The sequence below is a fragment of the Lacerta agilis genome, chromosome 4 (assembly GCF_009819535.1).
Source record: "Lacerta agilis isolate rLacAgi1 chromosome 4, rLacAgi1.pri, whole genome shotgun sequence".
Classification (NCBI taxonomy): domain Eukaryota; kingdom Metazoa; phylum Chordata; class Lepidosauria; order Squamata; family Lacertidae; genus Lacerta; species Lacerta agilis.
In genome coordinates this window covers 68833462-69121819 of record NC_046315.1, presented here as the reverse complement: position 1 = coordinate 69121819, position 288358 = coordinate 68833462, and the positions used below count along the sequence as shown (strand labels likewise).

The 288358-nt window shown below is 41.6% G+C and overlaps 2 protein-coding genes and 1 pseudogene across 6 annotated transcripts in view; 2 read left to right on the top strand and 1 right to left on the bottom strand.

Annotated features, from left to right (window-relative positions):
- Positions 1 to 274, top strand: part of ASMT (acetylserotonin O-methyltransferase) — an 11855-nt gene extending 11581 nt beyond the window's left edge. Inside the window, exon 8 of the mRNA XM_033145866.1 lies at positions 1 to 274. This exon is cut by the window's left edge and continues 609 nt beyond it. The gene's annotated coding sequence lies outside the window, so the exon portion shown is untranslated.
- An 89836-nt stretch (positions 275 to 90110) lies between these two features.
- Positions 90111 to 90210, top strand: LOC117046156 (annotated as a pseudogene).
- A 51166-nt stretch (positions 90211 to 141376) lies between these two features.
- On the bottom strand, positions 141377 to 268769 carry ZBED1 (zinc finger BED-type containing 1). Of its 5 annotated transcripts, XM_033147477.1 has the most exons (8): positions 233332 to 233465; positions 226017 to 228020; positions 212386 to 212495; positions 207405 to 207473; positions 174652 to 174753; positions 166174 to 166381; positions 156122 to 156329; positions 141377 to 141850 (listed from the first exon to the last, which is right to left on the bottom strand). In XM_033147477.1, exons 2-8 carry the CDS (start codon positions 228008 to 228010, stop codon positions 141662 to 141664), a joined length of 2880 nt encoding a protein of 959 aa, XP_033003368.1. In that variant the 5' UTR covers positions 228011 to 228020; positions 233332 to 233465; the 3' UTR covers positions 141377 to 141661. The 5 variants fall into 5 exon arrangements, with proteins under 5 accessions (XP_033003368.1, XP_033003367.1, XP_033003364.1 ...); XM_033147476.1 differs by lacking the exon at positions 226017 to 228020 and having other exon boundaries at positions 212386 to 212493; positions 233332 to 233578; XM_033147473.1 differs by lacking the exons at positions 141377 to 141850; positions 156122 to 156329; positions 166174 to 166381; ... (1 more) ...; positions 207405 to 207473; positions 212386 to 212495 and adding an exon at positions 229652 to 229812 and having other exon boundaries at positions 225623 to 228020; positions 233332 to 233446.
- Between the last annotated feature and the right edge of the window lie 19589 nt (positions 268770 to 288358).

Here is a 288358-nt window from a genome sequence, read left to right as displayed (position 1 = left end):
AGGAGACGCAGGGTCAATGAGATGATGGGTCAAGAGAGAGGGCTAGGATAGAGTCAGTGGCCAGAGGACACTTAGCTCACATGTTGTAAAGCAAATTCCAAGTCTGCTATGGTGTCTGGTAAATGGTGGGGTATGTTTTCTTGTGCATTTCTGTGTGTGCAGTTGTTAAGCGGACTTTTGTATTGCTGGCTTCATGATAGAAATCCAGTCCCCATGTCTCCTCCACTCTGGCTCCAAGGCCTCTTCCTGCAAAGAATGAGACTTAATTGTTTTGTTTTATTTTATGTATTTATAGTCTGCTTACCTCCCAAATTTGGATTCAAGGCAGCTAACAGAAGTTTAAAACATTACAGTTTTACAAAATACACATTAGTGAAAACAAAAGTAGTTCATAGTTTAAAATGTGTTAATTCACTTCTGGAGCATGATTCACCCCTTAAGGAACATCACATTAATCTGATATTGGAGGTATATTCCAAAAAGAAAGGAAACAAAAGAAAACCTTTTGACAGATGGCAATATCTTATTTTTTGTTCAGACTAGCCCTGTTCTATAATAAATTTCTCTGAAATGAATTATTTTGCAAATGGTAACTCGTTAATCAAAGAAAGAAAAGGCTTATCAGTTAAATACTTTGACCCTTGTGTTAGTCAATAGAAATATCTAATGAGCAGGATTTATTTAAATGCAAAACAGTCCTGGAAGATGGATCTATGTGCTACTGTATTGTGTAATGATTTTGGGGGGACAGTCTGTTGCAGTCTAAACAAAGAGCATTCTGGCACTTCTAAGCAGCCTCTTGCAAGCTGATGCCCTCCAGAGGCTTGCAGTCCAAAAAATCTGTAGGATGTCAGCTTGGAGGAGGCTACCTTATAGCTATTCAGTACAGTGGTACCTCGCAAGACGAATGCCTCGCGCAACGAAAAACTCACTAGGCGAAAGGGTTTTGCGATTTTTTTTTTGGTGACTCGCAAGACGAATTTTTCTATGGTCGTGCTTCACAAGATGAAAATTTCAATGCATTCCTATGGGAAACCGTGCTTCGCAAGATGAATTTTTCGCAATACGAAACGACTCGCGGAACGAATTTATTTCATCTTGCGAGGCAGCACTGTATAGCTTTGGTGAATTGGAGCTTACTTCATCACATCAGATATGTGAAGTGTCATCCTAAATTGGAAGGCGACATTATAAACAATGAGGTCAAGGGTAAGAGGCAATGTAAATTAAAATGTCTAAGAAAGTAAGTGAGCTCTCTCAGCCAGTGTGGTGTAGTTGTTAAGAGTGGTAGTCTCATAATCTGGTGAACCAGGTTCGTGTCTCCGCTTCTCCACATACAGCTGCTGGGTGACCTTGGGCTAGTCACACTTCTTTGAAGTCTCTCAACCCCACTGTTTGTTGTGGGGGAGGAAGGGAAAGGAGAATGTTAGCCGCTTTGAGACTCCTTAGGGTAGTGATAAAGAAGGATATCAAATCCAAACTCCTCCTCCTCCTCCTCCTCCTCCTCCTCCTCCTCCTCCTCCTCTTCTCACTAAACAGTATCACATTTGCCATTAGATGGTGCTGCTCTTCTATACTTCAGCTGTACCCTATGACTGGTTCTGAAATGTCTATGCTGGCCAGCACGTCTCCACTTACATTCAAGGATGAAGTTCAGCGCTGAGGTCAAGTTGCTAAGACCAAGAAAAATCCACTGTAAACATCCTGCTCCTTAATTCTGCAGAGCAAACATTCCATTATTGTGGAGTGTTTCCTTGTGAAATATAAGTGGAATCTCATTCCATAATTTTAAAGTAACATGCTGTATTTCCAGGTTATGGATACATATACGTACATGCTTTGGTCCAACCAAAAAAAGTAATGCTTTGGTCCAACCAAAAATACACGATGTTGCAATAATGCTCAGGTAGCTGTCATTTTATATTCAGGGGTTGTCATGTGCCTTCATCAGGAAAGGGTAGGATATGAACTGCATGCTGTATTCTGCACAGTTAAAGCTTTTCCTTAGCCTACCACCAAGTAGCAACTCATCCATAGTCTTGTATAGTTCTGGACAAAAGAAGAGGGGACAGTTACTTGGTGGAGAGGTCTTGGTGATATGGACAAAACTAGCAGGTAAGGATGGGTGAATCTGTCAGTTTTGGTTCTCTAATATTCTAAATTTTCCAGTCTTAAATTCAATTCTCTGCATTTTTGTAGCAATTTGTAATTTTGTTTAATGAAACAAAAAACCTAGTGAATATTCTTCAGCTTGTCAGTGTGAGGTTTTTTTATGCATTTACTAACGGACACATTTTTGCAAGCAATTTTTGTTAATACATTTCACTAATATATATGTTTTTATGCACATTTCCCCTCTAATATAATGATTTTTGTATGTATTCTTTGATTGGGGAACACTATTGTAAAATTCAAAGAAGCGTAAATTTTGAAGGATAGTTGTATTTTGGTTTGCATATTGGTTCAAGAAGCATGAATTGAAACAGAAACAAAATCAGTTTTCTACTCCATCTCTACTTGCAGGTGATGCATTTCCATGCCTGATCCTGTCTGGGGAGTTCATTTGTCCAGATTTCTCATGACATTTTTATTTCAGCAGGCCTTTAAATGGCTTTTAAAATGAAATGTAGCTGTAATTCTTAGGTTATTATTAATCCTGTCTCTGGAATAAACGAATCTAGGAATTTTATGGCTGACCTATTTGAGGCAAAATCCCTGGTTTGAAACAAGATAAATGTAAGTAGACATCTTGAACATGTTGGGGGGAGTCTATGGAGGCCATTTTCCAAAATGGCTGCCCTTCATCCTCTCACAACACTTGTCTCATGAGCCATGGAACCCTACATTCACAAAATATATCCAATTACTATACTATATATTTTACAGGACTCCACAAATATTGGTCTAGAATATATTTGCTTTACTGGGCTGATAATGGAAAGCAAAGTAGTCCTTCTTGGTTCAAGATGCGAATGAAACAGGCTTGCGTGTCTTGTAAGTTGACAAGTAATTTTAGATGCTTTCCATGGCTGTGCACCCAAGTGAAAGGTGCTAGACAGTTATTTGCTTGTGCATTGTTTTCTGCTTGCCTGAAATGACAGCATAGCTGGAATTCAAATGAGGAAGTAGCATGCCATTTCTAAAACTGTTAAAATTCAGCAATATCGCTTTGCAACGATTGACTGAGACTTTTGCCTGGATCAATAAGAGTGTTGAATGCAGAGTGGGTGCTGGTAACAATGACAGGATATGTTCAGGTAGACAAGGAGCAGGATGTGAGGATATAAGCTATTGTTAGCATGATTGTCAATACCTTGTGAATGCATGGAAGTGTTTCTTTCTGCAAAAGCAGTCAGTTCAGGGTTTGAAACAACTCGAAAGCTACAGGGATTCTCAGGTGCTTCCTGAAAGAACCAGTGCCATCCCCCTAGCCTCAAAACAGAGATATGATAGCACTGCAGCATCTGCAAGAGAAAAGGTGGGAGTGGGGTGCTGGGATCTCTCCACACTTTTAAAAATATATTAATGTGAGGGAGGTTCTGGTTTCAGTTGGAGTAGTGATGCTGGGGGAAGGGATGCCTGCTCTACTGGTCTGCTTTAAACAATTATTAGACCCACACTGTGCCTGTATCATGGCTTTGTCCCCCCCCCCCCAATAGTAGGTAGCATTTAGATAAAAAGCAGTGCAGGGAAAAGGTGCCCCCCTCCTCTAGCTGCTGATCCAATCAAGTTTCTTTGGGCAGTTTTAAGTTCCAAAATAAAATATTCTGGAATTCGTTACATTTTACTCTTATCATGTCTGTTTCATACTCTACTTCAGTTCCCAGCATCTCCAAAACTTGAAATCAACAGCCCACAGTTCCAGTCCAGCTACAGATCTTGTGGGATGGAGGCAGGGAGATTTATTACTTTTTGCTGGATTTCACTCATGGAGTATAATGTGAGGTTATCTAGGAAAGTTATGTAAGGTACTTTCCCTCCTGTCTTAAGGCTTTAAAACTCCTCAGATCCATACTATGCAGGAGTGCTTGGTAGAACAGGACTTAGAGATACTGTATATATTTTACAGCTTTTCATCTCTGAAACTCAGAGATGTACCTGAGAGTTATGAGGCATAAAGGTGACCTTGCCAATAGCTGTTCTTCCTTATGAGTAATTCATTCTGAGTGCACCCGTTTCCATTTCCATAAACAATAGAGCAACCTTTTGTTGTGAGCGTGGGGAAAACACAGAGACGCTACTAAAAATGGAACAGACTGAAGAGAGCGGCAGACTAAAAAGAGTAGCTGACTCACAGCTTTTCCTTAATGGCAGTTGACAGCAGCCATTTTGGTTAGGTCAAGGAAGTGTATGTGCTCTTTATGAAAGAGAAAGGGATGACGTTTAGTGTTTCCCAGATGTCTGAGAGCTGGATCACATGCTCCATGAATTAAAACAACAGACACATTTCACTAAAAGGATTGCTTCAACACCACAGCCCAAACCCAATATCTGGTAGGATGGGAATGTTTGGGTTCAGCATATCTCAGGATTTTGCCAGTGTAAACTCCACACCTTGATTCACCAAGAGGTAAGTCCCTTACCCTAGCTTAACTGACATAACCCATGTGTGTGCAAGTTATATTACAAGAAGAAGAAGAAGAAGAAGAAGAGGTTTAGATTTGATATCCTGCTTTATCACTACCCAAAGGAGTCTCAAAGCGGCTAACATTCTCCTTTCCCTTCCTCCCCCACAACAAACACTCTGTGAGGTGAGTGGGGCTGAGAGACTTCAAAGAAGTATGACTAGCCCAAGGTCACCCAGCAACTGCATGTGGAGGAATGGGGACGAGAACCCGGTTCACCAGATTACGAGCCCACTGCTCCTAACCACTACATCACACCCCAAACCAGGTGGTCAGGGTGTGTGTGTGGCAAGGAGAGTCTTACACTTATTCCAAACCATTTCTAGATTGGTCACATGACCTAGCAACCCAGGGGAATTTAAGGTGACATAAATTAAATTCCTGGACAGAGTTTGGGGTAACTTACACCAGTGTAAGTGTTAGGCCAGCTTTCTCTAGTTAGAATAGTTAGTGTGCATGTGAGTAAGAATCAAGTCATCTTTAGAAGGTTAAGGAATAGGGAATACTACTCATGCAAAGCTACCCAGTGAGCTTCAAGGCACAGCAGTAGTTTGCGTGTCAGGTTTATATCCAGCTTGGTGATTCTGAAGTGATTACTTTAACTCTGCTTGGTCAAAAAAGGAAATGCATATTTAGCATCCCACCGAAATCAGAAGTACATAAAAGATGGTTCATCTAGAACATCTGCTCTTGGGTAGTAACTCTGTCCATAGGGTCAAAGAAAAAAAGGTACACTAGTGCTCATTGGCTACATTCAAATGAAGGAAAGCTAATGCATATCAGCCTAAGCAAGTTGTGCTTCCTTTTTCTGGTTATCTGGCTATAACTTTTGATAGAAAACAGATAATTGAACAAACTTTGTTGCATTACATTCTTCACTAAACAAAAAGTTGTCCAGTAGCACCTTAGAGACCAACTAAGTTTGTTCTGGGTATAAGCTTTTGTGTGCATCTGAAGAAGTGTGCATGCACACGAAAGCTTATACCCAGAAAAAACTTAGTTGGTCTCTAAGGTGCTATTGGACAATTTTTTATTTATTTCAACTGCCTCAGACCAACATGGCTACCTACCTGATTCTTATTAAATTATCTTTCCACTGATACATAGTTTTATGGTATTACTAAAAAAAAACCTGGTGTTATGAGTCAGCAAAATGCAGAAATACACTTTTCACAAAAGGTTTCCACAATTTTGGCCACTAGTGTAAGTGGGAAATCATGAGAGGCGCTGCTGGAATATGTGGACCTTCCTGAGAGAGACCTGGTGGGGGAAGCCTGCGTATATCTTACTTTTCTTCAGAGTTATTAAAAACATTCTTTTTTTAGGAGTGGGGGGAATTTTGCTGTAATATATCAGGTATGTAGAATCAGCTGTAAAGCATGGAATGGCGATGGAAAGAGAAATGTTAATTTTGTTCTTCACAACTGAAGTAATGCACAGAATGCTTGTAAGAGCAGTAAGTCCAGAGTCCAGAAGTTTCTAGCTGCTTCACTGAGTTTAACATTCTTTCACAATACAGTACTATGCCCAACAAGGGGGGGGGGGGAGAAACTATATAGTAGCATCAGCCAGCTAACAAATAGGCCAGGAACATTTTTCACCTTCCATCTACTTTTCTGAAATGCCTCTTCAGCATAATATCTCCTTTGATTCCCTCTTGAAGTGAGCAAAGTATTGGTTGTTGTGAACCGTTTGTATCTATTCATTTATGTCAGGTATTCTCCCTCCGAGGGTCATCAATGCAGTCTGGCTTTCTCTGCTAATAGAAACATTAAAAAGGTGTCAAACTGAGTTGTCCTTGTTAAGGGTGAAAAATATATTATGTGACAGAAACCTGAAAATAATAATAATGGCTTTTGATCTTTGGAGATTAAACTCAAGTTATTCTCTAATTATTTTCATTGGATCCCAGTCACTGTGTACAATAAAATTTAACCTAAACAGTTTATGGGAGCTGTTCCCACACTGATGGGTTGACTTAGAGCAGTGTTTTTCAACCTTTTTGGGGCAAAGGCACACTTGTTTCATGAAAAAAATCACGAGGCACACCACCATTAGAAAATGTTAAAAAAGTGTTTAAAAATTTAACTCTGTCCCTATATTCACTATATATAAAGTAATTTTTCAATTTTTCCCACGGCACACCAGGCAACATCTCGCGGCACACTAGTGTGCCGCGGAACAGTGGTTGAAAAACACTGACTTAGAGATACTGGTATATCTAAAAACTGCAAACTCTGCAGGTGTCTTCTTGTTTCTCAGCCAACTCATGTTCATCTGACTGACAAGTGGGCACCCTTGCTCGATTTAGAGGGATGTTTAGGACTAAGAGACATGAATCTCAGTGTGGCTTGCTTTCTTTTCTTACCATGCTTTGAGAACCTTAAGACAATTAAGAAGGCATATTCTGTCAATAGCTAGCTGATGATATCTGGTTTTTAATTTTTACATGTTATGTGATATAGTTGCTGTAAAGGTTTCAAATTGGATGGGGGACCATGTGTTGAGATTCCTGCACTCCAGGGGGTTAGATTAGATAATTATCAGGATCCCTTCCAACTCTATAATTCTATTATCTTCTAGACTGAATGCTGTCATCTGCCTCATGTTTCAGGTGTGCCACTCGAATTGGAACCCCCCCCCCCTGTTCTTCCCAAATCACCTCCCACAGTTATTCACCTAAATATCTGATGCTTTCCTAAACACTTTCCAGACCAGACATACTGTATAATTTAGTGGTTCTGAGAAAATAGGAGGTGACTCTGTGACTGATGTAAGAGCAGCCAACCAGTCAGTGCCTGCTCTAAACAGGGGGGGGGGGAGCTGCTTCACCGAGTGACATTGGAGCTGTCCAATCAGCACCACAAATCTGGCTTCTGCTGACACCACAGAAACAGGTCTGCTTTGTCCCTGATCTGAAGGAGAACAGTGTGTATGTGTGTCAGAAGTGTGGTGAGCACAGATGCACCTCAGTCTCACTACTGAAATTACGTATGTCTTCACACTTCATTTAATGTGCATATACCATCCTAAGAGCAAACTCAGGGCGGTCAAGTGCCTATCCACATGGAAGCATAATAGCCCCCTTAAAGCGGTTGTTTCTGTGTTTTTTGAGGTCTCCCTAGATGTGTAGAAGCACAGGTTTGTTAGAGAGAGAAAAATAAGCTGCCAAACCATCTTTGCCAAGGACCTGTGAGCTTCCACGCAGTATGGTAGTGATACTTGAGCCTTTAGAGAGGAGAAATTCTACAGCTCCCAGAGGTGGGGAATGTATTTTAGCCTGAGGGCTGGATTGGAAGTTGCCCAACCTACTTGAGGGCCACATTCCAATGGTGGGTGAAGAAGAAGAAGATCTTGTTTCTGGAGAGAGAGAGAAAAATCTCTTACTGTGTGTGTGTGTGTGTGTGTGTGTGTGTGTGTGTGGGCTCTACCATCAGAATTTCTTTCCCCAGAGCTACTGACCAGTACCTAGCAATAAAATGCACTACACACAACATATTGCAGGCTTGGAGCTAAAGGGGCTTCATGTGCACTTAGGCTTCCCATTACAGCACTTTGAACCTCCAGAACTTGGTGTGAGGGCTGTACCCATCAGGGAGTATCAGTCCCGTCTCCCACATCCCCCATTACACAGACAGACTATAAACATCCACAGTGCTATTTTGTCCAAAAGGAAGAAACAATTTAAGTCAACCTTAACAATAGTCCTAGGGATGGGGAGTTAATGGAGCTATCTAAGAAATGTTTTATTACTCTGTGAGATTAAGTTATTATAGCTGTTACGCTTTATTTTAATGAAGTTGATTGTTAATATAAAACCCAAGATAACTAAGATTTTGTTGTTGTTCAGTCGTTCAGTTGTGTCTGACTCTTCGTGACCTCATGGACCAGAGCATGCCAGGCACGCCTATCTTTCACTGCCTCCTGCAGTTTGGCCAAACTCATGCTAGTCGCTTCGAGAACACTGTCCAACCATCTCATAACTAAGATCAAGAATAGTTTAAAGATGGAACAAATCAATGAAGAAGGTTGTGGACTTTTATTCCTTGTCAGATTTTAAAGGAAGGGATCAATCTGGCTTGGGCATTATCCCATTATTTGAGCTACCTGATATATTTTTATGGGTAAATTAGAACATCAAGTCAGTCTGCTGTTCTGTGCCCTGCACTCACAAAGGCTAGCTTCTCAAAGTGTGATTATACAGTAGCAATACATTTAAAAAGCAGCTAAAAAAGGAGGACATTGGTTACTGTGGCTCTGCCAGGAAGAACGTAGGGTTTTATTTAGTAACTGCAGTTATCACACTTGCCATGGGGTGTAGCTATTGCATTTCTCTACTACAGAATGCCGATTTGCCAAAGGGCATGAAGTATTTGTAGAAGGGCTTAAGCAGAAGAGCTGCATAGTATGTTCCAGGGAAAACAGAAATCCTTCCAAATTAGGCTTGACAGTGGGAAACAAAACATGTACTGTGGCACATGGACAGTGCTTTCTGACACACCTTTTAATCACCAAGTTTCTTTGCTTAAATGTCTGGGGAATTTGCAATTTCAGCAATGTCATATGTCAGACATAGGTTTTTATTTTATTACTTTTATTCATCCTAGTAGGCTTAGTTTTTCACATAAGAATGCAGATAAAACCTGGTGAAATATAGCTGGATTGTCAAACACGGGAATTAAGAGTAAATTCTTCTTTAATGCATGGTCAAAGGAAACCATATGATGCTTCATATGAGGTTCCTATAGTTTGGAGATCTGGTTACACCTCATCTGTATATGACTGCTATTGTGTACATTTTAAACAGATTTATTTTTTTTCAATACAGAAGATGGAATTTCTCCTTTTCCTAGCTCCACACTGTCTCTTATCTGTTTGGGCTTTTGTGCTGACATGATCTGCAACCCTAAGGAAACTTAGTTGGAAGGAGTAAATCCCAATGAAATAAAATGCTTTTTAAATTTATTTTCTTTTGGTATTTGCATGCATAAAATTTCTCTACGTGGTTTACAATCATTAAGTAAACAATTTAAATGCAAAATAAAACCCAAACCCATAACATAAAACAAAATGCAACAAAAGCATTAAAGCACAAGCAAAATCAAATTTTTCCATCTCTAACCTGTGGACGCAAACAGGTGAGCTGTACACTCATAGTTATTTATACGTAATGATCAACAAGTGTTACAATCTGCATATGCAATAGCTGAGCTATGCACACTAACAGGTGTGTGCTCTTTCACATGAACACTTGCTCATGTGTACAGACAGCTTGTACCTGCTTTCGGTGTAACATTTGAACAGACCTTGGCAAGTGATCTGGGAAGACAGACATGTTACTGCACCTTAGATAGGCAGAAGAAGCTGTTTTAACAAGAGTGAGGGAGGTAGGCAGAAACATTTTAGCATTTCATTTTCTGCTCTCTCATGCACAATATAACTAAGGTGGAGACAGGCATGCTGGGCAACTGAAGATTTATTAGAAAACGCCTTGTGGCATCCGGTGTGGGAACAGCATATGGATTTCTCTTATCCTCCTCTGTGATTTTCTCCACCGCCACAAATATACTGTGTGTGTGATGAAATGTCAGCCGAGAACTGCTTTGAGGTTTCCTAATGGCTCCTGGCAGGTAGAAGCAGCAGAAGCTAAAAACCACAAGTAAATCAGTCTTGCAGCGAAACTCCGTTTATTTACTCCTGGGTTATCTTGTCAAGCACTGGAAATATCTTAACATCTAACAGAGCGCATAAATCATCTCTGTGCATGGCGTATCTGCGGTGTGTCTTGATGATGGGTTAATTAGCAGGAAGATCCTTGATGAGGCTGTAATTTGTCTCTGTGACAATGTCTGCGGATAGAAGGTGTGTGTGTGTGTGTGTGTGTGTGTGTGGTAAACAGAAATAGTCTGTGAGAGAATCTCTGGAGTGAGTTATGAAGCCCTGTGTTATGACAGAGATGAGTATTGCTGTCTTGTGTTACTTGCAGATTTCTTGTCCAACCAGAGTCAAATCCTCCATGTCATTTGATGTTTTGGCTTTTCATAATTATATTATTTGTTGTGGGCCAACTTTTACTGGTGACTCAGAAGCAGTGACGGAGTACGATGTATTTAATTAAAGGGATAATCAGGAATGAGTCACGCCTGAGCGTACGTCACTCCATGCCAATTTGCTCCCTGGCTTTTCACTCAGTGGACTTGTATTTCAGCATGAAAACTTCCTCCATTGAAAAGGACCATGTCTGAAGTGAAGTCATAGCAGATGACTTGTCATGCCAGCTTTGTCTGCACTGTTTGACTTGCGATTCTCACGTGAAAGTCCAGACCTGTTCATGCAGCCATTGAGCAATGAGCTATAGAGCCACAGGAAAGGGTTGTGGCAGTGTTGTGGTGTCTGGTGGGATAAACCAGTCCTGTGATTTAAGAATGGTAACAGTTTGTGAACAGACAAGTGTATCTTTCTTTTCTTTTTATAAATGTTTTTTATTGGTTTTACATACAATCACATTACATTACATTACATTACATTACATAATATCATATCCTCTTGTTTTATCTCTTTGGCTCGACTGAGCCTAACGACTTCCCTCCCTCCCGTCTGATGGTTTACAAAATTAAACTTAAACTTTACATCTTTACATTTCGCTTCATTTCCTATCCTTGTTATATCATTACCTAAACTATTATATTATATTATATTATATAATATTATATTATATTACTCAACCTGCATAGATAACCCTGCTAATGATGTTAACTGCTTACAGTTGTCTTTCAAATATAATATAAATTTGTTCCAGTCCTTTTGGAATGCTTGGTCTCGCTGGTTCTGGATTCTTCCCATCAGTTTCGCCAGTTCTGCAAAGTCCATCATTTTCATCTGCCACTCTTCTTTTGCTGGTAGCTCCTGTTGTTTCCACCTTGGGGCTAACAAAATTCTTGCCACAGTTGTTCCATATAAGAACAATTTTTTATCTTGTCTCAGTATCTCTCTACCCACTATACCTAATAAAAAAGCTTCTGGTTTTTTTTAACAAAAGTGTTTTTAAACATTTACTTTAACTCATTATATATCATTTCCCAGAAAGCTTTTACCTCTTTACATGTCAGACAAGTGTATTTTTCAATAGGAATCAAATATTTCATATGTTTGTTTGAGGAATTTGATTGGCTAGGCTTGGTAGACCAAAGCTTGTGTGCTGTCAGCACCAGAAGCCTTCTTCTTTCTAACCAGGGCTGTTGTTAGCCCCTGGCATCCTTTAGTATTTTCTTTCTGGACTGGCACCCCAAGCAGTTCCAGATAGTTGGGACTTCCCGGTATTTAAATTTCCTATCTTGCCCACACTGTAGTGCCACTCTGGGGCATTGTAGAGAATTCAAATGGTAGGAAGAAGAAGAAGAAGAAGAAGAAGAAGAAGAAGAAGAAGAAGAAGAAGAAGAAGAAGAAGAAGAGTTTGGATTTGATATCCCGCTTTTCACTACCCGAAGGAGTCTCAAAGCGGCTAACATTCTCCTTTCCCTTCCTCCCCCACAACAAACACTCTGTGAGGTGAGTGGGGCTGAGAGACTTCAAAGAAGTGTGACTAGCCCAAGATCACCCAGCAGCTGCATGTGGAGGAATGGGGATGAGAACCCGGTTCACCAGATTACGAGTCCACTGCTCCTAACCACTACATCACGCCCCAAACCAGGTGGTCGGGGTGTGTGTGTGGCAAGGAGAGTGTGGCAAGGAGAGTTAACAACTACACCACACTGGCTCTCACACACCTAGCTCTGCTCAGAGCCCTGCCACTGCCACCAAGTGAGTCCACCAGGACTGATAGAGAGAAGACGGGACCAATCAGAGAGCACCTTGCTCGGGGGTCCCTCAAATCTGGACCTTGGTTCTGAAGATTTGTGGCTGGGTTTCAAACATCAGATCTTGCTTAAGGAGGTTTGTGGAGGCAGCAAGAGCAACGGCATATTCATGCAAGGCTAAAAGCAATTCTTTCTTCGCTTGGTTTGTAATGTGAATTAATCTACATTGGCGAGAATTCTCTATTTGCGTTTCAGATGCCTTGCCTCTGCATTAATCTCTCCCACCTTAACAGAGATGGGATGTTGACATAAATAGCCCAAGAGGAGGGCTCAGATGTGGTTAGACTGTAAGACTGTGGGCAGAGACTGCTGTGGATTTCTATTTATGTTAGTGCCTGTCAAGAATCAGAAAAATTAAATATCATGACAACAAACCTCATTTACAATGCCCCAGATCCCTTGCAATTCCTGTTTTTGTACTTCTTCTGCAACAGTAAAAGCCTGCTCCTGGTGCGATTTCATGCATTTCAAACCACAGAGATCCATTGGCAGTTTACATGCTGCACCGTGAAGGAGATGCAGAAGTTCATTATTTGGATTTTATAGTGCAGAATTGTGAAAAGAAGTGCAGGTGATTAATGCTTTCTGTCTCCTGCATTGCTCCCACAACACAAGGTAAGACTTCTGGTGCTGGGCTGAAGCTGGAATCACTGAGGAAAAGGTGAAAAAGACTCCTACTCAGGGGCCAATTGAGGTTGGTAAGGAAATTTCTTTCTGGCCCTGTCAACCAGCGACCCAAGTGAGGCTTTAAAGCTGAGAGTGGATGAGGGATGAGGGGAAGCTTGTGGGGAAAAATGGCCCCAAACTTTTGCATACCCTCCAATATGTTGGAGGCAGAAACCGGGATACTACTTTCCCCGTTTTCCCCCTCGCAAGAGCATGGTGGTCATTTTGGGTGTTGTGATTTTGCACAATTTCATGCCATGTTTTCCCCCTGAAAAAGTGTTTTTAGGGGCACAGCCCCCCCCCCCCAATATGTCTCCAGAAAAGTGCTTTTTCGGGCAAAATTGCGGTGCAAAATAATGACGCCCAAAATGGCTGCTGTGCTCTCATGAGACAAAATGTGATATCCCAGTTTTTCCAGGACAGTTGACAGGTCTACTGTTGTGGGCTAGGCCTTTTAAATGCCTCAACCCTTTCTCCCTCTTGTGATCACCATCCCATGATATTCTGGGCCCACACGCTGCCATAAAAAGTCACCATAGTTGCAATTGCACCCTTGAATGAAGCTAACAGGGATGTCTCTATAGGATGCAACATATAAACATTTCTAAAACATGAGAAACTTGCGCTAAATAATAATGACAGACAGAGCACTGAGACGGGATACATTTTAAGTGACAACTTCATAATAACCATTCATGAATAAGTAACCAATGACGTCTCATTACTTTAGATGCCTGCTTGTTTTTAAAAGGATTGCAAATGATTTCTCTTTTTTAGCTGTAGGTACCGGTAGTTTCACTTAATTCCCACTTTTGATAAATTAATCCAATCCCCTCTTATTTGAGAGCTGTTTTCTAGCATAATTCTATAGTGTCTTGCGTGTACTCAGACTAGATGCATTATTCATTCTTTTTGATCTTTTCTACAGCCATTGCCTTTGGAAAATATCTTGGTTTCATTACCAAAGGCCACAGTGGGGGGACGGGACTGCACACATATGCACAATTAATGCTTGTTTGCAGTTTTTTTTGGCACAGAGAGTAAGTACATTGTGCGTAAACATGCTCCATGACAAACTTTATAAGGCTAACCATCCAAAGCTGTATTAATTTTATTCTAAACAATGTAAGGAACATTGAATTGCCTCCTTATAAAATCCAGCTCATTCATTCATTCAGTGTATCAGCTGCCCAGTAGCAAGAATTCTCTGGGCAAAGTACAAAGTGAAAAAAACAACCCTAAATATAATTATAGTAGGACAACTTTGGAAGCAGCAATAGGGAGACTTTAAAATGGATAGCAATATATTAAAAACATTGCGATGATTAGTTAGAATAAATATTTTATTTTAAAGAATCACAGAACTTGTAATTTTAAAATCATAGCATACTATTAAATTTTAAAATGTGGGAAAATAAAAAAAATTTAATACCAGGGTCAGACTTAACCAATCAACTTGTTTACAACATCAGAATCTAAAAACTGAAACGTTCATCCAGTAATGTAAGACCTGGACAGCTCCACTGACTGATTTGTATTAACTGTGAAATAATATCAAATCAAAGATCATTTAGTGTGAGTCATTTCTCTGCTTGCCTTCAGGTCTGGGGGTTCATACATTGATGCTTAGCTTTAGATTCAATATACTAGCAGCACAAGAACGAACCTTCTCCTCACCTGCATTACTTTACTGAGAGGAGTCTATAGTAGAGAAGGAACGTGACACCATTTTCACCCCAAGCGCTGCATCCTCTCATGGAAAACCCCTTGGGGGGCCACATGACAATGGGGGGTGGGGCCAGAGGCAAAAGTGGGTGGAGCAACAGATTGACTCTTACCCAGACTTCCTCAACCTCGGCCCTCCAGACGTTTTGAGACTATAATTCCTATCATCCCTGACCACTGGTCCTGCTAGCTAGGGATCATGGGAGTTGTAGGCCAAAAACATCTGGAGGGCTGAGTGTTCTGCCAAGAGCAAGGTTCTTTCTGGATCTGGAGCCAATAAGCACACCAGTGGATAAAGAATAAGTAATGCTTTATTTGCGTAAGGTTAACAGATAGCAGCAGGCATACAACTCACAAATTACAGCATACCTGACAGAAGTCACACACAATCTCCCCTTCAGCTGCCCAGGGCTCCAGGTAGAGTAACGAGAGAGACCCCAGCCAACAGTCTCACAGCATCTGGTACCTCAACCTGTGAAGAAGCTCTCTGAGCCCCTTCAACCTACCGCTTTTATAGCCAACTTTGATTGACATGATTGTCTATACCCAAATTAGCAGGCATCACTCATGATCAGCCCGGGACACCAAATGTGACTCAACAGGAATGCGGAGCAGCTGAGAGTCTCCAACCCAATTCACTGCAACTGGGTATCCTCCCCACTACCCAATCAGCACTTAGAACACAGGAGACCCAGGAAACTCCTGACACTTGTGGAAAACAAGTTATACCAGCATGAATCGGCAAACTTTAAACCGGGGATGTAAAGGGAAAGAGACATGTCTTCTAACTCCTTGAAATTACAATGGTCTTCCACGTTTCCCCTACACTGAGGTTGAGGAAGCCTGCTCTTACCTTTCTACAGTAGAGTGCATTCCAACTATACAAAAGCCAGAGATTTCTAGACCACACTACACCCACAAATACTCTCTCCATCCAGTCTCACAATTCAAGGACACAGTCCAACCTAGCAAAAGCAACTATTCAAGGAGACTGCAGGTCAGGAGCAGTGAGGGCTGTGGCCTGAGTAAAGTTCCAAGGGCCAGACAGAGAAGTCTTGAAGGCTACAAGCCATCCTTGGCCCTGCCAGGTACAGAGAATGCAAAGCTGACCATAGGGGATGCTGATTATATGTCCCTATAGCTCTGTGGTTGGCTGCATGCTTATTTGTACATAAAGGGACTTTGTCTGGTATCTTCAATTTTTTTAAAAAAGGAACTTAGTATTAGGAGAGAACCTTGAGAGCTAGAACTTTTTGGCACAAGCTTGGCCAGACAGAGCAATTGGACTAGGCAGCTCCAGAGGCTATTAAGAGGGGAGAAAGCAAGGAGTTAACCCAGGCATGTCCACCCCTCCCTTCCCAATTATGAACTTGCAAACAATAGACTAAACATCTGCCATCTTCTGTTGGCTATGCCTGGAGTGGCTGTCTTCTGCTGCTGCTCTCGCCAGGTGGTCTGGGTCCTCCCTCCCCTTCAGAGAGACCATCAGTTCCACTTGCCCTGTGAGAAAGAACAGCAGGAGCATCTGCTCTGGGGTTAATGGTATCAGCTCAGCTTCCAAAGCCTATGTGCCTTGAAGGGAATTATAAGAAAATGGCAAATTCCAGCTATGCCCTGGTAGGCCAATAATTTTCCAGCTGCTGCTCCAGAACATGCTTCTTAGTTTTTGGGTGCGTGATTTTTGTTTGTTTGTTTTTTGCTAAAGAGTGGTAAATGCTTGGAAAGAAAGTATGAATAAATGAATAATCCAGAAGGCAGCACAGAACTGGAGAAGTTTCTGACAAGACAAATTCCTCATAAAATGGATTTTAAAGTTAGATATGCAAATAGTACATTTTCAAGTAGGTTGAAAGGATTTAATTAAACACGCTTGGTACATTTTTTCTTGATTTTTTTTTTTTAATCTCAGCTGTTCTGGGCCATATTAGTTACTTTAAAATGAATGTCAAAACAACAGGCTTTTCATTGCTTCCTTTGAAATCAGTGGTAAACATCTTTTCTCAGGGGCAAAACCCCCCCAGTAATAACTGGACTTCAGATATGAAGAAGATTATTGCCTTTTCCCTCTCTGGATTAATAAATCATTAAAAAGTTATGTGGGTGGAGTTTCTATAAAGGATTATAAGCGCCAGGATATCAAAACAAAGCTGTGATCTCCAAATAATTATTTATGAATAATCCCATTGACTTTTAAGGGACTACAATTGAGCAAGAGAACAGAGAACAAAAGAAGTGAGAGAAGCAATTGAAAGTCACAAAACTTAAGCAAAGCCATTTTGAACTTAAAAGAAGCCATTTAGCCATACAAAATGTGTGAAGCAAAAGCCAGCCCAAGAGATATTGCTGCCTGAAGTAGAGAAGCAAGTGGTTCTCTGGACACTCCCAACAGTTCAAGGTGCAGCATGTGTATTTAAGGGTTTTGGGGGGTACCTTAGGCAGAAAATATCACAAGGAGGTATGTCTGAGGATTTCATTTAGTCCACCATTGCCTACCATATTTTGAGTGGCTGTGGCGATTCCAACACTTCAGGCATTTCCCCCATCTTTCATTTGGAATTGCTGAGCCGTACAGTCTGTGCTTTTTAAGCAAACAGACATGATGCATGGTTTCTGGACGAATAGGCAGATCAGAATGCTGTTTGTTTTGTTTGCACTTTTCAAAATGTTGCATTGCAATGTTCAACTAATAATAAAAAAATGAAATGTCTATAATAATGCGTATTTTAGAGTGAAATACAAAAATGTGTGAGGGGTGTTTTAAGATATATAACAGACTGACATGGAAATGAGATGTAATGTCAGGTGGGAGCAAACTAGTGAACACTCGCAGCTATCTGACTTGGACGACAGCGCAGGCCTGGAAGGGAGGATTGATACAAGAACGGCAGAGGAAAGGGCAGGAGGGAGTGCTCAGCTCAGAGAGACATAGGACATATCGGAAGATAGCTTTTCAGAGCATAGGAGGGGTGGGTTACAAGAGAAGGGGAAGTTGACGTCACTTAAGCAATGTCAGAGGGTGGTGTTCTCGCAGGAGGAACAATGCTGTAGAGTCAGATGAGTCATCATCCAAGTAGCCATTAGTCTTGGGAGCAGGGGGCTGCAGACCTGAGGCTAGTTTGTTTTCCTTTTCTGTTAATAAACTTCAACCTTTCACCGATTGAACACGTGCGTGTCTGGCTGCTGCTTACATGTAATTATGTATGAACACATGCATATGAACTGAGATTAATCAGAAATCCATCTGTCCACCTCTAGTCTTAAGCATCTCCCCCAGCTTGGCTGTAAAATTAAAATAATAATAAATTAAGAGGGGCTGCTGTTCATGCTCGTTCTGCTTATCCACCACCCTTTACACCTCACACACTTCCTCACCTACCCCCCCCCAGCTTCCTCACCCCTTTTAAAAGAGGGGGAGGCGCTTCATGAAGCAGCTTGCTAAACCAACTGCCACACATACTGCTTGCTTTCTTGTTCACTCACTGGCCCAACAATTCCTCGCACTGAAGTTGGCATGGTACCTATTAGTGGTAACGAGAACTGCAGGGTGACAACAGCCTGACATTTCAATGTATATAGGAAGAAATAACCATTTGTTTCCATGAGAGTCTAAATCAGTGGCACCTCACTCTAATTAATGCACAGGAATATATATGGGGAGTCAGAAGCCATTCTTGCCTTCCTGGGTCACATCTTCCAAGATACTGGGTACAGGTGCTCCTATAGGTCCAGTGAGTAATATCCTGAGAGCAGATAGAGTTCACAGCATAGAACAATGTGTGACAAATAGCAATGCCAAGCTCAGTGAAGTTTTGGATTGGTGTGAAATGGCATTTCTGCCCGGGTTACATGAAGAATCTTCTTGGAATGCCTTCTTTTATTATATTCTGGTTAACCTAGCCCCTGTCTACTCTCAGTAAATAGTAATGGAGATTGAAGAGCAGTAAATACAAAGAACAATCATGTGCTAATACAAAAAGGCCATCTCTCCGAGCTGCTGCAAATGTCTGACTAACTAACCTGTTCTCAAGATACCGCGAGCCAAGGAGGTGGAACATAATTGATCAGGAACAAATGTACAAACCATTAATCAGTGCCAATAAATCGATTACTTCATTATTCATGGATTATTGTTTTTTTTGACAAATGTGTAGTTAAGGTTCTCTGTAAAAGGTTTTTTTTTTTTTTTTGCCCCGTTGAGCTGTAAAGTGTGCAGCAAATGTTAAAAGCTGTACAAGCGTACAAGAGCAACACCAAAATAGTTGTGAACTTTGTAGTCCAATCCAGCTATTTATGTGCTTGCTTAGCTGTGTGCAGTTAACTCTTCTGACAGTACTATTCCTATTAATTGGGGGCGGGCGGGCATGAGGAGATAGTACATTAGGGGTAGCAAGTCTAGAGGCCTCCCAATGTTTTGGACTACAGATCTCATCATCGCTGACCATGTCCCTGCTGACTTAGGAAGATGGGAGTTGTAGGCAAAACACCTACCAGGTGCCAAATCGGCTACCTCTGCCCTATTGATAGAATGTATCTGCTGGGGGATAAAGCTAGTGTCTGGTTTGTTTTAAATATAAATATATTTCTCAGTTACTTTTCCAAAGGAACAATTTCTCCATATGTTAAAATTTTGAAGGAGTATTCAGCAGAAGGTGGGATGCACCGAATTAAAAGAATATTTCTGACCCAAATTAAAAAAAGCAGCCCAGATGTCTGTCAATATTAGCACATTTATTTAAGTGCCCCAAGGGTTAAAATTTAGAATCCAGATTCATTGTCAGTTGTGGCATTTATTAATCCTCACTGTTTTTATAACAGCCTGAGGATAGACACAGAGAGGCTTCTTCCAAGATTCATCATCTCTGCCTGGGTGCAGTTTGGCTTTTTGCATAATTGTCTTTGTTTTCGAAGGGGCTTAATTAAAAGTTTTCAGGAAATTAAAAAAGAGTATCTTTAAAACAGTTTCCTGCAGTAAATAAATCTTTAATCTCAGGGGTGTAGCCCATTTTTTTTCTCCATTTGCAAATGAGATGCAATCTGCATTTTCATAATATCCTTGGATTAAATATTGTTCATGCATATTTTCAAAAGAGAAGATATATCATTCTTGGGACCGGGGCAGCATGCTTATTTTTGCTCTTATTCTAATGAAATTCCTCTTCTAAGGAAAAGCCAGAAGGGATAATTGTTATCAGACAGCCTGTGACACTGAGGAGACCTTATTGATGGCTGCCTGATGTAAACAATGCTCTGTAGTTTGAACTGAGGCTCTGTCATGCATCTTATATTTACATGCTGTTTATGGCAGGAAGTGATATAGTGAAACCAGAGTGTTTCTTCATACAAATAGCAGCACATAATAATAATAATAATAATAATAATAATAATAATAATAATAATAATAATAATAATTTATTTGTACCCCGCCCATCTGGCTGGGTTTCCCCAGCCACTCTGGGCAGCTTCCAACAAATATTAAAAATACATGAAAAAATCACACATTAAAAACTTCTCTGAACAGGGCTGCCTTCAGAAGTCTTCTGAATGTAAGGTAGTTGTTTATCTCTTTGACATGAGATGGGAGGGCATTCCACAGGGCGGGCGCCACTACCGAGAAGGCCCTCTGCCTGGTTCCCTGTAGCTTTGCTTCTCGCGGTGAGGGAACCTCCAGAAGGCCCTTAACCAGCTGATGCCAACAGGGTTGAAATATGGAGAGTGGAAAGCTTTACATATACCAAACAGGAGAAAGAAACTGATCTTGCATACCAAAGGGAAGTCTACAGAAATCCAACTGCAGCCTTTTTCATTTTCAGTAAATTATTCAGACCAACTTCTGATGGGCAACTTCAAAGCCCCTGCTCTTCTCTCATCAGGTTCTTTGTCTTTAAACAAAATTTGGACCAAACGGCCCTCTGTTTATGTAGTCATGTTATCTTTGTAGTACTGAAATGTTGGTTTATGTATGTTGCATGTTCTATTGTGTTGTTTTGCCATGTTATTATCAGGTGCGCCAACTCTAGGGGGTGGAGGTGTCATCAGCCCCCTCAATATTCCTTCAGCCCCCTGAATATTGAGGTGGCAGAGGATGGTGGATTGCTGAGCTGAGCATAATGCAGCATCAACGGAAGGCTGCACCAGGGGCATAGGAAGGGGTGTGCGGAGTGTGTGGCCCGCCCCGGGTGTCATCCTTGAGGGCAGTGACAAAATGGCACACCGTGGGGGTTGGCACTTACCGCGGGGCCTGACCTGCAGCGCGCCCAAGCCACTCGTCTCTCCTGGGAGTGACGCGATGGCTCGGGGCCCTGCGCTGCCCAAAACTGCAGCATGGGGCTTGCGTCCGCCCAGTTAACTCTGTAGGCAGCTTGCCACACCATCCCCCTGGGTGGATCACCATGCCACCCCCCTGGGCAGATCACCCTCATGCGCAGATTGCCATGGTGTCCCCATGTGGCGCTCCCATGCGCAGATTGCTGCAGCACCCCTGTAGGCAGCTCGCCCCTGCCAAAGCAGCTAGCTAAGCCCCTGGGCTGCACAGGCCTGTGCAGTGTCGGCCTGGCACAAGGTCACACTGGCCTGTGCCACATCTCCTGACACTGTGGGGACTGGCATGGCCTAGCAGAGGTCTGCAGCATCCTGTGCTGCCTGTGTCCCCTGCACCATGCAGGTCAGTGCATCCTTCTGCTAGGCTGCACTGGTTCGGCCTACACAGCGTTGGGAGTTGTGTGTGGCGCTGTGCGACGTCACACCTGCATGATGTGCACTGGCCCCCTCAATCTTGGGGGCAACCTGGCACCTATGGTTATTATGTTTCTGCATGGATTGGTTTTGAAAGGCATTCCTGAGCATGGTTTTGTGTGCTTACAAGAGAGGCATACAAATGAAATGACTGACTGACTAAAACAGAACACCTGGCCACATCATTACCATGCTCCTGACCCATTCTGAAATTCAGGGAAGGGTGAGGGTAACGTCTGCTTTGCTTACATATTACTGCAACAGAGTCACCAAGTGATCCTAGGCAGCAAAGTCTTGTGCCATTTCCTTTGCAGTACCTTCGGCATCTATTCCCAGACACCTCACCATTATGACTGTTGTCAGTCCTGAAGCAGCTAATAAATGTTTAAAAGCATTAACAGTATGACATTCTCAGCCAGAAAACACAAACATCTGTTTTGAATCCATTATTTATTATTTGATTTTAACTAAACAAATCTAGAAACCGCTTCTGAGTTAGGTTATGTTTTAATAGCAAGTACAATATTTATAAAAGAACCCCCCCCCCAAAAAAAATCCCGAACCTTCAGTTTGTACATTTCTCAGTTGTGGCTTCAACTAAAGGCTGCTAAGGCATATTGTTGCAGAAATTATTGCTGCATTGCCAAGTTTATCCCATACAGTAGAGCCCTTTATCTGAGAATAGTTATCCCACTCTGTCTATAGCAGGGAGTGACCAACTTCTGTCACCAGAGGCAGCCCCTCCCTGAGAAAAAGTGGACCAAAAGGGAACAAAATCAAGTCTGCATTTCACAGTCTATGTTTCTAATTGATACAGGGTGGGAATGACTCTGTGACTGAGCTGTACCTTCCCACAGGTTCATCTGCTTCTCCTGCCAGGAGAGTGAGCCAAGTAAGGGCTGCATGTGGTTTCTGGTTGCCCCCTGGTGGCCAGGCAATGTCTATGGCTTCTTTGCACTACTTGTGAGGTCATTGATTTGGAAGCGTTGCTGAGGAGAAAATGTGCTTCCGAAAAGAGGCGTTTAATCAACAGACTGGCAGTGGTCTTCTGTCTTTCCAGAATGAGATAGCAATACAAAAATATCTATGTGTAACGCACATTTTATTATCTTCTTTCTGAATGGGGAATTGCCTACTAAACTGCTATAGCAGGAGTGGCCAACAGGTCGATCGCGATCTACCTGTCGATCGCGAGGAAGTTCCTGGTAGATCGCGGGTAGATCTTGGGTTCCTTAGTGAACAGCAGCCTAAAAGGGGAATAAAGCTCTCCCCCTGTAAAAAGCTATCCAACTCTTATCTTTCTCCCACTCCCAAAATCTCAATAACAATGGGCAATTAGCTGAGCTCCTTCCTGTTGCCGAAATGGACACTCTGTGTGTGAGTGTGTCTGAGTGAGTGTGTGTGTGTGTGTTGCGCAGGATGGTCCCCTCTCCCTCTTGCCGGCAAGGCAAAGAGTTTTTACCCGTGTAAGCGGCTCCTGTCCCTTTGGAGCCACAAAGCCAGCTGCCTCCCCTTTCCCTGCACGCCTGCTGGATGGCTGGCTGGCACCTCCCAAGCGTCCAGGAGAGTGATCCCTGCAGAGGCTTAGGATGGAAGTGTGAAGCTTCTTTCCCAAGCCTCCCTCCCTCCCCCACCCCACTCCCCAGCCTTCCCTCTGTGAAAGTACGGTAGCATTTATTACTACTCATGAGGAGGAGGTGGCAGCAGCAGCAGCAGCAAGATGAACATTTGGGGAAGATGTGAATTACTGGTAGGTAGGTTTGACTTTAAATGGAAATTGAATCAGATTTCTCCCTCATTCCTACCTCATATGAAAGCCCCCAGAGCTCTCTGTAATGAACAAAAAGAAGAAAGTCCCACTTCTTTTGCCTTTATTAAAATAATTGTGTAGGTCCAAACCATACTGTCCTTAGAGCTAAGGGACTCGATGTGGGAAGCTCACATATTTATTGTCTGCCCCCCCCTTACTAGGGGATAAAGTCTCTCCTCATTTGTTAATGACAGTGATGGTGGTTCTTAATGGCACTGTTGACTGCTGTTCACTTTACATTGTTGAAATATTATTCTGATATACTGGTAGTTTATTAAATAGTTTAGTTAGTACAACATTTGATTCAGAATATTTTTTCCCTTGTTTTCCTCCTCTGAAAACTAGTTGCATCTTACGGCCAGGTGCACCTTATGGAGCGAAAAATATGGTATGTGGCCGAAATTGATTCTGTTATTCTGGAGTTAGAAAAAAGATTTGGCGACTTCAAAAAAAATGAATTAATTGTAGAGTACATGTCATTTCCATTCATTTCTGATTTGGACATTTAAAAAATTGTAGTCATTATCAGTACAAATTACTCATTGTGCAAAACATCTCTTGAAAATGAGATATTAACTCTGAAAAATGACATTTTTCTCAGGGCCCGTGCAGAAGAATCATCATTTTGGAAATTTGTGCCTAGACAGAAATTTCCAAATTTGAGAAGATGCAGCGAAATTTTACACTCATGTTTTGGTTCTACTTATTTGTGTGAATCTGCATTTTCATATTTAAAAATGATGAAGAGTAAGCAATGTTCAAACATGACAGATGAGCACCTTAAGGATTCCCTGAAGCTGGCCCTGACACAGTACTCGCCTGATATCAAACAGTTGGTGACGCAGGTGTCACACTAACAATGGATGAAGGCATGTATTTTATAAGAAATCTTGATAGGTAGGTAAAAGGAGTGGATAAATGAGTTTGTGCAGCGTACAGATTTGTGAGTGCTTTTATGCAACTCTCTCCAAAGAAATCTCTAAAAGTTTCTGTTGTCCCCCCGTAAGAAAAGTATTGGGGCAGCCCCCCCAAAAAGGTCACCCTCAACAACTTTGAGCCAAACTCCTAAAAATGGGGCATTCCTCATCCCAATAAAGATCAACAACTTTGAGCTGAACCCAAAAAAAACAGGGGTAGATCACTGCCAGATTTTAATTCTGAAAGTAGATCACAGTCTCTTGGGAGTTGGCCACCCCTGTGCTATAGGATTCTATCCTATTTGTTTGGTAGATAAAATTGTCGTGCTGAGGGAAAACAAACAAACTTAAACATGTTGCAGAGTTCACAAAAAGCAGACCTGAGGCAATTGTACTTCATCCAGCAGAACTTTACTGGTACTTAAGGCAAATGAGCATAATGGTCACAAATCCAATACATTCAGGATTGGCACAGTCCATAAAAAAATCCAGTTGCAGCACTTACAATAAAACTTACAGTGACTTATAATAAGACTAAACCTTAACACTATAGCATACCAGAACAAAGAGACAGAAAGAGAAAGTAAGTGAGAGCCCAGGCTCCTTCTGGTCTTATTATAGTCAGCGCGACCTTGACAGAAAGATAACAGAACCAGTTTAAACCAGCTGTACTCAGTTTCCCAGAAGGAAATAACCCAAACAAGAACTTTCTGCTTGTTTCTTTCACATAGCAAGAAAACTTTCAAGAACCCTCTTGAATTAAGCAGAACAGGAACAATCTCTACACATCAGTCTACACATCAGATCAATACTCTCTGTACTAAGAAATGCAAACTGACAAAAATTAGTCTGTGTCAGGAGTGGACTACATGATGGAGCACTGACACTTACCTGACCTCCTGACAGCTGAGTCACTGCTCCTTATTGGGAAGGAGAAGAGAAGTGTTCAGGTGGTGGAAAAGCTCTTGCAGTGCAAACACAGTGGCAGAAGCATTGGATTGGCTGTACTGCTGTGTTTCATAGAATCACAGAATCATAGAGCTGGAAGAGACCACAAGGGCCATCCAGTCCAACCCCCTGCCAAGCACCAAGCCAACCTCCCCACCGCCTTGTCTCTCCCACTCTCCGTCCCAGTAAGTATCAGAGACTCAGTTGTTGGGAAGTCAGGTAAATACTGTGGCCCCCAACATGCTGCCTGGTACTGCACTGTGTCTGAGACACAGAAGTTAGCCATCCTGGATCTGTGGTAAATTAGTTTGATGTGCCACATTTGGAAAAGTTTGCATAAGTGACCATAAAGTAAGTGACTATCCGTTTCCATTTTGATCTAAAAAAAAGTGGACAACACATAAGGAACTTACTCAGGATTAGGAAACTGGATTTACCAATCTAATCCAAAAAGGAAAGACTGTTCCTACACCAAGACTCACCAGTGTTGACCTTGAGAAATACTCCACTGTACAAGAGAAGAGCTTCCAAACTTTGATGCATTAAAAATTCATTCTGCCAGCACTTGAAAATCTGAAGGAAGTAGGTCGAGCTTTCTTCTCCTGAAACCAAACCTAATGTTCTCTTTTACGTTATTCACCCTTGTTGCATGCTCAAAATTAAAATAAGTAATATATTTCCATACTTACATTTATTGTGATCATATCTCTCAAATGTTAACAGAACTTCATAATGCCGTTGTGCCTCATATAGCCTTCTCCTGGGATGTCAGGGAAAACAACAACAACATCATCTTGACATAATTCATTTTAACAATACAAAGTCTTAATCCACCCTATTCCTGTGAATGTAATTTGTTTTAAGGAATAGGACCATCCAGTTGGGTGAGTGACTGTAATTTGTTTTAATTGTTTTAATTCTGAGATTTAAATTGTTGTAACCTGCCCTGGGATCTGCTGCAGATTGGAGGATAATAAATTTAATCATTATCATCATAATCACCATCAGCTTTATCTTCTTTGTTTAATAACAACATCATGGAGTATATTGGCACTGTTTTGTATAATTGGACTAATTGACACTGAAATGAGAAGGCCTGTGTATTGATGAAAAGGTGTAATATGGGGAGATTCCATTGAAGCTAAAGAACAGCAAGAAGAGCTTTCTCTGAGCTTTAACTAGTTGATAATTAACTGATTGTTGTTCTCTAGCAGCTAACATGTGAGTGTTTAACCTTAGATCAGGTGGCAAAGGTATTGAATTGCAAACATTGAATTGTATGTTTGCAAGAAACTCATATTTCAAAAAAACATAAGAGAGTTTTGATAAATAAGAGGTTAGGCTTGGACTTTGTAACGGCAGATCAAAAGAAAAAACGTGGGGTGGTATTTTATGTAAAACAAAAACTGGAACCTAAGCTGATTTTTAAGGACGAAGAGGGAAGAGTGGTGATGGTACAAATTATCTGGCAAGGCGAAAAAATCCTGCTGGTGGGAATATACGCACCAAACAATAAAAAATCAAAATTTTATAAAAAATTAGAGGATAGCCTGACGGAATATTTGGACCAAAGAATTATTCTTTTGGGAGACCTAAATGGTGTAGTGGCCCCAATATTGGATAGAACAATAAGGAGACTAGGTTCCAATGAAGGCAAATTACCAAAGTCATTTTTTACATTAGTAGAAAACTTAAGTTTAAGAGATGCCTGGAGGGAGAAACACCCAAATATAAAACAATATACATACTATTCGGAGCCTAACCAGAGTTCAAGTAGAATTGATTACATCTGGGTATCAAATGCTGTAATGCTAAGAGTAAATAAGGTTGAAATCCAACCAAGAACTATGTCTGACCATAATGCTATATATATGGAGATGAAAGGAGAAGGTGTCAGGAGAAGATGGAAAATGGATGAGAGTCTGTTTTATGACCAAAAGGTGGTGGATAGAGCAAAAAGAGCAATAGCAGAATATTTTGAATTAAATGCTAATAAAGGAACGGATTCAAATGTGGTGTGGGACGCCAGTAAGGCGGTAATGAGGGGCTTTTTGACATCGCAAAATATCATTAGAAAGAAGGAGAGAGAAAAGAAAAAGAAGGAAATTATAAAAGAGCTGGAGGATAAGGAAAAACAACTGGTAAAGAAACCGAAAGATCAAGAATTAAAGCAAGATATAAAAATGTTACAAATTCAATTTGATGCGTTAATAAATCAAGAATTAGAGTGGAAATTAAAATGGATGAAACAAAAGAACTTTGAGTACGCTAATAAGACTGGGAAATTATTAGCGTGGCAGTTAAAAAGGAGATTAAATCAGAATATTATAAATAAAATCAAATGGAAAGATAAATTGACCGAAAACCCAAAAGAAATTAAACAAGCATTTCAAGAATTCTACGGTGAACTTTACAAAAGGGGAATAGAGGAAGAAGAGGAAATGGATTTATATTTAGAAGATAATAAACCAAAGAAAATATCAAAAGAAGACCAAGAGCAATTAGATGCAGAAATAACGGAGGAAGAATTGAAGGAAGCAATTAAAAAATTAAAAATTGGAAAAGCTCCGGGCCCCGATGGCCTAACGGCAAAATATTATAAAGATCTAGCACCACACTTGATACCTGCTATGCTGGAAGTAATGAATAAGACTCTAATGAATGGACGAATCCCAGATTCATGGAAGGAGGCATTTATCACGGTGATCCCAAAACAAGATACCGATTTGACAAATGTTAAAAACTACCGGCCAATTTCGTTGTTAAATCTTGATTATAAATTATTTACGGATATCTTAGCTCAAAGATTAAAGAAAACATTAAATAAGCTGATACACAACGACCAAACTGGCTTTCTACCCGGACGCCAAATGAAAAATAATATAAGAATAATAGTGGACATGATTGAATATTTGGACCTAAAAATAGATAAAAAGGCGACCCTGATTTTTATTGATGCAGAAAAGGCGTTCGACAACGTCTCTTGGCAATTTATGTTAAAGATATTAGGAAAGATGGAATTTGGGGAAAAGTTTATAAATGGAATTAAAGCCATCTATTCGGACCAATCAGCAAAATTAATTATTAATAGTGCATTAACAGAGGATGTCAAGATAACAAAGGGGACAAGACAAGGTTGTCCCATATCCCCACTCATATTTATTTTGGTTTTAGAGATCCTGGCAAACAAAATAAGAGGAGAAAAAGATATCAAAGGAATAAAAATCGGGAAGAGAGAATTTAAACTAAAGGCGTTTGCCGACGACCTTGTGATTACATTGGAGGACCCACAAAGGAGTATGGAGAAATTGTTGAAGGTGATAGAAGAATTTGGGAGATTGGCTGGTCTTAAGATAAATAAAGGGAAAACCAAAATGCTAACAAAGAACTTGAGCAAGGAGGAGATCGAAGAGTTGCAAGAAATATATGGCATTATGGCAACTAAGAAGATTAAGTATTTGGGAATTTGGCTCACTCCAAAAAACATAAATCTGTTTGGAGATAATTATGTCCCGATATGGAGAGAAATCAAAAAAGATTTAGAAACATGGAACAGATTAAAGTTGTCCTTTTGGGGAAGGATAGCAAGAATAAAAATGAATATTCTACCAAGAATATTATTTCTCTTCCAAATGCTACCCGTGGTTAAAGGGACAAGCCAAATCAGGGAATGGCAAAAAACATTATCAAAATTTGTCTGGCAGGGAAAACCGCCCAGGATAAAACATAAACTATTGGTGGACAAAAAGGAGAGAGGCGGTTTTGGACTGCCTGATTTGAAAATATATTATGAGGCGTCATGCTTGATTTGGATTAGGGAGTGGATGTTACTAAAAAATAAAGAAATTTTGGATCTGGAGGGATTTAACAACAGATACGGGTGGCACTCATATTTGTGGCAAAATAAAGTAAAAGTTCACAAAGAATTTTTAACTCATGTGTTTAGAAAGCCACTATATGAGGTGTGGGAGAGGTATAAAAGCTTATTAGAAAGGAAAACTCCCAGATGGCTATCCCCAACGGAAATTTTGACGTTAAAAAAAATCAACACCGAAGACAACTGGATAACATATGAAGAACTGCTAGTAGATACAGAGAAAGGATGGAAAATTAGACCTTTTCAGCAAGTGGCAGATAAATTTACAGGTTGGATTCAATACTTTCAAGTAAATAATTTATTTAATGAAGAGAAAAGAAAGGGAAATTTCGACAAAAAGAAATCTAAATTTCAGGTGGAAATACTGGAGGGAGGCGAGAAACTGTTATCCAAAATGTATAACTATCTGGTGGAGTGGTACACAAAAGACGAGGAAATAAAAGAAGTTATGATTAAATGGGCTATAGATGTAGGACATAACATCCAGATGGAAGCGTGGGAGAAATTATGGAACCACCATTTAAAATTCACTGCTTGTACGTTATTAAAAGAAAACATCATGAAAATGATGTATCGCTGGTATTTAACTCCAGTGAAATTAGCAAAAATGTACAGGAAAAATAATAAGAGGTGTTGGAAGTGTGATAAAAAAGATGGAGAATTCTACCATATGTGGTGGGCATGTGGAAAAGTTAAAACATTTTGGGAGACCATATATAATGAGCTAAAAAAAATATTCCAATACACATTTCCAAAAAAACCGGAAGCTTTCTTGCTGGGGATGGTGGGAAATGAAATCAAAAAGAGAGATCAAAGATTTTTCCTATACGCAACCACCGCAGCAAGAATCCTGCTAGCCCAGAATTGGAAAACATCAAATTTACCAAAGGTAGAAGAGTGGAGAAGGAAGCTATTGGAATATTTAGAAATGGCTAAATTAACAAGTAGAATAAGAAATCAGAGAGATCAGCAGATAGATGTGGATTGGTGTAAATTCCTAGAATATTTAAAAGACAATAGAAATGTGTAATTCACTTACAGGTGTGACGAAAACTCTTGCAAAACAGCAGAAGGGAAAAAGGAAAATTTAGAAGAAATATTTTGACGGATTTAATCAGATAAAATTAAAGAAAAGCGAATGAATGAGGTATCTTGGAAAACTAATGTAGAGGGGGAGGGAAGTCAAAAAACTCGGCAGAGTTTAAGCTAGTCAGCAAACCATATAAGATGACAAAAGTGTATATATTTTTTGTTCATTTATGTGTTTAGTTTTGTTGTTGTTTATTTGTTTTTAAGATGCAAAACAATAAAGAAACTGTTAAAAAAAAAAAAGAATTGCCAAAACACCATCTTCAAAGGGTGGTGGCTTTAGTCTTTCTCTGAATACCACAGAGAACAAAAGGATGTGATAATGGCTCTCCAAGAAACAGATGGGAACGGGGGAGAGAATGTTTTGATTTTTGGAGTTAACTTTTATTTCTAAGATGCTGAGCCTATGCTGGAGAGCACAAGACATTGTATGGGATGTTTAGGGTGTATCTTTGATGCTTTTGTTATGTTTTGAAGAAAGTTCTGCAAGTATACTTTTTATGGGTCTGGATGTTTTCTTCCAAAAGTAGTTGGTTTTTAAGCTTCCAGTCGCTTCAAACTGCACAATAAGAATATCTCCAATAGGGTCAAAACTCAGATCAACTTGCTCTGGCTGCCATTAGCTCTGGCTGAACCAGTTGTTTGTCTCCCTGTCTTTCACCCTGTGGGCTGCTGCTCACTATTGGAGAATGGCCTCTCAAATAGTGAGCAGCAGTCTGGCAGAGAAACAGATGATGTCTTAGGTATACTGGAATCAAGCCCACCTAGGCCTCTAAAAGCAGTCACTAATACTTTGAAATGAGCCTGGAAAAATGGTCATCCACTGCAGCTGTTGCAAGATTGGTTTAAGTAATGTGGCAGCAAGCATGCCTGCGGGCAGTTGCCCATAGTATCTTACTTAAACATCATGGAGAATGGCCTCTCAAAGATGACCCATAAGATGAGAAAAAGTTTGCCTGTTCAGACTCTGAGACCTGGTACAGGAGGCTGATGGTCCCTCTGGGTAGGCATGTCTCCTCAGCAATCATAGTAGTAGCAATGAATGTGTGGCTCAGGAGAAACATAACATTTCCCCCAGATATGTAATATTGACCTTCCCCCCACAACCGGGGCTGCCCCGGCTCAAAAGGAAAGGGAAAAGCCAGCAGACAATTTATCATTTTGAGGGCTTACTTGTTTCCAAGTGCTGTCTTCTATTAAGCTGCAGACTCTGAGGGCCAATTCACACGACAAGATGTCTGCCAAAAATGGCTTCTGTTTGATGTTTCAGGCAGCAGCTGTTCCTCTTGGAAGCTATTTGCATGGAGGGTCTCCACACAAATCATGCACAGTCCTGGCTGGTGCTCTGAGATGGTTTCGACAGTCTGGCCACAATTAGGGCTGCTTCCATACTGTTCCTATTTTGGGAGTGGGGTCCATTTGCATACTGGCAAATTAGGAATGGAGGAGAAATTCACTCCCCCCCCATTTTAACGAGAAGCTGTCTAAGTCACACATCTTGAACCAATACATGAAGCTAAACACAAGTATCCTTCAAAGTTCACACTTCTCTTAATTCTGCAGTGCACTTTTCCAACCAAGTAATGTGTCCAAAAATGCATTTTATTAGGGTGATGAGTGCACAAGAATGCATATGTTAGTGAAAAGAGCATGGGGGGGAAATGCACTACATTGGGAAAGCAGCATAGAGAAATCCATATACCGGTACTAGGAGAAATTCATACTAAAATGTTGACAGAGCTTCATGGGGACTTTATTATAATTGTGATTTTTTTCAAAAAAACCAATCACAAATTGGTGTGGAAAAGCAGAGAACTGAATTTAAGATTGGAAAAAAACCCACGACACTAAAATGGATAGATTAGCCAATTCCTATCTGCAACCTGAACTCATTGGGTCCAAGGAAAGGAAAGTTGTTTTAAAAGAAACCACCCAGAATGTTACAAAGCTTGCAGTTGCTTCATCAGAAACTACATAGTGTAACTGCCAATGTATTTTTTTCCTCATGCGGAACAATGTATTCTTCCATCCGGAAAGCATATTGAAAGCATAGACAAGGCAAGCCGCCTCCTCCTCCTCCTCCTCCTTCTCTCTCTCTCTCTCTCTCTCTCTCTCTCTCTCTCTCTCTCTCTCACACACACACACACACACACCCTCCCACACCCCTCTACTTTCCATACAGCACAATAAGTGTATTAGCCATTAAGCAACAAGCTTTAAACTAACTTCTGCTGACTGCTGTCACAAAACAGAGTGCAACTATAATAAAATAGCTCAGTGCTGTGATGGGTATAAATAAGTGATGTTGCTGAATAGCCTCTTCAGATTATAAACACCAAAGGGGGGGATTAATCATGGTTTTTACAATTCATTTCCAACACAGGAGCCATTTTCTGCAGCTATATAGCCCTAAGATATAAACACCAATCTGCTGCAGTTCTTTGCTTCGTGTAGCATTATTGCTTCAGAGCATTATTACCAAGCACATCTGTATACAATATATTTGGGTTTGTTTAGCCTGAAACCCCATAAACATGTACTGGGGAGTAAGTCCAGAACCTTCTTTCAGTGAGTCTGCGTACACACAATATAGTCAAAGAACCCCACCCTCCCCAAAAAAGAATAATGGGAACTGTAGTTTGTTAAGGTTGCTGGGACTTTGTTGTTGTTGTTCAGTCGTTCAGTCGTGTCCGACTCTTCGTGACCCCATGGACCAGAGCACGCCAGGCACGCCTATCCTTCACTGCCTCTCGCAGTTTGGCCAAACTCATGTTAGTAGCTTCGAGAACACTGTCCAACCATCTCATCCTCTGTCGTCCCCTTCTCCTTGTGCCCTCCATCTTTCCCAACATCAGGGTCTTTTCCAGGGAGTCTTCTCTTCTCATGAGGTGGCCAAAGTACTGGAGCCTCAACTTCAGGATCTGTCCTTCTAGTGAGCACTCAGGGCTGATTTCTTTGAGAATGGATAGGTTTGATCTTCTTGCAGTCCATGGGACTCTCATGTTGCTGGGACTTACATGTTGTTTAAACTATGGTTCCCAGGACTCTGGGGAAATACATGTGCTTTAAATGGTCTTTATGTGCATGTTAAGTAGCAGAAGTTGGCAATTGAATTGGCAGCAGACACCAACTCTCAAGGAGTTGGATTTATTTAGCCTTGGGCATCTCCATTACCCAATCTTCTTTTTCCGATAGTAAAGGCTTGTGCCTATTATGGCTGCCATTGAGGAGGGCAGGCAGTAGTTGAAGCTGGAGCCAATGACAGACAAACTCTACTAACAGGGCTGGCCCAAGATGCTTTTCTGCTGTAGGCAAAATGCCCTGACACTTCCCCCATCCTGATGCCGATGCCACCGCCACAGATGAAGGTCCCTGCCCTGCCCCTGTGGTTGTCCCCACTTGCACTAGCCCCATCAATGCAACTGTGCCCTCACCCATGACACAGCAACAGTGGCAGGGAGGGGGTTGAATCTGCCGCCTGAGGCAAATGGCTTGAGCCTAGGGCTTGCCAATCAGAAGGTTGTCAGCTCGAATTGTACCGTTTGATTTATTTGCATTGTGCTTTTAGATAACATGTTTGGGACCACTCTCTGATTACTTTGCAATGAAGGGTTATCTATAAATTCCATCACTGCATCAATAAAATAAATACCGCATTTTTCCGCGTATAAGATGCCCCCATGTATAAGATGCCCCCTATTTTTGGGGACTCCAAATTAAGAAAACACCCATCAGCATTGCCCATGTATAAGACGAGCCCCAATTTTAAACCAATTTTTGTTTGTTTAAAAACATAGTCTTATACACAGAAAAATACTGTAATACTTCCACTCAAATCTCACTGAAGTCAACCGGAATTAAGCAGTTGGTCACCCAGCAGAAGAATCCCTAGTAAAATGGCTGCATGGGTTTTAATTGATTGATTTAAATGCATCAATGTGTATTTTATAATGTTTTTGACAAAAAAGAAGCATACTTACTATATTTTTGTTTTAGATTATGGGTGAATATTCTGAAGCAGACGCTATAACGGAAACAGAATTCCTGCCTATGTTTGAGGGAAGGGACAATACCTCTTTAAAGATGGCACCTGCCATCTGCATTTTTTATAAATTTCAGGCTCCTGCCTCACCAGGGGAGCCCAATTTGTGAGCCCTGGTGTGAGCAGTAGGAGGGAGCTGGTCCCACTGTTGAAGATGCAGTCCACAGTCTGTGATGCATGCTGGGATCTCAGCGAGTCTGTCCTGGCCAACCAGTCAGGAGCTCTGGTTGCTCTACCAGGGGTGCAAACTTGAGGGATGATCTGTCTCCTCCCATTAGCTTCTGGGCTAGAAATATAGTTAGCATTTTCTTCAAAAACTGTTGGTTCAGTAATTGGGACACCTCTTTAGTTATATATATATATATATATATATATATATATATATATATATATATAATGATGTATCATATAAACATCGCAGCCCTAGATTTAAGCAGCCTACAGGATTGCAGCCTTTTTTGTTATGCAAATATAACATATAATCCCCTCATACAAATCAATGCCGTGGTGACACTTGGAATACTTGTACAATTCTGGTTGCCTTGCCTTGTAAAGAACACTGTAGAGTTGAAGACATTCAGGAAAGGACAATGAAAATTATTAAGGAGCTGAAACAACTCCCCCATGAAGAAAAGTTACTACATTTGTGGGGGGCGGCGGTTAATTTAGAAAATAAAGGTGAGAGACAGGGAACATAATAGAGTTGTAGAAGATCGTGCATGGTGTTTTCATTTGTGTAAGAATGTGCATCCTGCCCTTTGACACATGATCACAGGACAGGCTACAGTGTATGCCACAAATCAGACCTGAAAATAGATGGGCAGGTATCTCACAAAATCTGGCATGTGGTTGGCTGAATACAACATTGCAAATGATGGGTGACAATTCCAGTGAAAGCATGGAAGCAGCCTCTGTTAGGCCCTCAAAATTGCCCATCATGTATTGTAGCTAATGTCAGCCAAAAGGGAGAGAGAGAATGATAGTGTATACTAAGAGCCTAATATTCCCTGCAGCAACTGTCTCCTTGAATGTACTGAAAGTTCCACTATTGCATACATTTTCTCTCTCTCTCTCTCTAAGCTGAAAGCATCTGTTAGATTGAGTTGTTCACTGAGTGGAAGAAAATGTGCCTTTATACAGGGAAGGATAGCCGTGCTGGAGAGGTTGTTATCACTGTTCTTATTATTTATTTAATTATGAGTCGCTTTTTGCAGCAAAAAATCTCCAAGCGACTTGACAAGAATAAAATGCAGCATGTAAGAACAATTTAAAACCAGAAAAAACTTAAAACATTAACAATGCAAGACACATAAAATGGTCAACAATAAATTAGTAAGGACCAAGCCCTACCAACACAGGAGGCAACAATAATTAACTGAGGCCAACAGAAAAGTCTTCACCTGGTGCCTAAAAGCTGACAGAGATGGTTCCAGGTTCATCTCCATGGAAACAGCATTCCATGAACGGGGACCAACACTGAAAAGGCCACTTTCCACACTTTCCTCAACTGAGGCATATGGAGAAGGGCCTCTGATGAAGACTGCAGAGTTCAGGCTGGTTTGTAGGGGGGGGGGGGTGGAAGTCCCTGAGGTACTGCAGTTATGAACAATTTAGGACTTCAAAAGTCAAAACCAGAACTTTGAATTGGTAACCAGTGCAGTCAGGCCAGAATTGGCATAAGAGGGACAAATTTTTGGAACAACATTGGGATATCAACTCCGCTCAAGGCATGACGGATAACAGCAACAACCGGGGGGAAATAGACATAACATTTTACAAGAACATCAACAATGAAGCTTTGGGAAGGACTGGTTATTCTAGTCAGTGTTAATTGTAGGAGTGATAACTGGCTAATAACAGCAGCCTGGATGTTGTATTCCTTTCCTTGCCAATAGGGACTCCTGAAGCTGTGCTTCTGGAATTTGCTACCAATGCTTTTTTAGCATTTGATTACTCATCACTCACTCTTTGCCAATTGACTGACAACCTAAATGAAGGCATACCTGCCGCTGTTCACCAGCTGCATGATTGTGGTTTGTCTTGATATAGCATGAAGGTTATCATCAGCGCTGGTGTTGGCGTGTTTTGGCATCTGCACTGAAGTTTCGCAGAGCACACGTGTTAGGCTTCAGCGGACGGCAGCTCCTTGCTCCAAACTGCTAAATAAAAATAGGATTATAATAGGTAAGATTTGTGATAAGTAGATCCCATTAAATAAAGTAAAGGGTAATTTATTCTCTCTATGGAGAATAATTGGATTTGCGCATGCTGAGCACTTCAGTACATATGCAGACACAACTCAGCACATCCTGTGAAGTCTCAGAGAAGAAGGTTAAACCAAGCAATGCTGACGTAAATTATTATTATAATTATTGTCTATTAATTTTGTATAACGCCCTTCTACCAAAGATCACAGGGTGGTTCACAACATAAGAATACAAGCTGAGAATGCCAAATACATAATAACACAAAACCAAACCAATATTCTCCCTCCCACAAACACATTTAAAAAGCCATAGAACGTTTAATCAGCCAAAGGCCTGGTTATAGAGCATCAAGTTAGAGGTGGGGTTATAAAGGATGAATTTGGAATGGCGGCATATCTCCTGAAAAGCTAGGAAACAATATGTCATGGTGTTGGTGGTGGGAATTTGCATCAGCCCTCAAATATAGCTTAGGGTGCTACCAGACAATTTCTTTACAGAGCATTCATCCTGATTTCTTTGCAAAGAGATTAGACGAAGTTGACCATGAGCATTCACTCTGAGTTGTTTGTGGGGAGGCTAGATGATGGTGCCCCAATGCTAGTGGATCCCACACTTCCCACTGGACTTTCCCATCACTTCCCTTATCTCCTGGACAACTACAATTGCACAACCTGAATTTGCCAATATGTGACTGAATACCAACTGAAAATAGTGACAGTCCACCAGTTGGATACCTAGGATATAGGGCAAACATTAAGCTAGTAACAATGCTTTGCTGCTTATTTCTTTCACTGCAACAGGCACTGAAACAAAATCCACCACATCTGTAGTATGTGGTATGGTCAAGCACTTGTCTGTCACTGACTGGAGATATTGGGGTGAGCTCATATTTCCTAAGGGGGTGAAGTGCCTAGCAACAGCAGAGGAAGCAGAGACATAAAATAATGTTTCTCTCACTGTTCCAATCATCCTTCCCACTGAGAATGGGGAATGGGCCCAGAGGCTTTGCAATGATGCATCTATTGGCTTGAATTTGAGGTTCACATGAGCAGAATTTTGCTAGTAGGATGCTCCCCCTAGCTGAATGGGGAAGTGTTTTGTCCCACCCTGCAAATTTACCTCAGAGGGTTTGGGGACCTCCAGAGCAATATGGGGATAGTGTGAGGGGCTGCAGAGGGAAGGGGAAATTGCTTCTCCCCCATTTGCCAGCAGGAGTCTCGGTTGGCTCAGGGTCACTTCCATTTGTGGAAGGCCAACTCAGGACGTAAATGAATATATTTACAACGTTTATTCCTTGCGTTTCCGAATTTCTTTTGCCTTTCTATAAAATGGTAGTAGCTTTTTCTGTAGGATAAAAATTACCCACTTCCTTTGTTGTCTCAGGCATAACTGTGCTATAATTCCAGTCATTTGTAACACTTGCTCTCTTCTGCTTCTGTTTATTTGCTCACGTCTTGCAGTGCATTGCACAAAAAAGCTGACTTTTGCAAGGTAGGTGCCATACATCAAAATTATGTTTGCAGAACTGTCTGAAACAACCTCTGATAAAATGATGCCTTGTTTTGGTAAAGGATTTCATGTTGCTGATTATGTTGCTTCAGGAAAAAAAAAATATAGCATAGAGAAGCAGGTCTCCCTTCTTCCTTGTGTTTGCTGTTTGGGTGACTTTTCTGGCTGCTTCTGCTTGTTAATGTCAACTTCTTAGAGCATTTATTGGTAGACTGAATAGATTGCCTCTAGCAAAATCCACTGATTCATCCCAAGGAGAAGTGATATGAGAAAATCCCTGAAGAATTACTCTGAAGAGCTACAATTCGCAAACAATCTGACTCAGATGATTAAAGATCTATCTGTTAAGCTATAGCTATTGATCTATCTATCTATCTTGTGAACATGGTTCACAAGAGTGTTGGGACACACACATCTGGCCAGTTTGGGTGCATAACTTGGCTGAAGTTACCCATTAGCCTAATGGATACTTCAAAAGACTATTTGAAAAGGTTTGCTGACAGTGTTAAAAGCATGACTAAACAAGATCAAGCAGGCTAGTTAAATTGATTTGTACTAAATCAGCTGCAGAATATTATGTATGCAAAAGAAAGATCTTTTCACTTTTGAAGATGCTCTTCATACAACCACACTCTACGCTCTTGGACGAGAGGAGGCAAGCCTTTTCTCAACCCTTATTTATGACTTGGTGGTAATGACTTTGTGGGATGTAATAGGACAGGGGCAGTCAAACCCAACTTCCTTATATGGAACTCTACAGTTGGGAGTGAACTCTACAGTTGGGAGCTTCCAACTGTAGTATATGCCGAGTCTCCATGTCGCTGGTCAGTTGTCGTGTTGATCTCTAAGACAGTTTAAAAGCAGCATTATTAAAATGCACCGTTGGCACTAGGCCAAAAGTAAAAAGAGGGACTTTCTCTCAAAAGGAGAAAGTCACCATATGTATATTATTTAGTAACTTTTAAGCCTGCCTCTAGGATCCTTGTGTGACTAGATGATTACTTGTAACTAAACGTTATACACTTTACCAAACACTGTGAAGTGTCTTATTGAAAGAGGGATAAAAAGGGGAAGACACCAGGACAATATTTTTAATGACTCTAGCGAGTCTATGCAAACTATCTGCTGCGCATATGAAGTAAAAAGGGAATGTTAGCTCTGCTGATATTATCGAGCTTGTAAACGCAAGTTGGGATAGGATATCTAAAACAATATATCCTCTCCCACATCCCTCAATGGCGCCGGGCTGTGGAGGTAATGCCCCAACCGGGCAGGCGAAGTGGCGGCTGCCGCCTGCACTGAGCGCATCGTTCTTACCTGATTTGAAGGAAAAAAAGAAGAAACCCGTAGGCCGTGAGTACGGAGTTAATTGGATTTAAAATTTTTGACAATTGGCACTCCGGGAGGAACGTCAAAAGGAAGCCCGTTCCTCCCTTTGTTGAATGAAGAAAATAACATTGTTTCTAGCTGCTGCTGCAGTAGCGGATACAAAGTTTCTATGGAGCTTTTTGACAAGTGAGACCGGCTGAACCCCTTTTAGGGGAACTAAGATGTTGGAAATATTTCTTCTTTGAAGTTGTTGGATTATAATCTTTTCACCCTGATTCGGGGGGAAATGGCGGCTGAAACTTGTGGTTAAAGATGGAAAAGTACTGAAACTTGATACCCTCTGGCTTTAGATCCGGGTCTGACCCATGAACAAAGGATTATTCTTTTGAAGTTAGAACTGTTAAACCAGAAATTAAATTTGTTGAAGCAGGATGTCGAGGAAAAGTTATATGCAACAGGAAAGACTCTTGAGAACTTTGTTAAACTGGAAGAAAACCTTGCTAGGGAACTTGAGGAAATTTTTGAGAAACAAAATACAGTGACTATGCAACTCCGAGAAGATGGAAAATCCTGTTGGTGTGAGAGACCCAGGGTTAGAAGATAATTTATATCCAATTTCTGGGATGAGAGCCCAGAAATGAAGGGGAAAAGATTTTTGAAACTACAACTAGAAGATGACTGGAATTCTGAAATGGAGATGCTGGAAGGTAATGATTTGTGTTCCCTGGAGTTCCCTGCAAGGATGTTTATGGACTGCGTCTTGACCTTTGGTTTTAAAGAAAAAGAGGACATTCTGGACAATGATGTTGGAGGGAGATGGAGAAATGTCTGGGGGGTGATCCCGAGATGGCGAAGGGAAATGGTTAGAAGAGGGATAGGGTGAGAATATTTAAAATATAACTAGGATGGCTCACCATGGTACCCTGAAGTCAGTGTGTTAAGAATTTAAGATTTTGAACTAGCGAAGAGATATGTGAATTGTTTATCAGCAGCAGTTTAAGTAAAATAAGATGTAAGATTTGAGCTAAGAAGTAATAGGTTGTATTATGAAGTAAAAATAAACATTAAGAAGTCTGTTTAGATATTTTGACGGTGATGATTTAAACTTTAGAGATGAGAAGTTATTAAAGTAAATTAGAATTGGAAGCAAAGGAGAGAAAACGGGGGAAGTCCCCTTATGTAGATTTAAAACAAGAATTTTTTTTAAGTAGTAAAAGGAATATTGGTGTTCCAGTTGAGGTTTGTATTTGTTTTTTATTCTGTTTTGATTGTTGTATTTGTTGTTGTATTTGTTCTGTTGTATTGTCTTTTATTGTGTGGAAAACCAATAAAATCTTTGTAAAAAAAAAAAAACATAGAAAGGGGTGAAACCATTGCAACAGGTGTTGAAATTTTGAGAGGTTGGATAGTTACAATGGAATAGTCTCAGTGATGGGATGCACATTTTTATTCTTATTTATTTATGCTTATTAGTCAAAATAGAATAATAAAAAGAAAAAGAAAAAGAAAAAAGAAAAGAAAAGAGCTTCATGGAAAAACTGGTTTCTTTCCCAAAATTAAAGCTTATTGCAGATTGATTTTGGATTACCCTACAATATGTCTATATGAAAACAGGTGTAGGCAGTCTCAGCAATGGGTGTCTGTGTGAGAGAGTGTTTGTGAGTGTATCCACACCTGCCAAATGACACTGTGGGTAGGCATATACCAAGATCGCAATTATCACTTCCTTCTTCATTTACCTGGGGCATCAAATCATGAATGCATTATACAATCAAAGAAAAGCTGGCTCATGTCCTTGCCATTGGAAGCTGGCAATGCAAGTCATTTGCATTCATCCCAAATCTTCTCCTTTCTTCTTAGCTGCAGGGCTTCTTTCTCTGCGATTATTTAGAGGCCAAACATAAAAGCAGGACAAGGAGAAACGTATATATACTGGCATTGGTTGGGGCATGACATTCATACAAGTTCCATAGAGAATCTTCTTCTTTTTTAAAATGCTACTTCTGCAAGGCAACTTTGAAATGAAAAAAGTGTAAATAGTGATGTTTTTCTAAGGCCATACCACAAACTCAGTAAGGTCAAACTAACTGCCAGAAAGAAGAACATGCAGCCTCTCAAGTGAAAGGAATGCTTGGAAGAAGAATGCCAACTGTATTGCTGGTATCCATTTGTCTTGGGAGACAAGAGAGAAGTGCGCTTTTGGGGGCGAGGTCAAGCTGTTGGACAGCTGCAGTGTCTGCTGTGGCTGTAGAGACTGATGCAGGAGAGACATGTTTTGTTGCAGCTAAGGCAGATGAAGGCATCCGGTTGTGCTGCTGCAGATGCACCATGACAATTCTTCTCTCTGCGCTCCTCCCAGCGGTAATTTCTCCTCTGGTCACTGCTACGGATACACAACTTGACTGCCTATCTCCATGGAATATGAATTAGACAATGGGAATGGAGTTTAAAGGCAAATGCAGCTGGTACTTGGTATTTGTGTTTCTTGGCGGGAGGTGATGGCTGTCAGATTCCCCATCTCTCTGTGTTTGCTGACATCCCAAAGGAACTGCAAAAGTTTGACAAGACAGGACATCCATTTGCAGAATCGATGCCACTTCTTCTTCAGCAGAACTTTTAGCTTTAATGCTTTCCACAGAGTTAGGACAATAGGTCTGTAATTTCTTGGTTTCTTTCAGTGATGGACCTTGAGGGCATCAAATTTCAGTGGCGCACTGTGCAACACTAAAATTCGCCACCCCTGCCTCTCATGCTCCATTCTAAATAAAAGTTGTGGTGTCCCTGGCAGCACCCCCTGAGGCTCCATGCCCAGTGTAACCGAACTGGCTATGCTCCCCTAAATCCACTTCTGCTTCTTGATGTAAGGTCCCTTTTGGAAAATTGCTATTAATGTAGACTATTGTCCAATGATGGTCCATAAGGAGGCTGTTTATTGTTCTGGAAGTTCAACAATCTGGCATTTGACTTTAAGGACTTTTGAATATATGATGCTAAGCCCTAGTGACCTTTCAATTTCAATTTGCCTATTAGTCGGCGTCACCCCTTATCACCTCCATTTGATTTAACATCATATCAGATGCATGTCTATAGAGTAGGAAGTCCCACTTTGTATATGTGCATAAGATTGCAGCGTTAGCTCTGAAGAAGTTATCCTGGAAAACACTGGATCAGACATGGGTACCGCCCAACATTTTCTACAGCAAAGACTAACGTAACAAATTCAGTTTCCCAGCAGTCTCCCTTTGCCATGACAATCACTTCATGCATTTGCTTTCTAACAGTCCCACAGCAGGTCTCCTACCAGCAAGTATTTTAGAATTTGTTAACAAATTCAGCAAAGGTGTGTGTGTGTTTGTGCCTTCTGTTAACTTACATTTCTTTTACCAGAGTTCCTCCTCCTTTTTATCTTCTTGGTCCATTTCTTTAGCAGAAGCCTTCTAGCCTTTTATAGCATCTTTGATGACTCATTGCTAGTTCATATAAATTTTATTTGAGTTTCTTATTGAGTGTTTTAAATAACCTTCATGCTTCCTGGAGGAATTTGGACGCCTGACTTTTCCTTCCAGCTCATTCTTTTGTTTCTGAGACTTTTGAAACCTATTTGAGACCTTGTTGAAATCAAAAGTGACTTCTGAGCAATTTTATATTCACATACATACTCTGGTCACTGATCCTATGCAGCTTGGAGGCACATATCCTCTTGCACAAAGTCCTGAGCCCCTTTCAGGATGAAATCAAGGTTTTGCGACTTCCGGCGGCGACGCAATCGCCGGGTGGTCGAGGGCTGCTTCGGGTCCGAAGCGCCCTGTCCATCCCGGGGGTCAGGAGCCCCGCTACCGCAAAGCGGGGCTCCGGTTGGGGTGCGGGAAGAGCGTCCCGCACCCTGGGCTCCCCGGCAGCGCCCGCGGAGGCTCCGAACCCTTCCCTCGCTCCCCCTGTAAAGGGGGAGTGGGGGTGAAGGGACAACCGGAGCCGGGCTTCGGGGACATGCCCCAACCGGGATGCAAATGCGGCGACAGAGCCCGCGGTGAGCGTCTAAGTTCTACCTGTGAAGAATGGAGCTAAAGGAACCCGGTGGTCGTGAGTAAAGAATTTGAGTAGAAATCGTGCTTTTGGGACGATCCGGGGGGAAGGAGAAGGGCAGCCTGCCTCCCTCCCTTCGAGCTCAAGAATCTAACCAATTTGAGTGATTACTGCTACAGAACTGGCTACAATGTATTTAAAATTGACACATGAGACTGGCAAACTTTTCTTTCGGGAAGCTAACTAGAGGAAAATATCTCCATTTAAAGTTGCGGTATTTGCGCTCCAGCTCAGGAAAATGGCGACGAACAAAGAGGGGAGTAGAAATATGACACCCACTTCCTCCTCCTCTGCCAGTATGTTGGGTTTCGTCCTTGAACTGGTATTGAACTCTGGACTAACGGATGAACAGAGACTCACTGCCTTGAAGGTGGAACTGCTTTGTAGAAAAGTCAAAGTCTTGTGTGGGGGTCTGAAATGGAACCAATTGCCCACAGAGGAGGCTTTTAAAACTTTTGACACTTTGGAAGAATGCCTTGCCAAGGAGCTGAGAGGGTTGATGGAAAGTTGGAGAGAAATGAGTGAGCTACTTCGGAGAAGAAATTCGCTTTCTGGGGGTGGCAGCCCCAAGGCGACGTCAAGATTTCTTATATCCAGTCCCCGAGGTGTGAGCTCGGGGGCCAGGGACAGAGAATTAAGGTATTTACAAGAAGAAAAGGAATGTTACAAAGAACCGAAGAAGCTGAGAGATGATGAGATGGATACCTCTGAACTCGTGGCAAGGAGAGGTTTGGACTGTGCCTGGATCTGTGGACGTTTGGAGAGGGAAGCTACATGGAAGTTTAGTGCTGAAGCCACCAGGAGAAGAATAATGGACAGAGGGGGTGTGGGGTGAAGCATTAAGTAAAACTTAAGGTAGCCTGATATGGTAAACTGAAATCGGAGGGTGAATACTGTCAACAATTTTCTGTTATATTTTTTATTTGAACATGAAAGGAGATATTTCAAGTTATCATGTTATTAGCAGCAATCTTAAGGATAGAAGAGATAGATTTGATCGAATGAGTTGTGAAGATCTGTGAGGTGGAGTATAAGTAAAGTGAATTTAAGTGGATTAAGTTTATGGATTAAGAGGATTGAGATCAAGATGTAGATTAAGATAAGAAATCGATAAGAATAAATGAAGAAGAATTATGACGAGGTATTATGATGATGATGTATTTTTAGTAAAATGTTGAAGATATAATTGATTGTAATTATACAACTGAATTTAATTTTTTTTTTCTTTTTTAGGAGAAATGGTTATAAAATAGATTAAGGATATAAACTCGAAGGTGAAAAGGCAGGGGAAGTCAATAGTCAAGATATGGAAATAGAAATTTTTTTTTCTAGAAAGATGCAATAAGAAAACTTGACATTGTTTGTATTTGTTTTATTTGTTTTGCATTTGTTTAATTGTAGGTGTGGGTGTGGGTATATGTTGTTATAGAAAAATGCCAATAAATTCTTATAAAAAAAAAAAAAGAAATCAAGGTTTTGCTCTTGATCTTCCACAACTTACTGGAAGCAACAGTGGCACAATAATTCCCTTGCATCTAGAACTTTTGTCTCTTTGGCAGCAAATGGCTTCTTTGCAGATGCCAGTTAAGGGGTGTTAACAGTGTTGGGGCATCACACATTTGATGAGCTAAGACTCTTGTGTGGTGGACTCATTAAATAGGCAGACAGCTAAAGGCAGGAAGATGTGGAAGAAGAATAAAATTCTAAAGGAGTTAAAGAAAGAAAGAAAGAAAATTAAAATGTGTGTCAAAAGGGCTAAATGAAATGAAGGTTGGAATGTGAAGGTTGTGTTTGCAAGAGAACCGTGAGAAAGGACAGAATTACATGTATGCAGCAGCTATTGCTATAACTGTTCAGGACAAAGGAAGGAAGGAAAGATAAGAAAGTTACTATGCCTTGTGATTAAGTCAATAGATGCTAGTAGAAGGAAGTGCTGCCATATATGGACATAGTTGCCCCTTCGCTTGTAAATGTATTGTTACAAAAGTTGGGTGGCACCCCTACTCTCTGCTGAGTGATAGCAAGATCCCAAGAGTTCCAGGCATTCACCCAGGGTCTGTGTTCCCTTGGAGAATTGAGACTGTTGTAGCTTTAAGAAATATGGTTTATTCACCTATTTACACCTTCAGTCTGCATGGAGGGAGTCCAGATCTTACAGCATGGTCATTTCTTACAGCACTGCATCCATGGAATCAAAGACATCTCTCCCAGGCAGGCAGCCCAAGATGGATCCCTGTCTTTTTTTCTTCCTCCTCCTTCTTCCCAGCAACCCTTGCTCAAGACTCCCTTTTCCTGTCACCTCAAACATCACCTTGGCAACATCTGTCTCCCCAGACCAAAGGATTCCTCTCAGATGACCCATCAACACCTTTTGTCATGTTAACAGATTTGCTCTTCACTAGGTCAGCCAAGCTGGTTTGCATAAGCCAGCCCAGGGATTCCCTGTCTGGCACAGCTCTGCAGCTTGTACTTTCATCCATATCCCAATTAATCAAATCCTACCATTTATCCCGTTGCTCGGTCCCTGCTCCTGCCAACCTAGCAGTTCAAAAGCACGTCAGAGTCTAACTAGATACTGTTCTAGCAGGAAGGTAAACAGCATTTCTGTGCACTGCTCTGGTTTGCCAGAAGCGGCTTAGTCATGCTGGCACATGACCCGGAAACTGTATGCCAGCTCCCTCGGCCAGTAAAGCAGGATAAGCACCGCAACCGTTCGCGACTGGACCTAATGGTCAGGGGTCCCTTTACCTTTACCTTTACCATTTATTAATTTCTGGAGTTTGGCGGGGAGGGGGTCCCTCCCAAATCTATAACAGTATAAATGCTTATGGCTTCTGTACAAAGTCTTTGGCGTGCCACTCCTCAACTAGTTGCTGGTTGAGGTTGTGTCGCACTGAACTTGCAATGCCTCAGTAAACATCCTGCTTGGAGTCTAAACATTATCAGCTGTCCAAGCTGAACCCACAGGTGTCAGGGAATCCAACCCCCCCCCCCATGGCAGGCTGCCAGGGATAAATAGACAGGGAAAGCTCTTACCAAAGTCTCTTCTTCCATATTCAGAGAGAGGCTTAGAAAAGTAGCCTCTTGGAGTAATGGCGCTGCTTCGAGTAATCTCCACCACCCCCTTCCCTTCTCAATTGTCAACAGCACCACCCCCCCTTATGGTGGCTGCTTAAGGCCATTTGCCTCTTAGCTCTTTGCTATCCTACTTTCACTGCTCGCCAGGTTCTGGTTCTGGGGTCTGGAATGCTTTCTAGTGATAATGTGTCAGCCTGCTGCTCCAGCTCTGCTTCTCTCCTCGCCCCCTTCTCCCATGATTTCCCAGCTTTGCCCCTCTTCTATCTCTGAGCCATGACCTTCTGCAAACCACTGTTGTAAATCTATACTGTCTTCCTCTTCTCTGGAAGGTTCAGGAGGAGGGGGAGGTGGTCTCCACCATTCCTCCTCAGTCCCTCAGGGTATTGGGTGTTGAACCCCACTATTTCCCCAACCAGCATAAGTGCTGAAGAAGGTGCAGATAAGTTGCTTCACTCAGGCGTTCTCATTCTTCATCAGCCAATATGGTGCTTTCCTGATGTTGCTGGACTCTCCAGTTCCCATCAACCAAACCAGCATGGGCCAATAGTCTGAGGCTGGTGGGAGCTAGAGCTCAACTACGTCTGGAGAACACCTGATCAGCGACCTCCACTCTACATCTACATCTCTCAGCTGTGCTGTTAGGGACCTTTTTTGTCCACCCCCTTCCTCACCAATTCTTTTAATGAGCAAGAGAGAGCACTAAACTACATCTGAAGCCATGAGTCTATGCATACTGAGAGGTCCCACTACCACCGGCAGAATATTAGGTAGATTTCACCATCCATTAGTGCTGAAACTATCTGTGAACATCAATCTTGGCATAATAGGCATATGCCTGATCTAAACATCCAGCAAAAAGGGGCCTAAAATACAGGCAGTAAGTGGAGAGTGAATGCTCCATTTATATTTGTAGGGATGCCTTAGGTTTTCATCAGTATGGTTAATGAGCTATCAGTAGATCCTTATTGTGCCTGGTCAACCTTTTATGTGAGCTAAAAGGCCACATCAATTTATAACTAAATCACATTTCATTTTTCAGTGACTGAAATTGTTGAATGCCTCAGAAATGATGAAACTCCATCTTCTGTGATTTGTAGCTGGGGAAGGCCAGACTCTGCTGCTCCGGTTAATCATGAATTTGCATGGCTGAAAGGGTCTAGGTGGCAGAAGACAGGGCGAGAACAGGGAATGGAAAAGTTTAGAATGGGCTGAGTTACAGCTTGTTGAGTAATGCACTGCTGCTGGTTTGTGAGATAAGGAAAGATGTCAGTAGTTCTGTTCTATTTTGACAGGTTGTTGGGAAGAAAATATGTATTTACATTTTTTGTGGCTATTCCGCTGGCAGGTGGTTCCTCTCACATGCTTTCAAATTAGACTTCTGCTACATTGCTGCTGGCATATGGTGATGTGCAATTGAAAGATCCCCCAAAGAATACATTGGAGTACACTTGCAGCATGATTCTGGAGCATTACTTCTGAATGCAATTACATTGCCCAAGACACAAAGGCACCTTTCCACTTAACTTTTAAGATCCAGATCTCACCATAGCCACTAGAGAGTTGTGAAAATTTGTGTCTTGGACTTTTTAAGAGCCCATACTGTCTGAAACCAAATGGGAGCATTGGTTGTCTACCAGCTCCATCTGGTATGCAGGCTGAGACCCTATCTGCCCACAGACTGTCTCACCAGAGTGGTGCATGCTCTAGTTATCTTCTGCTTGGACTACTGCAATGCTCTCTACGTGGGGCTACCATTGAAGGTGACCCGGAAACTACAACTAATCCAGAATGCGGCAGCTACACTGGTGACTGGGAACGGCTGCCGAGACCATATTGCACCGGTCCTGAAAGACCTACATTGGCTCCCAGTACGTTTCTGAGCACAAGTCAAAGTGTTGGTGCTGACCTTTAAAGCCCTAAACGGCTTCGGCCCAGTATACCTGAAGGAGCATCTCCACCCCCACTGTTCAACCCAGACACTGAGGTCCAGTGCCGAGGGCCTTCTGGCGGTTCCTTCATTGCAAGAAGCGGAGTTACAGGGAACCAGACAGAGGGCCTTCTTGGTAGTGGCACAAGCCCTGTGGAACGCCCTCCCATCAGATGTCAAGGAGATAAACAACTATCTGACATTTAGAAGACATCTGAAGGCAGTCCTGTTTAGGGAAGTTTTAATGACTGATGTTTTAATGTACTTTTAATCTTTTGTTGCAAGCCACCCAGAGTATAAATAAATTATTATTATTATTATTATTATTATTATTATTATTATTATTATTATTATTACTGCCAGATGTGATCCTTCCAACAGCTCTTGTACTCCACTAAGTTAGCTTTGCAAATAGTCAGGGATGATGAGAATTATGGACTACTGTGTTGGCTACCCTTAACCTAGTTGCTTAGCCAGCTTCCCTTTGCAGAAAGTTGCCCATTCTTGGGGAAGTGGTGCAGCCATAGTATTGGTTCTTTGGAATCACCCGATGCCCAGCATCAGGAAGCTGTGTTGTTAGTGCCCTGCTTGGAACTGCCTGCTGTTCTTCACTCTGGCAAGTAGAATACAGAAGTGGGGTCTAACTGTCTGTGCAATGGGCTAGCAGCTGTTCCAAAGTTGTGTGCTTTCTTTCAACTTATCTACCCCCAAGGGTTTGGAAATATGGGTAATATGGAAAGCAAATTTCAGCAACACGTTCTTTTGAGTTAGAGGACACCAAAAGGTCAGGCGTATTCTGAAGTAGCTATCCACCTCCTTCCAATAAATATAGGAGGTTTTGTTCAAGATTCAAACAAGGCTAATTATTTACTCAAACGGTGACAAATCCACTCTGCAGCCTGCATAATTTTCTATACACCACAAAGGTGTGCGGTAGGGAGGTGCAACAGAGCTCTCTTCTTCAAGCGATCTCTCTGCCATCTCCATGTGATTCAGTGATTGGTGCCAGCATGTTGTCTGTGCTTTATTCTTCTGTGCCGCAGAGTATGAATGCACCTGCAGGAGCCAGCTCATAGCACAGAAAGATAAAATAAAAGTAAAATAAAAATAAACAGTACCTTGTCAAGTGCAGGGAGACTTTGAGTAATGTCATCAGAAAAGCAGAGAAAATGGTGCCTTGTGCCTCCCAAGTGCAAGACATATTTTGTAACCTTCAAATATGGGGGGGAAGTGTGTGTTGGGGGGAGGAATACTATTGCAACTCATTTAAAGCACCCTTAAAGCATTAAAAGTCATAGAAATTCCTGGGAGCTGTAGTTTTTCTGGCAATTGTGGCTCTATGAGGTCAGCACTGTTAACAAACTATACTTTCCATAATTCGGGGGGGGGGGGAGAGAGCCAAGACTGTTAAAGTGGTATAAGAATGCTTTAAATGTATGGTGTGGGTATAGATTTAACTTTCCCAGCAATTTATGTTGATGTACATCTGATTCACAAACCCCCAATTTCCACATGAAAATAAGAAGAAAGGAGTTATCTTTCTTTTTATTTTCATGTGGAAATTGGGGGTTTGTGAATCAGATGGTTTCACAGTTTATTGGGTTTCAGTATTCATACTGATGGCCAAACTAGACACATAGCAGGAACCTACACATTTTGTTTTTTCTCCTAACTAGTTGCAGAGGTGGGGAATTTGATGCTCAGAGTGAAGACAGCCTACAGGAAGGGGAAGTTTTTCTCTGAATGGAAATCTCAGCCCCTCCCTCCATGCAGCTATGAGTCCTAGCAGGGAAAAGCCCCCATTCTGGTAATTAAGACGAAACAAGATGTATCGCTGCCTCCTATGTATTTTAATACACATCTAGTTGGGCCCTGAGCTTTTGCCCTTGCAAACAAGGAAGTACCTTCTGGGAAAGTAGCAGGCAACCCCCCCCCCAAACCCCTCACTTTTAAGGGCTGGATAAATCCCACATAGCACACTATTCCAGGGCTCACTCAGACTTAAGCTTCATCTACACTTCAGGCCCATGTCCAGAAAACATGGGACAAGTAGGAAAATGCTCAGCCCTGTGTTTTCGAGTTATGAGACAAGTGGAAGTGTGTATGAGCTCTTCATGAAAGCAGCAAAAATGAAAGTGGTTTTGTTTTTGTTTTTTTTGGCAGAGATTTTGAAATAGCGACCAAACAAATGCATAAATAAATGAATTGAGCTGTGAACTGAGCTGTGTTTCATCTTCAGTGAAAAGGAAACTGACCAAGCAAAGTGCAATTGGGGACTTGAGTTGACCAGGGTAGGGGCAAGTTTCTCAGCTACAGAGAAACTCGCTCCAGCTCCACCTGTCAGTAACCTCCCTGCCTTCTGCCCTACCAGTTGCAACATCTACCAGCCACCCCTGTTTATGCATTTTTCTTCTCCCACAATTCCTTGCATCCCCGTTCACATTTGGGATATTTTAACCTTTCACCTTTCCTTGGTTTGTGCCCAGGACACACAGTGCAGGGCATGTTTTGATAGTTCCTTGACTTCCAAGAACAATTGTCAGACAACAACCATTATTAAGAGATTGTTGAGTTTTGTTTTTTTTTAAAGCCCCTTTGAATCTCCCTCTGTGGTTTGACCACAAGGGCTGAAAACAACCCCACTTACCTGGAATGGAAGGATGCCCTGCAGAATTCAGTGTGACTTACTTCTGAGTAGACATGGTGGCTGGGACTGCAGCCTTAATACATTGAAACTGTAATCCAGAGATAAAGAAAGTGATGCCCTCCACTTGCTGTTGGATTTCAGCTCCTTTCATCCTTGACTCTTGACCACACTGGCTGGGACTGATTTTACACATGTTCATATATAATGACTCCTTCCTGCACTTGTCAAGCATCGCTCCTAAATGAAGGATACTCATTTCTGGGTTCTTGTTGTGCTGCTGTAGAAGGCTATGCCACCCCTTTCCATAGGCTTCCTCCCTCTAGTTTTTGTTTTGCTCCTTTGAAAATGCTATCAGAAATCATTTCTCCGAATGGCACCATCAGTGAGCTGACAGTTTAATTTTGTGAACAAGGAGATTCTAACTTGTATAGACAGTCCAGGGCACACAGCTGTACCATAAAATGTGGAAATAGCTGCAAAATTGCAAAATGTGAAAATCCTGGTGCCACTTTATTTTCCCACAAGAGCTAAAGTCATGTTGACTTACAGTCTTTGGCAAACACCTAACAGCAAGGATAGTCCAAGTTGTAGATCTTTGAAAAGCTGAATAAGAACTTACAGATCTTAAGGTGGACTAAAAACAACAAAAAGCAACAGCCCACATCACAAAGTCTGTTCAGTTTGTCATTTTGTGAAGTTTTGTATCTCATAGATGAGGTCTAGCATACAGGGTGAAAGCCTGTTAACCATGGATACATTGTTATGTATATTATTTCTCAAATAAAAGAACAAAGCCATACAGTGTTTCCCAAAATGTGAATGAGCCTAGTAGCAAATAACAGGCCTGGATTTGGCGGCTGTCTCTTGGGATAAAAAATGGTTTGTGCCAATGAAAACAAACTCTAATATCTCCTGAAAATTATTCCCAAGGGCAGAATTGAGATAAAGATTCTGCATGGCCTCTCCATTCCTCTCTTCTTGAAATTACTCATGGTCTGCTCCAAGAATGTATAGTGCACTTAATCAAGAATAATTATAGCCCTCATAGGCCTAATTAAACAGGGTAATGGAGTGTGGTATTCCTTCTGCTTCCCAATGTGTTCAACATCATGCCTTTATTTGTGGAGTTCTCTCTGTTTCCTAAAAGCATGTTGGACAAAAGCATAGTGGTTGAAAGAGCCTGGGAACTTGTGGCCCTCCAGATGTTGTTAGACTTCACCCCATCATCCTAATCATTGGCCATGATGGCTGAGGCTGATGGGAGTTGGAGTCCAACAGAATCTGGATGGCCACAGACTTGCCATTCTTGGGTTAGGGTTTCCATCTCTAGGACTGGCGTAAGAGTTATTCTAGCAGTGCTATAACACCAGTGGTGTTAGCATTGGTGACCAGACCACACCTCCCTCAGTCCTGACTTTCTGAACTCAGGAGAGGACTGTCATGGCTGCTTGTGGTCTTCAGTGAAGACAAGAGCAAATCTGCTTCACCATTTCAGAGAGCAAAGATAGATACAACATTAATGTTTTGATCCATTGCTCATTTTTCTAGGATTAAGACCACTGAATACATTAAGACCAACATCTAAATAGATATACATAGGACTACTGTGTAGGAGCAATGAAATACTCAATATATTGAGTATTTCAGTCCTGAGGCAAGCATTGAGGGAAAGGTTTCTGCAGGTTTCTAATGTGCTTCAGCATAAATTGGGAAGAGTTGGGGTGGAGGGTGCCTAGTGACTAGCATAACTTGCAATTTCCTGATTTATTTAATTTTTTGTAAGGTGACATTTCACATATAAATTTCCTGGTTAAATTTTTTTATTTTAAAGCCAAGACTTTCTGAAGCAAGAGGAGAGGCCAGATCAACAGTGTTCAACTTGCTGGTATGCAAGGCAAATTGTGAAGCCAGGATTGTACCATGGGTCCAGGGATTGCTGTGATTACTGTCAAATAATCAGTATTCACTTGTGAGGCAAGGGAGAAGAGAATGGGATGGTAATTTTTGATTGACATGGCAAAGGCAGTTGGCTTTGTTGTGCTCCTTGAGAGCAGGATATCCTGCCAGTGATACACGACTCAAGCTAAAAATCAGGCTGCCAAGGTAAGATGTTCTTGTCCTGCCATGATTAAACAGTGTGAATATCTATGCATTATATCTTGGTAAGCAAAACTGACAGGGACACCCTTGTTTCCATTTCTTCTCGGCTGTAAATACCTATCAGACGCTGAAACTTTGCAATATCCATCATCACTCATTTAGCACAAATCGGAATTGCCTCAGATTTGTAAATGAGGCTGTTTAAAACCCCTGTCACCTTTCTGGCAGCTTTGAAATTATGTGGAAGTGGATGAGTTGAGCAGGCAGATTACTTTGGGTCAACCATTTTGTATATAACATGAGCTCATGTTCTGCGTTTAATGTGACAATCTTCATTTCGAGAAAGTGGGGAAATGACAATGCCTGTCCTTTGTATTTGCTCCCAGGCTCATCAGCATTTTTCTTATTATGTCAGAGTCCATCCTAGAAATTCAGCAGGGGTTAAACAGTTTTAGCAGAGCACCGACAGACTTGTACTTCAAACTGACTGAAACTCATGCTAATGCGACTACAAAATAAATATTAATGCTCTTTTTCTGTAAAACTGAGGCACAACTGTCTTGCAGTCATATCCACTGCTGGTACATAGCATAACTTTCCTACATTAGCTCCTTTCCCATGCTGAGCAATAACTCACTCTGAGTAAGCTGATTATCAGGCTCACTGCTCAAGCTGCCCGGAGACGCACACTTACATGCAAACTTAAGGCCATAAATGTTGTTTTATGGGCCCATAAATGTTGTTTGCAGCTACCTGCACAGCCAGGGCCAGAACAGCCATTAGGAAGGGTGAGGCTACAGACTCAGGCATGGGCACCAATTTTGGGTAAGATTGTGTTGATTTCCAGTAAGATCTCACCAAAATCGCACACATCACACTACCTTTAACAAGTCAAAGCAATGTTTTCAGTTACATCTTATCTATAACCAGTCTTTTTTCCTTAAAAAAAAAAAAGTTTAGGGGTATTCTCATTTTCATATTGAAATACTGTCCTTCAATGAGGCCAAACTTAGATTCACAAAATGTTTAGGGGTATGTGTACCCCTGCGTACCTCCAGAAAAAAGCACTATCTATAACTGTGGTCCATTGTACTGATGGCAATCAAGATTTTAATACCAAGTGGCTGCAGCAGCTGCGATGGCACAGAATGTTCATAAACATTCAAAATGTTCAGGGAACAAAGCTATAAATGTTTGCAATCCAGTTTCAGTGAAGGAAATAGAATTTGTCTGCTTGGTTGAGGTTAAAAGTCCACACAGATACTAGATGCAGCAGCTTTGGAGGGATAGGCTGAAGAGATCTCAGGGACTTTGGAAGCGAAGAGGCAGAGATTCCCTGAGGCAAGATGGCTGAATGAAGGATCCATTGAATCAGTGCAGGGTGAAATAGGACCCCAAGGGAAAGGGTAGGTGCAGAAGAAAAATGTTCAAAGGAGGCGAGGATCAAAATAAGCACACTGCTTCATCGGTCCCCACAGCTACTTGGAAGAGAGAGCAGGGGTACCTTCTGGTGTGCTTAATAATCTGTTTATTTACAATTTTACAGGCTGGGCAAGCATATGGGGACACAGAAGTAAGCAAACACAAGCAGGCAGTGCCAGGTTCACAATAGCATCCATCCCAAAGCATATCCGAAGCCCCATAATGGTTTGCCTTGAAAAACGCTTTTATTGACTCCACCGGCAAGCTGCATGTTTGGACATTTCCTTGCGTGATCAAGGCTGAGCAAGTCAGCCTCACTTCCCCCTCCCGCCTTGCAAGTTCAGTATTCAAATGACCTAGGAGGTGTTCTGCTACAGTGGTTGTCCATTAATTGGCATTGACCGAATTGCCCAAACCACACCAAAATCTAAAGACATTTCTTGAATACAGTGGTCCCTTGACTTACAAATTTAATCCGTTCCGAAAGCACATTTGTAGGTCGAAAAGTTCGTAAGTCGAAAAAGTGATTTCCCCATAGAAATGCATTGAAGCAGTTTTAAAAAGAAAAATTCGTAAGTCGAGGACACCGCATCTAAAATTCGTAAGTCGAATAAACCGCATATAAAATGCCAATGGATTTCCATTTGGATGTCGAAAAATTCATTGGCGTGTGGCCACTTTTTTCGTTCGTAAGTCGAAAAATTCGGATGTCGAGTATTTTGTAAGTCGAGGGACCACTGTACTGGGGCAGTGTTATGGCAGCAGGAAAGCACATGATTGACACATAGAAGACTCTACGTTTGCTTTCACTATTACCTCTGCCTGGGACCTTGCAGAATTGTGTTGGAGCCCTGCTGCTTGCCAGGGGAAAGCTGTACAGTACTAAATATCCAACTGGCTTAATTCCTTTTATCTCTAAGTGACAAACTTGGCCACACTGTTCACCCCTCCAATCTAATCCAACTGCTACCAGAGCAGCCCTTGCATGTTATAAGGGGTGAGAGGGAACACTGACAAGGCAGTTACCCAACCAAGCTATGTAAGAAGGGTAGCTTCTTAGCTCAGGCCTTAAAGACAATACTTTTTAAAAATATCTTTTTGAACCTAAATCTGACACAGCTTTATACAAACTTCATGCTATCTTGTATGTGTGTGTGTGTTCCATTCATATGCAATCACAAATATGAAGTGAAACAATTATCCCTAACTCATTTGATATTTTGCGCTTTGGGGGACATCTTATGCACATTTTAAAATGATTGGTTTCCAAACACTTGCCTGTTTTCAGTGTCACTTTCTATCTTTCGTCGGAGAGCTTGCCAACTGATTTCTCATGGTCTGATCTTACTTGCGGGCCGCCTATGGAGCCAAATATGTTAATCAATATTTTATTAACACTTGGAATTAAACTCACTTTTCAGTAGTTCAGACTTGCCTGATTACAAAACATTATGCAGGAAATGAAAAGTAAATTTATGCCCACAATCATATTAGAACAATTTAATTTAATCTAAATTGCATCTGGCAAGCGGTTCAATGTCCAGCCAAATATTCCATGGTTCAAAAAGTTAATATAATATTCATTATGGGCAACAATATTTAAATTTCACAGGATATTCATCTTTCTAATGCTTGCACTCTTAGTTTAAAGCTTTACAGGGTATCATGCATTAGGCTACAACCCTATATATGTTTACATGGAAATGAGTCTGGTTGAACTCAATGGACTTCCTACCAAGTAACTTGAATCTGTGTATTAGAAGATTCTGTTTGCACTGCATGATCAGGGCTACCCAAAAACATTTTTCTACTTCAGGTGGGACAGCCACTACGCCCTCTTCCTACAAAGTCTAGGAGCAGGACTAGCCCAATATGTTTTGCCACTGTAGCAAAATGCCCTGAAGATGCCTCCCAACTGCCCCCTCTAGATCTGGGTCACCACTCTGCTCCCTCCTGCCCCTGCCATTGCACCTGCACTGCTGCCAGCCCTGCCACCACAATTGTACCCTCACCTAATGCACAGGCTGCCCCTGTCTAGGAGTCTATTGTGCTTAAGGCCAGGCAAGTGCATAACGGAGAAAAATCCCACAAACGCCTCTTCGCCTCCTTATCAGGAATGGTACAATAATAACAAACTAAATAAATAACCAGGTCTGGGAGAAGAAGAATGTTTTGCCTGGTGTCTAAAGATTTGTAACAACGGTGCCCGGCAAGCCTCTCTGGAGAGAGCTTTCCATAAGCAGGGAGACATCACAGAAAAGGCCCATTCTCCTGTTGTTACCCTCCAGGCCTCTCATGGAGGAGACACACGAAGAGGGGCCTCAGGCGATGATCACAAGGTCTAGGTTTTAACCTTTTAGGTGGCTACTCCACTCACCAACCTCAACTCTGCCCATGTAAGCCAGCTTTTGCCAACCTGCTCCCCTCCAGATGTTTTAGACTCCCATCAGTCCCAACTAGCACAACTGATGGGAGATGGAGTCCAAAACATCTGGAGGGCACAAGCTGATGAAGGTTGACATATGCATATGGGAGTGAGCTACCATGACACTTGAGCTCTCACACTCCCTCTGCCCTGTAATTATAGTCTACTTCTCAAACCAGGATCAGAAACCAAAGTTTAGTTCTGGTTTCCTCGATCAGAACAAGCCAAAGTTCCCCAGGTTTGGACCATCTGGCTTTCACCCTCCTTTGTGCACAAAAGGGGAGAAGACAGCAAAGAGGCCACTTACCTATTGCCCCTGAAAAGAAACAGTTTCACCAAAAAATATGACAGATTTGCATAAGATTCTCATGTGTTGTTTTATACATATAGATGCGTCTTTGGAAATAACTACTATAATATCAATGAAATTAGAGTACATGTCACCATAGTAGGGAAGATTGTGAGCTGATGACCCATGTTGACCAGGTGCTAAGTATTTGTGGGCAACTTCATGGTCCCTGCTCTCTCTTCTTCCTTTATCTTTAAACTGGACTTGGGCTAGAATGTCCTTCAAACAGTCCTGCTGAAAAGTAGGGCATATGACCACCCTGGGGAAAAACCAGAGTTGGCAAGCACAAAACTCACCACAGCTGATAAGAGTTGCAGCCACATCTCATCTTGGATTATATAAACTATGATTCACATCACATTCTAGAGCAGGCTTCTACATTCTTCAGGAAGCTCAAGTTTTCAGGCAGAATTTTAGTGAACCTCATTATTAAGCAGGTTCAGATCACTTGCTGGGCAGAACTCATGGCCATTTCACGGTGCCGCTGACTAGCAAAATCAATGCATTTTCATCTCTGTGTCATCCTTTCAACCCCCACCCCACCCACCCCCATTTTGTCCCTTAGAAGATTATTAGTATTTATTTCAACAAGGAGCTCTGCTTTCATAGATTACCAGGCTCAGGAATGACTTTGTTCATGCCTGTCTGCTTGAAGTCTGCACAGCTAACAGTAATCCCACTTTTTAAAACTGATGCTATGGATTTGATAAGTGTCTTCGCAATCCTCTGTGCTGTACAGAGACAAGCAGGTCCCAGTTTCCGCAAGCCAATCAAATACTGAAAATTAGATTTAAGGCACAGTTTATAGACTGAATTGTTGCCTTCCCACACCAAACGACAAGGTGCTCTTATAGTCCCAAGTTTCTCTCCATTGGTTTGTTTTCTCTGAGATTCACCTCCAACTGTTTTCTGGATAAGGGACTATTTCTAGCAATGATTGACTCACAGGGAGAAAATCTTGTGCCATGTGTTCTAGAAAGACAGTTTGTGATGCTGGATTTTTATTTGAAAATAAGAATACAGCGTATCTCTGCAAATCAGAGACTTTGCTTTCATCCCTAGCATATGAGGTATAACAAGGATGCAAATCCAAGCATTAGGTAGACTGGCTCTTGCACTGTCCTTTCAGTAGGAGAGAGTGAAATACCCCTCTTAGAATATATGGCACAAAATAGGCAAAATGTACAGCTGGAGTCTAGTTAGGTTAAGAAAGTATATTTAATAAATTCTACTGTAGAACTGTCTCATGATGCTGAATTTCTGCACAAGGCTGTGGCCACCAACATGCTACCTACAGGTGCACTTGCGACTACAGATGCTTTCCCTGGGGCCTGCAGGACCCCCTCCTGCTGCAAAAATGAGGATTGACAGAAGCATTTTATGTGCTTGGTTGTGGTATGTGGGTGTGTGGGAAGTGGTATGTGGTGCCCACAACAGTTTCTTTTCTTTGCAAATGCGACCATGGGCGCAAAGTGTTTGATGAAACCTCATCTGTGAATTGCATTCCCACAGATTCCAGAAAATTTAAGGATGGTTATTTTTTCATAATGCCAAGGCCAATTTAATCAAAACAACTGCTTCCAGCTTCTCCTCTACAGAGGGAAGAAGGATTCTTGGAAGTGTCGCTTGTTATCAGTTCCAGGGGGGTCACCTGTGGCAAAGAGATATTAAAATGGGTGACATCCACATTCATGTGAATTGTTTTTGTGACTGTATCCCAAAATCCCATTTCCTGTAATTAGGGAGCTCCTGGGAATTTGATCTGGGCATTAAAAATGCTGTTTAAATTCTGGTTCAAATGGAAGAGAACCTCCAGGGGTCCTCAACGTTCTTGGGCTGATGGGCACATGACCAATTATTAGGGAGGATGGAAGGTGAAGTCGAGCATTGGACCCTATGCTGGATCTCCCCCTTACTTTTTTGCAGAATGACAGCACTGAAAACTACTGCACTTAAGATTTTTATGTTTCAGTCTAGGGATGCCATGAGTCATTTAAACATGCAAATTCGAGAGGATCTGTTTAATCCTGCTGAGTCAGGTGGCTCCCCGCTTGTTGAATGGGAGACTGGCCTGGTGCCTTCATTCCTTATCTTTGGTCACCATACAAAAATATTCCTCTTCTCCCAGGTCCTTGGCTAATTAAACAATCTATGGCATTTAAAACAGTGTCTGTGGCAAGGGCGGTGCGGTTGTTGTTGTTTTATTATTGTATGTATTTTTGTCTTTTTATACAGTAAAGCAACCTGTGATCCTTGGCAAAAAGTGGTATAAAAAATTAACAAACAAAAAACAGTCAAACAAGGGAGAAAGGGGACGAGCAAAAGAATATTAGAAACATGGGGGAGTGATAATCCTGCTGTGTTTGACTTCCTGGTCATCCAGAAGCCTAAAAACCATTCATAAATAATCATCATGGTTTTCACTAATTTATGTGGGGCAGTGGGAGCAACCCTGAGCCATTCAGAGTGTAATGAGATTTTTGGTAGGTTTGTAGATCTGTGTGAATTTGTTAACGAATGTATGAATTAACCTAAGAGCCCTCATGTTGAGCTGCCTAGCAGGATTACAGGTCAATATGGTAATCTTACATAAAGTGCCTATTCTCCCACAGGTTTGTCATAAAATCTAATTTGAATCAGGTGATGGGTGACATACTCTCAGTTTATTCATTCACTTTTCTTCAAAGGAGCTATTGTGAAGAAGATGCATACTAGTAAAATCTAATTATACATGAGACATATTTTCACAGATCCAGAACATACAAGGAACAATATCTTATTAATCTATTTCCTGGAAATGCCAAAACAAAACAGACTATTCACAGAAAAGTAGCTCCCCCCTTTTTTTGCAGGAGGTGAAAATTATTAATTTCACACAGCTCTGCTCTGGGACCGATAGGACAAATACTTTCTAGTGATGACATTTTAATCTCCTCCCGCAGCAAGCAGTATCGTATAGAAGTTGCGACACTTCTTTGAAAAAGTGTGCAAGTTCCAGGGGGAGCCATTTTCATTAAAGTTTCTCTGAGGATATTCTCGCTGTTTTTGTTGTCGGTGCAAGCTAAGGAAATGGTTTTCAAACATATTGTCATGACACATATTCAGCTCCTGAAAGTCAAAAAGTAAGATCTGTACTGGAGCTTGTGCCAATGCAGATCATGTTTATCTTCCAAGGGTGGTTGAAAATTGATGGTTGGATGGGCACATTCTGTGGGTCATCATATGCTGGAGGACTGAAAAACACTGGGAATATTCCACAAAAGGTGTGATTTAGCCAAAGTTAAGGTCAAACCCTTAAAAAAGGGACGTAGGTGGTGCTGTGGTCTAAACCACAGAGCCTAGGACTTGCTGATCAGAAGGTCGGCGGTTCAAATCCCCGCGACGGGGTGAGCTCCCGTTGTTCGGTCCCAGCTCCTGCCCACCTAGAAGTTCAAAAGCACATCAAAGTGCAAGTAGATAAATAGGTACTGCTCCAGCAGGATGGTAAACAGCATTTCTGTGCGCTGCTCTGGTTCACCAGAAGCAGCTTAGTCATGCTGGCCACATGACCCGGAAGCTGTACGCCGGCTCCCTCGGCCAATAAAGAGAGATGAGCGCCGCAACCCCAGAGTCTGCAACTGGACCTAATGATCAGGGTTACCTTTACCTTTACCTAAGGTCAAACACAATTAATTTCCAGGGGAAATAATTATAATAAATAATAATGAACTTTCTCAGTTCATTACATTTGCTTTCCCCCTTTCCTGTGCTGATGGCAATGTAAATCAGAAGTGGTAGCTGGTAAATCTGTAGCAATCCAGACATTGTGGGACTTCAGCATCCATCAGTACCAGCCAGCATGGCCCATGTTAGGAGTTGTAATCCCACAATATCTGGAGGAATAAAGATTGTTCATTCCTTGTGTGTATGTCCATGCATTTGGCTGAACATGCAAGTGCCAAACTGTATGGTGGGATGGGCGCACATGCAAGCCTTCCTCTCTCAATGTCATTGCATCCTTGAGATGTGCAGACGAGGTCTGCAGAGAGATTCTGTTTGTGTTTGCTTGAACATGCCTCATTTAATGAAGGAACCCCCTTTATCAAAGTCCCCAATCACATAGAGAGTTCTGTCCAAGTTCAGGTGAACACAAGTAAAATCCTTTCACATACCTTCCTCGTGCAATATGGGGAAAGTTGGAAACTGAGCAGGAGCAGAACATATAACCATGTTGTAGTCAGGGCTTGTGTACATACCTTGTACCCCCCTACAGTTTGTTGTGTATGGTCCTCTCCTGTCATCATTGTATTCTCACAATACCCCTACTGGTTGTGCTGAGATAGAATAACCAGTCCAAAGTGAGACATTGAGCTGCTATATTAGGGTACCATTGCTCTGATTACTGTATTATAGTGCAATATCTTGTAGCATTACAATGAGAGAACTCTCTTTTGAGCTTAAGGAAGCTTGCACCAGCAGGCACAGATAACATTCTGTTTAAAGCGCATAACAGTATTTTCATTGTAAACTTCCACCAATATATTACCTGTGGAATTGTTTTAAGTATCATACCTCTTGATTCCTGTAAACTAAATTATTGTGTGTTTCCATTAACCATGACAGAAAACTTCCATTACTTATATTTTCATTGAGTCTGCATTTAAACATTAAGCACGTTTATTGCTTGCCAGCTAAGAAAATGCATTGAATGTACTTTCCCCATTTATATTTAACAACGCCAGCATCCTGACACCCCAAAGGGATTGGAAGTCCTTCTTTCCCCCACCCCAGATAAATAAGAAGTACAGGATTGCTGAATATGTTTACAGCATTAACTTTACACTTAGCAGCTTGGAATTCTTGCTGTCAAATCAAATGTTGAGAAGAGAATCAAATTTGTTCTTCGCAAGTGCTTCTGGCACCTACAGCATGACTCACTCAAATGTCCCTGCTAAAATCAGAACATTCAATTTTTAAAGGAATCGGAAATATGTTGAAGTATGATTCATGAGCGGTCCCCGAGGGAGCGAAGCATCGCTTTTGACCATTTCATTCTTGTTTAGTGTAAAAGAAAAGGCTCGGATCCACAAAGCTCTATACAAAAGTGGCAAGTAGTATGTGTACCAAGCAAAGCTATTATATGAATTCAAGCCAAACCCCTCCTCCTTTATCAATACCAGCCTTATGACACAATACAATGGTTAGCTCTGAAGGCCCTATTCACAGGGAGGTGTCATCTTGCACATGGGTCATTCGGATCTGTTTTTTCTCTGTGGACATAATTGGCAGGCGATTGTCCACACACGTCAGGTTTTTCCAGACATTATGTTCATCCCTATTCAACTGTTTGCTGTCCACAGAAAGCATCCAGCTTGACAGAATGTATCCAGGCTGATGCTTTTGTTTCTCCTCCTCTCCTGCAAACATACTTCTCCTGCCCTCTGCTACCTTTTTTCCATTCTGGGCCTGCCTACAGCTATTTTTGTACCTGTCTGCATGCACTTTGGGTGTGTGTGTGTGTGTGTGTTTAATCATAGGAACGGAACAAGAGAGCAAAAACAACTCTTACCAGTTATCCTGTTTCATCCTTGTGTATGTGTGTGGGGGGGGGGTCAGCACCCATTTCCATTCATTTGTCTTTAAATCTTTTAATATTAAGGTCTTGCAAAGGCTGATACTCGCCAAAGAGGGATAAAGAGGCTTTGCTGAAGACTTCTTCTTTTTTAAAATAATAATAATAAAATAAAAGTCTTGATGTATATATGGGAGTTCTTTAAGAAGGGATCCCCTACATATACTGTGTGATGACAGGCATTTCATCACTCATGTGGAATTGCGTTTAGCTTGCATGTCAAATCTCCTTCCCCAATACCAAATTGTGCTCAGTTTTGCTTCCTTTTTGCTTTCCTATCTTCTAGCTGTCTAGGGCAGGGGAGGTGCTATGTTTGACAGATCCAGACATGTCTAAATAGGGAGCAAAATGTCCCCACACCATAGGAAGTGGGTGGGCAAGGAAAGGGGGGGCAGAAATGGCATGCTTTTGAGGTGCATTCAGGTCCAGCAAGAGACTTGTGTCCAATAGAGAGAGGGCGGTGTTTCCTTTCCTTAGAGGGAGGTAGGAGGGAGAGGCTTCTGTGCAAGGGAGAACACGAAACACAAGGGAGCTTTCAAGCCTTGGAGTCCACCTTGTGCCTCCTGCCCCCCAAAATATGTGCTAAGGGGCTTCCACACCAGCAGTGACAGCAGATGCATAATGAATTATTCTTACCTAACATATTTTCTGCAATAAGGCGAAACTCAGACTGAAGGAAGAAAAGATACCAGCTGGCATTTTTATGACAATGACACTGTGTGGATACCACGAAAAACTTCAGAGCATGAACAGCACCGAGTCCACATTAAACTGCTACATGGAAGCTCTCTAAGATACCAGAAGCCTCTTTCTTGAGTCTGTTGCATCCAATGAACATAGCTTCTTTCTGAAATAGAACCATAGAATTGTAGATTTGTAGGTACTAAATAGTGGATTTAGGGTGGGAAGCAGAGGACTACGAAGAAAATTTCTTAGTAGGAGCACAGAACCCTCCATGAATTTGTCTAATCCCTTTTAAAGCAATCCAAATTAGTGGCCACCTGTTACTGACCTTTCCTCTAAACTAAAAATGTTGTAAATGCTGCAATTTTTCTGAATGAGGGAGTCACCCCATCCCCTTTGGGAAGGTTGTGAATAGGGATGCTATGGTGATCCCTATTCACAGGGACATTGGAGCTGGCCCGTACAGCCCTATGCCCCCAACACAGATGGATATTTCCTGTTTGGGTTTAATGCCTGAACAGGGCTTAAGTAAACTAGATGTAGAATAAAATTCAAGGCTTGTTTGTGGAGTGCAGGTCCTCCATGAAGTGGGCCTTACTACTTCCGAATTGCTTCTGGTAATCAGTGGGGGAAGAGGCAGCAGGGGGGGATCCAATTTGCAGCTAAGAATGTGTGGTAGACTTTTAGGCTTCTAGACCCTTATGTGGTAATGATTTCACAGCCATGCATCTAGGGCCTAGGGGCCTCCGATCACACTTTATTCTCTACAGGGGCTTTCACAAATCCATGATATAGATCAGATCACACACTTTTAAATCCCAAGTCCCATAATTTTTAGTCCTGAGTCTGATTCATAACAGATCCAAAATACTTGAGTCCTAGAAACTGCTGTCAGAGTAGGTGTCTCCCACTCCCAGATTTTGGCAGCAATTCTAGTGTAAACAATTGCTGGCCATTATTATATTATAACATGCAGCCCTTATTTTGTACACGCTCATTAGACTGCTTCTTATAATTATAAATTGATTGCTCCGACTCTTAACATTCTATAATTGTATTGCCCTGTTGAATCTGATAAGATGAATTCATTCCAACTGCATGTGTGTCATTTTTGGGAGGTTCCCACAGCATTTCCCAAGTGGACCTGGTTTTTAATATCCTCTTGGTATTTAAATCCTCCCCCTGGTAAATCACTGTCACAGTCAGGGTTTTGAGATGAACAAAGAAACAAGTGTTTATTCTAAATATCAACAAGAGTAAGTTATTAGTTACACTGGTACATGTTCATTCTTATCTCAGTCCTGTCTTGATCCTACGCTCACCACTCTACCTCACCACCAACCCTCACAATCACCAACCACCAACCAACTGCTCTCAATCAACTGCCAAAAACACCAACTGCCTTCACCAACTCCCCTCTTCTATGCTGGGTTTCAAAGCCCCTAAGCTCCTCCTCCGGCTTTTCATTGGTCAGTCTATGGTCAGCCAATTAACCCTTTTCTCACTCCTGCACAGTTATATGTTCCCCAGGAATGGGCAAACGCCACAACATTCTATAATTGTATTGCCCTGTTGAATCTGATAAGATGAATTCATTCCAACTGCATGTGTGTCATTTTTGGGAGGTTCCCACAGCATTTCCCAAGTAGACCTGGTTTTTAATATCCTCTTGGTATTTAAATTTCCTGTCCAGATGGTGACAGATATTCCATATTTTACTTATGAAAGTCAATGCAGTTCTTCCAAAGAAAGAGCAAAGTGAAGGGCGTGGAAAGGATAACATTTATTTTTCGTAACGCACTGCCAAATTGTGGCAAAAAAGAAGGCCTGCTTGCCCTTGTAGGAATCAAATCTGCATCATCTTTAGTTTTTGTCTGCACAATTATTTTGGGCCAGTTTGGAGATGGGTGCTGGGGAGTAAGGAGGTTCACCACTGGAGACATTGTGAAATACAGATATTCCAATAAGAACCTTATCAAACTGGCCAAGGTATGTATCTTCATTCTTAGATTGTGCTTATTGTTTTCCTGTTGGGATGTAGATATGTATGGCAAATCATAGTTGCCCTATTTCTATACCTGGAAATTAATGACCCAGAAAATCAAGAGCTGCTTCCACAAACAGCAGCCCCACATCTCCTTTGCTCATCCTTGTTACACTAGAGATACTCAATAGCCTGGTTTGCACATCACATTAAACCATAGTCTAACTAAACTATTGTTTGTGTGAATGAGCAGCATGCAGGTGAATGCAGCTAAAATAGCAAGCAATTCTCCTTCCCCCCCACACCTGTTGTTGCTGCATAGTGAGGAAAACAACCTATAGCACCTCCCCCCTAAATCCTAGCTCATTCTTTGTTTTCCCCAAAATGAACCATGAGCAATAAGCCAATAACAAATCTTGGCTTGTGGTTATGATTTGTTTAGAAAGAGAGAAACCATGAACCCAGGTTTGGATGTAACTGTAAGCCAAACTATGGTTTGTTTACTTCCTGGCAGAACAGAAACAAGGGACAGGTGAAACATCCGCAATTTTAGCATGCACCAGCACACTGCTTGTTCACAAATCAACATTTATTTTAACTGTGGTCTAATGTGATGTGCGAACAAGGCCATAGTGTGATGTCATCCCACTGGGAAATTCACTACCCCCACTCTGTTAGGTAGTGCCACTTGTTGGCTAGGAAAAACCACTGAGTATCCCCAGAGGACATGGAAAAAATGAGACATTGGGCTGCTGTTTGCCACAGCAGTTGTCCATGTGCTATAATGTCCTGTTAGTCACAGGACACTGGTTGCATGAATCACTGTTCAGATCCAGTTTGGCATTCTTTAATGGCTACAATGCAAGTCAGTGCTGTATTTTTAAATGTGCCAATGATTTTGTGAAATTAAATCATGATCAAAGTGTTCTAGTAATGTGAAGAGATGGCGATAATGGTAATGCAGAGTTGAGCGCACATCATAATCAGCAATCATCATCGAGTCTGCCGAAGTTTGTTCCTTTCAGAATACTGATGAAACAGACAGAAACGGTTCTTTCAGCTTTCTACTCCTCGCATCCTTCTGCAGTGGCCTGAGCGGAATCCTTATCTATTTCTCAGATAAGATCCTTACATCTGACTTGTGAGCAGACTGAACACCCAAACACGAATAAGCACAATTTTGAAGAATACACTGTACTAGTGTAGTGGTGTACTGCCAGTATACTGGAAGAAGCAAAGGTCACCAGTGTCGAAGCAATGATTCTTTAACATCAACTTTGTTGGACTGGTCATGTTGTGTGGATGCCTGATTATCATCTTCCAAAGCAACTACTCTATTCCGAACATAAAAATGGAAAGTGTAATGCTTGTGGTCAACAAAAGAGGTTAAAGACTCTCTCAAGGCAAATCTATAAAAATGTAGTATAAACACCGACAACTGGGAAACAATGGCCTGCGAGTGCTCCAGTTGGAGCCTTTAGCAAAGGTGTCATGGGCTTTGAAGACGATCGAACTCAGGACGAAAGAGAGAAATGTACTAAGAGGAAGGCACGCTTGGCAAACCCTCACCGTTATCAACTCTCACCCAGAAACCCATGTTCCCACTGTGGAAGGACGTGTGGATCCAGAATTGGCCTCTGCAGTCACTTACGGACTCACTGTTAAAACAGTGTTCATAGAAGACGATCTTAGTTGGCTACGAGTGATTGCCATAAAGAAGAAGAAGTGGCAGGTAGTGTGGCATTTTAAAATTCAGCTTGCCAACAGGCAAAATGCAAAATACAGAGTTGTATCAGTCTGGCGGATTGACTGCAGTACTCAGTGAGAAATGTATATCAAAGAACTCACTTCTGTTTTCATGCCATTTCAAACAATATGGCCTCATGTCCTAAACTACTTGCTTTCAAGCAGTCCTTAGTGGCCAGTGTGGCAGAGCAGGTGGGACACCACTTGCTCTCCTGCCTTCCAAACCCAGGGTGTTGTTGATGTTTAGCAAAAGGAGAAGGCCAGGGCATAGTGAGCTTGACACTGTGCCTGTGAGCAAGGGCAAATGTAGTATGCTGGCTCTATTTCCCTGCACAGTGTCTGGCGCCCCATATCTTCCCTCTCCCTCTGGTAAGCACTACAGGGGTCCTCAAACTTTTTCAGCAGGGGGCCAGTCCACTATCCCTCAGTCCTTGTGGGGGGTGGACTATTTTTTTTTGGGGGGGGGGGTGAACAAGGGACAATGAGCAGAGCGCAAAAGGACTCCGGAGAGGGACTGCTTTAAATGGCAGCCTCTCAAGAGGGGCACTCAGCCAACTGTGGCTCCTGTGTCTTTTGAGCGGTTAGGGCTGGAGGCAGTGGGATGATGAGTGCCATGCAAAAGGGCTCCAGAGAGGGGCTGGCACCAACAAAGCCCAGCCCCCTTCCTCCTCTAGGCAGGGCGGGGAGAAGCCATGAGGAGGGAGGGAGGAGGCAGCGCCATGTGAGGGAGAGGGAAGGAGAGAGAAAGAACACATGCGCTGGTGATCCATGCTGGCGATCCACGCGGTGATTCTTGAACTGTCCATGGGCTGGATTTAGAAGGCAATTGGGCCTGATCCAGCCCACGGGCCTTAGTTTGCCAACCCATGCACTAGCAGAATCCCACCTACATCACTGCACCAGCCACTACTAGCTATAGGCAATTGTTTTAGTCAGCTAAGGCTGCAAACTTATGCATGCTTCCTGAACTTGGTGAGAAATAGTTAAAAGTAAACAGGCATAGGATTGGGGTGTAAGTTTAAACATCTTTAAACACCTTTTTAAAAAGCCTTGCTTACTAAGCTTTGATTTAGATTCTGGTTTAGTTTCTAAAAACCCTGGCATTCTCATTATTTTTTCCTTTCCCAAAACATCCCATCTAAATATTTATTGTTCGTTGTTCTTCATCTTTTTCTGGTGCTCGAGAGTGTCAGTGTTATTTAATTTAATTTAATGAGATTCATATTTATTTTAACACTCAACTATTTGCATTACATCGAAATACAGTGTGTACCCAAGTCCTTGAAGCCCAGCCAGAGAGCTCCTGGTTCTCTGCTACATTACCAGAGACTCCTCAGACGTGATTGATCTTTCGATGTGAAAACGGTGGGAAGTTGCTATGTAGGTCACTAAAAAAATAAAAATAAAAAGGTCAGTGTATACAAGGCACATAAATCCTTTACTGCTAGAATGATCATCTGCGAGAGAAGACAGGGTTGTGTAACTAAGACGGAGGCCTGGCAAATGTAGCTTTTTCTCATTCTGGCAGCATTTTGAGATGGCGTAAGTTGCCCTGTCCAAAAGTGGCCCCCTATTGCACAACAATAAGTTGTATCTGCCCAAGATATATTGTATCTGCCCAGTGGATAGACAGGAATACTCACTGTGAAATAGACCTCAAAGAACCATGTTGAGTAAGTGTGGTGTTGTATTGGACAACCATGCCCCTGACTGCCCATACTGGATGGTTAAGTCCAGTCAAAGGCGACTATGAGGTTGCACCGCTCATCTCGCTTTCAGGCCGAGGGAGCCGGCATTTGTCCACAGACAGCTTTCTGGGGCATGTGGCCAGCATGGCTAAACTGCTTCTGGCACAGCAGAACACCATGACAAAAACCAGTGCACACAGAAACGCCGTTTACCTTTCTGCCGCAGCGGTACCTACTTGCACTTGTGTGCTTTCGAACTGCTAAGTTGGCAGAAGCTGGGACAGAGCAACGGGAGCTCACCCTGTCATGGGTATTTGAACTGCTGACTTTCTGATTGGCAAGCCAGGAGGCTCAGTGGTTTAGAACACAGCGTCACCCATGTCACCCATACTCTTACTATATATGAGAAGTGGTGTGTATTGATATGCATACGCAGCACTTAATGCCACCAAAGCTACTTGAGCCTCAAGCAACAGCAACAGATCCCAAAGTATCTTCCACTTCTCCTTCATCCAGAGCAGGTCACACCCTACCCATCTGGTCTAGGGTTACCTACTAACACAGTGCTGGAATAAAGCAGGGGTAGGCAAAGTTTTTGTGGTTGGGCTGGTTCATGGTCCCACAGTTGCCGCAGTGGGCTTGAGTGGACGTGCATGCACACACGTGCAAACACTATTTCCAGCACTCCTTCTGGCATGGAGGACGCATGTCCAGCTTCCCATTGGCTGCAGGAACTTCCTGCAGCCAATGGGAAGCCGGCCAGCATCGTGGAAGGCAGTCCCTGCTCTGCTCCGCGCCAGTTTAGGGCGGCGCACGGGAGCCAACCGAGCGGTTAGCGGGGGTCCCTGGATTAAACCCTGTGGAGGCCCCCTAGGCAGTCAAAATCGGGGGGGGGAGGGTTGTGTGCCTCGCAAATTATCTCCTAATACATGTGTTTTGTTTTTGTTTTTACCAACCAACAATTTTACTAAACCAATTTTGTTACACAAAACAAACAGTTTTTATTTTTATCTAAAAGGCATGGGGCCTATAGGCCAGTGCCTACTCTGCCTGTTTGGTAATCCAGCTCGGCACTAACAGCACCTCAGTCTTGCCTAGTTTCAGTTTATCTTCTCCCATCTGGCCCATTACCAAGGCCAGACATTGGTTGAGCACATCCACTGCCACAGCTGCAGAAGTCAAAGGAGATACAGAGCTGCACTGACAATACACAAGATATGATGATTTGCTCAAAGCAATCTGTTGAGTGGGATTTGAACCTAGGCCTCCCTGGTCAGCATCCATGTGGTATGGCTGGCTTTCCACAGGCAACTTTCGACCTGCTCAGTAATCAAGCCCAACTGTGGTGTAATGGACAGTAATGTAAACAAAGTGTCTGCCTTCAGGAAGGTGCTGTGCTTTGTTTTTCTTCATTTCTGTCTCAGGCATAGCTGTCAGCAGCCGTGCTCCAGAAACTGGCCCCGGATAACTCTTTTGTTTCAAAGCTTGTCATCACATAGCTCTTCTTTCAGTGCAACCATCTGGATCCATTGGCAGTTCCACAGGCAATCATGCTGTTGGCTTGGGGGCTGCCTCGGGGCTTCCCAGGTGGCTGAGATGACCTGTCAGCTTAGATTTTGTGCATCTTTTCTCAAGCCAGGTCTTTTAGGAGGTTGTTAAAAACCTGCCTGTTTGAGGAAAGTACATTCCAAACTTTTAGAAGACTGAGGGAAGGGTTTACACAGTCCTCATTTCCCATATTCCTTTTCATTTTAGCCACAAATGTGGCTGATCCACACACATGTCCTGCTTTCTTCAAATGCTCCACAACTAGCTCCCTCTGTGGTTTACCTTTAGAAGCCAGTATTTGTTTATTAAATCTACTTTATGTGCTCAGTGTAAGGGTGGTGTGTGCAATCAGATTATACTGAAGACTATTGCATGGGTAGACTATGGAGCATAAATGCACATATTATTTTCCCCACACACAGTGTTGGTTCAAACCTGGATGTTTATCAGCTCATGACCACAACTTTAAGACTTGACTTGCTCTGGTGATTTCTTCATAGAAACAGAAAACACAGGGCATGAGGAGAGTCTGCTGGATCAGGCCAATAGCCCATCTAGTCCATCATCCTGTTCTCATAGTGGCTAGTCCAAAGGAAGTGTGCAAGCAAGATAGGGGTGCCATAGCACACTCCCTTTCTGCATTTTCCAGCAATGGGTATTCAGAAGCATAGTACCTCTTGCAGTGGAAGTACAGGTAGAAAACAGTCATCATTGCTAATAGACATTGATAGGCTTATTGTCCATGAATTTGTCTACTCCTCTTTTGAAGCCATACAAATTGGTGGGCACCACTATTTCTTGTGGGAGCGAATCCCATTATTTAACTAATCTTCCTATACTCAGCTTCATCAGATGTCCATGAGTTCTTGAAGAAGCCATGCTTCAAAGGATTTTATAATTTAAAATGGACAGCAAGAAGGGCAGAGCTTGAAGAATGTTGGCAAATGCAGCTACACAGACTTGAGAGCCAATGTGACCATTGGTCATGTTTTCCAGGTCTGATGAGAATCGTTGTCCACAACATCTAGAGGCATGTTGCTTTGGGTGTCACACAAAGACCTGGAAAACTTGGTTTGATTCTACAGTTAGCTAGAAAGCTCATTGGGTAAATTAGAGCCACTCCCTCTTTCTTACTGTATTTACCTCACCATGTTCACCATGTACCTCACCAGGTGAAGAAACCATATTTGCTTTGAGCTCATTGGATGAAAGATGCCATATAAATGCCATTTTGGGCTCCTTTGTCGGGAGGAACAGGAAATAAATTTAAGAAGGGGGGGGGGAGAAAAAATGTAAATCATCAGTATCACCAGTAATTGAAGCTGTCTTACAAATGGAAATTAAAATTAAAAGGATAATCCAAAAATCTCATTCAGGGAAAGTGGATTTTGAGGAAGAAATTGAAGGAAGGGAGAAGCTGGCATTTTCAGGGAACGAATTCCTTGCATAGGAGGCAGCAAGTGAGAATGTTTGAGGGAACAGAAGGCAGTCGGTTGGCTAGATTTGTTTATAACACAAAACTTGATAAACTCAATGTTGTCCATGCACTGCTGGTACAATAAGCTTTGGAAGACAGCCGGGACGGGACAGAAAAATGTACAGACAAACAAAACCAGAATCATGTTCTGTGGTGTACAGTGATTTCATTTCTTATAGTAGAAAAAGAAATTCAGCAACAAAACAAAACAAAAACCTTTGTGTAATTTGGAAAGACTAATTGTGAACAGTGTCATAGGCAGTGTGAGGACTAAGGTTAAGATGCTGGGTAGCACTCGTAGTGTCAGTAACACCATCTGTCATTCTTGGTGCTGGCAACTCAGGACTGTTAAGGATCACTTCCAGAGAATCTGTGTATTTGAGCATTCATTCTGATTGGTTCACATAAAGTTTGTGGGGATGTTACATGACACAGTCAGAAAAGTTGTGGTGTTATTTTATTGGTCGACCAGTTGTAGTTCTGCATGAATGTTTTGTTCTGAAATTATGTTAATAAGTTTAATGGGGGACGGGACGGGACACAGTAGGCCCTTGCCATATAAGGCTCAGTGCAACAGATGTACTACAGTGGTTTTTCTCCTTCCATTGTAACTCACCTCCAGCCCGCTTCTAGAGTTCAAGGAGTGGGGAAAGATTTGCTTGGGGGATCAGACATACAGTTCTACTTGCCTTGCTTTCAGTCCCCTTGGAAAAGTTGTGAAGAGCAGAAAGCTTGTGTGTTTGTGGCCTTCTGAAACAGACCATTTCAGTTCCTTTCCCTCCACTGTAAGTTCAGGCAAGGCTCCTGCCTTGTTTCAGTAGCTTCATTTGTGCATTATTGTGGGTCACAGGCATGTCCTACAACGATCTGTCCTGCATGCATATCCTCCCATTGCCTCCTGTGGCCAATGTGGGGTTGAATGCTGTGCTTCATGTCCACCATTACTGAGCAGAAGAAGAAGAAAGGAAAGAGAGCCCTGCTGGACTATTTCATCAGTGCAAGTTCTGCTAAGCTGCATCTCTACAAAGGCTACACTGGCCAGTGTAAGCTAAATGCTTCATTTATCCTGGGATATCTGAGATAGGCTCCTCTAAGTGTATAGGCACAGTCCTGAAGAACCAATCCCAGGGTTAGCCAACATGGTGCCCTCCAGATATTGCTGGATTACAACTCCCACCATCCTTGACCATTGGCCATGCAGACTGAAGTGATGGGAGCTGAAGTACAACAACACCTGAAGGCACAACTTTGACCACCCCAGATCTACACTGTGAGAACTAGGGCCTCTTTTAACTGCTTGGTCATTGCTTAGCAGCAGCAAACACACAGATGCTGTCCTACTCTTCATGCATTGCTCAGTGATGGCATGCAGGAAGCAGGCCTACAAACAGCAAGACCACAGAACAACTTCCTCCTGAACACCATCAGTTCTCCTTCTTTTGTTTAATACGTTGGGCATATAAAATATGCCCTTTGATTTGGCTTTAAGTGCCTATATTGAAAATTCACTTCATGCGCCCTTGGTGGTTTATTTAATTAAGCCCAGCACATACCTATGACAAGGCAACATTCCACAACAAGTGAGTGAAATACTGCTAGTCCCGTTGAACACCAAAGGGAAGCAATTATTTCTCCAGGCGCCTCATTTAGAATCACATTTTGCCGGTCATGGGGGACTGTTGGATCTCATCATGTGAAAAAGGTTAGGGGTATGTTAATTACAAGCAGGCAACCACATAATTAATTTACCCAGCAAGAAAACAGAGTTCATAGGACAAGCCTGCTGGAAGTAGCCGATTCCAAAAGATTACCTGTGGCATGTGTTATTACACTGAATCGTCTAAGGGGTTAGCTCAGCTCACCAATTAAAAGCTTGCTAAATAAACTCAAAAGGGATATCAGCCTTCCTTTGTATTATGGTGTTTTGGTAAAAAGTTTATTTTGGGTTTCAGTTCACCTTTATGTAATTTTATTATTGCTGGATTTTATTTTTATATCACCCTCCATGATATCAGTTTCAGAGTTGTTTACAAATGCAATTAGAAACAAAAAAAAGCACAATGAACAAAATATACACTAACTCAATTAAATTGATTTTAGAAGAGCTTTAGATGTGCCATCCTTCCACTGAAGTTCAAAGCAACAAAATGTTGAACAAAATAAAAATGACACCTAAGGGAGAGTGTGTTAGGCGGGCCTTTTTGGGCAGAATGTTCCATAACTGGGTCCAAAACTGAGCAGTTCTCTCCAATGGTGGAAGAGGAGGAGTGCGGGGGGAGCGCACCGCCCCCGACAGCGCAATCCTGCTGGGGTGCCATCGCGGTCACATCCCTGCAAGCTGCATGCCACGTCCCCAGGACACATGCCATGCTTCTGCAAGAGGCGTGCCATGCCCCCACGACATACACCACGCCCCTGTGGGTGGTGCACCATGCCCCTGGAATGCGTGCCAGCCCCGCCCCATCTTTTCTCCACCCCCCAGTGCCAGAGCATGAAGCTCCGCCACTGGTTCTCTCATTTGTTGCTACCTGCATGATCTCAAACGGTGGTGGAACTCTAAGAAGTGAATCGGTGAAATATCTCAGTGTCTCAGCAGATGTATGTGGGAGATATGGTCCTTATATACCAAACCATCAGCAGGTGCTCTTAAATCCACAATGGCACCATGCATGGGAGAAAGTGTCTGAGGTGCCTGCTAAAAGTGGCAGTTATGAAAAAGCATGTAAGAAGCTGCCTCACACCAAGTCAGACCACTGTTTAACTGGAGTCCTCACACATGCTAAGCAAGAATCATGACCCTAGACCCCTAGCCACACATGGGTTAGAAGTTAGAAGCTCTTAACAGCATATTTGACTCCCAAGCTGCCAACTGCTGATCACTAATATGGGAAATAAGATGGCATATTTCATGGAGCCAAGAAATCTGCCAAGCCAGTATTGTCAGTAAAAGTTGCTTTGGATTATGGAGGCATGCCAAGAAACCCATTCATCAAAACGCTCTCTCCCTCTCTCTCCCTCTCTCTCCCTCTCTCTCCCTCTCTCTCTCTCTCTCTCTCTCTCTCTCTCTCACACACACACACACACACACACACACAGAGAGAGAGACATTGCAATCATCACAGTATCTGTAGATAGGCCCATTTCACAGGTCACAGTACTCTATTTGAAGGAATCCTCTGTTATTCTATTTGATGGGCTATGCGGTCCAAATCTAGTTGGAAAATAAAGAACTCAAAGAAGGCAGAGCCAAGGTCTTGATGTTGTCCTGGGCAGTAGACAAGGCAGGCACCCAGGTCACATGATCACATCTACCCCACTATGGTGAGATGCATTTTACTTCTGTTTATATCAATTATTTCAAAACTTGCATCTCACTCTATAAATTAACATGTGCAAATTATATGCAAGTCATTTTGTCCTCTTCTTTTGGTGATACATGTGCGGTCACGCCAGCTATACAAGTCCACCATAAATGCTGCACTAGAGTGATTTTCAAATCCCATTCCTCATACTTTAAGATTGGTTACAGTCCCTTCTCGCTCTCCTGCTCCCTGCCGGTAATCTGTCACCTCCAGAGCAACTTTGGTTATTCAGCTTGAATTCTAAAGATATTCCCTCAAGTTCCTCTGTCTGCAGTAAACCTTCCCTGGTGAGATTGCCTTGAAAACTGTATACACTTTGTTAGAAATTATATTTGACAAGGGGACTGTGTGTTCTCTCAGTTCGGAATTGTTTTTCATTCTCATTAGCACAAATTGCATCTAATACGGCACAGGAAATGTCAGAAGAACGTTTCTCTCATGGCAATTTTTGAAGCTGATTTCTGCTGCCTGTCTTTTCCCAGCTCCCAGTTCCTGAGTTCCTCTTCTCTAAGCATCTTTCAGACCAGTAGCAGGAGATATCAGAAGCAGTCTTGGGGTTTGGGCATCCTGTATTTTGAAAATAAGCTTTGGAATAAAATATTTTATTTGGCTACCGTAAGAAATGCTAGTGCTGATCTTTCTCTGAGCTTCTAGGGATTAGTCTGAGCGGCAGTAAGAATCTTAAAGCAAAGTGTGTTTTGGACTTAGGGTAAAAATGCACCCTCAGTGGTTTAACATGAACCAGCTAAGACTGGATCTGTCAGTTATCACTAGGTTCCCAAAAATATCGATGTTTCGCCTTTACTTTTATTTATAGCTGTGAATTTTATCACTCTGGCCCAGTCCCATAAATTTTTAAGGTTTGTTCCTATAAGCCAGCAAGCCAGTAAATAAATAGTATCATGACACAACTGATATGTCATTGAGTGAAGCAAACTGGAATATCACTGGTTGGTCCAGCTAAACAGACACTATCACCCAGATGTGGTTCATTATGCGACATTGCTGCTTTGGTGCCACAAACCATTTGAAATGCTTATTAGCCTCCACAAAACCATAAAAGCCAATGATAGGCAGGGTGATATTGACGCTAGAGTCCTGGGTTGGGACCTGGGAGACAAGGGTTCAAATCCTCTTTCAGGTTAACCTCACTAGGTGACCTTTGGCCTGTAATCTCATTTCACAAGGAATATTGCAGATCTGGAAAAAGGGAAAGCAAAATGATCAAGGGCCAGGCCAGGAGCAAGTTTCCTATCAGAAAAGGTTGCAACATTTGAGGCTGCTGAGTTTCGAAAAAGGGTGGGTAAGGAGGGCCACAGAATCATGGAATTGGAAGGGACCACAAGGGTCATCTAGTTCAACCCCCTTGCAATGCAGGGATATTTTGCCCACCCACAACTCTAAGATTAAGAGTCTCATGCTCTACCACCTGAGCTATCAAGGTGCTTAAGATATTTGTAAATGGTTTGGAGAAGGTGGGTGGAGATAAATCCCCTCCCCCACAACAATACTAGAACCCAGTACCATGCAAAGAAGCTGAATGTTGGGGGATTCAGGACAGACAAAGGAAAGTGCCCAGTTAAATGATGCAGTTTGCTCCCAAAAGATGTAGGGATGGCCACCAACTTGGATGATGTTGAAACAGGGTTAGACAACTTGGTGGAAGACAAGGTTTTCAATGGCTACTAGCCATGATGGCTATATGCTACCTCTTCTGTCAGAGGCAATGTGTGTCTGTATACTAGTGAGAATCACAAGTGAGGAGCATACCATTGCACCCATGTGCTGCTTGCAGGCTTCCCATAAGCACCTCAGTGGACTCAGTGGACCTTTGACTGATCCATCAGGCTCCTCTTCTGTTCTTCCTATCCCTCAGCCTAACCTGCCACACCCGGTTGCTCTGAGGACAAAGTTGATTAGAGAATCATATATTCTACCTTGAGCTTCTTGGAAGGAAAGGCAGGATCAAAATGTAATAATTAATAAATCAGTCTGCGAGCACAAAGTTGCAAGTACAGTGGTGCCCCGCTAGATGAAAATAATTCGTTCTGCGAAAATTTTCGTCTAGCGAGGCAGTCCCATAGACAAATTCGTCTTGCGGGGCAGCCTTCCGCTAGACGAATGCCTTCGTCTAGCGAGTTTTTCGTCTTGCGAGGCATTTGTCTAGCGGGGCACCACTGTATATGCCTGTGTTCCTACTCCTCAACAGTGATCTGAAAAGCCATAAACCATTGGACAGTGATCTGGTCTAGAACTATATAGCATATGTGTGTAGTGATAGGACCTGATAGGAGTAGGATGTGCAATAATTGACCTCTTCATCATCTTACATCATCTTGCAGAAGTGGGGAAAGATGGGAAAGAGGAGCCAGAAAGAGCTGAGAGATCAGCTCCTTCTGGCTCCTCCTCTTCCTGAACTGTTTCTATCCAAGCTGATCTTTCTAAGAGGTTCATAAATTTAAGTTCTGCTTTCCCTTCTCATTTTTTCTTCTGGTTTGAGTCTTTGACATTGTAAGCCTGGGGACTTTTAAAATTATTAATAAATGAACCACTCTGGGACCCTCTTCTGTTGAACATTTATTTTTTCCACCCTAACTTTGAGGAGAAATATATTTTTTTTTAAGTTCAGACTCTCTCACCCCCCATCCCCTCCTACATTTTCATTAATATGCTGCACCACTGACTTTTATCCAGTCAAGTGTGTGAGGGGGGGAAATCCCTGCAAAGTAATAAGAGGATAAAAACCTTTCTGAAATAATTGTTTGATCCTGTGTGAGGCATTTCTTCCTCATGTAGCCTTTTAGATTCCTTATTGAATATAATTAGGCTAGGGAGAAGTCAAAAAGAGGCAGATCTTTGACAGAATAATAACCTCATGTTTAAGTATAAGGGTTGTAAATAAAGAGGAATCACACTGATGAGAGCAAATATTGGAGTAGTCTTTATTCATATATTGCATTTTATATCATTAGGAATTATTTTACTTTCTTCTGTAATTAAGAGGTTATTAGATAACTTCTCTACTACCAGCTGCTTCTTCCATGATGTGGAAGAAGTCAAGCTAAGATTACTCATGCTGAGATTACTAAGGGTGAAATCTTCCCTCCCTCCATGTTGATAACTGGATGGGAGGGTTATGGGAGCACATCAAGAGGAGTGTAATTGGTGGGGGTCTCCAATGCAGCAGAGGCTGACCTGTGCCCAAGCACTTGGTAAGCTAGTGCAGTCGGAAAGCGTCAAAATATGGTCCATGTGTGTGGCTTTAGAACCATGGAATCCAAACCGCTGTGAATTCCCAAATAAGTCCAGTCTTTAAGCTCCTCAGCTGCTACAGCCCTGAAGTTGACACAGCAAAAAAAATAGATAAAAACTGTCCCATGCCTTTTAGGGATAGGCAAATATGTCAATGTCGGTTTTTCTCTGCTTCTCATTTTTTAAATTTTAAGTTCAGCTCTCCACATTTCCACATCAGTTTGCAGATTATTATTTTGTAGTACTCATTAAAATTCATACGTGAATTTATCCTAATATGCAATTTTGTCTAGCATACACATTTTCCCCAGAGCAATTTCTCCTAATACAGTATAATGCATTTCTGTCATTTTCATTCATTTGTGCATTATTATTATTATTATTTTCATTTCCATAATGCTTTATATATTTAAGGGGGGGATCTAAAAGTGGTTTACAACCCACATTAAAACATCAAATAAAGCAACCCTGAATAAAGCCAAAACAAAATTAAAAAATTAAAAAAACCTTCCAGTAGCACCTTAGAGACCAACTAAGTTTGTTCTGTAACCAGAATAAAGCATTACTGAAGTAAGTCAAATAAAGTATGCATTCTAAGCAACACAATTAACAGGAAACTAAGGTATTATCTTAAAGATTTCGAAATAAAACATTAGAAAGGAGGTCAACTACAGAATGCACATTTAATGGAGCAAAGTTATCAAATAAAGTCAAACATTTCCAAAGAAAATAAAAAATAAAAAAAATCCTTCCAGTAGCACCTTAGAGACCAACTAAGCTTATTCTTGGTATGAGCTTTCGTGTGCGAAAGCTCATACCAAGAACAAACTTAGTTGGTCTCTAAGATGCTACTGGAAGGATTTTTTTTAAAAAAACTTATTTTGTTTTGACTATGGCAGACCAACACTGTATTTCCAAAGAAAACATTACTAATGGAAGCAAAATATAAAATGCACATTTAAAAATACATAATTGACAGGAGAATAACATATTATCATAAGCATGGAATGTACCTGCTCCTGTTACTGCCAGTCCTTCCAATGGTGGCTCATGGTGGCTGCTGGAAGCTCAGGCTCGATGACCTGGCCTTGCCCTAAGAAGCAGCCAAGGTGGTCTCTGTCCACTGCAGCAGCCTCAGCTTTTTGTAGCTGGAGTCAGTCAGGGCCCCACACTCCCAGGCTAGATAGGGGGGGGGGAGAAGCCTGCAAGGAGCAGGTCTTATATTCACAGCCAATATTTTCATGCACACTCCACCTCATGACTTCTTTTCTACATGTAACTTGGCAGGAGAACAGCATTGCAAAATTCAGAGAAGTGCGAATTTGAAAGGATGGCTGTGTTTCGATTCACACATTGTTTCAAAAAGTGTGATTTAGGTAGGCTCGTCCATAAATGATTATTTCCCAGGCAAACTTGATGGTAGCCAGCCTCTTTTTCCTAGTCTGTCCCCTTTTACCTATTCTGTGGATAATGTGCAGAGTGACTATTATGGTATTGGCTTGTGACTAAACCGAAATATGAAGAGAACGTTGTGGCTCTGCTCAGCATAAAATGCAAATAAAAAACCCCATTCACCTGTCAAAAGACATGAGAGTCAATAAACACCATGCTTGCGGTACCAAAGCACAAGAAATTAATTTATTCTTCAATCCTAAATAGGACTTTATTTTGAGTAGATATGTATAGGGTTGCACTATTAAAGGATTTACTTCAGCTCTGAGCTAGCCAATGGTAAACCTAAGTTTTAAAGTTTCTTGCAGAACCACAGCCCACTGTCTCAAAACACCTTCTGGTCAATTAGTGCTCTTTGCCCTTCTCCAGTTTCACTTTTATTGCCCTGTCGCTCAGGAATGAATTGGCACGTTGGAAATACCCGTCTCTGTAATTGTCACCTCTTCCTGCCCTGTTTGGCAGCTGAATTGGGAATTTACCATCTGCTTCCCTCTCCCAGCTCATATTTGTGACAGTCGAGAAAGACTGGGGAAGCGTTTTGGGTAGTGCAATTTCATGATTATGCTGCTCTTGTCCACAAACAGCTCTCATGGCTTTGATTTCATTACTGTATTGTATTATTCAAATGTAGCCTATTTACTTCAACCACCACCACTACCAGAGAAACAAAGAGCAGCTACCTTTCAGTTTGTTCCCATCGACACAGCAGCAGGTTACAAAGGAACTGCAGGGATATAATTGCATGCAGAACGTCTGGGTTCCGTACCCATCTCTCATGTCCTATTAAAAAAAAATGAATACCATTTAGAAATTACTTTGTGGCTTGGAGCATCAATTAGCAAGGCCTATGGTGAAGAACAACTTGCTTGCTATTGCTGTTGTTTATCCACAAAGTGTGCTGTTACTGACACTCTAATGACATGATTAATGAGCTGTTGCATTGTTGCTCCTCCTAGACGTCTGTCAACTACACACCATGTAGAGAACACAAAATCTAGTATACTCAGGAACGCTCTATGCAGGACGAGCATTGAATATAGCCTAGATATACTGAATGTATATGAATCTGAATCTGAATCTGAATCAGATTGATTATATTCTCTGCAGCCAAAGATGGAGAAGCTCTATACACTCAGCAAAAACAAGACCTGGAGCTGACTGTGGCTCAGATCATCAGCTTCTTATAGCAAAATTCCAGCTTAAACTGAAGAAAGTAGGAAAAACCACTGGGCCAGTAAGATTCAATCTAAATCAAATTCATTATGAATACACAGTTGAAGTGAAGAACAGGTTCAAGGATTTAGATTTGGTGGATAGAGTACCTGAAGAACTGTGGATGGAGGCTCGTAACATTATACAGGAGACAGCAACGAAAACCTTCCCAATGAAAAAGAAATGCAAGAAAGCAAAGTGGCTGACCAATGAGGCCTTACAAATAGCGGGGGAGAGAAGACAAGCAAAATGCGAAGGAGATCGTGAAAGATACAGGAAATTGAATGCAGATTTCCAAAGAATAGCAAGGAGAGACAAGAGGGCCTTTCTAAATGAGCAATGCAAAGAAATAGAGGAAAATAACAGAATGGGAAAAACCAGAGATTTATTCAAGAAAATTGGAGATATGAAAGGAACATTTCGTACAAAGATTACCACAATTAAGGACAAAAGTGGAAAGGACCTAACAGAAGCAGAAGACATCAAGAAGAGGTGGCAAGAATACACAGAGGAATTATACCAGAAAGATATGGAGGTCTCATACACCCCAGGAAATGTGGTTGCTGACCTTGAGCCAGACATCCTGGAGAGTGAAGTCAAATGGGCCTTAGAAAGCCTTGCTAACAACAAGGCCAGTGGAAGTGATGATATTCCAGCTGAACTATTTAAAATTTTAAAAGAGGATGCTGTTAAGGTGCTGCACTCAATATGCCAGCAAGTTTGGAAAACTCAGCAGTGGCCAGAGGATTGGAGAAGATCAGTCTACATCCCAATCCCAAAGAAGGGCAGTGCCAAAGAATGCTCCAACTACCGCACAATTGCACTCATTTCACACGCTAGCAAGGTTATGCTTAAAATTCTACAAGGCAGGCTTAAGCAGTATGTGGACCGAGAACTCCCAGAAGTGCAAGCTGGATTTCGAAGGGGCAGAGGAACCAGAGACCAAATTGCAAACATGCGCTGGATTATGGAGAAAGCCAGAGAGTTCCAGAAAAACATCTACTTCTGCTTCATTGATTATGCAAAAGCATTTGACTGTGTCGACCACAGCAAACTATGGCAAGTTCTTAAAGAAATGGGAGTGCCGGATCACCTCATTTGCCTCCTGAGAAATCTCTATGTGGGACAAGAAGCTACAGTTAGAACTGGATATGGAACAACTGATTGGTTCAAAATTGGGAAAGGAGTACGACAAGGCTGTATATTGTCTCCCTGCTTATTTAACTTATATGCAGAATACATCATGCGAAAGGCTGGACTGGATGAATCCCCAACCGGAATTAAGATTGCCGGAAAAAATATCAACAACCTCAGATATGCTGATGATACTACCTTGATGGCAGAAAGTGAGGAAGAATTGAAGAACCTTTTAATGAGGGTGAAAGAAGAGAGCGCAAAATATGGTCTGAAGCTCAACATCAAAAAAACTAAGATCATGGCCACTGGTCCCATCACCTCCTGGCAAATAGAAGGGGAAGAAATGGAGGCAGTGAGAGATTTCACTTTCTTGGGTTCCATGATCACTGCAGATGGTGACAGCAGTCACGAAATCAGAAGACGCCTGCTTCTTGGGAGAAAAGCAATGACAAACCTAGACAGCATCTTAAAAAGCAAAGACATCACCTTGCCGACAAAAGTCCGTATAGCTATGGTTTTCCCAGTAGTAATGTACGGAAGTGAGAGCTGGACCATAAAGAAGGCTGATCGCCGTAGAATTGATGCTTTTGAATTATGGTGCTGGAGGAGACTCTTGAGAGTCCCGTGGACTGCAAGAAGATCAAACCTATCCATTCTCAAAGAAATCAGCCCTGAGTACTCACTAGAAGGACAGATCCTGAAGTTGAGGCTCCAGTACTTTGGCCACCTCATGAGAAGAGAAGAATCCCTAGAAAAGACCTTGATGTTGGGAAAGATGGAGGGCACAAGGAGAAGGGGACGACAGAGGATGAGATGGTTGGACAGTGTTCTTGAAGCTACTAACATGAGTTTGGCCAAACTGCGAGAGGCAGTGAAGGATAGGCGTGCCTGGCGTACTCTGGTCCATGGGGTCACGAAGAGTCGGACACGACTGAACGACTGAACAACAACAATACTGAATGTGGTATGTGCGTATGCGGAGGGAGGGAAACCCTCCCCTTCTTTTATGATAAATATAGAAAAGATACAAATCAATCATTAAATTCAAAACCAAATATAATTAAAATGACAGAGGTAATAAACCAGGAGAATAATGCATGTTATGAATGTAGCTAATCTTTAAATTTGTCATTCCAGCATGTAATAAAGATCATTCATCTCCCAACAAATTGAATATCATACATTTCTGTTTCTCATGCCTGCATATAATAGGCAGGTTTCATCATTAGCACTCCATCCCAAATCTTGAACTAGCTAATCAGAGGGGGATTTTCTTTTTCCAATAGGAGGCTGTAATTCCTTTTTGGCAGCCATTCCAAAACGGATCACCCTTTCTAGATCTGTTTTTTTCAGCAACTATAGATGTGGGAATTTTGCTGCTTCCAGGTACCTGGAATAGCTTCCTTACCCAGAAAACAGCGATTCTTCATGAGACTGACCTTCTACTGTCTAGTAACATCCACGTTGCAGTTCAGGCTGCATGATCTACAGATTACTGCTCAAGCAAAAAATTCCATGTGCAATAAATTCAGGTGATCTTTCTGCAACAGGTTGTACATAAGTCACGAACCTGATGAACAAGTGATCTTACGATTCTAATACATGTTGTTTCCAGGGTCTGTGGGGTGGGTTGGGGAGGGGAGTCTCCTTTTATCCCTAACATGTTTTCAGTCATTTCCTTTGCTCCATATACATCAATGGAGATAATGTGGAATGTTGACTTTTATGTTGTTGTTCAGTCGTTCAGTCATGTCCGACTCTTCGTGACCCCATGGACCAGAGCACGCCAGGCATGCCTAACTTTCACTGCCTCCCGCAGTTTGGCCAAACTCATGTTAGTAGCTTCGAGAACACTGTCCAACCATCTCATCCTCTGTCGTCGCCTTCTCCTTATGCCCTCCATCTTTCCCAACATCAGGGTCTTTGACTTTTATAGAACAAGTGTAAAAGAGATGAAGTCTCGAAAAAATGTTGGAGGGTAGCAGTCATTTGTCCAAGAGCCTTTTGGGGGGTGGGGAATCAGTAATATGATTTTGGGTGATATTCCAGTTTCTCTAGCACAATAGAATTCTCCTTGTGGAACAGAACTTTCTCCTACTCTCTCCTGGGAACCCCATGTACCCTCAAAATCTGTTCCAAGGGGATAGGGAACCCCTTCTCTAAATAAATTTTGGGGGCATGCAGAGGAAGGGCAAATCCCATTGTACAAGCAGAGTTCCAATTACAGAATACTGGATACAACTCATATATAGAATGACAAGGTAAAAAGGAAAGGGAAAGGAAAGGGATGCGGGTGGCACTGTGGTCTAAACGACTGACCCTCTTGGGCTTGCTGATTGGAAGGTTGGCAGTTCAAATCAGCGCAATGGGGTGAGCTCCCATTGCTCTGTCCCTGTTTCTTCCAACCTAGCAGTTTGAAAGCATACCAGCGCAAGTAGATGAATAGGTACTTCTGCGGTGGAAAGGTAAATGGCATTTCCGTGAGCTCTGGCTTCCATCACGGTGTTCCATTGTGCCAGAAGCAGTTTAGTCATGCTGGCCACATGACCTGGAAAGCTGTCTGTGAACAAACACCAACTCACTTGGCCTGAAAGTGAGATGAGCGCCGCAACCCCATAGTTGCCTTTGACTGGACCTCACCATCCAGGGGTCCTTTACCTTTTACCTGACGCCTCAGGCATCCAGAGAGATGGACTACACATTTTTGAAAGCATAAATTGCTGGCATATCCCGTTATAGGGATATTTTCTTAGACAATGCCTTAAAACTACTGCCAATCAGAATAGATAATACTGAACTAGATGGACAAATAGTCTCACTTGGTGTAAGGCAGCTCCCAATGTACCCCTGAGGCAAGACAGCAAGTACCCTCCCCAGTGGCCATAGCATTTTCTCTTATACCATACAATTGAATGGAGCAAGATGAAAGGGGATCAGAATCCATGTGAAATTTCCTACTAGCTACACACGACCCACTATAGCAATTGAAAAAAAACATTCTATAGTCTACACCGGGGCAGGCAGATGTTGTTGGACTCCAACTCACAGCAGCCTCATCCAACATTCAGGGATCCGAGATGTTGCAGCTTATCAACATCTGCAGGGTACCACATTGGCTATTCTGGTCTACCTGATGATTATCCTTTTATACTGAATTTCCTTAAGAGATCAGACATGCGTTGGAACTCATACAACCACATAACAGTACTCTGGAGTCTCTGAGCAGAGTATAAGTTCAATATTTCCACATTTAGCCACTATTTGAGAACTACAGATTTTAAAGTTTGCATCAGCAAACAATGCCTTTATTGGGGTCTGCCTAATCGAAGTCATTGTCTCAGGCTGAATTAGCAATACAGGAGGTTGTGCTTGATTCAAATTTCACAGAGATCATGTCAATTCTTTGCCTGGACTTCTTTGGTTCTATCTCCTTTTTTTGAGAGAACCTACCTGCACAAATTTTTCTTGGCTTCACTAGAAGGATATTGGGCAATGGAGTCTCTTCTTCATCCTATTTGTTTCATGAGTGCTTTCTCTGCCAAGGAAGGGGACAATGAGACCATTGTCTGACATACTTGTTATAAAGACTGTCATATGTTAATACCATGAAACCGAGACCTCTGGGAAATGAGACATCCCACCCAAGCACACTGAAGAAGTCCACATGAAGGGTTTAATTGATTTTGTGAGATTTGGAGCAGGCACAGTTTCCTGTGGTGCTAATTCAACTTGCATCGATAACTTCTGCTCGGAAAATCCCCACTGAAGTAATTTAGAGGTGGGTGGTTGCAGTAGAAGCTTCACTGTCTCAAAGTTACTGTTGAAAGTGAAATTGCTTTGAATTAAAGGCATTTTAAATATTGTATCCCCTGTTTGCATCTGCTGAAATTTATTTATTTATGATATTTGTCTTATAACAGTATAAAGCATTGTTTTAATCAGGTTAGATTCTGCTAAAGCTCTAAATAGAATGGAGTGTGGGATTTTAAGAACTTTGATTCAATTCCCACATTCCTAAGAGAATTAAAAAGTCCAATCAACAAGCTTGTATAGAAAATGTCAAACTGGGATATAACATAGCATAATTGTGTCAATTAACAGCCAGACACCCATTTGCTGGGTTTTTATTTTCCCTTCATCATACACACATTTCTAAATAAAAGACATCTGAGGATGAGCATGCATAATAAAAAGTAATTGCCATCACCATAATTTTATTTTTACAGTGCCTTCCTAGACATTTCCTGGTTATATAAAAATAAAGTGCAATAAAATCACATACAAAAATTCTATTTTAAACCATTTTTTTAAAAAGGGGGGAAGAGAAGGCTACAGTAAAATGAGCCCACGGTAGTTCCTTTACATAAAAGCATTTGGAAATACATATATTTTTAAAGATATGGAAGGCTAAACCAAGATAAATACCCAAAGGTGTGTGTTCCATATTGAAGGGCGTGCTGCAGAAAGTGGATCAGAAATTGGGCCGCTGAGGACCAGGCATGAAGATCTGTGTCTTTGAGAGAGAGAAAGGGAGGGAGAGGGAGGGAGACGGGAGAGGGAGAAATGGTATCACAGTGCTGTGTGGGGAGCCTAAATCCTTTTCCTAGGCTGTTAGCTCAGTCTAAATGCAACCAGCACCAGCACCCTTAAGCTGCTATTTGCCCCATAATGGAAACATATGCATTTAAAATTCTACACTATATAGCCAGGGTAACATCTGCTTCATAACTACTGTATGGTGACAGCCCCCCCCCCATCTATACCTTCCACTATATATGTATCTGACTCTAATTTCCGAGGTCTTTGAATGGAGCCCATATCTAAGGAAGGTCACAGTTCCTCACCAAGGTTTTCTGTTCTACCTGAAATTGATGGACTTGTTGATATTAGTACTGGACTGGATCCCGTTCTGTTGGCCTTGGAGTTGTAGGCTATGGAGCTACCACTGAGGGGTCCAACATAGAACAGAACAGAACAAATGGGGTGCACAGCATCCTGGTCCCTATACAAATAGAATGCGTGTTGTTTGTTAAGGGTGTGGAAATTGTAAGAGGTCAACTACAGTTCTGAAGATTCTTTGGGGAAAGCCAGTTGCTTTAAATGCGCTTAAAATGTATATGTGGATGTGCTCTGAGTTACTCATTCCTAGGATACTAGTAAAGACAAGGAAGGCTAACATACTAATTTGGCTCTCAGTTGCAAATGCACCTACAGGCCTATTAACATGGGACTGCACTGGATGATTAATGGCGGGGGTTGCCAATCTTTATGGGCCAATGGGCACATTGGGAATTTTGAATAAGTGATGGGGGCACAAGTCACAAGATGACCACTGTGAGGGCATGGCGCAACACAAAATGTTGGCCACATCTAAAAGAGCAGAAAGAAAGACAGAACCACAAAATGGTGCAGGCATGCCCCACATTGTGCTTCTCACTTGAGAATGCACCACCTACAGGCCTATTGCCATGCACTTAGCGATTTATGGCTTGAACTGGAGTTCATGTGCTTTGCATTGCAATTATTATATATCTTAATTCATTCAGACATCCTTGATTTCGTTTAGCTTCTGAAAGTGCCATTCAGTTTCAGCAAGGATCTATTTTGTCCTTTTCAGGTGACTGAAAGACTGAAACCAGCAACTATAAAAGGCAGACTTTTTGTGAAAGTATTTCACAAACTTGAGAACATGGTGAAAGGCTCTTGCCTGTCTGAAACACAAGCTCAACTGTTACTTTCCTTTGTGACAAAGATTGGGCACCAAAGCTGAAGCTGTGATTTAGTACTCAGCATGTTCCTTTATTTTAATTTTTTTTTAAAAAAAAAAACCTTTTAAAAGACAGAGTGGGAAAATACTTTCCCATTCTAAGCTTCAAAATGAAAAGTTCTTTATTGCTCATTTGGGTTAAGAACAGAGCTATGGAACAAAGCACAGTGCCTTAAGTCTGTATGGATTCAAATGGCACTTTTGAAGCCTGATAGTTTTAATTAAAACACCTGGGACATCAAAAGAAATCAATGATAAGATCCCTAATGCCTTCTTAGAACCTTGTACTGGGAGATGGATGGAGGAGAAGAAATACACTAGTTTTGAAGTTCCTTTAGAACTGGATGACTGCTTCTTAAAGGAAAAATCCTAACTTGAGTTTTGGCACATCATGTAGCAGTCTGAAGTGTTTAGTGGAACGTATCATTGACAAATAATCATATTCCTACCATTTCTCTTATTCTGCTTTAGCACTTATTTAAAACATAAAGAATCCTTCCAAACCTTGCAGGATTGGGCCAAAGGTATTCTAGCTGAAGTGATACAACCTATTCCTCTTGTTTCCCACCAGGCTTTCTGTAACTGGTGGTATGCTACTCCTATACAGAGAGAGGTTCTTTCTTTCGCTATCATGGTGCCTAATGGGCGTTTGTAGTAGTGTGACCATGTGAAAGTAGAGTACATGCATAACATGCTGTACCTGTTGAAATTCCCTCTTCCACATAACTATTAAATGTGCAAGCAGTAGTGATAGTGGGGGTGGTGCAGAGCTGCAGAGCTGGCCTCCCAGCACTGACATTGCTGGAGTTTGCCTGTATGGGGAAGGGGAAGAGTAGGGAAGTGGTAATCTGCTGGATTCACACAGCCTTGACCTCGCTGTCCTCTGCCCAGTGCCCCACCCAACCCCAGTAAGCTGCAGTGCTGAAGGTATCAAAAAGGTGGCTCTGCAGTTCTGCCCAACTACCTGGAGTAGGAGGAGCCTAGTGGTCTTTTTCACATGGCTGCCGCAATTTATAGATCATGTGATCTAGCAGGGGGAAATGATGTGTTATGTCAGTCTTCCACCCCCTGTACACCAAGAGGGTAGCCTTCTACAGTATTAGAAGGGGGGAACTGACTTTCCCACCATGGAACTAGACACCAAATCTTGGGGCATAATCACTACCACCTGCTAGACTATTTGGGACAGGTAAAAAGGTAAAGGGACCCCTGACCATTAGGTCCAGTTGGGGATGGTTCTGGGGTTGCGGCACTCACCTCACTTTATTGGCCGAGGGAGCTGGCGTACAGCTTCTGGGTCATGTGGCCAGCATGACTAAGCTGCTTCTGGCGAACCAGAGCAGCGCACGGAAACACCGTTTACCTTCCCACCAGAGTGGTACCTGTTTATCTACTTGCACTTTGACGTGCTTTCGAACGGCTAGGTTGGCAGGAGCTGGGACCGAGCAATGGGAGCTCACCCTGTTGTGGGGATTTGAACTGCTGACCTTTTGATCAGCAAGCCCTGGGCTTTGTGGTTTAACCCACAGCGAGTGGTAGCCAAATTACAGAATACATATTTTGAATGCAGGCAGGTCTCAGGTTCAATAGTTTTGCTGCGCTAATTGTATCTACTCAGATCAGATAGCTGATACATTAAATTCACATGAGTTGATTTCCTCCCTTTTTTTCTTTTACTATAATGATAAAATATATTTTGCTTGACTTGAATATAGGGTTCACATCCCAATGAAGAGAAGTATGAAATCCTTGTGGGATAACCAGCCTCATATAACCAACATGCTTAAGTCTCATTAACGCATGAAGGGGTTAAGACCATAGTATGCTGTCCTGTTAGGCAGCACATATACTAAAATTGGAATAATACAGAGAAGATTAGCATGGCCCCTGCCCAAGGATGACACGCAAATTCGTGAAGCGTCCTGTTAGGCATAGCTAGGTCACTCCCCCTCACTTTGGGAGGAAGGTATTAAGCCGATGAGTTCTTATTCTAATAATTTAGGAACTTTAACCACTGTAGCCAAGCCATGTTTTACTGCCTATGCAACTTTTTCTCAATGCTGTATGGAAAAGCATGTGAATCAGACCTTTGTAGAGTTTGTAAGTAAAGCATTTTTAACTTACCAAAAGTGTGGTCTTTCACTATGCTAGGGGAATTGGGAAACTTCAGAATGTCATAATTTAAAGGTCCAACAGCCTATACTTCCATGGTTTATTTTGCAGCATATTTTGTGATTTTAATTCAGGCATAGGCAACCTCGGCCCTCCAGATGTTTTGAGACTACAATTCCTATCATCCCTGATAACTGGTCCTGTTAGCTAGGGATCATGGGAGTTGTAGTCCCAAAACATTTGGAGGGCCAAGGTTGCCTATGCCTGTTTTAAATCTCTGCTGGGGTTCTCTCACTGAAGAGTACTTGCCCCAAGCTTGGATCTTGGCCTCAATGAATTTTCCTTTTATACCTATTGTATCTTTCCTTGCACCAAAAATCCTCTGCTTCTTTTACCTTGCAAATGCAAACTCACAGACTGTGAGGAATGTTGCTGATATAGTTCACCAAGAAAAGCATATCGACAGGTTATTTTCCTCTTTGCCAGCAGGAGCTTGGAGAGATTTTTATTTATTTATCAGATTCACATTGTGCTGTTTGATCAGGGTCCACACATGGCTCAGCACATTTATAAAATACAACAATTTCATTAAAAATTAAATTCATAAAAGAAAAGGTACTTGTGAAGACTGGGGGATAGGAAAGGGGAGATAGAAGATGAGAAAAGGTCAGACAACAAAAATTTAAAATCCTGAACAGGAAAAATCCATACACTCTCTCCCCCTGCAATTCCATCCTTCTGTTGTCTGCGGGAAAAAACGTTACTCAGAACATGGAATAAGGGGGTAAAAAGGATCAATAATAAGCTAATTCAGAAGGCACACATGCAACAGGTAGGGTCTTTGCTTGTTACCCTCCCATTCTTGGCTCCCTCACATAGGGCAGTTGGTATTTCATGGCCATTGTAGTGACAGCCATAGCTCTGTGGCAGAGCATTTGCCTTGCATGCAGAAGATCTCTGGTTCAGCCCTTGGCATCCCCAGGCAGATGACAGGGACTGTGCTGAGAAGGGCTGTACTGAGGAGGAATGGTGGGAGCCTCCCCTTCCCCCTGCTCTGTATCCGTATCCTGAATCTTCCCAGGAGCAGGAGGACAGTATAGATTTGGAACAGTGGTTTGCAGAGGGACATAGTTCAGAAGGCAGAAGCTGGGAAATAATGGATGGGGAACAGCTAGCTGAAGAAACACTGGAAGAGAGAGGGTTAACAGATTCACAGTCTCTGGACAGCATTCCTCCACTCAGCCCAAGGTCAAGAAGAGCTCAGAAAGTGTCAGAACAGAAAGCACAGAGAGTACAAGCTCAGATTACAAGATGTAGGAGTGAAGTAGATTAATACAGACGGAAGGGGGTGTGATCCTTAATTGGGAGCACCACCATTTCTAGGAGGTGTGTTCTTTGTTCTCCTGCTGTGATTTATTAAAGTTTATAACCAGTAAGATGCTCCTTTCTTTGATCTTCTTATCTACTGCCATGGGGGGGAGGAAGCAGATTCTCCGAAGCCTGACAGAAGGGTACAGAGACACTTGTCTGAAACCCTACACTGACTGCCGGTCAATGTAGACAATGCTGAACTAGGTGCACCAAATACCTGACTCATTATAACATAACCTCCAATATTTTCAGTCCCAAATCAGAACGTCAGGAGAGGCGCACTTTTTGGTCCAGTGCCAGAGTGCTGGATCTTTGGCGCAATCCTGCTGACAAGCACCAGAGTGCTGGAATCCAGAACGAACATCTTTTGGTCAGGTGCCTGGTGCAAAGACTCATGCCAGAGTGCCTGACCAAAAAATGGGACATTCCAGGATGCATACAGAAGCTGGGATTTGCTTCTGTGAGTCCGGGATGTCCTGCTTAAAACAGAATAGTTGGGAAAGGGGGTATGTTATAAGGCTGCCTCCTATTATCACCAACCATGGATAACCATATTTGTTTAAGGTTTTAAGCCTTGGTTACCAAACTTTGCCACCCTGACATTCTAGCCTATGGCCACCTGTAGATGGCATCTATAGTGTGTATAAGGCAAGCCAGTTCTGTGTTTCGTGCTTGCACGAAATATTGCGTGACTTCTATCTGACCCTCTGCTTTTGTTCTCATTTAAATTCCTACTGAGCCACAATCACAAAGGGTTCTCCCCCCCTAATGTTAATCTTTTGTAGTTGTCATTTGAACAACTTGTTCCTGTCGACCGAATAAAAATAATACTTCCTGATGTTCATCTCCTATCCTTCACTCCAGAATCAGACTTCATGCTGCACCCAACAATGCCCTATTTAAAAACACACATGGGGGGGGAAAAAAAAGATGCTATAACATTTTTGACTCATGCTTTATATTACACATTAAGGCTTCAGAAAAATAAAAGGAATGGGAGATGTTTGCATTCTAGAAGGGATCACTGACCCTTTGGGGTCCATTTGCAAATCAGACTAATTATTGTGGGCACCACACACACGCCACAATGAAGCACACGCCACATCTTATTTTATTGAGAATAGAATGCTTCTTTCCAACCGAATTTCAGCTGGAGGAGGGGCAGGGGAGGGACTCTATACATGACAGGGGTGGCCACTACAAGCATATACGGGCCCATGGACACCATGTTGACAACGCCTGCATTAGAGGACCCAGAAAACATCTGTATCAGAATATCACAGCGTTATTTTTTAAGCAATTATCAAACCTCTCACATTTTAGGTGAAACACTCCATTATTTTGTTGACTCTTCTGTATGATCACAGCAGAAGGTGTTGCTTCCCTTCTTCTGTTGAGCTGTATTCTATAAGGACGCATTGCCAACTTTTCTATTCTCCTTCCATTCCTCAGACACAGTTTAGGTGCTGAATATTTACTTTGACATCCTTGGAAATGGTTAGGCTCTTTGATAAAAATCAGTGCCCACACAGAATGATTCTTGAGGACATTCTGTCAGGCAGAACGGGAACATTACCCATTTCAAAGAGTGCATTTATATGAATAGGATGGCCACTAAAGATGACATCTGTGTGCAACCTAATCCTTCACCATGGTTTGGAAGGATTGGAAAAATCACCATGGTTTGGGGGATTGCATGGTTTCAGATCCTGGTTTCTCACCGTCCATTAAACAAAACGTAGTTGTGACATCTTGAAGAAATATGATTAATTAAAAATGGGAAGCAGAAGCTTTCAATCTCCTCTCAGGGATGAGAGAAGGGAGGGGTAGGAGCCTGAGGTTCACAGCAGCTCATTCTCATAGCAGGAAGATATGGTTTCTCATTGCATCTGAACCTGACTTTAGAATGAGCAGTGGACTGTAAACTACCCAGAACACAGGAATCTGTACAAAGGCAAAATACTCTGTTTGGGTGGATATCTTCTAAATGTCTAATAAGATATAATATAAAATGACGTTTCTCACGTTATATTTCATTTTTCTATTAAACAAATGAGCGCTTTAACTATGACATACATATTTACATTGGAAAAACACATTGTTATGAGTTTGTGGGTACCTTAACTCCTCTAACCTCCTGGCTGCCAGAAACTCCCCTAAATTCCTGACTCTAGCAGGTGTTGGAGTTTAAGCATGGTTTGGAGTTTTGAAATGGGTTGTGAGATGCTGAATTTAGCAAAGTGCTGAAATACAGGCTAAACCACTTTCCTGTTCAGGAAATCACCTGGGAGAAGAGCCATTATGGAGAACAAAAGGGAGATAATGGGTGATTAACAAAGCATATACAGTGGTACCCTGGTTCTCAAACTTAATCCGTTCCACAAGTCCGTTCCAAAACCAAAGCGTTCCAAAAACCAAGGCTCACTTTCCAATAGAAAGTAATGCAAAACGGATTAATCCATTCCAGACTTTTAAAAACAACCACTAAAACACCAATTTAACATGAATTTTACTATCTAACAAGACCATTGATCCATAAAATGAAAGCAATAATCAATGTTCTGTACTATAAAATAAATAAGACAGTATTGTAGATGATAAAAAAAAAATCTTACCTGCACTGATGATTGTCATTGTTTGGATGGGGGGCTTTTATCCATTTCCGCAGTCACACAATCAATCAATCATAAAATGAAAAACAAGCCACAGTCACAAAAATGAAGAAGCCACACAAACAAAAACACGAAAAATAGCAAAAACAAAAGCACCAAATATCATCTCAGAATACTGCAATCTGAAACGGAAGGCTTTAATTACAATGGGAGGGGGCTCAAATGAGCGGCACAAGGGCAGAGGCGGGAGAACAAAATGCTTAATTACTATGGGGGGGGGCTCAAATTAGCTGTGCAACAGTACAAACGGAAGCTCAGGAGAACATTTGGCTTCCGGGGCAAAGTTCAAAAAAATGCAACACCTACTTCTGGGTTTGCAGTGTTGAGGTTCCGAGTTGTTTGTGAACTAAGCTGTTCGAAAACTGAGGTACCACTGTACTCCGTGGCTAATGCCAGGTGGGTGAGAGATAGCAGAGACAAAGCAGAGTTGAGTCTTAGGATTGAAGTTGGGGTGATGTGGGCTGGAGGAGAAGTGATTGCAGGCTGTAAGTCTCAGCTAGCTGGAGGAAAATAGTGGCAGTCATTTAAACACAGCAAGCTGAGCAGAGAAACAGGGGGCCACGGCTGATTTCTGCTCGCCTCAAAACTGTGGCCATGGGAGAAGCAAGAACCTCTTGGAATGCAATGTTGTGAGCCCCTCCATCATAGGCTCAGGTTGTATATAAATAAACCATATATCATAAAGACTCCACAGTCTCCAATGTGCCTCATTTCCAAAGGATACATGGGTAAGTTCCTGGACCCTGGAATCTCGCCCCTCTCAGAGATTGAGGTGGTGTGTAACAATATATGTAAGTTTGCACATGTTCTTGAAAGAGAAAGGTTTTTCTTTCTGTTGTCTTTACTGAGACGCTCTCTTCCTAACTGCATTAACAGCTTAATGTTCTGGCAGTGATAATTAAAACAGATGTGGTTTTGGCCCCTCTTTCTCCCTTGCACCTGCAAAACATATTAATTACCTGTACAATAATCTGCAGGGCCACTTAACCTGATGTTTCTTGCTCCTCAAAAACCAATTCCTCCTCACATGTCAGCTCACACATTTCCTTCAGCCCTTTGCTTTATTAGCCCCAAAGAACATTAAACCATTGTGATAGATGGAGAAACATTTGCTTGTGGTCCAACCTCTTGTTCTTGAGAGAATGCTCTTTTGTAGTCATTTTTTAAAGTCTCCTTTTAAAAATTAAGGCCTACAGATGCTAGCAAATGCTAGTTGATTCTTTATGCGCTAGAAAAGGAAAGACGTGTTTAGCATTCATTCAAACACCAGGAGCTGGAAATAATGGGTTTTAGAAAGGACCGGCACACATACAAGGAGGCAACAAATGAACAGTCATTGAATGTGAACTCTTTAAAGCAAGCTTCTCCAGCCTGCCCCCCCCCCACCTGATGTTGTTGGACTGCAACTCCCATCATCCCCAGCAAGAACAGCAAATAGTCAGAGATGATTGGAGTTGCAGTCCAACATTACTTGTTTTTTTATTTTTATTGAGTTTATTTACAACACATACACACACACTTGTCAAACTGAACATGAAAATAATAATACAGAATCAGAAGAGAAACGAACAACAGCAAGACATAAAACAAAACAAAAAGTACAAATAAAACATGATGATGTACAAAAATGTATACAAAACAGTAAATTACACACACACACACACACACACCATATTTCTGTTCTTCTTTTCTTCCAATTGACTTCCTTCATCCTCAACACGGTTCTTTTATCGTTTTTGGTAAACTGTCTCCTTTTTAATTCATTATTACCCCCTTTTCTTTCTGTTTTTAACTTAAGTACCATAAATTATTTTGCAGAAGTTAATCTAAACAAGTCCAAGTATTAATTTGAGGGGACTGCTTTTTAAGATATTTTTAAGATATCCTCTGTATTTTACCCATTCTTTTTGGAATTTTTGCTTGGTTTGACCCCTAATTGCCTCTGTCAATCTGACCAGTTCAATATAATCAAATAATTTGTCTTGCCATTCCTTTTTTGGCTGGGTTATTTCTTTTTTCCAGTTTTTGGCAATTAGTGTTCTCATTGCTCCTGTGGCAGAAAGGAATATTTTCTTATTTTCTCTGGCGATATCTGTGTCTAGTATCCCCAATAAAAAATGCTTCTGTTTTCTTAACAAAGTTTTGTTTAAACATTTTCTTTAACTCTTTGTACACTATTTCCCAGAAGTCTTTGGTTTTATCACATGTCCACCACATGTGTATGAGTGTCCCCTCTGCTTTGTTACACCTCCAACACAGATTTGATTTTGTTTTAGAAAGTCGTACCTCGTGTTGCATTCGCTGCGGGTTGCGAATGGCGCGAGTTACAAACGCAGCAAACCTGGAAGTGTTTACTTCCGGGTTTCGCCGCGCGCACATGTGCAGAAGCATTCTGCGCAGGTTGCGCAGCACGATATCGCGCTTCCGCACATGCGTGATATCGCTGCTTGGGTTGCGGACTTTTCAGGGTGTGAACGGCACCCCAGAACGGATCGTGTCTGCAACCCGAGATACCACTGTACATTTTACATATTTTGGTTGGTGTTAAATACCATCTGTAAAACATCTTTATTAAATTTTCCCTTATCGCTCCAGAAGCCGTAAATTCCCAACTCTCTTTCAACAATTTTTCCCATGATGATAATTCAATAGTTTTACCTATACCAGTAATGCAGTCCAACATTACTTGGATCCATGCTAGTCTGGCTTCAGGATTCTGTCTTCATTGAAACTGCCTTGGTCACCCCCATTGATGACATTCACTGGGAGAGAGACTAGGGGGAGTGTGGCACCGCTTCTTCTCCTTGATCTCTCAGTGGCTTTTGACATTGTTGGCCATGGTACCTTTCAGGAGCATCTCAGGGAGGCGGGGGTCGGGATAACTGTGCTTCAATGATTCCTCTCCTACCTCCAGGGCCATTTCCAGAAAGCAGCCATGAGAGGCTACTGTTCAGTGCCATGGGAGTTATCCTGTGGAGTCCACTAACAAGTGGAGGGCACTGCATTTGCTATCCTTGATGTGTAGACACTTACATGTGCCTTAGGAAGAGGGGTCTAGCCACAGCTAGTAGTTATTTAAAAAAAGAAGAGAAAAGGTCACTCAGAGGTAGCATTTTCAATTATTTAATGCTGGTAGCAGGCAAGAAGAGATGGCTGCAATGTCCATGCCCCGTTTGTGAGCATTTTTTGAGCATGGGGGCCAACCCTGTCCTTATCTCATAATGCAATTCTAAGTTCTTTCAGGTCATTTTAAAGAAACTTCTATTAAATGAGAATCACAGCAGCAAATGTGACTGATCACCATATGAAACATTTACACGTTCAATAACTTCAACGCTTCAGGACATAATGGGCGATAGCCAATTTGGTTTTACTCTGACTTGCAGTTAATGACGCAAATTACATGTTTAGTCATTTCAATGAGTCTACTCTGAATCAAATTAAGTTTAATACCACTCATAATTTCCACTGGCGCCCCTCCTCCCCAAAATGCCCTTTCTATTGGGAAATGGTATGAAAGTGGCAATGCACTTCTGTGTCTGTTGCATAGCTGTCAACTTTTCCCTTTTTTAAAGGGAAATTCCCTAATTCCGAATAGGATTCCTCGCAAGAAAAGGGAAAAGTTGACAGCTATGGTCTGTTGTGCCAGTATAATATCCAGGCTGAGGCTCCTATCCTATGCACACTTACCTGGGAGCATATCTTCTTGACCTCAGGGGACTTACTTCTGCTTAGACAAGTTTAAGATTATGCAGTGGAGTGATTAATACATCTTAGAGGACAAAATGAATAAATAAAAGGGCAATGAAGAAGACCCTCCATTTCAATTGCTCATGCTGTATTTTATTATAGAGTAGCTTCATCATCCTTTCAGCTGGAGTTTGCATAAGCAAAAGGATGCCTGGAGCAGCACTGAATCATTCCTGCTGCACATTGTTTCTGAAGATGTTAAAAATTGGGTATGATAAAATAAAAAAAATTGCAAACTTCTTCCAGGGATCAAAATAATGTAACTTTAGGGGAGTGGTCATTGTCGTCTTTTTCCTGCCTGCTGGAGGCAGTACTGCAAATCATTTCAAGATTTATTTTACAACATTTTTCATGGCACTTTGAAAAATACCCCCTACAACCCTGGAGCAGTTTTGGAAGTGTTCCTCCAGCAGTGTGATGGAAATGGAGACCTCACCAAAAACTGTACTCCTTTATGCTAAATGAAATTTCTGTGCAGTAGACATGTGGGTAGTCTCTGACTTAATCTTTGAAAGGCTACTAAACCCTGGGATTAAACTCCCTCAGGGCTAGTATTCAGTCAGAAATGTAGACATGCTCTATTTGCATCGATGTGCGTGCTGTTGTAGGCATTAGCCACAATGGACAATATAGGGAGGTCTATAAGAGCATGCCTGATTCCTACTTCAGAACAGGATCTACAAAAATTCGCCACATGTGATTCAATGCTATTCACCATTTCTCTCTAAAATGAAAGATTAGATAATATGAAAATATATCATCCAGGCTTCTCTCAAATGTAACTACTAACAAACAAAACAGATTTTCTTTGCAGACATAACCTGTGTGGCATTTATCTCATGGTGGTTCAATTATATTCCTGCATTGTTATAATCAATGTTTTCTCTGCATTAACCTAGAGATATTTATCTCTTGCATTTATATTTATATTTAAATATATAAATATATTTATATATTTAACCTAGAAATATTTATCTCTTGCCTATTTATGCGAAAGGCTGGACTGGATGAATCCCAAACCGGAATTAAGATTGCTGGAAGAAATATCAACAACCTCAGATATGCTGATGACACAACCTTGATGGCAGAAAGTGAGGAGGAATTAAAGAACCTTTTAATGAGGGTGAAAGAGGAGAGCACAAAATATGGTCTGAAGCTCAACATAAAAAAAAAACTAAGATCATGGCCACTGGTCCCATCACCTCCTGGCAAATAGAAGGGGAAGAAATGGAGGCAGTGAGTGATTTTACTTTCTTGGGTTCCATGAACACTTCAGATGGTGACAGCAGTCACAAAATTAAAAGACGCCTGCTTCCTGGGATGAAAGCAATGACAAACCTAGACAGCATCTTAAAAAGCAGAGACATCACCTTGCCAACAAAGGTCCGTATAGTTAAAGCTATGGTTTTCCCAGTAGTGATGTGTGGAAGTGAGAGCTGGACCATAAAGAAGACTGATCGCCAAAGAATTGATGCTTTTGAATTATGGTGCTGGAAGAGACACTTGATAGTCCCATGGACTGCAAGAAGATCAAACCTATCCATTCTGAAGGAAATCAGCCATGAGTGCTCACTGGAAGGACAGATCCTGAAGCTGAGGCTCCAATACTTTGGCCACCTCATGAGAAGAGAAGACTCCCTGGAAAAGACCCTGATGTTGGGAAAGACTGAGGGCACAAGGAGAAGGGGGCAACAGAGTACGAGATGGTTGGACACTGTTCTTGAAGCTACCAACATAAGTCTGACCAAACTGCGGGAGGCAGTGGAAGACAGGAGTGCCTGGTGTGCTCTTGTCCATGGGGTCACGAAGAGTCGGACATGACTAAACGACTAAACAACAATTTATCTCCTGGAAAAATCTTGCTTAGCCCCAGAGCAGAGAAAGACAATTGGTGCACTGGAGTCTTAGAAAGCAATTCTAACCAGATCTGCTGGTTGGTTGGTGTTAGTTTAGAGCAATCTCCACTGGTGTGGGTTGCCATGCCCACCCCAGAGACCATAGTTGCACCTATGAAAAGATTCATGGGCACAGAACTGCTACTGGTGATGTTACTGGTGGTGATTGGCCCAAAACATGCTTCACATCACTATATAACAGCCATACTCTACAGTACCCTCCCAGCCACATTTAATCTCCTATTAACACCCCACCTACCCCCTTCTCTGTCCTTGCTCTTGAAACAGCTGTGAGAGCAGCAGCTCCAGTAATGGCTCCCCCTTTCACCTACTCTCTTTCACTCTGTATTTCATCTATCTATCTATCTATCTATCTATCTATCTATCTATCTATCTATCATCTATCTATCATCTGTGGACCACCATAGCCGAAAACACTCCACACAGATTACACCATTTTGTTCTTTCTTGATTTATGAGGCCAGGCCATTAATGTCAATGAGGATAACATCCACTTGTCTTTAAATTTAAATAAATCTCTTGCATTTGCGCAATTGCCTGAGTCTGACAACCTTAATACTGATATACTTTTCCTAAGTAGGCACAATTCAAGGACAAAAAAGTACAGGATAAATATAGAGCTCCAATGTGGGAGTCCAATGTGACTGGCAAGGGGAGGGGGTGTTGGTTGGGATGGGGAGAATCCATATGCATAGAAACAGGATGAAGCAGTGACGCCGGGATCAGGGTTTACGTGTTGCCAAATGGCGTGTGCGTGTGTGGGATTTAGAAGCTGAATTCAGAGTTATCTTAGAACTCCAAAGTTATGAGGGCCATGACAGGCATAAATCCAGATTATGGAGAATTATTAAATACCGAGTTAATTATACATTCATAACCCACCTTTTCTGTGAAGCCTTTGGCATTACTGGCCAGTGTTTCAAATATTTGCTGCACTGCTGCTTTTCGTTTTAGAGCACCTGTGTGTTTTTATGAGATGTAAGTTGCCTTGGGTGGACTGTGCCCCCATAGGCAGTATAAAAATAACTTAATACATAAATAAATACCACCGTCACCCTGTCCCTATATCCCCTTGCAGCTAAGTTAATTTGTGCATTGGAAAGAATCACTTTTCTTCCTGCTTTCCCTCAGCTTCCATTGTGAGGGGAGAGAGACTCTGTGTTTGCCATCAGGTGGTCGTTCGTTTCACCTGTGTTGTCCCCACCTACCAACCCTTCAGAAGGGAGTTGCTTCATGGATATTTTGACTTGAGCTTTTAGTAAACGGTATGTTTGGTGAAATATTTGTATATAGCAAGTGAGCAGTTATTATTACAGTAGTACCTCAGGTTACAGACGCTTCAGGTGACAGACACTTCAGGTTACAGACTCCGCTAACCCAGAAATAACACTTCAGGTTAAGAACTTTGCTTCAGGATAAGAACAGAAATTTTGCTCTGGCTGCAGCGGGAGGCCCCATTAGCTAAAGTGGTGCTTCAGGTTAAGAACAGTTTCAGGTTAAGAACGGACCTCCGGAACAAATTAAGTTCTTAACCCGAGGTACCACTGTATTTTAGTATTGTGATGCAGTGATGTTAAATGTATTTTGGGGTATTCTTATTGTACTTTGGTTTTCCTGTGAACTACTTTGAGCACAGACTTACTTGTGGGAAAGTTGGCATACGAATCAACTGATAATGTTAGCAACGACAATTTCTCTTCTCATCCTCTTCTTGTCTCTGCTGAATCTGTTTTCATGACTGTAAGCCTCTTGAGGCAGGGACCTACCTTCTAGAACCATGTTCATAGATGATATATGCAGCATTATATAAAGTACTTCTCTCTCTCTGTTCCTTAATCAGCTTTCAGTCTTTTTCATTAGGTGATCCAGAATTCTAGTATTAGAAGAGGGGGTTCTTTTAAAACAGCATGCTTAGTGATGTGTTATATGAAGCACACACACACACACACACCTCTTTTTTTGCCTGAACCTGCTGTCAATCAGTATCGCTGGATGAGTCTGACTTCTAGTATTTTATTTTTTTTACAGCCGAAGCTGAATTCTCAATTTTTCTGAACATGAATTTTCTCTCTTAAAACCCTGTAAAATAAAGGCTTGGTTGGATCCTCTCACCACTGCAGTGAGAGAAATTGCATTTCTTGTATACCTTTATTTCTCTTTGAGGGTTATGTGAACCAGCATTATTGGGTAAACAGAACTTACTAGTAGTTACTGTGGTCAGCCAGCACAGGTTCAGAAAGAAGCTGAACCCATTTCAGAAGAACGAGGATTGAGGCTGGAGTGGTGGACTTCTTCCACATTTTATAAAATGGATATCCTGGAGAAGTGAAGTGTGTGGTGATTTCTTTTCCCACAGCAGCACCCAGAAAAAGGACATAGCATGTCGAAGCCCAGTACATTCCTCCCAGGCCAGGTGGTGCGCCGTGTTGCTAGTGACATTTTTCTCATTGCTGAATTTTCAGTGGAGTAGAAGAAACCCAGGCCTTGGAGGATTCCAGCAGAGTAGAAAATATTCAGAGGGCAAAAGCTATTTGCGGCCATCCTGATAAAGGGAGCAACTGGATTATTCTTAGCACAAGGCTAGAATCTGCAGCTTTATGTAAACTGTGATTCACTGTTCTTGAGGCAGGGTGTTCTGCATGGGTGAAGCTTGCTTGGTACCCAGACAACATTAAACTATAATACTATACACATAGGCAATGGAGGTTTTTCCTCTGGTGGTCTCAATGTTGTGGAACGCTCTCCCTCCCATCAGTATTAGCATTCCACCGGCTCTCTAAGACCCACTTGTTTAGACAAATATCCCCCTGCTCTCCTGACCTGGACATCCTCTCTTAATTGCTAGGATTGTTTATTTTAATTGTTTCTAATTGTTGTGCTGTTCTAATGTGCTTGTTTTATTGCACACTTTAATTGTGGAAGTTTTAGTGTTTTGGTGGTGTCAGGATCCTCAAGGGGTTGCTCACAAGTAAAGACAAAGTCTGTCTTGTCTTTTAACCATTTTATTGTGCAATGCTATTTACAGTGCAGAGCTACTGAGAAACATGACTACCTAGTCGCTAGACGAATCCAGAAGTGCCGTTCTACGGCTGCGACCCCAGCATAAGAATTTGGGCATCCTGAAGTGCCGCCTTCCCGGTCTTTTGACCCCTCTGCGCAGTTCAGGCAACAGAAGTGGCAGCTCCCCTTTAGAGCGGGTCTGCCGGACGGTGCTGGGTCCTTGAGCAACATCCAGGAGTCCTCGCTCCACCTGGCTGCCTGAGGATAACTCCTCCTCCCCAGGGGAGGTGCTGGAAGACCCGCTGGAAGACATATCACTGGCTAGGAATGGCTGGGGCTGTCTATACCCACCCAGACTCTGTCTGGCAGTGGAGTGCAGCTCCCTGACAGATGGGATTGTTTTATTGTGTATTCTAATTATGTGCATTTATGTATTTTACTTCATGCTTCTAGGTCTTGCTTATGGTGTATAGAATTAGGCTGAATAGGATTTGTAATTTCACAGTGAAACCTCAGACACTAGTGGGAAATTCTGCAGTAATCAAGGCTTGGGGTTTCAATGCACTTCATAGCTACTTCGTAGCAGCTGGTCCACCTGTGAAACTCAAGAAATCTGTGGTAGCTGGACCTGGGTGTTGAGAGTGCAGCTGAATGGGACACAGTTGTGAGAAGTACCATCCACCTTGGGACTGCCCAGAAAAAGCAGATCTTGAATGAGAGACTAAGGTGATGTCCGCTGCTTCCAGGAACTCTTCTCATTGTGAGACATTCATGGGTGAGTTGAGAGTATGTTTGTGCCCTGGGTGAGAACCCGAAGGTTGAGAGAGAAGGGTGGGGGAGCCCAAGGGAAGATTAATTGATGTTGATTTTTTTTTTGTATTAGTAGCTTTGTGTTAATGTAACATTTTTATATGTAATGGTGTGTTTTTGTAATGTTTTGTTTGTCTGTCGCTGCTTCAGTACACTGCTTAGATATGTTTTTAATATATTAAGTGGTATAGCAATTAAATAATCAAATTACTTGACTACTTCCCCTCTCCAGAAGCAATTCTGCACAGTCGGTTATTGGCACATTGGCACCTAACCAGTTGCTCTCCTAGATACCTGACCACCCTGGCCTTTTTGAATTGTAACAAGTTATAATAACCTCCATGTTCAGATTTCTGCTCTCCTCCTCTGTGTTAAAAAGCAACTGGCCCTATTCAATTATTTGTTTACTTCTTAGTAGGAGTGCATATCCCCTTTGTAACTTGCCTCTTCTCTATTTCAGATTGTCCCTTCGTACAGACTTTGCCCTGGGCTTGCCTCCACAGTGCCTACTAGCAGTATTTTTCTGTCAAAAGCAATAGGTTTCAACTCTCCACACAGTCTAAACAGATTTCCCAAGTACATATCCATAAAACCTGACAGCTGGGTGCTCTGTCCTTCAACATCCAGCTGTTCCAAGCTGGCATACAGCTGGGGATACTCAGTTATAAGGACAATTGTCTGTTCTAATTGTAAATGATTCAAAAGTGAAATATTAGGTCACTTTGGCTTTGTCAACAGCCAAAGTATTCTATCTGGCACTGCAGACTATTTGAGGGCATAATGATCTGAAAGATAGTCATGTTTACAGCTGGAGGACAGTTGGATACATGAACATAAATTCCTATATTTGCAGCCATTTTTGTCCTGGCTCTTTCCCAGACCGTGATGACAGAGGATCTTACTTGGGTGTAAGGAAGAGATCTTTATTGAAGGAGGGAAGACTTATAGAATCAGCAAGAGGCAATGCCTTCAGAAGCTGCTATATCTAGGCTCCATGACAGGAAAGGTGAGGTCGGCTGTGTTAGGAGCAGCAGTCCAAGTTTAAGGAGGACAAGATCAGGGTGAGAGGTTCAGTACTGTAGAGAAGCAGTGCAGTTGTCCCAATGGGTTGGCAAACCCACACACCAAATTCCTAAAGACAGGGCAAGGTACGCTTATTCACAAGACTCTCATGCCTTGTGAGATTGCTGAGCATGCAGATATGCAATGTGTCTGAAAAGATGTGCCTTCCCAGCAATGTGAATGTTGGCGGGTCCTGGGTGACCAGCCTCTGCCCTCCTCTTCTGACCCCAGTTTCCCAACCCTTGGTGGTTCACTGACACCCTCCCTGGATTCCATTGCTGTGCCCTCCTGCCAAAAAGGGAATAGGGGAGGTAGAGTCCTATATCCCTCATATATTGTGAGACAGAACTGCCCACTTCCACCCAGCCTCTGTTCTCTCCATGTCATCCTCCTGTTCTCCATCCTCATCTGCCTCAGCCTGCTACTCTACTCCTGAGCCCAATGACATCTTGGTACTCGGGTACAATTATTCTGTGGATAAAATTTGTTTGTATTATATATGTTTGGTTACATCATTTATTGTATTTTTTCACACATTATAATTGTTTACCTTTTAAATAAATAAATAAAGGTTTTAAATATATATAATTACACTTGGGGGTGTTCTTTTTCTCTCTTGCTTATCACATGATTATTTATAGGGCAGTTTTCTACAATGACTTCACCTACTTCCCTCATAGAAAGCCATTGCTTCTGGTGAACGGCTCAATTTCATGGCAGCAAAGCAATTTCTTGGATTCTTAAGCCTACGCGCTGCCATTCTAAAGGTGGGAAATATAGCAATTTCTGGTTTGAGGGAAATTGAATGCAACTCTCTGTGGAAGGAGATTGCCCTGGTGGAAGTGGGGCGGGTGGGAAGGAACTCCATAGATACATGGAAAACTACAAGTGTAAGTGGGAGAGAGTGGAATCCAGTGGGGAAGCGAATAATGACCTACATGCACACACAATCATTTTAATAGCCTTCCTTTCATACTCCAGTTATTGGCAATAAGTTACCAGCTGCTGTATTTTGCTCAATAACCCTGCGCTACAATGATTATTTTTCTGCGAGAAGATGAATGTCCTTTTAATTTTCTACTTAAAGGTCATTAATTTAGGGGGATGACTCTCCCTTTTTTGTTCTTATTATGGTGTCATGTGAAAAGGAGCTGATTGGGTTTCTTTAGAATTCTTTATAGTTTAGAATACTTCAATTAAAGCCCCATTAATTCATCTCCCTTCAAGGCTAAATTTAATCAGCGAATTATCACATCCATGGCATTTAACCAATTTTTCACGGGAATAGCAAGTCCAAAGGGGGGGTGGGGGAGGGAAAGACAGAGGATAGGAAGGAAGATTTTCTGCACTGAGAGATCACGCCAAGGAACACTGGTGTGATATCTTTCATGAACCAGCGTAATAAAGTGGATCGCTGTCCTCCCTGATCTTATACAAAGTCCCGTCATGTGAGATCAATTAGCAAAGTGCCGATTTGCAACCAACTGTTTTGTTAAAGAAAGACAGCCTCTCTGAAACCAATGAAGTTGCAGGTGGCATTATCTTGAACATCTTGCATTCAGCTGCCACAGCACACTCCCCTTTCCCTAATAATGAAGTTACTTTAAATGTGTAAAAAGTGGGACGTTCATACTCCTGGTGACTCAGTTTACCCTGTGCTGGGTCATTGCTTTCTATCTTGCAACCATTTTAAATCCCTGCCCAGTCATGAAACTGCCCCTGGGCTGGTCACCTTAGTCAAGTCATTAGTTCTCAGTAAAACCTGACTAGATCTTTAAGAGGGTAATGTGGTACATGACCCATGAGATGCATTTTTATTTTTTAATTCACCCTCATCCCATTTTCACTCATGCATTACTCACTCTTTTTCTAGTAATCTTTTTCATAGCTAACTTTGCTGTAGCAAATGTTTGCCTTTTTACCTTTTGACCTTGTTTGTTGTTGTCATAAATAATAGGATCTCAGTAAAATTAAAGGAATAACTATGTCTTAGATATTAAACAATGTTAGTAATCATCTGGGGAGAAGAATTGAATATTTTTAAATGAAAAGAATGTATGTGAAGATCAAATATATTAACTATAAATCTGTTTCGGTGGAGAGTAAAAGGATAAAGAATGGTTAAGTCCAGTCAAAGGCGACTATGGGGTTGCACCGCTCATCTCGCTTTCAGGCTGAGGGAGCCGGTGTTTGTCCACAGACAGCTTTCCAGGTCATCTGGGACAATGGGACACTGTGACGGAAACCAGAGTGCACAGAAACACCGTTTATCTTCCTGCTGCAGTAGTAACTATTTATCTACTTGCACTGGTCTGCTTTTGAATTGCTAGGTTGGCAGGAGGAGAAGAAGAAGAGTTTGGATTTGATATCCCGCTTTATCACTACCCGAAGGAGTCTCAAAGCGGCTAACATTCTCCTTTCCCCTCCTCCCCCACAACAAACACCCTGTGAGATGAGTGGGGCTGAGAGACTTCAAAGAAGTGTGACTAGCCCAAGGTCACCCAGCAGCTGCATGTGGAGGAGCAGAGACGCGAACCTGGTTCCCCAGATTACGAGTCCACTGCTCTTAACCACTACACCACACTGGCTCTGACAGAGCAATGGGAGCTCACCCCATCACAGGGATTCAAACCACCAACCTTCTAATCGGCAAGCCCAAGAGGCTCAGTGGTTTAGACCACAGCGCCACCTGCGTCCAGTGGAGAGTGCACATACTATAGCCACCTATAGTCCTTTTGCTTTCATGTACACAGAACACCTCATATGCCTAGGAGTGAATTCCTGCTGAAACTCTCATATCCATAAGTGGCAGCCCCAAGAAAACCATTACTAGTAATGTATTTTCCTCAGTCTTTTTGTAATAAAGTGTCTATTATGAAACCTTTGGCTATAAGGTTTATTTTTCAGATGGCATGCTAAATCTAAGTGGAGCTGCATCTGAAGCAAAAAGCAAACAGACCCAACAACAAGAAAAGCTTTTCATAACATTCTTTAATTAGCTCTTTATGTCACTAACAAGATAGTGCTGAGAAAATGAGGGCTTATTATTGATATGCAGCTTGGAACATTACCGCGAGATGAGAGACCATTTGTTTGATGTACCTTTTAAACTCTGCTATGCGTTTCTCTCACATTGGGTCAATTTAGTAAGAACAATGTCAATGTCTTTCCTTAATCCAAGCCGCCACAAGTGATTTTATCTGTTTTTTTGCAGCTTTATCTGTGTGCCTTTCTTAAAAACCTAGTACAGTGAGAAAGAGTTTTCTTTGTTAGTATTTCTCCTCTGTGCTTCTTTGTGTTTGTAATCCTTTTTTTAAGGGGAAACTACTATTGTTTTTAAATGTAATGGCAGCAGGAACCAAAGTGATCCATGAGTGTGTGTCACAGGTCTGGAAGTTGGGGAGAATTGTTTTCCTCTCCAGCTTTCCAACCTGCACCCTGTGTGTTTCTTAAACACCCAAAGGTCCAAAATCTCCTTACACGCCCACCAAGGGGCGTTTCAGAATGACTTATAACTCTGTTATACAAAGAGCCCTAACATTAATGGGGCATCAAGATCTTCTAAGCATGGATGAAAGCAGTGATATGGTGTAGGCAGAAGGGAGAACTCAAGGCACATAGCTATAATTAAAAAGCAAAAAGCAAAACAAAACATTTTTTTAAGGAAAGCAGAGTTTACATAGCAATTAAAAGCTAAAGGAAGAAAACCAGCAAAAATGTGTAAGAAGTGAGGGGGGGAAATGCAAGATTAATTTATGCAAATACATTCCTACATCTCCTGGCACAATAGTAAGCCTAGAAGGCTTGTAAACAACAACAACAACAGACATTTAAGTTTCTAAGTGAGTTCTTTGCTTCAATACATTTCAAAATGGACAGATTGATTCATATTTGGTTTGCAAAGCTCAGGTCTGGTAAACCTGTGGCTCATCAGAGGTTTCTGGAGAACCACACAATCTCCACCCTGGTTGCACACTGATAGAAAGATTAGATATTCCTCAGGCAGCAGTCAGAGGGTGCAATCTCTATGTTGAGTGTGACATTTAAATATGTGACAGATTTGCTGCCATATATGTTTTGAGCTTCCAGTAATTGATTTTCTTGGTTGTATTCGTAGACTCAGTACCCCTATATCTTTATGGTTTGGGGGGGGGGGGGAGTGGGGAACCATAATCTTTGTGCTCTGTTCTTCCATCCATTTATAACTACTAACATTTGGTCACAGGCTGCTCGGGTTTTAAACTCAGAACACAAAGTTTCATTAACTTTTACATCCCCCGCCAACAAAACAACAAGATTATAAATTCTTCTTATGCGAAGTTTATCCTATTACAAGATTAGGTAAAGGTAAAGGTACCCCTGACCATTAGGTCTAGTCACAGACAATTCTGGGGTTGCGGCGCTCATCTCTCTCTATAGGCTGAGGGATCCAGCATTTGTCCGCAGACAGCTTCCTGTTCATAACTAAGCTGCTTCTGGCGAACCAGAGCAGTGCATGGAAACGCCTTTTACCTTCCTGCCAGAGTGGTACCTATTTATCTACTTGCACTTTGACATGCTTTCAAATTGCTAGGTGGGCAGGAGCTGGGACCGAGCAATGGGAGCTCACCCTGTCACGGGGATTCGAACCGCCAACCTTCTTATCAGCCAGCCCTAGGCTCAGTAGTTTAGACCACAGCGCCACCCGCGTCCCACAATTACAAGATTAGAACTATGCAAAAACCCAATCATTTTCAGCAATTGTTTGCTCACCAGCATATTACATCTCTAGGAATGTAATACCAAGAACTGGCAAGGTGGGCGTGGAAGGAAATCAGTGGATAAATGAGGGTGTGTGGAGCCACTGACGGGTTTAATGATATTTTTGTACACTTTGTTGTTTTGCAATAAGATACAATACCTTTTCCACACAGAAGCTAGTAATTGCATCTGAGAGAATAGGCTTTGTTGACACCACAAACAACAACAACTTCATCCAAATCTACAATGCATCTTCTTCTTACAACTTTTATTCCAGGTCTACTTAAAAAGGAGGTGTAAATAGTCATTACAGTGGTCATTTGTCATCTGCTACAGAGGATGGTTCTCTATATGAAGGGTTATCAGTCTGCTGTTTGAAGAACTCTCTGGTCCAAGAAGGGAGAGCAAAGGCCTTGGAGCCCATCAACAGTTAGCACCTAGACAACAGCACACAAGCTGTCTTTTCAATTATGGTGAGATTATTATGATTTATTTATTATTATTACAGTTTAAATTACAGTAATTATTTCTACATTTGTACCGCTGCATATAAACTAGCACAAGCAGGTTTCATGTCTCCTCTTTGTCCTCTTTTCTGGTGATAACATTTGGTGGTGCATAAGTGGCCACACTAAAAGGCATTGCAGATACAAATTAAATCCTACAATCCTACTCTTTGGGTATGCCTTATGAATATTGCAAGCAGTAAATTCAATAATGAATGATAAAGAAGCCAAGCCAATATACTTTAGCAGTTTGGCTGTTGATCATCTCAAATTATTTATGCTTAACTGTGTGATCTAGTGCAGTTTTTGTTTTTTCCTGGAGGCAATAGGTCCACAACAAAGGTTAAATAGGCACAGCATTGTAAGTAACAGAAGAGGGTGGCAGACCACCCCCTGTCCCCGTATGCAGTCCTACAGGATAGATAAATATATAATAGTCAGAAGGATTTCTTCAGAGGGTTTCATTCTTGAATAGCAGGGAGAAAAAATATTTTTATTTTTATTTGCCATATATAGTTTGCCATATATAGTTCCCATATTTGCCTTAGCAGTCCAACAGGTTGGACAGCATTTCAACAACTGTACAACATGGGATGCTGAGGACTACCTCTGCTAAAACATCAATATTCAAAGTCGGTTAGTACTTAAGACTGACTGACTTCACTGCACAATGATCACTCCCCACATCAAATGGGGATGAAGTTTGCGTGGTCGTGTGCAGCCCCTTGAGCTCCTAGGCAACACCTGGTAGTTCAGACTGGCTGCGCCTTCCCCCAGGAGGGATACCTGGGATCTCTGCCTACCCCAGCTAAGCACCCAATCCCGCCTGGGGAGAGGCGTTGCCAGGGGATTAGCCAGGTAAGGGGAGGGACTACCTAGCCCACACAATAGAAGGTGTACTTTACCAGGAAGCAGCAGTTGGCCTCCAGAGCTTCTCCCACCCTCCACTCCCTCAATTAATGCTTATTTTGCAGGTTAACCTCTTCTCCACAGGTAAGCAGGTGCTGCTGTGTCAAGGCCGCTGCTAAAGGGCCAGAAAGGATTTTCCCTGCATTGACAAGTTTCACCTTTCCCGTAGCAATTCGTCACAACTTTGGTGGTTTCAGGCCTTGGGCGGAATCCTTTAATCATCTTCCTAAATTGGGGGGGCATGGGGCAGTGACTCCACGCCCCCAGTGCGGCGGCGATACCAGGGTTCCCCGTTAAAGGGCCATACGCCGAGAGGTTGTCATTGCTCTCCCCCCACCAGTGGCGGCAAATGGGGGGCGGGCTATCTGCTTGACCATATGTTCTCCAGAGCTAGCCCAATGCCCGCACATTCTGGATAACTCTGCAGTTTCCCAGATCCCTGGCTGGGGGCTGGGAACGATAAACACCCCAATGCCTGAGCCAAGGTATCCCTACATCTGAAACTTAATAAAGTTGTGGCCAATTTTAATCCCATGGCACACTGTCTTGTGTCCTTATTCCGCTTGGGGGACGCCTGGGGGTTGGGGGACTCCACCTGTCCACGCAATGCAATCTGGCAATATGTCTGGGTGATTGTGAATATTTCTTCTTCTTCTTCTTCTTCTTCTTCTTCTTCTTCTTCTTCTTCTTCTTCTTCTTCTTCTTCTTCTATGTCCTGTGGTGGTGCTATAATGCATTGAGAAAATATTGGGGCAAGGTCCCTTGCAAAGTTAGAGAATAAAGATGATCAATATGACTCTTATGAATGAAAGCTAACTAAGGGAGGTATATATGTTACTGTATATTTTCACACACACACACACACACACACACACACACACCTCATGATAAACCCTGAAGGGGATAACTTTTGACTGCAATCCCAGGTGCATTAAGAATCTTTAGTCCTCTTAGTAAACCCCTTCTTGCTACCAGCAGAGTGGAAGGCCAGCCTTTGCTCAAATGGCTATTCTGCAGCAACATAGTCCTTAGGTTTGGACCCCACTAGCAATCATGTAGGACATGATGAATTTGCAGTATTTAAATTTTGGAGTCATTTGGATCAAATTGTACCAGCCACAAAACAATCTTTTCCATCTCTGTCTTAATATCGTGCTCTAGTTGTGCTCTTACTACCGGCTTTTTTAGGGATTTTAAACTATCCTTTTCTTTCTCTCTTTGGGCTTTGTCCCCCCCCCTTCTCCCCCTTGCTTTTGTATCCAGACAAGATCTGTGCTACAGTAAACCTTTGCCACTAGCAGGAATCTAGCAGTCACAAACAATTAGTCCTTTCTCTGAATTGTCCAAGGTTAATTTTAGCCTCCAAAACTGTCTACTGCCAGATCTGATACGTTTTCTCCTTCAGCTCCAGCTGTCTGGTCCCTGATGGGATTTTGGCTACAAGGATGGCATTATCAGCCCATTAACCATCACTAGCCATGGCACTGTGAGGCTGATTAATATTGATCACTTGTTCCATAGTTATCAGATGATGCTGAGTAAATTCAATGGTTGGCTGTTTTTGAGGGAGCTTTTGTGTTTACTGGGTTGACAGAACTTCACCCTATAGTTCTGCCAATAGAGACCAAGAGATTATTATAGAAGGAATAACATATTTGCTTCACCAGCAACGGGTGTCAGGATGTAAAAATTCACAAACAGGAAAGATTTTCCTGTTGGAAACTTCACAAAAATCAGCAATCGTTTTCTCTGTAACATTTCTGCAATTAAGCATGGTTTCAAATGGCTGAAATGTGCCTTGGGCCCGAAGATGCCCCAAGGGTGCTTAAAGTGACTGCTTATTTACTATGGTATCATGGAAGAATTGGAGAACACACCACCAAACATGGAATTTCAAAGAGGACACGCCACTGGGAGCATTGAAATGACCTTTCTCCATGCAGACTTCTGCCTGGGGTTCCATTTATCTCTCATATAACCCCTGTTTTAAAACAGCTGCATTGGTTGCCAGTTCATTTGGGTTCCAATTCAGGGTGCACATATTAGTGTTTAAAGTGTTAAATAAATTATGCTTCAGTTATCTGAAAGACCACATACTTCTCTTTTGGATGTCCTCTTGATAGCTCCACTGCCCTTAGAAAATCGAGGGTGGCGGTGGTGGCCCAGGAAGGAGCATTCTCTGTGGCAGCTGCTAAGTTGTGGGATTCCCTCCCCACCGAGATGCACCAGGCACCTTCAAAATGCAGCTTTCACTGAATGCTGGAGATGCACCTCTTTAGCTTAATCATCTGAAATGTATGATTTTACAATCCACCCTATTCTTGTAATTGTATACCTGAAGGAGCGTCTCCACTCCCATCGTTCAACCCAGACACTGAGGTCCAGCACCGAGGGCCTTCTGGCGGTTCCTTCACCAGGCAGAGAGCCTTTTCGGTAGTGGTGCCCGCTTAGGGCCTCATCAAACCTAAATCCGGCCCTGCACACACCATTTGAAGGCCAATTCCCATCAATTTGGGGGGAGGCAGCCCCCTCAAATATGTTATTGGAGGGAAGGGACCTTGGCCCCTAGGAGTTTGCTCCTATGTGGAGCCACTCAACATGTGTCTATTGGATGTAATGGCTGTCAAGGGTTCATAATGATGGGGGCGGGGCCCTCTATGCCTTTCTAGACATGAAGAGAATTATATGAACCATCTCATTCTCTTTCTTCAACAAGAACAGAATGGCAACAGGCAGAGCGGCTAAACTACATAATGACACTATCGACACCTATGGCAAATTTGTGAGGTTTGCTTTCAGGGGAACTGAGGCAAATACCAGGTTCCAATCTAATGCACTCAATAAAGAATGGAACTTTATTTTTTAACCAGGACCATTTTTAAAATGTGTAGCAACTTTCAGAAGGGACCTACAACTAACAAGAAACCCATTTCCCCATTGGTATCCCTTCTTGACAACAGAGCATTTTAGAGCTGACCAGTTTCCTTAAGAAATTGCTTTATTGATCTGTGCTTCCAAGGGATGTCCTCTGCAGTCTTGGAGGGCTGCTGCACAAGGTCCCACTCATTTTCTGTTAGCCTGTCCTTATATAGAGATCCAAGAGATCTCTCTCTGAAACCTTTGTTAACACAAGCAAGCAGACACACCCTGGCAGAAATGGTTCGGTTTCTTTTGAGTGGCAGCAATAGCTTTGTAACACACAGTGTGACCCTCTATGTGCTGGCTGCTTAAAAAAAAAAAAAAACACACCACAACAGCCCAGGAACAATGAGTTAGATAAAATTGCTATAAATTGTTGTGGTGATTCAGAGGTTTAATCTGAAAGCAAGCTGGATTTGAGTTTGTTGGTGTCTCTGGCAATTTCTCTCTCTTATATTATGGATGTTTGCAAATTGGATTTTTAAAAGGCAATAGAATATTGGAACTGGAGCTGTCAGAGATGCTCAGGGTGTGTTTTAATGCTCAGGAACTTGGTTGTTATGGACTGGTTGGACACAGAAGAATGGTGGGAAGAACCAGCTGGGGAACCAGCAAGGGAAGAAGGCTCAGAACTCAGGAATTGGTGGTGGGACATTGATGAGTGTTCAGAGGAAAAAGACTGGGAAGAACAGGTGTCTGAAGCTGAAGGGGTAACAGGGCTTATTGAGATGGGACAGTCTGTGGTAGAGATTCAAGAATCAGAAGCTGAAGCTGGAGAGTTGGAGGAGGGAGGTTAAGAGACAGAGATGAGTTGGGCTAGTGAAGAGTCACAGGAGTCTCCCACTCCTGCTCCTCTCCCCATTGTCTCCCAGAACCAGGAGTGGCATGAAAAAGGCAGAGGGGAGATTGGCTGCACACAGGCACAGTCTCCATTTGCTTGGGAAAAGCCCTGGAGAGGTGGAGAAATAGGCAGCTGTGAAGGTGGGGACCTTTAGTCTTGACAATTGATTTCATGGAAGAAGACCCATGAATGAGGTCTCATTAGGCGTGACACTCAGCCAGATTTGTGGAGATTATGTTTTTGCTCTTTAAGAGTTAACTCTAACTTTGGACTGTGACCAGCATGCTCTGTGGCATTGACAAAGTTTTTTTATATTATATATTTTTATATTATGGATGTATGTTCTGGATTATTTTATTGGCTAGAGCAATAAGCTTATGGAGCACTACTGGACTAGAATCTTAGTATCTATGTTTCTAGTGCACACTGATAGACATCAGAAGAAAATGTGTACCATGCCTCCCTTTGTTCATTCTATCAGTGAAAAATATTATGATCAAGTGAGAACATCTCCCACCTTGTTTGAAGAATGGGGCTTTGAGTTTTTACCATTTTGCATAATTGCATATTTATCTGTGAAATTGCTCAGTGCATTTTGCATAACTGCATGGTCCTCATTCAAATTTTAAAAGGAGACCAACAGATGGAGGGCAGAAAAATAAAATCTTACCAGTTAGAATGGTGAATCATCCTGTACATACCAACTCCTAGTTATAGCCCTTTTGGTACATTATCGCTCCATGCTGGAAATCTGATACTATTTCTAATTTGCTGAAATTAAGAGCAGAGAGCCAGGTTAATACACAGAGCTAGAACCTGTGAACCAGGATCATTAATGCTACTGAAAGTAACCAAAATAAGCCAAGTTGCAGTTGCTCTAGGTTTCCTGCCTCCTGTGTCGCTTACAAGCTGGATCTGTGCAGTTTGTGCAAAGTCAAAAGGAGTGCTTAGCAGTTCCCTGCTTTGTTTCGAAGCTAAAAGTTGATCTGATACTTCCTACTGAGCACACATTATATGATGCGTTATTTAGATGTACTGTAATGCTACTTTTAGTTACAACTTCTAAGCAACGGTAGATGCGGTAACTCTGTAACTCCGTCTCAATTGCCAAGATTCTACACTAAGGGGGGGCCTGTCATTAAACAAATAGAGCTGGACTAGGGTTTGAGGAAATATTTGGCACTGTCCACATTTTAATGAGAAGCTACCAAATTCACTACTTGAACCAATAGTTATCCATCGAGATTCACACCTCTCTGAATTTTGCCATGCCAGAAATAATGTGTATATTAGAGGTATAGTGTCCATAAAGGTATAGTGAGAATAATACACAATAATAAATTATCTTAGGGGAAATTCCTTGCACTGATGTATATATTAGTCAAGCGATACAGAAGTCTGCTTATTAGGAGAAATTTGCATTAAATTAAAATGCAAATTGCTGCGGAAATGTGAACTGAATTTATTCTTGGAAAAAATGAGAAACCTAGAGGGCCAAAACTGACAAATTTGCCTGTTCCTTACTCCAACTCCCATCAGCCCTATCCAGGACGGTCAGTGGGCAAATAAGATGGGAACTTAGCACTACTGAATGGCAGAGAATTTGCCCCAAAGTAGCTGTCACGATAACAATGGTGGTGGGCTACTGTTTGTGCCACCACTTCATTTCCTTAAACCACTTTCTGTGATAGGCTTAAGTGGTTCATAAGAGTGGTCATAACCAGCCTCACTTCCCATTCATCCCTTCTTGATCAAATTAATGGGCTCCACTAGTTAATTATGAGCGGAGAGCATTTTATTACATGGAAGTTCTTTATGCGCAAGAGATTCATTTCCTTGTGATGATAGCCAGCTGTAAAACGATGGGTGCAATCCAGCTTCATTAAAATCAACATGAGTTTTGTTCTCAGTGGACACCAGCTATTATCATGCTCCCTCAGAAATAATTGTTCAAGCGTCTGCTATAGGATTAGAAAATGCAAATGAACAATACTTCTTACTCTTCCTTTCCAAATGTCTGCTCTTTTGCTTGAGAATGTGCATAATTTACATACTGTGTTACTTTAGAGATAGATGGGAAAAATTAAGATTTTATTTTTTTAAGAATTGGAGGAACTTGATACTGTCAATAGTCTGTGGGTCCAAAAATGGTTGGTTGTTACCATCTGTTGCTTAAACAGTAGTACATGTTGGACTAGATTTAACATACAGGTAGGAAGGGATGTTAATGTGATGCCTGACATTGTTAGGTGCCTCTATACAGTTGGTGCTGCTGCAATGTCAATGTCTATTGCTTTGTCGGATGTGCAAATTAAAGATTCACTGCGTCTGGATGCAGTACATGCACTCTTTGATCAAGCAATGTATGCTATAGATGTAGAACTAGCCTGGAAGCACAATGACAGGTTTAAAGCTATAATGCTAAGTCGTGAGAGTTTGCTGTTAAATAGTATAAGCACACACTTTGCAGGTGTCAGCCTTAGCAACATCTGCACTGCATCTGAAGCTTTGTTTCAAGGGATCACTACACTCATTGATTGAAGGCCATTCATGCAACCATGCAGTGTGTCTGCTGGTGGGGGCACCAACCACCAGATTTGTTTTCTTTCTGTATAGCCTTTGGAAACAGCCCAGTCTATTTTGGACCTGCTCTGTGTTCATTCCAATTTGTTTCGTTATTCAGGTCCAGCTCTGATCTGTTAAATTCAAGCGCTCTTTCCCCCACATTTACTGTACTGGGGAACCTAACAATGGTCCTTTTCACATAAGTGGATGAAATTTACAGGCAAGGGAGTTTGTTTGGCTTAAGCCTGCCAAACTTCAGGTAGATCCATTCAGTGATTTTAATGCAGTGAACTTTTAAAGGTATTATTTCAATAAGAAAAGTATCTACTTTTTATTTCCTGCCGAAACGGGTGCAAACTGGTCAGATCATCTGAGGGGATAAAGGCTGCCAAATTTACACGGTCTGTTTTTCCTGTAAGGACAACCTTACCGGGGGGGGGGGGGGGGAAGCAGGGTGGAAATTGTTCTTAGTGAAAGTTTTTGGGAGAAATATTGTCAGAGACCCCCACAAAAATGGAATGACATGATAACCACATTACAACTATTACACACACACACACACACACACACACACACACACACACACACACTGTGTGTGTGTGTGTGTGTGTGTGCACGTGCAATGTGAAAAGCTTACAGAGCCCTGCTTGGGACAGCTGGTTTTTTATTGCATAGATTCATAACTTGTGAAACAGACATCTGGACCATCCACTTGGACCAGTTCCTTGGTCATTAGCAACATGTGATGCTTCACTCAGAAAATCTACCTTAGTTACTGAGCTTCAAGAAGTTTTATCATGTTTACTTGATGAAAAGACCATCATATAAGGACTAACATCATATCTTAGCATTGGGGCCAGCGGGTATTGTTTGACTATATTGTTAGTGCCTTGGGAGGAAGAGCAGGATAGAAATTTGAAATAGTAATAGTAGTAATTGCTTAGAGGGCTTCTGTTAGAAGATCATCAAACCAAAAGGATCAGAGCTGTGCTTGCAAAAAGCACAGAACAAGTGTGTAATCTGTTGATAGTTATGGTACCCTTCAGTACGAGAACATTGTAGGGGGGTCACAAGATAAAGGAGTGGCAAATATTCTTATCATGATCATCTAATAAACCAAAATTTCAGCCTCTCTCTGTGGATGATGGAACAGGAAACCTCCAGAGAGAAACTCTTATTAATTGTATACTGCTACAAAATCACTCAGGCTAACCGTGGAAAAATAATAATCATAGAACGAAAGCAGAGATTAATCTGTTGCTCCACAACCAAAATGTAACAAAGGAAGTTTGTGAGGTTATCATTATTGCATGGGAGGACACATGCAATAATGGGGCCCAAAGCAGTGCTCGGTGTTGCAACATAGCTGCACCTCTGTTACAGAAAGCACAGATTACAACTATCAAGGTACACTGATAGAAAAATTGCTTCTGTTACAGCAGACCGTGTGTGAAATGCAGTTCTGGAGTGACAAGCTTTCCTTCAAATTGACATGGTAAGTGCTTTTGCTGGTCCAGTCATGGCAAATGTGGCTGCTCTGAAATGTGTACAGGTTTGCCCAGAATTTCATATAACATTATTGCAAATTTGGGTGACCGCTTTCATCTCTGGTGCTTAGTCACCAACCTTCCTGGCTTCCAATGGTTTCAATTAAGGCTGTGTGGAAGATGCCATGGATTTAATCTCCCATCTTTTTTATTTTTGGATCAGGAACTCCAAGCAGCTAGGAAGGCTGCTGGGGAATAAAACCTTTGAGGAAATTGAAGTACAGGCTTTGGCAGAACACTAATCGAACACCACCGCACCTGGACCCAGGAACACAGGCTAACATGCATATGCAAACATGCAACTGTGTCTAGTTTTTCAAAGGGTCCTGATTCTTTCTACTTAATTGTGTTTTAATAGAGTTTCATAGAAGAATAATTACCATCATGACAAACAAGATGCATAAAAGTGAACTACAAAATAAAACCAATATCTCAACATTATTTCTGAAATCTATGAAGCTTGTATTATTACAGAAAAACTGGCCGTGTAAAACCACTGGAATAAAGAGGTTCTTGTCTGCCATGCAGACTTATCAAGAGATTTGATGGATCAATGCATTTTTGGTGGTTCTTTATTCCACCCCCTCCCAATTTGGCTTGTGGCCACTCTTGGAGACCATAACTAGGGATCAGAGTGGGGGAAATCAGCCTGCTGGAAGGAAATTGGATTCTCCTCTACTTTTCCCCTTCTCCCAATACAATAAATCACTCACATTATTACAATATAAAACAAGAGAATGAAACATTTTAAAAGCAGCAAAACAAACACACACCACCACCACCACAACAAAACTCTTGACACTAGACTCCTAAGATTGTTCTCCTGTACACATGACTTGGGAAACAAAACAAAACAAATCCTTCCAGTAGCACCTTAGAAACCAACTAAGTTGGTTCTTGGTATGAGCTTTGTGTGCATGCACACTTCTTCAGATGCACATGAAGCTCACACAAAGAACAAAATTAGTTGGTCTCTAAGGTGCTACTGGAAGGATTTCTTTTTTGTTTTGTCTATGGCAGACCAACATGGCTACCTACCTGTAACATGGCTTGGGAGTAAGTCCCACTGAAAAATGAGACTTTCTTCTGAGTACACATGCATAAGATTTCACTGTAAAAGAGCAAGACCTGCCCAAACTAGGAGGTGGGTTTAACCTTACGCTGAACTTGTAGCCCATCTGAAGGTTTGCTCCTGCAAGAGTTCCCTGTTTCCTGGTCTAAGCTCTGGAAGCTAATCCAGATAATGCATCACTTTCCTGTGTAATATGGGTGAATGTTAACGCATGTGTTATGCAACATTTAAGATATGTCTTTCTTTACCTGTGCCTTATAATGTTAATGCCAGAAGTAAAGAAGGTTGCCTCCTTGGAAACAAGGTGCTGCTTTTATCATACACATGATCCTTCTCTGGCTATCAAATGTGGTGGCAGAAGGATTATGTTGTGCCAAAAAGAAGGTTATATGAGTTCATTTAAATAAGCCTGGGGATCATTTCTAATTGCCAGGGAAAACATGAGATGTAACAGAGCGTGCCCCTTCATCTGCCAGGCATAAATCTATCCACACAGTATCTGAAATCAGGAGGACTTAAAAAAAAATTCTCTGAATTCTGCTTCCACAGAAATTTCTCAGTCCTTTCCAAAGCAGTACAGTTTAGATTGGATTAAAAAACAAAAAAACACCACACACACCTCTGCACTTTACAAGAAGTGTGGATAACAGTTATGACATTTCTGTGAAGTCCTGATTAGGGCAACATAAAGTCTGTGTTATTCAATATGCCAGCAAGAGATGGTTTTTTTCCTGATCAAATCTGAAGGCCAGGTGGAAATGAAAGGAAATGGAATGTCAAGGAGGTGATGTGTGGGGACTTTAAAAGCGCTTACCGTTTCTGCTAAAATGCCCCAAACAGTGTTCTGTTAGATTGCAGTGTCCCAGTTTCCATTAATTGTTTGCTTCCATTTTTATTACATTTCAGGCTGTATGGATTTCAAAATCCCAGTGCTCACCTCAGCCACAACCATGGAGAAGTTACTTTTAAGCTGCATTTGAGAAAAAATTGTGGTGATCCTATCTCTAGATACATACATATATGACATTTTATCTTACAATAGGAATTCCTTGGCCTTTAGACAGTCATTTAAAGCTGTAATTCTACAGCTCCAGGGGCCATAGCATCCATTGGGTATCTGATGGCCTTCCATGAGGCTGCAGAAATGTCCACAACTCATTCCTCTCTGGTGATGGAGTTTTGACATAAGAACATAAGAGCCCTGCTAGATCAGACTAGAGACTCAACTTGCCCAGCAACCTGTTCTCACAGTGGCCAACCAGATCCCTACAGGAAGCCTGCAAGCCAGACTGGAGTGCAACAGCACACTCAACAGCAACTGGCTGTTGAGATTCCCAGCAACTGTTTCTCAGAATGGCCATCATGGCTAGGAACACTGATAGACTTACATTCCATGTCTAATCCCCTTTCAAAGCCATCCAAGTTGCTAGCTATCAGTGCATCTTATAGGAGTGAATTCTATAATTTAACTATGTCATGCATGGGGGAAATAATAATGATGATGATGATAGTTTATTGTTTTTACTCCACCCATCTGGCTGGGTTTCCCCAGCCACTCTGGGCAGCTCCCAACAGAATATTAAAAACACGATAAAACGCCCAAACATTAAAAACGTCCCTAAACAGGACTGCCTTCAGATGTCTTCTAAAAGTCAGACAGTTATTTATTTCCTTGACATTGATGGGAGGGCGTTCTACAGGGTGGGCGCTGTTACCGAGAAGGCCCTCTGCCTGGTTCCCTGTAACCTCACTTCTCACAGTGAGGGAACTGCCAGAAGGCCTTCAGAGCTGGACCTCAGTGACTGGGCTGAATGATGGGGGTGGAGACGCTCCTTCAGGTATACTGGATCGAGGCTGTTTAGGACTTTAAAGGTCAGCACCAACACTTTGAATTGTGCTTGGAAATGTACTGGGACCCAATGTTGGTCTTTCAGACTAGTGTTATATGGTCTCGGCGGCCACTCCCAGTCACCAGTTTAGCTGCCGCATTCTGGATTAGTTGTCTGTCCTGAACCTTCCAATGTTCAGCTTCATTCAGTAAGAGAACTCGGGGCCACCTACACAGCACATAGTAAACACAACAGAATTCATTCTAACAAGATGTATCCAGCAGTATGGTTGACTTTAAATGAGAAGGCATGGGGGCGGGCAGGAGAGTTGCTATGTATCCACATCCACAGCTTTCCCATTTCCCCGACACATGAACTAGGGGACTAACAGTGCCAGCCCTAGAGCCAGTGTAGTTTATTTCCCTCCCAATAATTCTAATGGGATTTTTTTTTTAATTTTAAAAAATCTGAAATACGAAAAGAAACAAACGCACTCCATGATTATTGCCTTGCCAACATCAAATTGACAGGGCAATGGAAAAGTTGAATTATTTGCCTCCACTTTCCCTTCCTCCCTGCCTTTTGGGTTTCTCTCTAAATCTGTAATTGTACTTTGTAGTTTGCAAGAGGAAGAAGAGTTCAAAAACTTCCACAATTGCCTTGGAACTATCCACAGAGTCCCATTACACGCAAACCCAAGGAACTGTGGTTTGTTCTAGTAAATGTGGTTAATTTTGATCCTGGCTTGTTTCAAGTCACCACTTAGTCATTACATCTGAACTAGGCCCTGGTACTGTAAAGATCAACTATGTCAGGTTTTCATATCAATGCTATTTTGAAGGAGAGACTCTCACACACACACACCCTAGGTGCAGCAGGTGTCTGCAAGCAGCCTGTCAAGTTCCATTGCTTCCATGCCTATCTGCAGAGGTTTTGTTCTCTGGCTCCTCTCCTTGATTTGTATAAGTGAGCAAATTACAGTCTGTGTCTGGCAGCTCCAGACCCTGAGATTTCGCTGCTTTGACAAGGATGAGCTGTTCGTAACTCTCTGGAACTGAGAGTTCAGCAAGTGCTTTTCTCGCAAAGAAGAATTGTAATTCCAAGTGGCAGGTTTTCTTTGAGTTGGTGCATTATGAAGCAGCTTCTGGTCTAATGAGCTGCTGTGTTCATGCATTGTGAAGGTTAAGATTTATTCTCTTTTTCTCCCACCCAACCTTTCCAAAGGACTCACAATTCCATTCCAGTAGTTCCCACTTTGGGGTATTAGTGCCCAGTTGCTGGATTAAATATGAAGTATCTGTGGTTCCAGGATAGTTTAATGCCTTCTAGATCACATGATCATTTGGGCATATGGTAGCCATGAGAGTTGATTCCCAGCCACTTCAGCTTTATTTTGATTAAATGCCTGGCTCCAAAAGTCAGCCAAACATTTTCTTTAATGAGGAGGCAAGTCATAAATGGGACCCTTTGCCACAGTGGTAGCAATTCCTCCTAAAAGCCACAACATGGTAGCCACAATCCACTACAAACTTACTTGTGTTTATGTCCATTGAAATCACATGGAGAGAGAGGGGGGGAAGGGAAGGGAAGTTGCATTGCACAAGTCCTTGTGTGAATGGGACAATTTGATAGATACAACCCTTAATGTCCAAGTGGCAGTGCTGAGTCCCTGCCCCCCGCCAGTGTTCCACTACACCACTGCCCCCAATCTTAGTTAAATCATGGTTCTTCCACAGCTTTCTAAAAACAAAACAGAAGGGGCAGCATGGAAAGAAAAGCAATGTGGTTCTCTCCATCTCTCCACATTCCCAATCCAATCAATGCCATTCTGTCAAGTTCCTGCCACCACCTTCTTTGCCTCTCTTTGGCCGTCACATCCATTAAATCCAATCTGCATCCTGGCCTCCTTTCACTCAGCTGGTGTACACCCAGTCTTGTGTGACACCTCTGATGTCCCAGCTAGGGATGGAGGGGTCATGTTCAGAGCTGACCATCAAATCCGCACTTCCCAAAGCAATATTGAAATACAGCTATCCTTCGAAAGGTGTTTCTCTTAGCGGGACACACTAAATCTGCATGCAGACTTTCAGGTGCATTCCGATGCGACAGGATCCCTGGGCTTTGGTCTGTATTTCAGAGGTCATTGGTGTGCACAGCCTTGGCCTAAGGAGTGGCTTGGCAAGTCCATCACGAGGGACCTCACCTTTCTTGAGTTTTTCCCAATTGTAGTGGCTGTGCATATTTGGATGAAGGGGTTTAGAGACCGCTGCATTTGTTTCTGAGTGGATAACCAGGCTGTTGTGGACATCTTGGTGCATCAATCTTCTCATTCCTCCAGGGTCTCTGGATTCCTTTGCTTCTTTGTCCTCCAATTTTTGAAGTTTAACATTACCTTTTCAGCAAAGTTCATTCCTGGTATGTCTAATGACATTGCAAATGCATTGTCTCGTTTCGAGGTAGACTGCTACAGGGAGTTGAGGCACAGCTGTTGCCAGAATTTTTTTCGGATCACCTCTGGAGTCTTGGAAAAGTTTAGTGGTTCAGGGAGTATTCTCTTCTGTTTCCCCTACCACTTTTAGATGCTATAGAAAGGCTCAGACAGATTTTACATCCTTTCATTTTAAGTCATTGGCTATAGGTTGTGAGTGCTCCTCCTCCACTGACCACGTCTTACAGTATTTTGCAAATCTATTTCAGCTAGGACACATAGCAAAGATGATTAAGATCCACTCAGTCGCTATTTCCATTTTAGTAAAGCCTTATTTGCTTTAGACCCCTATGCAGACTTTCTTGTGCGTAAAGCTTTGGAAGGTTGGCACAGATTACAACCCGTTAGGAGGTGCGGCAGAAGGCCTGTTACTTATGATCTCCTGTGCAGGATCCATGCCAGATTGAGGTTATATGTTGGTCAAAGTATGAGGTCCTCTTGTTTGCAGCTGCATACTCCATAGAATTCTTTGGTGCCCTGAGGGTGGGCAAAGTTGTTTGTGAAGTGGCCGTGGGAGGAAGTACCAGAGGTCTGCTACTGAGTGACATATCCATGTCTGACACTGATCTGCAGGTTAATATATCTAAGTCAAAAACTGATTGGTTAGGGAGGGGTGCCCTGCTATGACTGCCAGCGACCCTGCAGGCTGCTCCTTGCCTGGTGAGGGATGTCAGGAGGTTCTTGAGATTGAGATGCCCTGGAGTTGGTCCACTCCTCATTTATCAAGATGGTTCCTCCTTAACTAGGCAGCAATTTACCCACATTTTGAGGAAGGCCATTTTGACTTGTGGGTTGCCTGCCGCTGAGTTTGCTGCCCATTCATTTAGAACTGGGGCAGCCACAACTGCTGTTCATTGGGGTCTGTGGACAGAATAAAGGATTTGGGGCAGTGGAAATCAGAAGCTTATAAGGGATACATTAGGGAGCACCATTAAGTTTCTCTGTTTGTCTGATCCCTCTTGTTCATTTTCTTGTGTTTAGGTTCCCGGTCTTATAGCTTTGGATCATTGGCCACAGCATCGTCCACCGGGCCAGTTTGCGGGCTGTTGAATTGGGTCTGGGTCACCAACTGGGCTTGCCGGAGATGTCAGCGTTACTTGGGTCCCCAGATGGGGGATTCGATGGGACGCCTTACTTCCTTTGGTCAAGGCCAAGGCGGTGGCTTGGGGACTGCCTTCAGCGCTTGTGATCCAATTGGGTGAGAATGACTTACCATTGCGTAAAGGCGTGACCCTGAGGTATTGCATAATGAAAGACTTGGACGAGCTGTTGGCTAATTTTCCTCAATTGACTGTTATTTGGTCGCAACTCCTTATGCGACGTTGTTGGCGGGGTAGTTGCTCCCCAGTTGCCACAAATAGGGCAAGGAAGTTGGTGGACTATGTGGTGGCTAAAAAGGTGTTGGCGCTGGGTGGTGGTGTGATTCACCACCCAGGCATTTCCTACCACAAGGTTGCTCTGTTTAGAGCTGATGGCGGGCATCTCTCTGATGCAGGGAATGATGTCTGACTGGCAGAGATTGCTGATGGCTTGAAAGAATGGCTGCAGGTGCGATGGTATTGGCGGCAAGCGAGGGGCTCGTGTGGCAGTTAGGCATTGGTTTGGGGGAATTTGGGGAGGGGAGGTGTGGCCATGACCTGCCCCTCCAAGAGATAGGGTATTCTGTGAAAGGAATCTGGGGTGCCTGGGGAGGGGCTAGGGCCAAGCCAGGACCCCCAGGAACCCTAGGGGTGAGCACCAGTCAATAACAAATGATGGAGCTCCCCCTGCTGGTTGTTTACCCTTCGGAGGCTTCCTGCTGGGTGGGCAGGAGCCAGATTCAGTCTTATACCAATGCCTAAGCCAATACCAGTCACACTTGTGTAATCAATAAAGTTGTGACCTAAATTTGCCTAATAACCTTTAAACTTAATTCTGTCTCCACTGTGTCTTTATTTCCATGGGGTGGGTTTCGGGGATTGATGCGCAATACAGATATCCTTTGAAATGTGCACTTATCCAAATGTTGTGAGGCAGTTGTTCAACCAAGCAACATTTATGAAAATGCATAGATTAGAGGAAAGCATGTGTAAAAATGGATTAGGGAAATTGCTTGTGAAAATGTGCGTATTGGTTTAAATTTCATATTAAAAATGTGCTTATTAGGACAAAATCACATTAAAATGTGGACGAATTTGCATGAGGACTTTTTTTCATGCTAATTGCTGAAAAATGTGCAGAACTGAATTTAAGATTGGGTAAGTGAGAAAATGAAAGGAATTAAATCGACTGATCCTTCCATCCCGTGTCACAAACTGGCATGCCAATGACAAAATTGGATAATGAGGCAATTGCTGTCACCATTCATTTAAAGCACACACCCCCGCAAAGAATCCTGGGAACTGTAGTTTGTTAATTGTAACTCTGTGAGGGTAAACTACAGTTCCCATGACCCACTGGAGCCGTGTGCTTTAAATGTATGCTGTGTATGTGGACTATGTGTGCATGCTCCTGTTGGTCGGCTTGTTTTTAGTTCTGGATTTCTGCTCCCTTGTCGGTGATATATCTCTGACTCTCAGAGGCAAGGCCTGCAAGCATCTTCCTACCCTGTGATGATGGGCAGAGCAGCTGAGGCAATAAAAGGAACATGACTGGAATAAACACAGAGGCACTTGTTATTTGACAGAAGCAAAGTGCTAGGTATGTGGCTCATTTGCCCGCAAAAGGAACACAGTGTGCTTTGTGGAAATCCCAAGGCATCCTTGCAAATAAAATAAAATAAAACGTCCCAGCAGGCTTGAGAACATACATGTGAAAGGAGAAAGGAGCTTCACAATAGAGACGGGCTCGATTCCTCATTCTTCTTGAGCATGGACCTTTTTAAGATGACTCGTCTCTTTTCAGACAGCTTTTGTTGCTAGGTGAGAATGGCCGCATTGTGGGGTGCTATTCTATCCCTCCACAGTTCTTCTGCCTGCTATGCTATGAATCCGTTAATGAGATACAGCCGTAGGAGAATGGGCTTCAAGAACCTAAGAGGGTAGCTTTCTTATATATATATTGTGGTCCCAAGAGAATAAGGAACACCAAGGGATTCTTTGAGAGCCAGTCCTGGTGGTCAGCTCTTTCAAGAATAAATGACAGAATAAATGGACAACAGTGGCCTCTTCCCCAGTGGCAGGCAAGGTATCTCTGTCTAAAATTAGAAAGGGTATTATTAAAAACAGCTCAGCTTCCATTACATAATCAACTGCCTGATTCTAAAGGCTTGCTTTGCTGCAGTGACAGAAATGTGTGGGTGTCTTCATATCTCTCTAGCTAAAATGGCATAACAAACTGACAGAGAGCCTTGAGTTAGAACTATGGAGTCCCCAAATAATCCAGGTTCCTACAATTCTAGCAATACAGTAGAGCAACACCAGGGATCTAGAATCCAATTGGGTTCCATGCAAATGGCATGGAATCAGCTCTGAGCCATCCCAGTACGCTCAGTACTCCTGCTGTGCCCTCCCAAAGCCAAAATCCAATTTTTGACAGAAGGCACCATGTATGTGTGCCTGTTCCAATAAGGTGCTGTTCCAACACGGTGCCCTCCAGATGTTGTTGGACTCTAACTCACATGAGGTCCAGTGTGTTCCAATAGTGAAGGATGATGGGATTTGTAGTCCAGCAACATCTGGAAGGCCACAGGTTTCCCCATTCCTGCAGTATAGAGTGCCTATGAAGTTGCCATTTAATGCTGCTGGTGCAAAATTGGGAGGTGGCAAGGGGGTGGGATCTTTTGTTTCTCTATTTGAATAGAAATGTCTGATTTACATTCTGGGCCGCACACCTTTTTATGAACTGAATTATATAGACAGTTGTAAGAAATGCAACAGAAAATAAAACTGATTTCTTCTCTCTCTATCTCCTTTTCACGAACACCATCATCTCTTCAGTCAAATATTCTCTCTGAAGAAATTCAGATTTTTCTCCTGCAGAATACTTCTTTAAAAAATATATTTCGGCTCATGTGATTTAGGATTCTCTGTGTTGTCTTATTAATTTTCTTCTTTCTCTGTGGTTGAAGGAGGCCAGTCTTGCAGGCTAGTCTACTCGTTTCAGAACAGTGTGTGTTGGGAGGGGAAGGGTTGGCTAGGGACTAGCTGTCAATAATTCCTTTTCTTAGCAGAGCTGAGCCAAAGTTTATCAGAAGACACCCCCAAGAACATTACTCTCCCCCTCCTCACTCATTATCTTAGCAGTCTCCTGAATAAACAAAGCTGATGAGGCAGAGTGGGTGTCAGCAGATATGTGGGGTTACCTGTCTGCTGTTAGCTAGACTCTTCATGAGATAGCTAGACCTAGCCAGACTCTGATGAATAAAACTCAGTGGGTGACCTTGGGGCCAGGCACAGTTTCTCAGCTAACCTACCTCCCAGGGGCAGTGTGAGGATAAAATGGGGACAGAAGAACCAGGTACACCACCCTGAGCTCCTGGCAGGAAAATGTAATGAATAATGCAAACATTCCCAGTAGAGCAGAGATGGGCAATGTGGTGCCCTTCAGATGTTATGGGTCATAATTCCCATCATTCTTGCCCTTTGGTCATGCTTGGGAAATAGGTCTGATGGGAAATATACCGGTAGTCTTTAAACATCTGGAGGTCACCACGTTGGCTACCTCTGAGATACAGCCTTCTAGGAGCTCTGAAATATGTACCTGAAGGTTAGAGTCCCATTGCTGCTTCAGAGATGAGCTTAGCATATGCTCAGGATCTGGCAAGCTACAACTAGTCAGAAGAGCAAGTCTAGGGCAAAAGATGGGTAGCCCAACAGTGGTGATGAAACCAGAGCCATTTTCAGGTACAGCCAACTCTGGCTGCATGCACGGGTAATCACATCTTACTTGAGGTTCAGGTAGGTAGCCGTGTTGATCTGACCTCATTAGCTGTGTTTTGACCTCATTAGCCTCCCTGATGAGCTCAGCAAGCCCAACACTGAGATTCTGAAGGAGGACTCATAGCAAGGCCAACTCTAGACTTGTCTTAAGTAAGAAGTCAGTGAGGCAGGGATTGAGGAAAGGCAGATTGAAGTTGATGGTGCAATGCCTCCATCTACCAAGTGGAGAAGCCTCCACTGGAGACTTGATCTTGTGCTCCACAAATCCTCACCTACTGCATTTTTGTGTCTTTCAGCTCACATTATGAATGTGCAGCTATAATAATGATGATTTCTTGCATACAAAGCTTCCTAAATTCCCTCACTCAGGCTCAAATTTGCCTTTCAGTGCATTATTAAATGTATTCATAACCCACCTCAAATTGATAGCTCCCATTCATCTTCTGTACATCCAATGCTGTAATCAGCTGTAATCTTCTCTCCTCTTCCCCCCCCCCCAATGTTTTTTTGAGGTTTGGAGTAAAACTGATGTGTCTGGAGTGGCACCAAAGAGAGTTTTCCAAGTTCTGTTTCCTGTGACTTCTTCTCTGCAGCTTTTTGGCTAAGAAGTATCTTGAAACCTTGTCATAATCACTGGTAGCTATGCATAAGAAGTCTTGATGTTATTTATATCTTTAGCCCTTGTGGAGCTGATTTTTGAAAAATAAATAGAAGACATGGGAAGAGAAAGGCGGATCAAGACCATGCCTTGATATCTTGGCTATTCTTTTCTTTCTTTTTCTTCTTTTTCTTCTTCTTCTTCTTGCTTCTCCTTCTTTTCCCTTTTTTTTCTTTCCTTTCTTTCTGCCTCTTCTTTCTTTCTTTCCTTCTTCCCTTCTTTTTCTTTCCTTCTTCCTTTCCCTTTCTTTCTTTTTCTTTCTTCTTTCTTTTTCTTCTTTCTCTTTCCCTTCTTTCTCTTTCTTCTTTATCTTCTGTCTTTTCTTCTTTCTTCTTTCTTTCTTGTTCTTTTCTTTCTTTATTTCTTTATTTATTTATTTATTTATTATTATTATTTTAAAAAATCATCCATGGAAGGGCTAAGTACATGAATAATGCTATGTCAAGTTCAATCCTGAGTGAACCAAGCTATTGCAATAGACATGCTGTTTTCCTGGAAGACTAATACCCAGCGCTATTTTTCTAGAGAAGAGGTACCAGAAATCACAATGAACACCTCCCTTATTTCTTAGAATGGCAATGGCACCCATCTGAGAAGTACCAGAACTAAGTTTTGGTGAGTTCCAGCTGAAAAAATGCCTTGCTTATTCCATAGATTGAGTGTTTGGCAACAGAAACACTTTAAGGCAAAATCCTTCAGAAGGCAAATCAGTATTGGTATACCCCCACCCTGCATGCTTTTCAAAATGTCATTTGCAGCAGTAAATGGAATGTTTTCTACATTCCAATAGGTGAAGCGGCCTGTAGAAAAAGCCATAACTTCAGAAGGCAAACAAATGGATTCTATTAAAAATTAGGTTGTTACATAAAGCGGTTTTTCTGAAGTGCATATATCTCAATACGATGAGCATCTGTTGGAATAACTAGTTTTCGGTTGTTTTTCAAATCAGAACTGGAAGAAGAAATGTGCTCATTTCTCTGTAGTTAACACATCCGCTGCATTTCTAGCATATGGCACCAAAGAGCCTCCAAGAAGAAGAAAAAGTTTTCTATTAACATAAAGTAATCACACTCTAATTTTCTTCTAGCAGTGCCAGACCCTTTCATTTTCTTTGTAACATTGCATATAATCAAGCATATGCAAATAACAAACAGCCTCCTTTGCCTACGGAGTCCTGCGTGTTTCCCTTTGCCAAGCTAGCTAATCACGGCTGTGATCTAACTCTCCCTGGTAACCTTTGTGGCAGCAATGTTATCTCTGCCTCTTGACTTTGTTAGCATGCCAAGACTGTTTTCATTTGCAACATTATCCATAGAGGAACGACTGCTCAAAAGCAATAGGAAAAGAAATGTCCGGGGGTAGGGGGAGGAGAGAAAATGCAGAAGCAAATACTTCAGTGGTTAAGGCTCGCTTCTCTCAAGCTTGTTTCTGTCTCGGTGATAAATGGCGTCTGATCCCATTGCTGTGGTGCCTCCGACGCCACATTTATCCAAATATTGGGACAGCATTCAAAACATTCAGGCAGTCAGAAGTATGCATTCAAACCGCAGCTTCCTTGAGTAGCGTCGGTACAGCACATCATAAGCAGAGATAATGAGCACATTTGGGTTCATTTATCTCCCTTACTCTGAGGACAGAAGGTCTGTCTGTTTATTCATTCACACAGCGCCATCAGTGCACCTGGTGCTTTGGAGTTGGCTCAAACAAACAAAAATCCCCCTTAATTATTTACCATTTAAACGTTAACCATGTGGAAGAGCTAGGGATGGGGAGGCAGATATGCACCATATGACTACCATCATCCCTGACTGTTGGCCTTCCTGGCAGGGGCTGATGGGATTGGAGTCCAACAGCATTGGGGGAGGAGCAAAGACTCTTCTGCAGCACTTCCCAAAGGCTCGATATCTGTGTCAATTGCCTGATACCGTTGTCATGCCAGATGATTGACAGGAGAGTGGCTCCATTCATGTATCAAAACTGCGGCCCTTGAGGGTGGGGGAAATTAAGAACTGGCTCCCTGGGCCAAAAATTTCCCCACCCCAGATCTAAATGTAATACATAAATAGTCAATTCCCCTGCTGCAAATGCCACAGAAGAAAACACAACGAATCCATAATAGAGGTGTTAGCTTAAGCCACGTCCTTCAAGTTCAGTTCTTTTATCTACCATACTGCATTGAAACAGGATTTCACTTATCTTGTAAGACCTCAAGATTTCTATAGCACTGCTTTGCTTTTTGAGCTGATTTCTTCCATGCGTGCTCCCAACCATGCACAGAAGCACACATAGCTAAAGGATATACCACATCTGTTTTTACCAAGGTACCATCAGTCTACCATAAAAGCAAAAACTTTTTTTAAAAATGGTCACACGGCTGATTCTAAGTGGGACTGCATTACCAATAAACAGATTTAATATTCCACTTCTATGCCTTGTTCACGAACAAGTCGAAAAGCATAGGTCCCAGTACTGATCCTTGTTGGAACTCCACTTTCTAACTCCCTTCATCTGGAGAACTGTCCATTTATTCCTGCTCTCTCCTTCTGCTATTTAACCAATTCCTGATCCACAAGAGGACCACTCCTCTTCTTCTGCTACTGCTAAGTTTACTCAGGTCTCTTTGTGACATACCTTATCAAAAAGCTTTTTGAAAGCCCAAGACACTGTGCCTTCTAGTGAAGCATGTTGCCAGCGAGTCTTTGCATGCAGGAAGGGTCATAGTTCAGTGGCCTAGGTTTTGTTCAAAGGGCAATTTTTTTTTTTTTAGGGAATGAACAAATGTAGGCTTGAAACATACTGAGAAGTCCTCCTCCTGCTGTTTTCTTCTCAAAAAGACCAGCAGCAGAACTTCCCAGCATGCTTTGGGCACCCAGGGAGACTGGGTAGGGGAATAAGAAAACCCACAGGAATTTCATCACTTCTTGCTGCCACGGTGTGTTGCCCTCTTGCCGCAGAATAGCGTGATTTTAAAGGAATTAAGCAAAAGGTCAAATTACACAACCAATGGAACAGTGAAGCCACAGCATTTAAGCTATTCATAGGTTTGCAGTTGAAAATTTCAGGGTAACAACATGGATTATACAGCTGATTTAGCTTCCAGAGGTGCATGCCACATATGACAAAAACAGAAGGTATTATTTCTATGCTACTTAAAAATGAAACATGGTAAAAAACAAACACCTGTATATGTTACAAATTTAATGTGCACCATGCGTTCCACCCCATACCATTAAGTATACACTTGTGTTCCCCCCCCTATGTGTACATGATGTGGGAATCATTACATTCTCTTTTCTCCCCATCCCATCAGTTTATGTGCATAGTGAAATGAAGTCTTAGCATCTTCTTAGCATCTGCTTTGCAGGTATTCATCTGCTTTGCAGGTATGCATGAGGTATCCACAGAATGCCTGGAAACATGTAACGTGACTCTAATGATGTTTCACAAAATCAGGAATATAATTAGAGGTTAATAAACCGCTCTGTGAGATTACATTGGGGAAAGGCAGCATTTCTTTCTGTGTGTCAAAATGCGGGTGCATAAGGTTAGAAACAATGTGCTAGTGTAACGGGGAAAGTTCAACCCAGGTATCTGAGACCATTTCTCATGCGGCCATTGCCTTCAGTCCGTGGCTATGTAACTTTTGTTCCATGGAGCAGTAGTGGAACAAATGAAGCAAGGATGTTATGCTCTGCCTCCGATTAAGCTTTGGATCACTGACCTTTCTATCCTCTAGCTTTACAGATCTCTGTATCTGCTATTTACAGAAGAGACAGCATGATGAACCATAGGAAAGAGTTATGGGTCAGCTGACTGTTTACTTAATATAAATAGGATGCATCTATGAAGAGAGCTACATGATAATGACTGAACCAGAAAAGCAGAATAGCAGCCAATGTGATGCTCAGCCAATGCCTTAGTCCAAACCACTGTGGAAAAGAACTTATTTCAGAGGACTGCACACCATAGTAGCAGAAAAGAATGCTTTCTTCAGAACTGCCATGCTGTCTTTGAACTCCTACCTGGAAGAATTGTTCTACGCAGTTGGCAAATACAGACTCTCTCTACAGAATAAGAAGAGATAGGTTCTTGTTTGTTGTTTCAAATTTGCAACACACTGTTTATGCTTGTACATTGCCTTGGTACTACCAGCCCAGTGGAGATAAGTCTGCATGGATGATTCCCAGCTGGCACCAGCTACCAATGTGGAGGGGTCGTAATTAGGAATTTGCAAGCTACCAGAACCATGTTCATTGTACAAACAAATGGGAAGCAGGGGAAGTGTGCCAATGCAATCTTACTTCCAACAAACTTTCACAGCTGTCTCTGTAAGTTTTGGCTGGGAACAGCACACAGTTGACAGCTAGCATTCTATTCAGCTTTTGAGTAATTTGGCTTTTTGTTTGATGGAGCTTCTCTAGGTTGGTGAGTGAAGAGTTTTCCTAATATTCTAGTTTTCTATGGACATAGACTTTATACATGGCAGAGCATTCAGATATGCTATTCTGCTACACTATAGTTAAACTATGGCTTGGTTCAGATGACCACCTATTGAGAATGAGCCGCGGTGAGTCTGAGGTTCAGATGTTTCCTCTTCTCTCCTTATGAGAGATAAAAGTGAAACCAGCTTTTACTTTAGAACAAACCACAAACCACAAATCCACCTAATGCCAGAAAACAAGTAACAGTGGTTTGTTGTAACTAAAATTCGTTAACAAGCCACAGTCTGAAACCATGGTTTAAGATGTACGTGAATGGAGCCTATGTTTACTGGATAAAGTGGAGAACAATGGGGAGAACAGCTAGACAAACCATTGCTAGAACAGGGACAGGAATGGAAGCAAAAGTTGCAAGGCAGTGAATGTGGAACAAGCAAAGAAATCCATGGAGACTAGTAGCTACTTTAATAACAGAAGGAAAGGAACTGCTAGCACAATATGCTGGGAACCTGGTTGCTCTGAAAGGTAACAAAGGGTAAGATGAAGCAAAAGTAAAAACAAACAAAAAAACAAATTTGTTTTGGAGTGTTCTTTTCTTTAAATCTTATGAATATAATACGAGCAAATGATAGGTGCGTATTAATGTACGCGACCGCAACAGCCAGACTCCTTATAGCAGCAAATTGGAAATCAAAAAAATTCTCAATAAAGAAGAATGGCAATTAAAAATGATAAGTTACTATAATTTGGCATCAAAATACGAAGCAATAAAGGGTATAAATGAAAAGGAGAAAGAGAAAAAATTGGAAATTGTTTGAAGACTATATTAAGTATCAGGTTGAAAAGGCCGATCTTCTTGTAAATCTGTAAAGGTTCAAATAATCGAGAAGGAAAGAAAAATGAAATCATGGACTTAGGTATGAAGAGAAACAAAGAGAGAGAATGTAACAGAGAGAAGGTTGAGAAGCAAGAGGGGGGAGGGGGAGGGTAATGGGGTATATGAAGATTTATAAAGTTGGTATATGTTTTAGATGATTTACTTGCCAGATATGTTTTGTTTTGTAAGTTATGTTTTAAGTTAAGTCCTGTTAACTTATTTTGTATTTTGTAATAATATGAAAAATCAATAGTTTTCTATTTTAAAAACTTGGTGACATTCCCTTAACATTCAGCTTCTACTCCTCTCTCCTTTTATAATAATAATAATAATTTATTATTTGTACCCCGTCCATCTGGCTGGGTCTCCCCAGCCACTCTGGGCGGCTTCCACCAAACATTAAAATACATTTAAAATATCACAGTTTAAAAACTTCCCTAAACAGGGCTGCCTTCAGGTGTTTTCTGAATGTCAGGTATTGTTTATTCCCTTGACTTCTGATGGGAGGGCGTTCCACAGGGCGGGCGCCACTACCGAGAAGGCCCTCTGCCTGGTTCCCTGTAGTTTTGCTTCTCGCAGTGAGGGAACCGACAGAAGGCCCTCAGCGCTGGATCTCAGTGTCCGGGCTGATTGATGGGGGTGGAGACGCTCCTTCAGGTATACAGGACCGAGGCTGTTTAGGGCTTTAAAGGTCAGCACCAACACTTTGAATTGTGCTCGGAAACGTACTGGGAGCCAATGTAGATCTCTCAGGACCGGTGTTATGTGGTCCCGGCGGCCCCTCCCAGTCACCAGTCTAGCTGCCGCATTCTGGATTAATTGCAGTTTCCGGGTCACCTTCAAAGGTAGCCCCGCATAGAGCGCATTGCAGTAGTCCAAGCGGGAGATAACCAGAGCATGTACCACTCTGGCGAGACAGTCTGCGGGCAGGTAGGGTCTCAGCCTGCGTACCAGATGGAGCTGGTAGACAGCCGCCTTGGACACAGAATTAACCTGTGCCTCCATGGACAGCTGTGAGTCCAAAATGACTCCCAGGCTGCGCACCTGGTCCTTCAGGGGCACAGTTACCCCATTCAGGGCCAGGGAGTCCCCCACGCCCACCCGCCCCCTATCCCCCAAAAACAGTACTTCTGTCTTGTCAGGATTCAACCTCAATCTATTAGCCGCCATCCATCCTCCAACCGCCTCCAGGCACTCACACAGGACCTTCACCGCCTTCACTGGTTCTGATTTGAAAGAGAGGTAGAGCTGGGTATAATCCGCATACTGATGAACACCCAGCCCAAACCCCTGATGATCTCTCCCAGCGGCTTCATATAGATATCCTTTTCTTGCTGAAACACATCCACTTAGAAAACCTGGCTGTTGCTTCATTTGACTGTGATGCCTGCTTAAGAAAATATTTACTACATACAAATCTGTGAAATGCTTGCAGGCATAGTTCAGGACAACAGAAGCAGCTGTCAGTGGTTGGGCATTGAGGACGGAGCTCACAAATCAAGATCTAGGACCTTATGAACCAAGAAGGGGGTCAGTGCCAGAGGATTTGATACCAGAGGACCATGGAGCCAAAACATAAGGACGGGAGGAGTTAACAAGTAAACACTCCCAAGCAAAGGACCATAACGAGAGGAGCTGTCAAGTAGGCAGAATAGAATCCTTGTTGAAGAAGGGTATGGTTATGGACTATTTGAACCAAATGTTCAGTATTTGTTCTTGCCACTCTTGGTCAAGAACCTCCTATACCCAATCTGGAGTTGCTCTGCTGATTCAACAGGTCTCTCACACACATACTGTTTCTCACACAAACATTGTGAATGATTGGCTCACATTAGCACTTCTGGATAATGCTAAGTAAAGGTGGTGCTCAAGTACCGAATCAGGGGATATGCTACATCATTTACTAGCATGGAAAACAAAGCGACTCACAGAACCAGTTCACATTGTTCCACCACACACACCCTGCCCCAGTTTTCAATCTAGAGAAAGGATTCACTACCCATGTTTGACTGTGCCCTCCGTGGCCATGAGAATATGCCCGCAGGCTCACAACCATGAGTCGGCACTGCATCCACAAGGAGCTGTGCAGAAAAATCAGCACATGCTGTCCTAGCTTGTGCTAGTAGTAAACAGCTGGGGGGGGATTACCCTATGAGGAAAAGCTTCCACATTTGAGGCTTTTTAGTTTAAAGAAAAGTGAAGTGAGGGAGGTGATGTAATAGAGGTGTTTAAAATTATGCTAGGTACAGACATAGGCACCGGGTGGGGTGAGCGCTCCAGCCCCACACAACATTCCCCATTAAGGGGCTGGGCACCCACATTTTTTTGCACTAGGGCCGCAGGGTGTGCTGACATGAGGTGTGTCTGCTGGCAGGTGTGCTAACACTGGACACATGCACCGTGGGCATGCTGAGGTCAGGCACCCGTGGTGTTCGCGGCCTGGGCATCTATCGTTCCAGGGCCGAGCTGGTGGGCCTGGGTACAGCGCAAGCAGATAGGGAGAAGTGTTTCTCCCCATCTCATAACAGAACTCGGAGCCACCCAAAGGACCTGAGTGTTGGAAGTTTCAGGACAGGCCAAAGAAAGTGCTTCTTCCCATACGGAGTCTAATTTTTGACCATAGGAAGGTCACCAATTTGGATGGCTTTAAAAGGGAGTTCAGACATGGAGGATGAGCCTAACAGTGGCTAACTAGCAACAATGGCTTCATTTTACCACCAGTATTGCAAATGGCGGAAATCGCAAGTGGGTAGAGCGCTCGTGTCCTCCTTGTGAGCTTCTCATCGGTATCTGGCTGATCATTATAAAAACATGACATTGTTCTTGGCCTGATCCAACAGAACCCTTCTTAAATTCTTATGTCAAGGCAGATCATATACACTAGAAAGTGTATCCTTAGCAACCCTCCCCACAAAACAAAACCCACACCTAGAAATGTCACTTTATAATGCAGGTAACAAATGAGCTAACTTTCCTCCTGAGATGTGATGCTAAGCAAAGCACTTTAAAAGGTGGAAGTGTCCCTGCTGGCCTCTAAAGATGTACCAAAATGCCCTTCTTGGATTTTTCATCTTCCTGTGAGCTTCTCTCTTTTTCGGATCAGCTATAAACATCCGTACCAAATGTTAACCATTATTTGATAGGAATCTGATTTCTAACAGCTCAGGAGCCTCCTTACTTTTTGTTTGTTGTGGGCACGGGGGTATCAGGTTGAATTTTAGACTAATTCAGGTGCTCAAGCCAATAAAGACAACAAGAGCTGGGTGACATTAACACAAATGTCCAGGACTGTAGGTGCCGTGACAAAAAACAGCTGCAGATTTTGCAATGTGATAAATGCCACATTCGGGCCGTATATTAAAGTAGTTTGTCCTAACTTGGTACCTACCAGATGTTGCTGGTACTATAATACAACTCCCATAATACCATGCCACTACAACACCTAGGAAAAGGCAGGCAACATGACAGCTGAAATACACTAAGCTTCCATATTCAGCCAAAGCAAGGGTAACCCTATCACAGTCACTGATGAAACAGCTGAAAAGTAGGCGGTGTTTATAGAACTAATTCAGCTCAGAACATGTTAAAAAACAACCTTATGTTGCCAATTTATGAACAGTGTCTGCTGTGGTTGTAAATAGCAGCGTTCATATATTAATGAATTGGAGAAACTGTAGAATGACTCAACCACAGTTCAGTCATTCATCACATTTTCTTACATTCATTCGTGTTCCTTTCGCTTAATGAACAGCAGAACAGTTCAGTTTATCATAAAGCAAATAACAGTAAAGAGATATCCGAAGTCTAAGGGTGTATTTACATTACAGATTTAAATTGGCCTTACAGCAACTCCTTCTGGGAACTGTCATTCTATGATGCTGAACCAGATGTGACCTAAATGCATCTTGCATTTAACATGTAGCTATTTTTAAATGCAAATAGCATTCAGCTGGGGGGGGGGGCTGGGGGAAGAGAAGGCAAAACTATTAGATCATAGCAGACATGGAGGGGACATTTACCCTTTTCTCTCCTTTTGTGATCTGTAGGGGAGGGTACTTCCTCACTGGCACCAATGAAGGATTTCTCCCCAAAGCAAAGCCTTTCAGAGGAGTGATTTTCCACAGGGTTGCTGCCATCCTGATTATTGCCCCACATCTGTTCATTGGCACAGGAAACATGGAGAGGAGCAATCAAGTTCTAGCACTGCATGCACCTCAGATATCATTTTCTTTGTGCATTCACCGTTTGTGCTTGTGATGGCACTGGGGTGGTATATGTGATCAGGCTTTCAAACTGTTTGGCATGCAGAAGATTTGGTGTGGACGTACACTTTCATTCCCAATCAGGACCTGCCCCATAACTTCCGGCTGAGATCCTGTAACACTTCATACCACAAATGATCTGTGAGGGGTTGCTGTTTTTACCTGCTTTTGTTGCACTGTAGTGCAAAGAATGCCCCTCCAGATGGCAATAATGGAATTACATTGGGGAAGCACTGCAGACCAAATCATAAAGTGGAATGATAAATGTACAGGTCAACAGAAATCCCCCCACTACGCACTATTTTTTTGCATTCACGCTGTGTTGCAAAATGCACTCACCAGAAAAATACCCAGTCTGGGGGGCCCAGGAAAACACACACAAACCCAAACAACCCCCAAATCAAGCAAAGTTCAATTCCCTCCTTCCCTCATCACCCTAACCCTTTCTGCAAAGCCAACACACACAGACCTGTATAGTTTTAAAGGATGGACAGAAGATGAGATTACACACACATACTCCCATAGTAAAGCCTGTAAAAGAGTCCTGAAGTTTGAAGCTTACTTTCCCATGTGTTTTAATTAATTATGATTTCTGAATGCATGGTGCAAGTAATGTTACCTTTTATCTTGAAACGGGAGCAGATATTTTGCCGAGCGCAGTCATATGGACAACTAGCAATCTTTCTTAAAAGTTCCATTTTTTAAAATCTGAAGGTGCATGGCACCTGGAGATGGAATAGCAAGCTATTCCACTAAGAAAATAGGAAGCTTTTTTGCACACTGTTTTGTTTGTTTTGTTTGTTTTTAAATATCTTCCATCCCGAGAAAACCTCTCCTATCTTCATAGATTCTTGCATTTCTTGAATTGTTCTGGAATGTGACACCCTTTTTACTGCTACAAGCAACTTATAGAGTACAATTATTACAACAATCTAAAGAAGATCACAACTATCTCTGTGTGTGGCCAAGGGAGGTATGGATTTGTGTTTGTGATATAGCATGATGATTCTGTCAATCATTTTTTTAAAAAAAATAAACTCATCTGGGCATGCTCAAGATCTTGGGTGCCTCTAGAGTGACTGGGGAAGCCCAGTCAGATGGGTGGGGTATAAATAATAAATTATTATTATTATTATTATTATTATATTATTATTATTATTAAGATCTTGAGTACCTCTGGATCCTGGCCTATGTGTGCACAAAATGAAGTACAGATGATCATTCTTAGAATCGTTTGGGCATAGAATCTTCTATGATTCTATGTAAACGCTTGGGTCAAGTTAAATGGTCAGCTATCTAAAACATGGCAAGAGTCCTAAACTATTCTTAACCACACATAGCATTTTATACACATGGATAGCTCAGTTGGTTCAAGCACGGTGCTGATAGGTTGGAGGTTTGATTCCTGTATGGAACAGCTGCATATTTCTGCATTGCAGGGGTTTGGACTAGATGATCCTCAGTGTCCCTTCTGACTCTACAATTCTATGATTTTCAGATTCCTTGGTGAAAGTCAATAATGATGGAGACAGCAGACCCAGCTCACCAGAAAGGGCATTCCGCAAATGAGAAACCACTAGTGAAAAGGCCGTGCCGTAGGTCAACACTTAAAGGAAAGAAACTCCAGCTCTTCGAGTTGCTGAAAGGCACACAAAATGCCCACACTAGAGCTCTGAAGAGCTTGCCTTAAGTTGAATACGTTTCAGCCTCACGAAACAGTACCTTTTTACTGATATTGCAGCAGGGGTGGGGAACCATGAATTTTTGGACTATAACTCTCACCAGCTCCAGCCAGCATGGCCATTTGTCAGGGATGATGGAAGTCCAGCAACATCTGGGGGACTTGGTGGTTCGCCGTCTCTGTGTGAAAGAAAACCCCTAATTCTACATAAGGTTAAAGATATATATATATATTTAATCACAGACTGAAACATCATGATTACAAAATGGATGGTCAAGTTCAAAAACCACCGTACACACAATTCTGGATGGGGACCTCTTGCCCATCACCACCACCCGCCACCACCAATAGCAGTCTGGTAGCTCAAACAGAGTTCTTATTTGCCGGCGTGACTGAACAGTGAATTCCGGAAGTATGGAGTGATGCCGCACGACAGAGGCCGGTGGGACGCATTGCATTCACACAGCAAGCTGTGGCTATTTTCCAAGCCTTCCTACGGTGCTGTATCAGGGATCCCAACAAGTCTGCAACTTTCTGTCCAGAGTCTTTTCTGCAACTCCTCATCATAGGAGACATCCACAGAATTTGTCCTTTGCTCATTGCAAAGATAGCAGGCGCCAACGCCTTCCAACTCTGGTGAAACTGCTGCATAGATTGATGTGGACGCACCCTCTTCTGGGCTCTGTGGATTAGAAATCAACTCAATCAATCAATCATTCAATCAATTAGAACAGGAATGCACAGAATAAGGTTCATCAAGACATGAGCATGAACTTACTTCCAAGACATATTTCAAGCACTGGCTAATTGGTAGGTGGGGTGGGGAAAGAGGTTATGTTCTATAAGGAAACTATAAGCACAGTTCTCGAATATATTTGGTTTAAGTGGAGTTGGTGGGGGGAGAGGCAGAGATAGAGTGAGTGGGAGTGGGGGTGGGGAGAGAGAGAGATGGGGAGAGACTGTGCGTCACTCAGGGCAAGTTTTCTTCCCTTGAGACTTGCTAAAAGTCGTCTATGAGCTAGTTATTCTATGAACAAGAGGCAATTGTCAAGTTACATAGTGTAGTAACATTTGACAAATATAACACCACAATGAACAGAACGATCCCCAAGGGCAGATTACGTGGAAGTACTGTCTCTCAAGGACTTTAAGCAAAGATAAATGTATCATGCCTCTGCCTTTAGCTTGCCTTCACCACTCCCCTCTATAATTGGGGGCGGAGCGGGGGGCAGGGGAAGAGGTATGGGGATTCTTTGTTGCTTAGAAACCACCTAGTTCTTTCAGTTTTAAGACCTGACATGGCAACACAGGATTCTGTTACTGTTTTACTAGATAGAGCATCTGTTTACAAAACAATACAAGAAGTAGTTATGCCCCCATTCCTCAGCACTCTGACCAAGGAACTCTGGAAACTATCATTCTATGAGGAGAAATCTTGATATATCAAGAATTATCACAGTGCTTCCCCTCGGGGGTATTCAAGGGTACACAGTACTGGCAACTCTTTTTGTTGTTGTTAAAAAGTGTGGCACTTACTGTAATAACTTCATGGTGAGTACCAGCACAGATTTTTCTAGGGGTGAAAAGCACTGAATTTATCACCATTGTTTGTGTGCATGTGTGCGTGTGCACACACACACACAATTTTATTGGGAGAGACCAATGAGAATCAAACTTGTCAAGTTTGCAAATGTAGAAAGATACATCTTGTGCTTCAAGGTGATGTTTAGACATCTGTCCTCAAAATGATATAATCCCGATTTAGTTTTGTGAGACCTGATTTCCTCTTTCCCCAACTGCAAATTAATTGTTTAATCTTGTTAATTACAACATCATTAGAAATAGATTAGCAACCTATTCTCCTGGTGATCCACTGTCCCCTGCATACACCACGTCCTCTCCCATTCGTATATTGCTACTCCTGGTAAGTAAATGGGTTGCATCCTATGTTTTTTTCCAAGCCACTGCAGTAAGTTTGAAAAATGTGGAAGTAAAATGGCACGTCTTGCTCCATTTCAGTATACAGAAGAGGGGAAGGAAGAGATGAGAACAGAAAAGGAGGAAAGACAGGAGGCCTGAAATTTAAGGAATCAAGAAACAGTTTTTCAAATCTGGGACAGGGTCATTTTATTGGAGAATGAGCAATCCGGATGTGAGCATCACTGTTGTTTCACCTTAAGCTTCAGGGTGTCCTACCTGTAACACTTTCATATTCATTAGGCTGCGGGGGGAAATATCACCGCATCAGGTTATTTCAGGTGATCCAAGCTGGCTAAACCAACATGAAGTTTTTCAAAATCATTAATCTCTTTGCAAATGTCAGCTTCTGGCATTTTGCTTACAGTTGTACACGGGCAGAGCTTGAGGTCATAGCATGCCTACAGGGATTTTGAAACTGTGGTTTATTCACTGCCGTGGGTTTGATCCAAGGTTTTTCAATCTCAATACAGCAGCGTTACACAGAACTGGCAAGTCGTCCCTTTCTCAGCAGCAGAATTAATGCATTACTGAAAGCAAGCAGCAATATTGAAATCTCTAGTGCAATTACTCATTTTACCAGAATGAAATGTCCTTTAATCTGCCACAAGCAGATGAAGGTGCAAGTTGTACACACACACACACACACACACACACACAGTATATAATGCATTCTGTTGAGTAACACGCTATGAGCCAGAGACCACAACAACCAGGGTGACGGCCAATGAAGGTTGTGAGGCTTAATCCAGCACAGCAAGGTAAACTAGAGGATTTCACTTGACACAAATAATTATCATCAAAGTGCTGTGCTGTCAAAGAGAAAACTCGTACGCGTCAAACGAACAAAAAGCAACATTTTGTATTCATATGATATAATTTGTCCCACATTTAACAGATTTACTTCCTAGGCTTTACAAAAAACATTCTTACAAAGTTTTAATTTTTAATCACAGATTTGGATCAAAAAGCCCCAGCCTCATATATTACTGATCCCACTGATCCCCTATTTTTCAATAATTGTCTCGTTTCATCAGGGAAAACAAGGAACCTAAACACACCGAGACTGTACTTAAAAGGCGTTACCTGACCTCCCCTACCATCTGAGGCAGCTTGCAGATGTGACTATACTCCTAAAATAAAAATATCCATACCAGAATGGTGGGCCATCATCAGATGCATATTCTGCTTTTTCAGGATAGAAATGGGGAAAAAATAAATCTATAGACTCACTGAAAACAGTTATAATAACAAATTCATAAGCACTGGTCTCTGAACATTACAGAGTTATGTTTAACATTGCTCCTCTGGGACCTTGAGGCTCCCACAGAAAGGCCCTCTTCTTCCACTGCCACCATCTTGATCTCCTGATGGGATTTCAAGTAGGGTTTTACCCAGCAATCTTGAAGGAAGGTGGGAGTTAATCTAAGGCATTTCCAAGATCTACAAATCCCAATGTCAAGGATCTTAAAGGTCAAAACCAGCCTCTTGTGTGAAACATTTACAGGTGGGTAGCTGTGTTGGTCTGCCATAGTCAAAACAAAATCAAAAATTCTTTCCAGTAGCACCTTAGAGACCAACTGAGTTTGTTCCTGGTATGAGCTTTCGTGTGCATGCACACTTCTTCAGGTATCTACCAGGAACAACTCAGTTGGTCTCTAAGGTGCTACTGGAAAGAATTTTTGATTTTGTTGTGTGAAACATATTCACCTCATACCACTTTTCACTGAGCTTCAAATGCCCAGACAACTACACGAAAACTCACTTTTCTCTTAGAGCACTTGGCGTCCAACAAATATCATTTCGGTACTGTTTGGGATTTAATTTTAGCTTGTTCCCCCTTATTCACAAATTCCAAACACCCAAAAGTACCACTTAAATGCAGAACAAAGCTATGGGCAATCTCCTCCCAACCAGCAGGTTTCATATGGATGATAAATCCCACCACATAGAAAACTGAGCCTTGCCGAACACTGTTAACAGCTTCAAAAATGAGGAACATATATCGCATGGCCCAATCCAAAAATGAGCTCCTTACCTACTGTTTCCTTTGTATAGGCTCAGCAACAGCCCCCATCAAACACTGATCCTGAACCAACTGATTCAAGCACACATGACAAGAGGGTTTCTCTCTCATGCCTTTGGCTTAGACCTTGACACAACTGTGGGGGTCTTACTTGGAACTAAAGACTGAAGTGCATCAACAATCTTTATGTCACCATGTGCTGTTTCAACAACTGGATGTTACGTCAGGCAGGTGCGTTTTGCAATTCTCAGCAAAGCATTGGGGTGCTATGGGCATTGTGATCAAGTGAAAGCTTCTGTAAATAAGCAACACAATTCCTTGCTGCAACGGATTTAGTGTGGCTCCCTTTCTGGAAATTGCTATGATAACCTGGCTCATGTAGATTTATCTTGAGCTTATGATACTTCCGTCTGAATGTTTTGACTCCTGTCCTTCTGAAATGTTCAGACAAAACATAATTTTTATGTGAAAAGTGTGAGCAAGTACTACAACCTGTTTGCAGAGCTGAGTTGGTGCCCTGTGTATTTACAGGACACTGCAGACTAGCATAATCCAAGACACAGTACATGCCCACATGGGTCTAATTCCTACTCCTGTGAAAACTAATTACCTAAGCCTATCTTATTGATAACCTTTTCCAGCCCTGGGAATGGAGAGGGACCAATGAAAGATGAATCACTATAGCAACTGGGGCAGGATGAAAGAAAATCAGTGGCATGGAAAGCTATGAAAATCTTTAGGCAGACTCTTTGAAGACTGAAGACTACAGAGGTGATACTGGGCACACATAATACGTAGCTATAAATGCATTTATTATGAAAAGTGTTATGTTTTCTTTGCGCAGGGGCCATGCTAATCTTTTTCTTTCCGGCGGCGACGCCATCGCCGGGTGGTCGAAGGCTGCTTCGGGTCCGAAGCGCCTTGTCCATCCCGGGGGTTAGGAGCCGCGCTACCGCAGCGCGCGGCTCCGGTTGGGGTGCGGGAAGAGCGTCCCGCACCCTGGGCTCCCCGGCTGCGCCCGCGGAGGCTCTGAACCCTTCCCTTGCCCCCCCTGTAAAGGGGGAGTGGGGGTGAAGGGCAAACGGAGCCGGGCTTCGGGGACATGCCCCAACCGGGATGCAAATGCGGCGACAGAGCCCGCGGTGAGCGTCCAAGTTCTACCTGTGAAGAATGGAGCTAAAAGAACCCGGTGGTCGTGAGTAAAGAATTTGATTAGAAATCGTGCTTTTGGAACGATCCGGGGGGAAGGAGAATGGCAGCCTGCCCTCCCTCCCTTCGAGCTCAAGAATCTAACCAATTTGAGTGATTGCTGCTACAGAACTGGTTACAATGTATTTAAAATTGACACAGGAGACTGGCAAACTTTTCTTTTGGGAAGTTAACTAGAGGAAAATATCTCTTTTTAAAGTTGCGGTATTTGCGCTCCAGCTCAGGAAAATGGCGATGAACAAAGAGGGGAGTAGAAATATGACACCCGCTTCCTCCTCCTCTGCCAGTATGTTGGGTTTCGTCCTTGAACTGGCACTGAACTCTGGACTAACGGACGAACAGAGACTCACTGCCTTGAAGGTGGAACTGCTTTATAGAAAAGTCAAAGTCTTGTGTGGGGGTCTGAAATGGAACCAATTGCCCACAGAGGAGGCTTACAAAACTTTTGATACTTTAGAAGAAAGCCTTGCCAAAGAGCTGAGAGGATGGATGCAAAGATGGAGTGAAATGAATGAGCTACTTCGGAGAAGAAATTCGCCTTTTGGGGGTGGCAGCCCCAAGGCGATGTTAAGATTTCGTATATCCAGTCCCCGAGGTGTGAGCTCGGGGGCCAGGGACATAGAATTAAGGTATTTACAAGAAGAAAAGGAATGTTACAAAGAACCGAAGAAGCTGGGAGATGATGAGAGGGACACCTCTGAACTCGCGGCAAGGAGAGGTTTGGACTGTGCCTGGATCTGTGGACGCTTGGAGAGGGAAGAGATATGGAAGTTCAGTGCTGATGCCATCAGGAGAAGAATAATGGACAGAGGGGGTGTGGGGTGAAGCATTAAGTAAAACTGTAAGCAGCCTGATATGGTAAATTGAAATCGGAGGGTGAATACTGTCAACAACACTTTGTTATATTTTTTATTTGAACATGAAAGGAGATATTTCAAGTTTTTACGTTACTAGCAGCAACCTTAAGGATAGAAGAGATAGATTAGATGCGAATGATTCGCGAAGATCTATGAGGTGGAGTATAAGCAAAGGGAATTTAAGTGGATTAAGTTTATGGATTTAGAAGATTAAATGGTGAGGTATTATTTTGATGATGCATTTTTAGTAAATGTTGAAGATATAATTGAATGTAATTATATAATTGAAGTTAATGTTTTTTTTTGTAGGAGAAATGGTTATAAAATAGATCAAGGTTACAAACTCGAAGGTGAAAAGGCAGGGGAAGTCAAAAGTCAAGATATGGAATTAGAAACTTTTTTTTTCTAGAAAGATGCAATAAGAAAGCTTGACATTGTTTGTATTTGTTTTATCTGTTTTGCATTTGTTTAATTGTAGGTGTGGGTGTGGGTATATGTTTGTTATAGAAAAATGCCAATAAATTCTTATAAAAAAAAAAAAAAAAGAAAAGTGTTATGTTTTCTTTCCCCCTTACAAAACTATGTCCCTTACCGAGACATGCTGCTTGCACACACTGTATTGTTATACGCTATCAAAGACTTTGAATGCTCAAGACACAAGAAGATTTTTTTTAAGTCATTTTGTATGTTGTGCAAATGTCATAATGGTTAAGTAAAGACAAGAGTACACAGTCAACAGAAAATGACAGACAATACGGTACAGCAATCTGCAGGCTATTCGTCTCTCAAAACATTGTAGATAATTTCTCTCTCTCTCTCTCTCAGCTTCCCATTTTCTGTTTTTCTGTTTATTTCGTTCCTTTAAAATCCTCTGTGTTCACCCTTCTGCTTCTGGGATGTACCAAAAGACCCAAGAGAAATTTGATAAACTACTGGTTCTCCATAAAAAGGTTTGCCCTGCATATGATTATTCTCAAGGTTACTTGCATTGTTCATCTAGAGAAGGTTCATTCAACAATGAACCTTTAAAGGAGAAGTGATTACAAAAGACTAGATTGTCCAGGTTCCTTTCTGTGACTATCTTTCCTTTGCAGACAATCCGAATGGCAATCATCCATGAAAAGATAGCTTTGTTACCAATTTTAAATCCTTTATCTGGCCAAAATACTTAAGGTATTATAGGAATATACCACAAACAAGACAATGTGAATTTAAAAAAATCATACCTATATCTTTTCTTTAAAAAGGAGGAAGAATAGCATTTTTAATAAAATAAGCATTGATTAGTAATATCAGCACAGCTTTTCTCCTTTATTTCTACCCCAATCGTAGAAGGGCAACTATTGTGGTGCTCAGGTTGATATCAACTAAAAAAATAAAAAAAGTTGTATATATTGGTCATTTACACTAATCAGCTACTTTTAAAAGCCACTAGATTAACTACATGCATAAAGGCATTTTCTCCTAATAAGCTGCATAGCCTCCAAATGTTTTGCCTGCTCCTAAAGGACTAGCATTTGCTGCAGATCTAATAAATAATGCAGATATGGTTCCCCCCTCCCTCCCTCCCACCATGGTACTTCATTAAGAACTGTACTAATAAAGCAGCAGAAGATGGTTTAGATGTAAAGTGCAGCATATTAAAAAGGTACTTTGGCTATATCTGCAAAAAAAAAAAAAAAAAACACCAAACCAATAATGAAGGACACTTTGTAGTGTACAAAGAATGCAAATACTAGTGTAGAAGTGGAACCTGCAACAAAATGTTGCAGCGCAGGGTTCCAGCCAGTCATGCCCTGTTTCCAGAAAATTTGCCCCGCCCCCACAGTTTTATGTTCTCTCTTCTCAGCATTCCATGGCCACTGAGCATGCTCAGTGTCAAGGTCTGGTTGGATGCAGAAGAGTGGTAGGAGGTGCCAGCTGGGGAATCCCTAAAGGAAGAAGGCCCAGAGCCAGGGGAGTGGTGCTGGGATGACGATGAGTGAACAGAAGTTGAAGAGGGAGCAGACATGGGGCGGGGGAAGAGGTGTCAGAAGCAGTGCTGTCAAGTATCCCGTTTTCCCCAGGATTCTCCCTTATTTCAAGCAGTTTCCCACTGCTCTCCCTTATTTTTTATTTCCCTTAAATTTCCCCGTTTTTAATGGAAGCAGCTCCTCCCCTGCTGGCCAGGGACTGGGTGGGAAGACCTCGCCTACTTGGAGAGAAAAGCCTCAGCCCTCAAAGCAAGTGGGAGCCGTTTCCCGTGCTTACAGGGGGTGCATTCCTCCCCCTGCATCAGCCCCTATCCGTTGCCGCCGAGCCCCTCAGCTGGCCAATAGGGTTAGCTGGCGGGCGAAGCCTGGCTGCCTTTGAGCAGCTGCTGCTTCCTGTCCTGTTTTGATGGGATCAGACAAGAAGACAATGGGGCTCCATCGCGCGGAGCCCATGGCTGCCCTCCTCTTTGCTCCACTCCGAGCCCGAGCCCGCTTGGAGTTTACATTGCTGCTCCGCCCACTTTTGTTTCTGGCTCCGCCCACCACTGACATGTGACTGTCCCCGGGATAGGTGAGAATGCTGATCCCTTATTTTCAAATCCAAAACTTGACAGCTATGGTCAGAAGCTGTAGAGGTAACAGTGTTTTGTGAGCAGGAAGAGTCTGTCGCAGAGAGTAGTCCAGAATCAGATGCAGAAGCCGAGGCTGGAGAGGAGTGGGGCTAAGAGGCAGTGATAAGTCAGGCTGGTGAGGGAGCCAAGCTATCTCTCTCTCCTGCAGTGAACAGCTCTCCTCCTCCCTCCCCCCCCCCCGGTCTCCTCCGGTTTGCTCTGTTTGAGCACTAAAGAGCGGTTTTCCTCTAAGGAAAGCAGTGTGACAAGAGGAAGTGTGGATGAGCTTTAAGCCTTTGAAGGAATTCATAGGGCCTTAGTCTGATCAGCACCCTTTGAAAACAAAACTTAAAACAGCTATTTGCTTTTCTTTAATTGTACAATAACTTTGATGAATGAATGAATGAAAGATGGCTGACCTTTCGGTTCTTAAATATGCGCTCACTAAGAGGATTACAATTGTTTGTGAACTTTGCAAAGCCTTAGGCCTGGAACACAGATGGAGAAAAATAAAATTAAGTTGATTTTCATTCAAACTGAGCAGGCTGCATCACTCAGTGAGATAAATTGCTTTAATTATTTCCCGCTTGCTAAACCTGTGCTCTCATCACTTCAAGTAAGTTGTACATTGGCTGTTTTAAACAATCAACTCAAGTGAGGGTGAAAGGAAGGTCCTAGAAACACTGAGAAGCAAAAGAAAAATATTAAAAACCTAGACAAGAATAATGCATTTCCATAATGCTGTTGTGACAAAAAGCACTTAAGGCTAATGAGAGAGATGTTTGTTATCTGACTTATATTGTGTAGGTACTTAAGAGTAAAATTGAAGAACATGTGGCAATTCAGATTTCCGGTTCAGAATATTTTTAAAAATAACATTTTGTTCTGCTTCATTGTATTTCATTGCTTAATCAAAATAGGACCAATCACCATTAATTTGCAGATTTGTTACCAAGAATGCATGCCTTCTAGACAATATTTCCAGCAGTGGCATGTGTGGTAGATCTATGAAGCCACACTTCTGACACCAGTGTTGCTGCTCGTTGCCTAGAACAGGCTGACGGCAGGACAGAGCAGGGCAGTGGCAAGGTGGCTTGTTGGATCAGTGGCACAAGCACTGTTGCTAATCCAGTGCTCCATATGCTTCATCCATGCAGCCTCAACCTCCTTGCTGACTTTCCCTTCCCTTCCTAGTCCAGGTAAGCAGTGAAGAAGGAGTGAGGTGGGTGGCTCTGTCTTGCCCTACACACTGCTACTGAATATTCCTAATTTTAGGAGAAAGCCACTAACTAATTAAGGCCATGTATGGCACTATAAAGCAATGGATGCCTAATATTGCAGACACAAGAATTCCAGCATGCTCTTTGTTTTGAGATCAGTAAACACTAATCTATACACTTTCCATGGTACAGATTTTTAAACTTGCTCAAGTGATGCAAACAAGTTAACTGGGCTTTAATTGATCCAGAGAAGGAACAATGCAGGAGGTGGGGGAAACCGAGAGGGAAGTGAAAGCAAGCAAAAAGAAACGGAGGAAAGGGGTGATTTATGAGTCTAGCACATTGCAAGTCTTATGACTCTTCCTTCAGGGCAACTATAAAAGCAAAATTTATGTACAATCCATTTAACAATTCATTAATGAGACAATTGTAAAAACACTTCCCTTGCAGTGCAAACCTACACACATTTTCTCGTAAGTCGGCCGTACACCACACTCTTCAGCCTTAAAAATAGAGGTGCATCGTGAAAACAAACAAACAAACAAACAAACAACAATACAGTCATACCTTGGAAGTCAAACAGAACCCGTTCCAGAAGTCTGTTCGACTTCCAAAACATTCAAAAACCAAATTGCGGCTTCTGATTGGCTGCAGGAATCTCCTGCAGCCAATCAGAAGCTGCGGAAGCACCGTCGGACGTTCGGGTTCCAAAAGAACATTCACAAACTAGAACAATCACTTCCGGGTTTGCAGCGTTTGGGAGCCAAAACGTCTGAGTTCCAGGGCATTTGGGATCCAAGTTATGACTGTACAGGTTCAGGCTGTAGGACAAACTAAGCAATTTTAAGTGTGTTCAGATATTCCATATCAAGTTTTCTATGGTGTGTGTCCTTCATCTAATATGTTAAGATAGGTAAATCACAAGCAACATCATTGGAACAGAGTAAGAGGGAGATGGAGCTATACACAAGAATCAATACATTTGGATAACTGTTATTCTCAAGAGCTTGTCTCTGTGTTTGCAGAAGGCACAGATGTGATCTACAGCCCAACATGTTTATGCAGAAGGAAGTCCCACTGTGCTCAGTTAGCCTTACTGTAGGTTCAAAAGGCCTTCCTCAGATGCAGCCTTACAGTGTGATCCTATACCTGACTAATCAGAAGTCCTGTTGACTTCAAGTGAGTATAGGACAGCAGTCTTAATTTGCTGGAAATTACTTCCTTCATTGGGACGCGGGTGGCGCTGTGGGTTAAACCACAGAGCCTAGGGCTTGCTGATCAGAAGGTCGGCAGTTTGAATCCCCACAATGGGTTGAGCTACCATTGCTCGGTCCCTGCTCCTGCCCACTTAGCAGTTCGAAAACACGTCAAAGTGCAAGTAGATAAATAGGTACCGCTCTGGTGGGAAGGTAAACGGCGTTTCCGTGCACTGCTCTGGTTCACCAGAAGCGGCTTTGTCATGCTGGCCACATGACCCGGAAGCTGTACGCCGGCTCCCTCAGTCAGTAATGCGAGATGAGCGCCACAACCCCAGAGTTGGACACGACTGAACCGAATGGTCAGAGGTCCCTTTTCCTTTACTTCCTTCATTATCTTCTTTGGACAAGAGCCAGGGCTTTTGTTCAAAACCATGCCCACTTCCGGAATTATTATTTTTTGCTCGTCCATTTCTAATTATTATTTAGAAAACCACTCAGCCTTCGGAAGAGACCTGTTGACACCTTGCAGAATACTTGATATATAAACATAAGACTGCACTTGTGAACAACGGCTGGCCCCCACCAAGGTATTATTTTAATGCCTCTGTGGAATTTTACAACATGGAGGGTGCGGCAGAAAGACCACACAAGCTACCACTTCCCTGTCCATCTTTAAAATTGCTGTCTTAAAGGAAAGGCTGGTGCTGTCTTTCACATCCCGGGACCATAATTTCTATCATTAAAGAATCGCTAGAAGGTCCCCCTCCCAACCCCACCCTGGGGTGTTGGAATGAAGGCTAGTTAATTGCTTGTCAGAAGTGCCATAGCCCCCTGCCCTCTTTTTGACTTGGAAGAGTATTAACTGGAAGATAATTGCAACGTTTCTTGTCTACTGCTTGCACTTTACTGACAGTGACAAATAATAGGTAGAACTGGAAATTTTTTGTAACCTGCCAAATTTCTCAAAGTATTGTCATTCTTCAGCGCAGTAACAACATGTGTGGTAAGATCCGCCCCCCCTCTCTCTTACTTTCTCTCTCTCTCTCTCTTTTTAAAGCTGTTATTGGCAAGGAAGATCAGGATGATAGCTCACATTCCTATATGTAGCGTTGCAGGCTACAAAAGTCCCTAATGGTGAGGTACATGGTTTAGAATGCTTTGAGCCAGCTCCTGGAAACTGCTACACAAAACAGTGCCCTGACTTTCAAAGGAAAATGCTTGGGATTAAAGGGAAGATGTCAAGGAGGCATCTGAAAGGAACACAGAGTCAGGGATAGGATACACGTATAGGAAGTCGACTTGGGGATGGAAAGGGGTTGTGTTCTGAGTTTGATAGGAAAGTGGATGGCAAACCGCAGGAGAGACAAGAAGCCACTGGAAGAGACCAGGAAGAAGCTGTTGAAGCAGGAAGGAGTATACAGATCATTTGGAATTGGAACCCAAACCTGTGGCTGGAGGACCCTTAGTCATAGCTGTCAACCCTCCCTGCTGTTCCCCACTGCTATATACATAGCTGTCAACCCTCCCTGCTGTTTCCCAATGCTATAATAAGGGAATTTCCCGCAAAAAAGAGGAAAGGTTGACAGCTATGCCCTTAGTACATAATAAAAAAGTGGAAATCTCAGCTTAGGAGAGGGAGCAAATGTATCCCAGTACTCTGCTGTAAACATTTTTACTCCATGGAGAATTAATGCTGCATGTCTTCAACCAAGGTTGCTCTAAAATACCATAATATGCAGTAAGCAAATGCACACATTTTCTTCTCAAGCACATTTCATCTCAGTGTCTTCTTCTAAATGAGACGTTTACGTGGGCCAAAATGGCTGGTAAAAAAGGGGGGTGATCTATAGTTGTTGTTTTTTGCTGGAGAAATGCTGCCTACTTGCCTAATTCCTTGGAGACTGAACCTCAGAGCATTATATAAAGACAGACATTTAGAAAGAAAGAAAGAAAGAAAGAAAGAAAGAAAGAAAGAAAGAAAAAAGCCTGCAGGCTGTTGACAGCAATGGAGAGGGAACGAGAGATTGCAGCCAATGCAGTGCACTTTTAAGAGACCTGTGTTTCATTCCAGTGCAGCATTTACTTCCTGACAGTTCACATATGCACTGTGATTCAGCATTCTCATTGTTTTTGAATTTCAGCATGGATTTACATCAGGGCGCACATGCATTGATCAGTAATTTTGTGAAGTGTTAACGGATCACAGTCGTTACAGCAGATCAGTGCCCAATTACCTATTTTCCAGAGGGCTGCAACAGGACTCTACCAAATCAGGTCAGGACATGGAGTTTATCTAACCATAATATTTGAAAACACAAAGGGCATAATTTAATTCAGCCTACTAGAATCACATTGACAGATTCCAATCCACTTGCTTGCAGTGGGTCCAGGCTGAAGTTTTGTTTTGTTTTTTGCATTATCTGCCACTGGAAGAATATGCCACTGGATGCAAATCACACTAGAAAAACAAAACAATCTATATTTAAGTCATAATACAGATTTTTTTTCTTCACTTTTTCTTTTAAAGTAGTATTTTTAAACAGTATTACCAGCTCTTTCCAATGAATGGCTTTGTTGTATTAAGAATTTGGTTTTATACACTATTTCAGATTATAAACACTTCACTATACTGGTTGTATATTCATATCAAAGTTTTAAATCCACCTGCCAAGTGTGAACAATCTAGGCCCTAATCCAACATTAGGTAAGATTTCAGTGTAACACAACTTTATTTTAGTAAACTCTTTCAAATATACACGAAAGACAAACACATATTTTCCCTTTGTAACTATTTCTGCAATTTTATCTAAAAGTAGATGTTAACTGGGTGGTAGTCAACTAAGTTTTACCCAAGGTAGACCTACTGAAATTAACTGAGCTATCTGAATCATGTAAATTAATTTGAATGGGTCTAAATTGGAGTAAAACTTAGTTGACTACTACCCACTGAATTCAGACTACAGTCCTATTAACCTGTGGGTAAGCCCTGCAGAACTTAGTGGGATTTACCTGTGAGCAGACAGACACAGGATTACACTGTTAGGATTCTAGCTGAATAAACTCTTAGTGCCTATTGAGAGGTGACAGTTAAATCACATCTCTTCTTTCAATGTAAAACTAGCAGTACATAGAATGCTCTAGATGAAGAAACAGCTGTTACACCACATGTGAAAATGCTTCTGGTCGAGAAGTACACAGAAGGCAAGTACAGCTGGTTTTAGGGTAAAAGCTGGAAAGAGACAAAGCACCTCATGTGGTAAACACCAGCTGTTATCATTTGTTTGTTATACATAAGAATTAAGTCCCCACATGGCAAGGTAAAAATAATCTTGGGACAACCATACTGTACAAGAAGTAAAATATGAGGGTTTGACCAAAGGTCTTTGGAGAAGTCTGTCATGCTTTTCACACTGTGAGATATTGTACATGTCAGACTTATAAACTGTACAACGGATAGGTTCATATGGAAAGAGGCAGTCCTTGAGGCCTGCATTCAACTTTTCCTGAGCAAAGGGAGAAATGTCCCTGGAGCCTTATGTCACGGAGTTGGAAGCTGGAAAGCTAACGTAGAAGCAGTGCCTTGTGTGAAGCTTATTGGCCAAAGACGTGTTGTCTGGGCCTGCAGCATCATGTGAGCACCAAGTCTGACATGGCAGGTCTGGGGGAAGCGTAAAACCAGCTGGGGACTGGCTGGTCTGCCAATTGGCCACCTGTGTGCCATATTAACTTCCTAAGGTGTTTCTGATTCATGTTAGCAGCACAGGAAGAACACAACAAGAAGAGATGAGAAATTTGTGAGCCACTAGCAATACTGAACACATCTTTAGCCATGCACAGGAGACCTCGTCACGAAATGACAATACCCCATTGCCCTAAGGTACCTTTAAGAGAAGCCAGCCTGTCATCCACTTGACCATTTTCGCTGCCCAGCAGACATTTTGGTAGAGATCGGTATTCACTACTCCGGGATCTACAACGTTAACAGTCACGTGGCTCCCTTCTGCTGTCAAGAGATGTTGTAGTCGGTAGGCAAACAGAACAAGGGCAAGTTTGCTTTGGGCGTAGGCTCCGTGGGGTGAATACAAGCAACTACAGGGGGTGGAAAAACACAGAAGCGAATTAATTCTCTGAAGATAAAGAGTGCTATAGGACACATGACTGGTTACAAGTTTTAATAAATTATAGAAAAGTGGATAAGAAAAGCAGCAGTATGACATAATGGCCCTCAAAATGGGCTTATCATCTCAAAACACATTGCTTGCAGTAGCCAAAGTGATTATTTCAGTAGATTTCATTGTGTCATTTATGGAAAGTGCTTTAGATAAACCTGCCTGTTAATATAAACTGTAGGGTTGGCACCCGACTGGTATTGTTCTCACTTGGGAGAATTAAATTATGGATCTCAGAACACCATATGTGTTATTTCCTGTGACTTCCGGAAGTCTTGTATTGGATGGATAGAGGTTAAAAATAGGCAGCCTCTGTTCACAGATCTTCACAGATCTCACAAGAAAGGACTGTTGTACTTGCAGTATTAGCATTGAAAAGTAAGTATTGCTTGATTAATGTGGAAAACAAACCTGAAAATATGAGATAAAGAGCCTTCAGCATGTGGAAAAGTTAACTGGACACAGTGAAAAATTACCTGCAAATTTTGACAGCCACATATTAACAAAAAGATACATAGTACAGACACACTAGCAAGATGCTCAAGTGTGCTTTTGTGATCACAGCCCATTCTCTCACTTGCACGATTAAAGCACAGGGCCTGCACAATGGAAGAGCGTGGCTTCAATTCTAGATATGAAACACTAATACCTGTTCTGGGGTCGCATGGTAGAATTTGGGAGGTGGTGCAGGGGAAAATAGCTTCCCCTCAAACCTCTGGATCAGTTACTCCTCTAACACTGTTCAGTTTCTGGCTGTACTACATTTTAAGGGTTACACCTTATTCCAGAACATGACAAGACCTCCTGTTTCTGGCTGCAACAGCAGTTTAGGTTGGGCTCCAAACACTGCAAATTCACGCTCAGTTGAGCACAAGATGCTATGCACTGTGTGGAGAGAGAGAGAAGAGAGAGTACAACATGAGCCTACCAAGGCCTATTGCTTCAACTTCTGTTCCTTTTGTGCCATGTTCTTTTATTCATTTTTTTTTAACTACTGACAAATGCACTACACCTGAAGGGGAGAATGACGCATATTGATTGACACAAGGTCAGAATAATACGTCAAGTGGCTCCTTGATGTCACTTCTAGGTTCCTGGAGGCCTTTCCCCCCTCTACCCTGCCTTCTTGTTAGGGCTCATTCTTCAGAGACATATAATTGTGCACAGCTCACAAAAGACAGCTATAATTAACCTCCATGTTGCCAGAAGCCAGGATTTCCTGCCTGCCACAAACCACTTGTATATTCTACACATCAAAAACACTGGCACTTCCTTCCCCAATCTACCTCCCTCCAATTTCCAAGGTGTTAATCTGTCTAGGGGGCACAGCAGTATATTAAGAATGTACTCAGGCACAGACAGATTGCTAAATGTTCTAACAAAAGCACTGTTATTCTGCACACCGTAACGTGACTTCTAACAAAAGGCCGCATGTAAAATGCTGCAATACACCTTAGCTTCAGCACTTGGTGAGGAAAACAGAAGCACTCTAGAACTCGTAAAGCTTTCTTAATGATTTGTGCCTTATGTTTGTAAAACATCACTGTTGTCTAGGCTAAGGAAAAAACCCCAGACAGCCATAGAGATATTCAGTCCTTTAGCTGGTGACCAGATTTTCAGTTGCATGGAATGTGGAAATTATTTGCGTAATTTCTAGCATTATGCTCATTGGCCAGTTTGCCATTATGTGCAAGACTGATGCACTATTCTTTTTTTAAAAAAATCATCCTTTTAGATTGAATATCTGGCCTATTGAGAGAAGGTAGTCCTATCAAATACATTATTATAAAATGGAAATTCCACACACAGAGATGAGCATGCTAGCTTCCCAATTCCCATCACCCTCTGTAAGCTGAAGAGCCTAAATTGGTAGAAACAGGCTTCTTGCTTGAACGCATTGAGGATGGTAGAAGGTTAGAGCTGGAACACTAATCTCTGTGCCCCCCCTCAGGTGGAATTTCCAATTTTCAAAAATGCCTGAATGGGGCTAATCTTCCAGGCAGCATAAAGAGCTTCATTACATCAAGAGTCCTGTGCTTACAAGAAATTGCTGGTTCACAACTGGATTCAGTCCTGTGTGCAACTATAGATGACGACTTTCAATTGATTTAGGTAAGTTTTTCACACTTTTGGCTGCAGAATTATCTATAAATTGTGGTTTAAATACTAAGGATGCTCATAAGTAGCGTCTTTTCCATTTATCTTCCTCCTTTAACTATTTTGCTTCTTTCCTTAAAACACAGTGGATGATCTGAATCTTGATCTTTACATGCACATGAGTGTGTGTATATATGTATGGCTGACACACACACACACAATATGCAAGACAACAGTTTGAAAGACAGACAGGCAGGCAGGCAGCACATGTCTCTGGCAACAAGTCTAGAGATATTAGCGTCTATATATGTTGCCAAGATTTCTCTAGCAGTTGGTGAGCAGCCAGCAAACTAGTGTCTAGACACTTATTTCTAACCGGCAGCAGATAAATAGGGCAAGAATACAGTCAAATATGAATCTTTTCTCCTAAAGAATAGTCTGCTGGAGCATGCCAATGGCTTGTCTTGTCCAGCATCCTGTTTTCACAGTGGCCAGTTACATTCCTGTGGGGAGCATGCAAGCAGGACTTCAGCACAACAGCACTCAGCCCATCTGGGATTTCCAGCAACTGGTATTCAGAGGCATCCTTCTATGGAATGAAGCCCTCAACAGAAAGCTCTCCAAGATATCTTGTTACATACTGACTTTGTTTGCATGCAATTCTGAGACAGTACTTCTCTAGCTTCCCCCCCCTTTTTTTCTTTTTTGCAGTGCTGGCACCCTTCACTTTAAACAAAACGATAGTGGAAGGCTTGCAGTACAATATATATAAACAGGAGGGATGGAGTTGATCATTGGAGGAGCCAGCCAGAGCTGCAACTTTTAGAAGCATCAACTCGTGAGACTTTGAAAAACTCTGCTGTTGGTAGCCACTGATGGGAGAAGCCTTTGCTTTGCTTGTCATCCTTTAGGCTTCGGCTCTCACCAGAAAGAGTCCCTATCTCTGTCAGTCGAAACAAAATAGAAAATTATTTCCAGTAGCACCTTAGAGACCAACTGAGTTTGTTCTTGGTATGAGCTTTCGTGTGCATGCACACTTCTTCAGATTCTGAAGGTATCTGAAGAAGTGTGCATGCACACGAAAGAATTTTCTATTTTGTTTCGACTATGGCAGACCAACACGGCTATCCACCTGTAACTATCTCTGTCAGTGTTAGAGACAAACCATGAGTTGTAACCAAGGGTTTCCAGTCAAGATGGCACTGAGGTAAGATACGCTTATCAGAGCTCCACAGATTTCTTCTTAAAATTCTTTTAAAACTCTGTTTAAAAAGAATTTTTCGGTAGTGGCACCCGCCCTGTGGAACACCCTCCCACCAGATGTCAAAGAGAAAAACAACTAACAGACTTTTAGAAGACATCTGAAAGCAGCTCTGTTTAGGGAAGCTTTTAATGTTGAATAGATTATTGTATTTTAACATTCTGTTGGAAGCCGCCCAGAGTGGCTGGGGAAACCCAGCCAGATGGGCGGGGTATAAATACAGTGGTACCTCGGGTTACATATGCTTCAGGTTACATACGCTTCAGGTTACATACTCTGCTAACCCAGAAAAATGGGTTAAGAACTTTGCTTCAGGATAAGAACAGAAATCGTGCTCTGGTGGCGCAGCGGCAGCGGGAGGTCCCATTAGCTAAAGTGGTGCTTCAGGTTAAGAACAGTTTCAGGTTAAGAATGGACCTCCAGAACAAATTAAGTACGTAACCAGAGGTACCACTGTAATTATTAATTATTATTATTATTATTATTATTATTATTATTATTATTATTATTATTATTATTATTATTATTATCTGTAACACGGGGACTGACTATTGGCCACTTTTCCTCTTTTCTGCTGACAGCAAGCTTGTTTACGTGCTCTGATAACCCCCAGCGAGCAATACTGTAAAATGTTATGAAGGCAGCCTTGTAAATTACCCCAAAGAGCTAATCAGCCTCACAGCCGCCGTCTTAACCTTCTGGTGACTACATCTGTAGGCTTCAATTTTTTATGATTACAGCTTTTATCCTTTTAAAATTATAAAACTTTTAAAGTTTCTGTTCAGACAAACTTGAATCCCTAAAACTCTTTACGCAATACAAACAAACTGCAGGAGCAGCACAGTAGGGTACTGAAGAGACAGTGTGGAAGGAACATTCTGATTTTTTTTGGGGGGGGGGGAGTTGTTCCTATCCATCTTCTTTGTCTTATCTCACCATCAAGCTGCCCCTAAATTGGTCATAAATCAACTCACTGTTGACAAGACTGTGGACCTAATTAAACAACCTGGGAAACACAGCCTGCCTAACACTAGAAGTACGGCAGAAATTAGAAGAGCAAAAAGACGCAGGTGCTCTGAGAAGGACAATGATATAGGTAACTTGCACAACTATTTTTTTGTCTCATAAAGGGCCTTCATTCCCAACACAGAATGTTTTTAACCCTTGGTATGTAGAAACGGCTGCCCAGATACTTCCCAGATCTAATGAGAAGGACAAAGCCAATATTCCTCTAGCGTCTGTCAGTGTTTAAAGGAGTAGCATTTTGAACCCTTGCTTGCAGGCTGCAGATCAATGGAAGGTGCTAAGAGGGGAACAAAGACTTCCCATGGCAAGTGATTCAACAGCCAATTTAACCCAGTAGTGGTATGGTGTGGACATGGTGTTGCTTACTGGGCTTCCCAATGCAGTGTGTTACTGCCAGCTACAAAGAGAAGGGCGGATAATGCAATGGCAAAAGTAAGTTCGCTGCTGCCACACGGCCCCCGTTTCAGTAACGAACAACAAAGCACAGGGTTGGGAAGCCAGGTCCGCAACACTGCCCTGCCCACACTGGCTACTACTGATTTAGCTCTTGGAAAGGAATGGAAGAAGAGGAAGGGCATTTAATCTCAATGGCTGCAACTCAGTGGAAATAGCACACTCTGCATGCTTCTCCACCATTACAACTTTTTTATTTGCAGAACCCCTCGCACTGCTTCGCAGAACCCCAGGGTTCCACAGAACAAAGTCAGAGAAATGGGGCACCAAGACAAATCATGGCTTTGTGCAAATAAGGGAGTGTGTGGGCTTCTGGAGAGGATGCTGTGGCTACGATGCTCCTCCTGTGGTCCTCCGTCTGCTTCACTGCTGTGAACTGGGCCATGGTCTGAATCAGCATGTCACCCAAATTGATGTGATTTGCAACCCTCTCTTCATGGAAATAAATCCCAGAACAAGAAAAATAAAGGAAATCAAACAATCTGAAAAATCAAACCACAACAGTATTTCCATCAAAAGAGTTTTTAGGCAAATATTGCCTAGAAAATAGCATACAAAATGTATTGTTTATGTTAGCTAGTGTGTGGTACCTGTGCTTATTTTACCTGAAAACTTAAAGTGGACCTGACTGAGAACTAGGGTCCAATACTCAAGATCAGTAACAAATGACGTAGGGCAGAAAAATTCCCAGTGTTTTAATTTTTACATGGAAAAATAAGTTAATCTGCAAATATATTACTGGGCAAGCCTAGCAGTTTCAACAATTTTAGCTTTGCTTACTAAATACAAGTAAAATAAGCAAACTAAATTGAGTAACTCTCAAAACCTGAAAATTCTCCAGTGAAAATTACCCAATGCAAATTACCCTAAACTTCAAGGGGATATTTTTGCATTTCAAAATTCTATGGAAAACCCACATCACTGCCAGTAACAGTCGATAAATGAAACTCACAGTTATTGACTGGAAAACAAATGGAGGTTATCATATCTGTAAACACACATAATATTTAAATGTACATTGACAGGAATGAATTCCATAGAGCAAGCAGGCTTATAGTATTCACTATTTGAATTTTCCAAGATCTAAAACTTCTGAAATAAGGTATCCAAGAAACAAAGAAAGCTTCAGAAGCTTTAAAAAGGTCCTCCAGGGGCTCGTTCAACATATTCATGTCTACTTTACTTAAGAATCATTTTAATGCAAAACCTCCTAATCTATCATGCTGTTATACTGACAGCACTGCAATAAATATTCAGGCAAAAAGGTAAGTTCAGGATGAAATTACTGCCTAGACTTCTGTTGCATATGTGGGCTGGAATCATTACAGCCATTTGTCTAAAGGCAATTTCACTTGTAACAATGGTAATCACGAGCAGTGGAAGACAGGAAAACAAGTGAGTTAGATTTAGTAATGTAATGGCTACTCTTAAAATACTTTATTGTGTTTACTGAAGTTACTAAGGAGCACTATAAGCAAATGCAGGTACAATGCTCTATTTTACAGTCAACATATAAGGAAAGAAGTGTTTAAATCACTGTTCATACAATATTTCACTAACAAAATGTAGACCTCCTGTTTGGTTACTGCTCTCCAAGGGCTTTATAATCAGGATCTTAAGGAGATGCTGCTGCTTTCTGTTTTCCCCACAAAAGAGGGGGATATTTCAAAGATATGGAAGCCCTGAATGCAAATTAAAGTGCCTCTCTTGAAGCAAAATGATAGACTTTTGTAACAGGCAGGAAAAGACAGCTGCCCATTCAGGAGAAATTCTAGCTGGCATGATTATACCTACATTATGCTCTCTCGTGTCCACGCAATTTCAGAGGAGAACACAGAAGAAAGGCTATCAAAACACTGCATGCTAAAACGAGACTTTTGTTGAAATGTCATTTAAGAAATTTGCTAAGCCAAAAATCTTAAGGAGGAAACCAGAGCACTATTACAGGAACGGGGGAAGATGAGTCATGGCACTGAATCGCTAAGAAGTTATAAATCTTAAAGGTATTTGTTGTGTTTACTTGTTGTTATCTTCCGAGACCCTGTCAGATATCCCACCACCAAAACAAAATAAATGCAGTTTGTGGCAATGCAGGACACTTTTTTTTCCCCCTGTGACAGCAGCCTGGTATTCCTGAAGACCTTCAGGTGAATAGGAAAGACAAAATCAATTCTTGTTCCACCTGTCCTGAAATGGTTTTTGATGTAAAAGCTTTAACGCTGCTCTTTGATTATTTTAAAAGTTGGTTTTGTGGTGTTTTGTTTTGCAGACCGTGGCTGCAACCCAGCATACAGTTAAAGAACCCCCCAGAGAATCCTGGAAACTGTAGTTTGTTGAAGGTATTGGAAACTCTGTGTGTGGGGATCAACTACCATTCCCAAGATTTTTAAGCGGGGGAGGGGGGGGGGAGAAATGAGCCTCACAGGGTCAAAAGGCAGTATAAAAATAAATACTTCTAAGCAACCAAAGTTATAAGTGACCCAAAGGAATACTCACGAGTCCTGAAATACCAGGGGAAGAGGGAGTTCACTACCCTTCCACCCTCTCCAAATGGCGCCCCTAAATTAAGCCTATGCATCTCTCACTGACACTGTGCAAGCAAGCCAGGATTTTTTTTAAAAAAACTGCTCCAAGTGAGCTTTGGATTTGCGCTTCTTGAAAAGCACCTTCCAATGAAGAATGCAAATACAGATCAGCAAAGGAGGACATGACCTTGGTAACGTGTAGCTCACATGCAACAGGCTTGTGACACAGAATGAGTTCTCACAATGCAAGGATGTGCTACAAAACCAAAGTTTAGCTGATGATGGTGGTGGTGGTTTTATTATTTATACCCCGCCCATCTGGCTGGGCTTCCCCAGCCACTCTGGGCGGCTTACAGAATATATAAAACATAATAAAGCATCAAATATTAAAAACTTCCCAATGCAGGGCTGCCTTCAGATGTCTTCTAAAAGTTGTAGAGTTATTTATCTCCTTGACATCTGAAGGGAGGGTGTTCCACAGGGAGGATGCCACCACCGAGAAGGCGCTCTGCCTGGTTGAACCCTACACACTCACTGTGCATTTTTCAGCTGAAATGATTTCATACATGTACTCAGATATATTCAGGTATTCCACTCAGTAGGCCAGTCTCTGCATTCCACAATATACCTAGGTTCATACTCTGTGACTTTCATAATCTGCCTTGGGTTACATTAGTAGAAACACAGAGGCCGTTCCATCAGGCTGCCATGGAAGAGAAGACAACTACATGTGCATTCCATTCTTACACCTAAAAAGGCATGACCCCGACATGACTTATTGGCTCCTTTAATCTGTCCAAGTTTGTCAAGATGTTGAATTTAGCAGCCAGTATCAGTCTCCAAAGTCACACCATGCAAGTGAAGAAGACAATACGGTTCTAGCAATGCAAAAGGAATGGCTGCGTAGAAAAGTGGCTTGGTAAAAGAGTATATGGCACAGCTCTAAGGTCTGCATTTCCTGCATAATAAGCAGGGGCTGGGATTAGAGACCTATAACCCCCCCCCCCCTTTATGATCCTCCTAAAACAGAGCAAAGGAAGAACAGATTAACCCAATGAAAAAGGTTAAGGAGCAGGCAGGTGTATGAACCGAAATCTGGCAACATTTAAATAGAATAAATGATATCCAACACATGCCAGAACGACTGCCAACTGGCAAGAGTATTGAAGGGGGATATTGCCAATTGGAGAGCAAAACTGATGAGAGAAACTGACAGTCAGTGGAGAAGTGCTAGACTCTGTGTAGGTTGGAAATCCAAACAGCCAGGAGCCTCTTGCTCAGAATTGTCTACTGACTGGCAGCAGCTGTCCAGGATTTCTGGCACGGAACATTCCTGGAGTTGCCAGGAATTGAACCTGAGACCTTCCGCATGCAAAGCAGATGCCAGCCACTGAGCTGTGGCCCTTCTACAATGTTTTCCTCCCTACTTGCCTTTGCTGTCATCTGAAAACTGTGCAAGGGTAGCATCTTGGGCAACAGAGAATCTGGGAAATATTGAGGAGCAGGAAATTGTAGTTTCTTCTTCTGCATGGCTTAATGAATTTGGAGGTAGAGGACATTGCAAATCCCATGCTCCCCAGCAGGAAATGGTGGTCCTCAGCATGCCACAAGGGCATCATTTCCAGCTGAGGATGAGGACTTCTGCCTAGCAAACCCTCCCACACCTCCACCTTTCTGAAGGTTAACCTGGAAGGTTGCCACACAATTAGAGAAATGTTGATTTGTGCAATCAATAAATTAAACCAACTAAACTTGAATTAATTTGCATATAAGAAAGCTTGTCCTAAAGAAAAAGTCATTTTGTGTGTGTTTTAGAGGATGAATTTATGGAATCATGGGGCTGGAAGGGACTTTGGACCTCAACCCCTTATTCAGCACGGGTGCAACCACAGCATCCCTGAAAGGTGAAGAGCCCAGCCAACATCTTTGTAGAGGTATTACCCTCTCCACACACACAAAACAGAATGGTCCTTGAGATGGTGGTTGCCATCTAGAGTCTTCATAAGTGTTTCTCTTAAAATCTCTTAAAATTTATATTTTTTTAAAAATCTGATTCTCGATTAAGCAGGACAATGTTTCACCCAACTAAATACTGCAGCCCTCGTATGTTATTACAGTTGCATTCCAAGGGGTGTGTGTTAGAAGGAAGAATAGGCTGGTACTGGGAGCAAATTCTTTGATGTGCAGAACCCAAAATTCACGCTCATAAAGGCAAGAGGCTTTTCAAAGTTATCCCGTCCTGAATTCTCCCAAAACTCCTTGTAGGGAGGGAATGGGATACAAACATGGAATAAATAAGTCTGGATATACAAGGCAAATGAGCTAAATTCTGGGGTTCTGGTTTCAATTCTTTTGTAGACTTGAGGTACAGTGAAGTTTTATTTTATTTTATTTTAACATACCTGCTTTGCAGATCGTTAAGACGTAATTCTGCTACATAATGGGTAGCTGATGAGAGAGTGACAATTCGAGCATTGTGGCTGTGGGTTCCTGATTGCTTCAGTGTTTCCAAGAGAAGGTTAGTCAACAAGAAGTGTCCCATGTAGTTAATACCAAAGTGTTCCTCAAACCCATCCTCTGTTTTCCTTTCAGGCACCAGCATCACTGCAGCTGTGAAGTTTAAAAAGGAAAAAAAAGAGTGCAGGTGAAGTTTGTGGTATACAGGAGCCTGCTTGTGGTGAATGAACCACTGTATAGGCTACTACACATCGTACATGTGAAAGCACGTAATTCCCTTCAAAGAAACATGGGAACTGTAGCTTACCAGTCACAAAACTACAATTCCCAACACCCTTAACAAACTACTTATTCATATTCATGAGATATTTAATACCACTACACAAAGGGTGGTATATAAATTTAATAAATAATATTTTTTTTTAAAAAAAAAAACAACTACCTGAATTCATCAATTATTATTTTGTGTGTGTGTTTATATACATATATATAAGCTTATAAACTTCCTAGTACCTGCAAAAAAAATGAGCTCCTTCACAAAAAATAATGGAACTCCATTTCCAGAAGAAGATGAAATGAGGAAGTGTCGTTGTGTAAGTAATACTTATGCCCTGCTTTCTTCCACCTTAGACTCACCACCTTCAGGGACAGTTCATTCACATGACCAAAAACAAAGCCCAGGAAAAGGAGATGTACGGCACAGCTGAGTGAGTAGCAAAGTAGTTGCTTGATTGCTTTCTCACTACTGAATTGTTTTTGCATTGCACAATGGAGAAAGACCTTGTCCCACCTCATTTCTGCCTTAGGAACTGGCCCTGAGCTAGCTTAGCTCAAAGATTCCTAGAGGCGGGGAAAGCCTGCTTTGCCTCTACTGTATACATTTTGCACACTTAGTTCATTCAGTCATAGAATCATAGAGTTGGAAGAGACCACAAGGGCCATCCAGTCCAACCTCCTGCCAAGCAGGAAACACCATCAAAGCATTCCTGACAGATGGCTGTCAAGCCTCTGTTTAAAGACCTCCAAAGAAGGAGACTCCACCACACTCCTTGGCAGCAAATGTTGAACAGCTCTTACTGTCAGGAAGTTCTTCCTAATGTTTAGGTGGAATCTTCTTTCTTGTAGTTTGAATCCATTGCTCCGTGTCCACTTCTCTGGAGCAGCAGAGTCCTCTTGGCACAATAACTTTGGCTATTGCTTCTCTCTGACTTTATGCTATAGACATATTCATCATGTTCTCCAACACACACACCTGCCAAAATAATTCACTATTTGTATATTTTTCTTGCCATCTCCAACATCCTTTAGTCTCCAAAGAGATAAAACTGCTTCCCCCCCAAAAAAAGTATTTCCTGAAATGTATGTTTGTGCTATTTTGATCCTGCTGAGCACTAGAAGGAAATGAAGGAAATAAAGCAAACATACACACAGAGAGATAAAAAGAAAAGCATTGGAAGAACAACTTCCCCTTTTTAAATTATTAACTACACAACATTCACCAGGCACTAAAAGTTGTAGACTATTGATTTTCTAGCATCCAAACATGTCCTCAGCTTTACTCATGGGTCCTAAAGGGGTGAACTTGAGCAACAAAAGCTGTTCTATTTTTCTACTGCCAATAACTGTGAAACTATCTGTTGCCAAGAACATGATGCACTTTTCATCTTTTGCCCACTCTGAAAATTCTTTTGCTAAACTTTTCTTAAGAGAGCTCTTACAAATCAACTACTTTTCGAATAGATTTCACTGCTAATTGCCTTTGGATTCCTAATGTTCCCTAGCGTCTGATAGCACATGGCAGCGAGTTCAGGAACAGGGATTGGCAGCAGACAGGATGTTAGTGACACTTTTTTATTATTTAAAAAAACCAACCCTCTCTGTTTTGATAGCACTGTCATTTACATGCAATTTACTAATTTAGTTTAGCGAGCTTGGTTTCAAAAGCCTTTGATTAAACAGACATCAATAGAAAAAGTAAGGCAGCAGTAAGTGCATTTATGAATAATCTGTACAGTGTGTGCCAATGCATATTTTGTTTAGCAATTTCTGATCTCCTATTACTGTACATGCAAGTAGATATCAAGATTCTGAGGCAATCCATATAATTGCACATTAACTCTGACATTCAGCTAGATCCAGACTGAATTATGTACTTGAATTAGCTCTGAATTAAGATGTCTTTTGGGAAGGAGGCAGGAATGGCTCAGCCGGGTCAAACACAGGAAAAAATTAACTGCAATAAACCAAGATTTCACCGAGACGCAGTGAAATGTAATGTAAAGCCAAACCATGGCTGAACATGAACCCTTACAGGAAAATTACAGTCACTTTGGTGATTTTTTTGCTTCTGCTTCTGCCACACTACCCCAAGCTAAACCATGGTTTGGCTTAGTGTTACATCTAAACCAGATGCTTGTGATTTGTCTCACAAGCTGTAGTTACCACGGTTTTTTCCTGCACACTGCTGGTCACACTTAGCCACGGTTTGGCTTTGGGTTTTGTATGAACTAGGCCATTAAACTCACACTCACAGCTCAGATACACGGGTGATGTGTGATTTCTTACAGAAGCAGGGAGGAGTGGCAAGAAAAATAATAGAGCTCTGAATGTTCCAGGGAGAATGTTCCAGGTACTGGGGGGGGGGGTGTTTGGAAAGCAACATTCTAGAATTCAAAATCTTAAACAACCTGAAAAAATATGTTCCTTATCTCTGATAAATTGCCCCTACTTTGCCTTATTCACAGATGCCTGCTCACCACACTTAAGGCCAAACTAATGTTAAGCGTGTTTTTGCAATAGGGTCAATGTTTTTTCTTTCTTTCTTCCAATGGAAATTACATTTTCAAAGGAGGGGGATTCTGTGTGTACATGTATCAGCACCCCCAGATTTGCCCTGGGTTAAGAGTTTAGCAAATCCACAGATTAACAGCCCATTCCTATGCATGTTTACTCTGTTATATCCCACTGTTTTCAGTGGGGATTGCTCCCAGGAAAGTATACAGGTACACAGAAAGGGAAACCTTATGATATATGAGGGAATCCACGCTGGAGAGAGAGCATTTAAGTGCATGGAACATTGGAAAGCTTCAGTTGGAAATAATCTATACCAAGTTTGGGGGGGGGGGGGGGAAATGAAGAGAAACAATGGAAGTATGTAAAAGCACCTACTTTCTTCGTTAAATAAAAAGTGATGTATGTGATAATGTTGAGATACTGCTTGGAAATGCAACAAGAAAAGATCAGACTGGTTGCAGGACAGCTCTATGCATTTTGATAAATGGAAGTATGTAAACTAAAATTGTTCCCTAATTGTAAGCTTTTATGTAAGCCACCTTGAGAGGGTCGGTTGCTCTGAAAGGCAGCCTTAAAATACTTCAAATAAAACAACAAACAAATAATACTGTAAATATTATCCACCCTGGTGAGCCATAAAACATGGACTAGATCCTGTCAAACGTCAGTCCATGATTTCTAGAAGAGGGCGAAAGTTACTGAACAATACAACTAAGAAAAGTCTAATGACATCCTGCTATGAAGTTCATATAATAATAATAATAATAATAATAATAATAATAATAATAATAATAATAATAATAATAATAATATATTTATACCCTGCCCATCTGGCTGGGTTTCCCCAGCCACTCTGGGCGTCTTCCAACAGAACATTAAAATGCAATAATCTATTAAACATTAAAAGCCTCCCTAAACAGGGCTGCCTTCAGATGTCTTCTAAAAGTCTGGTAGTTGTTTTTCTCTTTGACATCTGGTGGGAGGGCGTTCCACAGGGCGGGTGCCACTACCGAGAAGGCACTGAAAATAGTAACTTCCTTAATTAGTAGCTAAATCTTGGATAAAAATATTTAATCCAATACAAGCTGATACCAACAAACTTTCCAGAGTTTACGCTGTGTATGTATCCATGACTTTAATTAAACAAATTTATGTATCCAGTCACTCGAACAATAAAGCCTGATTTTGGGACAAAGCAAACAAAGCTAAATTTCTGGAGGGGGAAAATTCAGTTCCAAGATCCGTGGGTTTTTTTTAAAGTGTTTTACAACAATTGGTATTAACATAAATTAGCTGATAGGCCTAATTGTAGATATTTGTGGTTGAGTGAAAGAGGAAGAGAGGTGGATTATGAGCAGCAATTTCTCATTCAAAGGAATCATATATCATCATGACAACAAGTAAATATATTTCTCAGACAGAAGTTTGCAATACAACTAGAAAACTAGATGGCAAAAGAAGGTGCCCAAAGACAACAACTCTTCTAAATTTTCAAGTTTAATAATAGAAATTAACACAAAACAACAGCAATCCTAGCCTCCAAATCCTATAGTTTGAGGGGATTAGGAAAGAGAAGAGGAGACTTTCTGCCTTCTACGAACTGTGCATCTGTCATGGAAGCTTCCTCTATTTTCATGGATAACATTTGTGAGGGTAGGGAAACAGTTAGCGGTTCTTTTGTCAGCAGTGGCCCATGTTAAGCCCCAAAACAGAGTGTTCTAGGGACAGGACAGAGCAGGCTGTCCTTATAGAACCTCCTGCCTGTGCAGGTATATAAGTCAGTAAAGCTTTAGAGATGGTGGACAATCTACCATTTTGCACTCACCCCTCCTAGTTCCATTTATGATTGCACTGTAAATTGTGCATATAAGTCACCTAGATATGTTTTCCATTACAGGTAAAGGGACCCCTGACCATTAGGTCCAGTCGCAGACGACTATGGGGTTGCGGCGCTCATCTCGCTTTACTGGCCAAGGGAGCCGGCGTACAGCTTCCAGGTCATGTGGTCAGCATGACTAAGCTGCTTCTGGCGAACCAGAGCAGCACACAGAAATGCTCTTTTTCCGTTTATCATTAGGTGAGAAATAAATTGAAGCCCTCAAAATCCCCCCCAGGGGGGACAGCCCTAAAACTGTAAACTGGAAGAAGCCATACTTGGAAATGTTCATAGGTGTGCAATCTAACCCACATGACTATGTTCAGATCTGAGCATGGTATGTCAGATACTAACCAGAAAAGTTTGCTCCAAACTGAAATCCTCCCCCATCCCTACTTGTAACAAGTAGAACCAGTACAATCCCTACTTGTAACAAGTACAGCCAGTCTAATGCATTTACAACCATCCTTCAGACCATTCAACACAAGGTTGGGAAGGTAGCTCAGCATGTGAAGTCATGCAACCCTCCACAGATACAAATATGGAATTTACATGTACATACACCAGAAAATTGCAAAGTGGAAAACAGAAGCAGACTTACGTCCTTGAAAAGTCTGGCAGAGTAAAATGCTGAGAATCTTGGGGGAATGCACTTAACATCTCTCAGCAGAGCAGTATTGATTTGATTTGATTTGATTTGATTTGATTTTTAGCCCCACACAAGGATTTCCTAACCGGGGCAACGGAGTAGGAATGTTGTGCTTTTCCATGCTTTTAACAGCAAGACCTTTGGCAACAAACTACTTTGCTTGCCTATTCACACATCCCTTTTTCTTTTCTTTTTTTAAAAAAAGGTTTATATATTGCTATTTTGCATTCAGCTAGGTTTTAATATTTGTTTCGTACAATACCTTGCATTAAATAAGAAAGAAAGGGAGTCTGAAGTTTCAAAAAATAAATAAAAGGGCTCACAGTGTGCATACATTTCTCACGCAGTCTGCAGCTCTTTTTATTTTGGAACTATTAAATCACCATGTTCTCTCCTTTGGTACCTTAATGGCGGTAATGGCAACTGAGCTTAGGAGCAGTACTTGTGCTAATTTACTTATTAAATCAAGGGGAAATAAAATACATTTTCTCCTGCCACTCATGGCGAAAAAAAAAAAAAACCAAGTTATTTTTTTAACCTAAATTAACAATTTATATTTTATGCACTTTTTTACACATTTGCTTTGAAAATGTAACCAGTGCACATGAACATTGTGCATTGTGGAGAATAGTGCCTGTGAAGCAAAATGAAAGCCTAAAAAGGGAAGGCTTGACTTGACCTTTCTGTGAAAACTGCACACTTTTGCCTGACGTATTTTGTTGTGAGAACATTAATTTAAAGTGTGCTCAACAAATCTTCAGGTCCTCAATTAAACTAAATGGAACAGACATGGAGATACAGGAACCTACACCCCTGCCCTTAGATCAACCCATCATGCTTGCAAATATTCATGTCTTGTGTGGCATTTACAAGAAATTCAGTAGAAGTTGAGAACATCATTGCCTAGGAGCTTATTCACATGAGCAGGCTTTTCCCACCAAAGCCAAGCTAATGAATAATGATTCCCCCCACCCCCCCGTGCCATGATAATTGCAGCTGCCAGTTCAGCCATTATTGGATTAATCTGTATGCAATTTATTTTTGCCCATATGTTTTTGCCCAAATTAGTCCTCCTGGGGATTAAAATTATTCTGGTTTTCGTCAACATTCTATCAAATTAATTAACAGCATATCAACCCCCCCCCCAAAAAAAAAAAATCTACCTGAAAAAATGTCCATATTTTAGTTATTAAAATAAAACAAAAGGGAATATTTCTCCTTAAAAAAGGTGGTCCGTAATGTGACAATTGATCATCAGCAGAACGTACATATTCTTATGATTCTCTTTCCTGGTTTCCCACAAGCATCTGGTTGGTTGCTGTGAGAACAGGATGCTGGACTAGATGGGCCATTGGCATCCATTCCAGAATTCTGTTCGACTTCCAAAACATTTGGAAACCAAGGTGCGGCTTCCGATTGGCTGCAGGAAGCTCCTGTGGCCAATCAGAAGCCGCGGAAGCCACGCCGGACGTTTGGGTTCCGAAAGAACATTTGCAAACCGGAAAAACTCACTTCCGGGTATGCGGCATTCGGGAGCCAAGACGTTCGACTCGTAAAGAGTTCGTCAACCAGAGAGATCAGAACTGGAGTGCTTAGTGTTACATGCTACTAGTTATTAAGTCTATGCTTTTTAAAAATGTATTTAATAGAAGAGAAAGGACTGGCCTAGACTTACTCTACCAGTGGTAGAAAATGAAAATGGAATGCATCTTAAACTGATGCCAAAGACAGGAAATGCTACATGATTTCTGAAGGATTAGGTTCCGGTTAAAGATCCCACCACAACTGAACAAGTCTATCAGAATAAGCCCAGTGAATAACTTTCATGTGGCACAGAATCTCATCTCCTACCAACAAGGCAACTTACTTATGTGCAGTTGTGGCAATAGGACATGAATTTCATTACTGACACTATTTGAGGTGTGGAAACACTGACAAGCCTTTGAAACGTTTGGCTTTCCTCCATTTCCCTTTTTATTCCATTGAACCTGATTCCCTTTTCCAGAAAACAAGCAAGACACCCAACTACATAAAAGTCAGACTGAATCAAAACTTCTTTCAATTCTTCACCCTCTCTTTTCTTTTGTTAAATTCTCCCAAGGGAGCTTCATGGTTTAAACTTGACAGACAGTCACTTATCCTCCTCCTTCCCTCCTCAGCCAGAATTGGATCTATTGTTTGGTAGGCAAACGAAAAGAAGAAAATAATCCATGTGCTCAACTGAAGCTCATTCCTTCAAGCTCTCCTGTTCCCCTACTGCTACCTGGATGCTTATATGAATTACTTATAACTTTTTCACCCCTGCTTCTATCAACTTAGGAAGCCCATTTCTTTGTCCTGGGCAGCATTTTCTGTCCCCTTGCTATTCCCATTAACATTCCCTCTACTGCCACCTGTCACCCGGGGTATAATCTGGAGCAGATACTGTTCTGTCCCAAGGAGCAGTCTAGAATGTGAAAACTTCCTAGATACCAATACAGTACTATTACCGGTACTAGATATATAGCCAAAATGGCAACATTCATGCCCCAAAGGAAATTATCAGCAGAACTGGGTGAACCCCCTAGGTCTACAGTAGTGCTAGAAGTCTTAAGGGGAATACCTTTTCTCAAACCCCACGTTCTAGCCCCGTTAGGACTGGGCATGCTCAGTAGGCAAGGAACGCTGATTGGTTGATCCATCCCTTGATTGTCATGGTGGTTCTTTACTGTACCCTCTTGGCTTGTGGTGTGCTTGGACTGATGTTTTGGACTGCAACTCCCATAATCCCTGAGCATTGGTCATGCTGGCTGAGGCTGGTGAGAGCTGTAGTCCAAAACATATGAAGTTAGGAAGACTGCCAGAGAATATAAAGACAATTTGATACTGAATGCTTCCTAACAATTCCTGATATCAAGTTAGCCCTTTTCCACTGTTGTTGCACAGCAGGTTCTTGCACAAACGATTTGTTTAGCTTAGAAGTCAGGGGACAAAATTCTCAGGTTCAAGAACTTTGTGCCCACTGACACAGTTCTTTTGCTAAGTGAAGGGAGCAAAATATACAACAATGGTATGCATCCCAATAGGTGAGCACTCATCCGAAAAGCAACTTTTAAGAAAACTTACCATTATTGATCAGGACATGAAGTGGGTAATTCTTTGCTTTAAATGCTTGAACAAATTGTTGTATGGACTTCATGGAAGCCAAATCACAGTATAAAAACTCCACTGAAAGAGGGAAAAGAAAAACAATGTCCAAATCAATTAAGTGAAAAACAGAAGTATTCATACTGGGTTTGAGAGCCTGCAACTTGACCTTTAAGTTATTTATAGACCAGCAGTATTTCCATACAATCTACTAACAATATAACATGAGAAACATATTTTTTAATATTTTACTTTGTGTTCCACTTTTTGTTTTAGGAGTCTGGACAGACTCTTTTTTAAAAAGGTTTTTCTTTAGTGGATCATTTAAGAAAAAAATGCAATAGCTCACCTTGCACAAGGACATTTTGTTAACTTATGTTAGCAGAAGGGGTATCTGACCACAATGCCAGAAACATGCGTATTTACAATGCCATAATCAAGCCTGCCCTCCCCTTATCAGGAGACTGATTTCAGTGGCCTCATGTTCAAAGATGTATAAGTGCAATTAGCCAAGGTCAACATTACTAAGAAAAATCCTTATACTGAGCTTAGTATTCCAGGAATAGCAGCAGTATATTCAAGGGGAAAATCTCAAAGCCAAAATACCTGGGCAGTAAGGACAAATGTGAAGCGACATGAAATAATAATAATAATAATAATAATAATAATAATAATAATAATATGTTTATACCCCGCCCATCTGGCTGGGCTTCCCCAGCCACTCTGGGCAGCTTCCAACAAAATATTAAAATACAGTAATTGATCAAGCATTAAAAGCTTCCCTAAACAGGGCTGCCTTCGGGTGTCTTCTAAAAGTCTGGTGGTTGTTGTTCTCTTTGCCATCTGGTGGGAAGGTGTTCTACAGGGCGTGTGCCACTACTGAGAAGGCCCTCTGCCTGGTTCCCTGTAACTTGGCTTCTCGAAGTGAGGGAACCGCCAGAAGGCCCTCAGCGCTGGACCTCAATGGGGGTGGAGATGCACGATGGGGGTGGAGATGCACCTTCAGGTATACTGGGCAGAGGCCATTCAGGGTTTTAAAGGTCAGCACCAACACTCTGAATTGTGCTTGGAAACGTACTGGGAGCCAATGTAGGTCTTTAAAGACTGGTGTTATGTACCAGTCAGGATGCACCATTAGAAGTAGCCTGAAAACACTGGACTTTTATTTTTATTTCTTTAGGAGGGCTTGGAAATATTTTCACCCAGCCTCTCTTAGACACCTGCACAAAAATAAGTAGAGACACTTTTACTTACGATCACTTGTGATTCGAGGACCCTACTCCCGCATGTCAGGAATAAAACACAACGACACATAGATTTTAGGTTAAATGGAGGTTAAAAGGCCACAACTTTATTGGTTACAGCATGTGAGTGGTATTGGCTTAGGCACTGGCTTGAACAGACTATAGTTGACTCCCCCCGCAGAGCGTGGAGTCACTCAAGGGTTAACCGCCCAGGAGGCGGAGCCTGTTGATGCAAGATACAACTGGAAGCTCCACCCCTGAAGTCACCGAAGGTCATGCCATGGCCCCTAGCCACCAACAGGGCATTGGACAGGATCCACGACCTCCGGATTCCTTTACGGAATACCCAAAACTTAGGAGGGTTAGGCGATGGCCCGAACCTTGCCCTCCAACACCACACTAAACCCAATGCCTAACCGCCAATCTAACAAAGTTGTGACAGTTTGCTACGAGGTAGGTGAAAAACCAATGAGGCTGTGCTAGTTTGTCACATTGGACAAAAACTCCTACCAGGCCCCTTGCACAAACAAGGCGACCAACCGAAGTCCATAGCAATGTCCTAACCAAAAACAACCTAAGGGAGGGTGGGCGGGTGATCCGGCGCAGGAACGAAGCGGAATGGCGGATGGGAGCCGCCGCGGCTGCTAAGGTACAGCCTAAAGCCCGCCCCCAAGCCAGCCCTATTGGCTGACTGCTAGGGGCGCGGCGCGGCGGCGGGGCAGGTGAGGCTGGGGGCGGAACGCCCCCGCCCAGGTGCTGGAGCCGGCTCCCGTTCACAACCCCTCCCCTCGCTGAGGAGGAGAGGCTTTACCAACCATGGGAAATGGTTGCAAGTAAAAACATTTATAAATATTGTAGGCCTGTATGTTTTATCTTGGAGATGAAAATGATGTTTCATGTTCAGCTGTAGATCAACATGCAATAAACATTGCTGCATAGCAGAGTATAAAATGCCGTCAGCACACTGATACTTGTTACAGATCGAGCTGCCTGTTTTCTGCATTTGCAGACTATGGTATCTGACACACACTACTGTCTTGAAAATTGCAATTCATCGCCTCTGATTATGTAGTACAGAGGCCAACCTACACCTCCCAGACAACCTGACCTACCTCACATGGTTGTTGCAAGGATAAAAATGGGATATGCATAGAGGTCCAAGTCCCTTGGGAGGAAGGGTAGGATTAGTAGGTACAGAGCTAATGGGGGGAGTATAATTATAACAATTATAATAGATTGTGTGTCAGAATTAGAGCACAATCCTAAATATGCTTACCAAAAGATGTATCTTTTGGGACACAATCCAGGTACCCTTTAAAGCCCCACCTTCACATTAAGTTAACCCATAGGTTTTCCTTGTGGATATCAGTCAGACTTACAGTTGAATCCTATATATATACCAAGCTCTGTAAAGCTTCCCCCCCCCCAGGTAAATGCTTAACCATGCCAAGTGAACTCTTTGGGATTTACTTCAGAGTAAGCAGGCTTCAAAACTGACAGTTAAGAATGTGATCAGATCTAAATTAGCCATTACTAATGTCTTATTCTTTTCCTTATCAATATACGAATAGCTATCACAAGATTTTTGAATGTGTAGCGGTTCTGGGCAAAGAAAACAAGAGAAATCACAGAATATGAACAAATTCAAATCATACCTTCTTACCATATAAACATTCAGTACAATTTATGCATAGCAGCTTCAATGTAGCTGCCCATTAGTCTTCAAAATACCTAGTAATAGCAATTCTGTCTATGCTCCAAATTGGGTACCCCCCCCCGAAGAGAAACTAAAAAACAAGAGCTGATAACATTAAAATCTAAATATGGAAACTCTAGCAATACATACTGGCAAATTATCCTCTGTTCTTTCGAAAATCAGTTCTATTCAGACATGAAAGCAGGCAACAACAAATGCACCTGCTTTTCTTTCCTCTGTGCTGATATGCTTTTGTAATTCTACCTAGGTAACGTGCTCAAGAAAAGCTGCACAGTTACAACTTTGTCAGATACCGAGGGGAAGCAAAACATTTAGATTCTCAAGGTTTGTATGATGCAGCAAAATCTATGTACAACTTGTTCTCAAGAAAGTGTGCAGAATGGAATAGGTTTCTGAGTAAGGCTGCCAGATCCTTACCTGCAAAATGGTGCCACTGCCACAGGGAATTTTTCCTGTTATTGACAACAACCGAATGAAGAAGGAAGGAAGGAAGGAAGGAAGGAAGGAAGGAAGGAAGGAAGGAAGGAAGGGGGAGGCACAAAAATAACTAAGAGAAGTAAAGGAAGAGGCACAGCCAGAGAACTGTACTAATAAATCAATCTTTTTCAAATACAGTTATTATAAAGTACTGTACTTTTTTTAAAAAAGGAGGGCCTATGTTTTGGTTGAAAACATCATTCTGCAGAAGCACTTAAGTGAAAATAAGGTTCTCTGATCAATTCAACATTTGCCTTGATAGGTGAACCTTGTCAATGGCTTTTTTTTCTGAAATGCATTTGGCTTTTTAGTGATTTAGAAGAAACATATTTTAAATATATATTCTCCCCTGAATATACTGCTGCTATTCCTGGAATACTAAGCTCAGAATAATGATTTTAAAAAGACTGAATCCTTGGCACCATTTTGAGGTACCATCCTTTCCTTTGCAACAATGAAATATACAATGGTGGGAAGAATCCAGATATGCTGGATGGTCCCAGGTGGTCCCAGGAAGAAGGCTATGAAATGGAGGCAAAGTGACCATCTTCAGGCCAGAAGGGTTGCCCTTTTAAGGCTCTGAAGTTCTCCACAAGGGATAGAGCCTATAAGAAGTGGTCAGGTGATGGAGACCTCAAAGGCTTCAGAATGTTCCCAAGCTTTGTCACAGCAACTCACTGGGAGTTATCCATGGTCCTGCAACTTCTAACCAGTTTTGTCCTACTTTGCATCACCTCCCTCTTTGTGGGATTCAGCATTCTACTGAAATACAATATCCAGCCTCCATGACACTCTTTTTTGAGGTTTCAAAATACAAAGAAAACCTTCTGCCAGCTTTAATAAAATAAAATAAAATTCCACGTGATAAAATAAAATAAAATTCCATCCAACCTCCTTTCCTGTTTCATGGGACCACTTTTGATACTTGGAAGGAACTGCAAGGTAAAAGCAGAAAACAGCTCAGGAAATACAAGTGATGTCTTTCCCTCGGAAAGCAAAGATTTTTAAAGGGGGGGGGGAGATAGTGCACAAGAATTACCATCCCAAAAATACAATGAATGCTGAGGTCCTCAGTTTTCTTATATTTGGCTCAGCAGCCAAATTTATAAGACCTAAGACTTGAGACCTGGTCAGCATGGTGTTGCTCCCACACCCAAGTGCTCATGTTTAAACAAGAACCATTTGTCAAATAACTTTGCAGCTGTAGCGAAAGCCGCCATGTCAACAACAGCCATAATTTTCTGCATGTTTATCACCCTATTTATTTCTGAATTTGGTGGCCATGTCAAACTTTTAAGGAGATTACTTGCCAAGCTATTACAAAACAAGATTTTTCCAGTTTTATCAGAAAGCTTTCTGTTTCAAAAGGAAAAGGAATAAATTGGGTTTGCCACCAAAAACACCCACATCTACTTGCATATGCTAATCCATGTCAAACACATGATAATATTAAATACCAGCTAGGATTGAAGAGCAGCTTTATGTAGAAAAGGAAAAGGAAAGAGAAAGAGAGAGAGAGACCAGTCTTGAGAGGAGGAATCAATTTTTAGGCTACATTGACTTTCTACCTCACATATAGTTTAAATTACTTTGAGAAAATATTTCACTGAAAATCTGTAAAAGAAACCAAAAGGTACAATCGGTTAACCTTCACTGTTTCAGCCATTCAACTTTCCCCACCTTAGATCATGGGCTCTCACCTAATAAAGAGATCACTGCCTTCAAACTAGTTGTTAGTAGCTCCTCCAATTTACCACTAACGCACCACATTATTGCAATGCAATCCTCAAAGAGATTCTTAACCCTATCACATTTATTAAGTAACTGTTGTAGACAGGAAATGCAAAAGAGCAAATAGGCTGTTCTATTTTAGCATGCATATTCTTACTGCAAAGTTTGTAAGGTTGCAAGTAAGTTATGTGGGTGAGGAGCGTGTCAGGATGCAGCAAAGGATTATCAAGTGTCTTTTTTATTGATAGATTAGTCACAGTGCTTATGGAACTGCATTGTGCAATATGTTGGTACTATCCAACAACAGAGCTAACACACACAGCCATCTGCCAATGAGAGACCTTTGGTGCCTATACAAGAGATGAGAGGGCAAGGTTATTCCACTGGAGTATAGGAACACATTAATATGATAATTTTGGTTTCTCAGGGTGGTATTTGGCTAAATTATTGCATAAGTATAACAATTTCCACCCGTGAAAGAGAGATTCCCCTTCTCCTCACCCTGTGCAAGCCTCCTCCATCCCCAAATCTATTACAGAGGGTTGGAATAAGGCCCAGAAAAGTTTAGGGGGGGGGCTGTGTTTCAATGCACTAAAAGAAATCATTGCACTGATAAGATGTACCCCATAGTGCTATTCTGTATATAACCATGAATTTATCAATTTTTACAATCTTAAATTCAATTCACTCCATTACAGTGCTAGTTCGTTTTTTTAAAAAAAAATACTACGTAAAAATTCACATAAAATTTCATGCATTTCTCCTAATACATGTTTTTGTATGTGATTATTCCACTTTTATGCTATTTCCACAAATATACACTGTTTTCCCACATATTTTTGTTGGAGAGCTATATCTCAAAATGTGGAGCAATGAAAGTTTTGAAGGATAACTGTGATACTACAGGGATTCTAACACAAAACTCTAAAACTGGCCAGCCATAGTGGGAAATATCTTTCTCATACACACACACACACACACACACACACACACACACACATTTTTACAGGAAAGCTTGGACATATATCTGATAGATAGATGATAGATAGATAGATAGATAGATAGATGATAGATAGATAGATAGATAGACTACCTAGTCTGATGCCTTGTCTGATGTCACACATTGCAGTGACATTGCACTGATAAGATGTACCCCATAGTGCTATTCTGTATATAACCATGAATTTATCAATTTTTACAATCTTAAATTCAATTCACTCCATTACAGTGCTAGTTCATTTTTTTAAAAAAAATACTACGTAAAAATTCACATAAAATTTCATGCATTTCTCCTAATACATGTTTTTGTATGTGATTATTCCACTTTTATGCTATTTCCACTAATATACACTGTTTTCCCACATATTTTTGTTGGAGAGCTATATCTCAAAATGTGGAGCAATGAAAGTTTTGAAGGATAACTGTGATACTACAGGGATTCTAACACAAAACTCTAAAACTGGCCAGCCATAGTGGGAAATATCTTTCTCATACACACACACACACACACACATTTTTACAGGAAAGCTTGGACATATATCTGATAGATAGATGATAGATAGATAGATAGATAGATAGATAGACTACCTAGTCTGATGCCTTGTCTGATGTCACACATTGCAGTGACAGCGCCACCCCCCTTCGGATGCCCTGAACATGAGGCTAGATGAAAATGACATGGGAAGCAGGAAAGGCGTCAACCCCATCTTTGAAGGAGCGGCAAAGCTCAAGGCACTGTATGCAGCACACCTTGTAATGACTGGTCAGAACTATTAGGCTGCGGCATTTCTTAATTTCTTGCAGGATTGGCTTTATGCACTTCATAAGATATTTAAGAGGTGAAAGCTGATGTTACAGAAATAAGATTGGCTGTCCCCTATCTTTTCCTACCGAACAAATTCTGTTTCCATAGTTGCTCTTCAGGTATGATTGCATATCTCCCTTTCAAACTCTTTTTTTTTTTACATGACTCCAAGAAAAATATTTGGTTCATCTATTTGTATTTAGTGAAAGCTATTTGGTCTTTTTAAAATATCTGCACGAGTTCATCTTTCAAAACATCACGTAACAGAAACAGAATCAGACCACGATACTCAGAAGTCCAGTTCTCCATACAAAGAAATTAAACTGAAACCATGAAACAAAGTAGAGGCAGCAGACGGCAACTTTAAAAAAATGTCAGCTCTCAGACTTGCATTGCACAGAGGTACTACAAAGAGAATTAATGGATTGGAAGAACTATCCCTAACAACAGGCACGGGAGTTCAATAATCTAAGATAGGAGGCTGCAGGAGATAACATTTCTTCAACGCTTATACTACAATAATAAAATTTCAGGCTTGGTTTTGAAAATATATACAGTCATACCTTGGTTTTCGAACAGCTTAGTTCTCGAACATTTGGGCTCCCAAACGCTGCAAACCCAAAAGTGACTGTTCCTGTTTGCGAACTATTTTTGGAACCCAAACGTCCGACGGGGCTTCCGATTGGCTGCAGGAGCTTCCTACAAGTCAATCAGAAGCTGCACTTTGGTTTCCAAAAAATTTGGAAGTCAAATGGACTTCTGGAACAGATTCTGTTCGACTTCCAAGGTACAACTGGAGAGAGAGAGAGAGAGAGAGAGAGAGAGAGAGAGAGAGAGACCGCATAGTTACATTTCTGAGGCATTTAGTACAAATGGAAAGGCATCTAGGGTAGCCCAAATCATTCGGTTAAGTGATAAACTGAAGTGATAAATAGCCAGGAACAGATTAAGACATTGTTTCATTTACAGGGAGCAACGCTGGGGATCCTTAATGAATCCAGGTAGGAGTGTACATAACCTTTACCTGCAAGTCTGAGTCTACCACTCAATAGGGAGTTGCAGCAATTCCTATCAAGCTGAGTTTATCTATAAGAGATACACTACTGCATATATGTTCCACAGTCATAATTTACAGTTTTAACTGTAGAATTAAAGCATCCAATGTACACCTTAAAGAATTTAATGTGAGATGGTATTACAGGGAAATATGTTAAAATAACTGTAGTGCTTCACACATTAAACTGTTTATAAAAAGTACCTCTCCAGAACCCAGATCTCTAGAATTATATAGTGAACAACAGATGATCACCATTTTTCTCGTCAGGATTTTGTCCCTTTCACCCAAGGGAATATTGCCATTGAATGAGAATTGCAGGCCAGACATAAAATCCATGACAAGTTGGAAACCAATAAAGATGCCACACGAGATTTCTATGCACTATACATCACCCACGTCTTAGAGCTCTGATCCAGTTGGTATTTTGCCCAAATACTTTTAATAAGCTAGGTTTCCCTTTTAATGGCTTTAAATGATTCACAGTGGAAGCTGGCAGGGTAACTTCTGAAGAACGGCTTAAATGCTCAACCAACAGCATATGGTTTAAAAGCCACAGCAGTTTTGCTGAAATAAGGCTGCATTTCTCTCTCTTTAGATGGCCCAAAACATCCATATCGTGTATATTTTAAGGCTTTTTAAGCACCCAAGACGGTGCTTCTGTTTCAAGGCAACCCTTCTAGAGGGTAAGGAACCACAATGAATACAAATCTCATGATGTTAAGCTGTTCTGTGAGTTGTGAAGGAGATGGTAAGTGTTCACAAGTACAGTATTTTCTTTCTCCATTTTTGTTTTTTGTTTTTTAAATCTTATTTATTGATTTTCCAATACAAATCTCCAATTACCAATCAAATTACAATCCAAATTAATTATACAATTCCCAATTAAAATAATTCCAACTAAACCAAATTTTTAACAATTTTTTTTGGACTCCCCATGTCTCGGACTCCGGAGCGATCTTCACCTCTCTTTCAGTTGCATTCATAGTCCGATACTTTCACAGCCTCTGATATATGCCAGCAAGCAGACGGAATTATAATAAATAATGTCTCTGTATGGATAAAGTCATTGTTCTTCCAAATGCCACATTCCGGAAGCCACATTTCCCCATTTTTGGAATAACTGCAGTCTCCTTCCCTAAGCAAACAGCTTTGCCCTCCCCCCACCTTTGCCCTTTGTAACAAACAGCTATTTAAAGCATTTATTTTTTTAACGACAGATGTTGGAATAGGACTTTGCTGATGTGCCACAGCTGAATGAAGTGAAGTTTATTACAGTCCCAGACCAGATTCATATACTGTACTAAACGAACATAAAGCACAGTAGAATTAAGTTTGAATTTACAATCAAATATAACAATAAACAATACGAACACAGCTATTCTCTAGACATTTTGCTGTTAACAAAAATAACCAATTTTACTTATTTTTATCAAACAAAGTTTTTATAACATTGCTGCCAACAAAAATAACCAGTTTGACTTTCTATCCCACCTTGCAGTACCAGCCTCCAAGGCGCACAAAAATGATAAATAACTTACAGTACAATAATCCCATTGTTATTATTATAACAACTGTGAAAATAGTAAAACAGGAGTAAATTGGGACCTAGCAACACCTATTAAGTATCCAATGCACAACACTCCTAACAGCAAAAAGGAAGTGATCCTAGCCCTTTGATAGCCCTCAAAGAGAGAAGTAGAAACCTCTTTAGCACTATAAACAGTTTAGGAAGGGAGCAATACTTAACATCAGTCCCTCTGCAGAACAAGCTGAATTTTAAACTTTGAGGAGCTTAAAGAGCAGTTTCCAAAGTGGTGGGTTGAGGGAGAGAAAATATTAATTGCCTCATTAAGTTCATGCACACACACATGTAAACTCAACCTAAGGGATCTTTTAATTAGCACAGAAGTAAACAATTTCTATTTGCAAATATTATACTCGCTAATGCAACTACAGTGGTGCCCCACTAGACGAAAAGAATTCGTTCTACGAGTGTCTTCATAGAGCGAATTTTTCGTCTAGCGAAGCGGCAATGCAGAGCGGAGGTTTTCGCGATGAAAAAAGAATTTTTTTCGTCTTGTGAGGCAGCCCCATTGACAATTTCGTCTTGTGGGGCAGCCTTCCGCTAGCGAATGCCGTTCGTCTAGTGAGTTTTTCGTCTAGCAGGGCATTCGTCTAGCGGGGCACCACTGTACTTTCCTTTTTTTTTTAATTCCCACATTTCTTCCAAAGTGTTCAGGATGGTATCCATACCCTCCTTGCATCTCACAACTTTGTGAGATTTGTGGGTCAGTCTACTCACCTAGGTCAATCAGTGAGCTTTGTGACTGAAAGTGTGCTCTTTCAAAGAAATTTACAATTGTAAGAACAATTGCAATACCAGTCAAGAATAAAATAAATCTGAGAGGAATAGAACCATTCAACCAGCTAAAAACATTGTAACTTTTTTTCTCTGAATTGTAACACTAGTCTAGGAGAAGTCGCAGAACCTAAGCCATCTCAGCCAGTGATCAGCGATTATGGCAATTGTAGTCCAACAACATCTGAAAGGCACCACATTGACTACCGTACCCCGCCCCCCTCTAATTGCTACATCTCTCCACTCTTTTAGCTTCTTACCTTCAGATAAACTGTGGCCTAACGGCAAAGCATTTTATGTGTCTAATAATCTGCATTAGCCAGCAAGGCCACAAAGGTCTAATGTAATGAGTTAATTTTCCCCATTTTAATTCCAAGCTGGTTCTCTAATTTACTAATACAAAGTGTTCTCGTCACCTCTTTTTCATTTCATTTTCTCAGACCTAGTAGTCACATTTTCCTAAGAAATCTGTAAGAATAACAGCTGTGTCCTGCTTTCTCAGCACACCATCACAATTCCTAGTGTCATCTCAGTCAGAGCTGCACATGCTTTGCACATAACTGTGAAGTATTTTTTTAAAAGGCTTGATCCAGATGCTAGCAAAATTCATGCCTGTGTATCTGCTGCTTGCATCAATTCCACCAGTTATCTGAAAGACCAAGGATGGCATGATTCATGAAACCAAATACCTGGTATTTGGAACAGAGAATATAGGAAGGACATCCAGCAAGGCAACATTTCTGTCCTTATGGTCCTATGAGCACCCCACAAGCTTTTTGCAGTCTGTCCTTATCCCTCAATTCACTCCTGAGATGGTGCATGTATATGTGAAATTTCACATCCTTGCTGGTCTTCCTGCAATGGATCTTTGTTAGATATTATAGAATTGTAGAGTTGGAAGGGCCCTTGAGGATCATCTAGTCCAACCACCTGCAATGCAGAAATATGAAGTTTTCCCATACAGTTATTGAACCTATAACCTGAGCATTATCAGCACTATGCTCTAACCAACTGAGCTATCCAGGTGTGACCACACATCTTCTAACGTTCCTCTTCTTAGCCACTGTCTATTCTCCTCTTCTTAAAATTTTCTTTCACATTCTTTCACCAAACACTGCACTACAGGTATACGCCCCCCCCCCCAGGGTAGAGAGGAAGGGGGGAGTTACAAACACACACACACTCCTTCCCCATTACTTCACAATTCCATAGATTTGTCTCAAGATACATACACACACACAGTAACAATAACAACAAAGTAAAGTTAGGACCAGGAGGGATATATTTCTATACCAGAGCATATCCAGCTTTATTACTAAGAATCTTCAAATCCTCAAACCGAAGAGCATGCAAAACAAGTAGGATCAAAACAGCACATTATGAATGCAACACACAGCTAAAGAACACTCATAAGTTTATATCAGCTAGCTTTATGTTTTTAAGTTACATATATACAAAATGATAATGGTAAAAGCAAATTCCCCACCATCTGTTGCAAGTGAACTGTTTGAGGAAACATTATTGCTCAACCTGACAGAATCTAACTGGTAAGACAAGAGGTGATATGTATCTATTTTCAACTACAAATGGAATAGAATTTTGTGACCTCAGTCAATCTGCAATCCAATGCAGAATTTATCAGTGCTAGGAAATGAATGTGTGTGTGTGTGTGTGTGTGTGTAATGGGTGCCACATTTTAAAATAAAATAAAGGATTATTCACTTTTATGTGCAAAGTTAGTGCAAAGTTCATGTTTTACAGGGAGTGCTTTGAGAGAAGCAATCTGTTGCTTAGTAGTAGTATCTGAAACTAGTATAGCACATGTCAGCACTTCACCTATTACAACAACTGCAGGGTTTTTATATTTTGTGAGATTTTTGTCAGCATACTGGAAGCTAAAAGGTTTGATGTTCAAAGATCCAATCCATTTCAAGATTAGCTATCAGCTGTACTTTATTAGAAAAGCAGTAGGGTTTTTTTACCCTCCTGATTTTGCCCATTAAATACCACCTGGCTGCTTGATGTTATTAAATGAAATATGAAAAGATTAGTATGAAAAGGCATGGAGAATGTATTAAGCTCCTTTAAAATCTTGCAACAGCATTTTGGGGAACAGAAATATGGACAGTGACAGCCTTGTGAAACCACCCAATCCTCAAGAATAATAGCAAAGCAACAGACATCAATAAAATAAAACATTAAGAACATTTTGTCAAATAATTGTTATATTCCAGTAATGTGTAGCTCAATTTACTCACATAACTGCTAACAGTTCTGAAAATTAACAAGGACAATCCAGGTTTGTCTACATGACCAAACTGGATTTTCATCCAACGGCCAAACAAATATGTAGCAAATTCACACACATGCACCAATAAAAATAAGTGAAATGCCCAGGGTGAGTTCAAACAGTGTCAGATCCCTTGTCTAATGGATTATCACTTGTACAATGAGACTATTTCCCCATCTCCTCCCTCTGGCAGCTTAGTGTGCATCCCCCAAATCTGATCCAGATGGCTAATGGACCCTCCAGAGCATATGATACTGGATGTCACCACAATTTTTCTCAACATGAATTTGGGGAAAAGGTTATCAGCAATACTGTGTCACCTAACAATGGATATAAAGTATTTCATGATGAGTTCATGGTTTATAGAGACCACATAGATTTAGTTGTTATTAAGTGTGGTGTTCCCTCCTCTCACTCCCTTTAATCAAATTCCATCGTGTTTGAAAGCATGATAATGAAATGCACAGATGAAATAAGCATTAGTTATCTGAAAATTACAGCTAATTATACATAAACTGCAAGAGTTATATTTAATGGATCAACGGCACCTCTCAAGACATTTATTTCCATAACACGTGACTGACAAACCAAAAAACCAAAACTGGGTGTTGTGTTGTTGTTGTTGTTGTTGTTGTTTTTACCTTATTGCAAACTGTTCAAAAGCGTGTAGATTAATAAAATATTCTCTCTGCTGCAATTATGGAACATTACATTTTTATTCCATAACATTAGGCTAACTTCTTTTTACATTTAGTGTATGAGTGGATTCTTGTAAGTACTCATAGTTTGAGCCAAGGCATCCCCATATCTCCAAAGGACATGGCCCACTTCGGGTAATGAAGCTAAGCAAGTCTGGTCCTGTACGTTGCCTGGAAACCACATGTAAATAGCTATGAGTTACTTGGATAACCTGTGGCATCAAATATGATATTGTTGGGCTACAACTCCAACAATTCCTGACCACTGGCAACATTGGTTCAGTTGAAATGGGAATGCATAACCATCTGGAGGGTTACAGGATTCCCACACCACATAAGAAGGATAGGATATAAGTCTAACAATAGAACCCTGAACCTATGGAAATCTAGCAAGCTTTCCCCATATTCTTCCACATGAAAATTCATATGCATTTTTCTGTGCATTTCTCCTAATATATACTTTGGGGCAAGCAATGTTTCCTATTATAATGCATTTTGTACATTATTTTCACTGGTATTTGTGTCACTCTCCCAATACAGGCATAGGCAAACTTGGCCCTCCAGCTGTTTGGGGACTACAATTCCTATCATCCCTGACCACTGGTCCTGCTAGCTAGGGATGATGGGAGTTGTAGTCCCAAAACAGCTGGAGGGGCGAGTTTGCCTATGCCTGCTTTAACTGCTTCCAGACTGATGGCTCCTAGCACCATCTATTGGTGTTGGCCATCAGGTTGATACTTAGTGCAAGGGTGAGTAATTCTGGTCTTACTAAAGAACCAGAAACAATGGTGAGCTCATAATAACAAGAGCTCATAATAATAATCCCCACTTGCTATGACCCGAAGGAGAGTCAATAGCTACACATCCCAGGTCAACAAACATGCCACCAAAATGTTGTGCTTCCTTCATTTGAAGAAATGCTGAAGAGACCTATATGGGCAGGCAGACCCTGAGAACTCCTGATTTCCGATCTTCATCACATCATCCAACATTATAGAAAAACAAGGTTAGAGCAGTTACATAAAGAAAATATTTCAAAGACGTTAGTAGATTCCCCCAACTATTCTCATTTGAAATGAATTCATAATTATTGTCACAGTAAGCCAATAAGAGTTGAACAGACCATGGCTCTGATTAGTTGTTGTTCAGTCGTGTCCGACTCTTCGTGACCCCATGGACCAGAGCACGCCAGGCACGCCTATCCTTCACTGCCTCCCGCAGTTTGGCCAAACTCATGCCAGTCGCTTCGAGAACACTGTCCAACCATCTCATCCTCTGTCGTCCCCTCCTCCTTGTGCCCTCCATCCTTCCCAACATCAGGGTCTTTTCCAGGGAGTCTTCTCTTCTCATGAGGTGGCCAAAGTACTGGAGCCTCAACTTCAGGATCTGTCCTTCTAGTGAGCACTCAGGGCCGATTTCCTTGAGAATGGATAGGTTTGATCTTCTTGCAGTCCATGGGACTCTCAAGAGTCTCCTCCAGCACCATAATTCAAAAGCATCAATTCTTCGGCGATCAGCCTTCTTGATGGTCCAGCTCTCACTTCCGTACATTACTACTGGGAAAACCATAGCTTTAACTATACAGATCTTTGTCGGCAAGGTGATGTCTTTGCTTTTTAAGATGCTGTCTAGGTTTGTCATTGCTTTTCTCCCAAGAAGCAGGCGTCTTCTAATTTCATGACTGCTGTCACCATCTGCAGTGATCATGGAACCCAAGAAAGTGAAATCTCTCACTGCCTCCATTTCTTCCCCTTCTATTTGCCAGGAGGTGATGGGACCAGTGGCCATGATCTTAGTTTTTTTGATGTTGAGCTTCAGACCATATTTTGCACTTTCCACCCAAAACCAAATCTTGAGTCTTCCTTATTTAGAATATAGCTTGAATTTGCCCACTGTGTGTGAAAGAAAGCAATAAAAGCAGCCACTATCAGGGAAGAAAGAACCAAGCAATAAACCTGATTGATTGCCAAACTGCTTGAAAATCACACATCTCCAGTTTTCAAAACATTTTATCAAGAGAGGAAAATTGTCTCTTCAAGGTTAGTGAATGACCTGGTTAGACCGTAAGAAGGAGTGCTATTTAGAACAAGATTTAAAGCCTGTCATGTACAGTTAATATAGCATGCTTAACATAACATCCCATTGACATAAGTCTGCCTGCTGTTTTAAGCTAACCACAAGAAATTATGCAGTATGGGTTTTTTTTCTTAGATTGCATCATTATATGCAAACAGGTATACTGCGCAAATGGTCCTCTGTTTTTTTAAAAAATGTATTTTTATTAAAGATTTTCTTGATTTACAAAAGTATGTGCAATGTCTCTCTCGTGTATTTTTTTCCATGTAACAGTCTTACAAATCAGTTTCATTTGTTGAGACATTAGGAAGAAAAGGGGGAAAGGTGGAGGGAGGGAGGGAAAGGTGGGGGTGGGGTCGGGTGACGATGTTTCTATTTTACTTAATATATGTAGGGATTGGTGTCAGCGTCGCTTGTGCAGGTTCTCTGCTGTTCACTTGTGTTCCTTTGGTGGTGAGAGAGGTTGGGGTTGGCCTAGGGTGTGGTTGTTCATTTGTGGTTGGCAGTGATGGTCTTTGTTTTCATGTGTGAGTGGGGTGGATGGGTGTTTTAGATCAGGTTAGCCATATTGATTTGTATGCTGTTGGTGGATTTTTGCCATTGTCGCGTTGGGCTGTATGTGTGATAAAGGTCAGCCATACTGGGGTGAAGGCATCTTCTTCTATTTGTCCTCATGTCAGTTTCAGTTTATTGGTTAATTTTTCTAGCAAGGCTATTTCCCATACTATTTGGTACCATTGGTCCATGCTTACTCCTGACAGGTCTCTCCAGTGTCTGGTTATGATGTTTCTGGCACTCAATGGACCAGAATGTGGTCTAAACCCCCCTTTAATTCCATATCAATGAAAAGAAAAGAACTCACTCTGAAACTCACCTACAGGTGGTACCTAATACCAAGAAAACTAGTGCTAATACGCCCAGGAACCTCACCAAAATGCTGGAGATGGTGCACCTCCACAGGCACATACCTCAACATGTGGTGGGAGTGCCCCAAAATCCAACTATTCTGGACAACCATACGAGAAATATGTAAAATAACCAAGCAAGTATTAGAAATCTCCCCAGAATTGGCCTTACTAAACATCTTCCAATACAATAATTCCCACTTACACAACAAATAACTCATAACCCACCTACTTTGAGCAGCCAAATGGTCCTCTGTTAACCATGATAGCCTTATGTTTGTACATGAACACAGAATAATGTGATTTAAATCTGAGTAGCCTTACAAGTCAGTTTTTTGGCTTGGTATATTTTTGAGGTGACTGATTCTCATCATTGAGTACTTCTAAGCAGAACAATCAGAGGTTACTCTTATTTGGAACATACTTTGAATATCTATGGGCTGTGAGAGGCTTATAAATACTTTTTTTGGAGGGGGGTTAGTTTCTTTTCCATGTGTCATCAGGAATTAAAACTAATTTAAACCGGGACTGTGGTGTGTGATGAGAGGAGGCTTAATTGTTCCCTCCCGAGGTATGATCTTGATAGAGGCCACCAGAGCTATTAGTCTTAAAAGAACAGCTTTCATTGGTACCCCAACCCCACCGGAAGGCAAATAGTAGCACATAGATTCTGACCAGAGGTGAAATAGTTAACCCTTAAAACCAAATGAAGATAATCCCCTCACACATATCACTACTACTACTAATAATAATAATAGGTAAAGGTAAAGGTAAAGGGACCCCTGACCATTAGGTCCAGTCGCGGATGACTCTGGGGTTGCGGCACTCATCACGTTTTATTGGCCGAGGGAGCTGGCGTACAGCTTCCGGGTCATGTGGCCAGCATGACTAAGCCGCTTCTGGCGAAACCAGAGCAGTGCACAGAAACGCCATTTACCTTCCCACTGGAGCGGTCCCTATTTATCTACTTGCACTTTGACGTGCTTTCGAACTGCTAGGTTGGCAGGAGCTGGGACTGAGCAATGGGATCTCACCCCGTCGTGGGGCTTCGAACCGCCGACCTTCTGATCGGCAAGCCCTAGGCATTTAAATGTCACTTTAAGTTTGACTCTTCAATTTACCATAAAATGAAATCACACACAGTATGTATTAGATAGGTCTAAGTCCTATGTTTTGAGTCAGTCTATCTCTGATTTCTAGATACTGTACTGGAGAAACAACAAATGGTAATCACTGCTATCGTGCTCCACAGATGGAGACCAAACTCAAGGCTAGGTGGACTCAGATTCAGTCAAACAATTATTCTTGTCCTAAATATAACATGAAACTGAATACAATAAATATCTATTTCAAGCTAAGCGAAGTTCAATCTTACTAATCGTGCCCTGATGCTGAAAAGACATTCCTTGGTTCAAGATTTACCCCATGTTAGGATTGTAAAGCTGCAGACCAGAAAGGGTATCGACACTTTTAAACAGATGCCCTCTTAGACAGTCCAAAAGCTCACACTGCATTCTCCCATATTCACCACTGCAGAATGAGGGGGACAGAGTTACATGCACCCTGTTTATGCACTTCTCCATTGCATTGCAACCCTATTTACAGGGTTTTTTTACCTAAACTCTGAATCCTGTCTGAAATTGGGGGGTGGGGGCAGATTAGTAAAAACAAACCACCTTGAAAATCTGATGAACAAAGACTTTCACAGCAGGATTGTATGCTGTAAATCCCATTCACTTCAGCACAACTTGCTCCCCCCCCCATGTGTATAGGACTGCAGCCTTAATTTGTTTCCACCCCAGTTTAAGAGCATAAGGGAACGCAAACAGAAGGGCTTTTTTAAAAAAAATAATGAGAGCAGCAACAATGCAAGTCAAAAAGAGCAGCTCATTTTTTCCTTCAAAACTACCATCAAATGAGCAAAGAGAATTTAGACGGAATGACATTTCGGGGGCTGGATGTGGAGTCTACATTATTGAACACATTAATTTAGCACTTTTGTCGCAGTATAGCTCTCACTGTAAAGACACTCCTCTAGAATTAGTTTCAAAGCTTTTCCATGCTCTACTTTAATGACAAATGACGATACATTAGATATATAATTACACAGCTAAAAAGGAATCTATGGGAACTCTGACCCTTATAGAGCAAGCAAAACAGTCGTGAAATAAATGATCCAGTGACTTTTGAAAATCCATCTCTCTTCGTAATGATAAAGGGCGATAATTTCCCCACTGCGCATACCTCCCTTTTTCTTTTCATATTCATCTCTTGTCAGAGATTTCTTCTCTAACTGACAAACTGTGGTGGCTTTTGTTTTTTCCAGGAAGTAGTAGTTCCATGAAAATAAGCCCCCAATTAGTTTTAAATAGACTTGCTTCCATTTCAGCACGTTTTGGAATGCAGTCTCAACCTTCAGTAACAGGATGGAGAGGTAAATATTTAAACCCTATCCAAATTCTCAAGTTGCAAATCAAACTGTGAATGGTGATTTATTTGTTTGCTTATATAAAGAGTGAATATACCAATGTATCATAAAGATATATCACAGCAGTTTACAACAATATAAAAACATAAAACCAAACCATAAAAAGTTAAAAGCAACAAGAAATTTAAAAGCAAACATCAGTAGACTACTGTGGGGGGGATCTACTCTTAATTGCCTTTCAACAGGGAAAAATTCAGCAGGTGTTTAAAAGTTGATACACAAGGCACCCTCTGTTGGAAGGATGCTCCATAGGACTGGGCTGGTGACACTAAAGGCTTGTTGTCATACAAGCCACACCAACTCAGGGGATGATCAAATTTGCTCCCACGGATGATCTTAGTAACTGAGCTGAGCTCAGGCAATTCCTGAGTTATTCTGGACCCAAGCTGTTCAGGGCTTTGTAAAACAATATAAGAACCTTGAACCTGTCTCAGCAGCATGTGGGCAGCCGGCACTGCTGCTTTAACAATGGTGTCACATGTTCTTGACCAGAAGCTCCTATCAGCAATCTAGCTGCTACAATTTGCACCAGCAATTTGAGAGCCAGTGTGGTGTAGTGGTTAAGAGTGGTAGACTCGTAATCTGGGGAACTGGGTTCGCGTCTCCGCTCCTCCACATGCAGCTGCTGGGTGACCTTGGGCTAGTCACACTTCTTTGAAGTCTCTCAGCCCCACTCACCTCACAGAGTGTTTGTTGTGGGGGAGGAAGGGAAAGGAGAATGTTAGCCGCTTTGAGACTCCTTCGGGTAGTGAAAAGCGGGATATCAAATCCAAACTCTTCTACTCTTCTTCTTCTAAACCAGACCCAAGGGCATCCCCACATAGAGCACATTACAGTAATCTCATTTCAAGGTCAGCAAGGCATTAACTAGACCCTGCTTCTTTCTCATCTTTTTCTTTTCTTTTGTTCTGCAGCTGTTTCTGTTTTGTTTTCAATTGCATTAGTTTTCTATATCTCACCGTATTATGAAAAAGTTTAATAAACATCTTAACATTATGGAGCTGACCAACTTTATTCTCGAAAGCTTCCTCAAAGGGTGTGCTTTGTAGATTCCTCCTAGCACGGTCCATTTCACTTGGCAATTATAACCAGCCAACAGCATTCTATGATCAGCACAGAAGGCAGAAGTAGTAATGAATGGAGGACTGAGTACACAATGTTCCATATGTATTCATGCAGCAAGAAGCTATTGAACAACAGTTCCCCATGCAAAGCAGGCAAACGACTTTTAAATTTTTAAAACTCTCTTTGGCAGCAGGGATTGCTCTGGTCAACTCATCAGCAAAAGCTCAAGCTATGTGAACAATTGGCCCCCATGTGCTCGTTGGATCACAACACATTGTATTATTGTATAACGTTAGAGGTTCAGCATGTACCTGCTACTTTATTTAATGAGGGCAGTTGCTACACCTAGTGCAACATGTATTTCCATGATATCGCACGGGGATAATGATCTTTTGCACATCAGGTCTGCTGGGGAGTGGAGGTTTTGAGCTCCCTGCACTCTCAACTGTGATCTTGATGCAGCCAAGGCTGGGCCTGTTTTGCTGTAAAATCTGCACCTATAATTCCTCCTCAGCTATCAGAAAATGAATTATTTCCTGTATTTGTTCTCTGCTTCCTATTTGTTGCCAGAATCGTCTCATTTTCTTGCCCTGAAAAGGTCTGATCCAAGCCTGGTTCCCAAAAACTTTTTGCCAGCACAACTTGCCAAACATTGATGTGTTTGGAAATGTCTGGAAACCTACCAACAGAAAATAGAGCACAAAATTGGAGGCAGAGTTTTATGGGCGGCGGCAGCAGCGACACAAAAGTCATGTGAGAATGAGAAAGAAGTCCCCATGAAGTCTGACAGGAGGAATCTGTTCCTTAACCAAAACTGATCCAGCTTCATTGCGTTATCAGTGAACTATATTCATCAGAGAAAAGGCTGCTGCTACATTGCGAGAGGTTTAGTAAATTGTATTAAGAACATACTACAAATGTGGCTGGAGAGAAGCCATATTGGAGGAGGAAACATTGGGAAATGTTCCGAGGATAAAACAGAAAGACTTGCATAAAACAGCTTGAGACCACTAAACTCGTATTGCCATTAACCAAGAATGTAATGTACTTATATGAAAATCACCATGTATACAGCACTACTATAGCCCACGCATACAGCAATCTTTAAAATCTGTAAATTGTTAGTCTTTACAGCAAAGTTATTGGATAAGTTAATCCGATTTATTTTTTAAAAAATCATTGATTTTTATCCACCCTGGTTTTGAGAACAAAAGCTCACCATGTGATCCAATGGCTCGCAAATATAGAGACTGCATAGCAATGAACAATGTATGCTTGGAGTTGGTTCTATTAGGTTCCCTTCACAAGAGACTACAGTGCTAATTCTGCTGTAAATGTGATTTATCAGTATTTGAATGTGTTTTGGAGGCGTACACAATGCCTATTAGACAGTTATACAACCCCGAAACCAACTGGCTGCAAGTGTCAGATGCTCTTGGAAAACATGGGTCTGCATTTGATGACTTGAGGACAGGCTCTGTCAAGTTTAATCACAATGAATGGAGAGTATTTCTGCTCCACGTATACTCCTCCAAATGAAAATCAAAACTGTCGAAATATATGAAGATCAGAACTGAAATTCTTATTTCACCTTTATACTTAACTCTATCAAAATGAGGGGGGGGGGAACAGGACTAAATGGAGAACAATAAAAGTTTGTTGCACTGTTAGGAGTCTGAAAAGAGCAAAAGTAATCAAGAACAGATTGTGAAGGAAACCCCGTTCCTGCAAAAGAAGGTATTGGGTTGGATTCAACTAAATAGTTGTGCTAGCAGTCCTACTAGCTCAGCAGGGTAGTTTTCCCTCTCTTCCTCCTCCTGTATGGCTATTGGGGGTTAGAAGAAAACCCCAAGAACAACATATTAGGGAAGGAGATTGTTCCATCATGTAAATGGAAATGCATGCATCTTAGCAAAATGTTTGATCCCACCCATTATATTTATGGGTCGTTTTGCTGCTGTTATTAAAAGAAATGTCAGAGTGGCTTGCATAAGCTTCTCAGTAGCCACCAAGCTAAGCACAGATGAGAGTTACTCTCAATTTTGACAAGGTAACTGCACTGAGTGTTCTCAGACCATTCACTGAACACTGAGAGTCATTGTTCATTCTAATGCTGTGTAAGCAACAACATGCACAGCAGAAAAAAAGAAAGAATCTACCCAATCTCCCTTCTCCCAATATTACAAGTCACTAGTGGTCAATGAAGTATTTTTCTTTTTCTATAGAAATTCAGTATATTTTTTATCTAACTTCCAAGGGAGTCCCATAACAGTCTGAATATTCAGCAGTATACCAACCCCCAACCATAAAAGGTACAAACAACTAGACTTGTGGTGCTGAAGGCAATAATTGTAGTGATACTACTAACAAGACGTTCTTCAGTCCTATATCATTAGCATATAAAATTAAGTCCCACCATGTATCACAGAATGTTTCTGACTTTTCAATACCCCTCAAAACCCGTCTCTCGGGTTAAATTTTCTACTATAGCAATTTGCCAAATATTTTATACCACAGGTCATTTCTGGACCTTGCACTTTTGAGTGACTCTCAGCCTCGTTATCACTAGCAAAAGCTGTAACAGATTGTTCATTTTGATGCTCTTATTTTCTCCCTCAGATATGGATAAGAGAGACAATTGTGTTGTATATTCTATTGATTCCTAAAATATTTTAGAAATCTCACTGTGTACCATTCCCCCAAACCCCTTCATCACTAAGCATAACCACAACAGATGGCAGTACATCTTCCTTTGCCCACAAATCACTAACTGAGGATCTGGGGTCTCAACCTCAGGGAAAGGAAATGAGAAACTGGGATTTTTAGAGGGCAGGACTCTGAGACAAAGCATTTCACTATTTATCTACGTTATCTGGCCCACAGTATAACCAGGAGAACTTCACACAGCTGTAGCCTCAGGGATCTCTATGGAGCCAGCTGCTACTGTAACTTGGCATCTGGGCTCGATGACAAACATGTCAGAAAAAGAAAGAGAAGCATGGTGTGATGTGATGGCCTGAATGCAACCTCAGATTTTATGCAGTAAAACACAGATACTTTTGGCCGCAAAAATAAAATGGAAAAGCTATCAGCAGAACCATATTAAGTACTCTTTTAAAGTTTGAGAATTAGGTTGATCTGATTCTAGGAACTAGATAGGTAGGAAGCCCAGAAAGGCAGACAGAAGGAACCTGGATCTCTACAACAAGTAGAGATTGTGCAAGTCAACTAGCTGATATGATATATAATCTAAACTGCTGCGAGAATTTCACCGAACTCAAAATAATTTAACATATGTGAAATATTTCAGGGATGATCTGGCAATAGTCAATAACTTCAGGAATGATCTGGCAATGGTCAGTAACTTCAGGAGCACGAAAACACACCATAGTAGACAGGGATTTTGCAACTTCCAAACAGTGATGTTGTTCCAACACAGTATTTGCATCCCTACCCACATCCATGAGTTATCCATATCACATGAGCTTTATTTGATTCTGATTTTATTTGATTCTGAAGTTGAGAAGTTGATTTTATTTGATTCTGAAGTTGAGAAGGATATCAATAGCTCCCAGATTCTGACACTTTTTGCCTTAAGCTTGTAGAGTTCTGCAGATAAGCTCAGCTTTCAGGAAATAAATATCTGTCAGCTAGTGGGTGGGGAGGGAGAAAGAAAGAAATGTCCCTGAACAATATTATTGTTCTCCATGTGTCCAGGGACCTTAAACAGCCCAGATTATTTCTTCTTCTACTCCTTCATAATTATTTATATCGCAAAGCTCTCTCTCTCTCTTTTTCAATCCAGTGGCATAGGTATTTAGGATCTGGGTCTTAGAATATTGATTCAGCACCCCCAGATGCACATCAGTTCTATTCTGGGTTAATTTTATTTCAGCTCCTTCGGTCCTTACTGCCACAATCCTCTCTTTGAGCTCTCTGGAGTCTTTCCTAAAGGTTAGGCAAGAATCCTGTCAGCATACAAACTGTGCAAGTCTGATGCCGATTAAAGTATAAATGGCTGATATGGATTCTTCCTAGGGCTGCCTTCGTCTCCAACTAGCAAGGAAAAAATATGGCTTGAACATCCCTAGCAGTGTCCTATTAAAAGACCAATGCATGGAGCTTTGGGGGGAAACTCAATGAATCTAGACTGATCATAGCAGATTCCACTTGGAATCTGGATATTGCTGATTTTATGACCTATCTGCGGTAAGGTAAGACTGCTCTTTTGCTCACAAAAACCACTATCTACCAAAGGCTAGACATGAAATCAATAGAAGTTGGAAAATAATATATTTTTGTTTAGGAAAATGTATATCACACCCTCCTATCACATTCATAGTATTCACTTTAGTCATGAAGTTCCATTCCATTCTTCCAGCAGGCTTTTGTTGTGAATTTTTTTGCTAGATTGTGCAGATGCCATATTTTACACAAATAACTGTCATTTTTATAATCAGAACTTGCTCGAAATGAAGCTCACATATATTATTTTAAATACAATATTTTGTAATTTTTTGATATGTTCAATATGTTCATTTTTAAAACAAAAAATGAATTATTATTATTTCAATAGGCACAATAACTACCCACTGAAATTCCCGCAGTGCATTTGAAGTTCAAGGCAACTGTTGTGTGCACAGATCCCGTCTTACTATTGCCATATGTTTCCTATAGAAAAATCAGCCAGCTTGCTCTCCTAGTGGATCTTTAAAGTACGATATCAAAATTCAGTGCGCATAATCTCAATGTTTGCAAAGCAGATGGAGTTACTTAGAAATGTGACAGGCAGAATGTTCTGTATCTGGTATCCTAATCATAAATTTACTTGGGTGGAATCCCCACTGAGTTCAGAACTGAAGCATAGGACATGAATGCCACTGGGTTCTTTTTTAATCATCTTGAGCTCTATGGAGAGTACTTAACAAAAATAAAGCTTTGGAAACCTATCAGACATCTTCCTAGGGTCAAAGCTATGACATGTTTATATATGTGTGGGTGTGGCTGTGGGTGTGTGGGTGTGGGTGCAAAGCAAAATAATTGTAGTGATGCAATAGTGCACCTCCACCCCATAAAACTGCAAGTGATCAGAACTGGTCTTGCAAAATCAGTGGGGCATTTAGCTTGTTTAGGAATTTTATGGGCATAACTCAAGTGTTAACCATGCATTTAAGTTGTACGCCTACCTAGGATATTGTCAGGGAACTGTCCTTGCCTCAGTGCAAGGGCTTTCAGGGTATAGAGAGCCCCCACAACACCTTCTCAGCAATTCCTCTTCGTCCAGTGGGGAAAGCAGCAGTCCCTCTAGTGGGGAAGGGGAGACTGCCCAGGGAGATGCGGACCAGGGCTCTGGGAAGGTGAGAGAGCACTTGCACCGCTCAGGCACAGGGGGAGACGCACCTCTTCCATCTCCCCACTTGCGCAGAGGGGCCAGGCGCAGGGATGGTAGGAGGGGGTTCCACATCCCGCGGTTTGAATGTTGGGGAAAGAACCGGAAAGAGTCATTCCAGGATTCTGTGGAAGGATGAGACAGACGTGAACTTTTATGCTCTGCACTGTATATACTTGCACAATAAATAAACTAAAAGAAACGGCGGAGTCCGACTGGTTACTCATGGGCAACTACTAGAACCTTACAGATATGAACAGTAAGGACCATGAGTTTTATGGAATTAATCAATAACCAGCTGTGATCAAAAGGTCCTCCTTGCAATGTGCACTTGAACTCTTGTACAGTAGCTTGACATTTTCCCTTTTCTGCATCCAGGTAGCACCACTGATGATAAATGACATGATAAAAAGAAAATCCATTTGTTCCAATATGAACAATTCAGATACTAACATTTGCAGTTTTAAACTGTTTTTATATTTACAGTTTTCATAATTGTTTTAATATGCAACTGTTTTCAATTGTGTTTATATATGTATAATTATGTTGTAAATTGCTTAGAGATGCCTCATGGAAAGCAATTCATAAACAAAATAAATAATGAGTAATAATAAAACTAGGTCAGCCTAAATGTTTGGAAGGATTTTTTAAAATATATATATTTTGGTCACTTGAAGTGAGAATCACTGAAAAGCTCTCTCTTTTCCCAAGTTCTGTGAAAATCAATAGCAATCTTTGCTAGAGAACATAGCAGTAGACAGAAAGCTAAATAAAGGACCAGGACATGGATGTTGGCTATGAAAGGGAAACAAGGCAGGAAATCGTGACAGATAATGTCACCAACAATACAAGACAACAAAATGCCCTAGTATAACTACGGTATTTGAAAAGCCCAGGGCAAATTATATCCCATCAAGATTCTAGAAGCTTCACCTTACCCTCAAAAAAGTATAAGTAAAGAGAAAAAGGAAGTCCAAAAATATGATGTGGAATTACTAGGATCAAAAACACTGGTACAGACTTTGATGATAAATTCATTGAACTTCATATTTTATGCCGAACCTAAACAAAACTTCCAGGATGAGGAATCATGGCTCAGCAATACGGGCAAGTAGGCCTGTGTAATCACCCTATTCAGTTCAGACTTTTCCTGCTAGCCTTAACCAGGGTTTCCTAGCCTTAAACCAAGATTTGAAATCAGGATTTGAGAGAAATAACAACAACAACAACAACTATTATTATTATTATTATTATTATTATTATTATTATTTCCATAAGCTGTGTACTGTACAAGCAGAACACTGATATCCAGAACAGGTACGTAATGTAATGAGCATACATGTTTAAATGAGGCAACAATGATAATCTAACTTCTATAAACAGAAAATTACAATAGCTACAAACATTCCTCCTCCTACTTCCCCTGGAGTTCAGCTGAATTGACTGGAAGGAAAAAAATAAAACTGTCACTGATCAGACTTGAAAATGAGAACACTCAATGAGAACCTATCTTTCTTGTTGCAATAAACAGTAATTAAATAATAATTAATTCCATAATAATGTTGTAATGAAGCTCATTAAAGTTAAAGCACAGTTAACATTAATTAGCCTGCCAGGGCAACGGAAATTCTCTTTCATAAATATACATACTATCAACTCTCAATTGTTCTGGTTTGCTTTCTATCCCTCCTTCAGCCAAACCAGAGTTAAAGATCCACAAAAGGTCCCCATCTAATTGTGTTGTTGTTTTTTCTGGGAAGATATGAGGCGGAGAGGGGCTCTGTGGCATTTCACTGAATACCTAGCACACATTTTGTGCATCATCTTCAACTGCCACAAACTGATTTGGCGCCACATGTAAGCCCCTATGAGGTCACTCTCAGTGTCGGATTTACATATAAGCCAAACATGCTATAGCTTGGGGGCCCCAATTTTTTTTTTAATGGATGTACATTTCCAAAATATAAGATAAAAAACAAATAAAATAAAACCTACACACAGCAACAGTGTTTCGTGTTGTGTAGGCTCCTATTTGTTATGTGCAAATGGCTTTAGATACCTATTAGGTCCATAAATTACCATATAGCATATATTCAACACAAAAAAACGGCAACAATTTGTTGTTGACAAAGGACAACTGGATATATAAAGGGCCCCATTACCTTCAGTATCTTAGGGCCTCATCAAACCTAAATCCGGTCCTGGTCACTCTTGATTATAAAATGCATCTAACACACAAGATCCTATTAAGAGGAAGAAAATAAAATCTGAACATATAACTGTCTGAAAGCAAACAAAGTTAAGTGACTGGTTGTCATGGTATCATGTGAACTAGCATACTGGCACAGAGGGGGGAAACTAGTTTAAGACGGTAGTGTAGATTAACAGTCACACCCTCCACCAAGGAAACTGTGGGTCAGGAAAGGGATCTCTAAGTTGAATTTTTCAACACCATTCTCAGTTATTACCGGTAATTAATAGGGTTCTTTGGGGGAAGCTAATATAACACCAAATGCTAGCTTGCAACAGTCTCTCATTGGAGAAACAGACTACAGTGGTACCTTGGGTTACAAACACCTCGGGTTACAGACTCCACTAACCCAGAAGTAGTACCTCGGGTTAAGAACTTTACCTCAGGATGAGAACAGAAATCGTGCGGTGGCAGCGTGAAGGCAGCGGGAGACCCCATTAGCTAAAGTGGTACCTCAGGTTAAGAACGGTTTCAGGTTAAGAATGGACCTCCGGAATGAATTAAGTTCGTAACCAGAGGCACCACTGTAGTGGTGAAGGCAGCCCTGTTCAGGGATGTTTTTAATGTTTGATGTTTTAATGTATTTTAAATATTTTGTTGGAAGACGCCCAGAGTGGCTGGGGAAGCCCAGCCAGATGGTGGGGTATAAATAAATTGTTTTTGTTGTGGTGGTGGTGGTGGTGAAGGAACATGTCGGAATCCAAAGCCCCTGACCAGTGTATTTATAACCCTACAATGAGATGTTGTGGTCACAATGGTAGTTTGGGAGTTATTGTCACACTACCATTCCAGGTGACATTGCTACAAATACAAGCCCTGCTCCAACAGTTCACTTGTCCTGCAGTAACAATCTGGATGATGACCTGAAGGAGCTTGCTTTTGCTGCGTGCTAAGCAAAAACTGAGACACGCGCATGGCGCTGTGCGTTAAACCACAGAGCCTAGGGCTTGCCGATCAGAAGGTTGGCGGTTCAAATCCCCACAACGGGGTGAGCTCCCATTGCTCAGTCCCTGCTCCTGCCAACCTCGCAGTTCAAAAGCACGTCAAAGTGCATGTAGATAAATAGGTATCACTCCAGCAGGAAGGTAAATGGTGTTTCTGTGCGCTGCTCTGGTTTGCCAGAAGTGGCTTAGTCATACTGGCACATGACCTGGAAACTGTACGCCGGCTCCCTCGGCCAGTAAAGTGAGATGAGTGCCGCAACCCCAGAGTCATCCACAACTGGACCTAATGGTCAGGGGTCCCTTTACCTTTACCTAAGCAAAAACTGGGACATGCCTAGTTCTCCAGGTCTGCACTGATTACTTTCTCCTCATGTGTGTGGCAGTAACATGCATAGCATTAAGAGCAGCTCTGCTGGCTCAGGCTAAAAGCCTCTTTTGTCAAGAACCCTGTTTCATGCAATCCTGATGCCTCTGGGAAGTCAACAATGAAGGAGCAAGGTCTTCACCCAAGCAACCGGCATTCAGAAGAAAAATGCATTTGCTGCTTCCATAGAAGAATCATCATAAAGCTGTAGTCGCTGTCATTGCACATGCCCCCACCCAATGGTTCTCCTATTGGGACTGCTGACCACTGCCCTATCTGGTGAACAAAGGCAGTGCAGTATTCAGACTGGTGCCACACAGATTGACTCATCCTGGGAAGCATGGTAGAACTTCCTGTCTCAGTGAGCAACAAGGTCCAGCAAGTCTTTGCTTCTGACCTGTTCTCCAATCCTGCCTTCTGGTTTCTCCTCTGATCCTGTTTGCTCTTCAGACCTGACTTCCAGCTCCCAGCTCTTGACTCATTCCAGGTCACTACCCACACAGTCCAACCCTTCCATGTATCCCCTCAGTTAAAATCCAAATGTATGTCTCACTAATTCTGTATTATTGGGTTGTTGTTTTTTAAGATCAGGGATGCTGGCCTGTCCTCCATCCACAATAGTATTCCGTTTGCTCCTCCCTTGTTCAACAGTAACAGCCATTCAAATGACAGACTACTGGGTGGCATCAATCTCCCAGTCCAAACAATTTCTATTTACTATGGCAACAACCTATGTTCATTCAGACACCAACTCCATCTGCTATTCAGATTCTTCTGGTTTATGCATTTTACATGAAATCAGCTTTTGTCTCAGTGGTTATCAAGACACAGATTATTAATGAATTATATGCTACTAAAAATCTTGCTTGTATTATGGATGTGTTTGGAATAAGAGATTGATTGCTAAGGGGACTTCGCAGTCTGAAAATAGAATTACTAAAATTAGACCCAAGAAGACAAATGTAAAATTCAGGTAGCAAATTAAGCATGAAGACACGCTAATCAGAAGCATCTTAACAAGGAGGTTGTGTGATGAATATCATATATAGATACCTAATAAGTAATAAAATAAACATTAGCATAATACACAATTCTGCATTCACCTTGTACTGAAACAGCTGTTAAAAGAAGGAAGCAGTTGCCTGCACAAGCCAGTCTTGCGAAAAAAGCACTATGTAATTCCTTTTCTCCCTCTGATCTTGCACTGATGAAAATATTCTTCTTGAGAAAACTACGAGACACCCTAATTATAGTGTGAAAAAATACATCTTCCTCAAAGGAAGCCGTCTCCAGCTTAAATCAATGATACATTAGTTGCAAGTTACTCCTGGTGAGATCTGTTGCTCCAGGAAAACTGTGCAAATAAAGTGGTCCAGGAGGTATGCAAGTGCCCAGTGCATTTTGCCTCCACGGGGACAAAACTAGGACACAATAGAAATCTTTGTCTGTGCAAATCAAATGTCTGCCACGTACGATGCCTTAATAAGTGTGTTTTCATTTCAAACCTTTGCCATACGAAAAGAAGGCATGTGACATGTTTCAGATTTGGATTTAGTTTTATATTTTAGCGCACTGATGCTCCTGTTCTGTTCACTTAGCAGACTTCATATTGTGCAACAAAAATTTCCCCTCCTCTCCTCTGCAACCCACATCGGACCTTCAAAATCTGCTCCAGAGGGTCAGGGGGCACTCTGCAGCTTATTATGGGCACGTGGGGGGAGAAGAGGAAAATACTGTTGCACAAGTGGAATACTATTGCAGCACAGGATACAACTCTTTGAGAACTGTAGCACTACAGATGAATGCATAATAAAATAAAATGATGGTGATGGTGATGATATTCTGGGCTGTGTGCTGCCTGAAGAAGCTCCTGGTGGCAGTAGATCATGGGCCAATGCTCCATATCCAAGACTAAACTGATCCATATGGCTATAGAGCAGAGGCTTCAATCAACCCTAACTATTGGCTATGCATCTACAGCCATCAGAAACAGCCCCCTCTCACAGACTGCATTGCCTGTGGCTAAATTCACTGGGGATGTTGGCTTGCACATGTCAGCTCCTCTTACTCATTAGTAGCTACAGTTAAGAGAGTCTTCTGGAACCACAGAACAACTAGCCTCACTGTGGGAGCAAGCAGTGTTATACACAGTCCTGGAAGGAGTTGACCACTCAAAGAACAAACAACACAGGGCATCTGAAAGGCTGAACTCTTGCCCCCTACATGGCTATCATGTCACTGTCTATCAGATGTTTGTTTAGCATACTAAGAAAATGAAGACGCTGTAGATAAAGGGAGGGAGATTGTGGTGGCACAAGCATCTTTACACAGCTCTGCAATACTACCTGAAACCAGGAGACTAACTTTTAAAAAACCTAACACTTCTTTTAATCCTTTGCCAATTATCTACGCAAATAAATTTAGATGGTACAGACTTTTTAAAAAAATTGTCTAGACAAGTTATTCTAAAAAGTTTCATGAGAATCTTATCAGGGTTTGCTTACTGTCAAACTGATTTTCTGTTCCCTCTCGGCTTGTCACAACTGCTATCTTACAGTAGAAATATTTGTGCTCATTGCATTACTTATGGAATATTCTCTTCTCGTGGTTTTCTTCCGAGAAAATGGAGGCTAAATGTCAACTCTGCCTTACTCACAAACAATACCCTTTGCCACGTGGGCTGATGCCCCCTTTTGGGTCTTAAAACAAACAAGCAAACCAACCAACCAACCACTCTCAACCATCTGCCCTGGTTTGTTTCTGAATAATTATGAACAAATACTGTGTGTGTGTGTGCACACGCGCGCACACACACACCAACTGTGCTATTCCCACTACTGTTCTAATTTACAGTCTGCAGGCTTCTTACAAAAAAGCAACTGTGAACCATGTGTCACTTTTTGCAGTAAAAAGCAATGACTGATCTATGCAAATATCCCAAATGAACCATGCAATTCCCCACTTGCCTAATCATCTCTCACATGGCCTCTGTGTGCATTTTCCCAGTGCTATTTTTCCAGGGGGGAAATGTGCCGGAACTCACCACGAATGCCACCCTTGTTCTCTTAGAATGGCAAATGGTGCCCACCTGAGAGGTGCTGGAAATGAGTTCCTGCTGGGGGGGGAAAGCGCCTCATTTTCCCTTCTTCAGCGTCGCCAGAAACAACAGCAGCTATGGTGAGAATCAGAGGGCTGCACAAGCTCTCATGAGAACACTATGAAACAGGGGCAGCCTGTCCCATTTCGAAATGGGAATGTGCCCCCTTTTGCTGCCCCATGCTCCGCCTGCCCCCACTGCCAGAACACCCCACCACCAAAATTTGTCAAAAGGGGGGCGTTCGGCAAGGCCTTGGCACTCGTCTCCTCCACACCAGGGAGCGGCAACACTGCATGCTGGTATGCCTCCCTCTCACTGAAAGTCGGTGAGTGGGAGCATTTTGCCAGCATCAGAAGCAGCGGACCACTTCTTGCGCTTCCACCACCTGAGGGGGCTGCTTCACCCCTCCTCATGGATGGGCAAGATTTGCTTTAAAGGGGCTCTGGCACATAGATCTTGGCCGCTGGGAAAGAAGAAAGGCAGAACGTGTCACTACACTTATCCAGTCAGAACAACTATCATTTATTTACATCTAGATCTGCCCTGACAAGGCATAACTATTAGCATCTAAGGCCCTTAACAGCTTGTGGCCAGTTTCCTTGCAAGATCACCTTGCCCTATACATGGTCAATCGATCACTTCAATGACAAGTGTCACATACATGTTTGTGAAAAGTCCACACAATCAGTACCTTGAACTGACAAGTGCCCATGAGAAAAATACATTGCTGAAGAGGTTTGATTTTTAATTTTGCTGGGAAAGGCATATAGAAGTACCTTTTGCATTTAAAGCTTCTTCTTTTATTTTCATCACAGTTTCTTGGCCTTCTTTTTCCTTGTTTCCAGCTGTTATTAAATCAAGATAGAGAAAAAATAACTGTGAAAAACTGTCAATATTGTGGAGTACAGTCTTACAGCGCAATAATAAATCCTGCAAAAAGAAAAATCTACACCTGAAATTCTTAAATGTTTAAGCAAAGGAGGCAGAGAAGGGGAGGGGGGGAGTTACAATAAATATAAGAAAGAATTCTGTTATTGGATGAGTGAAATAAGGTCTTAGTGGAGAAAAGCTTAATTGTCCATTTATTATTGGCTTTAAAACACAGCATCTCCCTTGAACACTGAGATACTGGAATAAAATTTGGTACATGTTCAGAACATGAAACAAAATATATGTTTCAGATGAGATATCAGCCCAACTGCACTTCTATTTTCAATTAAGCTATGACAGACAGAAAGGGAGAAATGTGATGTGTTTTCTCTCACTTAAGGACTGAAACTTGGTTTGTAAATTTATGGCACATTTCTGTATTTGAAGCAGCTTAACCACTGATCCATTTTAGTGAGGTGAGGGCAGGGAATGCAGTTAAAGGCAGAATACACCGATGTTCAAATACATGATTAACTTTTGCATTCATTTTCAAGCTGGGGAGTGGAGGGAATAGAAAGAACAGTAATATATGTCCTATTTTCCTTGAAGGCAGAGGTGTGGAGAAATATGGAAAGATTGTTTGACATAAATTCTGGATACAACTCTACATTTCAGTTTTGAATATCAAGCTGGTCCCTACAACCATTAGCAAAACAGGAAAATGTTCCAGTTACAGGTGGGTAGCCGTGTTGGTCTGCCATAGTCGAAACAAAATAGAAAATTCTTCCCATGAATTATCTGCATCTGCACTGAAGGGTGAGCTATCAAAATCAATGTTCAGGTTGAATTTTTAGGACAAATTCTATATTTCATGTCAGACTCAAAACAAAAGCCTATAACTGATCCTTCAGAATTAATTTTAACTATTCTAAGCTAGTTGATAACTCCACAGTCTCTCCACTTTCATAACAATCATTCTTTACTCGCCACAATTTTAAAGAATATCCCTTAGATTGCTGTGCAACAATGCCTATAAGGTAAATGTAAAGCTGACCAAAAGATCACACACACACACACATTCATTTTCCTTGTGCTTTTTCTGAAAGTAGCTTGTAACTGGTCATTTTTTTACCATTCACAATAGCTTTCATTCTCCTATGCAATCCACCCCGCTTCCCAAGTAAAATCTTATGTAACCATTTCAAATGGGCAGTCTTTATATGATTTAAAAGTTATAGACACAGACAGCAATTTTTGTCTGCAAACTCCTGACATGAACACTGCTCTGCAATTGACTCTGCATCTATTAGATCAGCTTTTCAATTATATCAGCAGCACTGCCTGGCTGATCTCTTTTTATTTAACCGTGGAGTGGGGTAGGGCGGCAGGAAGAAAGTTAAACAAAAGAAAGAAAGAAAATATCTCTTAACAGTATTTGTTTTCACTGTAGAAATAATCTTGGGGTTACACAGCCCAAACATCCAGTTTGATCCTAATCCCTAAAAATAGATGCAGTGTCAACGAACAAACCCTCCAGTAAAACTGCCATATCCATGGAGTTCTCGCTGAACGAAGCTATGGGCATGAGATCACATCTCCTCACTTTCTCAGTCTAAGTGATTTTCTACAGCAGGGAATTAAAATCCAACGTGTGCCATAGGATGTAGCTATGCTGGGGGGAAAGGAAGCTTCTATGATAATCCCTGCAAGAGTTTCATCTGATCTTCCTCCTCATCCATCAGCTGCGGTACAGCAAGCAGGCTTATTAAGAAGCCTCCAGAGTCTTGTCTAAGTCCTGGTAATATTAATTTCATCTGGACAACATATTGCATATTAACTTATTTCATGCTGAATATTCGTTTTTTTAAAAAAAAAACAACACCCGAGCACTTCTATATGGATGCAGTTCCAGATGAATATTTCTAAACACGTCTTCTAGAAATCGTATTGTATTTTCTTACTCTGTTATTTTTGTTTTAATTTGTTTTCTTTTACTATTATGTTAATATAATATGCTAAGTTAAACTCTCAAGGTGACATATATTTTAAAATGAATACATAAAATTATTCATTATTAAGATTTATATACAGCCCTTCATCAACAGATCTCATGGCAGTTCACAAGATAAAAATACAATATAAAAACACAATTAATTTAACATTGTCTTTCTACACTCCAAGCAGTGTGACATTGCCTCTCATAAAGGGGGCAGCAGATTATATCCACAGACTTCAAGAGAAGGAAAGACAAATTAAGTAATTGCTTACCAAGCATGCATATTTCAATATGCAAGGGGAAAGTTTTGGCGCTTCTTCAGTTACTGCTGTTGTTGTGCAATTAAGTCTGTGAAATTGCACTGCTTCTGCAGTTCAGTTCAGAAATTCTGCTATTGGCCACTTAACAATAAGATAAGAGATCAGGAATGGACCGTGGACTCAGGTACTCCCTTAACTCCCTCTTAGGTGAATGTACCTCTCCACTAAATTCCCTTGTTTGCCTTGACTATGATGAACCTCCCCCCCCCCCCTTACACTGGCACAAAGTTTGGTTCATACCAGCCTGGGTTCTCCTCTTAAAGTATGAAATAAGTTTGTGAAACTTGGTTAAAAGAAAAACCTTGCAACAGGCCCTTCCCTAACACCAGGAAGCAGCAGGGGTCAGGATAACTTCAGCAGTCATGCTTATTGGCAAACAAGAGATCCACAGCTCTTTGTAGCAGCTAGGACTTGCTCCATGACAAGACCAAGATTCTAACTAGTTCTCACAATTCCAAAAGCAGTTTGCCATGGGGTGGAGCTGGCTGCTGTTAAATGAAATCAAACCCAGAACTCTGCTAGGCACACAGAACTGGCTGCAAGTTGCAACTAGTTATTTTCGTTTTCACCCAATTAATGCTTTTAAAAAATAAAGTAGTAAGGATTGTCCATAAGCGATGTCTCCACAAATAAGGAAGCAGAAGAAAACCAACCATTCTGAAAGGTCATAGAACAAACGTTTTTGTTAGAGGTTGGCCTGCTGCTGATGTAGTGGATGAACATATTGATGGGGAGCGTATATGTGAAGGGATGCAAAAAGAAATTGCAATTCAAAGGCTCATAAATTGCTGAGATTAAACACTCATTTTGCTTTACACTAAAAGCTAAATATAAATAATGCTGAACATATAAATCAACACTAAAATTACAAGGTAAAGAGGTTTACTCAAAGCAATCAGCTGGTAAAAAGTGATGGATGGCAGCTAAGAGCCCTGTTTTAATTCTGAAATTCATACAAGAAACTCAGAATGCTGCTCACTGCAGCATCTTCCATGATCTGAACCTCAGCTATGCAAAACTGTATCTGAGCATAGAAATCCAGCCAAATGTCTTCCTTTTTCTCGGTGTACTTTCCAGGATGATTTGTTATCAGTATCTCAAAATCATTATTTCTATGAACATGCTCTCTTAGTAAAACATAAGCAACTGTTTATTTTGCCAGATCCTAATTTTTCATTGGTGATAAGAATTATGGTGGAAAACTTTCTGTATTCCTTCTCTACTATTTATGCAACAGAGGAAGTATAGATATGTGCCTATAATTATTTGTAGCACGAAGCCTTGGCAAGTATATTTGATCATAGTCACATAGGATCTCCCTGTGCAGATGAAATGCCAAACGCTTTCTAGTCTTACTGTGTTACATAGCTAGGGAAAAGGTAATAAAATAACATTTATCTCCTGAAGTGCAGTCACAGCAGGGACAGTTATATTAGAACATTTTAGAAGACACGTAAAGCAGTGCATTGTCTATCAGATGATACAGGCTGTCAAGCCTAATGCTGCCTAGAAACTAAAGAAGAGACGTTTTGTTTACCCAAGTCACAGACTGAATTTTTTCTGGCTACCGACAAAGTAACCCAAACAGACATGGAAGTCAGGCCAGCCACTTCTTCAAATACACAAACAAACTGGCACATTTTAAGGAACTAAAATAAGGCCATTCAGAGTGAAATGCAAATGAATGACATTTCAGCTTAAAAACAAACAAACAAACAAACTATAATCACAGCTACTATGGAACTCAGCTACATGTAATTCAAATTTGGACAAACATTGAACTTAATGCTTTTTATGAGCTTCCAAACCCCCCCCCCCCAAAAAAAAAAACCCAGAGGTCAGAGAGATGCCACTGTACTCAAAATTCCAAACCTTGTCCTTAGCTTACAGGCCAATTTAACCAACTTCATTAACAATGGCATTGATTTTATCGTTTGTTCCATAATGACCAGGGAACACAAGATGTGGTTTACTTTAATAGGGGAACTCACAGCTATATCAGGCATAGGCAAACTCGGCCCTCCAGATGTTTTGGGACTACAACTCCCATGATCCCTAGCTAACAGGACCAGTGGTCAGGGATGATGGGAATTGTAGTCCCAAAACATCTGGAGGGCTGAGTTTGCCTATGCCTGATCTATATCTTCCTTGCCCGCAAAAAAAAAAAAGCTTCTGCAAGCACAGCAATTATTATTGTTGTTATTTATTTTCTCCAAATAGCTCTCACAACAACCTTGCACCTGGAAAATCAAACTGTGTTGAAAGAATCTATTTTGCATAAGAAGTAACCCCTACTGGTTGCAACCCTCTAGGATACTGGCCAATGTCCCATAACTTCAATGCATTACTGTTGGTGCTATATTTTACTTTGCTTTATGTCTATGGGACAGACTATGAGTTATCATTATCATCTCTCAACTGAACCAACATACGAGAGTGATGGCTAGGCTTACAATGCTACTCAGAGCTCCTGGGGCAAATAATGCGATGCAAAGGTAACTAGTAATTAAATCAAATTACATGACATTACATTGTTAATAAATATTTTTATCATTGCAATACCAACAGTACCTATTATGATGTGCATGCCAAGTCTTGCCAAATACTTCACAGTATGGTAACCAATTCCTCTAGTGCCTCCGGTCACTATGGCAACATTCCCATTTTGAAGAGGAAAAACTGCATGAAAAGAGAAAAGTAATTCAGGTTAGGTTCTATTTTACTACAATGCTTACATTACTCATTGTAACGAAATATTCAGCTACAGCCATTTCATGTTATGTGGCGATTGTTCTTGCAGCAGTTACAAAGGTTTTGTTTTATGGATCATGTGAAGAACACCAATAGCATACAGTTGCTGCAGCCAACCACCACATTTAAAAAAAAAATCTCTTATATAAAATTAAAAACACAAAACAGTGGTTTTATCCATGTTTCCAGGGCACTTTACAAAGAAATCACAATAAAAAATACACGGACAGTAAAGTCAGCTGTAATAATAATTTTTTTAAAAACCAATAAAACAATAAAGCAGCAGCTCAAAAAACAACAACCCCCAAACTTATAAAGTCTGGAAGAATTATCAAGTTATCACCTGGTGCTGAGATTCAGATTATTTTTTATTGTATTTTAGGCATCACTCATTACAATACATTCATAAAGGTGATGTGTGCCAACCCTTAATCCAAAAGAAAATCATACATACTAAAACTTATAAAAATGGGGAAATTGTATACCGATAAATATATTAAGCCCATCTAATCCATGCATGTACCTGATGCTAAGAAATTAATGTAGTCCCAAACCAAGGCTACCTAAGAAGGTAATTCCATAACTAAGGTGCCACTACTGAGAAGGCCATTATCCTGGTTGCCACTCACTGCTCCTCGGGAGGGTGAACTCTGTGGAGGACCACTAGAAGTGTCCTCAATACATAACCACCTTCATCTGGGAGTAGGGAAGTGATCCTTCAATATTCAAGCCCCAAATCATGTCAGGCTTTTAAGGTAAAGTCCAAGCACTTCAAACTGTGCTTGAAATACGGCTTTATTTTGAAAGAGCTGCAGCTTCAGAGGCAACCCCACATTACAGTAGTCAGCATCTGAAGGCTAGCAAAGCTTATCCCAGTCTAGGACAAGTTGTACCTGACACACCAGCCTTAGCTGAGGCAAGGCATTCTTTCACAGGGATCTCAAGTGACAAATCTGGATCCAGGTACAACACTGATCCCTGAAGAGGAGTGCAATCCCACCCAGAACAGGAAGAACACTGCCTCCTCCAGTAGATGAACCGCCTACACTCAGTGCCTTCCTCTTCAGGGCTGTATTCCAGTTTATTGTCCTTCATCCATTCCACTACCAAATTCAGCACTTTCTGACACATCACTTAACTCAGATGTCAAAAAAGAAAAAGAAAGGTAAAGTAGCGCAGTGTTTTTCAACCACTGTTCCGCGGCACACTAGTGTGCCGTGAGATGTTGCCTGGTGTGCCGTGGGAAAAATAAAAAAAATTACTTTATATATAGTCAAAATTGGCACAGAGTTAAATTTTTTAACATTTTCTAATGGTGGTGTGCCTCGTGACTTTTTTCATGAAACAAGTGTGCCTTTGCACAAAAAAGGTTGAAAAACACTGAAGTAGGGAATGATCGGCATACATTTGGCACCCCTCACAGTAGCTGTTGGAAAGAAAGGGGGACAAGAGGGACCTCATAGGAAAAACAGCCTAGGGCCAAAACACCATGGCCGGTAGTATCAAAAACCAGTGAGAGGTCCAGAAGAATTAGCACGGTCACACCCTTTAAGCATAGGGCTGAAACCACTTCAAAATTGGTTGGCGATATTGGTCGACAATATAAAGAAGCCATAATGAGTAACAGCTGGAAAGCTGGGTGTAAATGTGCAAACCAAGGTTCCCATTCTAAACCATGTAAACCATGAATCTAACTGAGTGGCTTAACTTTCCTCACAGTATTGTTATGCTGCTAATAATATAAGGTAACTGCCATCTACATGCTTGAGCTCTGCGGAGAAAAGGCAAGTACTGTATAAAAAAGTTTACAAACTAATAAATAAACATAATAATTAAAATATTTTCTAAGTTTCGGAAGGTAATATTGATATAGAAATTGATATCCTATTTAAGCACCATACATAGCCTACGTGTATGCACATGCACAATTTTGCTTCCCTCTTTTTCATTAGCCTGGAATTACACCATAACACCATAATAACATAACAATAATAGGCCTCACTACACAGTCTATAAGCCAGCTTCATTCCATAAAGCAGTCAATTTTATTTACTTCGCATTGCAGAATGATTTGGCAATATAAGAAGCAATAAGTCCATTATGTTGGGTTACTGATCATTGTAAGCATTTTATAGTTTTGTAAAGATTACACACACACACACACACACACACAAGCTTCATGCACACATGGGGGAAAACTGGCCAATGTGTTAAAAGAAAAAAAGACCTAATACATTTATTAGTAATACTACATGTTTAAAATCATAAGTTGTACTAAATTCTGGGGTGGAGGGGGACTCTGATCTCATTGAATACGCAGGTGTACACAACAAAAAGCAATACTGTATAGCCTTTGAAGGCAAGGATGAAACAAGGTAAGGGGAAACAGCTGGGAGAAATCTTTGTAATGTCAGACAAGAGCAGCCCTGAAACATAGATAAAATAGGTTGCATTGGACGACAGCACAAAAGATCAGGAGGAACAAGGAAGTGACAGGGGGCTGCTGGCATTTTTGGCATACAAGGAGCAAAACACAGATGAAATTCTCCAAGCAGCTTCCTGCATACACTTAAAGGAAACTGTATTGCTCGAAACTGATGGAGCATCAGCAGCTGGCTTGGGGGTTTTTTCATATTCCAACTCTGAGCAAAGCAAATTATACAAGTCTACCTTACTGAAGTCACAATTCAGCCAAAATAGTCTGAAGGAGACCATGGCAATGGATCAAGACATTCTCTTGCAGTTCAGTTCACCCACCTATCACATTCTCCCTACTGTCTATACCAGGGCTGGCTAATGTTTTTGGTCAACTCTCCAGGGTCTGAATGCCAGTACCGGGTATAGTAGCTGGTAAATATTGCCTCCGGTTATCATGGGTTTTGGAGCTAAGAGTCCTGTATTCAGCTTGTTATTATGGTTACTTTCATTTCCCCAGTAGGTTGTGTGTTTGTTGATGGATAGGCCAACAGGAAAGTACCTTTAGTTATTGAGGCATGAAATAAGAGATCTAGATTGGAAGTATTTTCATTTAGCAAAAATCCCCTCTCACTCAGATATCATAACTGAGCACAAGTACAGCTCTCTCCATGAGTGAATCGAGTGAAGAGAATCCAGATACATAAATCCAGGTTTACACATTAGGCATGGACATCTGAACCAGGAAAGCCTGCATGGTAGACTTCCACTGCAGCTGGAACCTGTGTGATCAAGCTTCTGATTCCCATAGAGGTCCATATGCAGACATCAAGGCTGAACATGTGGACATCAGCAGACGGCCTGAGAAGCCACACTTCCCATCAACCCTTCCTACACATATATGGTAAACATTTGTTGTTGTTTATTATTAATAATGTTTATTATTTAAAAACAAGAAGTGGATATAAAAGGTAATAATCTGCTGATTCAGCAATAGTCACTGTAAGGCCCAAAGGCTCTAATCATCACAACTTGAGTGTGCACAGTTGTCATCTGCAAACTGATGATTCCAGGCAAACAGCTTTTCCGATGCAATGAAGGCCACAGAAGAGCCTTGGTGAATCACATTGTTGACTATGCAGTTTCTCACAAGCCCTATTCAGGCACATAAACAAATGTGTGAGGGGGAACAGAGGCATGTGGCAAAGCCCTGCCCCTCAGTAGAGCATGAGACTCTTAATCTCAGGGTCGTAGGTTCAACCCCCATGCCGGACAAAAGATTCCTGTATAGCACTAGCGATCCTACTAGGTGCCTTCCACCTCTAGAATCTACCAGTGTGTCAGCACATTGTCTGAGAGGTCCACATGTCTGAGAGTTATACATGTGGTGATGGTAGGGCTACAGAGTCACTAAGTTCTCTTGCTGACAGCACAGCATGATTTCTGATATATATCTGATATATCATTGCTCTCTGGGACACAATTGTTGGTTTTAAGAAAGGCACATCTCATGGTCACAACTGCCCTGGTTCATAATTTGCACACTGGTCATCTTGAAACAAGAGCTCTGCTGAATCACAGATTTGCTTCAACATGCAAATAAGGTGTGGGGTGTGTGTGTTAGAAAATACAGTAAATGCAGGTGTAGGGGTGTGTGTGTGTGTGTGTGTGTGGTGTGTGTGTGTTTTTCTCAGCTGACTGGGTCAGCCACTTCCCAGCTGAATGAAAAAATAAAAACAGCAGTTAAGCACATACACTGTTCCACCCACAAACCCCTTGCCGTTTTGTATCGCCCTGCTCCCCAAACAAGCCGTCATGTCTGTCTTAAGTCCCCCAGCCAGCTGTGTTCAGGCTGATGGTAGCAGGTGTACGCCCACTTCCTAGGAGAGAAAGGGGAGATGGCACTTCCAGCTGACAACCACCGATTAGAACTGCGTTGCTTGATGACACCCAAAGTCCATCTAGTCAAACATTCTGCCTTCAGCAATACCCAGTTATACGCCCCATGAAAAATACCAACAGGGCCGTGCTAGAAATAGCCATCCCTGGTTTTGTCTCAGCATGTGATAATCAGACGTATGCTGCCTGTAATAAGAGGTCCTGTTTTTTAGTTATTATGGCTGATTGCCGCTGAGAAACCTGTTCTCTGAACCGGCTTTTCTTCTCCCAGAACCCATTTCCTTCAGCAGCCATTTCCATCTGGCTGCATCAGAGGGTCACTGGCTGCATGCTAGTCTTGTTGCTGATGTAGGAGAATTTTCATCCCCTAATTGTTCTCTATAAACCGCACACTGCCGTTAAGAGGACAGCTGTCCAGCTTACAGATCACCACTCAGAACTGAGACCAAATCTGCAGAAAGTGGTGTGCAGTAGAAAAAACCTACCACACACCTGAATGTCATGAATCATCCAGCAATGTGTCCTTTAACTTCAAGGAGCCGACTCCAAAGTATGTGTGTATCAAGGAGAGAGGAGGCTGTGACCAACTGCCATCTCCTTCTCTTTCTTCACCAGCCAGTCACTGGAACAGCAATTATTTAATTTTTTTAGAACTGGTAGTTGCATTTGCTTGTTTTCATCTTCTGTTCCCATCCCTTATTCCTTCTGTATTGTTTCTATTAGATTATGAGCTTGCCTTGTTTTTGTTTTAAATCTCTGTACACTGCCAAAAAATGTTTAGGTGCTTTGTAAATAATAGTTATTCACTGCAATACCTGTTTGAGTCAACGGGTTTCTTTGACACACCCCAACTCAGTACACACTGTACTGCAGAGCTTTCCAAGCTTTTCATGTTGGTGACACACTTTTTAGGCATGCATCATTTCGTGATGCAGTAATTCAGTTTTATTAGCAAACCAGCAGGCTGCCCACTCCCTTCTCAGCCCCTGGAGGAGAGCAGAAGAGTGTTCGCACAACACACCTACACACCGCAGCCGACACACTGACATGTCGTGACACAGCATTTGGAAAGCTCTGCTGTACTGCCTTTGTAACCAACGTAACATTGAGTAAGCAACATGAATACAAACGATTAACACAAGAAAACTTTGGAAATTGTTCATCTGCCGAACATGGCGAAAGCTCAAATGCTCAACCAGAATTCCCTTACAGAAAGAAAAAAACCCAAATACAATTTGGCAGGCATCCCTATTTGACAATGTGGGGTGGGGAGGGGAGAATATGCCGGCTTAAGGGCCTTCTAAATTCTTAGAATTCCAGTTACCAGCAGATACTCATCACCTGCTACATAATCCATGTAAAGTTCACAATGTCTTAGCCCTCAGACATGCAAAGTAATAATCAAGAGAAAGCCTGTTAACAGGTAGTGTGTGCTTCATCCTCATCTTGAATAAGCCAGCAGGACTTCCAAGTACCCTGAAAATGAGGCCTTTTATTAAAAAAAATCAGATAACACCACGAGTTAATGACTGCTGATAAAGTGATTGGACGCTGCTGGAAGTTCTTGACCCTTGAAGATAAGGCAATCATTTCACTTCTGAACTGGACAATCAGTTTAGAGTTACTTTAATTATATTCCAAAAGTGAAAGAATGAAAAGAAATCAAGATTAAGTTCACTTGGAAGTGAACCTTCATTAAACACAAATCAGAAGTTTGCTATAACAAAATACTGTGCAGGGAAGAATAAGAGCTGGTTTATTGGGGGGGGGAGAACCTTCAAATATCAATGTTTGGTCAATAATTTTAAAGCCATGGGGTGTTGCTAATAAATCCCATTGGTTTCATTGGAGCTTGTTAACTCTCTACATTGATTTCAATGGGGTTTGAGCGCAACTCACTTTGGGAGGTATCCAACTAAACACTTCTACTAGCATAAGCACTTTTGAAAGCATAACAGAACCCTTCACTTTGCCCCAACACTCTCTAAATATGTTCTGGGGTTCCCCAAACCACCTAGAGCAGATTAAGGGCATGTGTGGTGAGAGGTGAGGGAGTGGAAGTCCCACTGCACAGCACAAAGTGGTTGTGCTAGTAGAATTGCTAAGATGGACACCACCCTTAGTCTGAATCAAACCCAGCACCATAACACAACAATGTCACTTTGCCTTCAAACTGTTCCCCAATGTAAATTTCTTAACCTGAAACAGTTCTTAACCTGAGGTACCACTTTAGCTAATGGGGCCTCCTGCTGCTGCTGCGCCAACAGCGAACGATTTCTGTTCTCATCCTGAGGTAAAGTTCTTAACCCGAGGTACCGGTACTACTTCCGGGTTAGCGGAGTCTGTAACCCGAGGTGTTTGTAACCCGAGGTACCACTGTATATATTTTAGAGAATGTTTTGATATAGGTACACATCATAGAGAGGCTATCGTTGGCTGAAACATATACACAGTTCTTGCACACCTGTGCCTGCAGGACACATCATGTTCATGTAGAGGTCCTTTGGCAAGAAGAAAATCAACTGCAAACCCTTGTTCAGAACTGTATTCTGAACAAACTACTCTCCAGTGCGGTACAGAGCCAGGAAAACATATGCCCACAACATGAGATGAAGTATTTCCAGAATGTTGCTTTTTCCATGGAAGACCATTCGCAACTTAAGTAGGATGCAAATCTGGAACAGAAGCTTGTGCCCTCACATAGGACAAAGCATTTGTATGTAGACACAAAGAAGTCAGCACATTTACTGGCGCAATGAACAGTGAAAGAGGAAGTGGTAACACTTAACAATATTTTAAGTTGATTCCTCATTGGGAAACCATTAACACACCTAGTCTGAATACATGAATTTGAAGATGGAATAGTTCAATCAGGAAGCTTCAGAAACATGTTAATGAAAGTTGCTATTTGTTTGAAAAATTACAGGAACCATTTTCTGTGGGTTTATTAAGTCTGAGCTTAAGACATCAAATAAATCACGCACAACAGAAAGGACTTACAACTGTTTCAGATCACAGCAACATGTCATTTCAACCATGTACAATTTTATTTTGGATACCAAAAAAATTTAAAGCCAGAAATGCATTGTATGAGGCCAAGTGGAACTTCTACACTTAAACCCATTCTATCCATCTCTATCCTCAAATGCTCCATTTCACTTTGAAAAGTCACATTTATGCCCCTTCCACCCCAAGACCTCTAGAAACAACCCTTTAGGTAATGAAATCAAATCCTTTTCTGAAAAAGGCATTTTTTAAAAGAAAGAAATGAACTTAGAAAAAAGAAGGGTTTGAAGCACTTGAAAATACAAGGCAAGGAAGACGAGACATAATTAGCTCTGCAAGTAGAAACAATTGGGTTTTTGGGGTTTTGTTTTCTTTTTACAATTTTTGAAATACAACTTTTGAAGGGGCTAAGCTCAATGGATGAGCATATGCTTTGAAACAAACAGTATCAGATTGAGTCTCCAGCATCTCCAATTAAGTAATTTCTGATAGCCAGGATGGAACAAAGCCTTTGACTCGTATTAGCTCATCAGTAAATAGTGTATGGCTACATGGACCAGACCTCTATATAAGACTGTTCCCTATCTTCCAATGACACCTAGCGCCAGCTCCAAAGGAAGTCCGCTGTGTGAAAGGAAAATACTTTCAGTTCAACCACAGCTCTGACAAAATTTACTTCCTGGGCCAGAATACAGGATATGGGAAAGGCATAGCCAACCATTTCATGTTTTCAGTCATGGTAGCTGGAATAACATTGACAGTAGGTAGAAGTTGATTACTGTATTTAGGCGTGGTGGAACAAATATAGCCTACGACAGCATAAGTCTAATTTGCTGTTTAAATTTCATCTTGAGCTCCCATGGATTTAAAATTCAGCAAGTTCAAATCAGATTAATATCACCATTTCATCGGTACTTACTTCCTTGATGCCTTTATCTGGTCACATTGCAACAGCTGAGAATCAGAAGGGGGGGGACAGTATGGGTTAAATGGCTTATTAGTTAAGAATATTTTGACATACTGCTTTCGATCACTTTCTAGAAACTACGCTCCATAATGGGATTCGCCAAGCTATATTTTAAAATGCCCATGCTGTGACAGCATATTCAGCAGGATGTCAGAAGATTCTACTGATTTGAGCTGTACATGGCTGATACACACATTAAATTTACGCCCTGTGTCTACATGAGTAAAGTCAAACAATAATGGGTGCTTCTGTAATATAGTGGTTTTAAAAATAAGTGCCTTCTGCATTGATTGAATTAAATTCATGTGTAGGGGGTATACATGAAGGTTCATTGTCAACAAAGAAACCAACAACATATGTAAATATTTGTGTAGGTACGGGTATATACAATATCAGAACTCTTCTGTCTTGCTTTCTGTGCTATATAGAGAAGCCCAGGAAGCACAAGAGCAGTGGTTATCAAAGGGTATGGTGTGCCACACTGGTGTAGCAGGAGAGGATGGAAAGCATAGGGGCAAGATACAAGGACAATCAAAGTAACATTTAAATATTTCAGTGTAGTATAGTATCAAAATAATATTTTTTTATTTGCAGAATGTGGATACTCTTTCAAAATCAAGCACTGCTAGGAGTTGTTTTTGTTTTTTTCTTTTTGTTTTCCAACAATAAATGGAGGCAATAATTTTTTATTCTAAAAAGTTTGGCCCAGAGACGTTTGAGAACCACTGCACTAGAGAGTGTAGTGCATTGGCAATATCCTTAAGAAACTTTAAAAAAACAGAACTATTCATCTCTTAATAAGACTAAAGCTAGTGATAAAAGATTTGCTTAACTAAAAGAACTACGGAACATTGTTATATATTTATGTCTACAAAATAATCGAAGGTTTTAAGCCATCTCAGGCAGCTACTTAGTAATTCCAATGTGGCAGAAATGCAATATTGTCTAAATAGTCATGTGGTCAAAATCTCTCTCCTGTGCTGAAGCCGCATCAAATTCTGTGATACTGAACTGGCACAGCAAGCTATAGATCTTATCTTACCTATATATTCTGTCCATGAGAGGGAAGTATGAAATGGGGCTTCAGGAGGTATCATCGGCCACATAAAATTAGACTTGAGATACTTTGTGGACACAGTTTTACTACCTGCATATTACAGCATGATAAGAACTGGGGCCAGTTCACTTAACTGGTTTCTCAACAGGAAGTGACAAACATGAAAAAGACCTGTATGGAACCAGGTTATCATGAATGGTTACACTTCACACCATACACCATCTTGGCTGCGAGTCCTGGAAGACTTGCTCCCTGCCTTGCTGGCCTTTTTCCACCCGAGTGACTCCAACTACAAAAGCTGAGGCTGCTGAACAGACTCTTGGGTTGGGGTATTGTTTAGGGGTTTTTGTTGCAGGGAGGTTGCTGCTGTTATTGATATTCTTATTATATGTATCTTTATTTTGGATCTTATTATGATTTATGTGGAAATTGTTTCAATTTGTTTGGGTACTGTTTCATGTTTTATTTGTTATCTATGACTACTTTTGTTATGTTTGTAATTATGTAATATTAATGTTGCAAGCTGCCTTGAGCATGGTTTTACCTATGGAAAGGTGGCATACAAATAAAATGATGTATTTATGTACACCAGTTTTACCAAGAAATGCTCTAAAAGAACTGTCTGTAGGTAAAACAATTGTCAGTCACATTAAATCATCACAATATAATTATGTTCTATTCAGCAAAAAGGACTGTCAGACCATTTCCAACTTAAATTTTATAATAACAGTGGTATAAAATTAAGTTCATTAAGTGTACATGTGCATTAGACATATCAGTATCCTCAAATTAAAGCCATATTGTTTTGACCGATACAAGACAATTTTTGCTTCAATAGTAATAAGAACCATTGGCCAAATTTAGACATTACATTAAAACTATGGTTGAGAATGAGCCACTTGAACTCATGCACTTACTCCTTCCTTCTCCTCCTTCACACCTGATGGAGAACACTGACAGCATCTATTTGTTTTGAATAAACCAGTTTCCCCATTACATCCAACCTCAGGAATGTGTGGTTCATCCTTCCCCTGGATAGCAAACAAAACCATCTGAAATCAGTTTGATTCTTGTTTACTTCAAACAACAAGAGTTGGAATGAAAGACAGCTACTGAAGTTCAGACAAATATGAAACTGCAGTTTATTTGAACCAAAAGTGAAAGCTTTCAATCTCCCCACACCTCACAATAAAGTAAGAAAGGGAAAGAGTGTGTGTGAACCCAAGGCACACTGAAGCCCATTCTTATAACATTAAATATTATTACATTAAATAATGTAAAACCTGCATCTCTATCCAGTCAACATTTAGACATGTATGAAACTGAACATAAAGCTCCAAAATAATTGAAAAATCCTCCTTGAATTTGATCAGAAGAGTTACAGAAGAGGGCAATTGCAAGTTCGGGCATGGCAAAAACTGTATTCCAGAACCAGAACTTGGAGTCTGAAGCAGGAGGCAAGGGTAACACATTTTACAAGCACAAGTTAAAACTTGTTTCATCCCTGCATGCCCTTTGGTTTTTTTAAAAAAGCCTTTAATTTCATAAAATATATGAGGGTACTATATCATACAAAGGAAACTATTCAGGAAAGAGGTAAACATACTGAAGTCCACTGAAATCGCTAAGCCTAAACATGTTGAATTCTGTATTGAATTTTGTGTTGAATCATGACCAACATTCACTGTCCAACCAGCCAATCTGGCAATGTTGGCATGTTATACTAACAGACTCTTATTTGAAGGGGGGAAAGTGAGGTGAAGAATCAGGTTGTCACCAAATCCTAAACGTGTGCACTGGAGAAGACATTAACAAGCATCTTAACTCACAATGCTCACATTTCTGTGTATGTGCAAACTTCATGATCCATTATATTTTACTGTGACAGTCAGCAATACAACAGTACAGCAAATCTTAACGAGTCATCTCATGCTACACTTTCTCTGAGGACACATTCAGGTACATGTTTCAGGACTCTAAGTACCACATCCATCACGGCAAAAACGAATGGAAGCGTGAGCATCTTTGATTTAACATATTAGAGGACACATATTGCTTCCAACACAGAAACTAATCTATTGAGGAGAGTAACATTTGAAGCAATCCATTAAATTGGGTTCTTTTTTTTAAACACCTTGGAGTTCTGATCTTACCTTTAAAACTTTAAATATTTAAACACTTGAGGATGTTCAGATCAAAGCTTTTAAGGCTTCAAACCCCTAGAGCAAATAAGCTCTGCAATGGAGTTAAACCATCTATTAGGCTTGACCATTCAACATGTTACTTCTGCGCATAGCAGAAGGGCTGAGTAATTGCTTAGAATTTACCCTTTTTACTTGTGTGTCCTATTCCTAAAAGCATGCCTCACTGTGGGAAGAAGTTAATCTCACCACCTTAAAACAGGCAGTGGTTTGACACTTCTTTAATAGATCCTACCTGGCTCCAAAGGTTTTAGAAAATCTACAGTCTCTCAATATTCCCTTCCCAGGCAAGTTGACTAAGAGGATAGCGGCCAGCAAGCAGAAACAGATTATCTATATCCATTCCAATCTGGTTTCAGATCTGGTTTGGACACAAGAATAGCCTTGGTTACCTTTATCAGGAGAGAGATGGGGATGGTGACTGTTGTTTCACCTTCACCCCTCAGCAACTTTTGACACCATGAGCTGGGAGTTGGAAGTACTATATTCAGTGGTTCCACTACCTGTAGAGTTGCTACCAGAAAGTACTACTAGGAGATTGCTGCTCTGCAATAAACTGGTAAAATTGAGATACTGTGTTTTGGTAGCTCCCATGTCCAGAAATTAGGTGTGTGGCCTGTTCTAGGAGGAACTACACTGCCTCTGAAGGAACAGGCTTGTAGTCTGAGAGTAAGCTGATGGATAGGAGTGCTGATGTCCAGCTTAGGTCGATTCACAAGCTACAGCCACTCTTGGACCAGGACAGCCTGGCTTCAGTTGCCTATGCTCTAGTAACCTGTCTGGATTCCTGTAGAACGTGACTGCTAGGCTGGTAAGTGACAAAGCCCTTCAATGGTCCTGAAAGTGCTTCACTGGTTTCCAGTGAGCTAGTTGACCCATTTCAAGGTGTTAGTACCAGTATATAAACCCCTAAATGGCTTGGGGCCCAATTACCTAAATGAACACCTTCTTGAGGATCAACCACATCAGATTCTACAACTGGCAGGTGAGGCCTTGCTGATGGTGCCACCACTTGGGGCTGCCTAGTTGGTGTTGACCTACAACAGGGCCTTTTCAGTAGTGGTTTCCCATTTGTGGAATTGCTCTTTCTGGTGAGGTGGGTCTGTCTCCACCATTACTGACTTTCAGAAGGAATCTGAAAATCATAGAATGTAGAGTTGGAAGGGATCCTGAGGATCACGTAGTCCAACCCCTGCAATGCAGGAATATGCAGCTGTCCCATATGGGGATCAAACTTGCAACCTCGGCGTTATCAGCACCACACTCTAACCAACTGTTCCTGTTTACCCAGATACTGTTCCTTGCAACCCTGGGATCCCTGGATGAAAGAACCTTTTTAACTGTAGCTGTAAATTTACCTGTAATTTTTTTTAATGTTGTTGTATTAGCTGTTTCGCTTTTTAAAAAATAAATAAATATTGTTTTACTATGGATGTGTTTGCTGGCCTGTGCTCCATCAGATAAATTCAATAAATAATAGTAATAGTAGTAATAATAATAATAACTACAACAACAGAGGACACTTAACAGGTTTAAAAGTTTTGCCTGAATATGGATTTGAATTCAATAATAACTCTCAAGCCTACTTCCATGTTTTGGAGTCACAGGTTGCACTCAAGATTTAAGACAACACACACACACATAAAACAAAGCTATGTTACAAGCATTCGGTATTTACAACATTATCTTCATGTGAAACTATTTTTTGGTAATGGCAGCTTAAAACAAACACCCTTTCCTCTGAAAAAAATGTACCATTAAGCATTTCTCCTACATGAAGCCACTGTCTCGCATATTAAAGAAACTGCTGTTTACATTTGTGGAGTCACTTAGACTCGTGATGTGCTCTTGATCCAAGCCCCATTCACCTTCATCTTCTTCCTCTGGCTCAGCTTCTGACCCATTGCGAGAGTTCTCATACAAAAAGATTTGTTCGTCTACATGGGCCGGGGCTAACAGATTTCTCTTAGCACTAACCATGTTTGCAGAGGAACCAAAGAGACGTTCGGGGAAAACCCTTGTGGCCACAATACACCAGTATTTCTGAAGTACCTTTGGCAAAACAGGAAATAAAGCTAGCCTGTCAGACCACCACTTGAGTGGATCTTCATTTAGTCCAAGAACTTTCTGCGATTTGAAATTACTCAGCTCCTCAATAATCTGAGCATGCCACTCCTCTTGGTCTTCAGCACCCCCTGTCTGGCAAAATATCTCTGCAAGCATGTTATTGATGGCACTAGTGGGAGGAGGGGTAGAGGAAATTACCATTTTTTTCACTGGTGGCTCTTCAGACAATGCAAAAAACTTTTCTTCAGGCCTCAATGTGTTCTCCTTTACTTCCTCTAGGAGACTTTTTGCGTCCTCTACCACTCTGTTTTCAACCTGCAGTCTCTCAAATGCTGAAAGAAATGGAAGTTTCTTGTACCTGGGGTCCAGGAAAGTTGCAACGTTGAGAAACATGTCTATATCGGGCGCATGCTGGTATGTTGTGGACAATTCTTTGGCTATCACTTCCTTTGCCATACTGATTTCTTTCAAGTCATTTTCTTTGATGTTTAGTGTTGTGTTCAGCAGCATGTGAAGGAGAGGCTTCACCATACTTATTGTTGGGTATTTAGAAGCAGACATCATTTCGGCAACCTGCTTGAATGGCTGGAGCAAGTCCACCAAGCCTTCAATTGTATTCCACTCACTGGCTTCCAACATCAGGTGGTGATTATTGCTGTCCTCCACAAGAACTGCGGCAATTACGAACTGCTGCTCCTTGAGTCGCTGCAGCATGGCAAGGGTGCTTCCCCACCAGGAAACACGGTCGCTCACAAGCATGCAGGGTGGAGTGTTCTGCTGCTTTTGCTTCTCGCTCAACATGCACATGGCTACGGAAGACTGCTGAAAATATTCCACCAGCTTCCGACACCTCGACAGGAAACCACACAGCTTAGGAAGCTGAAAAGCTTGCTGTATACCTGCATTAAAAGTTTGCCCTAAGCAAGGCATCTGCACTGGAATGTCGAGAAGAGAGCAAGCTTTCACAATGTCTTTCCCATAATCTGTTGTAGCACCAAAAACTTTTGTACTGATCCCCCATTCAATGAATATCTCATAAAGTACTCGCGTAATAGTCTCTGCGGTGTTTTCCTCGGGCACTTCAAATGTTTTTAAACACCGGGAATTAATAGCCAGGCAGCTGGAAGCGCCATTGCTGAGAAAATGAACTGACAGTGTTACGTAGGATCTGTTCTGGTTCCCACTTCTCCACATGTCAGAGGATATGCCGCACCATGGGATATCAGTCAGTTCTTTTAGCACAACATCCCTAACAGCCATATATTTTTCAGGAATCGCTTTTGTGCAGAAATACTTTCTACAAGGAAGTTCATATCTGGGGTCGGCCGTTCTTAAAAGGTTCTTGAAGGTCGGCTCATCTACAATGGAAGGAGGATATAACCCCTCACATATTAAGCTAATCACTGCCAATGTTAGCTCTTGGTGCTTTTTATTCTCGTAACTGTGACCTGCCTTCATAATTAAGGTGTCCTGAACAACCTGCTGAGACGATTCTGGCTTCAGTTTTGAAAACGCCGTGGCAAAGGCCTCCCTCATTTGCTCCGTGTTGCTTTTCACAAACTCGCAAAACTCATCTGGATGATTCTTTTCAAGGTGGTAAGAGAGGTTGGACGTGTTTCCTGAATAGGCTATCTGTGCCATGCAAATGCGGCAGTAGATTTTCTTCCACTGCATTATACATCCTTCCGCATTGGTATCAAAGCCAAAGTACTTCCAAACTTTGCTCTTTGCTCTTGGGTGGGCCACTAACTTTAGGTCTGACGGGGAAGTTTCCAAACTTTTATTCTCCATTGCTTCTTGGCCACAGTCCCAACCTTTTGGTTCTTCACTCATTAATGAGCACCTGATAAAAGGCAGCAAACAAACATAAAATGAGAAAGCGTAGGTCTGATCAAATATGAGAAATCAGTGCTTCTGCAAACAAGCACAACATACTTAGTATTATCTGAATACATTTGAGGGTGGCTCCGATTCTGCAAGTAGGACACACCACAGCCTATGTATCTGTACACCATATGACAAATTCAGGGTGTCGACATAAGACTTGTCCAAAACTAAAAGTTACATGGTCTGTAGAACTAGAGCCAATGTCTCAGTGTAGTGGTCTCAGTTTTAGCTTGCACTCATCTCCTTACCGCAAGCAACTTACGTCATTTCAGCAGTGAAACTATGACAAAGCACTAAGGGAACAATACATTTTGGATGGCCTTGACAGCTGACCAAAAATTGGGTTGCCACAAATATGCTCCTTCCTCCAACTCTGTGGGAGGGGAAGCTTATTTCCCAGCATGGTCTTGTTTCTGATGGCACTCTGAGCACTTCCAACGCACAGCATAATGCCAAGGATGATTTCCTGCTTTTTCCTGCTCCTGGATCAGGAAGATAGTAAGGGATGCTCCGTGTTCTTCAACTCTGGGTCCCAGATGTTGTTGGACTGCAAATGTCTCATCACCCCAAGCCAATGGTCAGGAGTTATGACAGTTGCAGTCTATCACCAGCTGAGGACCCAAGGAGAAGCAGGCTGACCTCTATAAGACCTGATAACAATTTCAAAGCACAATGTGACTGCAGGAACTCTCCTCCCCATACCCAAGCTCAGGTGGTCAGGAATTCATGACACTTACCAATGGGAGGAAAGGCACTCACCATGGCAAGTAAGTATCTCAGTTCTTGACAATATTTAAGCCCTAATTAATTCAGGTTTGCACATACTCGCTGTGGGCAGTCAATTGTGTGATTAAGAACTGCCTCAACGGGAGCTTCTGTAAATTAGTTGATTGTTGTCTTTTCTCTCTCTCTCTCCCTTTGAGGTTATCAATGCACTACAGTTAATTAATATAGGTATGTGTGGCTGTACAGGCAGGCCAGTAGACATTTTTGTGGGCTTTAAAAATACTGCAAGTTAGATAAATAAAAATACAACTATTAGTATGTTATTGGGTTTTTTCCTACTGCTGTTATTGTTGCATTGTGATTTTCATATTCTATGCCATCTTTCTGTATTTGGTATGCAAGTGTGATGTATGTATGCATATATGCATGTGTGTGTGTGTGTGTGTGTGTGTAAGTAATTTTAGAATCCTTGCATTAGTGCCCTACTAATTCCCTTGGGGATAGCAAATAAGTGTCAGGTCATCCAGGAAAGTCTCTTGGCTGCCCCTTTCATGAGTGCCTATCAGATTCCTTCAGGCCACCAGAGTCTGCCTACACATTCTGATGATGACTCTTTTTACACTCCCCTAAGACACTCAAATACGCACCACAAGCATCCATATTTTTGGAATGCAACTTAATTACTCAACATATTCAAATTTACATAATTTACATTCATTAATGAGATGCTCAAGGCTAAGAATATTTAAGAAGTCAATCCTGAAAAAATTAAGATGCCTAAGAAAGTGCCTGGCTGGTTTAAACTAATCTTCAAAGAGTTGCAATTACAGTTGCTGCTGAATAAGAAGCAGCAATTCTTACCTAAACCTCGCTGCTTAGAAACTGATGCATTCTTTACTGTAATTAATATCCATGCTTTGAAACTGTCAGCGCAAATTACTGACCCAATCTTGTTCTGCCACATCATTCCCAAAGAGACAGCAGCTTAAAAGATCCACAGTATGTTGTCTCACAACTCCTAACTGACAAGGGAAACAAAACATGAAGCAGCATATATACCGGTAGGTTCAAATTGTTACACAGTTTGGGGGCCTAAAGACTTTCTCCTGGAATACAGAGAAACTTGGAAGCAAAAGGAAGTGGACTAAAAAGTGTTTCTGAATAAATAAATAAATAAATAAATAAATAAAACATGAAGAATCCACAAGAATTTTGATCCATATATTTTTAAGTCAATCATAATTAAAAATAATAATAACCCAGCAAGCCTGCTGCCAAATAAAAGGTTCAGAGTTCAGGTGTTCCCTGGATTCATCCTGCCACTATACATGTTAAGCAAGTCCAATTGATGTGCGACTGTCAAAGCCTGGATCCCTTTGGACCCAGAAGAGGGCAAAATGGGGGTGTGGTGGGGGCAGAACAGGCAGGCTTATGCACACTCTGCTGACGTGCCCTTTGACCCCGAATGCAACCCCCACAGATACAGGAAGTTGCTTGTAAACTTAGTACAGTGGTACCTCGACTTATGAAATTAATCCGTTCCGAAGGCGTGCTCATAAGTCGAAATCTTCGTAAGTCGAAAGCGCCATCTCGGAACGGGGGGAAAAATTCGGAAGTCGAAAAAAGCGCATTCAAATTTTTGTAAGTCGAGGTATCGTGCCGCCGCTTTCCCTTCGCAAGTCGAAAATTTCGGAAGCGGCGGCCATTTTTCCGCTTCCGGAGGTCATTCGGAAGTTGAAAAATACGGAAGTCGAGTCGCTCGTAAGTCGAGGTACCACTGTATTGTAAAACCTTCTTAAACAGAAAGTTGTTTGGGAAGGAAGGGAGAAAGATTAAAGTCTGCCTTTATTTTGGTCAACTGCTGCCACCAACTCCACCATCTGCCTAAATGCTAGAAGAGAATTAATGTAGAACACAGAACATAGCATTTTCATCTGTTGATAAACCTGCCTGTGTGATATATATTCCCACAAATAGGTGGGGAAAGGGGATGAGATAATCAGTACAGTACTGTATGTGGGTTGCCGTCAGTCCTGGGTCCTTATGTTGTGCAGGGCCATCCCACCCTTAATTCAACAAGTTGTCAGAAGTCTGATACTAGGACTTGGATACGACACCTGCCCTTGGTCTTAAAATCTAATATATTTTACTCATCTAGTAATATGTAAACCACATGGAAATCTCATATATCTATGTCTAATGATGCTGGACAGTACAAAGCAACATACTGTACAAAAGCACACATTGCACATCCAGCAGACATGTTTTTCAGATGAAAAAGGAAGAAGTCTTTAGGCTGCAATCCTGTGCACCAGGGTCACCCCATATCATACACTTTAAGCACTTTTATACCACTTTAACAGTCATGGAGAATCCTGGGAACTGCGGTTTCTTAAGGGTGCTGGGAACTACAACTCTGTGAGGTCAGCACCCTTAATGAGCTATGGTTCCCAGAATTTTGCCTGACCACTAAAGTGGTATAATAGTGTTTTAATAGCATGGTGTGGATGTAATCCAGCTGTGTGTGGAGAACCTTCAGCCCTGAACTGCAACACTCATTAGTCCCAGCAAACATGGTCAATGATCCGAGTTTGAATTCAGCAACATTGGGAGGTCCAAAGGTTCCCTACACCTTCTATATATATTTACTTTGAATAAGCCCCAACAAACTAAGTGGGATTTATTTCCAAACAAACACACGTAGGTTTGTGCTGTTAGTGGCCTGTTTAGAATATAATTTTAGATCAAAATAGAAAATAAATGTGCAGAGCATTTAATGCATCATTAAATGCAATAAAAATGCACCTGTGAGACAGATTTCTGAAAATGAAAACCAAAAGTTAAATACAGTAAGAACTTTTTACACCTAAAAATGTTTTATGCACGCGGTCAGCAATTAAGCCCCAAGGAAAGCTACATCCTATATATCAAACACTAATTTAAATGAAGAATTCAATACTACTGGTTCTGTTGCAGGGAGGAAGCAGAAGATAAGAATTAGCACAGCGACCCTTTAGCATGCGGAAAGTAGCTGACCTCATGTGGAATTTCTCTGCAGGCCTAAGCATGGTTAATTGTACCACATCAGGGCAGAAACATCATTCAAAATAAGGATTGTTTAACCCACCCAGGCACCAACTAATTAAGAATGGTTCTTGCACCCCAGCTGCAAAGTTTTAATATAACATGTCATAAAGAAAAAACAAAATCGAAAATTCTTTCTAGTAGCACCTTAGAGACCAACTGAGTTTGTTCCTGGTATGAGCTTTCGTGTGCATGCACACTACCTGTAACTGGAACTATGTCATAAAGAAAACACTGCTATCAACAATGACAGCACAATGTATTTTCAGCCCTAACTATTCTTACAGAAAAGTAAAACACTACGTTCTGACTCAAAAATCAGTCACATCTACCTTGTGAACATTATTGCATTTTTGTTGTCTGCTTTAAAGAAAGTAATAGACCATGAAAAGCAATTATAAATTGAGCAAAACAGAGCAACATTATCCAAGGATGACACATTATGAAATCTGAACTGCTAACAATTCTAGAACTTAAGAGGTTCTCCACCCCCTTGGTACAGTCGAAATATATTACTCCAACATTTTTAGAATGTACATAAGAAACTTTACTTACGGATTGGCATGTTTGTATTCAGCTTCATAAAATACAGATAGAAAAGTGAAAACTCAAAAGCTACGGATCTCTCTACTTTTAAGAAGATGGTGGCCAGCTAAAGTTCTGTAGTTTCTTGGATCCTGCGGCCTCGCACTGCACCTCTGAAATGCATCACCAGGGCAGGAACTATCTGCTTTTTCTCTTTAGATAACAAACACATCCTAGCCCTAAACACACTGACTCAGAAGTTAGCCTACTGCTTCCATTGGTCTTTCTAGGACAAGGTGATCCTCTTGACCAGGGTGTGTCGCCTGCTGCAACGTACCTTTTCTGCCCACATCACTAGGTATTATTCAACTTCGAACCCTGACACTGTCCGCGGTTCCTACTACCTGTACTATCAACTGTAACAGCATGCACTTATAACAGGTCGGTCCAACCTAGGAGCCGTGCAGGTTTGCGGCTGGAAGGGGGCGTGTGCGCATTTGCTAGAGGTCTGCATGCCTCCGGGGGGGGGCGAGAGCCGCGGGTGGGGCTTGGATAGGATACTGACACGGCCGAGCCTAGGCTGTGCGATGTCAGGCCCGAGAAAAGAAGATCCCCCCTCCGGGCAGGGACAAAACGAAGCCCGGGGAAGCGGGCGCCTAGATGTGCCCTCCTTCCGCGGAAGCAAAAATTTGGCTTGGCTCCCCTCTACCGCTGCCAGTTGGGTGTGTGTGTGTGATTTTCAGAGTGATAATCCCTGGAAGAAAGAGCCTTTCCTCGCCGCCGCCCCGGGCGGAAGAAAATCGAGTTCGTGTTGCCCGCCCGCGCGCGCTTTCCTTTCCCCAGCTCGGCGCGCCACCCGCGCCACTTCTTTGACCAGCCTCTCCCCCACACCACACCACCCCACCCCCCAGAAACCCGCAGCCCTTACTAACCTGGCTTCAAAGGCCAGCCTGGTCGGAGGAGGCGGCGGAGCAGCTGGTGCAACACGACGCGGAAGCCGATCCAATAGATTCGTATCGCAGGCAGCGCCAGCGAGAGGAGCGACATGGCTCTTTCACGCCGCCGCCTCCGGCTCTTGCTTGTGCTTTTTCTCGGCTCGAAGGAGAAAGGAGGCCGGTCACTACCCTCAGCAGGAGGAGGCGCAGCGCAAGCGAAACGCCTCCCGGGCTCCGGAGTGCTCGGCTAACAACACTCGCTAGCTACACCCAGCGGAAGAGGAGGAGGAGCAGGAGGAGTCCTTTTCCGGGCATGTGCGCGCTTCGCTCGCGATCTGGCTCTCTCGCTCTCCCTTCCTTACACCCTCCCTTCCACACCATGCGTGCAACTGGGCTGCGGTTACATACACTTTCCCGTTCCTGCTACCCCCGTGCTAATTTCGGCAGTAAGAATTTGCATGCTTTGAAATAGGGCTCTAAGCCACCTAGGCTGTGAAATGAGGTCACTTGCCGGAATGTGGAACAATAGAGAACATAACGCCTTTTCCACTTGCTTTGGAACACGCATTTCTTATTCAAAGGAAGCAGCAGCTGACTACCTTACGGTGAAAAGTACCAGAGAAACTAGTAGATATTTTAAAATAAAATAAACGCTGGTTAAATGCATGATTGAATAAATACCTTTCGACGCTGACATTCAAATTTGCCTGCAATTTTGCCCAGTGGGAAGGCATCAAGCAAGCAGGACAAGAGGGAGGGTGTATTTATTTTTAAGTCTGGTGTTTCTAATGCAGTTCTCCCTTAAAGGTGTCAGACCTCTTGTTAAAATGTTTTCGCGGGCTCCTTCACAAACCATCTCCATCAATTATCTTCCAGGATGGAGGGCCCTGATTAGAATATATATTGCTGCTGCTGCCACCCTTGGAAAAGGTGACCTGGGAAGACAAAGCTTGGTTAAAAGAACCCATGAAAAGAAGTGCTTCAATTTAAAGAATTGTATTTGCCTGCTCTTATTCCCTGTATTCAATCCATCAAGGGTGCCTGTGGTACCCAAGTCATCCTTCAAAGCACACACATTCATGGCATTCATTCAATAGAGTCTATGACTCAGTAACAAATTAGAAGGAATTGATGTGGGCAAGACTCTTGCAGTCATGCAGCCATCTTCCTGCTCTCTTGACCCCTGCCTCACCTAGCTGGTGAAAGGCAGTCAGGAGGGGTTGACTGGATGGGTCCAGAATGTGGTAGTTACATCACTATGTGACAGGGTTGTGCCTACTGTCCTTAAACATGCAGGGGTGCACCTGTATCAAGGAGAGGGCCAGGAAGAGTGCAACTCTGCTTCTTGATACAGTACCTCCACAACTTTTGATACCATGGACCATGGTATACTCCTGTATCAACTGTGGGGGCACTGTTTTACAGTGGTTTTTTCTGCTACCTAGAGGGTTGTGTCCAGAAAGTAGCATTGGGAGACTGGGTTCCAGCTGCATGGTCTTTGCACTATGGTGTGCCACAAGGTACAATCTTCTCCCCAATGCTGTTTAGCATATATATGAAGTCACTGGGTGCAGTCACTAGGAGTTTGGTGGCAAACGGCCATCAATGCACTGTTGACATAACAGCTCTACTTCTCCATAGCATTTGAGTCAGGGGAGTCTGTTGTCTGAGCACAGTGATGGACTGAATGAGGCCCAATAAACTGAGCTTGAACCGTGGGAAGATGGGAGCACTGTGGATTGACAGTTCCCATGCATACAAGATTGGCCAGGTGCCTGTTCAGGAGGGGGTTACACTTCCTCTGAAACAACAGGTTCAGAGTTTAAAAAGTAATCATTGGGAACGCTCCTGGATCCATCTTTGTCACTGGAAGTTCAGTAGCTAGGAGTGCCTTTCACTCACTATAGCTGGTGCAACAACTATGGCTGTTTTTTGATGGATAGTCTAGCCACATTAATCCATGCATTGATAACTTCAAGGCTTGATTATTTTGATAGGCTCCATGTAGGGCTACCCTTGGGCCTGGTCTGGAGGCTGCAAAATGCTGTGGCTAGACTGTTGATGGAGACAGTCTGTTGCTAGCACATAACGCCAGTGCTCAAAAGTTTGCACTGGCAGCCCATACGCTACAAGGTCAGGGTCAAAGTTATTGTATTAATTTACAAGGTCCTAAAAAAATTGAGTCCATGATACCTCAAGAATCACCTTATATACCTGCCTGATCACTAAGGTCTTCAGGGGAGTCACAGTTAGTAGTTCCCCTCCCCCATGGCTCAGATGCATGGCTTGTATCTACCAGGAGCTGTGTGAGGGCCCAATTTCATAAAACAGCAGTTTCTTCCTGCAACTGTTTGGAAATGCACTTCAAAGGCGATATCTCTCAGTGCTAATCAGAAACAACTTGGAAATACGCTTCAGAGGTATCATTGTCACCCAATGCCATGGTGTCACATGACTGACAGGCAGGTGCCTCCTTCCACCTGTCAAACCTGGACCACTGGGCTGTAAAGATGCCTCGCCTCTGGTGTAAACAATATTGAGCTAAATGGACCAGTGGGCTGACTCAGTAAAATAACTTCCTTATTTAGTACCGGTATTCCTAAACTAGGTAAGTTGGCATATGGCTTATTATAACTATAAATTATTTGACTGGTTGGTGTCGTAGGTTGGTGGCCCAAGTTCCACTGTTTGAGAAACACTCGTGTAGTGCTTTAAAGGTGAAAGAGAGTACTCTAAATTGGATGTGGTGCTTTAGTAAAGGTGATAAAGGCACTGACTGCCATGCCCCCATAGGACTCTGGAAGTCTGAAAGCATCTTTTGTATTGGTTTTAGGAGAAAATGCTTTGTAAAGAGGCTTATCTGTGACTTACAAGTAAAAGCCCCTTTTTTATACAACAACAAAGGAATCATTTTCTGCCTGCTTTTTGTTATTACTATTATTCCACATGTAATTCTACACCAGAATGATTACTTTTTAAAAATAATTTTGACTGTTTGGGTCAATATGGAATAAATTATCTTCCTGTTCAAAAACTCTCTATTATAAAACTGGAATTGTATATTTGCAGAATGTTTTTCATTGCATGAGGTATGTCTCTTTGGTTGTTCTATTATTAAAGGAAAACACTTCCTCAGTCTAACCCATACACACAGCAATTGCAAACATAACTTGGTAGCTCATGGTGACCAATTTGTAACACATTTTGAAAATACAATCATTCACATCCATGGCAATTTAGATTCCATGACTGTAGCAGAGTCTGAGATGAATGCAGCTAGTCTTGTCCTATTGCAATAGATACATTTTAAAGTAGTTTGACATAAGAAAGTGGACAATCTACTTTGAGGTTTGTGGCCGGGATACCATATGTGTCCTTGATCTTTGCACCATGTAGCTAATTAAAGCAACCAAACAAATGTGACTAATGTCTCTTTGAAGGAAGGTGTACTCCTTGCTGTGTTAAAAGAGGCAGTGGTGCAAGCTGATTTCTTCTTTAAAAATATAATCCTGGACTTCAATTACTGTTTGACCTTTCTAAGCAAGATCTTTGAGTGCGTGCTGGCCTCAACTCCAAGTGCTGCTGGATGACCATTCCAATGTGTCTTTCTGTCTGAGTTTGGAAGGGAAACTAATTCAGTAGTCCTGAAAAATGATATTCGCTGGGGGAGTGTGACCTTTTTGGATCCTCCTTGACATCTCATTGATTTCCAGTACCCATTGTATCCTTCTGAGACAGGTGTCCAAACTGGGGCTTAGGGACACTGTTGTTCAGCAGCTGAGGTCCATTTTGGATGGTTGGTCCCAGAAAGTGGGTTATTTTTTCCTGCTGCTCTTCCCCATGGTCCTTGACTTTTGGCAAACATGGTCTGCAGGCCAAACAAAGCCCAAAAGGGTCTTTAGCTCACATGGTTGTTTTGCTGAAGACCTGTCCCTGAAGTGCTTACACGGTATTCCATGATACCAAATCAGTTTGGGCAGTTGAACCTGAAGACAATGGTTGGAATTCAACATGGCACTAAGGAGATTGTTCTACCAGCACAAGCATTTCTGCTTGACCAGTGAAATGATCTCCCCTTTCCTTCTCTTGCCTGCTGTTCTGGGGGTTTCTCCTCACCTTCCGGAGCAGATTGGAGGGAGCTGTAGGGACAGTGGGAGGAAGTCCTGTTGCACTAGCGGGAATCCTTGCATTGGCTTCCACTAATGGAACTGGGAAGTTGAATAAGACCCAATATTTATCTAAGCCAGCTATTGCTTTCATGGTGCCTCCAGGTGTTTTCATGCTGCCCCAACTAGCATGGCCAATGATTTGGGATGAAGGCAGTTGCAGTCCAACAAAATTGGGGCAGCACCACATTGGTTACCGTGATCTAGTATCTGGAGACATTTGCCACGGGGTGCAGTTTACTAAAAGAGAAAGCAATCAAGGTGAAAGAGCAATAGTTCTTCTTCACTACAACTCAGAAGATGTTTCATTGGTGCCATATTAACCAATTTGCTCCAATTTGTGAGATATATTTAATTTCAAGTCAAACCACTTCCTTGACTGAAACGTTTACACCGACCCTGAGGAAAAGTACAGTAACTGAAAAATCTGAACTAATAATGCAATTGCACAGTATGTCACTAGCTCAGAGAACAAAACTCAACATTTTTGTTCAGACATAACCATTCATAACCATTTCCTCCATATCTGATATACCCACCTGCCCCAACCCAAAACTCCAGGTGTTTTTGGAGTACAACACCCATCAGCCTTGGCAACTGAACTAACAGTGTGGATCCTTAGGTACTTCAAACAATACCCATGCACAAGAGGGAGGTATCAATGGGGGCAGGCAGTTTTTTACACAAATAAACCCTGAAGGTTAGTAGGAACTCAAACATATCAATGTGGACTGAATATGCTCAGTGCAAACAGAATGCTAGCTGACTGTAAAAAGGAAAACGAGGTGGAAGGGGAATGCAATTGTAGTATCCTGGAACAGGGCATGGATGACTGCAGGTATGGCTCCCTAAACGGAAGTACTCCTCCCTGCAACACTTACCCATTTTCTAAATCACATGAAAAAACACACAAGTGCTGAATAAAAATACTTGCCTAACATTATTCATCCATTAAATTTTCCTTAGCTATCAGATGTGGTATTGTTGCTATTCGTTCAGAAAGCCAAGCTATTCTGTGTGATGATGACTGATAACAATCTACATAATAGTCCAGATGGAGGTGAAGCTGTGTTTTATTTAATATGGAACAATTATTTGGAGAACATCTGTCAGCTATGTAGTAGAATATGGGGTCTCTGGACCTATCATGAATGTGTATATCTTGGGACTGCATGTCCTTTTCACCCACTGCATCCATCAACATATTTTTCCATGTAATTTTTGACACTTTCTAGTTCTGATTTATTTATTTATTTATTTATGACACTTGAGGGAGAAAGAGGCCTTGCAATTAATTTTTGATGCCTTCACCTTTTAATTATTTCCTGCTGCTACTCAGGATTTTCAGAGCTTTGAGAGCGCCATAATAACCTCTTTTAATTTATAGGCTGATCGCCCGAAGAATTGATGCTTTTGAATTATGGTGTTGGAGGAGACTCTTGAGAGTCCCATGGACTGCAAAAAGATCAAACTTATCCATCCTTAAAGAAATCAGCCCTGAGTGCTCACTGGAAGGACAGATCCTGAAGTTGAGGTTCCAGTACTTTGGCCACCTCATGAGAAGAGAAGACTCCCTAGAAAAAACCCTGATGTTGGGAAAGATGGAGGGCACAAGGAGAAGGGGACGACAGAGGATGAGATGGTTGGACAGTGTTCTCGAAGCAACTAGCATGAGTTTGGCCAAACTGCGGGAGGCAGTGGAGGATAGGGGTGCCTGGCGTGCTCTGGTCCATGGGGTCACGAAGAGTCGGACACGACTGAATAACAACAAATTTATAGGCATAAAGATTTACTCCTGCTGGGAAGGGGGAAAACTTGCATATTATTTTCTGCAGAATCATTTCACCAGATTATCAAATACATGCTAATGAATGCCTTTAAAGATTATTTTAAACAAACACATTGGCTGCAGTTCAGAGACACTCTTGATTGCATAAGGAAACATGTGCAGTAATGGTTAATGCAGAAACTTCTACAAAGGCATGATTCTATGAACAATGAAGCAGGATCTCAAAAGGCATGATTCCAGGAACCACAAAACGGCTGCTCTCTAGAGTTTCAGACAGGGGACATTATCTTCTCTACCTAGAGATGCCAGGGATCGAACTTGGGACTTTCCGCATGCAAAGTTGGTGTCCTGCAATGGCGCTACAACCTCACCTCTCTAGGGGCTGCTGTTTTTTCTACGTGCTAGAAAATGCGCTGCAAAAACTGGTACTCCGTGCTACAGGGAGCACTCCCTGTTAATTGAGGCCAGAGTATGCATATATCGTGAGTCATAGAACCATAGCATTGGAAGGGAACCTTAGGGTCCTCTAGTCCAACCCCCTGCAATGCAGGAATATGCAGCTTTCTCATATGGGGATTGAACTTGCAACCTTGGTGTTATCAGTACCAAACTCTAACCAAATATATGTGTGGGAGTGGGGTGGGGATGGGTACACATACAGGCTGTCAAAGTAGGGTGGGGTTACTCCAGGCCACTTGGCATTAAGGATATTCTGTCCTGCCTGGCATTAAGAATGTAGTATATATCCCAGATCATATTTGAGAACCTTGTTGTTGTTTAGTCGATTGTCCATATTGGGTGGCCCTGCACGGCATAGCTCATAGCTTCTCTACAGTTATTCAAGCCCCTTCACCACGACAAGGCAGTGATCCATGAAGGGGTTGATAACCTTATGTAGATCAATAAGATTTGGATGAAGAGCTCACAACTCCCACAGTGTGCCCTGGCTTTAACTGGCTCTTATATGTTACACAAGGAACTCAACCACAGATAGCTTACTTGAGATTACCCAACCACAGTACTTCTGCCAGCTTTCAGCTTTACACTGAATATATCTGATTGTATTTAAATTAACAAAGGCCTCTGTGCTCACTGTATTATTCTGTAATAGCCATCAATGCACTGCAAATTTCATTGGGGGTGAAGGTGGACGTGCTCCTTCTCACATGGCATCATTGCTTATGTTTGTTCTTCTATAAGCTATTATCTTGTTTGCCTTTTTTATTGTTACGGTGGAATGGCCTGATAGGTTTCAATGTTTTCCCCTAAATAACCTCCTAATCCTTTTCCTGATCAATGCACTGGATAATGGCACCACTTAGCACATATTCCCTTGCTCCCTGACTAGCTATTTCATGTTTCTATACCCAATGCTGCAATGTACCTGACACAGATAAAACATTTGTCTTTCATTGGGTTGTCCTATTCTCATGTATCCTTGAGGATTTTCATGCTACAAAAGAGACCTTAATTGTATGTCTGTGGTTATTTTCAATAATTCCATAATATTCAATAACGATTTAAGTCTCAATTTCCAGTAGTCCACAAGTGCACTTGCCAGATTGTCAGTGGTGACTTATCTTTTGCTCTGGCAAGCACACTGTAGGAGAAAAATAGGCGGAAAGTTCACACATCCACTGCAAGCTTTCAGAGTCATAGAGAAAGCAGCAAGGCTCTCACAGTTTCCCAAGTGGCTTCAAAGTTCTGCACAACAGTCGGGATCAACGTTCAACTCTTCTCAGGCATGAAGAAGGGGCGGGGGAGGCTCAACCCTGTACTCATGCTGTAGTTCAAAGCAGAAAGCAGCAACAATCTCTGTAGAATTTTGGAGACAAGATACAGTATTCCCCCTTCCTTTAACTTCCGGGGCTGGGGGGGGCGTCGATCTTCTGGCAATGACATTTATAGCAGGCTACTAAGACCAATCAAATGTGTTAGACACTTGATTTGTTCCCCCACAAGTTCCTTTTTTTAAAAAAAAAAAGTAGCTGGAAAAGTAGCTGACAAAATATGCAAAAAGAAAAAAATCACCGGAATAAAATCAGCAAGTCAGAAGATTAATTTGATAGGGATGCCTAGGGTGGGGTTGGGGGTTGGGGAGATGGTTAACTGGATGTTAGATGTTACCACAGCAGAAGCTTAAGCATCAACATTCCGAAGAATGTCCTGTTGATGTCAACGTGTATTTCTGCATTTGTTTGTTTATTATTTATTTATTTATTTATTTATTTGCAGTATTTGCATATTGGCCTATAACTGAAATTCTCTGGGTGATCTAAAACACAAAAGGGTTTTTTTTAAAGCCAAATAGAGAGCAAGTAATAAATGTACATGTGAATTAAAATAAATAAAACCGCCACCAGCAAAACCTTAATATAGCACTGCTAAATCACTAAAAGCTCTTAACATTAAAATGCCTGGGAATTTTTTTTTAAGGTGTTCATGCAGCACTGAATGGACTATCAGGTTGACATCTGGAAGGCTTAAATTAATTTATATGCTTAAGATACATGCACTAACAGTCATTGCATCTGCAATGTGAACTGCTGGTGGTATGCTGCTGTTAGTATTATTTGTATATTATTATTGTTTCTCTCTTTCTTCTTTAATTTCATTTCATCTTTTTACTTCTCTTGTAAATTTTGCAATATTTTTTTTTAAATGGACACAGGCAACAAGCCTCTCTGAGAAGAGCATTCCACACCTGTGTAGTAAGTGTGCATTGCATCAAACCCTAATGGAATATGAAGAACCTGAGAACACTGGCTGTCCAACCACTAGGCAGACAGAAGCGGGAAGGGGCACATCAATTTGTGAATCAGGGTGCTTGCAGGTGAGTGTCTAACTTGAGACTGCATGCAGGTTTTTCTTAGTGTCTGTGATGCTGCTAACATCAAAATGCCAACCTGTACTCCTTCCTTCCCTCCCACATTCCAAGGAAAATCTGATAAGTTACAAAAACCTGTTGCCAATGGCCTACTTGCAGTAGATGAACAACCTGTTTGCAATATTAAACCCCTCTCTGGAAACACCCTCAATGAAAAGAACATAGTGAACCCAGCACCAAAGGCAGCTCTAGGTGAAGAGTGGTTGTGATCTCATTCCAATATCCAAGCCTGAATGTCCAGTCCTATATGTTGTGCTTCAGTAATGACTCATAGCACCAGTCCAATATGACAAAACGTTCCATATTAAATGGAAAACAGAGTTACATGGGTAGTAGCACTTGCAATAGTTTGCTGGTTATCATAGAGATAAATTACCTGAGGTAGCATTCCTTTCATAAGCCGTAACATTGTGTTGGATAGGGGAGGCCAATATTTAATCATGAAGATCACTTTAATAGCTTTAGTCTTGTGCAAATTATTTTCATCACGAATTTTCTCACAGTGCTATTGCAATTTTACAATAAGCACACACTGTAAACTTCCACTGGAATAGGCAGAGTGGAGAAAGCAGTTTTATTTTGTTCCTGTTACCTGAAATATGTTCATTGACTCCAATACCCAATATTGAGTATTCTGGAGCAAGTGCTTTGCAAACAGCTGCCTTACCTAGGCATAGGCTAGTATAAAGAGCGTTTTCTTTAGAACAGATGCATTCTATATTTTGGCTGCAATTTTAAACTTGCTCCCTTAGACACAGAAATCAGTCACACTTATATCCCCAGAAAACATTTTTAGGATTAGAGTGTAAGTCTGCTAAAAATAAAAATATACTGTAATTGCCCTCTTTGGGAAAGGATTGTCACTTTGAGCCTCATAAAAGCTATATTCTCATAGGTACGTACAGTAATAAGGGAAGTGCTGAAGACAACTGCAAACTTTCATTGTGGGAGTCATATTTCCACAGCAAGATTTAGGTAAGGTTTTTTTTTATCCCCTGTGGGTTTTTGTTTGGTTAGGAGTTTCAAAATTACATTATGAAACACCTGTAATAATTTTTCTGTACCTGAAAGGCGTTGAGAAATATCTCCCACTGCTTGCTATCAGCACCTTGCTGTGCATTTTCAGCTGCCTTCCTATATTGAGTAAAGCTGTCAAGTTGTGCTTCCAGTTGCTATTATCATTAATATATGGAGCCTGTTGATCACATCATTCATATTCTGTTTTTTATGTCACAGTAAGTCACGTCAACCCAACCAAATAAAAAACTTAACTAAATGCAAAAAAATACCTTAATTTGAAATATTTTTATTTGCTCTAATCTAATACTAACTTAAGGACAGAATAAGCTATCTAATAAAATTAATAAAATATGCTTAAATGAGGGCTATCAGGCAGTTGTAGGTTGACAGAAATGAGGCAACTGAGAAACAATAGAGAGGTATAAGCATGTTCTAGTAAACTCCAAGGTATCTAGAAATACAAAATATTTTTAAACACACACAGGCTAATGAAGATTGAGCCAGTCAGTGGCCTCAAGGAGCCATGGGAGTGTCCACTGGCCTGGTTAAGTCCCTCACAGTTTATGGGATCCTAGAGGACAGCATGGCGTTTAGCTGAGCATTCCTAATAAGGTGTGAGGAGACACGACAACATTTTGGTGCAGGTCCCACTCGTTCCTGTACACATACTAAAAATAAAATAAAAAATACACCCCACCACCAGGGTTTATTTTCCCTTTCTCTCCTTCATGCTGATGCCCTTTCTCCTAAACAGCACCCCCCCCCCCAATATCTAGCTATCTTTTCTCCCTCCTCTCCCTAGGGCATGTGCCCACAGTCACAATACTGTATAAGATTATGGATATTCAGCCTGAGTAAAATTAACATAATGGAGGTTCATGTGCTTACTCAGAAGTAAGTCCCATCAAGTTCCATGGGGCTTACACTCACATAATTAGGTGCAGCATTCCAGCATTGAAAGCAGAACATAAAAGGGTATAGATTTAGCATGCAATTCTCAGGAAATGCCTTCTGCCTTCCATGGAAAAGACCCTTTCACAGATACTACCACGAACTTTTCTCTTCCAAAAGATGGAATCTCTGAACAACTAGTAATCTCATAAATAAAATAGAAGCCATTGACTCACTTCACACTTCCTGAAATCAATGTCCCCCAGCGGCTGAACAGCCACATTCTGCTTTTATACAAAATATCAAAACAAAATTATACCAGACACCATGGGAATATCTGTGTACATTGATAGAAGAAGATATGTCAACAGGAGAGCAGTACACAACGAATCTTATAGTTTAAGTTTCACTTTGTTCATATTCAGTGCTTTTTCCCCTTTTAAACCCTATCTATTTTCTTCAGGTAAGCAGGCTGACATTTCTTCTTCTTTTTTAAAGATAACACATGCTTCTCAGCTTAAATAAACCCAGGAAATGGCCCCAGAAAGCATTTAACACCATCTTTAGAACTGTCAGATATTAAGATTATCATATGTAATATTGTGGTGAGTCAACCTTTCAAGTCAGAAAGCTCTTGGTAAACTAAAGCCACTTGCAATTTTATTTTATTTTATTTTAGGCATAACTAAAACACTTGTTGGCTGCATCATTTATGCTCATCAATCTTACTAGCCACTTCATATCCACCTTCATAATAGTTTTAATATAAATTAAGAAGAACGTCAGGCAGAACTACAGTATATGTGTTATTTCCTTGTTAGCAAGCCATTCGTTGTATGCCTGAGTGGCTTTATCCAAGATTAATACAGGAAGTGTCACATCCTATATATTTGGGTTAGTTAGCTAAGTTAAAAGGATTTATACTTTTAGGGAAGCAGTGACATTCATTGGTGTTTTCAGGCTAACCTAAGACCCTCATGGTTATTTTCACTGAATAGGAAGAAAAATACCTATGTAACACCTTCCTGTTCAACATTTATTTCATTTACGTACCTTGCCTTACCCTACCCCCAAAATAGCTTAAGTTAGCATACATGAGCTATTCCACAATATGCTCAGCATAACCCAAGCTTTGAGACAGAGACTTGCATTCCTGTAAGTGGCACCACCAAGAAGATATTTAAAACTCTGGTTTTCCCAGTCAAACACTCCACATGATGGCTGGATTTGCATGATTTTCTTCAGCTTTGTGTTGTTTTGAAGCAGGGGGTGAATGCCAGGGCCAAGTACTCCTTCCTGGTCTCTCCTATCCTCCCTTTGCACCAGTGGCAGCTGGTGCCCATTAAGGCATGTGGATTGAAGGGTACAATGGGGCAACTCTATGCACATATATATGAGAGGTGGGGCTTGTCCACACCAGAGTTTACTGTGATTTTGCAGCTGTTTGCATTCCCGTCTAATATGCGTAGTCCATATTACGTTAGTATCAAAACAACAACAGCAACCACCATCTCAAGGTTTTCCCCCTTGGGGGATATTGGGTGCCCAACCACTTCACTGGAGATCACAGATGATTGGGTTTGGAGTGGGTGGATCAGTTGCCACCTTCTGCTGCTCATCTCTCTATGCCCTTTACCTCCTCAGCACTTTCATTTCATTTTTGACTGTGCTTGTATCTATTTCCTGTGTGCTCCTGAATGGAGGATTTTTTCTTTCTTTTGATCCCACAGATTTGCAGAAAACCAGAATAGTGCACAAGCAAGCTGCATTTAAAAAAAATTATACACCAGATATATTAGGCAGCAATCTGAAAAATCTGTGCTGAGAATTTACAATTCCTTTAATTTCTTCTGCAGCATACCAGCCAAGCCTAAAAAAAAAAAGATCTCTCAGATTTGCACCAAACAAGAAAACTGCATAAGTAAATTTATAATTGCTCATGTGGTTTTGCACATTTCTTGGGTGAGGAAAGTTTCTTAAGAACAAGGTGCATGCACAGCTGCCTGCAGGCAAGCCCTGGTGGTACTTAATTGGAAGAACAGAATCAACAAATTAGAAGGTGGAGAAAAATACAAAACCACGTGCCTTCTTGTATGAACGGGAAGGACAGAAAATGCTCCTCATGTACTAATTCAAATGTGTGGGGGTGTGGACTGCTCTGCTCTAATTCAAAGGGGATGGGGAGTGGATTAACAACTACTTAATGCTCAGAAGTGGACAAGCCCAAAGTCTCACTAAACTCACTTAGACATATTCACTTAGAAATACATTAAACTTTGTATGGGGCAATAAGAAGAAGAGAAATTGTTGCCTATAGCTCCAAACATGATGATATAAACTCAAACTATGGTAATCTGTTTAGCAGGAGGAAGGGAGAAATAGTCTGAGCAAATCCAGCAAGGAATGGGGTGTGTGAAAGGGAGTTGGCTGGAAGAGAGAAGGTACGGTACCTTTTTTAAGTTATGGATTTTTTAAAACATGAGTTAGCCCATATTTTGCACATGTCCTTTGATCTAGTATTGCTGACACCACAGACCACCTCCCATTAAAAACAGAATGACAGAATCGTAGAGTTGGAAGGGACCACGCAGGTCATCTAGTCCAGTCCCCTGCAAGGCAGGAATCTCAATACCCTTCCAATTTGAAACTAGACCAGACCCTGCTTAGCTTTGTACATGTGCTAGCAGTTTTATTGCTGCACAACTATATCTTTCCAGAGCTGCAATATTATAATTGGTGGCAGCAACTGCACCCTGCCGGAGAAGAACAACCCAAATGCGGGAAACATAATTTGTTTAATTTGTGGTAACAGGGCTGGGAATGTTGGGTGTGTTGCTTCAGCTGCAACATGTGGCTGCTAATAGGCCAGTTCCTGGACAAATCAGAGAGCCCCTTGGAAAGTAATTAAGGAGGAAGGCAAGAAGATTTTCCATGGTATTTCACAAGTTAGCTTGTTACTTAAAGAGCCATGCCTGGGATGCAAAAGCCTTCCATGATGTTTTGCATAGCAGAAGAGGGAAGAAGGTTTGAACAAAATAAAGCAAGCTTTGGTTGGAGTGGAGGTGTTGGTAACAATTTGCATTCAAATAAAATGAGGAAATAAACAACCCCAGCCACCCACTGAAAATTCACAGCCACTTGAATGTACACACATATACAGGTATACATATAAGAAGAAGTGAGGGGGAACCACTTCCCTTCTAGTCCCTGACACAGGCAAGAGCTCTAGCACAGTGGTAGTGCATCTGTTTTGAATACAAGAAGGCCCCAGGTTCAATCCTCAGCATCTGCAAGTATGGCTGAGAAAGGCTCTATCTGAAATGCTGGAGAGCCACTGCCAGTTACAGCGTAGAATGAGCTAGATGGACCAATGTACTAGCTAAATATAAGGCAATTGCAGAATTTCTATACTTATTGGGATACTCTAGAGGGGTGTTAGTAGTGGACTCAATCCCATATTTGTTTAAAAAAAAACCATGGGGGCTTATTCCTGCCACAAATTAAAGTGTGTTTAAGAGAGACTTTGAGTGCAGCAGGAGCGTAAAGTTACCCCTGGCCATTAGGTTCTATCACAGATGACTCTGGGGTTGTGGAGCTCATCTCACTCTATAGGCCGAGGGAGCCGGCGTTTGTCCACAGACAACTTCCGGGTCAATTGGCCAGCATGACTAAGCCACTTCTGGCGAACCAGAGCAGCACACGGAAACACTGTTTACCTTCCCGCCAGAGAGGTACCTATTTATCTACTTGCACTTTGACATGCTTTCAAACTGCTAGGTGGGCAGCAGCTGGGACCAAACAACGGGAGCTCACCCTGTTCCAGGAATTCAAACCGTTGACCTTCTGATCGGCAAGCCCTAGGCTCAGTGGTTTAGACCACAGCGTCACCCACGTCAGCAGGAGCTTACTTTCCAGTAAACACACTTATTATGGGGTTGCATAAATCCTTGTGCAACCTGCTTCCAGCACCCTCCAGCTAATGCTGATTGATAAGCTAATACAGTTCTGAGATTATTTTTCTGATGCATGCCTCCAGTTCACTCTACCTCAGATTCCTCCAGGGGTTTTTTTTTTTCAGGGCAAACTCACAGGAACTCAGTTCTGGCACCCCTCAAGTGAGCACCATTGCCATTAAAAGAGAACAAGGGAAGTGTTCGTGGTGAGTTCCAGCAGCTCTTTTTCTAGAAAAATTTCACTGGATTACACACACAGTGTCACCTTTCCAGCAAGGCAATAAAAATAGTATTATAGATATAAAGGAAAGCAGCAATGTACCATTCTCTCTCTCTCTCTCTCTCTCTCTCTCTCTCTCTCTCTCACACACACACACACACACACACACACACACACACCCATGATGTTTCTGTGAATGTAAACTAGAGTCTTCTTCATATGGAACCAGACAGTGTGGGCTAGCCAGGAGCAACCCTGGAGGCAACAGCCAACTAAAACTGAAAAACATTTACAACTGCATATATATAAAATAGCTTCTGATTTGCATGGTGCTAGTTAAGATATAGCCTGCATGATATCACTGGTCATTATTTGGTGTAGCACCGGAAATCGAATTTTTTGTTTAGCAATGGTAAAGAATGGTAAAGAAACAGTGTCAGGCTACACATAACAAAATAAAATAAAAAATTCTTTCCAGTAGCACCTTAGAGACCAACTAAGTTTGTTCTTGGTATGAGCTTTCGTGTGCATGCACACTTCTTCAGCTACACATAATTCTAGTTACAGGTAGGTAGTCATGTTGGTCTGCCGTAGATGAAACAAAATAAAAAATAAAAAAATTCCTTCCAGTAGCACCTTAGAGACCAACTAAATTTGTAATTGGTATGAGCTTTCATGTGCATGCACACTTCTTCAGCAAATAAATAGCTAAAAGACAATGCAGATTGCACTAGTATTTTGTTTAGGCTACACATAAGACGGTGGAATGCAGAGCTGGTAGAATAACTACCTCCTTAGACTGCAGGTTGGGGGTGGGGAGTGGGATACCATTTCTGAATGTGAAAGAGAAAGGGGAAAAAAAGAAATGGAAAACTACCACACCAGAGGGAAGCATTATATATAAACTTTTCTGGTTTTCTAATTGCATTGAGGGTTTCTTTTGTTGCAGAATAAGATGATAGGGTGCTGAGATAATAAAATAAAGTATGCCACTTGAGGCTGCAGATGAAGATAACATTTTGGGTGCTCTGCTCCATAGAAAACCAGTATAATGGGGAAGGGACTGGACTGGAACCTTTCGATCAGATGTGCTAATAATGTACTTGCAGTGTTAATATTTGGGCATTCTAAAATGGCATTTTCCTACCTGCAGACTGAAGTAGCACACCATACACTAACACCTCAGAATTCTATCTCATTAGTCCATGCATGTGTATATTAGGCCCAAGTTAATTATCATAGTTTTATTTCACTAGATGAGCTTTGCAGTTTGTTTCATGAAAGCAGCTGTAAATGGTAAGTGGTAAAATTATTCTCAAAAGAACAAGATAAAATACTAGCTTAGTTGTTGCTGTCATCCTTATAGGATATTTATGTCGATCTTCCTCCTAAAGGAGCCCAGAGTGGCATTAGATTATGACTTTACCCCAAGCAGAGCAAGAATTTGAATTGTTTATTTTTTATTGTATTTAATGGTCACTTCTTTACCAAGGTAACTCAAAGCACCTTACAATATATAAACAAACAAAGAAACACATACATGAAAACCAGCCTAAAAGAAAGCAAATAAATAACTAAAAGACAATGCAGATTGCACTAGTAAATAAATACGTAAGATGGACAACAGCAGTGAGGTGGGTAGTGAAACTTTTTTTATTTACAATTATGAAGAATGCTTGCACCAGCAGTGCAAATATGTAGCATAAAGATGACAGCATCTTCCCCACTCCCATTTACATTTATATCCTGCTTTTTTCCATCTTGGAATCCAAGGCAGAATACATATGACCAAGTGGTCATCCATCCAGCACTGACCAGACCAAAATCTGTTTAGCTTCAGAATGTAGTGGTGACCTTAAGTGAAGAACAACTCCCATTGTTCTAGGCGCATTTTGCGACAGGGAATTTCATTAGCGCAAGCAGTTTCTGAGCTCTGGGGTGCAGTACTGTGCCTAAGATTTCAGATTAAAACTGCAGAGTGGAAGGAAAGGAGGACCTTTTTCTGCCTCTCCACTTCCAGCTACTCTATGAAGACTGGAGAAGAGACCCTCTTAAGAATACAGTATTAGGGGGGTGGGCAGGAGAAGGACTAGACCATGTGAAAAATGAACATAATATTTTAGCTGCAGTTCTCTCATTTTCAACATTGTATTCTTGTTATTAAAAAAAAAGTGCACCTAGACATTCCGTTGTTGTGCCCATAACCTAGGTTTAAGGTGCCATTTAGCTCCTAGCTTTCATATCTCGGTTTCTAACACTGCTTACGTGCCTTCAGGTCATACTCTGCGACACTTTTGGCCATGAATAATGCAGTGTTGGTTTTCTTAAAACGAAGTTGCCTTACAAGAGAGCTGACCCCTGATTCACAGTTTCAAACTAAATAACAAAGGGCAATTTTAGAAAAGGAATCTACACTAGCAACTGTCTTTGTGGCTTTGTCATAGTAATACTTATGTAATCATACATACGCAGAGTATAACAATGAAATTATTCATTTTCAAATGGTGGAATAGCACATAATTTGGTTCTCAGGGTAACCCCATTCACATTTGTTTAATTCAAATCATGATGCCACGGAGAAGAGAGCAGATTCTTAAATCACATGTTCTTATCACCTTCCTATTATCAAATCTAGATCTACCCATGCATGATGCAACAATTATCAACACAAGAGTTCCTGTTATATCCAAAATGGCAGAACTTGTAGCATGATCCAGCCAGTGAAAAGCACTTTTAAGCCCCATACACATCAAGAAGGGACTTGGCATGTGTTAATTCAGGATAGTCCACAGAGATGAAGCATTTATAAGCCTCAGAGTCTACCAAGTTCAAAAAAGTCTTGGACAGGATTTACAAAAATCTATGTAGGTTACACACTGCAAAATTCTAAAAGGTTTTCAGTGGTCCCATGTTAAGAATGAGAAAACCCAGTCGAAATGTCAAACAATCTTTTTTTTTTCATGATTTGGCCCAATCATGATTCTAGTATACTAAGTAAATATTGGTATGTTTCAAACTTTATTTTTATAAATTTGTGGGCAGCAACTCTAAAAATGATTTAAAAAAAAAGGCTTGTGAATTTGAATGCTTTAGTGTGTTGTACTAATGTAACTTTCTTGGGGTGCAATTTATTACTGTATTTCAAGCTAAGGGAAACTGTGGCCCTACGGATGTTGCTGTGCTACAAGTTCCATTTTCCCTGACAATTGCCCATGCTACCTGGGGCTGATAGGAATCCAACATCATTGGGAGGGCCACAGTCTCCCACTCCTGTAGTAATTCGAACTAGTACCTTATTGAGCAACCAGGTCTATAGGAGAGCACACAGGATTCAAAATCAGCTATATTACCGGTATATGCCACAAGTGACAGCCCAGATGGGTACAACTATAGTTCAGAAACAAAACACAGACCTACTCCATGTACTCATCAAATCTCTCATTAGGTGCTTCAAGGAAGTAGTCTATGAAGAAATTTCTAAAATCAAAGATCATGAACTATGAATTCTGTGGATGTATAATCTGGATTGTTTTCTAAAGGCCTCCCAACAGTATATTCCACTGAGCACAATGAAACTTACTTCTGGGAATGTACGTATCTGCAAGTAAAAGGAGTGAGAATTAATAATTACAAAATTACCAGTAGCTACATTGGAACCTGCAACAGGACGGATGGCAAGAACAGTCTGATGACATGCTCTGAGCCTGTTGGATTCTGAATCTGCACCAATTCTGACTTGCAGCTAACAGTCTCAGTGCTGAAAACTGTTTCCCTTCCTACAAATATAAATAATCAGTTCTTCAAAGGCCCATGATGCTCCATCTGAAAGAATATCTGTAACGTAACTTCATGCTAAGCTCTCCTTTGCTGGGAAAGGAAATTCTTCCTACCCTTCTAGAAAGGGGAACGAACCACTAGCACTACCACAGAACTGTCTTATCTAGTAGCAGCATTTAACCTGCATACTGTACTTTGTTACATAAGCAGGTTTATTGCAGTGCTGTTGAAGCATATCTTCATTGCTTCAGACAAAGAGTGAGGTATAGCAATGTACAGATGCATGTCAAGCAAATGACTCTGAATGTGCTGAGATGCCTTCAGAGCTATTTAGGTATTTGGTTTATTGTTTTTGTTTTTAAGGTTCCACTTGCTGCCATTTATTTCTTGGACTCTTTGATAAGGATTATGTTGAGACTGAGCAGATGGTTATGTTAAAGGCAGTAAGCATTGTATCCAAAATATCCTTATTAATCTAATAATTTGGTGGTCAATAATAATTAGGGGAAGTTTTAGCACCACAGCTATATCTCCTCGCTTTAAATAATGTAAGCTTCACTATAGTGGCCACTATAAGGGCAGTAAATTTACAAGCCTTGTATGGATGCAAATGAGCACATCTTAGGGAGATACATCGCAATTGAAATTATTGTACAAGGCGAAAAATTTTTGATTCTGGGACTTTATGCACCAAATGATGGAAAGTCGATTTTTTACAAAAAAATCCATGATTTGCTGTTGGATTATTTGGACTATAAGGTAGTTTGCCTTGGAGACTTTAATGGGGCAGTTTCCACATTAATGGACAGATCTCAAAGAACAAAATTAACAAATGATGGGAAACTCCCAAAGACTTTTTTTGAAATGGTGGACAATTTGAATTTGGTAGATTCTTGGAGATTAAAAAATCCCACAGAAACAGAGGCAACGTACTTCAGCGAATCTCAGCAGTCATGGTCGAGGATAGATTATATCTGGATCTCGAATGAATTGGCTCCAAAATTACAAAAAGCAGAAATCGGTCCTAAAACGCTTTCAGACCATAATCCGGTACAGGTAAACCTAAAAATGATTTCCAAGGATTCTTTCAGGTGGAGAATGGATGATGCATTGATGAGAGATACCAAGCTAGTAGAAAGAGCGGCGAAAAAGATGAAAGAATATTTTCAAATTAATTGGAATTCAGATGTGGAGAAAAGGATTGCCTGGGATGCAAGTAAGGCGGTAATGAGAGGATTCCTCATTAGTGAAAAGGCAAAAAAGAAGAAACAACAAAGTGCAGAGATGGAGAGACTGTTGAAATTAATCAAAGAAAAGGAAAAAGAACTAAGAGGACATCCCAGATGTGTTAAAATCCAAAAAGAAATCAAATACTTGCAATCCCAATACGCGAATATCATGAATCAAGACATCGAATGGAAAGTGAAAATGATGAAACAAAGAACATTTGAATCTGCAAATAAATGTGGAAAACTACTAGCTTGGCAATTAAAGAAAAGACAAAAGGCAAATGTCATCAGTAAATTGGTAGTAAATGGAAAAAATGTAGAGAAACCGGAGGAAATCAGATGGTGCTTTCAGAGATTCTATAAACAACTGTACAAGGAGGAGAAGATAGATGAAGTAGAGATAGACCGATTTCTGGAGAAGAACGGATTGCAAAAGGTCCCAGAGGAAAAACTAACAATTCTCAACCACCCAATAACGACACAAGAAATAGAAGATGCAATAAACAACATGCAACTGGGGAAGGCTCCAGGACCGGATGGATTAACAGCAAAATATTACAAGATATTGAAAGACTGGCTATCACAGCCGCTAAGAGAAATTTGCAATAGAATACTAGAAGGAGATAGGGCACCAGAGACGTGGAAAGAAGCCTTTATCACACTGATCTTAAAACCAGATACTGATAAGACTCTAATGAAAAACTATCGTCCAATATCCCTTTTGAATGTGGATTATAAAATCTTTGCAAATGTTTTGGCTACAAGGTTGAAAAGAGTGTTGAAAGATCATATACATAGAGACCAAGCAGGTTTCTTACCAGGAAGACAAATAAGCAATAACACGAGAATTATTGTGGACATTTTAGAAAAACTGGAGAGAGACATAAATACAGATGCAGCACTATTGTTTGTGGACGCAGAGAAAGCTTTTGACAAAGTATCCTGGACATTTATGAAAAAGAATTTGGAAAAGATGGGAGTTGGAGAAAAATTCTTAAATGGCATTAAGGCCATTTACACAGAACAAAGAGCAAAAGTTATTGTAAACAGTGTGATATCGGAGGAGATTGAAGTAGAGAAAGGAACAAGACAAGGGTGCCCTATCTCCCCTTTACTTTTTATTACGGTCCTGGAAGTCCTTCTGAATATGATTCGGAAAGATAAACAGACAAAAGGAATTAAAGTGGGAGAGAAGGAATACAAATTACGTGCCTTCGCGGACGATTTGATGCTATCCCTGCAAGAACCAGAAGGCAGTGTCCCCAGAGCCTTGGAATTAATTGAACAATTCGGACTTGTAGCTGGCTTTAAATTAAATAAGCAGAAAACCAAAGTTCTAGGTAAAAATCTGAGTGCAGAACAGATCCAAAGAATTCAAGAAGCCACAGGCCTCAATTTTGTCAAATCTGTAAAATACCTAGGTATCAATCTCACAAACAAGAACTTGAACCTGTATAAGGATAATTATGAAAAATTGTGGATGGAGATAAAAAAAGATATGGAGATCTGGACAAGACTTAAACTGTCGTTAATGGGAAGAATAGCAGTGGTTAAAATGAATGTCCTACCAAGGATGCTGTTCTTATTCCAAGCCATACCAATTTTGGACAAACTAGACTGTTTTAAAAAATGGCAAAAGGACCTATCGAAATTTATATGGCAGGGCAAAAAGCCAAGAATAAAATTCAAGATTTTAACAGACTCTAAAGACAGAGGAGGCTTTGCCCTGCCGGACTTAAGGCTTTATTTTGAAGCTGCGGCCTTTTGCTGGTTAAAGGATTGGTTTAAACTAGAGAACGTTGATGTGTTGGACTTGGAGGGACATGATAATATGTTTGGTTGGCATGCATACCTTTGGTATGACAAGGTTAAAATCCACAGAACTTTTAAGTCTCATATTGTGAGAAAATCCCTATATCAGGTTTGGACTAGATACAAAGACTTGTTAGAGAGAAAGACTCCTAGATGGATCTCTCCAGTGGAGGCCAAGGCATATAAGAGACCGAATATGTCTGCAAACTGGTTAAGATATATGGACATATTGCAGCAGGAAGGGGACTCCTTTAAGCTAAAAAGTTATGATCAAGTAAAAAGTCAGGTCCCCGACTGGCTGCACTATTATCAGGTTTATGAAACATTTAAAATGGACAAAAAGTTGGTTTTCAAGTAGAAAAATCAAAACTGGAAACAGAACTGATAGAATCGAACTTCAAAAACCTTTCCAAAATGTATAACCTTCTGCTAGAGTGGCATACAAAAGATGAACTGGTTAAATCCTCAATGATAGATTGGGCAAAAGATGTAGGACATAATATTATGATGGATGACTGGGAGAGATTGTGGCAAAAAGGTATCAAATTTACTGCTTGTCATGGTTTAAGAGAAAACATAATGAAAATGGTTTATAGATGGTACTTGACACCAGTTAAGATTGCTAAGATGAATACCAAAATGTCAGATGTATGTTGGAAATGTAAACATGCGAAAGGTACCTTTTTTCATATGTGGTGGTTGTGCCCAGTGGTAAGCGCTTTCTGGGATAAGATTTACAATGAGCTTAAGAAGGTAATGAAAGTTACCTTTTGTAAGAAACCAGAGGCATTTCTCCTGAGCATAACCAATGAAGAGATACCCAGTCAGGATAGAGTGTTTTTCATGTATGCCACAACAGCAGCTAGAATTTTATTGGCGAGAACATGGAAAGGTGAAGAGATACCAACGGTGGAGGAATGGCAGATGAAGATGATGGAATACATGGAACTCGCAGAACTGACCGTCAGAGTCCGGGACCAGAGGGAGGGGAAGGCGTCGCAGGAGTGGAAAAAATTTAAAGACTATTTAGTTAAATCAGTTAAACTGAATATTTGAGCAGAATTAAACAGAACATTGGCTTTGGTAGATATGTGTTAGATATGAACGGTAAGAGGAATTGTTGTTATGTGAAAGATGTATGTGTCAAAATATGTTAAGATAGGTTGTTAAGATAAGATACATAGTTATTGAGATATTTGACTAAGTAAAAGCTAAGTATATTAAAATTTGGGTAAAAGTGAATTGAACAATATATAAAGCTACCTTGAAGAAGTATATGTTTTTTGAAGACAGTGGAGGGAACGGGGGAAGTCCCCAAACAGAGAAGTTAGAAACAAGAAATATTCAAAGAAAGATATTGGTTAAGGTTTGTATATGTTATTTTTATGTTTTTATTGTTGTTATTGTTTTGAATGTTGACTATGTTTATTGTTGATTATGTTTAATGTTTATTGTGTTTTTATTGATGTTTATGTTATGTGTTGATGTTGTATTTTGTTCTCTTTTTCTTTTATTGGAAAATAATAAAATCTTATAAAAAAAAGCAAATGAGCACATCTTATTTCTCAGTCTCATACCTGCCCCCCTTTTATAGCATATTTAAACAAAGAATATCTACTCTCTGATAACCATTCCATTCTTCTCAGCATAACCTTCAGCTATTTAGCAGGTGATGCAGAGTTGCGATTTGCTATGGCAATTAGTGGCTAACTGCACATTCCTTAACACTTATTTCAGCTGTAAAGTTAAGCCAGTGAGTGTCTTTCTGTATGCTCCCAACATTGTATTTTATCTTCACTGATGTCATGTTTCCATTAACCTCCCACTTAGCTGAAATCCCCACTAGGCTTAATAGAATGGTATTACTGTATGAAATAAAAACAAGTCATTAAAACAGTGACTGATTGTCAACTTCGTTTTAATCCTTGTTCAATATACATATCTCATAAGGGTGGCAATGATAACTCGTTATCTTTCTAAGTGCAATTAAATTAAAAGAGGTTTTAAAAGAAATCTGCTCTACAAGTTAGCTAATTGTGTCAATTTATTTTCCCTAAAGACCATGATTAATGACAGCCTTACTTAATTATTATTATTGTAGGTATAGTCAGTCTATTTCTCAAATATATTTGTCATGTTTTGGTTCATTGTGGCTCAATGAACATATGACCTACAGTGGAAATGGAGAAAAAAGTGCATGTTCTGTATTATGTATGCACTAAGTTCATCATGCATTTCCACAGATCTAAGGGACACATCACAGATTCCAAGAAGCAGCCTTTAGATTTGTTTTCAGACAAAAGGTCTGCACAATTTCTATTTAAAAAAAGAATTTATAAAAACTAAAGTTCAAATGTCTGCTTTTTAATAGTTCTACAGTAAATAGTGAGAGATTTTTGTTGCATAATGCCTCTTTTGTATGTCTCTTAAATCAATGTTTCCATGTATCTTTTCCAGTGGCATTTATTTTTGTTCTAGCTCCTCAGCTGATACTGTGTTCCCTTTCTTTCTGTCTCAACTCATCTGCTGTGAAGCTTCTCATTACTATGATGCTCTAGGGCCTAATGTTTAGGCTGCGGTCCTCTTATCTATATACACATACCAATTGTATTCAATGGAACTTACTTCTGAGCAGGCTTGTATAGTATTGCATCGCTAGTGTTGATTTAGAAGTGACAGAGGGAGACATAAAACAGGTATAATACAACTTGAGAAAATGTTATGTCGATGCAATTAAAAATATGCAGACATAACAACCACATCCCAAGCCAACTCCGACCTCTCTCACCGCCAAACGAGCACAAGCAAACAACAGAGAACCTACATAAACAATGCTGACACCAAACCCTATTCATATCAAGTAAAAAAGAAACATAGTCACCCCACCCCACCTACCTCCCCGTCCCACCCACTTCTTCCCCCCTTTCTTTTCTAATGTCTCGCCAACACTGACTTATAAAAATGTTATATGGAAAAATTCGAGAGAGACATTGTACTACCTTTGACAATCTTTAATAAAAAATTTTTTTAAAAATATATGCAGACATTGCTGAGCGCACCTGCTGATAGGAAACCTGGGACAACAATGTGGGCTGATTTTAGGGCAACAGGTGGCTTGTAAGAATTAACAATAATGTGCTGAAAGGGTATACCTAGTTGATTTCCTATTTTAAAAGGGCACACACAGAAAACACACACACACTTTCTCTCTCCTATGCATATTAGAACTCTGGGTTCACAACTTCTAACTCACAAGTCATGAACTATGGGCAACAGATCATGTGGTGCAGAGTAGTTGGATGTTGGCAATCCAGATTATTTCCAGCCATGAAGATTGCTAGGTCATAATGTCTCAATACAATTTGCCAACCTAAAACTTTATCACAGAGAGTGTTATACATATTATCCTCCTAAATGTAACTGAGCTTTTGAGGATATTGGGACTAATCCTTTGAGATAGCAGCAGGTAAATAATCCAAAAGGAGCAATGTAGCCCCATTTTATAAAGTGATCTATTTCCAGTTTCACCACCTTTTTACACTCAAATGACCTCCGTGCACCTGGAGTGCCACAAACATCACTGGGAGTAAGTAAGATCAGGTCTTAACTCCTACGTACTGGCCTGGCTCCCAGGTGACATTAAGCCATGGTTTGATTAGCTTAACTGTGATCTGAATTTACCAGTGCCAGCTAACTATGGTTTGTTTGTGGCCAACAAAACAGAACATGAAACCGTGCTTTGAAGTTGGCTTACAAATCTTAGTTTATGTTAACCATAGTTTCTCATTACAGTACATCCAAACCCTCTATCATGGCTTAATCCTGGTTTGTTTTGATGTCTTACTTCAAAAGCTACAGAGAGAAAAATGGTTAAAAAATTATAATTAGCTTAAATAAGTCATAGTTACTTTGTTCATCTACAAGACATCATGGTTTGTTCAACAAACCTTGGTTAAAACAAACAAGAGTAACTGCAGCCTTGGAGTCAGTTCAGTAGGGCTTGGATTGCACTGTGAAGCTAAAAATGAATTTACTAATCACACAGAAGGCTGTTTACACATGTTAGACCAGTGTTTTTCAACCTTTTTTGGGCAAAGGCACACTTGTTTCATGAAAAAAATCACGAGGCACACCACCATTAGAAAATGTTAAAAAATTTAACTCTGTGCCTATATTGACTATATATAAAGTAATTTTTCAATTTTTCCCACGGCACACCAGGCAACATCTCGCAGCACACTAGTGTGCCGCAGAACAGTGGTTGAAAAACACTGTGTTAGACTATGGACCTGTGTATAATTGTAAGGTAAGACTATAAATTGAATAAAACTCACACGTCAACCCTAAAGGAAACAAAGCCAACTATGCATGTGAGAAATGCTTGCTAATTTTTATTACATCAATCTGTAATTCAGAGTTGTATGCAACCAAGTAATTCTCAGTGTAGACCCACTGAAATCAATGGACAAGTTAGTAATAACTTAAGACTGCAGTCCTAACAACACTTACTGGGGAATAAACACCACTGAATTCAATAGTATTTCTGAGTAGACATGGTTAGGATTACACTCTAATTTAAGTCCATTGATTGCAATGGCTGTAAATTGGGTATGATTTCATTAGATCCAACAATTATTCCTAAAGGTAGGGATAGGGGATAAATTTGATTCAGTTTGCATGGAAAGTTGAAGCTATGAAGTTCACACTTTCCAAAACAATAGGAGATATCTTTCAAAATCTGTACTTATCTAAATTTTGTGATGCAGCTCTTGTAGCAATGCTTATAAAAATGCATATATTAAAGTGTGTGTAAAAATGAACTTATTAGGAAAAATAACATACAAAAATGGTTACATAACTGTGTAAAATTTGTTAGGAGAAATTTGTGCTCAAATACTGAAGAATTTGCATGAGAACTATTTTTTTAATCAAATTGCTGCAGAAATATGGATAACTGAATTTAATTTGAGGGGGAAAATGAGAGACTAAGGGAAATGAGATTTTCAGATCCTTCCAGCATGGTGTAGTGGTTAAGAGCGGTGGACTTTTAATCTGCTGAACCAGGTTCGCGTCTCCGCTCCTCCACATGCAGCTGCTGGGTGACCTTGGGCTAGTCACACTTCTTTGAAGTCTCTCAGCCCCACTCACCTCACAGAGTGTTTGTTGTGGGGGAGGAAGGGAAAGGAGAATGTTAGCTGCTTTGAGACTCCTTCGGATAGTGATAAAGCGGAATATCAAATCCAAACATTTCTTCTTCTTCTTCCATCCTGACCTAAAGATTTCTTTAAAATGCAGTGTGCAACACTGAATACACACACAACTCCAGCCAAGGTTAAAACCTATATAAACTTCTATAAACATGTACAAATCTATTAAAAGGAATCCTTCCGATTCATTGAAACCACTCATCACTTGGTTCATTGCTCATGGCAAACAAGCTGTTACATTTCTGAAAGTTCTAAAATGCTACAAGTATCACATTGAGAGTCTGATTCAAAGCATTTTTGTTTGTTTCACAAAAATGAAGCTTCAGTATTCCTCTAAGTCTGCATTGAATAACCCTCTTAGAAACAGCAATTATTAACAAACCGCTTTGTTAACTAGTATGTATTTTATTGATATATAAATTGCTTGTTTTTAAAATATACTCTAGAAACATAACACATTAAAAAAAGAAGCTTGTATTAAAGGTTAAGAAAATATTTACAAATATTTGTGAAATATTTGTGAAATTTCAGACATAGGATTTTGTTAGAGTCTTTTCAGTACACACTCCCTGAAGACCACAAATCCCCGGAAAGCCATTTTAAGAAAATAATATCTCAGAAGTTAAAAATTGTGTTGATTCATTTTCTTTTGCAGCTGAATGTAAAGACACTCAAACAGAAAACCTCTTTAAGGTTTGTTTTCACTCATTTAAAGCTTGGTAAATAAACACAATCTTTTATAATAATAATAATAATAATAATAATAATAATAATAATAATAATAATAATAAATATCCTATTAATAAGTCAGTAACATCCTATTTCTCCTACCATTGCAGCAGTAGTCCCTCCTAATAGCTTTGTACCTTCCATCAAATGCACACCCTCCCCCCCACACACTCATGCACACATTTACCCAACAATATAACAAGAAGTCCAGGTTTATTAAAAATGCTTCACTAAGGCTCCATCTCTGCTCAATGTATGTTTTGCCACTGAGCTTAACAAGAGACCTGCCCCCTTCAAGAGTAACAGTGCAATCGTAAGCTTGCACTCAGAAGCAAAATGTTTAGGATTGCAGCTGGGAAGAGCAAGCCTATACTCCATAACTCCTAGGGAAGGGAAGGGGGAGAAAGAGAAGGACCCCTGGTGAGGTATAGAAGCATAGAATTCCACTCATCTTTTGCATGCTTGGCCAGCAGCAGTCAAGTCAGAGGCAAATGAAAGAGACGTTTCTGTACTCAAGCCCCACATTGCAAACATAACTGAGCAGTTCCCAACTCATCCAGCCATAGAAGCAGACAGGAAGCAGAAACATCACAGGGCGTCTCCCCTCACACACACACGTACCACTTCAAGATTCAGTTGTGTATACCAGGATCACATGGGTTGCCCAGGAAGTCCTATATCAGCCCGCCCTTTGCTGTCAGTGCCAAAAGAGCCACTGCCCCTCTGAGACCTGATAGCACCCAGTCCCCTGCCTTCCCTTGCTTTGAGTCCCATCCTGAAGCCCAATCCTACTAAGGGGGAAATCATTTCCATCCACTATGCCCTAGCAATGGAAAACAAACAAAAAACAAAAAATGAATGTGGCATAATCATAGGCTTTATTGAACAGCATTTGAGTTGGAGGAGTGGGTGGTGAGGGAAACCACACAGAGGGTTGCCAACCAGTCATCCAAGCAGAGCTCCTGTGCCTCAGAAAGCAACACAATGGTCAGCAGGATGGTGGCAGGATCTGTTTCTCTCATGGCTCCAGCTCCACATTAGGACACTTACTTGACTACCTATTGCATAGCTGGCCTGGAGTTGGCAATGAATCAGGAGCTTGTCTAGTGCAAGTGGGTTGGCAACCATAAGGAGGAACAAAGATGGGTTGGGCCTCCTTCCTGGTCCACTTGGAAAGCAATGTGGGAGACGGTCGTTTACAGCATTCTGTGGAGAGCAAGGGAAGAAAGAGAGCAATAAGCAATATATAACAGATGCAACACAGAGTCCATGAATGTGGGTGCACAGTAGGTGTTTGTGAGGAGGTGAGGAGGAAGAGGGAGTGGGAATGGGAATGGGGTACTTGAGTTCTTGGCCAGAACTCAGTCTCCTTCACCCTGGGAAGGGAAGTGACTGAGTCCATGCTTGCCCTGGTGGGCTGCAGTGCAACTCTCTGTGTGGAGGAACAGCTTATACTACTCCGTGTGCCCAGGATGTGTTCCTGACAGGCAAAAGAGCTCACAAGTCTTTGGCCAGCAGTGGTAATGGCTGGATTGGAGTGTTTGCTTTTGCACTTTCTGAGAGTGACTGTTGCTCCCTGTTTGGGGGGACCAAGTGTTACTGCAATACAATCTAGGCAAGGCATCCATGTGCAAAGAGGGAGAAACTGTGGCAGGAATTCCACTTTGTAGGATAGCTGCCATCTCCCCTTGCTTACCTGTGTGGAGTGCTCTGTTCTTGCAGTTCCAGCTGTGGCAGTGTAGTGGGAGTTGCAGGTTGGTGTTTGTGTCTGGAGTCCTAAGGTGAAGTACCTGTTAGGGTCCTAGATAGAGAAGTGTTAGCAATGTGCTCAAGTCCCTCTGTCTCTTCTGGAGACAGGCCATTAAACGAAACATTCCCTGCTTGTTCAAAGTGCACTTTCTTTATGTTTCCCATCACCAGAGTTTCCCCTATGATCTGAGTGAGGCCTGAAAGACATAGGTCCATGCTAGGTACCCAATTATCTGCACTACGGTCTCTCACTTTGCATAGTGGTATGCTGTGACTGAGTGCTGATTTGCACCATATATTACATGCCCTCATAATGATGTGAATGAGGAAGGAGATGGGTAGGGGAACAGGAAGTTTTGTTTTGTTTTGTTGTGCTCTTCACTAAGTTGAATGGGAGGAATTTTCCTTACATCAGCTCCATGGTCAGTGCCCCACTTTGGCTGCTAGGCCAGCAGAGTTGTGCTGGTATATATACAAGATATGCAGCAGCATGTTTCATGTTCTCCTGTTGTTTGTGGTGCTTCTTCCCTATCCTACAGATAATCCCTCTGCCAGCATAACTGAAGGATAAAATTGAGTTCTAAAGTACTTAGCTATTTTAAGTATAAGTGGTGAAGGCAAGGCACATTTCTGGTATGAAACACTCCTGTTTGTGAGTATTGATTACTTGGTTATTAGTGTTAGTCCAAAGTAGAGGTGTGGGTGGATGTATAAGTAATATGTGCCACAGGTTTGGTATATCAGCAGCAGCACTATATATCCACAAGAAATGCCTGCTAAAATGCTTAATATTTTCAGATCCTAAGCTTTAATCATTTTCACAGCAGAGTTTCAGAGAAGATGAATATATGATAGCTTCCTTCAGATATCTGACAGGCTGTCATGCAAAAGGTGAACAGAGAACAGGGAAACAACCTCAAATGGGTGGAAATGGCAGGGAAGCAGATTTGAACTAAACATTAGGGTAAAGGCTGTTCAATAGTGGGGGGAGGCTGTTGCGGGAGATGGTGGCAGCCCCTTCCTTGGGGGTGTTTAACCAGAGGCTTGACAACAATCTGACAGGGTTGCTGTAGTCAGTGGAGGCTGGCTCATTAGGGCAAAGGGAGCAGTGAACCACCAACCTCAGTCTTCTCTGCTATTTTGCTTACAACCAGTCACAGGGTAGCTCTGGATATCATTGGCTCTGGTTGCTGGTCTTAATGGAACCTAGCCACCACTGGCTGAAGTTGCATCTGGCATGGCAGGACCTTCACTGAGCTAGCCTAGATGACCTCTGAAGTCTCTTCCATTCATGTGAGGCCAGGCTGATTATTAGCGCTGCATATTCATAAAACTAGAATAGTTGCCTTTAAAGCTTACTTTAGCATTTCCCAATCCTAATATTGCTTTGCACTTATCTAATGAACTTCTCTCTCCATTTCCAGCTCATAACACAACGCACAGGCTATGGAATTGTAGAATTAACAGGGTTTTGTTTTGTTTTGTTTTGAACTTTCTGTGCCTTTTATAGGTTCAGGACAAAGGGGAGGGGAAATCAACAGGTACAGCTTTTCCCTCCCTCTGTTTACTGAATCAGGATGGGGGAAACCAACACTCATTTCATTTCTCAGCTACCTGTAACTGTTCATAGCAAACTGTTAGGAAAAGAGTTAGCACTTAAGAAAGTCTCAGTTATAAGTAATGGTTTTTAGAATACAGGGACAAGAGAGAGCATCATTAGCAATTTCTCAAATTAATTATGTTTGCACCTCACTTTTCCTCCAATGAGCTAAGTGCATCTCCTGCTCCTGCTCCCCACTCCCACTGTAACTACAAGCCTGTAAATTAGGGTTAGACTGAGGGCAAATCCATATTGTGGTTTAATGTGGATAGGAAGCATCCTGTACCTCCATTAATTCTCCATTATCCATATTCTCAAAATCACTGCCTTTTCACACTTCCCCCTCCCTCAGTCCATATTTTCTCATTCTCTCTCCTTTTTTTGGAGTATCCCTGGTATGAGAAAATCTGGATTGAGGGAATGGAAAGTGTAGAAAGGCAGGGATTTGGAGGTGGGTGTCATGTGGTCAATGGAGAATTAATGCAGGTACAGGAAACTTACTATCCTCATTAAACAATAGTATGACCCCTGAGAGATGCAGGCTGGCAAAGTTATCTCAGGAACTCCATGGCTGAGCCATGGCTTTCTTAGCTCAAGTTGTACCTGAACCCTGCTTTCCCTGTTATAAGTGCAACACTTTATCCCTATATCTTTGGGAGAAATCAGAAACTAGAAATGTCAGCAGATCCACTTATGTTGTCTGTGGAATGTCAAGGATTGGTCAGTTAAGATATATGGTAATATCCCACCTATCGGGGGGGGGGGAAAGAACATTGCATGCAGGAGGTTCCAGGTTCAATCCCTGGCATCTCCAGTAGAATGGACCAGGTTAACAGGTGATGAGAAAGACCTCTCTGCCTAAGACTCTGGAGTGCTACTACCTGTTATACAAAACTAGGAAAGACAGACAAAAAGTAGGAAACGGTATAAGGCAGACATTACATGAGTGGTTCACATACCATCTGGTATTTTACAAAAAAAAGAAGAAGATGCACGCAAATGAGAATGTAAGTACCCTGAATAGTATGCTTCTCTCAAACAACATTCTCTTTAATGGTTCAGTCAGGGGTGAATAGAAAAAGTGCCAGCGCCAGATTCCAACTCACCTTCCCAATAATGATAGAGAAAAGTAGAGAGACTGATGCTCAAGTGTTGCTTGTTCCCAGGGACAGCAGCAACTATATATTTAGACTTTAAAGCAGGCTTCACCAGCCTGATGCCCTCCAGCTGCTGTTGGAGTGTAACTCCCATCAACCCCAGCCAGCACAGGACACATTGGCAAAGGCTGCTTTAAAATGACATAAATATACATTCTCACAACATTTCCGCATCAGGGAGACAAAGCATAACTTCATTTGAGTTCCCCCCCCTACTACATACTAAAGTTATATAAGGTGATATATTCATTTGCAAACTGAAGTTGCTGTGTATTCATAGTAATGGCCTGATCCAATGTAGGTTCACTCCCGCTGAGTTCCATGGATTTACTTTCAAGGAAGCATTGCACAGAATTGGGTTTGCAGAATCATAGCACCATGATCCTAAATGCATTTACCTGGACAGTAATTCCAAGTAATTGCTTAGGAGTTAGGTGTTAAGTGATGCACAGCAATTTTAATTAGTAAAAATCCTATATTTCATTATACAGTGTCATGCTATAAATTTCTGGAGGGCTGAGGTACAGTTAGTGCGAGTTACAAATTATTTCTCTCAACTTGAATATATTCTGTTGCGTAACTTATATAAAGAGACTTCACCATGTACTGAAGTAATAAGAGCTATGCATACTGCATATAGAAACCTGCAGTTTCACAACCTGTACAAATGTGATGCTGTTTAATCGTGTGTCGTGTATATGAATTTACACACCCGCTCATCCACAAGAATAAATGAAATATATTAATAAAACTTACACTTTGTGAAACAGCTTGATATATGAAAAAAATATTTTCTTCTACATACATTAGCCCTACTACCCTTCCTGCAATGGGGTTCAACCCCAAAGGGACAATATATCAGAAATCTGTTATGCACAACCCTAATTGAAATGAATGAGAGCAATGCAAAAACACCAACATGCTCTTCAGTAGCTCCCATTCATTTCAAAGTGAGTGTGCACAGGAGAAAAACCCTATGAATTGCATCTCCATTTATTCTAATTTTTTATTAAGAAATGTGCATCATATTTCAGATGAGAGAGAGAGAGAGAGAGAGAGAGAGAGAGAGAGGAGTTGTTTGTTGAAGATTTACTGAAAATCATGTGGTAATTTAGATAGTGTTCAGGCACAAGGAGCCTACCATTGTAGGGAATAGTTTTCAGCAAAAATGTTCTAGTTGTTTTAGACATCTGCTTGTGACCTTTTACTTGCTCACAGAGTCTTGAGCAGCAGGCATTTCAGCTGAAGAGAGGAGAAGATGATAAACAAATGGATTCAGCAATATAGTTGCTAGGCATGTAAACATGGATGACATTGCTGCTGTAATCACATTAGTTCGTAGGGTGCATTAACAATAACATCAAGACTGATCAACTAGCCAGGTCAGAAGATCTTTGAGGTGCAATGCGAGCAGGAGCAAAATTCACTGGATATCACTATAGAAGGGCATCTCTCTCTCTCTCTCTCTCTCTCTCTCTCTCTCTCTCTCTCCAGACTATATAAACAAGGCTTCATGGGTAGGAAGTCACCTTGAGGCAATGCAATGCAACATCATCTCAAATCACAGAGTTGCACTTTGAGTACATGGAGGGGGGAGGGTTAAAACAAAATCCATTTCCTTCTTGTCTCCCTTCCCCATTAGTGTCCCTCTTAATTGGTGCATATGCAGTGTGAGACAGAGGTAGTGTATCTGTCTCACACAGCGTATATACCAATTATGGGTGAATACATCATGTAGTCTCTGCTCTCATTCCTAGACCCTCTACTGTCTACAGTACAGCCTGAAGGTTTATTGCCTTCCCCTCTCCATTTCAGAAAGACACCTCAGTTCGATCATCTCCATCTAGTCACTGTGTCTTACATTCTCCCCTGCCACTATTTTACAGAAGGCTAGGGTAAGAGAGGTCAATATGATACACTGTCATCATCATCATTTTAATCTCCTATGAGGCTGTCCACATACTGTCTTCCCTGTACAGGCAATATAAGAAGAGAGCTGACTTCACTTCCTGATATTTATAATATAGCAACACACACATTTACTGGCTTTGCAATTGAACACATTGAGTGCAATCCACCTCCCACTTAATTCAATGGCAAAATTCCCTACTGATTTATTTTAATGGAATGGGATTTCATCCACTATCAGAAAAGCTTGGGGGGTGGGGAAGTTGATTTAAATGCAGAGCTATTATCTAAAAAGGATGCTTATCCCAGCCCCAATACTATTTCAAATGCTTTTTCCATTAATTAGTAAATACCCCACCAAAAAAAAACCCCCACCCCAAACCTTCAATGGGTATTTCAAAATGCAAATCTATGCAAAAGTGAAATGTATAATATGCAAAATCATTCCCAAGTGTTTATGCCATGAACCATATTTTCTGCCTTTGGAATCTTGCACACACCAGATCTAATTTTCAATTACTTTCTTGATTTCCCACCTTCTGAATTCACAAAGCGTTCGTTCCTTCTGTCACAAGAGCTTACCTTTATGGTCTGTTTAGCAGTGCAGCTACCTCCTGCATACCAATTTAGGGGCTGCAAAGACAACCTAACAGTCCTTGATCGCAGCCTCACACCTTCCCATTCACACATAGATCTTGTGTGCATTTTGAAACCCTAGGGGTTTTTTTTTAAGAAGACAGCAGCAACTAACGCTTCCTCTCTTGCTCAGACATCTACTTCTATGTTTCTTTAGCACACACACACACACACACACACACACACACACACACACACACCCCTTCTCCCAAACTCCCCATTTGTTGAATTACAGGTAACATGATGCAGAGAGGCCAGCGCAGACACGAAGAGGTTACTTCGCATTTTCTCCAGATTTAAATCCCCAAGGAAAACCACGAGTAGAGGAAGAGCTGACCAGGGATCGGTGCCCCCCATCCTCATACACAGACACTTAGGGTGATGATGACTGTATGAAGAAGCAGCAGCCCGAACAGCCTGGTACTGCAGTGCTTTCTGGAGGATCAGACAGACAGCTATTCTCATGGTTGAGGTTGGGTCGTCCGTCCCCCCCAATTAAAAAAACAAAAACAAAAAACCAACAACCCACCTTTGCTGCTGCTGCAAATGATTGTTTCAGAACTTTTCTCGCCCCCATTTGTAAACAAGATGCGTGGGAAAACTCACCGGGTCGTCCTGATCTCTGTCTGAAGGTCAATCCCGGGCTAGCTTGGATGCCAGTTTTCCTCCAGGGGCTCCGGGAGGTTCGGGTCCGATTCCTGGCCCTTCTTTTTCTCCCCTTTCCCTGTCTCGCGTCTTCCCTCCTTCCTGGCCGTCCTCCCCGATCCGTGTGCGGCAACACGAAGGATCCCCTCTACTCAGCCTTCCTCGCCCAGCAGCCTCGTCGCCGACGATCAGATGCCATGGTCGCAATCCACATCGCGGCAGATGTACCACAGGATCACATAGAGGATGAGCAGGATGGCGAAGATGAACAAAGCCACCAGAATCGCCTTGGTCACCGGGGAGATGAGGGACTGCATGACCCCCGCGCGAGAGCCGCCCGAGGAGCTCGCTCGCCAGTCGGCAGCCCGCGTCGGAGAAGTGAGGCACAAGCCCGCCGAGGACGGACCAGACAGGCTCTCCTCTCCCCGCAGAGGAGGAGGAGGAGGCGGCGGCGGCGGCGGCAGCCTCCACACCGAAGTCCCCCCGTCGCCTGAAAGAGCCCCGCTAAAACCTGGGCTGCCTCCGCATTGGTTCGTGCCAAGCTGACAAGGCGAGGGCGCGAGGCTGAGGCGCCGGGCGAGCGGGCTTCCCTGCCGCCTCCTCGTCAGGGCGCCCGGAGAAGAGGCAGGCGGACTGGCTGACGGACTGACCCCGCAGGGCTCTCACCAGCCGGCACTTGCCCGCTCCGGCAGCCGCGGCCGCGAAGGGGCTCGGGAGCTGAGGGGGCAGGCGGCGAGAAGTTAGCCCGCCCAACGGTGCGGCCATGGGCGCCCCGCGCGCGCCGCCGGGAGGGCTCCTCGGTGGGTTTTGGAGGGCTAAAAGAAGAAGGATGCTGTGGCCGGGGGGCGTCGCCTTCCCTTTCAGTCAGAGGCGGGCTGAGGTGAGGCGGCGCGGCTCGGGGTGCCGGCGCTGGCGGCTGCTGCTGCTGCTGCCGCCGAGCGAGCGAGCGCCTTCAAAGTTGGGCGGCGGCGAGGCGACAGCCCGCAGGTGGTGGTGGGGACAGTTGGGGAAAGCCAGGCTCCTCCTGGGAAGCTCCGTGAGGAAAGCCATGAAAGGGCAACGCCAGAGGGGGAGAAACCGGGCGGCTCTGGGGCGCGAGCGGCGGAGGGCGCGCGCCTGGAAGTTCCTTCTGGCCGCTCCGCCGCGGTGCTTCCCGCCTGCGCTTGTCCGAGTGCGTCTGTGCGCGCTTCTGCAGCGGAGGCAGCCGGCTCGCCGCAGACGCGAGACCCGCCTGATTAGTATTCCGCCCAGCAGCGCGCCTTCGCTCTTTTTCCCGCCTCCTTCCCACTCGCCCGCCCGCCCCTCGCGCCTGGTCTAGTCCTTCCTCTCCCTCATACCGCCAGTGTAGCCGGGGAAACCTCGGCTGTCATTGACTCTCTCTCTCTGTGTGTGTGCTGTGACTGTAATTACAAGGGAGTATGAAATGCTGAGGGAGTGAGTGTGTAGCAGAAGGGGGAGGGGGTTGTAAACGACATGCCCCCCCCCCACCTCCTGCTTAACTGACGTCTCCCCTGAGAAGCCTGAGGTCTCCCAAACTAGATGTGGAGAGTCCTGTCCTCTCCTTTCAAGGAGGCAGACCGAAGGTTCACGCTCAGGTGAGAGTGGCAGGCAAAAAGTGCACTACCTCCGACCGCCGAGGAAAGACAGTCAGGCTGCCACTTATGGGGAGCGTGCCTGCAACTGGAGTTTAGGCGCGCGCACACACACAGTCACCACATGTTGACTGCGGCAGGGAATGGCTCCCTAGCAGTGTTTTTTTCCTGGGGGGATGCAGGGGGACGCATAGCCCTAAACATTTTGTGCATCTAGGTTTGACCTCATTGAGGGGCAGTATTTCAATATGAGCAGGAAAATGAAAGTACCCCTAAACATTTTTTTAAAAAAAGAAAAGAAAAAAGCACTGCTCCCTAGCATGTGTGAACAGCTATCGGGGATCCCTCTCAAACACCACAGACAGAGCCTGGGCATAGCTTCAACGAATGCCCTGCAACCCACGACCTCATGGGCCCTCTAGTCTCTCCCACCGCCAACAAAAATAAAATAGGCCTACCTGTTTACCTGACGCTGACACAAAAGCTCACATACTATATCAATGAATGAAATGTTAATGTCTTTCCCTTTTCCTTCCCTCTCTCTTCCTACTTTTCTTTTCATCCAACCCCATATTGCCTAGAATAGTAACACCCCAGTCTGAATGACTGACTTGTTTGAAGGATTCTGTGGCTTGAAAACAGAGACTCTGGATGTACCCAAGAAAGTATTGAATAAAGACAATTAGACAAACCAACCAACCAACCACAGTCTATCTCATCCGTTAACGTTTTTCAATTGGAAAGCCATGAAATCTGATCCTGCAAAGGCCCAGTCTAGGTATTGTGACTGCCGCCTTCTTCTCGAAGCGACTAACATGAGTTTGGCCAAACTGCGGGAGGCAGTGGAGGATAGGGGTGCCTGGCGTGCTCTGGTGGTGGTCCATGGGGTCACAAAGAGTCAGACACAACTGAACGACTGAACAACAACAACACCTTCTTTTGTACCTAAGGGGCAGATAATATGTGGTAGGTAAATAAGACATTTTGGGTTGTAGTTGAGGAAATTTCCTCTGCACCAGCACGAAAGCCCCAAAACATACTCCACAAAGCACATAGTAAACTTGCTGCAATGCAGGTTATCTATCACCTTATAACAGGCACTGTATGGAGCAGTTACAGAAATCTCAGTATGGTGCCTATCTGTTATTCTGAGGTGTGGGCTGAAGAAGTACCAAATACCAGTTTCTGTGCAGCCTGGGCCTATTCATATTTATTTGGGAGTCCCTATTATTTTACACCCATTAGTAAGTGTGCATAAGAGTAGAGCTTTAGCTGTGTTAAGTTGGAAAAGGCTCGTTTGCTTGTGGTCTGGTGTTCAGGGGTGCCAATGCACTTCCAGATTCCCTACTTATGAAATCATCCACATGCAGACTAATCTAAAGACAGAGACACTAGCTGTCATAAATAAAGCCTGATTGGATTTATTCTGATGACTTTTTGCAGAGAATAGGAAAATAACGCAATGAACTAGCTGAAAAAACTAATTTTAGGGAAGTCAATCTGTTTCAGGTCACCGCCTCCTCCCCCTCCCAGATATCTTTGGCCAGTGCAGGACAAAATAACAAGCTTTTGGTTCCTTTACAACAATGGTTTTTGCAAGGACAGCTAGAACAATTTCACTTTAGCAGTCAGTATCCTCAGCTAAGCTAGTCATTGATGATAACAGACAATACCTTGTGTGTTTGACAGAAACATCCAGCATCCCAGGAAGCAAGACTAGAAACATCTGAGGGCTGCCAGGTCAGGATAACACAAATGAAGATCAAACACAATATCAATATATGGTAAAGGGATATAAATCCAGATACTCTGCGGTGTGAATACACTGTATGAAACTCAAGATTAAAACGTTATGTTTCAGCTCTGAAAGAGTGAACCACACAGATGGGAGGCAAGAATGCAATGCCTGTGGCATATATTTTATTCATGAAATACATTTTGCTTCACAATGACATTTTTGCTCTACATATATGGGGGGGGGGGAGCCAGAATGTCAGTTGTTTCTGATGTATCACTGTATATACTGTACCACGTGACTAGAAAATATGAGCAATACATAGTCAAAAATGACAAAATTGTCAAGAGCCATGAATAATAGTTTAAACGAATAAAAGAAAATGTGTAAATCTGTATCAGGCTGAATGGAAAACAAACTAAATGAAATATTGATCCTGCATGCATCCTGTCAGATAAGTTGGTATACATTCATTTTGTCCAATATAAGAGCCGGATGTTTTAAGTTGTTTGTTTTTCTTCTCATTTATGACAAAAGTCATTTCTCTGCTCTAAATGTAATCCACCTGCCTATATTCTGAAATCATATAATCATAGAATTGTAGACTTTGAAGCAACCCTGAGGAGCATCTTGTTCGAACTCCTGCAATGCCAGGGATTGAACCTGCAGCCTTGGAACTATCAGCACCATACTCTAAGCAGTTGTAATGTAAGGTGACAAAAAACTGAGGAGGGAATTTTAAAGGTCTTAAAAAAGGGAAATGTTTTTAGAAGTCAGAACTTACAAGGGAATTGGGAATTCAAAATTTTAAATAAAGTTGCTGATGGAAGGCAATCTGGGCCACTGAGGCCACCTGAGCCTTGAGTAACCACAAAGGGTCCAGGAGTACCCCCAAGCTACGAACCTACTCCTTCAAAGGAAGTGTAAGCCCATCAAGAGCAGGCGACCTCCCACCCATCTGGTCTAGAGAACCACTAACAGTGCCTCAGTCGTATCTGGATTGAGTTTCAGTCTGTTGGCTCTCATCCAGTCCATTACCCAGCACTTCCATTGCCTCACCTGCAGATGTAAAGGAGAAATAGAGCTGAGTGTCATCAGCATACTACTGACAACATATACCAAACCTCCAGATATCCCCACCCAGTGATTTCATGTAGATGTTAAACATGGGGGATAGGATTGAGCGTTGTGGAACCCCAGACTGAAGGTTCCTGGGGGATGAAAAGCATTCCCCAAGCAGCATCCTCTGGGAACGACCATCCAAGATGGGCTGGAACCACAGCAAAGTGGTGCCACCCACCCCTAGTTTGGACAGTTGCTCCAGAAGGATACCATGGTCAATGGTATCAAAAGCCACTGAGAGGTTGAGAAGAATTAACAGGGACATGTCTCCCTTGTCTCTCTCAACAGAGGTCATCATACAGGGCGACCAAAGCCGTTTCTGTGCCAAAACCAGCCCTAAACGCCAATTGAAATGAATCCAGAAAATCAGTTTATTCCAAAAGCGCCTAGAAAAATGACCTTTTAAGTTAATGAAGTCATACTCTTCCACAGTCGGGAACACAGATAAAAACTCAATGAATCTTTTCTGTCTCTGAGTCTACACAGAACTGGTATTAAAGGTAAAATACATTTCTCATAATCCACTATCACCATAGACTCTTAGTTCCTGAAATAGTACATTGTCAGTATTAATTCTCTGGGTATTATCTCCCCACAACATTTCTTTAAGTTCTATTTTCAGATGACTTTGTAAAACTTTTATATTTAACCTTTTAATAGGCTTGCCTCTCTCCTTAGCCTAAGCAGTCTTTCTGGATACAGTTGCATTTATAAATTCAAATATGCATTCTTATACATTCTTACAGTAGTTATCAACAGCGTTGTTATTATCATCAGTGTAGTTATGATGGTGATTATTTTTCCTGTGATCTTCATCATCACTGCAATCAGTTGCCACATAGAAGCAGAATGTATACCAAGGAGGTTCTCAAGCTATCTATTTGTTTAGGTTTTCATACCATTTAGTTTAACAAAAATATCTAAATGGTATACATAAAAACAACAACTCCCAATAAAATTTCCTAAGAACTAGGCAAAAAGAAAATGCAACTGTGTATCACAAATGAAATGGAGTAGTGTACAAAGAAACAAAATTAAAGGCCATGAAAGCTTGGAGATATGTATACATTTTAAAGAGGTTTTTACGGCCATTACCATCTCCATCTCACAAATTATCCAAAGGATGGTATTTCAGAGAGTGGGTGTTTTCACCAAGAAGACTTCCTTTCATGTCATGAAGTGGTAGTGTGCTGGTTGTGGAATGACAGGCAAAAAAATCTTAAATATCAGCATGGTCTGTACAAGGGAGGGGGTTTGATATATACAGTACCATGGCCCCAAATTGTTTAGGACTTTAAAAGTCAACAAAAAAAACCATGAAGCTGGCTCAGTTTGGGGTGTTCATTTTTATTGATTTTTCACTACAAATAGCGCAAAGTAGACTATCACATGAAGTGAATATCACCGAACATCACAGATGCCTAGTCAACAGAAGCAAGCAGGCCCAAAAGCAAATAATAAAGAATTTTCCACATCTCTTGTACAGACACATTTTCTAGTATACATGCCTGAGGTCTTGAAAAATGTCTCATCACAATGTGGAAAAGTGCAGTTATCGCATTTGTAAATGCAATATTCCTTCAAACTCATCCATGTTTGGATGTCCTTTAGCCTTTCAAAATCACACCATCTGTTTCTCTAATAATGTTAACTTTTGAACCTGTTATCTCTACATTTGTATAGAAATAAAAGGTTTTCCCACTCCCCTGCTGTTGCTAACCTACCTGCTGTTGACAAGTACATAATCAAAACTTTGTACACCAAACTTAGACTGTCTCCCTTGAAACTAGATAAAGTACTGACTTCATGTCCCTCATTATACATACTCCAAAATGAACCAACCACGTCAGTCGTCACAGCCCCGCCACATATGACAGTAAGTGCCTACCACAACACACCCTCTCCAATTGCTTTTGTTGCTGGATTGGTGGGGCGCAGATGGCACTATGGTCTAAACCACTGAGCCTCTTGAGCTTGCCAATCATAAGATCAGCAGTTCGAATCCCCACAACGGGGTGAGCTCCCGTTGCTTTGTCCAAGCTCCTGCCCACCTAGCAATCCAAAAGCACACCAGTGAAAGTAGATAAATAGGTACTGCTGTGGCAGGAAGGTATATGGCATTTCCATGCGCCCTGGTTTCCATCATGGTGTTCCATTACACCAGAAGCGATTTAGTCATGCTGGCCACATGACCCGGAAAGCTGTCTGCGGACAAACACCAGCTCCCTTGGCCCGAAAGCAGAGATGAGTACCGCACCCTATAGTTGAATTTGACTGGACTTAACCATCCAGGGGTCCTTTACCTTTTACTCGGTTGGTAAACAGTATCTACTTTTTGTGAGGTCATATACTACTTGTATAAAACTTCTGTAGAAATTTCTTGCATTATTTTTTTTAAAGAGAAAGCTGGAGTTAGGGATGTGGTGTATCTTACATAAGAGGGATTCCACCCCCCCCCCCAATACAACAAGCACGAACTGTTGGTTCTCAAGTATTCCAAGCTGGAGACCCGAAACTCACAAATCATTTCTACAGCACTTTGCTGGGGACTTTTTGCCATATGTTTACATGAGGAAGAGCGAGATAAGAGCAGTAACATCTCACTGCTCTCCAGTTTTCTTCATGCTGACACTTGGTAACATTCTGTAATCTGTTATATCAGAGTATTAAGGGAATGAAGCCTGGGCTTTTGACTCAGCATGATTCAAAGTTTTGATCCAGATAAGACCTGTACAGGCCGAAGTGAAATACACAGCAGAATTTAGGACTTTGTCAGTTGCCAGGGCTACAGCAGTAATTTCAAAGTATACCACTTTTACTACTTTGCTTGGACTTGTGAGAGCTACCAACTAGGGCTTATTTCCACTTGATACCACTTTCACCCCAGTACTACATGAAGACATGCTGAAAATTGGAACATTGCCATTCAATGTATTTTTATGACTTCCTGAGATGCTTGCCCTTGTGTATATGAAACTCATGTGCACAGTTACCTAAACTCATGCTTTTTTTTTAAGCTAATACATATGTTCATATAGTAGAAATAGGGCAGCTGAAAGGGGGTACAATGGGTACTGCTGCACTGGGCCCAGTTCCAGTTGGACCCCTAGACCATGAGCTTTCATGTTTTTAAAAAGTATGTCTCTAGTCCTTGCAGGATAAACAGCACCACACAAAGCAATTGCTGCTCACACCTTTCAGTTTAGCCTATGAATGAAGTCACAGGTGTGATTGATGAGTGCTGTAGAGAGATTTGGAGTCCTACAAGTCCAAGGAAACACCCTAAAATAGCTCAAAATGACTCAGGAAGCCCCTTGTCCAGCAGAGAGGATTTATGGTTCACAAAAATAGAGAAGGAATTTCTAGTGCATATGCCACTAGCATAGAAGCCAATTCCTAAGTGCCAAGGTCTCTTCACATTCCCCAATACAATATTTCAGGGGGTCATGGCTCCCCAAGTTGTGGGCATTGCCATTCAAATGGTGTGTATGTGCCACATCTTGTGATTGATTATGCCAGCTGAGGCTTACCTGGGCTCCCCCAATATTTAATTCAAGTTGGCACCCCTGGCCACTTTTTTTTTGTCCAAATACAGACCATTGGTACTATTTGGTTTACTTTGAAGCAGCTCCTTGTCTTGTTGTTGTTGTTGTTGTTGTTGTTTTAAATGATTTTTATTGGTTGTACATATAACCACATTACCTAACATCATACCCTCTTATTTTATCTCTTTGGCTCATCTGAGCCTAACAACTTCCCTCCCTCCCATCTGATGGTTTACAAAATTAAACTTTACATCTTTACATTTCACTTCGCTTCCTATCCTTGTTATGTCGTTCCCTAAAATATTATATTATTCAACTTGAATAGGTAGCAGTTTCGTCTTACAGATCTTCAGATAACCCTGCTAATGATGTTAATTGCTTACAGTTATCTTTCCAGTCCTTTTGGAATGCTTGGTCTCGCTGGTTCTGGATTCTTCCCATCAGTTTTGCCAGTTCTGCAAAGTCCATCAACTTCATCTGCCACTCTTCTTTTGTTGGTAACTCCTGTTGTTTCCATGTTTGGGCTAACAAAATTTTTGCCGCAGTTGTTGCATATAAGAACAATTTTTTTCTCTTGTCTCAGTATCTTTCTACCCACTATACCCAATAAAAAAGCTTCTGTTTTTTTTAACAAAAGTGTTTTTAAACATTTTAAACATTTTCTTTAGCTCACTATATATCATTTCCCAGAAAGCTTTTACCTCTTTACATGTCCACCACATATGGTAAAAAGTACCTTCCTTTTCCTTACATTTTCAACATTCATTTTTTGTTCTATACATTTTAGCCTGTTTAAGTGGTGTTAAATACCACCTATACATAATTTTCATAACATTTTCTTTAAGCGTACTGCATGCTGTAAAATTAATACCTTCATTCCATAACCTCTCCCATTCTTCTAACTGTATATTATGTCCAATATCTTTAGCCCAATGTATCATTTCCGATTTTACCTCCTCATCTTTAGTATGCCATTCCGATAATAATTTATACATATTTTAAGTTGTTTTTTCATCTTCCCTGATAGATAAGTAATCTTTACCAGATAAAACAATTGGAAATCCAGGATTTTTGTGCATCTATGACTGGGCTATGGCATGTCCACCCAAGAGCAAAAGGTAGCAGCAAAGACATGTGCTTTCTAACTCTCGATTAATTTCATGCAAAATATCATTTCCCACCCTGAGTATGTAAACATTAAAAAATACACTGCAAACAAGAGACATCACTAGCATACCCATATTGCAGAGGGGTATTGTGGTTAAGAAAGTATGGCTTGAGCCAACTCTGCAAATTAGCCCAGTGTTGCTATTTTAATATTGCTTCAGGGATGTGGGCCGAGAGAGAAAAAGACTGCAACAAAAGATATAGAAAGGTTAAGTTCTTAATATGGGAAGCATATAGGTCTGACGTACAGCAGGGTGAAGCTAGAAGCATATCAACAAGGGAACAATTGGGAAGATTTAATAGCCTTTATCAGAATGGACACAGGTGAGTATGGAGGAGGAACAAGTATCCATTTCCCAAAAATAGAAGCTGCAAAGTTTTAATCTTTCAAAAAGTTAAACTAATTTAGGGTGAGCACTCATTTTCCCTTATCTTTGGGAATGTGCCAGAACAACAGATGAGCATGTTCAGTGACTGAAAAACACAGACAATAGACATGATGTAGATAGGCAAATCATTCAGAGGCGCTTGAATTAAGATGACAAGTCAACTTTGGAGTCACTGGGAAGCTTTCCAGGCATTTGTGGGCAGTCTGTGCTTTCAGGCCAATGACATTGCCATAGAATAGATATATGTATGGCTCCCTCCATAGCATCCATACATATTCCTAGCTGACGGAGAAAAATGTTTCTTCAGCTCCTATGCTCCAAAGCCTGCCCTCTAGCAATGACATCTTCATCATCTGGGCCCAAAGGAAAAAACCAGTCCCTTTAAAATGCTACCCTACCCTCAGACAGTGATTAGATCAGCCCCAACAGCAAAGTTACATTCTGGACACCACAGTGCCTCTATCTGATTAATATTGATATAAACAACACACTGGGAACCAACCGACTAGATTTACTTATATGTAAATGCTTCTAGCTTCTACCTAAAAACACCATGCAGTCTATATTTTGTTCATAGAATCAAAGAGTTGGAAGGGTCATTCAGTCTAATTTCCTGCAATGCAGGAATCACAGCTAAAGCATCCATGACAGATCCAACCTCTGCTTAAAACCCCCCAAGGAAGGAGAGCCCACTATCTTCTGAGGGAGTCCATTCCACTGTCTCTTACTGTCAAAAAGTTATTCCTAATGTTTAGTCAGAATCTCCTTTCTTGTAGCTTGAATCCATGGGTTTGGATCCCACCCTCTGGAGCAGAAGAAAACAAGCTTGCTCCATCTTCCATAATAATAATAATAATAATAATAATAATAATAATAATAATAATTTATGTGCCAATGGACAGGATTACAGCACAGATTTGCTTCCTTAGGGAAGTAATATTTGCTGCAGAAGAGGAAAAGTCAAAAGAACTTGATTCTGCCAATAGGTAAAAGAGGACCGTAGCCTTGCCTGGAGGTTTACAATCTTTCAACATAAGCACATATGAGCTCACCTGGATCAAGGCAGTGCATCATCTAGTCCAGCATCCTATTTTCACAGTGAGCAACTGTACTTCTTCTTTGAAGCCTACAAACAAGGCATGAGCACAGGGCCAGTTCCGGCAGCCAATCAGACTTGGCACTGGCTCATTTACAGCAACTGGAATTCAGAAGCATACCATCTAAGACATTAGGGAAAATACACAGCAACCGAGATTGTATTTACTGTGAGTACAAGGGAAAAGATGGACGACAGCAATTTTAAACATATCCATGTCCACGAAAAGCATTATTACAGATGTGGAACAAGGCTCATCCTATTGAAAATTAGAACAAAAGCACTCCCAAACAACCTACACCAATGGTCATGAAGTGATCAGATTTTTCTCACCCAGGCTAAATTAAATCCAGAGAGACTAAGCTCTGCTGAAAATAGACCATTATGAAAGTGTTACATTTGCATAAAGCAAAGATAAAACTAATAGGCTTTTCTCACACTTGAAGTGATTAAATTAAGTTAGTCATTCTCTTTAAACAAGGTGTAGCATCTTCTAGGAACCATTGCCAAACCATTTCACCAAACATGCTCAGATGTTTGTTTGCTGAGCTTCTGGGGAAAGCTGTCACCTCCCAGCAGAAATAAAATGATGATTGCTACTGCTTTAGGTCAGCAGTCAAAAAACCGTGCGAGTAAATCCCATGTGCTCAAGGAAGCTTTGGAGTGGTGCTCAGGATCCTTCCAACTTCTCTAGCCTACGTGGCAATCCACTTTAACACTTAAATAGAATAGAGTTACACCCTTCAGCTGGAGAGAGGAAAAGCACAGCCATGAAGACAGTACATAAATCAAAAAGAGGAAAGGGAAACACATGCAAGTTGGGGGGACTGGGGTAGAGAAGATAAGGGGAAGATTTCCCTAGCAACTAAATCTTACAGATTGAAGTGCTGGGAAAATGACACATCTCTACAACAAGGGCATTGCAATGCAGCAGGTGTTAAGTAATTGCTCTGTGGTGCTTGCCCCTGTGATGTTTCCCCAACCAATATGATCTTTCGCTTCCTGCACAGAAAATACACTGCATACCCGGTATTCCATACCAGTGGACAGTTTCAGAAGCTAGAATTGCCGTGACCATGAGAACTGTCATTCTCTCCTTCAGGCTCGTACCCTGGATGGCAAACTCTGGAGGAGATGGAGAAGAAGAGAAGAAGGGTGGGTGTATGCTAAAACAGAGGAAAGCCTTTCCATTTGTCTGTCCCTGTCTGGTTATAGTGTGGTCAGTGCCAGATTTACGTATAAGCTAAACAAGCTACAGCTTAGGGCCCCACCCCCCTAAAAAATTAAAGGGAAAAAACCTGCATGTACATTTCCAAAATATAAGATAAAAAACAAATAAAATAAAACCTACCGTACATACAGCAACAGTGTTTTGTGTTGTGTAGGCTCCTATGATGTAAGTAATGGGCCCCCAATCATTTCAAGTTAGAGCGTAATAATTATTTCACTATTAATATACTTCTTCTTCTTCTTAATTGTATTTCAGTTCAATAATTACTTTGATACAATGAAGGGATCTTTTGCCCAACGTGGGGCTTGAACCCACGACCCTGAGATTAACAGTCTCATGCTGTACATGTGGAACATAAGAAATGCCCAGCCTGATTACCTTAGCTACAATTGATTTCTTTTGTACATCAAATTGCCTGTTGTTTTTATACAACGATGTTGCTGGCCATAGTCCCATCAAATAACACAGAAATCTCCAGGTCTGTTCTGCAAAAAAAAAATAACTGACTCATTTTATAACCTATATTAATTTCACAGAGAGTTCCCTTAGTTTTACTTATTATACAACAAGATAAACAGCTGTTCTGTATTCACTTTTCCTGTGAGATAATTGGGACCCGATTCCAATTTTGTGCCTTAAAAACGTCTTCTTACAGCATTAGATGAGATAAATTAGAGATATTACTTTGATATTTCCCCTGCATGATTTGAAAGTGGAAATTTACCACTTGATCAGCTTGTTATGAATGACTTTAATAACCTTATGGCATATTTGTATAATCTTTCTTTCTTTCGCCAAAGGTTATTTTGACTCTTTTGCTTCTGAATTTTTTATGAGAGCTTGTCTGCTGTTTCTGTGGTTATCTTTCCCAAAATGGAGACACGAATGGCTCCTTTATAGTGTGGCTCCCTTGTAACTTTATATTAATCTAATGAAAAACTGGCAATGGGAAAGAGATTGGAGTCGTATCAAATTAAGCTTTCTAGAGATGGCATTGCAAGGGAATCATCGTTGAAAGGAAAACACAGTATTTTTCTAGACTGTAGGAGTTTCCTTCCTTGATTGACTTATCTAATAGCTCCACCTAATGGGATTAATAGGAATATGCCTGCCAAGGCTTTTCTTCTTAGAACTTTTTATTTGTAGGATTCATATTGTGTATGGAGGAGGACCAGAGAGTTGCCAGTGATATTTGTGCTTCATTCTCAAAGGTGGCACTGACCGATTTAATTAATGTTTACAGCTTCAGCTTCTGGAACATCCCCACACACTGCAAACTGCAGAGGGTGCTTTGACCTTAAATTCAGGCAGAAACTAAATTTGAGGGGGGTAGCAATGAGCCAGTCTTTTTCAGTACCAGTTCAGCACCACAGCAGCAAATAAGGAAGCAGAGGTGCAACGCTTTGAACAATGAATTACACTGGGGAAGAGGACATTGGCTGAAAGCTCCTGGGTGCTGACTAGCCTATTTGCACACAATTGGATTTATCATAACGTGAGAAGCAGAAACACATGATCTCACCTGTGACCAGATTTTAGCCCAGAAATGGATTTAGGCTAATTTAGAAGCAGCAAGGGTTTCAAAAACCACTTGTACTTCTGAAAGTCACCCGCAGGTCATATTAATCAGCATATGAGGCTTCACTTTGTTTCATAGGAAGTGTCTGTGCCAATGTTAGTAGCCTCCAAAAAGGCTTCTGTACATTGTAACAGCTGTACATTGTAAACAGCTTCATTTCCTGAGGCAACTATGCAGCTGTGGTAATAAATGAAATTGCCACAACAGCCTAACATGATGCTCTAGCCAGCAGCACATGAAGCTCACATGTACATGGATTTCCTCATAAACAATTTCATAAAAAAAAAAAATCTTACAAAATTTTAAGGAGAAAGGAAAATATGAAACCTAGTAGCAACACCATTAAACAAGTAAAAGTCCATTCCCCTCAAAAGAGTCTGCCAACTATGATGGCATGACAGTTGAACAACCATAATATTCTTTCTTGTTATAAATTCTAACATAGCAACTGATATTTACAATTTTCTGCTTTGAACACCACATTTGAAGAATTAATTTAGCGGCACGACTGACTCACAACTCTAAATCCCTGCTTCTTTTGAACATCCAAATCAGTCCTTTCAGAACATTTCAGTCTGTGCACAGGTTGAGATCTAGGCGTCACTGCTTATTTCTAAATATCTGGATACACAAAAAGGAGTTTGCGCATCTGTAAAACATAAGAAAGAAGGGGAGAACTAGCTACCTGTCTTGATTTGCTTCCTGATATCAATGAAGCTCCTGAATGAAAGATGCAGAGCTCTCACAAAGAGAGGCTGTAAGGACTAGCGTCTTAAAACTAGCTTCATAAAAACTGCAGAAATAGATCCAAGGTGTGATTCATACAACAGAATAGGAGCAAGAAGACTACTACAAAATGGCAGCATATGGGCACCATCCCATGTGAGTAGCCCTCTGTGTGAGCGGCTTTCCATCCATGTAATCTCAATTACACCAGCACAGCCTCTCAATGTTAGGGGATTATGCTAGCACACTTGAAATGGCTAGAATTCCATCAGCATCACCCACCATGGAATGGCACCCACTTAAATGTGTTAAAGACAGTGATGTTTGATTGTTTTTGTCCCCCCTCTTTATCTTCTAGAACTCTCCTATGATGTTTGAGGCCAGCAGACATAGTTTGACAAGGTATGGATGATATGGGTGCCTCGTTTGCAACCACATTGGGAAAGAAAGCGGCAAGATGGAAGTGGAATTTGCTACCAAGGAGTGTGGTGGAGTCTCATTCTTTGGAGGTTTTTAAGCAGAGGCTTGACAGCCATCTGTCAGGAATGCTTTGATGGTGTTTCCTGCTTGGCAGGGGGTTGGACTGGATGGCCCTTGTGGTCTCTTCCAACTCTATGATTCTATGATTCTATGAAGATGCAAAAGGCTGGGTGAGCTGGGCCGCATTTATTTACACTAAATAGTTAAACCGCAAAACATTTTGCATAAAGGGAACAAAGTGTGGGATCTAACTAATAACCACACAGAGGTTGAGCCAACCCTGTCAAGGGCCAGATCAGTCCTTCTACTCATTCCCTTAAGCCCCGCACTTTCAGGAGGTCTGTTCCACAGCCCTTGAAGGCAGGTTTCAGGTCTACACCCTTCTCCTTTAAAGGTGCTGAAGGGTGATCTCCAAACCTCAGCTACATCATAACTCCTAACACATCTACCAGCCAATGTGGCCAATTAACCAATTTAACAACCACCACCTACTAAACACACGACTACAGAGCAGTAGGCCAACCAAAAAATGACAATTTCCGGTGGCTACTAATGGAGAGCCTTTGAACTGGGTTAATGTATATTACAGTTTTCATAAATAAATAAAACTTATTTTATTAATCCAAAGAGATTGAAAGTGGCCATTTTCATCAGAAGCAGGTGAAAAGAAAGCTCATACATTCCATGACCCTTGCAGAGTGACATTTCAGAGAAATGCAAAATGTCTATAAATAACTTTAATAAAGCATTACAGTGGATTGAGTACTATAATCTATATAAAAGCATTCTCTCTGCAACAATATATTTATCCTTTCAGCTTCTTCCTTTCCTCCCCAACCTTTTTTTAAAAATCATTTGGCTTAATAAAAGCAGAAGATTAATTTTGACGCACCGCATCTCCTTGAACAAAGTAGTACTAATTTTTGGATTAATTTATTTTTCCTGAGTAGAAGAAGTAGTCTAAATTTAGCCTGACAGAAATTTGTTGCTGTATTGGAATGAGATGTCTGAATGTGAGCAAATGTGTGTGTGAGAGAGACAGGGGCAGAAGGAGAGGGGGAACAATGAACTAAATCAGAAATATTCCACCATATTAATCTCCAGCAAAGTCAGAAGGGGGGAACTTGAGGAAAAGATGCTAGGAAAAGAAAGGTAGGATCCACTAAGGATTCCTCACAGGTTGATGTGCCAGGTTCTGCCCCACACCCATGAAGTCACTCCCATGACATCACGTGGTGCGGTGCGACCTGGTACAGTGTGCGCATGACATCACACAGCTTGTGTGGGCCTCGGTGCACCATGTGATGTCACATGACAAGCTTAGGAGGGTGACAGAAATGGCCCCAGAGAATGAGTGGTTGTCTAGGGAGACCCACCACTCCCCACCCCCACCACGGGATTTGCTGCTTAAAGGCAAATTGAAGAGGGTGGAATTGGGTCAGTGAATTCTAGCTATCATTTAGAGGGATAAAACTGCATGTAGACATTTGATCTCCAGGAATTTTCCCAGAGTGGCAAACTCTGCTTGTGACTTACATACATTTAAAAGTTCTGTAGCAGGCATGTCCAACTTGAAGTTGATGGTGATCCATGACCCAGCATGAAAACTGACAGTGATCTACCACCCAGGGATGAGTGCAGGGTGGGTGGGTGCTGGCTGCTTCCCCCGAGGGGGCAGGAATGGATGCAGGGCGGTGGGCGGGTGCTGACGGGGCAGGGGTGTGTGCCCGCAGCATCAAAACAGCCCCTCCCAACATCTCCAGCGGAGGGCGGGTCACGATCGACCAGAATTCATCGCAGGAGCTACCTGTCGACTGCGATCAACACATTGGACATGTCTGTTCTATAGCAGGGGTGGCCAACTGTGATCTACTCACAGAGTTAAAAACTGGCAGTGATCTACCCCCTTTTTGGGGTTCAGTTTGAAGTTGTTGATCTTTTTTGAGGAAGGAGAGCCCTGTTTTGGGGGTTCAGGTCTAAGTTGTTAAGAGGAGGAAGGCCCTGTTTTGGGGGGGGGGTGCAGGGGAACAATGTTGAGCTTTTTTTAGGGGGGGCAAGGTTGTTGAGCTTCTTTGGGGGGAGCCACTGATGTACCAGTGATCTACCACAGATGTCCAATGATCTACCGGTAGATCACGATCTACCTGTTGGACGTACCTGTTCTATAGCATTAAGTTAACATGACCTTTTTTGATGGGTTACATGCACCTGCTCCTTTAAGTGTACACAAAACACTGTTCTGTGTCTTAAATTAAGCAGATTAGACAGGAGGCCTTCTGAGAACTAAAGGCAAGTTATTCTGAACTCCCTGGAGGAAGAGTGGCATGCAGGTGTAAAAATAAAAGCTTTATCTCATTCACCCATACCAGGCAAATTTGATCATATTGTTGTTCATTCCTATAGTAATTACTGAAAACGACAGCTGAATCAGGCATTCAGAAAAATAAAAATTGCATGGTATTTCCCTCCTGGGAATGAACCGCTTCATACGTTTGAATGCCTCCTCATGTTTAAAACAACAGCACACCATACTAAACAGCACATCAGGGATAGATTTAGGCTGACAGTCAGCTTTCCACAGGCGTGGAGATGTTTACAACAAAACATTGGGCCTCACAAATCACCACATACATTCTCAAGCATCTAAAAATTAAATCTGAGCATCTCTGTTTCGTGGAGCTGGCAGTCTCCCATAGAATGACAAAAACGGTTTTGTTATCCAGCAAGTAGTTTTTTGGGGCTTGTCCCCTGCTATATCTCCTTTCTCAACCCTCATTGCTTGCATCAATGATTTCATGTCTGTTGTTGCAGGTTTCCTTGGGAGAAGCTTATTGGCTTTCCTTCTCCTTGTACGTTGCTGTTTTAAAAATGCCATACCCTCTTTCAAATTTAAGTCTTAATCATGTTAGAGTCTCATCTGGATGCTGCTTTGATGGGCTTGTTCTACTGACTAGAGTCTAGTAGGGCTGGAGGTGAAATTCAATTCAGTACACATTAAAAGCTGAATCAGAGACAGAATGAAACACAGCTATCCTTCAAAATCTGCACTTATCTGAATTTTGCGATGTAGTTCTCCAACCAACCAGTTAACAAAAAAATGCATATATTAAGAAAAATGCAAAACAGGAGAACTGAAACTGACAGGTGCTCCAACCCTTAGAATCTGCTCCTTGAATTTCTTCAAATATCTCTCCCCCTCCCCCCCTTTGCTTGTCTGGATAATGAACTATTCTCTCACAAAGTCTTCATACATATCCCATATCATAATTACCGATGCTTCCCCATTACATTCCGAGTAAAAAATGTCCATTAATATTGATGTTCTACTTTCCATGTGTTATTTGTGAAATCAGATTTGAGAATATGTTTGCTGCAGATTAGGTCTCAAGGTCACACATATACCATTTATTACAATAAGCCCAAGGTCAAGCACACAACTAGAAATAATGTTGTTTTTAAATGTGCTGGCTGTGATGTATGTATTCCATTACACTATGCGTTAATTGGGTCCAAAGTGAAACACAGCCCTTGTTTTGATAAATTTTCTGATGTTTATTAGCAGACTGGAAGAAAACATATTTCTAGGGATGGATTCTAGTGTCAGAACTACTTAGCTAAAAATCAAATTAAACATTCATGTGTTGCTTTAATTAGACTGAAATACCGGGGGGGGGGGGGAATATTAGGAAGACTGAGAATTAAATATCAGATCTAGCCCAAGGGCAAAACTTAGATTTCTTTTTTAAAAAGCATGAATGTTGGTTGTCATGAAGTGGCATGTGAGTACGCTTGATAAGCTAACAGTCTTTTCACATACAAACACTATTCCACCCTCCACCCCCCCAAAAAAAATTATATAACACTCTTAAACAGAGTTAGAACTGCAAATACAATGACAATATAATTGCAGTTATTGTTACCCACACTTGTTACCCTCCTTTCACCTGCGGGCCCCAGGATGGGTTGCCACAATTTTTCAATTTCAATACTAAAAACAGTTAAAATGAGTTTCAGTCACAAGAATAGGGTGGGTCCTGAAGGAAACCCACATCTCAGTTCTCAAAGGCAAGGATGAAGAGGCATGTCTTCAGCATTCGACAAAAACTGTATAGTGAAAAAGTACTAGACACACCTCCATGAGGAGGGACCTTTCCCAGTTCACCCCCAACCCAAATTTGTGCGGGTGGTGGAACTATGAAGAGCTTAATACCTGAGAGGGTCTGTAGGGAAGGAAGTACCGGTAGTCTCTCAGATATTTGGGGCTTAAGTCATTTGGGCTTTAAGCACTAATGTGAGCACCTTAAATTGGGTTCATTCAAAACAGAGCACATTAGAATGGTGTCCAGTTCAAGTGTTGCTTCCTCCATTCTTTGTTTCATGTGGGCAGCTGAACAAAGCAGGATCCAGCACTTGAGTACAGGGTATGTGTGCGTTCCAGAAACTATGACTAATTACTTTAAAACAAAATCCAGGATATGAAGCCATGGTTTGAACTGGGCTTAATATCTCAACTTGTTTTGAAGACATTAGCCATAGTTTCTGGGTCCAGACATAGTGGGAAATTATGGTTAAGTGCTGAATCTTGCCTTCTTCAGCTGCTCATGTGGAGGGAGCATTAAAGGGGCTCCATGCCATTTGGACAGTCTCTGGCTCATTAAGCCAGGATTTTTTATTTAGGTTCTCATGCAAACGTGGCCCACAGAGTTTATTTATGAGAAAGCACAGATAGAAAAGTGACTCTTACAGTCCCATCCTATCTCAGTTTAGAATGGCTAGATAAAGATAGGAAAAGTCCTTCCATTTAAAAGAATTATAGTGAAATCGTTTGCATGTACGTTGCAAATCATATACATAGCAAATATGGCTGCCCTGTGGTCCTCCAGATGTTGTTGGACTCCCATCAGCCCCAGCCACTGCAGCCAATGGTTAAGGATGATGTAGTCCAATAGGATACAGAGAAGTACAGTTTAGTCATCCCAGATGTTTA

What these genes read in the sequence shown, in the direction of transcription:
- ZBED1 (XM_033147477.1), bottom strand. Translation starts at nt 228,010, where the DNA reads ATGAGTGAAGAACCAAAAGGTTGGGACTGTGGCCAAGAAGCAATGGAG. An exon ending in TTTTTGTATGAGAACTCTCG is followed by an intron (nt 212,496 to 226,016) that starts CAATGGGTCAGA and finishes CTCTTTTCATGC; the next exon opens with AGTTTTTCCTCTTCAAAATG. An exon ending in CTTAACGATCTGCAAAGCAG is followed by an intron (nt 156,330 to 166,173) that starts GTATGTTAAAAT and finishes CACCCCCTGTAG; the next exon opens with TTGCTTGTATTCACCCCACG.